At 49.9% G+C, this 228,161-nt stretch overlaps 10 protein-coding genes, 2 long non-coding RNA genes and 1 pseudogene across 16 annotated transcripts; 4 read left to right on the forward strand and 9 right to left on the reverse strand.

Annotated features, from left to right (window-relative positions):
• Positions 1-10,057: 10,057 nt before the first annotated feature.
• LOC108941707 (complement C1q-like protein 2) lies at positions 10,058-12,477 on the reverse strand (annotated as a pseudogene).
• A 1,170-nt stretch (positions 12,478-13,647) lies between these two features.
• Positions 13,648-18,934, forward strand: LOC108941570 (uncharacterized). Of its 2 annotated transcripts, none has more exons than XM_018764332.2 (2): positions 13,648-13,720; positions 15,357-18,934. In XM_018764332.2, exon 2 carries the CDS (start codon positions 15,926-15,928, stop codon positions 16,892-16,894), a length of 969 nt encoding a protein of 322 aa, XP_018619848.1. In that variant the 5' UTR covers positions 13,648-13,720; positions 15,357-15,925; the 3' UTR covers positions 16,895-18,934. The 2 variants fall into 2 exon arrangements, with proteins under 2 accessions (XP_018619848.1, XP_018619847.1); XM_018764331.2 differs by having other exon boundaries at positions 13,651-14,022.
• Positions 18,935-21,095: 2,161 nt separating this feature from the next.
• Positions 21,096-41,064, reverse strand: vat1 (vesicle amine transport 1). Its single transcript, XM_029254086.1, has 6 exons — positions 40,189-41,064; positions 34,705-34,912; positions 27,988-28,158; positions 27,120-27,209; positions 25,644-25,885; positions 21,096-23,855 (listed from the first exon to the last, which is right to left on the reverse strand). The coding sequence occupies exons 1-6, from the start codon at positions 40,648-40,650 to the stop codon at positions 23,661-23,663; spliced, it is 1,368 nt and encodes a 455-aa protein (XP_029109919.1). The 5' UTR covers positions 40,651-41,064; the 3' UTR covers positions 21,096-23,660.
• A 7,420-nt stretch (positions 41,065-48,484) lies between these two features.
• On the forward strand, positions 48,485-71,915 carry LOC108941593 (rho-related GTP-binding protein RhoN-like). The gene is made up of 5 exons (XM_029254453.1): positions 48,485-48,712; positions 49,479-49,566; positions 61,407-61,516; positions 64,861-64,995; positions 70,718-71,915. The coding sequence occupies exons 1-5, from the start codon at positions 48,611-48,613 to the stop codon at positions 70,970-70,972; spliced, it is 690 nt and encodes a 229-aa protein (XP_029110286.1). The 5' UTR covers positions 48,485-48,610; the 3' UTR covers positions 70,973-71,915.
• A 33,888-nt stretch (positions 71,916-105,803) lies between these two features.
• On the reverse strand, positions 105,804-134,458 carry mrc2 (mannose receptor, C-type 2). Its single transcript, XM_029254331.1, has 29 exons — positions 133,868-134,458; positions 124,556-124,978; positions 121,138-121,311; positions 119,921-120,085; positions 119,494-119,607; positions 119,044-119,187; positions 118,729-118,920; positions 117,897-118,051; positions 117,383-117,487; positions 115,619-115,734; positions 115,117-115,265; positions 114,783-115,000; positions 113,998-114,140; positions 113,589-113,685; positions 113,357-113,492; positions 113,210-113,236; positions 112,160-112,326; positions 111,592-111,760; positions 111,010-111,152; positions 110,801-110,915; positions 110,369-110,529; positions 110,071-110,179; positions 109,362-109,600; positions 109,078-109,243; positions 108,799-108,948; positions 108,560-108,679; positions 108,272-108,451; positions 107,838-107,861; positions 105,804-107,618 (listed from the first exon to the last, which is right to left on the reverse strand). Exons 1-29 carry the CDS (start codon positions 134,109-134,111, stop codon positions 107,398-107,400), a joined length of 4,566 nt encoding a protein of 1,521 aa, XP_029110164.1. The 5' UTR covers positions 134,112-134,458; the 3' UTR covers positions 105,804-107,397.
• A 6,782-nt stretch (positions 134,459-141,240) lies between these two features.
• Positions 141,241-155,512, reverse strand: tlk2 (tousled-like kinase 2). Of its 2 annotated transcripts, XM_018764630.2 has the most exons (22): positions 154,699-155,512; positions 153,894-153,965; positions 152,483-152,580; positions 151,134-151,205; positions 150,921-150,990; positions 150,284-150,327; positions 149,939-150,037; positions 149,564-149,656; positions 148,368-148,460; positions 147,775-147,885; positions 147,282-147,418; positions 146,839-146,991; positions 146,332-146,398; positions 146,150-146,247; positions 145,897-145,978; positions 145,566-145,657; positions 145,094-145,183; positions 144,575-144,744; positions 144,062-144,200; positions 142,912-143,023; positions 142,712-142,819; positions 141,241-142,450 (listed from the first exon to the last, which is right to left on the reverse strand). In XM_018764630.2, the coding sequence occupies exons 2-22, from the start codon at positions 153,943-153,945 to the stop codon at positions 142,277-142,279; spliced, it is 2,154 nt and encodes a 717-aa protein (XP_018620146.1). In that variant the 5' UTR covers positions 153,946-153,965; positions 154,699-155,512; the 3' UTR covers positions 141,241-142,276. The 2 variants fall into 2 exon arrangements, with proteins under 2 accessions (XP_018620146.1, XP_018620147.1); XM_018764631.2 differs by lacking the exon at positions 153,894-153,965.
• Positions 155,513-155,866: 354 nt separating this feature from the next.
• On the reverse strand, positions 155,867-161,336 carry mettl2a (methyltransferase 2A, methylcytidine). 2 transcript variants are annotated; one of them, XM_018764633.2, is made up of 9 exons: positions 161,152-161,336; positions 160,414-160,502; positions 159,223-159,479; positions 158,989-159,038; positions 158,608-158,668; positions 158,108-158,247; positions 157,024-157,130; positions 156,843-156,908; positions 155,867-156,311 (listed from the first exon to the last, which is right to left on the reverse strand). In XM_018764633.2, the coding sequence occupies exons 1-9, from the start codon at positions 161,304-161,306 to the stop codon at positions 156,127-156,129; spliced, it is 1,110 nt and encodes a 369-aa protein (XP_018620149.2). In that variant the 5' UTR covers positions 161,307-161,336; the 3' UTR covers positions 155,867-156,126. The 2 variants fall into 2 exon arrangements, with proteins under 2 accessions (XP_018620149.2, XP_029109951.1); XM_029254118.1 differs by lacking the exon at positions 156,843-156,908.
• Positions 161,337-162,299: 963 nt separating this feature from the next.
• Positions 162,300-179,857, reverse strand: itgb3a (integrin beta 3a). Of its 2 annotated transcripts, XM_018764680.2 has the most exons (16): positions 179,783-179,857; positions 179,419-179,651; positions 176,744-176,829; positions 175,927-176,128; positions 175,500-175,752; positions 174,475-174,637; positions 174,228-174,389; positions 173,900-173,995; positions 173,220-173,309; positions 172,516-172,650; positions 170,526-170,955; positions 166,622-166,844; positions 165,890-165,990; positions 165,429-165,545; positions 164,551-164,717; positions 162,300-163,996 (listed from the first exon to the last, which is right to left on the reverse strand). In XM_018764680.2, exons 2-16 carry the CDS (start codon positions 179,483-179,485, stop codon positions 163,925-163,927), a joined length of 2,364 nt encoding a protein of 787 aa, XP_018620196.2. In that variant the 5' UTR covers positions 179,486-179,651; positions 179,783-179,857; the 3' UTR covers positions 162,300-163,924. The 2 variants fall into 2 exon arrangements, with proteins under 2 accessions (XP_018620196.2, XP_018620195.2); XM_018764679.2 differs by lacking the exon at positions 179,783-179,857 and having other exon boundaries at positions 179,419-179,673.
• A 6,863-nt stretch (positions 179,858-186,720) lies between these two features.
• LOC108941714 (reprimo-like protein) lies at positions 186,721-188,106 on the forward strand. The gene has a single exon (XM_018764500.2). The coding sequence runs from the start codon at positions 187,094-187,096 to the stop codon at positions 187,409-187,411; it is 318 nt and encodes a 105-aa protein (XP_018620016.1). The 5' UTR covers positions 186,721-187,093; the 3' UTR covers positions 187,412-188,106.
• A 2,307-nt stretch (positions 188,107-190,413) lies between these two features.
• On the reverse strand, positions 190,414-193,031 carry LOC108941712 (uncharacterized). Its single transcript, XR_001966642.2, has 3 exons — positions 192,697-193,031; positions 192,313-192,430; positions 190,414-190,940 (listed from the first exon to the last, which is right to left on the reverse strand). It is a non-coding gene; the product is annotated as an uncharacterized LOC108941712 (long non-coding RNA).
• An 8,993-nt stretch (positions 193,032-202,024) lies between these two features.
• On the reverse strand, positions 202,025-203,482 carry LOC108941713 (uncharacterized). The gene is made up of 3 exons (XR_001966643.1): positions 203,324-203,482; positions 202,792-202,952; positions 202,025-202,195 (listed from the first exon to the last, which is right to left on the reverse strand). It is a non-coding gene; the product is annotated as an uncharacterized LOC108941713 (long non-coding RNA).
• A 357-nt stretch (positions 203,483-203,839) lies between these two features.
• Positions 203,840-206,240, forward strand: LOC108941595 (proline-rich protein 29-like). The gene is made up of 5 exons (XM_018764358.2): positions 203,840-204,293; positions 204,652-204,742; positions 205,355-205,470; positions 205,735-205,913; positions 206,012-206,240. The coding sequence occupies exons 1-5, from the start codon at positions 204,213-204,215 to the stop codon at positions 206,238-206,240; spliced, it is 696 nt and encodes a 231-aa protein (XP_018619874.2). The 5' UTR covers positions 203,840-204,212.
• A 10,244-nt stretch (positions 206,241-216,484) lies between these two features.
• Positions 216,485-219,473, reverse strand: LOC108941596 (melanoregulin). The gene is made up of 5 exons (XM_029254339.1): positions 219,364-219,473; positions 218,960-219,119; positions 218,338-218,428; positions 217,758-217,921; positions 216,485-217,332 (listed from the first exon to the last, which is right to left on the reverse strand). The coding sequence occupies exons 1-5, from the start codon at positions 219,471-219,473 to the stop codon at positions 217,087-217,089; spliced, it is 771 nt and encodes a 256-aa protein (XP_029110172.1). The 3' UTR covers positions 216,485-217,086.
• Positions 219,474-228,161: the final 8,688 nt, after the last annotated feature.

A 228,161-nucleotide genomic window follows, 5' to 3' on the forward strand; every position in this document is an offset into this window, starting at 1 on the left:
CGACTCAAAGTTCAGCTGTTGAAGCACAGCTTCCAAATGCAAGAAGGAACATGTGACAGAAAAGAGAGGCACTTGCTGGCAGAGTGAGTGGGGCACTCAGTGGGGCAGATGGAATAACGTACCCCGGCTCGAGGGAAGGCATATGACACGACGGGAGTGGGAAATCTGTAAGGCGATGCTCGGGCCGCTCCGACAGTCTGTCATCCCCCGTGATGAAAGAAGTGATGATGAGCAGGGCAGCTTGGCAGACACCCGCAGCGGAGGTAATGGTAGCCTACTTCTGCTGCACTACCAGGATGGGTGGCTGGAGCTATCACATGGGCAGTGCCATTAGGTGGGCTGTGATATCAGATGGGCAGAGATATCATCAGGACGCGCTCATCAAGGCTGAACCACCAGGAGGATGAAGCTATCAGCTGAGCATTGGCAGACGGGTCTTGAACAATGCCACAGGTGTAGACTGCAGCAGCCCAAGTCACCTCCTGCAAGGGTTGGCATGTTCCAAACACCGGTCCCCTGATAGAAACACAAGCAAATAGGGAGAGATCATTGTGTAGGTGTAATTTGAAATTCTGAATTTCAAATGATTATTCTTCATTAACTGAACTGTTGTAATGGCTTGTGTTAAATACGTAATTTACAATAGTTTACTGTTTTATGCAGCAAGGTATTCTCGATTCAGCATAAGTACCTTGATGCAGGGGTACAAGAGCAAGTTTGGAATTTGAACCAAGCACCTTCAGACTGCAAGGCAGGGGCCGTAAGCACTAAACTGCTGATTAATCTCACACGCACCCGAAATCACCATTTATATGTTTATACGCTGCTGCGGGAAGAGCGGATGTACCGACTGGTGCAGCGATAAGAGCGGCACGAGGAGACGCCACTGAGACGCCATCCAGGATCAGGTGGAACTCCACCTGAGTGATTAGATCTGTGCTACTGAAGCTGGCCTGCAAGGGCCACACCTTCCCTGGGATTAATCCTCCAGAGTTTTATGTCATCACTCCCTAGACGTGTGACAACCTCCCCGCACCTTGCGGCTCTCTGTGTGATTCAGCAGAGGAGGGACATGATTAAGCGAACCCTGAGAGCAAACCAAAGGTGGGGATTTTCTCACCAGGCCATTGCTGTGCCATTTCTTGCCCAGCTCAGAACCAAGGTGGCTGCTCTTTACCATGTTTATCCATCTGGGCTGGATCCCAGTTGGTAATGGCCCATGGGATGTGGGTGAGTTCCTGAGCTGGTAGTGTCAGAGGTTCTGAAATGCATGCAGCCTGCTGGAAAGCCAGCTACAGGTGTCATACATGAGGGATTGATCACAAACGCAGATTCTCTGCCCTCGCTATGCTGCCACCTCGTGGACACAAGGAACGTTACTGCAGTTTGTTCATGTGAGTGTTTTCCGGACGATTGCAGTTTCCCTCGTGTCCACAAGGCGGCGCAAATGCACGAAAACCGATGCTAAACAGGCACGTTTTCTACTGTTTTTTTTTTTCCCACAATCAATCAATCGATCAAGCAATCGATCAAAGGTTTCTTTATCAAATGCACAGCAATACAGCGTACAGCAGTGGCTGCTGGCAAGGAGATACCCTTTTCCACAAGCTCGGGGGAGAGTAAAAAGGTAACAACATTAAGATTACAAATAAGTTGAAAACATTTGCAAACTACAACACAATAGGAATTGGGTAACAGTAACTATTAAGTGAAACTATTTAATGGAAACCAGATGAGTTGTTGAATTGGATGCTGCTTGACTGTGCAGCCTGGAGGTAGAAGCCACTGTATCCTGCAGTCTGTTTGATTTTGATTTGATACATTGGTAACGTTTACCGGACGGCAGGGGAGAAAATAGCGTGTGACCAGGATGACTGGGGACTTGGGGATGGCCCTGGCCTTCTTAAGGCATTTGGCTGCCTAGATGTCCTGGGTGTTTGGAAGCTCACAGCCAGTGATGAGTTGTGCCGACTTGATCACCTCCTGCGTTCTTTACGATGCTGGGCTGAGCAACACCAGGCAGTGATTCGGCCACTCACAATGCTCTCAATTGTGCACCTGTAGAAATTAGCCTGGATATGGGATGGCACGCCAAATTTCTTCAGTCTACGAAGAAAAACAGGCGCTTCTGTGCTGTTTTCATCACTGTGTTGGTGTGGTGGGCCCAGGATAAGTCATCGGTGATGTTGACCCCCAGGTACTTAAACCTGCTGCCCTGTTGATAGGAACAGATGTGTGGTCTCCTTCCTGATGTCTCCTAAAATCCACAATCATCTTCTTGGTCTTACTGATGTTCAGAGACGGATTGTCCTGTCACCAACCTGCCAGGGCATCAACCTCTTCTGCAGTCTCATCACCATCTGTGATCAGGCCAATGACCATTGTGTCTTCTGCGAACTTGATGATAGTGTTCGAGTTATGCCTGGCGACACAGTCACGGATGAATAAGGAGTAGAGGGCTATGCACACGACCTTGTGGGGCACCAGTGTTAAGAGTCAGTGTAGAGGATGTATTGTTGCCCACTCTCACCACCTGTGGATGTCCTGTCAGGAGGTCCAGGATCCAATTGCAGAGAGAGATGTTTAGTCCCAGGTCCTGGAGCTTGATGAAAACCTTTGAGGGCACAATGGTGTTGAACGCTGAGGTGTAATCAAGAAACAACTTTCTCACATACGAACCTTTCTTATCCAGGTGTGAGAGGGCAGTGGGAGTAGCATCCTCTGTAGAGCTGTTCTGGAGACACGCAAATTGCAGTGGGTCCAGGGCGTCAGGCAGTGAAGAGGTGATGTGAGCTTTGACTAACTGCTCAAAGCACTTCATGATAACTGATGTGAGGGCCACAGGGCGGTAGTCACTCAAGCAGCTAACTCTGGGTTCATTTGGAACAGGAGTAATGGTGATGTGTTTAAAGCAGGAAGAAACTGTAGACTGGGCGAGTGAAAGGTTGGCTATGTCGGAGAAGACAGCTGGAAACTGTTCTGCACATGCCTTCAAGACGCAGCCAGGGATATTATCAGGACCCGAAGCTTTGTGTGAATCGATCTTACTAAAGACCTGTCACACATCCATCCTAGATATGAGCAGTGGGTGTTCTCCTGGAATTATTGGGATCCTCCTGGCTGGGTCTGGATTATTGGCCTCAAACCGAGCATAGAAAGTGTTGAGCTCTTCAAGAAGAGAGGCAGACTGTTGTGTGATGCAGCTGGGCTGAGCTTTGTAGTCCGTAATGGTGCGAATTCCTCTCCACACGTACTGGGTGTTGCAGCCTTGGTAATATAATTCTAGCTTAGTTCTCTGTTTATGCTTGACTACTTTGATGATTTCCTGAGGTCGTACACAAAAAAAAAAACCCATGAGTGAAAAGACAGTGCCCCCCTTTGTGTTAGTCGCGCCAGAGGTGTTCGCTCCTGTAATACTGTCCACACTGAGGGACGTCACTTTGATTGTGTGAGTAAAGCGCTCAATTCACTGTCGACAAACATTTATCCCCCTTGTGTTCCCTTATGAGACCCTTTTGGGACGGAACACTCTCTGGGTCGGGTCTCAGACAACCGTTCACACCTCCTGTGTGACCCAAAGTGAGCGTCCCTGGAGAGACGAGTGATGGACGTGTCCATGTGGCGCTCCGGTTGACAGACGGTGATCCATTGCGCTGGGGGTTGAATCCTCTGAGAGTGGACATGTAGCTTTTGAATAACATGGTTCCTGCTGGAATGTGTCAAGCATTTCTTTGGCGGGGCTGTGGGGAAGAGCATGTGCTTCTCTTTGGTGTGTTTCTGGTTTGAGTCCCGTTTGCTGAATCCCTGGCTTTCTGTTCTTTTACCAACTTAAGGATGGCCTGTTTTTGGGTGATGTACCTGCACTGTAAACTCAAGAACCTCTGTAGTATGGTGTGAAAGTGCAGAGTCCTCCGCTTGGAGGGTGGCTGGTTCAATTCCTCCTTTGGTCACCTATAGCTCCTTGTTCTTTCTACCAGTTTAAGGTTGATTTTTTTTTTTTGAGTAATGTGGCTCTTACCCTTGGGTGCGGGTACCACAGGAGGCCAAGAGCCTCTTTAATACAGCGACAAAGTGCATCTGCCTTGACTTTCAGGGTTGCTGGTTCGCTCCTTGCTTTCAGCGGCTATATGACTCAGTGCCTTTTGAGTCACTTTGCCTTTGGGCACAGGTGTAAAGTCAGAGAGGTTCGAGTTTGAGGTACCCAGTAGAGCTCTGTGCAAATGTGTGTGCGTGTTTCTTAGGTTTCTTCGAGTCAACAGTGTGCGTTCAATCTTTAGACACGTGAACCTTTCTGTTTGAAGCGTCGAGCTCAAAAGGAACAGTAGTTGCATCTGCAGTACTCAGCTCTGTCCACTGGGTGGCAGAAAGTCCCGTATGTGAAAACTCTGCTGCCAAATGAGCGCAACATGTCCTGAATGTTAATGAAAGCAAAATTACTTTTTCAGCCTCAGATTTGTCCAAAAAGCAGCATATTTATAAGTTACATTTACTTAATTTTACATTTAATTTTACACTTATGAGGACCAAATAAAGAGTGTGCTGTTTTTTTCAGCAATGTGGCCTGTACCCGTGGGTTGGGTAGGAATGCAAGTTGCAAATGTCTGTAGAACAATATCATGATGCATAAGGCTGTACTTCCAGGGTTATCGGTTCAGTTCCTACTTTCTGCAATTTAATGGTCAAGTCCTTTTTGAGGCATGGGGCTCTTGCCCTTGGGCATAGATGCAAAGCTGGAGAGAGAAGTGTCTAAGAAGCTCCGTGGAGTTTTGTGTAAGAATCCATGCCCAAGTTCCTGAGGTGGCTGGTTCGAGCCTCAGGGACACCTTTCTGTTTGAACCGTCAAGGTGAGGAGAAACAACAGAGATGTTAAAAGACATAACTCCTGGGCAGTGGTGTGGCATAACAGGTAAGGAGCTTGACTCCTAACCACAAGGTCCTTGGTTCGGTTCCCTGGGGAAGGTAAGTATGGACCGTATACCTGAGTCAGCCGCTGCCCATGGCGCCAGCGCTTCAGGATCCGTTGGTGTGAGTGATGGAGGTGTGGGGTGTTTTAGAGTGAATGTGTAAATGGAAAAAAAACTGCCCTGTTGAGGGGCCCTTTGTAATCTCTATTAGGCAAAAACTTTTATTTTTATCTTCCCCCTCCCACTACTTGTCTTATTATAGTAGGTTACTTTCTAAGTTTAGTGTATTTACACATGTTCTTTCCCAGGACCAACTTCATCTTCACATCATTGATCTTTCAGCATTTATATGTTGGTAGGGTAGATCTGTTGCACTTACCTTAAATGTACAGCTCCTTCCAGGCACAGGACTTGAACCCTGGGTCACCACCACACACGCCTGGTGTTTTAGCTCCTGCGCCACACAGCCAGGAATCACTTCTCATCTCTTTTTTTTTGCGCTTTTATTATGAAAAGCGACTTTGTTGCATGGCTGGAGAACAAAACAGGTGTTGTTTCTCATAGGAGATTTGATACCAACCTTTGCTGGCTAAAGGAGCACCACACTAACCTCTCAGCCACGCAGCCAGTGACGGTAGCTGTAGCCCTCCAAACAGCTCATGAACTTTACTTTCACAGAGGATTAAAAACATACAAGCAGTCAGAAATGAGATTTGAACCATAACATGCTTGAGCCTGGAGCAACAGTTTTTACCACTCAGCCACAGAGGCACTTGTCCTGTTGACTGTAAAAGTTCTACTCTTGTATTTGAAGAAAACATTTTCTTTCAGAAATTTTAAAGGAGCCACACACAAGACTTGAACCCCAGACAGCCCGCACATGAGAGAAATGCCTAAACCAGTGCCCCACTAGAGGAGGTGAAAGCTTTGTTCTCAGTTCATATGTATTGGAAGGGATACAGGTCTCCTTTATTTAAGCAGAGTACTTTAACCGCTGTGCCATGGGGTCAACTCTGCAAGTGCAGCTCTTTGTTAAGTAGCTGGACCATATGGTAAAGGCACTTTGTAGAACTGGGGGCATTTGAGCTCAAGGAGAAAGTGCAGGTTAAACTACTACCCTGAATACTCAACCACACACAACCATTTACTGGGTTTTTCTCACACACAGCACTAAGTACTGCTGACCTTGAACACTAAACCTTTGGTGGGAAAGGCAGGAACCTTAACCACTAGGCCACACACTTGGCCACGCCCCCTCACCTCTTTTCACCTCTCTTCAATGTTCAATAGTAGTTTTAATGAGTGCAGTGCTGGCTGTTGACTGTAACATTACCTTCCACTGTCACACTTCCATCTGCTCATGAACATCGTGAACTACAGCTACCTTATTTTACCCTGTTACTGGACTAACTAATATCTCCTAAGAATATTGTGGGAGTGACAATAATGTTGATTTTGACAAAAGTATTTCGAGTGACACATCATGAAAAATAGTATTTTCTCTCTCACTCCCTCTCTCTCCTGCCACCGTGTGGACAAAAAAGTTACTGCAGTTCCTTATTAACTTAAAAAAAAACCACACAGAACCAACTGCAGTATCACGAGTGACCAGAAGGTGGCATAAAAAACTCCGCTGCCAAACGAAGAACATTTTGTAGCGATTTCTCGGAAAGATGAACGAGTCCTGTAACTTTCTCGGTGTCAGCAGCAAAATGGGAATTTGTATGTCGATGTGTAAATGCCCCAAAGACCTCTGGGTAATTTTTTCCCATATGTTTGATAAGCTATTTTTGTTTGAATTTGATATTGACACTTGTGAACAGTTACTGGACGCTTACGAAAGGGAGGAGGATGAGGCCCAGACGATGACAGAAGAGGAAAGAAATCTCCCACGAGTCGAAAGACGGTGGCACTTCTAATGGCACAAATTCCACATTTCTGCTCCTTTTCCTATCGACGCCGTTATGTGGCAGCGGCCTTAATGTTGGTCACTTTCTTCACTATTTATATTCTTTAATATACCCTGCTTACTTGGGTGGAAAAAGTACTTTTGTGTCCGTCTTTTTGGATGCCACTCATTTTGTTTGGTTCTCCAGTATCTGTTCACCCTCTTGTGTTACACCGATTCAGTGTTACTGGAGAAACGCTTCTCTTGGCTCCAACAGCTGGTAAGTTCTGAAGATGTTTATCCGTGGTTCTTGGTACTCTGGCGGTTGAAGCACAGCTCTCGCAATAAGTTGGTGTTGGGTTCCAAAGTGTTTTCTGTCAACCACTCGGCCGAGTCTCATACGGCTGCAACAGTTTGTTTAGGGCAGGTGTGTGTCGTGAGCCGTGGTAGTGTGTTTGTTGTGTCATGGGGACAGCTGGTAGTGTAGTGATAAGAGCTGCTGCCATTGGACCTGCAGGTTGTAGTTTTTATTCCCACCTCCAGCTTTAGTACCCTTGAGCAAGGTATTTACCCTCAAGTGCTCCGGTAAAATTACTCAGCTGGGTAAATAATTGTGACCTTAACTCTGTAAGTCGCTTTGGAGAAAAGCATCAGATAAATAGATACATGTATATTGCTGGTTTAAATCCCTGTTTTTTATTATGGCTGTTGCTCTCAATTCTTAAAGTAAGGCTGGAAATAGAGAACATCAGAAAGGTCTGGGACTCTGTGGGGAAGTTCATGTACTTCCTATGTCAGGGATGGGGGTTCAAGTCCCCTGAAGGTTTTTAATCCTTTGCCGACTTCTCCACAATGTCTGTGTCCGTCGTCGAGCTGTCGTGACGTAGCAGCAATGTTTTGGCGCTTTACTTTTGGGTGGTGGTGGAGCATAAGGGCTGTGGCGTTCAACTCCTAATCAGATGGTTGCCGTTTTGGTTGCCAGGGAAGGTCGGTATGGAGCGTACGCCCGAGTCTGCCGGTGGCCGTGGTGCCGGTGCTTGAGGATCCGTTGGTGCGAGTGATGGAGCTGTGAGGATGTGACGGGACCTTTCTAGTTCTTACATTTGTCCAGTGCCTGAAAAACATACCTTTCTTTCTACTTTGCGACTCACCTTTGGACGTCTAACTCGTCCGCATCCCCGACCCGATTTGAACCCGAGCGCAGCGCCGCAGAACCGCTAACTAACCGGCGTCTCTTGTTCAGTACTTGTACGATGAAAGTTAAACTGCAGCAAAGTTGGTAAAAGCTTCTAATGACACAGGATTCAACGTGCAGCTCCTCACACAAGGAAGCCAGTCTTCTCAGCACTGGACCCCATACCCAGCTGTACATGGCTAAACTGACCTTCTCGTGTTAACAGACCACAAGCATTTCAACAAGTGTGATTTTTTTTTTTTTTTTTTTTTTCTTTCCGAGTGTTTATTTAAATATGTCCCAGATTTCACCATTGTGTCATCAGACTTTTTTTTTTTTTTGTGTGTTTTTGTTTGTTTCCATGGGATCCCAGAAGGTTAAATTGCCTTTTTGGTGGGTCTTTCATTAGAAAAAAAGCTCTGGAAGTAGGTAAGGAAACTGTTTCAGTATTTTCGTGGTACAAACCAAGTATGTTTTTGGCCACTGCGGTCCTTTAAGCTGCACACGCACCACATGCTGCACTTGATGCCCCAACAGAATAAACTCTGTGGTTTTTATGTAGTGAATCTCATGTTTGTATGTTAGATGCAACATGGATAACAAGGCTGTGGCTGTAAGCGGTGTAAAACTTACCCTGCAACTGAGGAAAACACCCCAGTGAAAAACGGACATTAATTTCTTATGCTTCTATCAGTTCCTTTAGCTGTGTGCAGTTTTCTTTATTCAAACCTTTCAGTCACAAACAATTAAATAAAACAAAGAAACTGGAATAAACTACAATCTAATCTTCATGAACAAAAGTATGAAAATTCATGCAATTATATAATCATATAATGTATATTTTTATAAAATTCCAGCAATTTCTAACATTTTGAAAAATACAATCTGCAGCATAGATTTCAGATAAGAAAAAAAAAAATCAACAATTTTTAGTTTATAATTCTTGAAGTTACTTGTTCCAGTTCTGTGAAATACAACAATTATATTTTATTTCTTGCCAGATAATAAATGCATTGACATAGTTTAAAGAAAAAGTTACATCCTAATTTGAATCTTAATTGAACAAAACTATTTCCCAATTTAACCGCCAAAGAGGAAATCTTGCAGCAATAGCTGCCAAACATAAGCAAGCTTTCCCAACAGCTGCCAAGTGTGTTGAAGGCCTGCAGTTTGTCAAGTAAAGAAATTACACTGTATTGAACAAAAAAATTATCCTGGTTAACAGTAGAATTGCTGAATATTGCTAAGTTCTAGTCACGGAGAAGATGTGGTGTTCCCGTTACCATGGAGACGGCGCACCGGGAAGGCGTAATGCAAGGTAACGGTACGACACACACCGAGAACTGGTATAAACTCGAACCTGCGATACGCTGAACCCGCGCTCTGCTGCCGAAATGATCGGAAATGACCTTTGCACCAAGGTGTCGAGGAAGCGAGTGGAAGCTGTCAAAGATCGCGGCCCCGCAAGCAACCAAAGCCTTAACTACATTTACTTCCACAGCCCCGGTCCTGAGCAGCTACCACTTTCCGTTTCGACGACGACATACAGTTACCCCCCTGCGGAGCACAGCACGCACACTTTACACGACCCCCCCCCCCCGTTGATGTATCAACATGTAAAGTGTGATTCTGTTCATGTAAAGTGTGATTGCGTTCTTCACTGACTCCGTATATTTTCGTTGTGTCTCATTCAATATAAAAGCATTTCAACGATTTTTGCAACAGTTAGGAGGAAATCGTACGGACCCTGGTATCGGCATGCACCGAGGCTGTCGCGTGGCGTTCAGAAAACTCAACAGCACATGCGGGTCTGGCACCGATCAGCAGAAAGGTTTTCGAAAGTTTGCGATACGGCTTTACAGCGTCTGCATTTCACATTTCCTCCTGGGTGCCCGAAATCATCGGCAAAACAGTGAAAGTACACACACACTTTCAGAACCGGTTGTCCCATACGGGGTCACGGAGCCTACCCGGCAACACAGGGCGTAAGGCCGGAGGGGGAGGGGACACACCCAGGACGGGACGCCAGTCCGTCGCAAGGCACCCCAAGCGGGACTCAAACCCCAGACCCACCGGAGAGCAGGACTGTGGTCCAACCCACTGCACCACCACACCCCTGTTAAAATTATATTTATTTTAACGTTATTGATACAGGTTCACAGATATTAATATAGGTTATTATATTCGTGATATAGGTTCACAAATATCAATCACCACTATATTGTAGCTAAAACAGTGAAAGTACTTAAAGGCAATTTGCATTTTCACTGAAGATGTGCATCGGTCGCCATGGAAACGTGTGCACGATAAGGGTGCCTTTAGGGCGTGATGGGGAAGAGCAGGAAGCCACTGAAGGAATTGTAGTATCCCATGTCGTCATAAACGAGGGTTCCCGCCATCAGCTGCACGTGGACGTTGTCCCCCGCTTCGAGCTGGAGGACCGCTGCACTGCTGGCGCTGTCTGTCGTCGTCTTGTCCGGATTTGTCCCACATGGAGACGCTCCTCTCGCCGTTCTTCATCAAGACCACGTTGGTGCTGGCGCCTCCACTGATGATGCTGAAAGCAGTGAAGTGGAAATAGTAGACGCCCTTCACCATGGCCATGAACACTCCTGCACACAGGGACAACATTCGGGTTTGAGGTGGGGTGGTGGGGGGGGGGGGGGGGGGGGGGGGGGGGGGGTTGCCACTGTCCTTTTATTTTTTTTAGCCTAAAACCAACTTTCCACATTGAGGATAAGGGAAGAAATGCCAATATCACATCACTTTCTCTCTTGACCTTTGTGAAATTTTAACTTTCTCCTCTTGCAGTACAGCAGTTTTACATCATACTGTACTTATACTGTTATACATCTAATTTACACGTATCACTTTATTTTTGGGATGTAATTTGAGTGTTTTTTTGTTGCTAGAATAGTCTTCCTTCTACAGGCTGCAGAACCACATATTTTCACATCTACACTGCTTCGTGCAAAGATTTTAATGATTATTTACACACACACCGTCTGAAACTGCTTATCCCAAGCGGGGGTCATGGCGAACCGGAGCCTAACCCGGCAACACAGGGCGTAAGGCTGGAGGGGAGGGGACACACCCAAGAGGGGATGCCAGTCCATCGCAAGGCGCCCCAAGCGGGACTCGAACCCCAGACCCACCGGAGAGCAGGACCCAGTCGAACCCACTGCACCACCACACCCCCCTTTAATGATTATCATTATTCTTTACACTAAATAATTAAATCATCAAGAAAGAGTTTGAACTCTCCACACACAGATGTACCCAGCAAACAATATATACATAATTTTATATATATACTGTATACATAATTTTTTTTCAAATTGTATGACCTTGAGCAAAGTAAAAAACACAGGAAAATACCTGTAGATGGGTTGTAGCTGCTTCCAAAATTGGTGAAAACGTTCTCATATTTAAGGGCAGTGTTAGTCTGGAAGGGTCCTGTGTTCCCAGAGCCGGAAACCCGTAGAGCTGCAGAAAAGGCCACCTTCGGAAAGGCTGCAACGAGAAGAATAATGACCCCTGTCAAGCCACTCGTACAAATTGCTTTGCGCAAACGGGTGCCGGACTGCGTTTCCTCGGAAATCTCCGGACTCGGCGAGGGAGCGGTACCTCGGCGTTCGTTCTCCAGCTGTTCCGCTCGCACCTTGAGCTGCTGCAGCTCCAAGAAGAGGCACTGCTGGCAGCAGCTGGATTTCTCCACCTCCGCGACGGACTCCGAGGCTTTGCCTTGCTGGCCAAACAGCAGCGCCGCACACGCAGAGAGCAGCGCCGTCGCCCAGCCTGCGCCCATCCTTGAGTCGTCCTTCGGAGACTAAACCGAACATCTCGTGATCTCCGTCACCCTTATATACGCAGCAACACAATGGACGAGCGGCGGACTGACCCGAAAACAGGAAAGCGCCGGATCCATTTGCATTGTTTGGCCCTTCGCTCGTCGGAAACGTATCCACCCTGCCTGCGTGTCTGTGAAGATAACAGGACTGCCTGGATTTAGCTGCGTCTTGCTGTGTCTCAGCTTTTTTGTTTCGAACATCAGCTCGCTTGGAAGAGCCCGCACAAAACACACTTCCGGCCACCTTCGGAAGGAATCGTGCGCTCCTCCAAAAGCGCTGCTAATGTGGGGCCTATAAAACAATTAATTTCGAAGCGAAAATGACAACATTGTAGAAAACCCAAAAAAAGTCACCAGCTTTGACCTGATCGTACGCTGCCGTCTCAGAGTATCTCGATTACTCTTGTTTAAAACATTGAAACAAATTTTAAAATGCATCTCATTAAACCTTAGCTGATGGAATTATTTAATGAGAATCAGTGTTTGTCATGTGACACAATGTGTGTGTGATGACCAATTCCACATGTCGCTTAGGAGGAAATGGTGTGAGTAGTGGAAACACACAAGTAGTGCAGGTGTAAAAATGAGCGAAGCCCAAATTGCACTGGTTACAGTCACGTCCACACCCACATCTCAAACGACAACACCTGACTCTGCTCCAGCACCAGATTAACCAGTCACCCGTTAAAAGACCCTCCTCAGCTCCCATACCTTTGCGGAATCTCGTCGGAGACAACCGCCCTTCCTTGTGACTCCTCGCCCATCTCCAGTTCTCAGTTCACGTTCTCCGGTCGTTGACCCTTCGCTTTGTTTCTCGACCACGTCCACGGATCTTCGTTTCAACTCTGATGGCAGTTCGACCGACTCTTCGCTTCATCTCCTGACATCGCCCATGGATTCCCACTCTGACCCCGATCGACCGACCCTCCGCCTGTCCTCGATATCGAGAACAACTTGCCTGATCCTCTGAATCCAGACCAACGACCCCGCGCTTGGCTCCTTCCGTCCCGTTTCATCGTGACAGTTACGCCAAGTAGGTAAGTAGAAACAGTGTAAATCAGTCATTTACTCATTGTATAGGTTTAAGATTTAACCTTTAGATTTTTCAAGTTTACTGTAATATTTTATACAAGAATGACCATCCCTGTAGGGTTCTCCTATCTTCATTGCATTCCTTATGAGAGCATAAAAAGATGATCTAATCTTTTCCTCATGGTTTCAGCGTCTTGCCGTGCGTAAAAGGAAATTTCCTGCAAGTGAACCGATTCGTTAGAAATGCCGCTTTTCTCCCACCTCTGATGTGAGCTCACACTGCAGACAACAGACCAAGCATTCAAATATTAGCACACGCAGTCATCGATCATCTCACACTTACTGACAGTACAGTAATCGCAGATGTGCGGTACGACAGTTACCATGCAGGGTGGTTGATGACTTTCGTCATCATCCTCTCTGTTGCGCACACTCACCATTACACACCTGCAACTGCTAAGACACCTTTTACAAGGACACATCATCCCTTTACAAGCCTTTTTCCTTAACTGCCGCTCCCCCTGCTGGATGTTTAAAGCACGCGGCCTGTGACCCTGGAGCGTCTACATTTTACATGTAGTTATGTTCATATTATACATATGCAGTCTATATTTTCATAGATTCATGTGTATGAATCATGTGTACAGTTGATAAAGTGAACGGGAATGAACAATGAATGACATGATTAACAAAGGGTGTTAACGTGGTGTTTCCACGCACGCGGTGTTTACCACGGTAACGACCACTACACGGTAAAAGCAGAGCGTCAGTCTCGCGCTCGCGCCCCTCACTGTTAGCGGGGAACTGATTTACCGTGGTGGTAACACTTTCACTTTCTCTTCTGCCTCGGCTGCGAAAACGCAACGAGCCAGGTTAAAACCTCACTTCGTACCGTAACATGTTCACTTCGTTGGCGCGAGACGGACCCGAAAAAGGGGACAGCGCGCGCGCGCGCACTTCCTTGGGGGTCTTTTCCATCTGGAAGCTCGTTTGTTCCGCGATGTCTGTACTGCGCCGACAAACACTGTGCGCTGCAGTGACGTCATCGCGGATCCTGTTACAAAGAGACGCAATTCGCTACATAATTACTGTAGTAATAAAGGAGGCTGTCGTCGGTCGGAGGTTCCAGGTTATCGTGAAGAAAGTGATGGAAATACCACGGTGGTACCAGGAGGTACAGTAGTAGTAATACCGTATTCCGCGCGCGAGCGGAAGGAAACTCTTTCGTTTTCCCTCCCTGTCAGCGACTGTATTCCATCAGACACACACACACACACACACACACACATTTTCAGAACCGCTTGTCCCATACGGGGTCACGGGGAACCGGAGCCTACCCGGTAACACAGGGCGTAAGGCTTCTTAGCTATTATATTATACACTGTATTTATGTGTTCACATTTTTATTCATGACGAGGATTCTGTCTGTGTTCAGGTCCGCAGTTCTGAGCGCAGAAAATCATGTAGGAAGGAAACGTTCTGGAAGGTTCGGTCTTTGTCTGGCACTCAACTGTGGCAAAATAGCGCATTGATCAGTTGTTAGTGGTCTGGATACTGCCGCAGCCACCCTGCCCTGTGCGTGTTATTTTTACTTCGTTTTACTTCACTGAAACGCTCAGGGCAGCCAGGACTCCTCTTCTCCAGCAGGTGGCAGCAGAGGGCCGGACAGGCCATCAATTGATTGATGGATCAACTCTTCAACCCTTTTCTGAGCCCCCCCACCCCCGGGGGAGGGGAGATAACCGCTGCCGCCATCACCAAGGCAACGCCTGCCTGCCGCACTTATCATTTTCAAAGAATGTGAAGGTTAGCGGGGGTAGGGGGGGGTTTTAGACAGTGACCGCACCCTACGGCCCGAGGGGGGTCAGTGAAGGAGATGGGAGTGGCCACTAGTACCGGGGGCCTAGATGAGCGAGCGCCGTCAGGCCTACTGGGCGAGCGAGTGAGTTCGTTTCCTACGATTCGTTGAGAAACTCACGAATACGCAGGAGCGATCGCTGATAAACAGGGTAACGCGCAGCACTGCAGTCACGTAACGTCAATAAATAGCAATAATAACATTTTCCCAAGACACGGCACTGGGTAGCAAACTCATATTTTCAAAAAAAAAGAAAAAAAAAGTCCCAAAAGGTTTGCAGGTTTGCGTGGTTCAGCCCGTTTGTTTAGTTGGGTACTGCAGGAAATAACGGAATGTAGGGCTGAAGATCTATTCCACAGAACATCTATAATAGTTTTATTATGCTTTTCCCAGAGCCTGACATTTTATTTTGGTAACTCGACGCACTGGCTCAGAGCGTCATCCAGTATGGAAAACACATTTTATCAGCGGATGGCAAAGAGTACAAGCTTACCGTGAGTTTGGGTAACAAAGGAATAAATGCAGATAAGGTACGGAAAACACAGTAGCATAACGAGTTACAAAGGGCTGTCAGGCTGCCACATTTTGACGATTCAACATTCCCCTTGTCTACCACCCCCCGCACTTTCTCTGCGTTCCTCTCTCTCCAGATCTGTCGGAAAACCGTGCACGATGACCGTTTGCCCTTTGGGATGGAAGTGGTGGTCGCCGTATGCCTGAAACCAAGGAGAGAAGCTCCGCGCCTTGAAAGACGACTGAGGTTCAAGCCTCGATGACACAGCTGCCCTCAGATATCCACACCACGGCAAACGCAGCACACACCCAGCAGCGGGCGTCAAATGTCCTGGAGAATCAGGAGCTCGACTCGACTCTTCATGTGTGCATTGACAGAGGGACGGAGCACGCAGAGGACGTGACCGCTCAAGGCTCTCGGGAAGACGCGGGGTCGTAGAAGGGTGTGCTGAAGGTAGGGAGAGAGCAGAGCAGGCTTGACCGAGAGAAGGAAGCCCAGCTTCACAAGGAGCAGGTGTCTAGAGAACATCTTCCTCCTTCAGGAACGGAGCCAGCCCTGGAGACACGGCAGCTCTTCTATCCAAAGCTGTTTCTCGGCAATGATCAATGAAACGTTTCCAGCGTGGGCAACGTCTTTACAGCCAAGCAGCTCCGACTGAAATTTGGTCAGGAGGAGGAGGGCGCTTCCAATTCCATAGCCTCAGAGATGGAAGATGGACAACAGAGGAGGAGGCTTCCGGTGGATGAGATGCTCGAAATGGGCATCCCTCGCAAGGCAAGGACAAGAAAGGAGGTCAAACTAGCGCCCCGTTTCAGGGAAAACAGCTTCCAGACCACTGGAGGTCATGTGCTGGAGAGCACATTTCACAACCTGGTTATATCTAAGGGCCACGTGGAAAAAGTCCCTTCCCCTAGAGCCCCGGAAGTATCTGGCAACACACAGATGGATCACGCAGGTAACGGACCATTATTAGATTGCACACAGGCTTTGGGTTCAAGCAATGGGGGTACAGGAATTGACAGATCTAGCATGAGGCAGCTCCAGGATTTAAGTTCACTCAAGAGAGGACGAGACCTGACAGCGGACCCATTGCCTCCCTCGTCCCTGCGCAATGATCCACCCCTGACTTTGAGACACAGCAACTCTTTCCCATCAACTGAAAATCCCTCTTCTGCAAAACCCCAAAGTACCATCTGCCACAAGGACCTGTTAGGAAGCAAGGACGTCCGAAATACAACCCTTCGCAAAACAGCGTCTAGGGCTCAACCCGGATTGAGAAGAGCTAGAGGCTTCTCCGCTGAGGTGAATCCCAGAGAGGACGAAGAAGAAGATGATCTGGAGACAGCAGGAAAAAGAACCAGAACCAGCATCCTGAGCAACAGTGTGGAGGTCGGGGATGTCTACACAGCAGAGGTTTTTCTACCTACAGATTTGTGGGATTGCATAAAAAGGTCCTATGGGACCGACCTGAACGAGGTAACTGCAGGTCTGAAGTTGGAGAAGAGAGAGTCAGGGACGCAAGTGTTTCTCCTGGTGCGTGGGAATAACCCAGCCCGTGTGGACACCTGGCAGCAGAAGTTGAAGATGTTGGTCAAGATGGTCACCACACACTTGCAGACGCGACCCATCGTCCATGATATCTGTGCACCACGACCAGGAAGGACGTACTTTTAAGCTGGACAACCGGAAAATCCTGTCTCAAGCAGATACAAAGCACTCGAGAGAGTTCCTCGAGGCCTGGTACTCTTGAACAAACTCAGTAAACAAGCATGTCGATCTGGACCCCATCTATGAGTCTGTATCACACAAGGACCAATGTGAACCAAAAACTAAACTGGTAGGGTTTAACCAGGTTAATAAATCAGGCTAATTAGGTTAAATCAGGCTTAGAACCAGTTACAGTTATGGTGATCAACCAACCAGAAAGTTGAATGAGATCCAATGGTCAAGGTCACCTCAGATCAGCCAATCAAATTGAAGCCAAGGAAGTTTCCAGCTTCCAGACCCAATATAAAGACTGACATTCAAAGCTGCATTCTACCCATTGAGTGCTGATGATGAAATGGTTGTAGTCTGAATGCCAAGCTTGACAAACACCTTGCAGAAAATCTCTTGACAAGAGATACTGACCAACTGTTGATCCATATCCTTATTCTACGAAGACCTGTGTTGGTGTTGGGGTCACCAAAGTGTTGTACTTTGCACCAGCAGTTTAGAAAAAAACACCAAGAAGTGTGAATGAAGGATGAGATTGTTACGAGGATGACGTTTGGAGGAGGAAAGCTCCCGAGATGGGGGCTCACGGAGCAGGTCGGCTGAAATGGCGCATCCCAGATGCAGCTGGAGGAGTTGGAACAATAAGTTGCTACCCCCAGTGCTGTCCAGTGTTCAGAAGGTAGAAGAGACCACAACCAAACACCAAGGGACTTAAAGTAACATCCCAAGAAAAGAAGCAGCCGTCGTTCGTTCCTGGACAACAAGGAGAGGGAAGATGTTCATCCAACGAGGTGTCACAGTCCAACAGGTGGAGGAATTGACGTGTGTATGTGTGTCTGGGACTAAGGAGAATTGCAGAAGCCTACAAGATGCGTTTCTCTTTATGAGATGTTTCACAACTCGCCTGCCAGAGGACTTTTGCCGAAACACAACAACTGAAAAGGTCCAAGAGATACCTTTGGATACACTGAGGAACCCTTCAGCTAATCTGGCAACACTAGGCACGTGACCCTGAAGACTTCCTTCAAGGTTTTGATGTATGGATGAGTGACCCATTGTAAGTAGTGTAAGTCACCACGGTGAATAAGGTGTGTGGGCTGTTCCCTACAAGCATAGCAGTAAAGGAAGGCCTTGTCGCCTTACGGTTACAATATAAGCGTGAGAAGGGGCCCGACTGTGGTATCATTAAGTGCTACTGTGCACTGGAACTGCTGCAGCGAGAACGTCCGGGGTATGAATGCGCTGAGCATAAATACGTGTTCATCTGTGTCAATAAAAGTACTTTATTTGCTTTCTTTGCGAGATGGAACGATACTTTTGTATCAAGTAATGGATTACACGCTCATTTTAATGCTCTACACATTCATTCATCACCCCCTTAAGTGCTATTACACTCTAAATGTCAGATATGAGGACTCTACATTTAGATTTATGGCTACGATTGACCGTTAGTTGGTAATTAAGCCGACAGAGTGCTTTCAAAGTGCTCAAAGCATCCGGTTTTTCAGCTCCTAGCTGGGTTCCGATGCCCCAAAGAGGCTTCTCTCGTCACTTTTCCCGGCAACCGCACCCAACCACAGCTTTTTCGATCCATAGGAGTCCCTGCACATGCTAGCGGGAGCTGAAGTAACATAAGGCCTTGTTCAGCGTTGCAGCCAGTAGCAGTGTAAGGGATACCGGGAAAAAGACCTGCCAGCAGCGGTTTGGGATCCGTGCCCTGAAAAGATGCGCACCAAACGGGCCTTGCAATACCGCATTTGGCCACAAGGATCACTGTGCGCCTATGAGGAGACCCAGCGAAACGTCAGATTCACGCAGCGCCTGTCCCAGCCGTCCTCCGTTACTCACGGGCAGCGATTGCAAACTTTTCGAAATGCAGGAGCAGCTGCTCAGATTCCTGCTATGTCAGCTGATTTTCCACCGAAGCCTCTTGGGACGGACGGACGTACAACCATGACGTCAAGGAATCGCGAGAGGCCTCGGATCAGATTGGCATAACCCGACTTAATCCTACTTTACCACTTATAAAAAAAAAAAAAAAAAAAAACATGTGACAGTGTCACTACTTAAGCTCTTATATGATGAAATATTACATTGTTATTCCTAATTTAAATCAGAAACTCAACCTGTCATTAAGTCTTGTTTGTAAAATGGGGGAATTTTGTTTTAAAAAAAGTTTCTACGCAGCAACTTTGGGATGGAGAGCAGATTCAGTCTTCGGTCCTTGTTTTCCAAGTGGATACAGATGTAAAGAACCCCACCCAGGGACCCCGCCGTGTGTCATTAATAAATAAACATGCTTCAGGCTCATCCTTTTTGCTATGCTCTTTATTAGTCTTGGAAAACATGTAAGGCATATGGTAACGTAACAGAGAAGCAGCACGAGTGTGAGTGCATGTTGACAGCGTGGCGAGACGTGGTCGACCCGGATTCAAGCACGGAAGCAGCACTTGTTCAAAGGGTTTAAGTACAAAGGAGGCAAAATAAAATAAAAGCCTTGAGAGACTTGGCTGGACCTTGGAGTTGAACTGAACACCTGACTCCCGCAGGAAAGCAGGAGGTGTTGGGGCCGAAATGGCCTGGAGACAATTTCTGAACTAAAAATTAAGTTGGCTAAGCAAGTTGGTGCCAGGATGGTGCTGTGGGGCGAGAAATCTCCGGAACACGGGGGTTCAGCTGCAGTGGTCCTCACCCTTAAGGTCTGGTTAAGAGCATGAATCGCAGCCACACTGATAGGAAAGTGGTTTTATTTAAATTAACACAAAAAAAGGTGATGCTCCCACGTTGTAACATTTCACTTACGCCACGTTCCACGCACAGAGTGCCAGGGTTTTCCAAGGGATGCGGGACCGATCCCAAATGGGGCTGCGACAGTACCCTGTCCGTCCAGAACGCCGTCTTCGCCATGTACCAAAACTGCGACGCACGCAAACTCAGGGTGACCTGGTGCGTCCAGCACCGCTAACTGCGGTTCAAACCTACCTGAATGGAACTAGGGAGTGGAAACTAGCAGCAAACGCTCCTCGCCTACAGGCTCTGGACCAGCGTCAGGCTTGTGAACTACTGGAATAAATCTCTACGAGCGTGTCCGGAATTACGTGTTGAAACTTTGAGATGCAACATCATCAGCTACATAAATTTTATCTATCTACATGTCTGTCTCCCGGAGACACCGCTGCGTGTCCCATTATCGTAGGGCTCGTCTATACACCGCTGTAGCCATTCACGTGAGAGCTCCGCGGCCCCGTTCGGACCTGATCTCGCGTGCGCAGGGCTGGAAAACCAATCCGGCACCAGGGGCCCTGCAGGGAAAATTGGATCGCCCGACGTACCGGGGCAGAGCCTTTTGGCCTGCGCTCAAATGCACCCCGTGCCCCTTGCTCTGCTCTGAGTTGCCAGGAAGCCATTTCAGTTCAGCAAGTGTGAGTGAGTGAGTGAGTGAGTGAGTGAGTGAGTGAGTGCGCACGCAACAGATGACTCAAAAAGACACAAAGCGCAACAACCCTCCGGTCCACATGCACACGGGTGCTTGTGCTTTGTGCTTGTGACAGTGGGACTACGAGCAGCACGCCATCGCTGGGGCACCGGAGGCTGGTGGGGGTTGGACCCTGGCGCCAGAAGCAGAGGATGGGACACGGGTGGTGTGCGTGCGGCTCCTATCCACCATACCCTACGGATGGTGACATCACACCTGGAGAAGCCATACGAACCTGCGGCACCGTTGAGGAATTAGGTCCATTAGGCTGTTAAAAAGCGAAACCACCGAGCGCATCCAAATCCAGAAGCACCAAGGCCCTCGGGGAGGGGGGCGAGCGGCGCCGGAGCAGAGATGGGTTTGCGGAGCGATGGGCGGACAGCCTGACGCTCGGCCCGACTCGGAGCGGTGGATCGTTGACATGGACTCTCCGCGGAAGAACCACAGCAAGCGCGCAGCTCCGCGTGCATCAAAACGTCGGGTGATCAACGATTTTTTTTGGGTCTGAGTAGCGGGTGGGTGTGGGCATACGAGTGTGAGTGTGAGAGTGTGTGTGTGTGTGTGTGTGTGTGTGTGTGTGTGTGTGTGTGTGTGTGTGTATCCGCTGGGACAATTTGCATGCAGTGTTCAGCCAGCAACTCAAATCCGTTGAGGAAAAACAAGAGGAAATTTGTCTTTTTGGTCTTTTTTTTTTTTTTTTTCCCTTCAATGAATGCACAGTTGTCTTTAAGGCGTAGACAAAGCAGTTTAGAATTTGGCACACTTGGTCAGAACCAAACAAACAGAAAAATCACGTTAAAGGAATGTTAAGAGGTTTCCATTAACTGCAAGCGACTTTGAACTTTAAACCCTTGCGTCACGAAACAAAAACAAAGGAAACGATATAAAAGTACAACATCCTTCACTTTAAGCATTTGTTACTCACACGGTACTCTCGACGGAACCACCACACACAGGAACACCAAGAACCAAGCGGAACGGTAACAGAACCATACGCAGCACAGTCACTCCCAAAACCAGGGTTGGAACGCGTCGGGGCTGCGCGGCGCTTGGGGTAACGCTTGCGTAAATGTGTCTCGGGGGTTGTGGATGTTTCCTACAGGGCCAAACGCGTAGGAGACGCAGCTTCCCCGCAGCGATCGAACCCGGAGCCAAAGGCCGCGAACCCGCAAAGCAATTTCCAACCCCGGAGTGTGCAATGGGATCAGCAAGCAGAGTGCAAGATATACCTAAACCAACCGTCTTGGCGCAGGCCTCAGACGTGAGCGGGGGAGGGTGGGCTGGGAGATACCAGCGTGCAGCGGGAGGGGGGTGAAAAATGGAGGGAAAGCAGTAGGGATGGGATCAAAGGAGGAGAAAAGGACATTTTATTGTTAAACATCGCCTGAGGGCTCAGACACACTAACATGCACATCAGGAGTGAGGTCAGTCATCCGAAAAACATTTTTTTTTTTTTAAATTCTTTACAAAAAACCTCAGTCTGCGCTGATCCACCAAAAAGCGGACGGGACCCACAAACGGGGGTGGACGAGAGCTTGCGGGGGGCGGGAATGGAGGGAGAGGGGGGTGCAGGACCTTGTTTTACTTTGCCCGATGGACAGCTCACCGCAGGAAATCCCGGTCACCTTGGTAAAATCTCTGTTCACCCACAACCGTCTTTTGCTCCTTTAAACGTCCTCACCTGCTTGCGATGCGACGTTAGGGTGTTTTTGTACGTTTCGAAGGTTCCGGCGACACGATAGCTCTTTGCCACGTCTCCGCCCCCTTTCGACACCGCGAATCGCCCAAGCGGAGCGAAGGTCCTTAACCGCAAGCCCACCTGCTTGATGACTGTGACGCAAGGCAGGCTTTCGAAGGGTACGTCTCCGGAGACTTTTGTCCCACGCTCCTGCGCTGGGCGGCCAAGGGTCACGAACGTGCGCTTCATTTCCTGCCTCCGACGGGTCGCCTGCCCGCGGCCGAACGGAGAGCATTTCCACCAATTCGGAACTGGTCCGCCGACAGACGGAAGGGAGGAAGCAACAAAGCGGACCTTAGCAACATGTGCCCAGCTGCCTGTTGCTATGCCGACCACCATGGAGGCAGCGAAAGGCAGGGAGATGAGGTGGTACAGAAAAGCGAACCTGGGGCTTACGTGCAGGACACGCGTCCCCGACTGCGGACAGCGGCGTCGCGGAGACCAGGGGGCAGAAAGCTGGAGCAGCGGCAATGAGACCAGATTCCAGCGTGTGCCTTAATTTGGAATGTTCTCGTTTGTTTTTAAACCTGAAATGCTCTCAATTTACGGCGCGCACCTTGGCACGCGTTTTCCTGCACCGATGTGGCACCTCCTTCCGGGACACGGAAATGCGTTTCATCGATGCCGTTTGACTTTTCGCGCGTAGCTGTACGGGACTCTAAGGGAGCACTGCGTAACAACACTGAAACTAGGAGAAAGAAACAGAATGCAACCGCGACGGTCAGTTCGACAGATTGATTTCAGGTTGCTTCTATAATCCAGCTCCGAGGGCTGGGACTCGGTAAAGTCACATCTGAGCAAAACAGCCAATCATCTGCAAGGCTGAGTCATCACCCGTTATGCTGGACGGCACGACAGATACAGGGTCCTCACTAATTTCAGGGAATGTGCGGATCAGAAGGTGGGCGGCGGCAGGTTCGGGGGCGGGGAGGGGTGGGTTTGTCCGTGAGGCTGGATCGTCCGGGGGAGGGGGAGTGAGAGAACTTGAGTGGGTGGGGAAGGAGGGAAGGGGTGTGGCAGAGTGGATTTGATAGCGGTGTAGGTCATGCAAAATGGGGTGATGGGAGGGGGTGAAGCCACCGCAGGAGTGGGAGTACGGTCGTCACGGCAACGGTCGTCCGCCCTAGCCAGGGACGCTAGCCGGAGTCCTGGGAGGTTCTCTGTTATGCGTCAGCACATGTAAGAGCAGCCTGGCCGGGAAGAGCACAGTGGTTAGTTTTTGCATCGTTACAGGTAGATATGAGAGCTCAGACGCGGCGAGCACATGGGGTGGACAGAGGAGGACCCTGAACGCCAGGGCTGGACGGCCGTTACAGCGGACGACTGGCCAGGCCAAGAGTTGGTTTGGGTGACTCAGACTGACGTAAAATTAGGCTGCATCCCACTTCCCACCCCAAAAAAAGGGAAAAAAAAAAAATAAAAATAAAAAAATAAAAATAAAAAAACCCAACAACCCCCCCCCCCCCCAGAACGGAGGCATGGACCCCTTATCTAACTCTACACCCCTGTTCTCAATTCTCCTCCTTCTTGGGCTCTTCCTTCTTCTTCTCCTCCTTCTTCTCTTCTTTTTTATCCTTCTTCTCCTCCTTCTTCTCCTCCTCCTTCTTGGGCTCCTCCTTCTTCTCCTCCTCTTTCTTGGGCTCTGGGAGGAGAATCACCTTGCCAACGTTGTTCCGCTCCTGCATCCGCCGCATGGCGTCACCCACCTACGGGGGAAGCAGGGTGCACAAGGTGAGACTCGACGCCCCCTACTGATCACCACCTCAAGTGGAGAGTGGCAAGTTCCCCAGGAGACCGACAGCCAGAAGGTGGACCCCGTTGCTCTCCGGCTCCGCACCCACCCACCCCCGTATTCATCCCTTGCTCACACCAACTCAGAAAGACCACCTAGCAACTGATGCCACGGCAACAGCGGGCCATCTCCTAGCAACTGAGTCTCTTTGAATCGGGCCCCTGACGACAGCAAGTCATGCGTGTAGGGAGAAAGCGGGAGAGGAGACGACGGCCGGCACTCTCCCGGACAACAGAGCGCGTGCCGGAGAGAAGAGCGCGGAGATGGATTGGACCTTGTACCGCAGTAGCTGGAGATGCATTAAAAATTACCCATTACAGATGGCTGTTAAAGCACAACAGGTTCTTGAGCCCATTTACAGCAATCCCAGCGGGTAACTCAGCCTGAGTAACCTGCTTACCGGAGGAATGGTGCAACGCCATTCGCTCCCGCGTTCGCTTATTGCACCACACTGAGCGCATAAATTTGTTCCCATTCATCTAACAGCAGCACTGGGGGGAGACCCTCCCTCGGAGGCTTCAGAAGCCAGTCGCAGGAGAGATTAAGGTCACGTGGCCACACCAATCAGATCTGAAGGCTGGGGTGAATAGTCTGCGTAACATGTCGAAAAAAACATGGTAAACTGATTTGGCAAGAAAACGTTCCGAACAGCACCACCGCATTTAAATATTAATGTCAAATTACATCTTTGCTACTCGACTGTAAATTAAATTTAAATGTTCATACGGAAGTTTGACTAAACATTACTAGTCAACCTATGTTTCCTGGATCTGTCGCTTTATCCCCACCCACACGTCCGGACCCTTCGCCAGACTCACGCGTGGGGGGGGGGGGGGGGGGGGGGGGGGGGGGGTGTGCTGTCACCGTGGCAACGGAAGCCAAGGGCTGTGGCTGGAGAACGAAGCGCTTTAAATTCCCATGACGCATCACAGCCCGGCTGTGCCTTCACAGTACTTTAAACAACCAGAGCTGTAGAGGGGATCCCTTTACCATAAATAATGAACGTGCTTCATCCAAACCCCATGAAATCTAGACACCGCAGATGTACAGGCTGTCCCTCCACCGCCCCCCCCGAGCCCATGCCATGTGATTTTTGTAGCTCCGTACGGCAGTAGCGACCATGAGGGCACCAGGTCAACCCCGCCTCTTACCGAGTGCGCTCTCGCACAAACTCTGTCGCGGCAGCAGAAGGCTGCGTGACTTAAAATATCCTAATCCAGTGAGTCAAGAGACAAGCACACAAGTCGAGCGCAACGTGCGAGCGCACACTACACACAGAAGTCGTGTGAGGAACCTTGGCCAAGCAGCCATCATAAGCCATAAAGAAGAGACAGAAAGACGAAGGATGAAGTATATAGAAGGATATTACTGCTGTGACCTTTACGGCGAAGCTACAATTGAGTGTGGGGAGCGATAACGTCTGGAGAACATCCATCTCGGCAGCTGAGCTGGAGACGATATGGTGCGGTGAGGGCATCCGCACCACCCACACGCTACTGGCTTTCGTCCTCCATGTGCCGGACGCGGAAGAGGCGGTGGGGCGGCTGCACCGTGACATCTCGCGTCGCTCATTTTACTCCAGCTTCATTCAGGTCTCGGCCGGTCCGCAGAAGATCGCAGCTTGAGCCCCGAGGCAGGGACCAAGAAGCACGTCATGCCCGAGTTGAGGAAGGCAGCGCGTTCCCAAGCTGGAAGCCCTCACCTGCTCGAAGTGCCAGGTCGAGTCCACGCGGGGCTTGATCTTGCCCTGGCCGTACAGCTCCAGCACCTTGTTGGCCACCTGCGCGACGAGCTCGAACTCCCCGTCCAGGTAGCCCAGGTGGAAGCCGCACACAGCCTTGTTGCTGTTCATCAGGCTCTGCACGTTCACCGAGAAGTGGTTATACCAGCTCTTGGCCACGGCAAACAGGTTCTTCTTTGGCCCAGTCAGGACGTTGGCGGCGCCTGCCGGGAAGGAAAGCGTTACCGTGCTGAAAGCCCCCCCCCCATCCCCCGTTCGCTCATTCGCAACAGGTCCGTTTGCCAGTTTTAACTGCTGCTATGCAAATAGCGGCTGGATCTCCATCGGGATCATCTTTCAACCAAGACGACGCGCCAAAGACTTCGGCCGTGTTATTCACATTTACGTGTGCCAGTAATCTTCGCAAGACACCGACTGCATAATTACCTGCATCCCTGAAAAAAGGGATGGATTTACTGCGTTTTCTGCATAAGTTGCTTATATATCTTGCAGGAGCTGAGTTTTTAACAAACTGCTTCATTCCGGCTCTGTTCACGTCCCACTGTCTATGTCCTTTACCTTTAACACAGCTTGCTCCCCCAACTCTCTTGTGCTGACCCCCCCCCCCCCCGAGCACCCCCCGTTGTGGACCCAGACAAAGACAGCTCAGAGAACGGAGCAAGCTCGAGAAGAACCCGTCCGCTACATTCAGACGCATTCCAGGTCTAGTGGGATAGAACGGCCATTGTTTGCCAAGCACATACTTCTGATAAAATGCAGGGGGGGTGGGGGGGGTGAAGCTGAGGCCGGAGAGAGGGGTGGTAAAGAGGGGGGTATTTTCGCCGAGCTGGGTGACAAGCCTATTCCTCATGCATACCGCTGCTGCCCACCACCGCACACGTGCGGATCCGAGCTTGACGCCCTTGCGATGAACCCTCCCACAGACACTAACAGGGGTCACAGGTCATCCTACCCACACATCCATACTATGGTGGGGCGCTGGGCTTTAAACCTCTTTGATCACGCCCAAGAAGAACGACTTAAGAGTCTACACTGTGACGCACTCTGCGGGAGACTGAGCAAATCGATACAGATGACTCTACAGAAGCGACTAACAATACCAAAACCACGGTCAACAGCCTTCGCTCCGTGATAACTGGTCCTTGGTTTACACTAGTACGTACGGGGTACAGAATCGAGTCTGAGCACGACAGACCACGGCCAGCCACAATCGTGCAGAACCAAAGGACTCGAGGTCCTCGTCTGCAAATAACCCTATTGTTTGATGCTTGTGAAGGAGCTGCAGTCTTTGGAGGTGATTTGAGTGTAAAAAATTAGGAAATAGTTTTATTTGTTCATTCACTGAGGCTGTGTGTGTGTGTGTGTGTGTGTGTGTGTGTGTGTGTGTGTGTGTGTGTGTTACTGGGCTGAGGCCTGGCGCAGAGTGACATCCCTCACCGTAGGTGATGAGCTTCCCCATGGGCTTCAGCAGGTTGAAGCCCTTGTTGGTGTCCGAGCCGCCCAAGGGGTCGAGGACAATGTCCAGTCCTGAGGAGATGAGAGAGAGAGAGAGAACAGCAGAGCAGTATTGAGCGGCACACACTTCGCGACACACACGTCTGTTCATCTGACTCTTCACCAAGCACTCGGAGGGGACCTGTGGAAAAGGGTGCTAAATGAAGAATTAAATAATAATAAATACGCACACATTGACTCAAACCGCTTGTCCCAAGCGAGGTCACAGCAAGCCGGAGCCTAACCCAGCAAGGCAGGGCGTAAGGCTGGACGGGGAGGGGACGCACCCAGGATGGGACACCAGTCCATCACAATGCACCCCAAGCGGGACTCGAACCCCACTCCCTCTTCATATGACACTCGGCTGTTTCGGGCACCATTCGCTGCCTGCTAGTTATTGGCAATCAGATCTCAAGGACTTTCCTCTTGATCATGGGGGGGGGGGCGGGGCGGCGACGCCTCTATCGATTCCCTCTTCTTATTATATCTATTGATCCGATGCCGCTGCACTCAGGGAGTCTTCTGATGTAGTGCGAGCGTCTGTTCCAGCAGGATGACCCCCTCCACGCGCAGTGCGAGCGCTCGTCCTTGAAGGACTCCGGGAGGTGCTTCTGAAATCAAGCCGGATTGGGAGTAAAGCTCTGCGATGGATTGGTGTACCTCACTGACTTTACCTGACTGGTGTACCCTGCCTCACGCCGTTCGCTCCTAGCACACGCTCCGGAGCGCAGCGTCCGGAAAGATCTAAAATGGCCGCCGGCGAAAGGGCCGCCGCGCCCTTGCCACCGGAGACCTGGTCCCAGACACTCACCCTTGGGGCTGATCTTGCGGATCTCCTCCACGTAGTCGCGGGTGCGGTAGTCGATGGGGTGTGTGACCCCACCCTGGCTGATGACCTCGTGCTTGCTGGCGGATGCCGTGCCGAACACGGTCACGTCCTTCACCGTCTTGCAGAGCTGGGTGGCGGCGATGCCCACACCTCCTGGAGAGCGGAAGCGAGATGGGTGGAAGTGACAAACATGGTAAATGCAGAGAAACCCAGGTACTGCAGGAACGCTGATTCTTGAAGACATGGAGTAAAAACTCATAGTGAGCAACCGAGATGCAAACGCTGCAGGACGAGATCCAAGAAGAGCCTCCAGTGAGTAAAAGGCATTCGAATGGAAAGGGAAGAACAACAAAATGACCCAAAAGGCCATCCAGAAGACCACTTCTATATCTTTTCGAACACATATCTACATTTTAAACCGTTTCCCTCCTTGTTCGATAAGGAGGAACTAGATTTTTCATGTTGTCTCAGCGCTCCTTCCCTCCACCGATCCTGACGAGGGTCAAGGCGTCCCAGCTACACCGAGACCGAACAGGCTGTAATTACTGCCAAGTATTTACTCAAAATGTGAAATCTTACCGTGTTCTGCGAGACATGACGACTCAAATAATAATGTTCTGGGAACGAGTGTCATTAATGCCAGAACTGTTCAGCCCCATTGATGAGTTTCAAAAAAATTCAAGAGAAAACACTACGATGGGTGGATATTACGGCAGAAGACTGAGGGACAGACGGGGCAGCTGTGCCAGAGAAAGCGCCGTTGTGCACCACGCTCAACTTGGACGACCTGCGGTGGTTTCTTCACGCACTCCTTCCTACATAGTGCTTAGGTTTGTTACTTGACTCATTTGGGGTGAAGCGCTCTTGCCCGAGAATACGTCAGCTGTTTTCGCGCCAAGAACTCCATAAACTGACAAGGGATTCAATTCTGCGTTTTTTTTTTTTTTTTTTTTATAAACTGCAGCGAGTGTTTAACGGCGCCCAAGAAGAATGGGTTCATGTCAAAACGCTCAGCAGTGAAAGGGGTCTCCTCAAATATCAGAAATAAGACACAGCACAAGAATTACTCAGCTGAGAACAAAACGATTTCTTGTTATGTAATCCGACGCTCTTTGTACGACGAAGGCGGGAGGCGAGCGAGGATCCTGTCTGCACACCTTCTCGTTGGATTTTTTGAAAAACGATGGTACATCAAAGCAGCAGCGAGATCAAAAACGGGAGTTTTTCGCGGGCCGAACAGCAGCGAGATGTTGTGTCCGTAGGGTCACAAAGCAAATCGGCCTCCGCGCCCTACTTGGGTCTTTCACACTCGATTCCTTAAGTACATTGGGGACCCAACGCAACGTGGCTCGATCACCGAAACGGCAGCAAAGGGGTGGACCCCACTGTATATCCTTTCCTCTTTTTCTCACCCCTTCGTGCGCCGAAAAGATTAACGTAGTGTCATTTGTGACTCACGGCATGTAATCGCCAACGGGTAAATACGATAATATACAGTCAAATATCTTCACCCCAGGATCCCGGTTATGTTCCGTCTACAGTCATTCCAGAAAACGCAGGTGAGAACGGCGCAGCGTTGGGCCTGAAAGGAAGGCCAAACTGCTGTTGCCAAAATGTGAAGAGCATGAAGGTGTTAAATGCGCAATCGATGAAATCCCACATGCACAAACAGACTCGTACAATGCAGCCGTTCACGTGCGGAGCACATCCAGTCGAGGTTCAGTGAGGACTTCGCCTCGAACACACCTGGGCAAGACTCTTTGACTTTGCTTACTGTTCATCGTTAACGCCAACGAACACGAAACGGGGGCTCTCTAAACATGACGCCCTATTGAGGGGTGATGGTAAAAGGGCCTCACGGGCAGGTAAAAACATGGGATGAAATAACTGATTGGAATCACTGAGCAATATGGCTGTGTTCACATGCTGTATGTATTCAAAAACCGCCACACACTGCTCATTGGTTTATCAGACCCATTTTTCGCCCCACTTGTGTGTGCGTGTGAGAGAGACACACACAGACAGGGTGAAGGGCTTGGGTGGGTGTGGAAACCCCTCCAGGAGGGCTTCTGGTTGGCCGGCGCTCATCTCCCATCACAAGACCCCTGGCACCCCTGCCAAGACGAGCGTCACACACTTTTACATCCAGCCTGCATCTGTTATCCAAACACACGCAGATATTCGACTCAACTCACCCATCAGCGTTCCCTGCACCCGCTCTCTCAGTCCGCTCCGTCACCACCTACATCGCACCACATCCCTCTCGCCCTCCGTCATTCGTTTAGAGGGGCTACAACGGCCCCCACCTCTCTCCTGACCCCCTCCCCCCGCACCGCCCTTGCTTTCTGGGGACTCTCCTGCGAGTTACCAGACCCGGGCAGCTAAGCGAATTCCCACCGCTAATTCCATTTGTTCCGGCAGGATTGAGCCGAGCAGCTCGCTCGTGAAAAACGAGCGGATGGAGAGTCGAGTTTTTCGACGAGGACCGGCGCGGGGCCGGCCGAACAGCGGGCCCTCTGTCTTCCAGGACGGCCATCATTTGGCAGACGAACCCTGGTAAATATTAATGGGGGGCTGCCAGAGTGGAGTGGAATGCAATCCCCCCCCCCAACTCTGAGAACTAGAGGCAATTTCCCGGGGACGCGTTGCGAGGGGTGTGAGGAGGGTTACAACGAGGATCCTCAGAACAGTTAACGTTGGGACAGTGGGCAATGGACACTGGACATTTCGGGAGGGCGCGCCGCTGTATGTTTGCACCATCCCCGCCGGACAGAGACTGGTCGGCACAGGAGCGGCGGCCGAGAAAGAGGTGCGGCGCGTCGGTGTCCAAGGTCTGGGGTGCGAGACTACGGCTGCACGAGAGCTATGAGACGACGTGCTGGGACACTACGCCAGCTCATTTTCGGCCGTCCACAAAGCCAGCTTTTGTGCGCACGCATGCGTGTGCGCGCCAACAGCATGCCAATTTACATATTTCGCTAGAGCCCATTGCTCACCGAGAACAATTATTCAAAAGCCGTATCCAAATATACCACTAAAAATATTTTATTTCTCTTTACTGATGCAGTTCTGCTTAAGGGTACAAAAGAAGGCCACAACAGTCCAGCTGCATGATGTGGTCCTTCTCGGACGGAGGCAAACCCAAATACACACAGTAGGGTAGTAGTGCACACTCATCCCTTAGAGAACCGGGTCCCAAAAAAAGAATACAACGTTTTATACAAATCTATCATCCAGTCGTCATGGAGTACAACGGCATTTTTGTGGTAAATTTACTTCCATGATGGGTATCTGACTCCATAGAACAGCACTGCCGTGTGTATCAGATCAGTCTGACCATTTTCTGACTAAATCTCGCACGTTAACTGCTACGTAACACTGGGAACAATGGCACTGGTATAAAAGCAGGATAAACAAACGTGAAAAAAAAAAAAAATTGTGGTTTTCTTGTGAAACGAAATGATCAATATTCTATCCCTCAAACCTGGAGCTCACCTGAAGGGGTGGAGGCGTGGAACAAAGTAGCACCGTTGCATGAGGGATGGGTGTATCTTATGAAAAATTTTGGTAACTTCCTTAAGTGGGTGTGGAACTCCGTTTCGAAAGCTGCGGTGCCATTTCCCGTGTGCTCTCTCTCTCTCACACACACACACACACACACACACACACACACACACACAATACCTCAGCGCTAGGCAAAAATTATCAGAATAATTGAAAATAATATGAGTGAAAGATTGTGGGTTTAAACCCAAGCAGCAAAAGTGCCCTTGCGTCTCAAAACAGGGTAAAACTGCAGGCTACTGAGGCTATACAGCGTGTGTGTGTGTGTGTGTGTGTGTGTGTGTGTGTGTGTGTGTAAGAGAGAGACTGGGCCACAGTCACTGTACAGTGTATGAGTCAGAGCAGGTACCACAAGCATCAAGTGTAAACAAGTGCCAATACACTGAAAGCGTGGCGGGGGGGGGTTGCAGACTTTACTCACAACATCGCGGGCAGGGACCTCTGCGACTTCCTGAGCAAGAGCGTTCACACGTGTTTGGGGACACACACCTGCTTCGGAGCAGCCTAAACAAGGTCACACGTGCGAAGCCAAACCCTCAACTGCTCCAAAACATGTGGCCGGCGGTATAAACGGGCAAATCACTAAGTAGCGGAACACCGCCAGCTGCGTTGGTGAAAAGTGTTGTGTAAATATTAGTGTAAATCGTGTCATTTGACCGTCGCGTGCAGCTCTCCCAGCAGCAAGACATGTCCCGCTCTCCTTCGAGACCCAGTATGTACAGAGGGTTCACGGCTGTCAGAGCGCTGCTTATTGTCCTTTATTCACTTTCTTCGTTTTATACGCTAAGCTCCTTACAGTTACCGTACTCATCTATTTACAGAGCTGGGTAATTTTTACCGGAACAGTCCAGGGTAAGTTCCTGGACTTAGGTGAGATTCAAACCCGTGTCCTTCCCCCAAAGGCGACGACTAATTACTACGCCACCTGCTGCCCCTGGAGAGTGCTGTAGGTAGATGTGGAGGGGAGAAAATGCAGAATCAGACTGAAAAAAACACTTTGTGCTCTGACGGCCGTCACTCGACGAACATGCGGTAAACAAGTAAAACGGCAGCTCCGAGGGACGCAGTCTTATTTCTGTCAACACACCCCCGACCCCGGTCGAGGGCAGCAAACAATAAAGATGGGAGTTGCCAGGCACGTGCAGTGCTTTTCTCTCTTGTTTTCCGAGGTCACCGGAGGGTGACAGGAAGTGACTGGCACACAGAGCGCCCCCGGCAGGGGGGGACCACAACTCACACCGCTTCCCCTCCGGTTCCCCTCAGAAAGGAGAGGGAGGCCCTGCGCGACCGCGGATTCCAGCGTGCCGCAACACGGAGGATGCAGATGTTCACACTTCCAGTGGGAGGCAGAGACAACATGCCTGTGTCGGGACGCACGGGGCGGGGTCCAGGTGATTAAGGGATGCGGTGAAGGTGGAGGAGGGTAGAGTTGGTGAACCTCTGAGGTTCTCCTCCACTGGGGACTGGACATCTAGCGGCCACACCTAAAGAAAGGCATTCCCTCCCCATCTGCTACTGCTCATATTCAGACAGTCGAGGGAGACGGAGAGTGTGTGTGTGTGTGTGTGTGTGTGTGTGTGTGGAGGTGGTGCTGTCCTGCCAGGCTGTCCCTTGTGACACACGCCGACAGTTCCGTGACAGCACTTGATGTATTCGCTTTCGCAGCCAGTGGGACTCATGCAGGCAGGGAGGCGCAGCCAATCAGGAAGGGCCTCACGCAGAGCCCCTCCCCCCCGCGCCAGGAATGCGTTTACAATTATTGACGGAGAAATAAAAAGGCCAAAGGGGCATTGTGGGTGATGCATCATTGATGAGGAGATTAATGCTGACAGCAGCGGAGAGCACAGGGGACTCGTTTTTACACAGCATACCATAGTAACGCGCCAATCGATAATGCGGAAAAACAACCGGCCATCAGACCAGCACACCTGGAGCACACAGTTCGATGACGGGTATTGATCCGTACCGTCCCATTTGATCCTGCAGAATGAAGTCAAATATCGGCGAGAGAGCAATTGCTCGGGCCGCTCCCTGGCCGTCTGACTCTCCTCACACACACACACACACACACACACACACACACACACACACACAGTCCAACATCAGTGAGAACTTCTCAGCCATCATCACTATCAAGAGGGAGGGTCCAAACTCGACATTCCCACGAAAGAGAACGGTAAATTTTGTGATTTGGTTCCTACGGCAAAAATGTGCTGGAGCAACTTCCTGTGCAGCACGCGTCATGTCCTCCGTTCCTGTCTGGTTCTGGGATCCAGAGCAGCGTCGTCCGCTCTGGACCGGGGTGTTCGAGAGCTCCGGAGAGATCCGAAGGTGAAGAAAGTCTCATCCTCTGCTAACAAAGTGAGGGTCGGCCCTCAGGCTGGGGACGCACGGGAAGCGGAACTGCATAACCCTCTCCGACAGCGAGGTACAACACGGCGTAGAACGGGAACGCCGCCGACGGCTGATCTGACGCAACGGAACGTGAACGCGCATCTGGTACAGAATTATTATTCTCATTTGAGAGACTATACAACAAAGACCTGACAGGGTTTGCTGCACAAGCCAGCTGCTCACAGGTATCGATTACAAAAAAGACGGACGTCGCCCCGCCGCTCCGGTACAGTGTGTGCCCTCCGCCCGAGCGCCGAAGCAAACGAACCCACAACATTGCACGTTGACAGAACGTTCCGGACTCTCCGGCCTCCAAGGACAACACTTTTCTGCTGGAATCAGTATCGTGTTGCGCGCTTTGCAATAAACGTATCAAGTGTGACGCTGACCAAAATTCTGCAGAAATAATGAAGGAAAAAAACAGAAGAGAAAGAACGTGGCAGGTGGTAAAATTACCGTATGTTACCGAACCATATGATCTTTGTGCTTGCGACAATGTGGGAGGTGTGAAGGAAGGCCATGGCCCTTCACCTGCTCTGGTGCCTTCAGCCGAGCCTCTCAGCTGTCTACACACGGACTCAGAGACCTCTGGGCCATACACACACGAACACACACTTCAGCATAGCGGAGAGCGGCACGCTGCCTGCATCTCGCCTGCATCTCTACGAGCTACCATGAAACACACAACGAAGAATGCCACCAAGTCTCCTGTACTGTAACGGAAGCCGCCACGCCCCCTACCGGCTGCCATGTGGATCAGCACGCTCTGGTTGGGCCGCAGGTTGCCAAAGTCAAACAGTATCATGTAGGCGGTGATGTAGTTGATGAGGAGGGCGGCGGCCTCCTCGAAGCTCATCCCCTCCGGCATGAGGAAGGTGTGGTCGGTCGGGACTGCCACCACCTCCTGCCACAGCCCGTTGCGGCAGATCACGAGGACCTTGTCACCAACCTGCGGAGAGGGTGAGAAAACAAGAGAAATTCTGACATCAGTTCCACGTCAACGCCATCGCCGGGCCACCGTCCCCAGTCGGTCCGTTGGGCTCCTTTTCAAGGGGGGGAATTTGCAACACGTGCCATCAGCTGTCTACGACTTCCTGTCGTACCTGGAAATGCCACCAGGAACGCTGCGACAAACAGCCGCTTTCATCCTGGGGAGAGGGGGGGGTCTAACGGTGCAGTTTCGCAACCCATTCGTTCATGCCATCTGGTACCGATGGGCGGTTTCGCAGTCCCTTCTGCGAGGTGTCCCGCGTTACAGGTACAGTTTGATCGACACCACGTCCACCATGTCCCAGCGCGACTACCGGCTTGGATGACCCTCTGAACTGCGCAATGTCCCCTCCCGCAGCAGACTTTTCCTGCCACTTCCCAGAGGAAATGCGGGAGGGAAGGGCCTGAGGGGTGTGTGTGTGTGTGTGTGTGGCGGGGGGGGGGGCTTGCTGGAAACAAGACAATGGACTGTCTTCTCTGCTGACTGCAGCAGAGGCGGCCAAATTTTCAGCGTGAATAGAAATGAAAGGGAAAAAAACACACTTTCTCTACCTGGGAAGAAAATAAACTAGAGAGCTGATCTTTAAAGGCTGGCAGTGGGGCACGGCTCACAGGCAACCCACTCCATCCATCAGCAAAACCTTTCCTACCCAGCATCTCTTGCAATGATTAATTGGAAATATGGTGGCGATCAATAGGCGCAGCTCCCCCCCATCCCCGGTCGCAGAGCGTTACTGGAAGCTGACTCACAGATCACGTTCTCCGACATCTGCAAATATTTAAGCAGGGCCGGCGTGCAGCCCGGCGAAAAAGCGACGCGGCATAGGGGTTCTGCTCGACCGCCTCGAAAGCGCGGTTCGGTCAGCCCTTCCGGACGGACGGCAAGACGCCTCCGAGGAGGACGTCCTAACGCAGACCGCGAGGCACGACGGAGCAAATGGAATCGAAGGGCCAGAGCGCTGCAACATCATTAGCGAGGCAGCGGAAGGGCGTCGAAAAACGGGGACGAGAGCCCTTCGTTCGGACAGGCGCCTTTGAAATGTTCACCATCCCCTCCAAAACAAGACCCGAACGGGACCGTTCGATGCAGCCAAATTGCACACGTGCAACACATCGAACGCTGAAATACTACAATCTGTCCAGCAGATATTGGGAAGCTTTCAAATCCAAACACCAGCACTGACTGTATTTAATATTAATAACTTGCTAATATTAAACCAATACCTAACAGCACAAGAACTATGTATCAACTGCCATTAAAAAAAAAAAAAAAGGCCGAAATAACAGGATCTCAGTTGCCCTACGGCCTTGGAAAGTAATTTGCGGGATTTAAATGCTCTTTTCTTTATCCTTATGAATCATAGCTGTGCAGCAAAGATTCTTCTTCCAAAAGAAGAATATTCTTTAATTTAACCAGCCAGAAAAGGTGTCCAGCCACAGGTGCAGGAAGTCTTACGTGCTGCTAATGGCTTGTCTCTGATGAGCAGAAAACGGTAAATCGGTGTCATTATACGGTGCCTCCCGGGTTCAGTTCCATCTAGAAGATACTGTTGCTGCACTCTTTCGTATTTATTAAAAAAAAAAAAAAAAAAAAAAAAAGTGTCAAGAAATTAGAAGAGGCCCTGAGCGGAGGACAGGGTTTTTGCTGTGCTGCGAGAGGAGCCACGCCCTTTCCTGGAAGATTCTGGGAAACGAACACCTTTGGGAACAGCGAAGACGTCAAAGCGACGCTCGTGTTCACGGCACGGGGCGGAAACGAGGGCGGCGAGTAACCGGCCCCTGCGCCACGGCTGCTGCCGAGGAAACCGACGCGAGGAGGCGGCGCATTTTAATCGGCGGAAGCACTCGAAGGGCACGCGACACCTTCGACAGGACCCCCACCGCTACAATAAACCACATTCACAGGGTTAGGGTCGCTCAACTTTTTCCAGGCAATTAAAAGAATAGAGCATTTCGGGTCAAAGGGGTCAGCATTTTACGAACGCACCTCCCTCCGCCAGTCTCGAACCTCATTTTCACCACGTCGTATTTGCAGCCGATTGGTTGCAATAGCAGAGACGTTATTGCCTCCAGCAGAATGGCGCTCAGCTCAACATTCCCAACCTCCGTTCTACTCCGCCGTTCTAGAAAAGCCCCCAACGGGATCACGAGACGCGCCGCGCCGTTATCGCTCCCGCTGTCGCCTGCCTAATCGCATGTGACGCTCTGGAGGAACGTGTTGACTCGGTGACAACAAGTGTGCATTTTTAAAAAAGATCCCCCGCACACCCGCGGGGAGCCTGAGTAATCGAACGTCTAACGGCCTGGGCGTAGGGGAAGCTTCTCGCGTGCTGCGCATTGCAATCCGCCACCAGCGTTTCCAGTGATGCCGGAGGGGCCTCGCCCACACAGCGCAGACCTGCCCACAGCCTGGTTGCAGGTGCACCCCCCCCCCCCTTTTCTCACTCACCAACTGGATGAGCTTCACTCCCACCCACCTGGTGCTAATGGAGGGCAGGGCTTGAGTGGGATGCCAACTCAGGACGAGTCTTTGCATTGTACACCGCGAGGCCCACCACCCAACACCCGGCGGATGTGTCCTTGAGCATTGTGGGTGTACACCAGCACCAATCCCCCCCGTCACCCTCGGTCAGCTTCACGTCCATTTCCACACCCGGCTGCCAACACGGACAACGCAGGCCGAGCACAAAGCGTGTTGCTCCCATCCGCACGCAGAAATGGTGTTGGAGGGGTGGGAGGAAATACCAGACTGACAATGTGGGACAGAGGTAGAAAATGGAGAACATATGGGTCGCGTCCCACCACAGCTCTTTTGCACTGAATGGGGGGGGTAGATAATGGAAAGTTTAAAAATCAAAAACTCAGATGTTGAGATAACGTCATCGTCCCAAGCAGTTCCTGAAATTCAATTTATAAAAAAGAAAGAAATAAATAAACCCCTGCCCGGATCGTGAGTTCATCTGGGGTGATGTCACGGCTGCGCTGGACTGCGGCCCACACATTTCACTTGGCATGCCACCGTCTGCTCATTCCCAGCATGCCGCTGTGAGCCGCCAAGACGCTAACCGCTAACGTTTTGATCGATCTGAAGGCAAATGGCTACCTAAGCTTTTACAGAGAAACGCGCTAGGCAGGGAGGGAGGGAGGGAGGGAGGGGCGGCTGCTGGATTTCCTCCCTGTTGTAATTACAGTTTTATGTCGGGGGGGAGGCACAGCGAAGATACCTGCTGTCAAGGCCTTCGCTGGGTGACAGGGACCAGCATCCTACCGACTGCGCTACACCCCCGAGGAGCGAGGCGCTACAACGCCATCAATCACTTTTTCTATTACGAGCCTCACAGCTTCAACCCCGTGGGACCCCCGGGCCCCAGTGGGTGCGTTCCAACTGTCCTCTTAGCCGATCGCGGAAACGAGCAAGCGCGCGCGTGTGGGTGCGTGCACGCGCAGGGCGTTGCTCCCGCTGAAGACGTTAACAAAAGGGGGGGACCATTCCCAGCCAGTCAGGTGACACTCCCCATTCCCAGTTTCTACTGCAGCTCCTCTCTGAGAAACACAGCAGCAGTTGCTGCCTCTGCGCTCGAGGACGCGCGAACCCAGCGCCCCCTCATCTCCGAGCCCAGCTGCCGCGCGAGCACGTCGACGGTGCTGTAGTCACGCCGCAGCCCGCGAGGCCTCGCCTCAACGCCGTTCGGACAACACGTCGGACGTGAGCGGACGGACGGAGTTCTTGCGCTGAAAGACAGGGGCGAGGCGGTGGGCGCACGACACAGAGCGCTTGCGGTACACCTTAGATACACTTCGTCTCACCCTGACCGAAACGGCGTCGAGCTCTGGGATGACTAACAGCAGGGGGGTCGAGCAGTTGCCAAGCGACCATGACCAGCGAGGATGACAGCCAGGGATGAGTCATCCTACAATGCTCAACCAGAAGCAGCCGTCCAGATTGCGAGCACCAAAAACTATTGTGCCGTCTGCTCAGACTATAAGCTTTATTGAACACAAATCAGCACCGCCCGCTTAAAAATAGGGAATGCGGTAAACTGCCTGAGGGCATATAGGGCCTGGCCATAATATCGGTAGAAACGCAGTAAAATGCATTTAAATAAATTTCGTGCATTTCAAAAATAATTTTGTGGATTTGAAGAGAGATGGTTTGGATGGGGGGGGGGGGGGGGTTTAATTGGGAATTCTTAAGTGTGATTCATGACACATTTACGTTTTGTCTCCGAGAGCCTCGCCCCTCCAGTACATTTTAGCGCCTGTCTGTCAGTCAGTCCTCGCTCCCTCTTTCTAGCATTTTCCGGCCACTGCGAGACACACAGCAGCTATTCAACAACTGGCACCAGCAAATAAGCACATATATGCACGTGTTTTTCGAAAATTGGATAAATAATGCCGGTTCAGCTGGAATTGCGAGGTTTACATTGAAAGCAGAGGTGCTGAAGCACACACAGCAGAAATTTTCGTGGATTGCATTAATTTTGTCTTTTCTGGGCGCGGACATGTGGACACACAGCGGTGCAAACACCCCATACACACTTTCCGGACGACAAGGTTCGCACTTATTTCGCTTTAAAAAATAAAAAAATAAAAAACCCCCACACACAAGTTGGCGCCGAAGTCGCGCGCCACCCTTACACGCCCAGCCAGCTCCTTCCAATTTGAGGCGAGTCAATTACACATGCGCAGTGCAGCGCCGCGAGACATGGGCGTGGCCCCCTGCGCTGTGCGCCGCTCTGCTCGCGCCCCGCTGAGACAATAAGACGAACACGAGCCGTATTAACAATCGATGCAGCGGAACGGGCGCCTTTCTCTCGGAAAAGGTGCGCAGGTGGTGCAGGCGCGTTATAAACGCTCGCGCTCACATGGGCAGTAGCGAGGAACTGCGACTTCTTTTGTCTCACAAGTGGAGAAAGAAACGCGGGTAGAAAGGGAAGGGCAGCTTGACAGGAGCGGACGTGGAAAGAAAAAAGGGACCGAACGTGGTCCAACAACCTCGTGTCAGGGTTTTCAACTGAAACTAAAGAGCGCCGTCAGCGTCCATGTGCAACAGAATAAAATACCACGCAAGAGAAATCTACACACACACGCGTCACGTAACAAGACGCTGCAGAAAAGGCTCCTCTGTGTCTGTCTATTTCAATATTCGTTTCTGGCTCGCTTCGCGGGGGGGCGGCGGGGGACACGCCTTTGCGCGCGCGGTGCGTTCGCTCGCTCGCTTGCGCGCGCTCTCACCTTCCTGTCGGTGACCTCCTCCCCCACGGCCTCCACCACCCCGGAGCACTCCATGCCGGGGGTGACGGGCGGCGAGGGCAGCCGGTCGTAGAGCCCCTGGCGGCCGAGCAGGTCGGCGAAGTTGAGGCCGCACGCCTTGACGCGCACGAGCACGTCCCCGGCTTTGAGCGCGGGCTTGCCCTTCTTCACCTGCAGCTTCACCTTGTCATAGCCGCCGTAGCCGGAGAGCACGAGGGCCCTGTAGGTGAACTGCACCTCCTCCTCGGAGGCGGTGGCGGCGGCGGAGGGCTTCTCGGCGCCGGTCGCCTCGGCGGCCGCCGGGGTCTCAGCCTGGGGCTCCGCCTTGGGCTCCTGCTGCTGCTGCTTGGGCTCCGCCGCCTTGGGCTCCTCGCTCGACTTGGCCTCCTGCTTCGACTGCTCCTCGGGCTTCTGCTGCTGGGGAGGTGCGTCTTCGCCGGACATGGTCGCAGGGAAGGTGGACAGCGACTCGGGTAGAGCCGATCCTGAGTCAGTGTGTGTGCGCAGTGAAGGGGCGCCGCGGCTCGGAGCCTCCGATCGCTTCCTTTCCGCCGATTCTCGAAGATCAGATCTCGCGGAGCAGCAGCAGCAGCTCGATGCGCTGAAAAGAAAGAGGAGGGCGGACTAGCAGCGCAGCATGAGGTGCGGAGACACGGCGGAGGAGGAGGGACGGGGAGGGAGAGAGAGAGAGAGAGAGAGAGAGAGAGAAGAGCTGCCTGGATGCGCTGCGGCTGCACGCAGGACGGAGAGACGAGGAGATCCGAGGTGGACAGACAAGAGACAGAAAGATGGGAGGAGGGGAGCGTCCAGGACCCGGAATGGGGAGGAACGGGGGGATGGAACAAAGGCTTTTAAAGTCGCAGGCAGCAGCTTCACCCGTGTGTGTGTGTGCGCGAGCGCGCGCGCGTCTCTCTCTCCCTCACACACACACACACACCCCCCCCCCAGTGTACTTCCACTCAGGAACCAGGAGATGCCACGAGGATCGGTGTGTGCGCCGCTCCCACCACAGCACAGGCTCTCTGCGTTCCCACCTTCGCTTCCCCGCAACAGCGCGACTTCGCCTTTAAGCCGCTGCTGTTCCCATGTTTGTACTGTAGCTTTTACTGGTCCTATCAGTCCGGTTCGGTTCGGTCCCGAGTTTATGTTGCGCTGATGATGAGCCTCATAAAGACTTAGTTCAAATCCCTGGACTGAGGCGTCGGCTGAACTGGTCTCGTGCATTCATTCATCACTTTTATGTGACGTTCCTGTCCAGAGCAACTTACAGCGTTCACTTCCTTACACTGATTTACCCATTCATACAGCTGGGGCATTTTTACTGTATCCTTTGAAGATGGGTTCCTCACTCAAGGGTACAATGAATATGAGGAAGGATTTGAACCCATCACCTTGGAGCAGCTCTTACTACTAATTATATGATCACTAGACCTGAGCTCATAGTCCAGGACTGTTAGTTTCCACTTGGTTTGTTTAATATCCCCTCCTTTAAACATTGCTTTTTAATGTTGGCCTTTTTTTTTTTATATAAATTTCCCTCACATTGTTATGTCAAGTAGTGACAGGTAGAAATAAAAAATGAAACTTGGGAAACAGGACACAAATATGGGAAATTGGATGTTATTTCCTCCTGCAGCCAATGGCTCTGGCAGCGGAACAACGGATCTGGGCGCCGCCGCACGGAGAGAAAGTGGGTCTTGAACACTGTAGAGCGCAGATAAGGGAGCGGCTCTTTCACAGCACCTTCCAGGTCAGTCAATTAACTGGAGAATAGGCGGGCAGTCGTAAATATGCAGAAAATCCTGGCACATTTCACGCAGTTTGTTCAAAGGAACATGAAGGGGGGGGAAAAAAAAAAGTAATCTGTGTTCTTCATCAGATAGGCAGGAACTTTCCACCTTGCATTCAACAATCCTTACATGTCACCTTGAACAAAAACCTCTGTACAATCATTAACAATAATCCTAACAATAGTAACTTTCCTGCTGTTAGCTTCACACACACACACACACACACACACACAGCAGCAGAGCTATTAAGACGTAGCAGTTGCTCCAGATCAAAGCTGAGGCTTGAAATTATTTCAAAGTGGTTTTGACAGATGGGGAACGAAGGCTCCTAATAAAGTGTCAACGGAACAGTTCTCGGCCCGTCGCATCATAACTGGCCACGGATGCCGGTCTCGCTGCAGAATAGTCGCAAATAAAATCGAGTAGTTTGGACACACATTGCATATCCTACATACTCTATACACTTTTTAATTCCACATGATAACATATTGAGGAGCAGGTGGCATAGCAGTCAGAGCTCTGGCCGTGCAGTCGGGGGCCTGCGTTTGAATCCCTGTTCTCACTGTAGTACCCTAGAGCATGGTACTTACCCTGAATTGATCGAGTAAAAATTTCCAAAGAGGTAAAGCATTGTAAGGAGCTTGGTAAACACACCAATCGTTGTTACTTTGGAGAAAGGGGGCAACTAAATAAATAGTAATTTTTTTTTCCCCCCAGCTTCACACACAAGGAAGGGGAGAAAGAGATAAGTGAACACCAAAAACAGGAAGTGGAACTAGAAGATAAACAGCTTTATCTCTCCCGATCCCCTCGTGTCCTGGAAATGCAACGTGGGCCTCAGTCCCAGGAGGAGGATGTCGGGGATGGGAGACGTTAAGAGGAAAAAACAGTTTACGCTGCCCATTCTGCAACAGCGCTCCAGGGCCGCGCGCACGAGTACGCCGCATTGTTTCGGCTTCCGAGCGCCGCTGTCCCAAGAGCAGGAGAGGTCATCCGAGATCGCGACCGCATGTCACCGACTTGCTCGAGGCGCTACATCCGAGGAACAGCAGCAGCACGTCTTGTCACCTTTAAATGCACTAAGGTGTTCCACCAGTAGGAGGAGAAGCAGTTATCTGTGGGAGAACTGGGGAATGACCAGGTGTGAGGTGGTGCAGGGTTTACTTAGTGTTTTTACTAACAGCACAAAACAAACATGGTAAATCATAGTGCAAGTGCTTTGAGACTCAGGCCTTACCACCACAGTGCAATAACTTCTATCCGTCCTCCAGTAGTCCATTTAAATACCACAACCGCAGCTGACCCTCGTCACTTAATCAGGTGTGGCTGGTATTCCCAGAGGCGGGCGTGGCCGTGCTCCCGCAACCCCGGACGGGGTTCCGCAAAGACTGATGGGACAGCACCGGCGTTACGGGTTTCACGAAAATGTGACCAAAGACTGCGATCCAGTCTGGATGCTGGACCTTAAACTCTGACAAGCTGAAAACAGTCTATAACTGTCACAAGTGTAAATATGGTACAGGTGGTAGCACAAGTAGTAGGGCTGCTGCGTTTGGCTGTGACGGTTACGGGTTTGAATCCCACCTCCGTGTGTATCTCTGAGCAAAGCACTTAATCGCTCCAGTAAAATCACCCACCTGTATGAAAAGCTATTAATTGGGAGAAAAGCGACAGGGCAGTGAACAAAAACACTTTTACGCAGGATGTGTAAAGCCATCGGATCATTGCGCCTTGATAAATGCTGTCCGTTCTGCCAAAAAAATCACCGTCCTATCGTTAGAGGACGAGTAAAACTGTAAGGCATTAGCAGGTATAACTGTAATTGAATATGTTCTGAGTGCCTTTACAATATCATTATATGTATCTGAGTACACCCGTTGGACATTATTTTTTTCCCATGAGGCCTTTGGTTAAGAAATTTGGTGAGGAAAGGAGATGCCATGTCTTCCCAGCTCTGCTGGGGCGAGTCCCAGAGATGCTTTACTGCCACTATTCTCTCCAGTTTGTCCCACATAGGTGCTGTCTGGGTGTCCTCGAATTTTTGACAGATATTGTACATGTAATATTGGTCTTCTTGCTGTTTGACCCCTGCTGACCTCATGTAGTGGACCAGCAGAGGTTTCACCATCCCTCAGTCTGCAGCTTAAATCACAGACTTTAACAGCGTCTCTCCGAGTGTAGCTCTACCCAGCCTAGTGCCCTGTGCCTCCCGGATAGGCTCCTGCCCCCCGTGACCCTGTGCTAGAGAAGCCATTGTTGAGGAACAAATGATGGATGGATGGATGGATGGATGGATGGATGGATGGATGAAGAGCAGGAAGGGAGAAATCGGAGCACGGCGTGGAGCTCCAGCTGGGTCACGTGTCCGAAATGTAAGTGGGCCACTGCTGCTGTAACCTTGAGCAGCCGGTGCCGCGAGTCTCCTTCAGTGCAACTGGGTTACAGAACCTGAGCGCTGGGAAAATGAATGCATTGTCACCTGGCCTGGATAAAGGCTCTTGCTGAGCCAATGAATAATTTAAAAAAGAGCCCAGAACGGCGGAGGTTCCCCCGGGGAGAGCAAATCCCGCCGCCTACAGAAATACCTCCCCGTCTCCACCTGCAAGGGAAGGGAGATCAGAGCGAGAGCAGAGACTCCCGCGAGGACACCAGAGAGACGCAGCTTGCATGCGCTCCTTGATGGACGTTTCTAGACCCGCGGCATCCAATTAGCGGCGCCGTCAAACCCTGAGCCGCCAGTTACCGAAGTCGGCGGTGTGCAGACTCGCCGGAGCCTCGCGAGCGGAGCCTCACAAGCGCAACACGATGAGTGCAGCTGAGCTCCTCCACCCCTGCGGGACTCCCGGCGCGTTCGCCTGACGGCCAGATGTGGAGTCAGACAGCTTCCAGAACAAGAGTGCCGTCATTTGTTGTCCCTTTGCTTTGCGGAGACTCGTTTCCTCCTCGTACCGTGGTCCGCTGGGCGTTTACCCCAAATGTTCTTACTCAAAATTTAGCGTGAGGTTTTTTCCCGGAGCATTTCCGAGGAGCTGGATACAAAGACAGTTGACACACAGACAGACAGATGTACGAACCCTGACCTTAATCATATGGCCAGTGTCAGAGCTCGAGTGTCCGCGTGTTTTCAACGACTTACGTGAATATTTATTCGGCTAAATCGTGCAATGACCTTTCCTCCGGTGCAGGGCTGTGGTGGCCTGCAGTCTATCCTGGAAACATAGGGCGTGAGGCCGGTGACACCCTGGATAGGAAGCCGCTGCACTGCAGGGTGTCAAGTTAGCATTAATAAGTAATATTTGCGAATGAACAGGTCTGTCTGTCTGTCCATCTGTCATTTCCCTGGTTGTCCAAGTAAACAAGGGGCTACATATGATAAGTGCACCATCTGCTGGCGAATATAACTTATTCCTTCCTTATCCGTGCGGCATTATTGTACCATATTTTTACAGCGCTCGTTCAGCCACAGATGCTTCAAAGTGCACTTAAACAACTCCGATCTTACCTTTCATCGGAAATTCGGTTACACCGATGAGTGTCACTCGGTGTCGGATGCTTTATCGTGTTTTCATGCCATGCGGGTCTGGCGTGAAGGGCTTGCTATCAGTGTGCGTACAAACTGATGCTGTCAGGGCTGATCTTCAGCCAGGAAGGACCACGCAGACACGGACAAGGTTTACTCTGGTGAACTCAAGGGCTGTGCTGTGTGCCAGCAGACCTAATAGCCAATTAAGGCAAATAGCTGGAATTCCTGTGGACAAACAACGACATGAAAATAACGGCTCAGTGTATGTGGGCCTGGCAGCTTCTGCATTCTGGGAAAGTCACATAAATTTAATATATGGTCTGCTTTTGCAAAATGAAGTGATCGTTGCAGGGCCAGCAGATTTTCAGGTTTACTTTGTTAGCGTTCGCTCTGGATGCCACGGTTCAGAGGAATGCAGGCGGCGCGTTCACTATGCGGCGTCCAGTCTGGTCTCTCTGCATCTGCTGACGCTCGGCTTGTCCCCTTTGGGATCGGACTGCGGTATTTTCCTCATTTCTGTTGTGTCCTATTAATCTCTGAATTTGCGTTACGATAAATGTAAATAAATGTGCATATAATCTCTGAATTTGTCCAAACTGCACCCTAGATATTGACACTTGGATTTGCTTGCAGTTACAACTTTCTACCAGTAGGTGGCAGAAAAGTCTCGATATGACCGAAATGTTCCGACTCACCCGACTCACCCTCGTGTTACTGTACATATATATTTACTTTTATTTATTGAATTTATTATTATTTTTCTTCCAAACGACGTACATCTCAGAGAAAGCACACAAAGAGTGCATCACATCGACAGAAGGAGATTTGGATGCAGACACGTGACTCTAGAGTACAGTCAATGTGTCACATACCAAAAAGTAAATCAGTGCACATCGCACGAGTAGCCCTATCAATGCTTTTCCATTATTAAATAAATTGTTATTAAAAATGATTAAACATAAACACTTAGACATTTAACACGCGCTTACGAGACGAGGGGATAAGTGAGTCCGAACAAGGTGAATTTTGACACCCTTCTTAAATGTAGAGCGAGATTCAGCAGTTCTGAGCGACAGGGAGAGAGAGGTCAATCCACCACATCGGAACCAGAACCAACAACATTTGTGCTTTTTATTTTGGACCTCTTGTACGTGGGACCACCAAGCTGGCAGAAGAAGTGTGTAAGCAGACAGCATGAGTGTTTTAGAAGAAAAGCTCCTGGGAGAAACACCTCTACAGTATCACTGCACCATGGTAATACCACTGCAGAGAGTAGTAACTGTGTGTACAGTAACACCTTGTCACGTACAAGGAGCAAAAAATATCCATAATACTCAGCAGAGCTACTCACAAGTACAGGGGGGTGCCTTGTTTCTCCTTTACTGAATACCATCTGCTTCCCAAGGATCATGGTAGAAATAGTATCATTATGGTAAATTAAACAATCTCTGTTTAGGAATCTACATGAACGTGTTTGTTACGTTTAACAATTTTTAACAGTTTCTCTTAAAATGTTTTCCCAATGTTACATCTCCTGAAGTTCTTACCTCATCTGTTATTTTAATTTTCTTTTAATTCTTTTGTTTTGCTGTTCCATTTACAGACATCAGTTCACCACTTTTTTTCAGGGTATTTTTGCTGGAACCCTGCAGGTTTCAATACTGCACTACTCTCTACCTTGCTGGGGGTCCAACAGCAGGGCGCAGGGTTTCACCACGTCCGCTAGGTGGCAGTATGGCCTCGCGCTCCAGAGCCAGGGGGGCCGCGGACAGCAGCGGGGAAACATAGATGATCGGTGATTCTCTGCGGAGAGACGAGAAACGACACAGACACACACACACACACACACACACACACACACACACACACACACACTCATCAGTAGGAAGTGGGAACAGTGAGACAGTGACGTTTTCACGCTCGGCCGTTAAATATCCTCAGCTCCTGTCAGCTGCAGTACTGGAGTGAAAGTTTGAGAAAGTAGTTATGAATATACTGTATACTATTTTCTATTATATATGAGCAGAACCGTTACTTTATATACTGTATTATACATGATAGATTGCACTGTGTGTGTACAGTACTTATCGGGTATAAGTTGCACCACGGTGTAAAACTTTCAATGGACTAAATAACTAAGAAAGTGTGTAAAAGAAGAGAAGTGCGGCCAGTGGGTGTTTGGAACCCGCCGTCAGTCGGTCAGTCAGTCTGTCCGTCAGTCAGTCTGTCCGTCAGTCAGTCGGTCAGTCAGTCAGTCAGTCGGTCAGTCCGTCCCTCAGTCAGTCGGTCAGTCAGTCTGTCCCTCAGTCAGTCGGTCAGTCAGTCGGTCAGTCCGTCCCTCAGTCAGTCGGTCAGTCCGTCAGTCCTTCAGTCCGTCCCTCAGTCAGTCGGTCAGTCCGTCAGTCCGTCCCTCAGTCAGTCGGTCAGTCAGTCAGTCAAGTCCGTCCTTCAGTCAGTCAGTCGGTCAGTCCCTCAGTCCGTCCCTCAGTCAGTCGGTCAGTCCCTCAGTCCGTCCCTCAGTCAGTCAGTCAGAGCAACATTCTGGGCAGCGCTGGGTGTCCGGGACGGATGGTGGGTCCCGAAACCGGAGAAAAAGACCGGGAAACAAAAGCGCACCCAGATTACTATGTAAAAGCCGGTATTCGTTAATACATAATTAATGAATAAACATACATATATTCCTTCTCCATTAATTAATAAACATACATACAGTACATATATATATTCCCAAACCGAGGGGGTGACCCGGGCTTCTCCGGCCACAGCAGGAACCTGGAGTTCGGGAGAATCAAGGGGCGTCGTTTCTTTTTTTTGGGGGGGCGGGGGGGGCGGACACAGAGCCGCATTATGCGGGGTGTCACCGTGGGAACGCGGGGCGGGGGAGGGGGAGGGGGAGGGGGTGCTCAGGGTGGGCAGCGGAGGGGTAAAACTGAGCGCGCCAGAGGGCGAGTGCGCGGGAGCGTGAGAGTGCGGGAGCGCGCCGCGACGGGCGCACGCCTTTTCCGTTTTTCCCTCTGCACGCGTGCCCGTCGGATGGTAAAAGCGGCGGACTGGGACCGGCTCGTCCACAGCGCGCGCGCACGGAGAAGCGATGGAGAGCCAGGGCAGCCGCTGCAAGATCGTGGTGGTGGGAGACACGCAGTGTGGTAAAACGGCGCTGCTGCACGTCTTCGCCAAGGACTGCTACCCCGAGGTGAGCGCGCGACGGGCGCCGCGAGACACCTCGTACCCACTTCCCGCGGCGTGACAGTGAGTTCGCGTTCGGGTTCGCGCTCGCGTGCTGCGCTGCGCATGTGGACGTGTCACACCTGCGATGTGGGCTGCAGCACCGCGCGTGGAGGAGCACGAGATCGGGCGTGACACGGGACGGACGCAGAAGCGACACCTCGCACCCGAGACAAGAACGACACATCTAACCCGAAATAATAATAATAATAATAATGAGAATAATAATAAAACAAATTATCCAGGGATGACGAGAGTGTCCCCCGCAGACACACACTGCTCGTTCTCACCTTCATCAAGAGGTGCAGGCAGCAGGTGGCGTCGTGGTTAAGGATCCGTGCCGTACTGGTAACTTCGGGGCTGCCGGTTCCAGTCTCACTCTCGGCTGCGGCTGCAATTGAATCGCGCGGCGGCGCGAGCCACTTACCCGTGTCAGTAGAGTAAAAGTGGTGAACACCGCGCGTCTCCGTGCGTTCCAGCGTGGTGGTGATGAGGATGATGATGAGGATGAGCGGTAGGCAGGCAGTCAGTCAGCGACAGTCCGACGCTCCGCTCCTTCCTCAGTTTGACGCGCCAGCAGCCGCTCAGTCACTGTGGGACATGATTTGCGTTGCACGAATGTTTCTATTCATCATGTCATTATTATTGCTGTTATTAGTATTGTTACTCCTGCGTGTGTGTGTGTGTGTGTGTGTGTTTGCGCTCAACGAGCACCAACGTGTGTTGTTTTGCAGAAGTACGTTCCCACGGTGTTCGAGAACTACACGGCGAGCTTCGAGATCGACAAGCAGAGGATCGAGCTGAACATGTGGGACACGTCAGGTGAGGAGCGCGAGCCCGAACATCTCCCCCCCCCCCATTCAGCGAGCGCGCGCGCGCCGGACGGAAAGGCCAGCGGGATGGAATTGCTTTATCGAGTTTTTTTCTTTTTCCTTTAAAAAATTCGTATTATGTCAAAGTTCCAATTAAAGAACGAACACAACACTTGACTGAAGGCACCGCGCGCTCTCTGACGTGTGTCGCTGCAGGGGGTGTGTGTTTCGTTTGCACTGTGAGGAGCAGGTTTTCATCACCCCCCCCCCCGCATGGGATTACTGTGTGTGCGTGTGTGTGTGTGTATACACATACAAAGCCAGCGCTACTGTCCTGAGGAACTAAGGAAAGGCGCTCCTGGACACAGATGCATGCTGGGAATTTCCGTGGAGCGTGGAGTCGAGGCTCCCGGGTTTTCTCGGTCGTTCAGGAGCGTCGCTCTTCTATCATCAGCAAATAGGCGGGGAGCAGTGGAAACCGGGGCCTCCTGGGTACGTCCTCCCAGTCCCGCAGAGCTGGATAAACAGGCACACCCCCCCAACCCCCCCAGCAAATGACCTCCTCTCTGCCCTTGCGCTCATTCATGGCACTTAGATGGTTCCGGACGGTACGTCAGGCGGTTCTGCCTAGTGTCAAACGCAGCGCGGTCAACAGGACTCTTCAGTGACAGCGGATGTGGACGTGGGCGTGATGTGTGACTGTTTGCTGAGAGCAGGTGGGACAGCAGGCACCTGAACCCAGGAAAGAGGAGCAGCCACCCTTGTATTATTAGTAGTTGTTATTATAATACTTGTTAAACCGATGCAGCTCTTCTAACTAGCGGGGGGTGCGGCAGGAGGGGGGGTGCGGCCTGTACCCGCTGTGTGGTGGGTCTGGGGTTCGAGTCCCGCTTGGGGTGCCCTGCGGCAGACTGGCATCCCACCCAGGGTGTGTCCGCTGCACCCTGCGTTGCCAGGTTAAGCTCCGGTTCGCCGCGACCCCACTTGGGACGAGTAGCTGTGAACGAGGTGATGCCATGCAATGCTCTTATAACTTGTTTCACATTTTACCAGACCTGCGTCCTGTAAACCTCCTTCGTAAAAAACACGGCCTCCCCTTCAGCACGACCCTCAGCTGACGTCCAGCCCACGGTCCTGCTAAATCGGGATAAGATCGTTCAGTCAGGGTGGGACTTAATGTCTCTGACAGATACCCCGCTTTGCCCTCTGTGTACCCTTCGAGAAGCAGAGAGCTGTCTGGTGGGCTGGGTGGGGTGGGCTGGTCTCCGCTTCTTTCCCACGACCGCGGTGCTGCATGGGCGGAGAGTTCCTGGAACGTCCCCGTCCCGCAGCTGGCCCGACGCACCGGGGAGACCGGCACGGGACACCGGCCGTGAGGAATGCTCGCTCCGATTCCGGAAGATTCTCCCACATCAGAGCGGGCCTGCTCTGTTTTTAGCGCGGGATTTATTGCTTTTCCAACAAGCGCCTTCTGAGACACCGCAGCGCTCCTCCACATGAAAGAATGTTCGAATTCGGATCACGTAAAATGCAGTTTTTATCCTGTGACAGCACCGCTCTCGCCCGCCGCACACGTCACGGGTGACGGGTTCCGCACCGCAGGCCGGACGAGTGGCCGGGCGCAGAAGAGCGCTCCATCGCCGCTGCACATGTATGTGGAATGTGCCGTTTTGTCCGGGGAAAAGAGTCCTCGTTCCCACGACCGCGGCGCCCCCTGTTGTCAGCGCGGCCCGCTTGCGCGACACCTCGTCTGAAGGCCTTCGCCGTTGCGTCTCATGAAAGTTGCATTGGCGCGCAGCCGTCTGAGCCGGCGAACAGATGAAATGGAACCGGCGAAGCACCCCTCGCGGAGCACTGTCTTGCGGGGGGGAGGGGTGTGGAGGATTTGGGGGCGGGGGGGCACCGCTACATGAAAGCCGCCTTTCGGCGCTCGGTCCGTCGCCGCCTCGTTCCGCCGTTCGCCTCGCCGTTCTCCTTGGAGCTCGTTGTTGATGCCCGTCATCGCACGGCTGCAAAAACACTGCGTGCTTTCGCTCGTAGTCCCGAGGCTGAAGTCAAGTGGGGGGAGGGGGTTAAAGAGAGATGAAAAGAGAAAGACAGAAAATAAAAGACAGAGAGAAAGGGGGGCGAGATACATAGAGAGCGAAGTAATCAAAGAAAGGGGGGGAAGGAAGAAAGTAAAGAAAGAAAGAAAGAAAGAAAGTAAAGAGGGAGGAGAGATTTCCAAGCCAAACTCATCCTTTGTATTAAGTTATGAAGAGCAGAAGTTGGTTTAAGCTCAAGTTGAACTTCAACTCTGCTTCCCAGCTGACATGTGGAGCGCAGTAAATGCCAGTGAACAAATACCCCTCGTTTCACTTCATGAGGTCTGGTCGAAAAGTTCTAGGAACCCAGGATGAGACCTCGTGTACCGGTCAAGTGTGTAGCCACCTGTACGGTGCTGCTCCAAAGTATGTGAATCCTATAGGGAGGGTCATTATTCTTGCACAAATTAAAATAAACTCTCAAAATCTAAATCTTATGCTTACAGAATGAATAAATGCCTGTGATTTACACGGGTTCTACTTGCCTGCTTAATGTAACCAATGCAAGTTCCTGCTTCTTCTCCCTCGTTCTTGTTTCGCTCGTGCCCTCGGTGAGCCGGAGTGCTGCTCCTGGTGGCGAAATGGAGCACGGCTTGAGCACGGTCCACCTTCTTGGTGTGGACACCGCAGTTCCGCCTCATCGACACATCTGGGATAGTTTGAGGGGGTCCGGGGGGGTGGGCGCAGGCCGTGGACCGGCGACTGCCAGCTGTGGGCGGCCCCGCATCGGAAAAGCGGAGACGCCACTTGGGTGAACTTGGCAAAACCTTGAGCGCCTGAGCGCTGTGGGCCAGGGCGGCCGCGCAGCCCCCCCCGCCCACCCCCACTCTTCCAAGTGGGCGGGGACCCTCTTGGCACCTATTTCAGGACAGGATTCAGCAGCGCCGCACGGGGCACCGGACGCACACGTCCCCCACCTCTCCACCCCAACCGCCCATTAGCAGGAGTGTGTGTTGGGGAAGAGGAGGCTGCGTGACCTCGAGGTGGGGCCCCCGTCCAGGAAGAGCGGGATGGGGGACGGCTTGAGAAAGTCCCCCGATGGTGACCAGGGGACTGTAATTACCCGGTCACCTCTCCTCCCTGACCCCCTCCGTCCCAATGGGATGCACACATGGACACGGACACACACACACACACGCACGCACGCACTCACGAAATACAGTTAAGCCGCCCCCGCCGCCCCTCCGATCTCTCTTAATGAGCATTATGTGTGGTAAGCAGTGTTTTTCCCCTCCTTATTAGCCCCCCTCCCCGAGGACAGCCTTCTGTTTAAATGTCAGCCGTTCGCTTTCGGTTCTTTCTAAATGACTCCGTAATCACTTGTCTCTTTCCTGCTTGGCTGGACCGCGCTTCGTGTCCGCCGAGTAATTCCCCGCGCAACGCACCGTGAGATGGGCTCATATATCACAGGTGGGCCGCCTAACAGGCTGCCGGCGCGCAATGAGGAGACGTAACGATCGCTCTGGTGCCGACCTCTACGCAGCGCTCAGCGCCCAGGGCCCGAGTAGGGAAGTCCCGGCAGGAGCCCCCAGCCCCGTTTGTGCGACTCGCCGATTCGTAATTAAACGAACGCCAAAAGCGAAGTCCGCCGAGGTTGGGTCAGGGCCCAGCGGCGATGCCCGCGCCGGAGGCGTGTCGCAAACCGACAGCCTGACGGACATCGGCAGCTGCGACCGAGCTCTGAGCAAATATGTCAAAAGACACATTTACTCCACCGATTAGCAATTTTAGCCATTTTTTTAGGCGGGAAAGTTAGGTTCGGATCCTTTGTTCCGGGGTACGACGGCTGAGATTTGAACCGCTCACCTTAAGGCTGCAAATGAGTGTTTTTACTATACCGTGTACAGTAAGGACACTGTGTTTACAGATCGCCTTCAGCAAACACGTTTGTTTGGACCCATTCTTCTCCACATCTCTCTCATCACTAGTTTTATCGTTTAGTATTATTTTCCTTTTATTGTTGTGTGTTTCTTTAAATGCCTTTTTATGTTACTTTCTGCAGTAAATGTAATATTTCCGTTTATCGTCGCGCCCTATATTGCCTTACTGTCTTTTTACTGGATTGTGCTGTAACAAGCTACATAAAATCAAATTATTAATATTATTATGATTATCATACCACCCACATATTGGTACGGCAAGAGGTGCGGTGCCGGCGTAGACGAATTCCATAAAGTCGGTGGGATAAAAGGAGAGAGTAGTACAAGACGACCATGTAAGGCGGTAGGGTGTGAGACACGAGCCATTAGGTGGAAGGTCGCTGAGGTCTTTTGGAAGGAGCTACGACAGGTATTGCCTCTCTGACGTGGAGTCGATTTCTCAGCAACGTGAGAACAACCGTCAATGCGAAAGGGAGGGTAAGACATGGGTTCCGCGCGACAGAACCTCAAGGACCTATTGGATGGTCCAGACCCATCCGCTCTAGGGTAAGACCATGAGCCCCTGGTAGGGAGGAGAGAGGAGGTGGCGCCGGTTTGCTGCGCAGACAGGAGCATCCACAGGTATCCCAGCAGCCTTCGGGTTCGCTGACGGCCCCAGCTGGCGTGATTTTCTTCTAATTCGGTATTTATATATGCGCTGCGGTAAAACGGAATATATGGAAGAATCTATATTAACTTTAAAAATAGTCGTGCCCTACATAAACACGCGCTCAGGGTTACCGAGCAAAGTTTTAAAGCGCGAGTTTCTGGAGAGCTTATTCGGAGCCACCGTTCCCGCGCATCACAGCGCCATCCTTTCTGGGTTATCGAAAGAGACGTGACATCCATCCAGAGCGAAACACCAAGGGGCGCCGATCCGCCTGGTTCTGTCAATCTGCCTCTCGGAGCCTGACAGTCGCAGCAAGTGCCGAGCTGCGTCTGGGCTTCGCGTGCAGGTCCCCCCCTCCCCGGGAGACTCCGGGCCCGGAACGGCTTCGGCGCCCCTTTGATGCTGCCGCCCGAGCTCTCCGGAGACGTCCCCACGGAACCATTCCGCGACTCTGCCCGCCCCGTGACCCTGCGGGGCGCTGCTCCGGGTGCAACTCTCCAGGCCCGGCCTCCTGCCGGGCTTGCGCTGTCCCCCATCATTTATTCAGGCTTTTATTTACACCGATCGGGAGTAGCTCACGCGCCGTCGGTGGTTCTGCTGGGACGCTCTCAGGCCCATTAGCGGAGATGATGATATATTAAGAAAAATCACAGACAGGAAGTGGGTGGTGAAGTCATGCGGTGACCTGCGACTGGCCCCGGTTAACTTCCTACCCCTTCAACGTCGTCCGATTCCCAGGGGTCACGCAAAAACCCAGGGCTTACGATTCCCGGGCCTCTGCTTCATTATTCACGATCCAGCACTTAACGGCGCTCCCTCGCCGAGATCCCGCCTCGCCCTCCCGCTTGTCCTCCGTCTCTTCCCCACCGGAATATCGAGAGCACGTTAACGTCCTGTAGCTGGACGCGACGCCTTGGCACCATCTCGAAAGAGCAAGACGGAGCCGTGCCTCTACCTACCAGAGTGACCTCAGGACGTTTTTGAGCCCAATAAAGGAGGAGCAGTCAGCTTCGTGGGGAAGCGAGATGTTGCTTAGTAACGCAAACGTATAGAAAGTATAGTTGTGCGAACGGGAGCCGAATGTCGATAATCCGCGCTTTGGAACGGCGGCGTTTCCACGCTGAGAAAGAGCCGCTTGCCACACTTCACACCCTTTTGTGTTGCCTCCCGCCGCGGACCCCCGTGCGGATTGGGTTAAACAGAGAGGAAGCTCTAACAAGGCATCGCCGGCACTTTCCACACATAAAGCAGCAGAAGGGATCACCGTGTGGCTCAGCTCTTTTTTTTGTTTTTCTTTTTTGAAATCCTGTGTATTTTCTTCCTGTTTGCCAAGGTGGATGTTTTGCTGAGACAGCAGCGGCACCTTTCTCAGAGGTTCGAGAGCGGGGACCCCCCCCAGGACTGGAGCCTGCAAACTCTAGGTTGCAATTCAGTGTCTTGGAGCTGAAATTCTCAGCAAAGCCTCCATGGCTTTGGGACCTGGGTGTTTGGGAATCTAAAACGTGCTTCAACATTTTTGCGTTTTGCCTCCCCGATGTCACTTTTTACACATTCGCATCAATGCAACGTGGAACAGGACCAAAAAAAAAAAAAAAAAAAGCATCCTGGTCCGTGCTCCCCCGCACCCACCCTCGCGCCCCTATTCAGGGGCTACACAAAGAAACCCTTTGCTCCTCTAAGGTTGCTACGATACTGCCACACCGACTCGAAACGCTTCGCTGCTCTTTGGGCAAATTGGAAATAAAAAAAAAGAAAAAAAAAAAAAGAAAAAAAACTGCACACACACCCATGCTCACACACAGAGAAATTCAGAGGAGCCAGAGTGTGAAGTAAAACAAAACAGAGAGACAGAAAGAGATGAATCTACGTTTGGTGAGGGAGGAAAGGGGGAAGCCGCACGCTCCTTTAATTAGGCCGTTTGTTTTCCGCCGATTCCCTGCGCCGCTCTCACCCGGCTGGGTGACGTCTCTCGTTTGTCCCCATCGGATGGAGAGCCGCCCCCCCCCCCCCTCCCGGTACCGTGCCTGTGGCAAACCCAATAAAACCCAACGGAACCGATATCCGAGCATCTCCGTTTTTCGCGGGAACATTAAAACTACACACAGAGAGAACATCTATTGTAGCCGCATGGCTCTGTCATCACGCATCTGGTTTCAATCAATGCTACAATATTCATTTATCGCTCCCCCGCGGGGGGTATGTTCTGAATTGGCTTTTAACTGCTGAAACTCTCTGCAGAACATCAACATGAATGAGACGTTTACTGCTTGCGAATACATGTCTGAAGCATCGTAAAAATCATATCCGTCGGCTAATACTAAGAAGCGTTTCCGAACAATCCGTATTAAAATAAAAAAGCGGGAGGCTCGTTCATTTGCTGTGAACTGCTTGTCCAATGTGGGGTCACGGCGGTCCAGAGCATATCCCGGCAGCACGGTGCGCGAGCCAGGTTCACCACGGGCAGGACGCCAATCCATCGCAGGGCGATCGCACACGCCGACGGGGGAGAAGAGGCAGTCTCCACACAGACCGCGTCGCACTCGAACCCATGACCACACCGACACCCGGGAGCCGTGCCGCCACGCTGCCCCCCGCACAGGAAACGTTTCACAAAAACACTCTTGTTTCTTCCCGACAGGATACGGCCGTGTCGTCCGGCGGCCGTCTCGTTCTTTATCCCCGGGTGCGGGGCGTTAGAGCTTTCTCATCGTTTCAGGAGTCTTGGCTGCATTTGCAAGCAGCACTTTGTAAAAGCAGTCTAATGGAAGGAGTGACTATCCTCTTAATTCATGTGGAAAATCACACCGCATGTCCACCCAAAAAGCCCCTGTGTCTCCATTATGGTCTCGCTGCCTTCTCAGCTGTACGTCTGCAAACCCAGCAGCCCCAGACGCAAATGTGTGTTTACAAGAAACTGCAAATGGCGCACGCCGAAATGATCAGGGAAACAAGTTGCTCGCTTTGCGCACAAGTTCTGCGCCTGGAGTGTGTTTTATTTCCTGATTATGTAACTATGCAAAAAAAAAAAAGCGTGGCTTTTAAAGGCACGGCTTCTTTGAATCGAGTAGCTGTGCTGCAAATTACACACAGCGCTGGGTAGGGAGAGAGTCAAATCTCGGATAATCGTTTTTATGTTGTTTTTTTACCGCTTTCTTCAGCGTCACGATGGTTGGAAGTCAGTTTAGAGACAGCCTAGCCAAGGCTGGAACAGCTATATAAGAAGTGCTGCTGCCCAATCCATGGGTTCTGCGAGTGCAGAAGGCAGGTCATGGGTGTTACTTTCTTGATCGAAGTTCACGCTGGGAATTGTTGGGCGATTCGTCGTGATTAAGGTGTAGTGTACGTTCGAGAGCGTCTTTACTTGGTTTTGTACGCTGCCTAAGGCACTGTAACTGAAATCAATCAAAAGCCGTTTTTTTACAGGTTTACGTGGCGCCGGTATCCAGGGCGGTCGGAAGGAAAATATACTAATTCCCGCCTGTGTGAAAAGGGAGCGGAGTTGACAAGAAGGAATGGCCAGGAAATATACTGAATTAATTCCAGAGATCTAGAACAGCAGTCTGCTGCACAGCACCGAAGGTGCCTCTGTCCTGATTCACGAATATCTCAATGGGAAGTATTGGTCGAATTCCTAGAAGGATCTTTGGGTTCGCACATCCAACCAACCCTCAGGCTTCTGCCCACATCCCCTGCAAGATGCCACAAAAGCACTTTTGAGAGGCGTCCGGCGCTGCAAAAGTCATTTTGTTTTGCGCTCTTCGGTAAATCACGGCAGCCTGGCTCGAAGGATGCGCCGTATTTCACCGGAAGCCTCCTCTCCTGGCTGCCCTGCCTGGCCCGGGCTGTCTCTGACTCGATGGGCTGCGCAGCCGCAGGCCCCCCCTTCCCGCGATCCATCTCCCCCGTTCTCTGACTGGAATTCAATTGACCTTTTGTTGTACACGGCGGCGTGCGGCACCGATCCGCGGCTGCGATGGGAGCCGCACCGGAGCAGAGCGCGCCGCTTAATTTGATCTATTCCGCTTTCATTCTTCTCCCGCCCTTGTCCTCTAACCTGCAAAGAAACAAGCTTTAAACTTTTCTTTTTAGGGGACTCTCAGGAGGGAGGCGATTGGGCGGAGGCCGTGAAGGGCGTCGTACGTTTCCGCTGACATGCCGGCTTTGTTTCGGGGCACCGGCGTCCGCTCGCCCCAGCGAGGTTTGGCTTCAAGCGCCGAGAACGTGTGGGGCTCAGCTCAGGATCGGCGACGCTCTCCGCGCTCAGCCGACGTGATCCGGCTGGTCTGCCCTCCCTCTTACTTCCGCCTGCATTTGTCATTTCATTGCGTCCGCTCCCCCGACTTCCTTTTTTGGCCGAATCCCCTCACGTCGCCGGTGCAGCATCTCGGTCTTCGAGAACGCCGCATTTCTCCGCTCTCCACCCGTGTGACCTCCGGCACCTCGGCTCACCCCACACAGTTTGTTTATTTTAAAGCTCTCGTTTCCTGCCCCGTGTCTCACCCCCACTTCTCAGTCATGCAATTTCTCTCCCTCTTTCCTGTCCTCCAGCAGCCTGGTGCCGCGCGATACATATTAAAGAGCACCTTTGGCACCCGTCGCTATCATGTGTGACCAATTAGAGACATTCTTGGGAAGAGAGGAGAATGCAGGCTTGTAGGCTGGGGGTGGGGGGTGCGGGTTCAGGCTGCTCCGGTGGTCGAAGCGGTTTGTTCAGGCTCAAAAGTGCACCGTTGCCCTCGGACGCCGATCTGCTGACCCGCTCGGAATCGGGAACCTGCCGATGGGAACGTGGGAAAGCAGCGCGGTGAACGCAGCTCTGCCTGTGGCAATCGACGCAGGGACGGATCAATGGAGCGATCGACCGGTCGACAAACGCTGATGTAGGAGACAGCGAGGCATGAGCGCGCAACGCGACCGAGGATCTGAGAGGCGACGCGCAAAGCGTCTGCATCAGTCGCTCTTCTCGGCTTGGACGGACGGGCACCACCCTGGACGGACCACTAGAACCACAGCCAGAGACTTGTTTTACCGCTTCCGCTGGAGCGTATGAAACGCAAAGAGGCCGAAAGATACGTCAGCTCTTCACCTGGCGGAGGGCCGCACACAAGCTGCCTCTCCGATAACGTGCTCGTCCTTCACCAACTGTATCACCAGCCGTAACACGGGCTTCTGTCGTTACTCCAACGGGTTCCCTACGGCAGGCTGCTGAGCGGTGCTCTTCGGGAGCACTTTCTCGACACCTGAGATGGAGATCTCAGTCCCGGCTTCTCAAGGATTTTCTTCCAGCGTGCACTCGTTCCCTTCTGAAGCGCCATGGGAACGCGAGTAGACCTTTAAACATCAGATAGCACGGTCTGCTTTTTCCGGTCCATGGAATCCTCCCCCAGGCCAAGCCGGGCGGAACCGCAGCTGCTCCAGAGCCCGGCTCTGCAAATAAAAGGCTCTCCCACCAGCCAGGACTGATGGATCTCAACCCACTTTTTTTTTTTTTCCCCCCAACAACCCTTAATGGAAGTGGTTCAGGAAGGATCAGACCATGGGCGTGCCCACCGTGAGCGAACCATCACCCCTCTGCTTTTAACAAGCTCTGATTTAGGTCAAAAATAAAAGAGCCAGAAGGACTTGTTTATGGTGGAGTTATTGCGCACTTGGCTGCTGTGGGGGACAGGAGTGTCCCATCCCCGTTTCCTGCCCGATGCACAACTTTGAGAGGAGGAATCCCAGAGCAGCGCAGGGAGGAGGACACCTGACCTTTTTTCCGGCGCTCGCCATCGTTTCCGTCACAAACTCGGTCCCCGATTCACGAGCACCCGTTTGCATTTCTCGTTTGCCGTGCGTGTGTGTCTGTCGGAGAGCTCACATCAACGGGATCCCAGTTTCACAGTCCAGTTTTGGAGCAGCTCCAAAGGGCACCCGGTGATCCCAGCAGTCCAAGGAACACGGCATATTCAACACAGCAACGCAATGACCTACCCTTCACTCCTCTGTCTAAACAGCCTCAAATAAAAACAAAAACAATGAACTGCGGCATATTAAATTGTGCAGTAAGGAAAACAAAGAGTCGCAGACATAAAGGCGAGGCGCCTGCTCTCTTTCTGCAAATGTGACGCTCCCCATTTCTGGAAATTTCCCTCCATTCCCAACAGAGACGATGCCATCTTTTCCCTGCCCCCGGAAACGGCTCCTTGTACTCAAAGGACCCGGGTTTGAACCCTCACTCCTGCTCCAGTACCCTCGATCGTGGTACTTCGCCTTAAATAATACAGTAAAAATTACCCGGCTGTGTAAATGGGTAAATCGTTGCGAAGCAGCTTAGAGAACAAACGCCATGGCGCAAGTCGCTTCGGAGAAACATGCTGGACAATATGAATACGAATAATGATTAAATAGCACTGCACACGTTCTCCTTTCTGCACCCGTCATTCACATTTGTGTGGTTATCGTGCAATTTTGCTCTCCTAGCCTCACATTCGTGCTCTGCACTCCTTCCCGCGTCAGAGTCGGGGCTGTTTCCGAGCTTAAATCAGGCCCCGCCATAAGGTGTCCAAACGGGAATTGGGAACTGAATTGCATTAGCAATATTATTAATGGGGGCTGCATAAAATTTTAAAGTGAATTTTATTAATGCTAATTTAATTCAAAAGTTAGTGTCATTTGATGTGTCATATATTATAGATACACGCAGCGGATGAATTATGTAAAGCGACACGTAGAGGAACAAAACTATATATGCTAATGGGTGAACAAATAGAAAGTTTCACTGCCTGTTGGATGTAGGCGAGCAGTGGAGAAATTAATTTTGTATTTCTGAGCTCCGGTTTGGCCTCAGGTCACTCCGTTTTGTGCGCTGACTGAACTGAATAGATTTGAGGAAGGAGGAGGGCTGGGAGAGAAGGCAGCACCGCCTCTGGACGTGGTCAGTGGCACAGCCGAGCTTCCGGAACAGTCCGTGGATGTGCCCCCCCCATCGGCCCCGATCCCTTCGGCTTGCGACCGGGTCGAGGAAACCGCAAAGTCGCGTCTCGCGCTTTGAAACGTGCCGGAGTTACAAAAACAAGGCGTGGCAAAGGTGGCCAGGGGCTACTGCTGCTCTACCTTTGAGTGACTGATGCAATCTGTATTCTGGCAGTGTAAACAGGGTAAAAGCAGGTGAACGTGCTAAGCTGCGCTGGATGCGTCTGCGCTAGGGACGCTCGTGAACCTCAGCTGACGCAGGCCCCTCTCTGTCCGTTCGCAGGTTCCTCGTACTACGACAACGTGCGGCCGCTGGCCTACCCCGACTCGGACGCCGTCCTCATCTGCTTCGACATCAGCCGCCCGGAGACGCTGGACAGTGTGCTCAAGAAGGTCAGCACTTCCTGCTGTGCCCCCCGCAGAGCGCCCACACACACACACTCACACACACACCCAAAGGGGATGGCGGATCTGACGAACAGCGTCCCGTGCGCAGAAAGCAAAGCTCTCGACAATGAGAACAAGTAGCTCCAGGGACGCTTGACCTCTGACCTTCGTGGGGCGCGAGGCGCCAGGGAAGCACGACAGCCACTCAAGGCGGCGGTGGCAGTGGGGGGGGGGGGCCATGCACCGTTGGCTGCAGCAGATTAGCCCCTGTGCTTGAGTTAAACAGAATACGTGGGAGGGGAGGACCTGCGACCAGCACCGCGTTGTCCTGCCGACCCCCTGCCGGGTCCCTCCGAGTCCCCCGACCCCATTTGACATGATTACGCTGGAGACGGCGAGGTCTTCGGATGCGTGCAGAACGGCGCTTGGCTGGTTTTTTTTCCAGACAGAGATAATGTGGACACACTGAACAGGCAGGTGTGTGTGTGTGTGTGTGTGTGTGTGTAAACCAGAGCTTTTCGACGCGGTCCTGCCCTGCTACAGCAGCGAAGGACATTACCTCCTTTATCAAACCTCACTTCATTTGCAGACTTAACTGCGCCTTGTGTTCTGGAGCTCCTAGAGGACCCCAAAGGACAGCAGCCGGACCACGGCTCACCAGCCCCCCGGTCCTTGACGTCACGTGTGGGGTTTTTCCATTCCGGGTTTCGGTCACGTCGGTCGTTCTGCAAACGGTAGGAACGGCGTGGGAATCCTGCGGCGATCGGGCCTCGGTCCGTTTCGCGTGGGACGCCGCGCTCCTTTCGTGGCAGGCGGCGAGATCTAAGCGGAGCGCCCGCGTCACCGCTCGCCCTTTCCTCGGTGGCGTCCTGTACCGCGGTTTGGGAAGCGCGTACGCGCTCCTCCGCGGGGACCCTTCGGACCCCCGCGCCTGCACCGCCGTGCGGGTTCCCAGCGGCCCGCATCTTGAAGCCATGTGTCGCTCCCTTTGAAGCGGGTGTGGGGGGCGGCGGCTCGAGCTCCTCGCCGCGGGTCCCATGACGTGTTTCGCGGTCGCGGCCCTGGGATCCGCACACCTCCCACCCGTACCGTCGGCCCTTCTGTCACTCACCAGCCCTCCTTCGTGGCTCCCGGCAACAGCGAGAGAAAACAAATATCCTTTATGCCCCCGGACAAAAGCCTTTTTCGTCACACTCCTTGGGGGGGAACGGGGCATTGACCTCTGACCCCAGAACCTCGCTCAGTAATCGCTTGTCAGCTCAAAAGGCAAAAATCCACAGCTGGGCCACCGGCTCACCAAATTGGGCTCTCGACCCCACAACCCACCCTGTCAAGCAGGTCACCACCTAGCAGAGGGCCTGACAAGCGGGACGGGCGACGAAGGGCAAATTCCACAAGGGAACGGCCAATTACCCAGCAGCCACTGCCGTCTGGAAGGCAGGAATTCTAAGAGTGAGACTTTTTTAAATTTTTTTTTTTTAATCAACCGTGGCTTTGAACCATAATCTTTCAAATCTGTACTTTGCAATATTAATTATTGCTATTGTGTGCAGAAGGGAGCGCTCGCTCGTTCCTTTCGGCTCAGCCGCGCGTAAGGCCTCGCGTCCCTCGCCGAACGGCATAACACTGCCACACCGTGCAGATAGCCCTTCGCAGAGATGCGCCATCATCTATCATCATCATCATCTTCATCATCATCCCAACAATAATAATAATATCGTCCCTGCTATCAGCTCACATATGGCTGGCAGATGCTTTCAGTCAAAGTGAATTAATCTGCTTACAGTTTTCCCTTTCCTTACAGCAGGAGGCTTTACTGAAACAGGTTAATTATCCCTCTCAAAGGTACAACGGAAGCCCCCCTCCAGAGACTGGGACCGATAACCTTCTGCACTAACAACTAACTGCCTTGAGGTTCCGCATCATTTCCAAAAGCGAAAATTCCTAGTTGCTGATGTTTGCCGGCTGGACCCCTTCTTGTACAAGGAGAAATGGATGAATTTAAAATAATAGCTCAGTGGGGGGGGAGGGATATGCAGCAGGAAATGACATAATTGCCGCGGTCCCCCGCGTTACCTGAGCGGGTGCGGCTGGAGGACACGCTGCGATGACTGACAGCGCGCACCGAGGGAGGGTTTGGAGTCTCACGCTGGCAGCCCAGCATGTCGTGGCCATTTCACGGGTGCGGCGTGACTTTTCTAGAAACGGTGACTTCGGGGGGGGGGTGGAAAAGAGGAGCACGGCAGGGCTACGGCAAGCCGGCTGCGGACAAATTAGCGCGCTGCTGTCGCTGAGGTGCGTCTCCAGCTCGGACCCCTAAAGGGCCACCGGTGGACCGCCGATGGGCCGCCATCCGGTCCAGATGGCTGAGCTCCGGCGCGGAGCTGAAGAACCTCAAACCGGTTATGTTACGGTCCTAACGAGACGGGGGCTAATCTCGTCTGGGGAGGGGCCATCTGGCTGTCAAGAGCTCTTTAAATTGGCGCTCTTACGAATGCGACGACGAGCGATTATTTCAAATAAGCCTGTCGCCCAACTCGAGGATGTAATTACGGGTTCGGATGAGAGGAGAAACAAAACGGCAGCAGAGCTCGCCGTGACTGGCAGCAACCGGCCCCCGGTCTCCGGCACGCTCGACGAGAGGTCAGCGGCCAGAGACGGCGCGCTCCATCGCAAGGAACACACAGATTCGTTGTTTTTTTCTTTTTTTTAAATCAAACATTTTTCATGGATTACTTCAAAACTCTGCAGCTGAAATTTCACCCGAAGGAGAGGTCACGTTATAATGTCATGGCTGATTTATACTCCCTTTTAAAATGCTATAAATGAGTTACGATTAAGCATTTCAAACATTTTGGAGTCAGTTCTGAACTACAGTGCGTGATCTAGTGCGTATAACTCTGCGCTGCGTAAGAGTACATATTTATACCTGCTTTTCGAAGGGCGCGACTCATGACTGAGCATACAGTATATTGTGTCTGTGTGGCACAGTTTTGTCGATGGCATTTCCAGACTTACATTACCAGTTGCCATGGAAACGCCATATAAACACATACACGGCGCTCCTTCCCACTTGGTGCTGTATGCGCCGCACTTCATCATTCACTGCGATCACAAGATAAGTTCCTTCTACATAATGATACGGGGACCTGGCAACAATACCCTGGTAAAAACGTCCTTCTTTGGCGTAACGAAGTGGCGCTTTGAACTAGAGGCGAGAACGGCCGAAACTTTGTTCACGGACCTTGGCGAGGTCCTCTTCCCGTCAAGGCCACGTGAGCGTGCGGGTTTGGTTGCTGAAGGCGCGGACTCACCCGCCTCCTCCCGCACCCCCCGCTGTGCTCCCGCAGTGGCAGGGAGAGACCCAGGAGTTCTGTCCCAACGCCAAGGTGGTCCTGGTGGGCTGCAAGCTGGACATGCGGACGGACGTGAACACGCTGAGGGAGCTGTCCAAGCAGAGGCTCATTCCCGTTACCCATGAGCAGGTAAGGAGGAGCAGGAGGAGGAGGTGGAACCGGCAGTTCATCGTTTCATTACCCGGACGCTTCGCTGGGAGCGGGACGCTCGTGCCTCTCCGCTCTTGGGCTGTGGGTTCGAATCCCATTCAGCCTGTGTGGAGTTTGCCTCTTCTCCCCGTTTGCTCTGGTTTCCTTCAGCTGCTCTGGTTTCCTCCCACACTCCAAAGACACGTGTTTCAGTTGACCCGACGGCTCTAAATTGCCGTGAGAGCGTGCGCGTGACTGCCCTGTGATGGACTGGCATGGACTGCACGCTCCCTCACGCCCTGCGTTTCCAGGATAGGCTCCGGACCACCGTGACCCTACATCGGACAAGTGGTTACCGACAACGGATGGACACTTTACACTTTAGGTACCCTGCTGAAGAGTACTTAGGGCTTCGCTACGCTACGCTCTACTCCTCCAACTGGAGCTGCTGCCCACAGGGGACAGGAGAGGGAGACACCATGAATTATGACAATAAAAACAGACACGTGCAGCAATAACATTTTTCTTCCTTTCCTTATTCCTTTCTTACTCCTTACTTCACATTATGCTCCTCAGATGATGCCGAGCTTCGCCGGCTCCAGAGCCGTTGGGCACGCCTCGCCGACCGAGCACCGCCGCTTGCCGGCGCTGTAGCGAGAACGAAAGTCCTCTTTATGTGTCTCGCTCCGTTACGTTATCGACTACGTCTCCTGGAATTTATTTCACCTTCTGTTTCGGCTGTCATTTAATCGCGCGTCTCTCTCCTTACCCGTTCCCCGTCGTGCCCGAAAGGAGCGGCAGCAGGGCGGTTGAAGCACGCTGCGGCAACATAGTTTTCGCTCCCTGGCAGTTGGCGGCATCCCGGAGAGAGCTGTCGCATTGCAATCCAAAGGCCCGGGTTCGAATCCCCAGCTGCAGGAGCCTTGATCGAGGTTCTCGCCCTAAATAGATGCAATAAAAATCATGCAGATGTACAAAAGGGTTAAATAATTGTAAATGTCTCAGTCAGCTTGGAGGAAAGTATTAAATAATGGTTAGTAATAATAATGATAATAAGAATAATACCTTTGCTGCCACGTGTTACAGTGACGCCAAAGTGCTCCAGCTGCCCGGGTCTTTTACGGAAGGCCGCGCGCACGTGGCACTTGACCCGACCGCACCGCGGTAAACGCCCAGCGCCGTTCGCGTGATCCGCTGTCACCTTGATGCACGAACACCGCGGAAGCCTTGTCGAGCCGTGCCAGCGTCGTGGAAAGGGGTGATGGCGGGGGGGGGGATTGCTGTGCGGCTGTCAGGGAATTGAAACAATGGGGATTTATTTCTGAATCGGAAGGAGAGTTTATTCAGACACATCCTTTCACTTATCGGGATTTGGGGATTTTGAAAAGCGGCACGACAGCCGAAAACGGACCGCGACGCGAGGGGCCCCTCTTTATCGTTTCCTGCCACTTCCCTAAGCTTCGGCGACGACGGCAGCCCTCTAAATCTCCAAATTTTAATCAGCTTTTTTTTTTTTTTCTCACCAACGCGCTCGTATCGCATCCTGTTCAACAGCGATTTGACCACAAAGTCAGGCAGATTTTTTTTTTTTTTTTTTTTTAGCCTTCGCATAAAATCCGTGAAAAAACAAAGACCCTTTGGCAGTACGGTCGGAAAACAAATGGCTTTTGCTGGGGAGAGAGAGGAGAAAAATAGCAGAAAGTGATTCGAGTAAATTTGACGGAACAAAACAGCTTAAAAACTGAAGAAGGTGGGAAATTGCAGACCCCCCCCAAACCCCCCGGTACCGCTGCACCTGCCCTCCTATTGGACGTATCGACGGCCGAAGGGACCGCGTCCGTTCATCCCGAAACGGAGGTCGCCCACCTCCATCACGGCCTTCTCTACGATGGCAGGAGCCCCCAGAATTCGGGCGTCAACACGGTTACGGGCGAAACGTGGAAGTCGACAGCGTCCCTTTCAAGCCCCCTTGGGCCCCCGCTCAGTCAGGCACCCCCAGCCGTGCAAATAAGTGCACGGACCTAATAACGGTAAAGGTACGCGACGGGACGCGACCCTCCGCTTCGGATCCAACGCGCTCCCCTTAACGTGACGCGTCCCGCGGCGTTTCAACAGCAGCCGCGCGTTTACTCAAGGGGCCCGGCGCGCCGAGTGACCCTGCCCTCGGCGTGGGCGGCAAATTACGATTTTCTCGCGGTTTCTTTTTCCCCCTTTCGATTCTTATGAAAAGAAAAACCTTTTCGTTAGCCTGTGTGTGGGTGGAGCGTCTCGCGCAGGCGATTGCCGTCACGGGTGTCCTCCGTACCGGACCGCGGCATCGTCGGATGTGCGCGTGAGGCGGAGCGTTGGCAGCTGAACTCGAAGCAATTTCCCAGACTCGCTGTCCAAGTGGCTGCGGTGAGTCAGAGCCCTGATGGGGCCGTATCGATTAATGTTTCTCGAGGACTCCTCCTCGCGCTCTGCTGCTCGCTCCGTCTCCGAGGAGGCGGCGTCGGCGACGGAGACTGATGACGGTCCCCAAACGTCCCTCCCAAGGACACTTCTTGGGTGGCACTTTGGCGAGTCGTATAATTTAAATAGCAGGTTTAGGCTCGGCGATCACATATTTTCATCGTTATTATGTCTTAAATTAATTTATTAATTAATGTAATTAGAGGGCGTTCGCTCTAGAGAAGCTGCCATGTACCATAGTACTTTTTCCGCATTGTGCTGCTTTCCCAAGCTGTAAACTCTTCTTTTTTAACCTTGCTTTTTGAAGCCGAGTACAGTAAGGACCCAGTTATTCCTGCTCCAGCTGAAGCTCTAACCTCTAGGTTGTGGGTTTGAATACCAGGAGGGGCCCTGCTGCAGTGCCGTTGACCTGGTGCGCTTATACTAGGTTGAATTACCGCAGTAAAAAAAAAAAAAATGTACAAAAGGGCCAAACTGCATTAAATAAATGAGTCAGCTAAGCAACATAATAATTATAGGAGCAAAAATTAATAATTCAGTCTCAGCTGTTTGGCCTACTTTGAGCAGCATCTTCCTTTTCTCCACCTGAACGAACGTCATTTCATTAATACTTTGTTTCCACCGTGAAATTTCTCTGCTAATTATCCTTTTGAGCACAGCTCAGGCCCGTGCTGCTGCCGTTGGAGCGTTTCGCTGCACTCGGGAAGCGCTCCGAGCGCGTGGGAGATCCTCGGCGGCCCTCTTATTACCCAGAAAAAGGGCCGATTCTACCGTTCCGAAAGCGCCGTGCCCACCGTGTCCTCGAGGCTCATTCCGGAGCCTTGATTGTTGGCTCTGGTGATTCTGCGAATGGCGCGGTGAGCTCGTTTTTCGAAGCCGTCTCGTGTTGCGTAGGATCCTCATTAAACCGGTATCGCATGCGTGCGGTTATGGAGTGCCGAGCGGCACCAGTTTGGAATCCGAAGGGCGTCGGGTTTATGTGCCGAGCGGCTCGCGGCGGGTCGCCGTCGACTCTCGATGCTCGGGACTCGAGGCTCGGACGCTCTCCCGCTCTCCTCCATTCCACCACGGAGCCCGAAGGAACCCCGTTGAGCTCGTGGCCACAGTTGTTGCGTTTCGGAGGGTTTTTTGGTGCGAGGTTGGGCCGGTTTGAGCCTAACCCTGCAACTCAGGACGTAAGGTTGGGGAAGGAGGAGACACACCCAGGACGGGATGCCAGTCCGTCGCAAGGCACCCCAAGCGGGACTCGAACCCCAGACCCACCGGAGAGCAGGACCCGGTCCAACCCACTGCACCCCCCCTCATCTGCAATCATGATTACAAAAAAAATATTGTTCACATGTAAAAAGTTATTAAATCAGTGTAGATACTTTCTGACGTCCCCGAGTTTGTGTGCGCATGTATGTATATAATATATATGCATGAGCCATTTTATGTCACTTAACTCATTTTACCTGAAGGTCTGAGAATGATTTGTCAGTATTTTGTATTTCATTACATTTACCAGACACTTTTCTCCAAAGCGACTTCCAATGAACTCTATGCAGTGTTACCAGTCCGCACACCTTATTCACCACGGTGACTTAGACTGCTAGATACACTACGTCACTCATCCACACATCAGTGGAACACACTTTCTCTCTCACTCACACACTATGGGGCAACCTGAACAGCATCTCTTTGGACTGTGGGAGGAAACCAGAGCACTCAGAGGAAACCCACACCGACGTGGGGAGAACATGCAAACTCCACACAGGCTGAGCGGGGATCGAACCCATGTCCTCTCATACCACCCAGGCGCTGAGAGACGACAGCGCTACTCGCTGTGGCACCGTGCCGCCCAAACGGTGGCACAAGGTTACAGTAGGTGAACCCTCCTCATGACTGCTATACGACGGCAGGAGGTTAACACCGAAACCGTAGTCGAGGTGTGGCGCGCCTCCTCTCTACCGCCCCATGTCTGCGGGATGAGGACATGCAATGACGAGCGCAGAGGCTCAAGAAAACACAGCGGTTCACTGCACCACAACAGAGGATGGTGGGATGTGAAATGGCAGCATAATCACTGCTAGAGAGAGAGCACTGGACTCACACACACACAAAATCTCTTTTTTGAAATCCTCCTGAAAAATTAACCTCTTACGAGGCTTCATGTGCTGTTCTCCGCGCGCCTTCCGGACCATTGGTATTCTGTTTGAGGCCCGTCTCTCGAAAGCCTCTCTCTTTGGCATTATTAAATTGTCAACTCACAATTACCGCACCCGATCGAACTGGCAGCCCGGCGCACACACTCATTAAGAAAGGTCATCGCAGAAGCGCCGTTGTCATATTTGATCAGCGGCGCACGGGTCACGCCGTAATTCCTCGACTTGCTCCTGCCAAAGGTGTCGCCGATCCCACTTGTTTGGGTTTGCGGCCTGATGCCGTCAGAGGAGTCCATTGCGTGGTGCAAGGAGCCGAGCGGTCCGCCCGGTTACCATGTTTTCCTCTCCTCGCTTTCCCGCGTCCCTGCAGCGTTACTATCGCTACATTGGTGCTTAGCAACATTTGCTTTGACACATATCCCTCAGGCCAACGCTCTTCTCCAAAGCCGCTTCTTTCCATTTCTAATGAGCCGTTTGGCTCCGTCCGAGGCAGCTTACCATGTTCGATATTGTATACTACGGTAAAGGCCTTGCAATCATGTACTCAATTACACATCAATACAGTGTAATACACGCACACTGATATACCAAGGGCAATCAGCAGTGCAGTTGTCATCAATGAACAACTATAGGAGGGTAGCCCATTGCAGGACAGCCTCCGTCTCTCTCACACACACCTTAAAGGACGATACCCGGAGACGAGGAGCTCCTGTTCGAGTCGTCCGCGGGCACGGGGATTAGCGACGATCGCTTGGGGAACGTGCGGCGCAACGAAAATGACGGCGTAGGGCGTTTGCGCACAGGCTCATTTCGAGCTCCTGAGCAGATGCCGTGATCCTGGGTGGGTTTATTTATTTACGCCGTAATTGGAATTTTATTAAAATTTCATCAATTGTTACACAACGTCACACAGGAACTTGAGAGGCCACGGTTATTTTTAACTAATTTGGCCTAGCTGACGTGTCGCGCTGCGCTTTGCTTTATTTCGGCCGGGCGTTTGCGGGAGGAGCCCCTCGGAGGATCCGCCGGGCGGTTCGCCGCCCATCGAGCCGCTCGGCTTTCGGAAGCGACCGCAAAGGTGCGCGGGTCTCGCTCCCGTCGCTAACGCTCGCTCTCGCCCGTCCCAGGGCAGCGCGCTGGCCCGCCAGATGGGGGCGGCGGCCTACGCCGAGTGCACGTCCAAGGTGTCGGAGAACAGCGTGCGGGACGTCTTCCACATCACCACGCTGGCGTCCGTCGGCCGCGTAAACAGGCCCCAGCTGACCCGCAGCAACTCGCGCCAGGGCCTCAAACGGGCCTCGCAGCTGCCGGGCCGGACGGGCCACATGGACGCCACCCCCGCCATGAGGAAGGACCGCGCCAAGAGCTGCCTGCTCATGTAGAGCGCCCCCTGCTGGCCGGACAACTCAAACACATGTACATAAAACGGGAATGAGAGATGAACTCTATTTATTGTTGCGTTTTTGTTTATTCATTTTGTTATTGTCATTCTTGTGCTGCTGAGGAAGGTGCTAAAGGTACAAGCTGTCAGATGCTTCTGGATTTCGTTCTCAATGTCTTTTTTTCCTTGTTGTTTCTGTTTACATTTCATTGGGAGGGGAAGACCCAACATTTTTTGAAGGCAAGAGTCTTGGAGGACACGGGCCAATAGGACAAGGTGTCCTTCCGTGCTTTTTTTCTTTTTTTTTTTTGAACGGTGACATTACGATCGTGATTTTTTTTTTCCCCTCTCCTCCGGGTGCGCTCGACGGCTGGCGTCGGGTGAGGACGGCGAGACGACGAGCATTCGGCCCATTGTGGGGAAACAACTAATGTTGTATAATACAATGAGTTGTGTTTTTTGGGAGGAACTGTTCCTCTGGACTGGAACTTGTGGACAACAGCAGCCTGTCGCATCATTTCCTTTGCCAAGATAATATCGCTCTGGGTCATTGGGGGGAAAAACTAAATATATAAGTAGAGGCAAAATGCACAACATGTATTATAATTCATGAAGAAACGACAAAGAAAGATCTAAAAACATTCAATGGTAATTACTTTTATGATATATAAGGACATAATTGAATACTGAACCCAGTGGGACGTAATCGGTCCATTTCCTGCTGATCCTCTAAACCACAAGTGCTTTCAAGCTCTTCACCTTGCATCACTTTTGTCCTAATCCAGCAGTATTTTTGTCAGTTCACATTAAAACTTGAGTAGCTGCACTCTTTCTTTGGTGCCATTATAAATATCTTATTTTGAGACAAATATTTTGATGACAAGAAGAGAGGGCTGATTTGCAGTATTTCCACTGTATTCGTGTGATGCAGAAATAAAGTCTTTCCCCGCTACAGGGAAGTTCGTTTAATGTTCGTTTGTTTTTTCCTGTGCTCTTCGCAGCAAACTTTTCTTTCCTAGGAGGGCTGTTGAATCCCGGTTCGAGGTTAGGGTGCCGCGTGTCTCAAGGCCAGCAGCCTGCAGATTTATACTTCACCAGTCTGTTGCAGGGGATCCCAAGTAGGGCTCGAACCCCAGACCCACCACGCAGCGGGCACCGCCGCCATCAGCCTGCAGATGCCCGATGGACCTTTATGAGGTGCCAGCATTAACGCTCCAGCTGCCGAAGCTGAAAGGGTGTATCGTACAACTTGCGCCCCAACCTCAGTCCCGCGGTAACCTGCGCTGTGTCGCTTTCGCCTTTCCGATATCGGTTGGCCGAAGACCAACTGGATGCGATCAACCAATCTCACCACAAAGGGTGTGCTGTCAGTGGCCAAAAAAGCACTCAAAAGATAAATGCAGCTTCGCGAAAAGAAACGAGCGAGGCAGCGATAGCGTGATGGCGACCGCCAGCCGAGGCCTCGACCTCGTTGACCTCGGCAGTTGCCACGGTATTGTCGGTAGAACAGAGTTCCACGGGAACGTGCTCGAACGTGTCTCGGTATTCCTTTAATGCTCGCTGACTTTAAGCCACTTTAACTCGGCAGATTGGTCCCTCGTGCTCCATCAGCGGAGACGAGGAAAGCATTGCCATGGTAACCGTCGACTCTGACGCCATCGCCTTCTGGAGAACGCAAGACGAACGCCAAAGTTTTGCAAGGACTCGTATTTTTTGCAGCAGTGACCCCCCCCCCACCCCCCACCGATGCTTGTGTTGCGCTCAGCCAACCCCAAAGGGAGAGCTGTCATCACCGACACGTAGCATTAAGGTCTCCGCCGGCCACGGCACCGAGGTGGCAACTTGCCACCTCGTTGAGGATTGTCAGTCCCGGTTGGCGCACAAGTGTGAGCGAGAACTTCAGTCGACAGCGCCAAGTTCAGCTTGTAGACGCGGCCTCAGATAACCTTGACACGGGGAAGGTGACAGAGCTGGAAAGAGGGCTTTCGACTAGCAATTCTGAATGTCTTTATGAATCACAGGTGTTTATCATATCAAAAGCTGGGTGGATACATACCAGTGGCACCCATCCGTTTAAAAAAAAAAAAAGGGGGGGGGGGGGGGCAGGGGTGCGGCTAATCATGTCTTTCTGGAAGTAAAAGGGAAGAATACATCCCGTCTAGCCCCATCACCTGTTATTTCCCACGCTCACCACGAACACATCCAAATGCAATAGAGGAAGAAAGGAAAGTGAAAGACAAAGGATCCGGTGCCCACGGTGTGACGGGAGACACGCTTTAGACGGGCTTGAGCTCCCTCTGATCCAGAATGCCGGACCACAGCTTGCGTTTGCCCTTACCAAAGCGTTTCCACATATCTCCCCTCCTGGTCTCTCTCCACTTCCTGAAGCTGCCTGTATCTTGTTCAACACTCTTGCTCTTGGTCGCAGCCTACAAGACCATCAGTGGATCAGCTACCCGACACGTACAGGACCTGACCTGACCCATCCCTACATCATCGCAAGAGCGACACCTCAGACTGCTTGGCGGTCTCATGTATAGGAGGTCTAAATTCAGAAGTGTGTATGTTCTCAGTATTGGCTGCAACGTGCTGAAATGGGCTCCCTCACCTCCTCAGAACTGCTGAAACCCTTTCGGCGTTCAAGAAGGGTCTCGGAGCCCACCTCTTCCGAACCCACTTCTCTCCTGATCTCCGAACCGCTCTGTAAGCTACTCATGTAATGTACACCGGTGAAAACAGGGCTTGTGGATAATCTGGCCAGCAATGACTTGTCTGCATCGAAAAGTACCTGAGATGCGGTTGTTTATTCTGCGTTGAAAGTAGCTTCGGAAAAAAACGCCTGCTAATTGAATAAATTTAGACGTAAATGGAAAGGTGCTGCTGGTTATTACCATTTATTGTCGTTTCGTCCGTTTCGTGATGCTTTCAGTCCAAAAAACCTCACAGTTTGAAGCACTCTAACACTGGGGATGTCGCCTGAGCAATTCTGGAGGAGCGCGTTGCTGAATGAAGGGTTACCATCCTGCAACTTGAGCAGTCAGCCTTCAGGTTACAAATCCACGTCCTTAATCTCTCCACCCACTGCTAGCGCCCTGCTGGTTTCCTGCGATTGCTGTGAAATCCCGAGGTCTTGGCAGCAGCCAGCCGAGGTGTGGGTCTTAGCGCGGGGAGAGCACGGTGGCCCTCAGGTTGCAGGTAATGGCCCGTGTCAAAGCACCCCCGGCTGGTCGCGTGGGGCTCTCTCTCCCGCTGCGGGTGCAGATGGGGTTGGCTCTGGAGTCTTCAATTGAAGGGCTGACTCATCAGAGCAGGAGTGATTCATGAATACATCCTGCACCGTGTCAAGGTTAATGGCGGTCGTTGACGGGGATAAGTGCATTTCATCGTGGCTTCTACAACCTTCTAGGGCACCGTCTCTGTCAGACGCTTAAGCCTGTTTACGGCAGAGCTGTGTCGCCGCTCAAACTGTTTAGCAGACACTTTTTAAACGAAGCAGACCTCAACTAGACTTCCGATGGTACTTTAATCCTTGAACTCGGAGCAAGAAGACAAATGAGCTGCAATGAAAATGTCCAGAGGCACTATGCCGGGGGGTTCGACTGATCAACACAGCTAGCCACCCATCGGTCCCAACCAGCTACAGTTTCACCATTCGTCTCGATGAAACCACAGCCCCGTCACGGACCAAAAAGAAAAAAAAAACAGAAAAGGACACCGTTACAAGTCAGCAGAGGTCAAAGACGTCCAAAACAGGTCAAAGAAGGCCAGAACAAGCCACTGCAAGCCAACACAAGTGAAAGAAGGCCAACAGAAACCCTCACAGGCCAACGAAAGCCAAGGAAGGTCAACACAAGCCAATGTGCACAATTCAAGCGAGTAAGGGTCATCCCAGGTTAATGTAGGGTATCGCACGCTCTTCTATAGCTCATCATCAATTATTCCGGGCGGCTGCACTGCGATGTTAGAAAATGCTTTGAAACACATGTTCCATCTTCTAAATGGAACCAAGAGTTCAGGAGGACACACGTCGTCATGGTTTCTGGGATTTAATGAAATTAAACAGACCCCCAAACTCAAATTCCATCCTAGTCTAGTCTTCCGGTGTAAACAACTCCGCTGGAATTCGAGTAATCCTCACTCGCAGTCAAGCCGTACGAACCGTGAACCGTACGAGAGTCACGTCTCAGCAACAGCGCGGCAATATTTGTCACGGTTCAAGTTCTCACTTATTTACGTAACATTTGTCGAGAACTACGGGGAGCTCGGAGTCTATTTTCGCAATTTTTCTTCCTTAAGGGGAGCGTGGCCCGTGGGAAATACGAATTCAAGATACCGAGGCTACGGCACATCAGCGGCACATCGTGATCGCTGCGAGGGTTACGAGCGCACGGAGCGTGCCGAGGCTCGCGACGATGTCGGAGGCAGGAGGTTCAAACGATTACTCCGATTGTTGGGGCGGGGGGCTGAGCGGTAGCTAGTCGGAGCGACGCAGTCAACAAGTTGAGCGCAAGCTAGTATCTGACGTGAAGCACGCGGGTTTTTTTGGCGCGCTTCGTTGGATCCGGATCGAGCGATCCGCTGCAACAAGACGACGACATGAAAGCCTCGCCGGGAAGCAGCCTTTGCAGCTGCGCATGGCTGGATGAAGAATCGACGGCATGAAAAGACAACGTCTCCCAAGTTGTAAGAATTATATTCGTCGGAAGAGAGACGCTGACCTTTGATTTTGCTTATCATCTCGTTGCATCACCCCGCTCCGAGCCGGTGTAATGATCTCATCCTGCGTACGCACCGTGAAGGAACAAGTATGAGTCGAGAGAGCGACTTCACTAAATATGGAGTCGCTTTCTTCCTCTCGCAAAGACATCAAGGTGCGGTACATACAGCGCCGGTCACACGTGAGAGTCCACTTGCTGGAAAGTTGTTCCTTGAAGGGGAAATCGAATTAGAAGTCTGAGCAGGAAGAGCCGTAGCGTCTTCCCAGGTCTTCGACGGCAACCTCCGGAGCTACAGGACACTCGCTGTCTCTGCTTTCGCTCCTCGGCTCGGTTCGTCCCATACGGCCGTTGCCCAGGTTGCCTGAGCGTCCCCAGACTTTAACCTGGTGCTCTAACCATCCGCGATCAATACGAGAGAGGAGTAAAGAGGACCGGGGTAAGGCAGGAAAAGGAGGTATTTGTGTCTCAGAGGATAAACCCCTGAGGCCAGAAGTTCCAAGATGAGCCACGTTCGTCTGATGCGAACAGCGAAGCCTCGCTGACAAACTTAATCAGGCCTCCGGTGACAAAGGGCTAGAGGGTGGCTCTCTGCGCAGACAGCCTCGAGTCGTGACACAGGTGGGATGTAATGAGAAGCTCCAGCTATCTATAGACTGTTTGGTGGGAGCACAAACGCGCACAAACCCAGACCCACACACTCAGACGTCACAAGAGGACGACTTTTAATGCTCCTCTAAACCTGGCTGCTCTCGCGAAGCCTCTCCCGGAGACGCAGTCGCGGATCAAGTCGGACACCAACTTGAGATGCCGGGCTCTGACATTATCAGAAGTTGGCGTAAGATACGACGTGATCCCTGGGCCGGTTCAATAAATAACGCAGAGGGAAAGGCGATCAATCCTTGGCTGGAGAATTGCTCGCTCTAAGCGAATCCTCGCCGAAGCAGCACCAGCGCTGGCAGCATGTGCGCGAGCATCTGGCTTTGTTTTCCGTCAGATGTGCGTGGAACAATTACGAGGAGCGCAGATGAACGACTCGGTCCCGTACGTCGTCGCCCAAGTCGCAGCGGCATCTGTCTGGCGCTCGCGTTTTGAGAGCCGATCGGGATGTGCCTCGCCGGCGTCGCGTGGCGGTACGGGTGTCGGACGCCGACTCGGTCACGGGTCACGCTCCCGTAACGGCATTCGGGGGATGAGACCGGACTGGACCGGGCTGCGGAAGCGTGTGCACGTCAGTAATCTCGCTCGAAGGGAGGGACTCGAAACCGCTCCCGGCCGGTGAGCTTGGGGTCCAGCGCTTGATGCTCTGCCAAGTCAGCGTATGAGGGACACATTAGGGTCATCTGAACATTTCTCAGGGGGGTGGCAAGGGGTTTGGCCGGGTCCCGCTCTCTGGCTGATCTGGGGTTCGAGTCCCGCTTGGGGTGCCCTGCGACGGACCCGTCCCGTCCTGGGTGTGTCCCCTCCCCCTCCGGCCCTGCGCCCCGTGTTGCCGGGTTAGGCTCCGGCCCCCCACGACACTGTTCTGGACAAGTGATTTCTCCTTATTACGCCAACAGTCCAAGGCTGCTGTGAACCCCCCAGGGAGCAAAAAAGTCAGTGAACCCCGCCGGCTCTGAGCAGCGGTCACCCAACATCGCTTTCGGACACGACCGTTACGCATGTGGCCACCACACCGCCCAGCACCACCGGCAACTTCCCCGACTTACTGTGAACCAGCCTCACGCCTCCCCCCTCCCCGCTTCCCCATTTCTCCATCCCAACCTGCAGTATTTATTGGCCCTATTTTTCCGCTTGTGTCAGCATGGTTTTACCTCGACTCCCATCTTACAGAGCGCTGCCCGGTAATAGAGCGCGTAATTATGTCTCTGTGTAAGAGGGCCCTTTGTTTTGACATCATTTCCAGCCAGATTTCCAGATCCCTGCCAAGAAACGAGCCCAGCGTAATATCCCGCAGCCCAGGTCGACGAGTATTCAATTAAATTATGGATCGTGATCTGTGAGCAATTTGGACAGGGGGATAACGAACGAATCTACACGTGCTGCTCTTTATCAAGGGGCTGCTGACAACCGAATGCGTGACGAGAGGTTTGTCCTGTTCATACATTAACCAAGCAGAGCTAAGCGGCGCCGACGCATCAGCTGTCACACAGTCCCTCGTTCCCCGCCCTCTCCTCTCGAATGAGAGCATCAAAAGGGCACTTCGTTCTTTCGCCTTTTCGCACGGCCGTCACTCCGGCCCGTCGCCGGCGGGGCCCGCCTCTCAAAGCTTAAGGACGAGCGCAGCCGATCCCCGGCGACGCCGTGAGATGGGATGGTGCCGAAGGTGCTCGGCCGCTGCGCGGCTGCCCCCGGGATGGCCCGCGAGACTCTCCCGTGACGTCGCGATGACTCAGAGTGGACTCGGCGACCAAAGGCTTCAGAGGCGAAGGTAGACGTTCCTTCGGATTACGGGACAAATCACGGGTGCGTTGGACGGCAGCGCCTTTGCCTCTGTACCGCACCCGAGCACCGTAAAAACACGAGCCTGGCACCAGTCACCGCCGTGTCTCTGCCGCGGGATCAACATGCTTCCCCAGCGACTCAGCAGGGGGTGCCGCCGTTAAGGAACTAGGCTTGTGACGAGGAAGCGGGTGGCTCAGCGCTCCAGCTTTGGCCTGGAGAAAAAAGTGAAAGACCGTACCTGAATTCGGAGCCGCTCTCCGAGTCGTGTAAAACGTGTAATTGCTGTAAGCTGCTTCGGATGAATCGCAATCTAGTCGAGTCCCACGCTCCGCTAAGCAGCGAAATCATGATCATCATTATTGCGCAACCCTAAGATAACACCATTACTGCGATGACCCACAAGGAGAGAAGGCAACGCGTTCTTGCAAGTCAACAACAACAACAGTAATGATGCACATCACAAAGCAGAGCTGCGGGAAAGAGAGAGACGGAACGCTTGGAACGGTTCGGGAGGTACCGGAATAAAGGTCTTACCCTGCATGCACCGCGCTCATCGGCGGGCCTGACGTCACTGTAGCCAGCGAACGCCTGTCACAGAATGTCAATGAGCTGCTTTGTACGCCAGTCAGTAGAGACACACTGTCACGTCTCTGTAGCTCTTTACAAAAGCTCTGGGGGAGAGAGAGAAAAAAAAAAAAAAAAAATCCCAGGATGCAAATCTGTTGTTTGGCTTGGCCCGAAATCACAGAGAGGCGCGTTTGGACGAGAGCTCGGATCACAGATCGCACATCCCGTCACTACAGCCGCGCGCATATCTGAGGATAAGTGTGGCAGGACAAAAGGAAAACAGAGAGACCCCCCCCCACCAGCACGGCACTCGGGGACACGCCACCAAGCCCTCCGTAGCTGCGGCGACAGGTCCGAGAGCTCGGTCTGAGCAGGCGGCGCCGTGAAAATGTCGCTTCTTCCCATCCCCCAAACCTCACGCTCCTTTCGGCACGCAGAGCGTTACGTGTCTCTTCATCGCTCACCGAGGCGCATCGCCGTTGCACCTCAAGACGATGCCCTTTGTGTGAAGCTCTGCGGACCCCGCCCACCCACGAGGCCGTCAGTCAGGTGCAAACGGCACATTATTCCCACTTGGTTCCCGGAGAGGAAGCGACGAACCAAAAAAACGGCACGAAAGCTGAACCCCCTCTTAGTCTCGTAGGGGAGGATGATGGGAAGGTGCGTGTGACGTCGAGCCGCCCCTGCAGTTACAGGCAGAGAGGAGTGATCGAGAGTCGCGTGGTCAGCACTGTTATACGTGACACCGGGCAGCAGGTGGCGCGGCGGTTAAGGGCATTCGCTTGCTTTGGGTTAGAGTTGGGTGCACACTGTGGCACATAACGACATTGTTGCGCTGTGACACAAATTCACAAATGCAAGTTTGTGATACAAATGTATATTTATTCATTTATCTGACACTTTTCTCCAAAGTAACTTACAGTGTTGCTCTACCTACAATTATTCACTCATTTATACAGCTGGGTCATTTTACTGGGGCAGCTTAGGGTAAGTACCTTGCTCAAGGGTACTACAGCCGGAGATGAGATTCGAACCTGCGACCTTTGGGAACATCAACGATACTCCTGCACCGGACAGAAGCAGCTGTGACCTCTGCTCAGGCTCCCCTGGCTCTGGGTTTTGGGTCTCCATGAATAAGAGGACTAAATTTTTTATGTGACAGTATAAACTAAGAGAGAGAAGAAAAAAGGAACAGCAAGAAACGTGTGTGTTCCTTCTCCCCAGGCCTTCGCAAATTGACTCATTAACTGGCAGGGCCTCGTGTGATATATACATATGGTTGTGTATGTGCGTGTGAGTGCATATGTTTCCTTTGATGCTGGCCAAATTAGCCTGAATACGACGTGCTGTGTGCGTGCATGAGTGCGAGAGCGAGAAAGTGTGTGTGTGTGTGTGTGTGTTGGCGCGCTCTCGGTAAGAAAGTGGAGCGGAGGCATCGCTCGCTTTGCAGCCTCATTAATGAGCCCAGAAGCGGAGCAGACGGTTGCCGGACACAGACGCCGCCGCCGCCGCTTCTGACCCGCTGCACAAACACATCCGCGCGGCTCTTTAAATAGACAGGCAGCCGCTGTCCTCGGACATGACGCAACGGCGCGGGGCTCCGCCGGGCGGCCCTGTGTGCGAACGACACCCCATCCACGGCACCTCTCCTCGACCGCGGTCACTTCGACCCATCAGCCATCCTCCGGCTTAACACGTGAAGGGATGGAGAAACGAGAGGAACAAATGGGGAGGACGGCGGACATGGAAGGGGGGGGTAATGGATGCAACAGGAGCGAATGTGAAAAATAGGCAGTGACAGGAATGCGGCGAGAGAGGAACCAGTCCGAGATGATCAGAGATGAACGAGAGCGGCCGAAAGGAGGCCGAGTGCAGCTGCGGAGCCTGGCCTTGGGGCTGGTAGCAAGAGGGGGGGGGGGGGTGCGCTGAGCGCACCAAGCAGTAATTACCCGTTCGCTCGCCCGCGGCCCGGGGATCCGACTCGGCGTACCGCGGGCAGCCGCCACTGGGTCGATGAGCATTCGCCGGGGTCCGCACGCAGCGCGCTCTCGCCAAGCGCGCCGCGGGCCACGCTAACGCCTCGACTGCAAATGCGGCCCCCGCCAACAGGGGGCGACGCTCATCCGCCGGCGGCTTTTCGCGAGAAGCGGGCATCGCTGGCGAAACCCACGGCCTTGAATCCGGCATCAATACGCACCGGTGCACATGCCAGTCGTTGAGCGCCACGGGCGACGCAAAGGTCGCTCACCCTCGCATTCATCATCGTTGTTGCGCGGCTGTGCAGCCAAACTTTCAGTCCTTTCATCCAGCTGAATATTTCATTCACATTAAGCACGCTGCCCCGGGCTACTAGAGAGAGGCCCCTTGTGGGACTTAAACCAGCAGCCCTCCGGTTACACGCCACAGTCCGTGGGCAGCGCGTCACTGCACAGCAGCGCCACACAGCTGCCCTTTCGGGCATCGGGCCCGATGCGTTTCCCCACGTGAACCCGAGCGCAAATCTGGCCCAAGGAGCGATGGAGAGCAGCAATGGGGTCCCATGCAGAGCGAGACATGCATTTTTAATCCACCTCCCTCCTCCCCCCGGATTCCCGGCTCCATCAAACTGCACAACCTGTCTGAGAATTAAAGCTATGAAATATGCATCGGCCATTTATTCAACGTGTGAAATTAAAGAAGAGTCGAATGTGCCGCCCGGGACCGAAGTGCTTTCCCTGTCCTTTTTCTCCTTGAGGAATTAAAGCGCCGAGACGCGCTCTCGGAGACGGCGGAGCACCACTCCCACATTGCCATGGAAATGGGCCCCGGAGTCGGAACGTGCGCGTAATCGAGAGATAAACCGGCTACATCTTCATTTGTGGGAATTGATGTTGTCACTCATGCTAACAGAGGAGGTTCAACTGGAACCCGACAGAGATGAATAGGGAGACGAACGCAGGCGAAGGGGAAATGGGAGGACAGATGAAAGGTTATATCACGAGCTGATGGACCGGGTGGGAAGAGGGTAGAAAGGAAGGGTAATTAGACAAAGCGAAAAGAGATGGGGAAGGACGGGGAGTGGGGTTGAGTGGGGTGGGGGTGGGTACGGCCCATTAACGATCATTAGCCACTCAATAACCGCTCGTCACGCCACTCGGCTGCGATTTCTGCTTATCCCCGTTCTGCCGAGGACAAGCGATTTGGAGAAACCTGAACAACCTCAGGGGAGAAGCGGAGGGGAAGAGAGGGAGTAGGGCGTCGGGCGGCCGACTGCATCCCGACACCATAAACGAAGCGTCAAGCCGTTATTCGCAAAGGAAAGTCGGCTGCGCTGTCCTCCTCCAGGTGTCCCTGCTACTGCTGCGCTCCTCCACCTCTGTCCGCTTGGTGGTCCCGCGCACGAGGGGTCCAAACTCAAAAGCACGCAGGTTTTCGGCTCTGGCTCCGACGTGGTGGAATGACCTCCCTCCCTCGTCACTCAGAACTGCTGAATCTCTCTCAGCGTTCAAGAAGGGTCTCGAAGCTCGCCTCTTTCGGACGCCCTTCTTCCCTGATCTCCTAAGTGCTCGATTAATCCGTTTAATAACGGAAAATCCCATTTCCAGTGACATGTAACGTACACCGGTTTATGCGATGCGACTCAGAGCGAACTCTGGAATCGCGCGTCTGCATCCGAACCTCTCCTCCCGTTGACCTAACGCGCTTTTCGCACCGTCGCTTTGCGGAAAAGCGTCTGCTGCAGTAACGAATCCATGTATTGTCCCCGATGTCAGAGTATTCAGCTACCAAAGTAATTTGCTGTAAAAACACTGTGGGATCCAGGATGTGTGGCTGTACGAGTCTTCGGTGAACCTGGGCAACGCGGAAACTCATTCCCGACCCGCCAAGGTTACAGGACGTGCCATAAAGAAGAGAGAGATCCAGGAGCGCAAAGAGCCAACGGTCCCTCCGCGTCGCTGCCATCGACCGCTGGCTGCTCAACGGGCCGCCCTCGGACATCCTTATCGGAGTCCGACAGCCGTCTCGGAGCAGGGCGGGCCGAGCGCGGCCGGGGACCGCGGGGTCTGGCCCAGCTGCGTGCTTCACGGTCCAGAACGCTGCAGCTCCGAGCTTCAGGCTTTTTTCCTCCCCCACCGTTCACACACGGTCAACTCTTTTTCGTTCGCGATTCTTTATGGTCCTCAGACTCTCGTCGCCCGGTCTCACTTTCTCACAGGTGCCCTTTAACTCCCGGAAGCAGGGGGTCAGAGGTGAAAAGGAGCGCTTTGCCACGGGCACGGCACGGGTCGGCGACTTCCAGCACGCACCGGCACGAGGACGTGGTTCGAGGTCGCCGCGGACAGCAAAGAAAAGGGGTGTGGGACCCGGGACGGAGGTGCGGGGTCAGAGGTCGCTCGGCGGCGGCCGGCCAGTTTTCGCCACGCTCCTGGGTCCGGGACCCCGCCGACCGCAGGGGATCATCGCCGTGGCGAAAGACGCTCCGAGCGATTCGCGGCGTTCCGCGAAGTCACGCAGCGCAAAGACCGAGTTTAATTAAAACCTTGTTTATGTCATTTGCGTACAAGATTCCACATCAGTTTTCACCCCCATAAAAGAAAATCAATTAAACTGCAGAGTGCAAATACCGCATTTTAAATCGAGTCCTTCGCATTCCGCCAACAGTCGACTTCATTACTTCTCAAAAACAAACAAAAGAACACATACAGATATGAAGCCAAGTGTGATATTAACAATGTTAATTTCCCACAGGGGCCCATTTTCCATAGCAAGTTCTTTTTCCCCCCTTTTTTTAATAAACAATATTCGTGTCGATTATCAATAGGGGATTCTAGGATGGGTCGTTCTGTATTTGCGAGATTGTTTTCTGCTTACGCAAGTCCCGAAGCGCTGAGATCAGCGCTGGAGTTGTTGGCAAGAGCAATTCTCGGGAGGCCCCGGTGTCCGTGTTCCGGGACGAAACGTTCACGAAACGATCAAGAGCTTCGCGGCTCCAAGTGAGGAGTGACCGATATGCAAATGAAGAGGACACCAGCCATCCTGGGGGAGACGGGAGGTCACGCGGCGGGGTATCCTGGGTAGCCGGGAGTTCGGAGGCGACCGTCACTGATGTCATCAAGCGTTGCTCAGAGTAGCAAACGGCTTTGCGGATCGCGCCGCGATGCATCGTGGGGCCGCCCGTCCTTCCGAGGGCGCCCTCCGTTAGCACCGCATCCCTCCGCTCATTCGGGAAGGGATGGGCGAGGTTGTCGTCGCCGCCACAATTTTGCGAGGACGATAAATGAATTCTTTCTCAGCTGGACCTGCTTGGCCGAGAGAAAAAACACACACTTTGCATGAGCGGTGAGCCGGCGGGGGGTGCGAGGACAAGAGGACGCTGGGAAACATTAAGGCGCGAGTGTGTCTGAGCCTCTTCTGGACTCACCTGGTGTCAGGAAGCGAGACGTGAAAGCCAGCATTCCGGGTGCACATTAGTGGGCAGTGGGTAATATATAACAAAGGCTGTGGGTTCAAGTCCCAGGAAGTTAGTACCCCGAGGCTATGCGCTCAGTGTGATCAGCTCCAGGGAAACATCCAGCTGAATAAACAAGTAAAAACTGCAAGTCGGGGCGACTGAAAGCATGAGCTAAGCAAAAAAAGACACACTGCAGACCCAACAATGACTAGAGCTGCAAATAAAATAGCTGGGCCCTTGTTGCTGAAGCAGAGACACGTTCGCGTCGCAAACGACGCTACACGGAGCGTGCAGCTGCAATTAAGATTCCCACTTCCGCCAGCTACGGCTATCTGGTATTCGCTGGAATAAACAAATTAAATTTCCTCATGAATGCTCAGACGCATTAGTGTCGTGCCGCGAACGAAGCGCTGCGCTTATTGCCGCCGTCGCGGGACTTTCTGGAAGGATGCTTTGCGGCCTCCGGCGACAGGCCGCTCCCGTCCGCACGTGCCGGTCCGCTTCGCCGGCGCCACAAGCCGCTCCGTTGCAACACACACGAACGTGCCAGCTCGTGAGCAGCGGCCCGGAGAGAGGGAACGGGGTGGGGTTGGGTTGGGTTGGAGCGCCTCCCAAACAAAAGCCAAATTAGTGAAGCGTGGGAGACGACGCAAAAGCGATGACAGTCACCCGCTGTCTGCCTTTCATTTGCGGACAAGACGGGTAATTTAAAAGGAGCCGACACACTTGCGGGTCCTCGAGACACACGGCCGCACGTCCTGCACTCGCAGTGTTCACCAGCGCTCAGAGCGGCTCCCGATTTCTCAGCGGCTCCGGCACTCATCACGCCGCCGTCTCTCGGTCAACAGCTCAATATTTATGACAACTCTTCAAAGCGCCCCAGCTATTCATGACCGACCAAGGAATTGGGGGGGGGAATAAAATTTAAAAAAAAAAAAAAAAAAAACTAATTTGAGAAATTTTACCTTCTACCTGCTGGGCTAAAAATAAATGTAAAAAGAAATAAACGTTGTTTAGACGTGTTTCTCGTCTCCACGTCCCCGTCTCCTCAGAGATAAATCCAAAGATGCGGGCGAAATAAGTGGACAAGCGCCCAGACCGGGAGTCGCTACAGATAGCGGAGTGGCACAGGGATAATTCAGCGCTGTCAGCTCATTCAATTCCCCTTTCCATCAAGAGAATGACGCACGGACGCACGCACACACGCACACACACACACACACACACACACACACACACACACTGTACTACTCTTTGCAGGCAGGAAACAACAGGATGTGTGTAAGGAAATGTGATCTGTCACAGGTACATTGAGAGAATAAATGCCTCTATGTGTGTGTGGGGGCACACGCTTGAGAGAGAAGGAGAGATTTGAGTTAGTCACACAGCTGATGCACCTGCCGTCGAGGGCGGAGAGCAGCTGAAGTAAGACGTGATGTGGGTGAAACCGTGTTCTTCATCGATCTCGCCGCGCGCACATCCTCATCTCGCAATAAGCTCACTTGCATCCCCAGAAACCCGGCAACCAGAACCAATTTTGACTGAAGGTCCAACGGAACTCAATAACTCCATTTCTTCTCAACTAATCCTTTGTCTCTTTGGAACAAAGGTACCTCGCTGAGCATTTTCCTCAAATAATAAGTTCTCGCTGCGAGTCACTCAGAAGAAAGAGCAGATCGTACCTCACGTACCACAGCTGTACAGCAGCATACAGCGACAGTCAACGAGATGGGCAGAGAGTCACGCGGCAAGCCCTATAAGAACACAAAGCAAGTAATAGCTTCAAATGCTTTCCGAGGTGCATTTGCATGTATTTAGTTAGCTAACACTTTCCTCCAAAGTCACTTGCAGTGTTTGGTTTGTTTACAGTTTGCAAAATTCTGTGTACACCACTGTACTTATTTATACAGCTGGGTAATTTTTGCTGAAACAGCTCAGAGTAAATATGGCAAGAGTTGGGAGGTGAGCCGGAGTTTTGACTGCAGGGCGTCAGCTCTAACCACTATGCTACACAAATACCCATAATGCACCTAAGCGCGATATGTAAATGCAACCTCCGTGCAGCTCAACTGATAGGTTCATTTCAGTGCTTCCTGCCACAACGTGGCCAATAGTAACTGAGAGGTCCGATTCCATCAGTCACTCTCAACAGCGCCGGGACACAAGTTCTATTCATAGCGCCTGGCAAAAAAATCTGCGCTCACTCCCTCCAGAACCCATCTCTCCATCAAATTTATGAAGAGTTTTAAGGCCCCTGAACCTTGTCTGGCTGTGCTCAAAAATTTCACATGAAGTAAACCATGAAATAGGGAACATGTAAACACTAGTGGGCTGCAAATCGGGAAATGCTCTCCAATTGACGCATCCGTCCTAACATGGTGGTTGTGCTTTTAAGGGCCCCATTTAAATTCTGCTCAGCGGAGACACCAAACGGCCAGCAAACTCGCCCTCTGTGTGAAATTCAAATCAGGGCGGCAGCTGGGAAAGCGTGGCGGGCCTGGAGCGGCCGGGCAGCTGCATCCGACCGATCTCCGGCTCATATGGCGTGAGGGCAGGTGCTCCCCGACGGCCTCCCTGGCCCAGTGCCGTGGCAGCACGTCGGGTCACTCGTGGCCAAATAACGGACCAATAAGAAACCCCGGTCAGCAGCGACCGCCCCGCAGGTGAGCAGCATGTACGCAGCTCCGTGATCCTGTGCGGTTTTGTTCTATTCACACACTTATTTATGACATTACCCCACTTAAAATTGCTCATACATAGACGCTCACATCGGGTATTTGGCTCAAGGGTGTAACGGTAGGACCCACTCCTGGGTGGCCATTTTCAGCTCGGACACACTGTTTTCTGCAGGGTTCTCTGCAGTCTGCTTCTGGAGCTCGATGCAGTCGTGACCGCCGATGTCCTCCATAAGAGGCCCGGCAAACCAGAAAGTCCACAGGCTACGTCAGACTTCTTGTACTACAGCTGTAATCTTTTGAAAAAATTAAATAAAATGAATATATGGAAAAGCTTAAGGGGTTTGATGGAGTCATTTGTAATCCTGCAGCCACAGAGGATCGTGACGAAGCCCGAACTCAAGTGAGAGCACAATCTGAACAATCTGCACCCAGAGGCAGCCGCGGAAATGATTACGGCCCGAGGAGACGGAGGACGAGCGGCGTCTCCTAAGAGATGCGCTTATCTCTCCTTCCAACACCTGAAAATTCCTTGACTTTAAAAGAAGCCTAAAACGTTGCTGCAGTTCTCTTGAGCGGCGGAGAGTAGACGCCGCTGCAGAAAGCTGCCGTGATCCTGGGCGTCTCGAAGCTGACGCCTTGTAACGCTCCTGTAACGCGCCGTCTCTCTCCAGCGATGACGATCCGACCTGGGTAATCAATGTAATCAATCACCGCGGGACACAGTCCCCTTTCCCCGGGCAGGGTACACGTAGAGCAAGTACAGCTCAGACCAACTGATCTCAAGTCCCGACAGAGGGGCTGGGTGCCAAAGCTCTTAAATTTGTCTCCGTCTCGACTGCTGCCCTGACCTGAAAAGGTACAGCGACGCCAACTTGCAATTAGCGGCCGATGCGGCCCGTGGCTCTTTTTCACCCGTTGAGGACGACATAAAAGTACTCTCGCAAAGGGTGGGGATCTTACAAGCTTCATGGCTTCGTCCAACAGCGGTAGTGCGAGAGTTCAACCTCGGATTAATGCTCCGGAGGGTAAATCGGCACACTCGGATCCCGAGAACTTTCCGGATGGCCGCGCGGCGTCGCCTCTCTCCTCTGTCGAGATCACGGCCCGCCCCGAGCGGGCGGGGAGCAGCGGCGAACGACGACGCTTGTGTTTATTTTCCCGGGTCGAAAATGGAACCGTAAAGCGTTGAACGGTAGAAACGATTTGCTTCGCTTTGATCTGGAATATAAAAAGATAATTAGAATATGTGTAGGGTTAGAGGCCTCGGCCGTTGACTCATTGCAGCGCCTCGCACTCTGGTGGCATATTAAAAAGGATTAATTAGGAGTCTCATTATCTAGCTAATGGCACATTAGGGCAGCAGCCATTTGATTTGAAGAAACTGTCAACACACCCCGTGCCCCACTCGCAGCCACCGCACGCGTACTAAGTCTTCGCAAAAATAGTCCAAAACATGGCATGGAGATGGGGGTTGGGGGGGTGGAGAGGCAAAAAGCTCAGAGCAGCTGTAATAACATTGTCAGGACAAGATGGGAAACGATTGCGCCGGTAACACGGACACGTTGAAGCCGGGAGGAGGAAGGGTTTCCCGGCAGCTCCGACTGGATACACAGATTTCTAAATGATATGATATGACAAAGGCAACATGGCGACTCCCTCGAACCCGTCCTTAGGAGCATACACGTGGATTTTCTCGATGTCGGTGTAGCTGGAGAGGACGAAGGCTTCGTGTCTCTCGTCGCTTCTGCGTCCCTGACGCTTATACCGAGCTGCAATACGTTCACAGCTGCAGAAATTAAACGTTATTCCCCTTATTACCCTCATTAAAAGAATTATATGGTTGCGCACCCAGTAATAAAGTGTGCAAACGTGAAAAACGCTGCAGGTTCAATCTCAGGAGAACCTGGGACGAACGGTTATAAAATGATCCAGTCTAAATGGGGGCGAGCGACGGCTGTGGGCTCTACTTCCACGGGCACATTTTTACAACGTATCCGTAACACACTCAATTATTCATAAGTGTCTTTACAGTGTCTGCAAGTAAAGTGCTTGATGTTCAGTTCAGGCGACGGCAGTATAGCGCCCTTCCCTGCAGGATGCCCCACAATGCACAATAAAGGAGGCGAGACGTGCGGCGGTGGCATCGGTAATGACAACAGTTACAAACAGATTAACATTTTTTAAATTTAATTTAAAAAAAAGGTGTGGGAAGAAGCTGCAAAGCAAGTGAGGGAAAGAAACCACTAAGGCTGGGGCAGGAGATAAAGACCTCTGGGTGTCCAGGACCAGGACCAGGTAGGTGCCCCCTGACCACCCACAGGCACGTGAAAAATGAGGCAAACAGTTTTTCGATCTTTCAGGTAGTCGCCCACCACGATAGTGGACGAGATATAAAAATATATTAATGTAGGACAACTCGTATGAGTAATAAGAGACACGGAGCTAATTAACTTATGGGATAAATGTTCCGCATTACCGCAGTCAGTGGGAGGCAGGCTGTGGGAGGCAAACGATAACTGCTGTGTGTATAATTCAGGAGCTATAATGGACCTATAGCGCCCATTAAACGGGAACAAACGTTTCTTTTGCCTTCCCTTGAACATTAAAAGATAATTAGGATATATATTTGGGAAATTAGCCGTACTGGACAAAGATGCGTTTCACGCCGAGGATGCTGTCAGCGCATTGCACGGTATCAGTAAAAATGAGAATTGTCTCGTTACCGTTTCGGGCGTAAAATCCAACGCATCGACCCCCTCCCCCCCTCCCGCAAAGGGTACAAAAATGATACATAAGATGGAGAAACGAGTAAAACGACTGAAGTACTATCTTGAAGTGAGCTAAGCCAGGTCTGCTGGTTCAGACTGGTGCTGGTCCACGTCTAGATCTGGCATCGCAAAAATTTGGTCCGATTAATCTAACAACATTGTGACATTAATTCGAAAGCCGCTTAATTACACAATAAATCTATATCAGTGTGCCCTCCTGGCAGCGAAACCCCTTGGCAGTGACGGAAATAACTTGAGAGCATTGCGCTCTTGCCTCTCCGGCCCAAGGGGAACGCAATTGCCGTCGAACCTGTGATTATTTGGCCGAGGTAACGAAAACCCCCCCCCCAGAACCAAAGATCGTTGTACTTCCAGACCTGTTAGGACATGGGATGCTTTCACCATGGTTTCTGCTTACGGGAGCGGAATAATGTTCTTTCTCGTTGCAGAAACACTCACATGTGATAGGGCTAACAATCTACCTCTGTCTGTGTGTGTGCGCATCTCTTACCATGGACTAGGACTACATAGAGAACATATGTGCACATACATACTGGACTGGGGTAATTAAAATGCATCCATGGATACATTATCAATAACTGTTCCTGATGGTCTGGAGCACATCCTTAAAACACTGGTCATGAGGCAGGAACATCTCGGATGGGATGGTAATCCAAGAGGCAGATAGACAGGATACTTTATTGATACCCCAGGGCAAATTAAGTAGGGTCTTAGGTGTCAGGCTGCAGAGATTTGCTAAAATCATTTTTTGTCCCCCCACAAGATCCCCGCCTTCCCGCATTGCCGCCTTACAAGCTCGTGGCCGCTCGAGCCTGAAAGAGTGTGCGTTGTCCTCATCGTGCATTAATTTCCCCTTAATCCAGGTGGTGCCACAGTGCGTAATGAGGTTAGCCCAGGAAATCCCCCCCCGGGGAGGCCGGAGCTCCTGGCAGAGTAACAATCACGGCCTCAGACACACAGAGCGTCTGCACCAGCACACACGCAACACACACATCGCCCTGCATTGTGAGGACTGCTCTGTTTCGCTCAGCCCTGTTTTTTCCTGCCCTGAGGGTCTCATTATAACCCAACTCGGGCTGCGGCGTTTCCACATCCCGCGTGTGGTCCGAGCGCAGGACATGCATTTTCATGAGAATGGCATCGTACCGTTGAGGTGTTTGTAGGGCATGTTTACCGTGTGTGTGCGCGCGCAACCGCCCATGCCGAGGTATGCAGACCCAAGGTCATTCGCTGTTCATTCAGCATTCACCTGATGCTTTCATACGGTTTTCGTACGGTTCGATATTTCATCATAGCCATTCAGAAGATCTGCCATTTGTTCAAGGGCACCTCCTAGGAATGGAACCTGAAACCTTCTGGTTACAAGGCCCTGTCCTCAACAGCTTTAGCGTCTGCTGCCTTTTGTTAGCCCAGTTTAAATGACGCTGAGAGAGCGTAAAAACAGCAGGGCTTCAGTATGTGCGCGAGATGAGCAGTTCCCGAAAATGAGCGACGAAAAATCAGCGATGCACGGACTCCTCTTTCACAGGAGATGTGAAAAATTCTGGACTAGGCTGTACCCCACATTTTCCAGTTCCACACATTTGTCTGCAAGCTTTAAATTTCCTGCCTGTCTAATAGCAGAGGTTCTGATGTGGGGCCAAGTGGCACTGCGCTTCTTGTTTCCCAGCATGCCCCTTGGCACCCGACCGCTCCCGGCGGCCCTGCTGGCGGAGCAGCTGTCCTCACCCGACCCTCGCAGTGGCGGCTCCAGCAATGTCGCGGTCTGTCCACCAGACACCCCTTGTAAATGTTTTCCACTCCCATACGAGTACAAGGGCTTCACCAGACACATCCTCCGAAGGCCCCTGTCCAAGGGGTGATACCAACAGGAAGGACTTCCTGTCTCGCCATTATTGCGACGAATTCCTTCCTTCATCGATGCGTTAAATCCATAGCGACTTTCCATTTTTCACCCATTTTTACAGCTGGGGATTTTTGTTTGGGCGTCAAGTTGAGCACCTTGCTCAAGGGAACCACTGCAAGTCAGCCAAACCGACGTGTAGTTTCAGCTGTTTAAGCAACGGGATCTTTTACCGGAGTAATTGAGGTTAAGGGTTCGGCTCAAGGCGCTACTGCGGCAGGGTGGCGCAGTGGGTTGAGCCGGGTCCTGCTCTCTGGTGGGTCTGGGGTTCGAATCCTGCTTGGGGTGTCTTGCGGCAGACTGGCGGCCCGTCCCGGGCGTGCCCCGTCCAGCCTGGCGCCCTGTGTTGCGGTTTCAGCCAATCCGCGTGTGTGTGCGCTACTGCAGGGTCCTTAGCAGCCTTCAGGTTGAGGGTCTGTGCCCTTAGCCACTGCTGCCCTGTGGGGTTCGCTGACTGTGTGGGGAGGTGTCAAAGGTCTGCTTTCGTGGCCAGGACCAACACACACACTCGCACATTCCCTCAGCTAGCTCCCCCATCCAACCTTCAATAATTGAGTGGAGAACTAGCTCTTAGCATTCATCTGCCCAACTTCAGACTACACCTCTAACATAACCGTGTGTTGTGGGTGGGGGGGGACAAGAAGCCCCACTGGGTTTTTCTGGGGGAGTCTTTCCTGCCAGGTCGAACGCAGGAAACGGCAGGAGGTGCGTGAGGGCAGGGAAACGGCGAGTTCTGTCCGACATCTCCAACGCTCGTGAAGCTGCAGCTGCTATTCACACCCAGGACGCGAGCGGAGCCGGGTGGACTGAAGGTCACATCCAAGGACCATCGTACCTCGCTGCAGGGTGCGAGTTTCCCATTTCCATGAAGTCTGTCTGGCCTGGAGCCTCATTCCCACAGACCCAAACCCTGATACACAATTAAGGTGGATTAACCTTCAGTCTATTAGATAAGGGGGAGGGGGAAAAAAAAAAAATCAATGTGTTCTGTGATTTTTTTTCTCGTTGCTCATCCAGCTAACCCGGCAAAACAATTTGTACCTCCTCTCATTACATAATGGAAGTATTGATCCCAATTGCTACCAAAATGTCAGCGCTAGAGTGAGCGGGACCTCCATTAAAAGCGGCCTTGCCGCAGGACAGATCCTCTTCCTTCGCAGGTCTACTCTGTCACTTGAAGTGTGTAAAATTAATGAATTTTTTAATCATTTCATTTTCGCTCCCTTCTAAATACCAAGAATTTGCCATTCGTTAGCTAAGTTGGCTAAATTCGATCAATGGCGCCAGCTAAACTTGCATTGGCCAAGTGTTACTTCTGCAGGGTCCATGGTGTCTGGGGGCATGGAAGTCATGCGAGGAAAATCAGCAACATCTACAGAAGCCAAGTGGACCTCTGACAGCGGCCTCCCGTGTGGACGCCAGGCACCAGGAGACCAGGACATCCTTAGCGTCAAGCTTAGCTGCTGAGCAGCGTCTCAGCGCTCGTCCTTACGGGGACACGTGGTTCCGTGTACTTCTGCTTCGCTTCAACCGCAGTGTTTATGAGCCCGTTCAAGTCTGAAATTAAAGCAATAAGTCACGGCCGTGAGCGGGAGATGCAGCGAGTCGCTATATGGAAACGTGGAAGCCGCGCGGCATGCGCTTTCCCTGCGCTGCTAACACGGGTGTTTGCTGACAAAACCCAGCCGTCGCACGAAGTGCAGGTTGAAGCCCACAGGGGCTCAGGCAGCCAACACCTGCAATATTTTGCAGCAGGTTACGCGAAAGCCTAACGTCTCGGTCCGGGAAAGGAGCGAGAACGCTTCCCTCGTCCAGCGCCGAGCGCGTGCATTTCAACTCGTGCCGGAGAATATGCTCGCTTTCACCGATTTCTCACACCGGGGAAGAGCAACCTTGCAGGAATGACAAATTCATAGCAGGGGACTGATTTGTGTATCGAGGCATTAATGGACTCTTCGCCACACATGGTCGGTCCTTCTAAATGGGCTTTTGAGAGCTTCAAAAAACAACACTCCTCCTGGTTAAAGGCATTTAACCTGCAGTGGCTTCTTGAAACTCAATGGGGTGAAGTGCTTCATGGTGTCCAGATAAATCAGGAGGGCAACTGAAGGTGACGCAGCGGCCCAGAATGTAGGGCTGGTGCCTCACAGCTCCTGGTGTGTGGGCTTTGCATTGGTTTCCGCCCACAGTCCAAAGGGCGTGTTTCAGGTGAACCATTGACCTTAAATTGCCATTAGGATGTTTCACAGTGCTCCGTTGCGTGAACGGCCAGGCGCTTGTAAGCAGCTCAGTGTAAGGTATTCAGCATGGTAAAGGCATTGGCTAAACACAAATAAACACCACCACCAACAAGCAAAGACGTTCCAGAGACCTCGCAGAGCCACGATGCTTAAGAAAGCATGTGCTTTAACATCATGATCGGTCAAACCCCAAACACCTTCCTCCTGGGTCCACCTAGGACCCTGCGGAACCGGCCGCTGGACCGTAGAGTCATGGCCGGTGCCACGCGTCACAGCGGAGGCACACGGGAAAAGCGCAAGACTGCTTTCGATACGTTCCCTCCGGATCTTCGGCAAGAATCACACTGCCGTAAGAACTTGATGCGGAGGGCGTCGAAAAGCCTCAATGCACACAGAACATATAGGTTTCATTTTCTGGGGCTCTGCATCAGGATGACAAGTAAATTGCGATCTGGAATGTGATGTGTGGTTCTGACTCCGTGAGCCCAGCGGAGTTCTGAAACTCGCTCAGTATTTACCTGCACAGGAAATTAGATCTGAAACGGAGCCATAACCCAACTGAATCTAATTTCTTTTCAAGTGGGAGTATGAATAACAACGGTGCAACCTGAATTGGCCAGAATTTCACCATGAAATCGGACGGAGATTTTTGCTGTCGAGCCTCGCTGCCTCCCAGTGCTTCTTGGGAGCAGGAATCCTCAACAAAGGCGATGGAGCGGAGGTTACGAGACAGACAGTATGGATAACTGATGGGCCTATCATGACTTTGTTGCTTAGCCAGTGATTTCATGTGAAGCTACAAACCGTTTCACTGATTTGTACTGTAAAACAAGCCCAACAAGGTGAGGTTCAGGCACCTTGCTTCGACCTGCAGCCCGGAGCTGGTTCACGGTTTGTGTCACCAACACAATCATACAAGTCAAAGTGTTGGTTTAATGACATTGTCAAACTCCTCAGATTACCTGATGTACAAAATCATCAAGTCACCACAACATAAATGTAAGTTCTATTAAAAAAAAAATAGAGTAACAAACATTAGCAGAGATAGTAAAATCACTTCAGAAACACTTAGCTCTGATTTAATTTTAATTCTGAAATGTTTTGCAGTTTTTTTTCTAAAATACAGCTGTGCCCAATGTTGATTGATTCAGATTGCCCAAACTGCAGTGATTTATACAAGTTGTACTGTAAATGGGAAAAAATCAATTTCTGGCTGTCGACAAGACAAATAACTTGAACAGAATTCAAATGAGGAAGGAATAGATTTCCTCCCCATCAAAATGCTAGTATGAGACAAGAAATCCATATTTTTTCCCCACCAAAAGCATATTTTTAGGCAGTTTCACCTGCTCATGGAAGGCGAGTTTATCACCCAAAGAAGGCAAAACGGAGCTAGCTTCACGAGATTATCAATTACCACCCGACCAATCGAAATGAGCGTTCACACATCCTGTCCAATCAAAATGATCTACACCTCCTGACCTGAGAGAGAGAGAGAGCGCGCATTCATTTCTTCCCCAACCTATCAGAATGAGGATCCACACAAAGGGCCAATCAGAACATGTACCCAACAGCCTGCCCAATCAGAAAGAGCATCCACGACTCCTGACCAATCAGAACAAGTATCCATACCACATGTTCCATCACAAAGCTCATTCACAACATGTGATCAATGGAGCCTTTTCAACCTGGAGATGCCTGTCCAGTATGTTAGCAGTTCCAACTCCTCTATGAAAAATCTGTTCAAGTGTGACTTCGAGTGTCTCACTCGTCACGTCTTCAGTCCTCGTCTTTTGTCAAGCCTGGAGGCCGTCGCTCCCCGCCGGGCCGCGGACTCCGAGAGGAACTCATTACAGGAGAGGATTAGATCCGTCGAGTGGAGAAAAGGGCTGCTGGGTAACCCGAGCGCCCTCAACGCCCCGCCCGCCCTCCTCAAGGAGCAGATTAACGGCCGACGCGGCTCGGAAACGCCAGAGCGGCTGATGGATATTAAAACAAAGATTTAACAGGAGAATGAACTGAATTCCAACTTCACTAACTGCAAAAAAACATCCCTGGCAGCATAAAAGTAATAGAGTAAAAACAGAGTAAAAAGAGTCCCCAGGAGTTGCTGCAGACGAACGCGTCGGGAGCTCTCTATCGGCGACCGTCCAATTGGAGAGTTGCCGATTTCCTCTGACAGGACGGGGAACCAAGGGCGGGACAACGTTTCACACGCACCCTCTCACCTGCAGTGTCGCTCATTTATTTACCCACAATTCCATTTCATTCGCAGGACTTGCTGAAAAAACACCCATGTACACAGCAGGGTAATTTACTCTGTCAATTCAGGGTAAGTGTTTGGCTCAAGGGCACTGCAGCAGGATGTGGGATTCAAGCCCATGTCTTAAAAATACACTGTGGAGAGCAACCATGGTTTGCCGCATCTTTTGTGCCCCTGCTCCTCTCACACACACAGGATTAATCTGAAGGACATCAGAAACTGTGGAAACAGGCCGATGACGGTGATGAGACAGCAGGTCCCGAACGACCACGCTCCTGCGGATTGTCCGACCCTCCCTCCCACACACACACAGGTCCAGTTAGTCCCGAGTAGTGTGGAGCGAAACAAAACTCCAAGTGCTCCTTGACGGTAAGGATGAGATGTCTCCATCTGCTGGCCGACGGATCGGAGAGCATCTTCTCGGAGAGCCCAGATGAGCAGCGGAGGTCGTTTAAAGGTTATTTAACGTTATATCGCACAAATAAACGGCCGCGTTAAACACGTGGGATGAAACTGCGCACCGAACACATTCTCGCCGTCTGCGGGGATCCCTGCGGTTCCTTACGCTCCCCGCTCTAATGCTCGCGGGGCGCTATACACATACACACACCTGAGGTCCCAGTCTCAGCCACACCTCACTGGCTGTCAGAACTGCGAGCCCAGAGGCATGTAATTTTGCACACTCCAGATTTAACAGCTAAATAGACACACACACACACACACACACACACTTTAAAATATTTGTGCATTTGAAATAACACCCTCCGTGGAAGATTTACTTGATCAAACAGGCTGGGTTCTGGGAGACATTTGCCTTCAGCAATAATACACTCCCCTGCCGTTGCCCTGGATACCATTTTTAAAAGATGAAAGTGGTCAAAAGACAGACTGTGTATTAATGTGCGGCTCCGTTCGGCTCGGGCTCCTCGTGCCTGAACTGACTATCCCCTCGTGTGCCTGTTTTTCCAGCAGGACCTTCAGCAACCACAGGTGTGTGTGCGTGTGGGGCGGGGGGTACATTTCACACACGTTGGCAAGCTTTCTGATTCCATGCTGACACACACCTCGCTGCCCGCACACAACCGGTCAGGCGAGGGAGTCAAACAAACACACACGCACACACGCACACGCGCACACACACGACCTGGGAAATCTGAGCCTTAGAGTCACTGGTCGAGCCCAGGTCATGAAAGACGATTCGAACGGGAGCGTAGAGAAAAGGTCCGACGGGAGGCGCGAACTCAAAGGCCTCCGTCACCGGTTATTTTAGAAATTTTTTTTTTTTAATGGTACCAGGCTCACGACCAGCATGGGACCCCTATCGGTTCATCGCTCCAAAAAGACATTTTTATAAACAATAAGGTGAAGAGAGTCCAAGTGCAGATGTTCCCACAAGGTTGCGGTGCCCCAGAGCGGTACACCTCATTTTAAAACCTTTCCCGGAAATGACAGATTCGGCGCTTTTACCTTAACCGGAGCGGACTGAAAAGACAAAGTTATTTCTCACGAGACGCGCCGTGTCGTGGCTCGGGTTCGGAACCGGGACAGACGTCTCGCTCCTCCGGCGGCTCGTGTCGATTCGAACTTCCGTCAAACGCCGGCCGCCCGCCGCAGCTCCGGCTCATATTCCAGCGATGTGATAAAATCGTCACTCTAATGCACTCTAACACGTTAGACACTCGCACCGCTTTCAGTCGAAGGAGGATGACTGCGTACTGTGTATGGGGGGGAACTTCCGTTGTACCTTTTAACCGGGCAGCCAAAACCAGCTGGCTACGAAAAGAAGCCGAACGCATTTAAAAAGGAGAAACTGTCAGGCCTCTAAGGGTCTTTGACGTTAAAACCACACCCTGCCGTTAAGAGAACCGCCAGTCGTCGTGGGTTCGAGGCTCTGCTTCGACAGCATCGCCGCCAACAGCTGGCTGGTGGAACGAGACCAGGAGTCCGTCGCGTTTCAGGACCCCTCCCCGCCTACTCCCTGACCCCGCCGTCACACCCTTCGTGAAAGGCCAGCGCTGTCTTCGTGACTCGGAGTGTGCGAGATTGCACATTCCCAGCATGCATTTCAGCGTCACGGAGGCGGCCGCCGCTCTTTGTCAGAGCAGAAGTGAGGGCTAAGCGTTTCTCACGACACGCCTGGCTTTTCTGCTGATGAGCCCCTTTTAAAGCTCGCTTGCTTTCATTGCCTGTTAAATACTCGAGATGTTTGCTGCATGATTTATGAAGTGGGACTGAGAACGGGACGTTTGTGCGGCTCCGAAACAAACCCGGAGCACCGGGAAACGGCGCGGTGCAGCCGACCCGGTCAGCTCCGGGACGATCGATACTGGTCGACGCGAAGGCGCTTTCCTCCAAGGCCGAGTTACGATTTCCGTCAGAGCGAATTGGTGTTCGGCTGAAAAAGTTAGCGAGGGAATACCTGAACGGTCCGTAGGGGGCGCTGTCGCTGAAGCCCCGAGTTCAAAAACAGCCCGCTGTTCCCCTCACTCAGCAGGCACACCGAACTGACCAACCCCGTGCCAATTTCAGTCCCTCGACTCAGGTGGACCACGTAGGGATTCTGGAATTTTCCATGACTATTAACTTATTTGACCTCCTAGTGTCGTCGGGGCTGCGAAAGCCTGATAAACTCGCCGCTGGTTATTCGCTGTCCTGATACGTGCTTTTCCACTGATCCGTCCTGCCATTATTAACAGCACTTATTAATCAGGCCGGGCCAGCGGGTGGCGTAGCGGTTACAGCCTGTCCCCTTTGGACACAGAGGTTGACAGTTTGAATCCCACCTCCTGCTCTAGTATCCTTGAGCAAGGTATTTACCCGAAATTGCTCCAGTAAAGATCACCCAGCTGTATAAATGGATAAATCACTGTAATATGCTTTGGAGAAAAGCATCAGTCAAATGATGAAATCTAACCGCGGTGGACGTTTCATCTTTCCAGAGTCATGAACTGAGACGCAATGCATTGTGGGAACGGTGTACCCACACTCTCAGCTGCGTTCTCACACAACGTGGGCTCCCTTGCACACCAATGTGTTTGCGACTCATACTGAATGAATAACAAAGTACAAGCCAACTATTATTTTTAAAAATCAGTTTACATATAAATTTAATTCTGTAACACCTTGATAAAATGAGTCACAACTTTTCCCTTATGATATCAGGCATTATTTGGTGCGAGTTCAGCATGAACTTCGGATGGGCTCGGAATTAACTGAAGAAGTCATTTCTTCATCGGCTTCTGCTACATTCGCTCCATTTCCAGGATAGAATTCGGATCAGTTAAGGGGGATAAGGGTACCTCTATGTATCTAAGCCCGGCGCAAATTTGTGCTGCCAGGGTGTGTTCTCATCGGTGTGCCGCCCCCTCCTCCCACGGGGTTTAAATAAATAAATAAATAAATAAATAACTAACAGTACAGGGATATTCAATTAGAGGCGGCTCAGAGCGACCCATTAAAACCACCGCAGCGAAATGAGCGAGAACCACATCCCATTTGCTTTCATGTACTCACCTGCAGGCCCTCCTCACACCATCCGAAGGGACGCAACACCACTAACACCATATGCAGGGTTCGTCTCCGGTCGTGCGGCACGCCTGGCGACGGAGCGCGTCCGCCCGGCGCCGCTAAAGCCGAAGGCCACGTTCTTCCCCGATGCGGTTTTGTCCTCCATCTGGAGATTTCGTCCCAGAAGCTCGGGGTTCCAGAGCTCTCTTTTCTCCTCGTTAATTAATCAGAGAGACGCACGTGCCGGATGCGCGCGGCATCTTCGCCGCTCGCTTTTTCCACTCCGCCGGCTGTTGCAGCGCCGAGCCGTTTGCACCATCTGCCTCGTGGCTTATGTACATGTTGAGATCAGTTGCAAACGAAGAGGGGCCACGAAGATCCCCACGCTCATACGTGGATGGGGGCCAAACGTTTGCACGGGGATCCATGGGAGGTGGGGTTTGCAGATGGGCAACACAACAACGTAATGGCAGCTTCTAACTTGGAAAATGACTTTATTAAGCCTACAAATGTTGAGCATAAAACTGAAACACACTGTAGACCGACTCACTAAACGAATAACTATAACATGACAAAAACCAACTCCACCAGGAGGCCCCGGACCGGCCCTGGACCACTCTTCCCATACCTCCTCTATCGACTTCTGCCAGCTGCCCTCATTTACCCCTGGAGGTGTAATCAGGGTAACAAGATTCCAGCCAGGATCCATTACCTGATCCACTGGTATGTGTTGGGCTGGTAAATGAGTTGCCACGGCAACAAGTAGTTGATGAACCGGTGCCCTGCGAGATGAGTCCACCTCCAGTCAGCTCACAATGCTGCGTGTAACTCATATATGTTCTGTTGGGTTGTGTGTTTGTACAGTTGGACCCGTGAGGAGTGTCTCTTATGAAAGGCATTCCTTTCATTCCCGTTTGGGGCACATCAAATACGGAGCCGCAGGTGTCTAACAATTGTCCGATTCTGCCTTCCTGCCGTAATACCCCTGACCAGGGTACTTACCCTGGGTTAATGCAGTAAAACTATCCGGCTGTGTACATGGAGAAATGGTCGAAAGTAGTTCAGTTTCAAGCTGCAAGTCACACTGGAGAAAAGCGTCAGACACCTGAAGAGGTCATGAAAATATTTTCCGCTAAATTATGTGTCTGCATTTCTCAGTTTAGAAAAACAATGGGGTCTTGTCCCCTTTACCAGTGTTCACACTGGATTACACTAGTAAAATATCAAACTGCAGAAATGGATGGCAGCGTAAGGTGGTTGAGTAAAAGTGCAGTGCCGATATGAAGTGGCACATTAATGTGTGGTAACACATTGCATTCATTAATTTACAGTAACCTCCCTCTAAAGCCGTTTACAACGATTTACCCGTCTACTGTGACTCCCGTGTCATCGGTGCAGCTAACGTGCCGGGTTTTTGATTTCCCGCGGCGCGACTGGTTGGGCCACCGCGGCGTCGACGCACCCTTGGGCAGATATCAGAGCCTCTGCGAGTGTCATCTTCTGCTGTCTGCCTCTGTCCACAGGTGTACCTATCAAAAACGTGGTAACCCAGCTGTTGGTCATCCAGACACCAGGAAGTGTGCAGAGGAAGCCCTAGGGAGCTCAGTGGTGAAGGTGTTGTGGGAAATTTCAGTGCACAGCCAGACCTGGGACAACTGGTACCGCAGTGGTTTGAGCTGCTTCTTTTGGATCTAACGGTCGCAGGTTCGATCGCCACCTCCAGCTGTAGGACCCTTGAGCAAGGTACTTACCCTAAAAATTGCTCCAGTAAAAATTACCCAGCTGTATAAATGGGTGAATAATTGTAACCTCAACCTTGTAAGTCGCTTTGGAGAAAAGCATCAGCTAAGTGAATAAATTTAAACCTAACTGCTCAGCCAACACTCTGCACTCATGGTTTGCGATCTCAGCCACCTGCTATAATACCCAGAATCCTGTGTGGCCGAGAAGTTGCTTACAGCAAAATTGCTGCCGTGTTCAAGGTGCTGAACTACAGGCCTGTTTGTTCTCTAATTCCACCGATGAGTGTCAACATGATGATGATGATGATGATGGCCCAACAATCTGTTGGATTTACAGCACCAGATCTTGATCGCTGTGATAAGCATCGGAAAGGGAAAACAGCATGTTTAAATGTACCTAAAAATAATGATGGCCCCCACCCACCCACCCCTAACCTTATCTCTCCTTCCACTCCCCCTTAAAGATCAGCTACCCGCAATCCCATTTGCCAGTTGCTAGGGAACAGAGTCCTGTTCTATAAGTCTGCGTTTACGCCATCTCCACTGATGTGGCACTTATGTAGAGGCAGCTTGAGGAAATGAATTCATCAAAACAAGCAATTAAGGACGGCGGAGTCTGTAATCCGGTGCCCGTGGTTCAGAGAGACTTGGGAACGGAACCCTGGTTTTCTTCAGAAAGTTTCAAGCCGCCGCTCGGCTGCCCTCTTCCCAAGGCTGCGAGCGAGAGGGACGCGGACGGACCTCGCTGCTGGGTGCTCTAAAAATAAACTGCACGCAAAATCTTCGGCACGTGTTCGAATGACACCTCCGGTGTTGGAGGAGACAGGGAGAATACATAATAAATACATACATAAAGAAAGAAGGAAATAAACAGTGTGCAGGAGAAGGAAATGGCCACCAGGTGTCACTCACCTGTCCCACCTGTGACCTCGTGGGGTGTGACACGGGCCTTCCGCACCACCCAGGCTCTACACCACATTACAGCAATAAGGTGACGATAATACTCATAATGAAAGAGTGGGGAAGCCGAATGCCGAACCTGTGCGAGAGACGGGGTCAGGTTTGGTTGCCAAGGTTACGGCTGACTGGCATCCTGCACGACGCACAGCCACGGACAGAAGATGAGATTTGTGCTTTAATTAACAGGGGAGTGGATATGAATGACAACAGGTTGGGAGAAAAGCGCACGCCGTCTGACCCGGGGTGGCCGTCCCTTTCACCCATCTGAAACGCTGAACAAAGGGTTCACGACCCATCCGTCCTCGAGCAGCTTTTCGTGGACACGGGATTAAACCAAATTAATTCTTCAGGTGTCAGAATGGAGAAACAGCCCGAGGTCTCGCTAATGTGACCCCCACCGCAGTACAGATTCCAACACAAGTGTCGGTGTCGTGTTTAACACGTGGCCTTTGTGACCCCGCGGTCATCAGTTTAAATCCCAGAAGCTGCCCTGCTGTAGCCTCGTTGAGCTGCGCGCTTAACCACATGTATAATTCCGCCGATTTGGACAGAAAATCCCATTTTAAATAAAAAATAATGTGAAAACAAATTTAATAAAGGTTGTTCTCGATTTACGACAGGGTTCCGTTCCAATAACCTTACGGTAAGTCTTCATCCTAAATCAAAAATCCCCTTATATTAGATCATCTAAACCATAAGGATATATAAAGAAATAACATATGAACGCTGCGCTGTATGATAAGGCTTCGTTGGGTTTTTTCACTAATTTCACACATTATTCATGTTAAAATAATACTAATATAGAACAATATTCACATACAGTACAGTATCATTTTTTATGCCGCACCATTATTTGCGCTTCATTTCCGAATATATGGTCTTTCCAGTTTTCTTTTCTGCATGACCAGAAAACACTTTTTCCCATTCACTCGCCTTTCTAAATAAAAAGCAACCTGAAGGGAATCGAGAAAAGCTTCACGAACAAAGTGCAGTGCATCCTAAACCGAGGACCACCTGTGACCCCTGGCTGCAGGGCATCTGGCAGAGTTTAGTCCCACCACTAGGGGGTGCTGTGTGTCAGAGCAATTCTGCTCTATTCGTCGCTGTATTTTCTTTCTGCTGCTTCGCATACAAACTTGAACAAAGGTGTCCTTCACCTGATTATTTGCTGCTTAAATAATCCCAAGTAACTAACTTAACTGGTTTCACAGTAGAATCCAGCTGTCCAGACAATGTCTTTTTACCAAATGATCAACGGGGAATCAGCAAGGCTGCTTCTGATTGGCCTGCATGGTTCTGATTTGCATCGAAGTCTTTTCTCATTGGCTGTTGTGACACCCACTGCTCGGGGAAGGAGATTTCTAACAGAGGCTCACTGTCGGTCGGGCCTGTGACTTACCCAAAATTCTTTTGAGAATACACCCATTTGCATGGCGGAAAGCATCTCTTGGCACAAGATGTCTTTTTTTGTTCCATTTAATTGATCCATCATTAATAGGCACTTGTCCAGTGCAGGGTCACGGAGGTCTGGAGACTATCCCACAAGAACTGGAAATGAGGCAGGGTACACCCTGGACAGGACGCCCGTCAATCACAGAGCAATCACCCGCACTTACACACACACCGGGCAATTTACAGTCGCCACTGAACCTGAAGCATGAATTTTTGGATTGTGGGAGGAAACCAGAGCCCCTGGCGTAAACCAATTCCAAGTTCCACAGACCGATCCGGATTCAAACTCAGCCCCTCACCTCAGTCCGAGAGTGCGGAGTCACCGATGCAAACTGCTGCACCCCAAAGTGCTGTTACAACTAGAGGCAACCGCATCTCTTTAAAAGTATACTATTCTTCCGTTCCATTCTATTCTTTCGTGAAATCAAGTCCTCCTGCCTCCGTTCACTGGGGCTTTATGGAAAGATCCACATCTTGTCCCTGGGGCCCACATTAGGACTTTATTCCTTCATAGCCATAAATAACACACATTTGTCAATTACAATATGCATTCAGTAGCGAATCTGTCCTCTTTTCCAGCCTCCCACTGGAGAAGAAAACGGGGTGTTAAACGTCGTCTTAGGTGGCTTCCAGCTCTTGGTCAGAGCTGCTGCTGCTCCACGTTGTTGCTCTTGGCGGCGTGCGGGAGAGCGAGGCTGCAGCCACTCAAATCTCCTCCTTCAAAACACTACCGCCTGGTATGTGGAACCATGATTTACCATGTTTTTTTCTCGGGTCTGCTTGCGTTCAGCCACCAGGTGGCGCCCCGTCGGTCGCAAAATGCCACAGCACAGGTTTGACGAGTGACCTGTGACCTTTCCCACGAGGCCTCTTGCTTTTCGCCATCCTGCGCCACATAAGAGTTGGTGGAAGAGAACTCGCCATCCAATCTCGATCACAGCGCAGGAGATTGACAGCGGCGCCGCGATCCGCTGGAGGTGGAAAACCGGGCAAGAAACAAACGCCGGGGGGGTGGAGGGAAGATGAACGGCGCAACGGCGGGGAATCATTTCCCTGGCTGTAATGAAAAGCCTTTTTGGAAAGATGCTGAGGAGCACATTTTCAAGCGAGAGGCCTCCTCTGTCTTGCTGCCAGTGCCAGGCCCTGGGGATGAGGCAGAGAGCGCCATCTAGAGGACAGCATGTGCCAGCGCCACCGCAAACTAAACTGACGCTTAGCTGAAACTTCTTCAGCAAAGAGACAGATAATAAGATACAATTATTATTATGTCCAAAGCACTTTAGTTCTAACAGATACGCTTCCTTCAGTGATACAGTTCTATATATCAGCGAGGGATCAATCTATGGTAGCAGGACAACAGAGCAAGCGACAGCTGGAGCAAACCTCACAAAGCTTCGCAAGTACAGCACGCTTTCCCGTCTTTTCTAGGCTGTTCTGCCGGAAGGAGATGAGGTCTAGAGCTGGACTAAACCTCACTTAGTGGAAAATCCTGAATGGAGGACTAAGCGCGGAGCCCCCCAGGCCTTTCAGCAGCGCCCAAACTTGTTCAGATTATATTTTGCAGCTTCCCAGTGCTCTGATGCTTGTAAACTTCAATTAAACGTCTGGGGGGCGTATTTCGGGGGAGAAGTCCATTCATTTTAAGTAGCAATTTCTGACTTTGAGGTGGTGCAGGGGGGAGGACAGCACCGGTGGTCAATGTCCGGAGCACAACTGTGACCGGTCATCTTCACAAGTGGCAGCTCTCACCACGCCGCCACCTTGTGGCCAAAGGGAGAATGACAGTTACACACATGTGATACTTGGACACAATAAAATGGGTAGAATGAGGTCATCTTGCCTGCAGAGACACTTTAAACACTTGACAGTTCATCAGTTGGACGGGAGCGGCTTGTGAGGCCAAAGGTGTTTTCTCTGCTCTCCAACAGTGCATGACCGTTACACACACACACACACACACACACACACACACACACACACACACACACACACACACACTCTAAAGGCAATTTAGTGCCAGCAGTCCAGCTGAAACGCTGCTCATGACACCTCCAGTGTAGAGTGTAGCTCTCATTGCCGTACACTATATGAGCAGGAGACTTACAAATACCACTGTATTGTACCGTTTTTATAAAGCCAACATATATTTTTATTAATTTCATATACAAAAAAATTCAGACAAACTTACAGGTGCATATCTGAAATGGACTTCACAGGGATTTACATGTGATGGCCCCTCCCACCCATCAGGCAGCTCCCGTCCTCTGCCTGCGAGAGGCGCTCCATTGAGAGCAGCCACCGCACCGGAGGAGCGACGGTGTACACACACATACAGACACACACACGTACGTTCTCTTATTACTTATCACCACTTCCTCCTTTATTTTCACGTTCCAGTTCTTTCCATCCTCTCCTCTCCCCCCCTCACTCTCTTCTCCGTCAAGCGATCACCTCCTGATGTCCCGCATCCCTCTGACTTGGAGTGACTGCACCACGCACGCACACGTCTCAGAAACACAGTACCAGCTCCACTCCGTGGGACCACCGCTCAGCCCCGAAACGAGGGCTGCAAGACAGGAAGACATTAAAAATCATAAAAAGATGAGGAACACAGCCGTTTATCGGTCCTGACACTTCCACAGATGCCCGTTCGCTGTAGTAGCTGGACCCCTAGTGGTCCAGAACAGTGACCACAGCGAGAGAGAAGGTATCCTTTGGACTGACGTCTTTGGCCCATCGATCTGAACTCGGTCCACAACTGTTTGAGGGCATCAGCAACCAGTAAGGCTGAGATCTATCCATACGAGGAATGACAGCAATGCCTTTGGGGCGCGGGGGTGTGGGGTGGGTCATCACAAGGTTTTCACCGATTTCAAGAAGCGCATCAGACTGGCATTAAGAAGAGAGGCTGGTTTCACAAGACCAGGCACTGGGAGAGAAATGTTACACATCGTGAGGAACGCAGAGACGTGAACCGTTGGACCGTGTCTGTCCTACAGCCATCTTGTGCAAGAGGAGGAATGTGGCGAGCTTGAGACGTGAGAAAAGACGCATCTCGGGTGTCTCTGCTGCCTTCCGGCGCTGGACACTTTCTCAACACGCGACACAGGAAAGTGCTCAGTGCGTCTCGGCGGAAAGCTTTGGTCTGTTGGGGGGGGGTCGATCAGCAGGGTGTTCACGCCTTACAGATTCTCCGGAGCCGGAGAACGTGTTGGATACGTGTCGCCCGTTAGCCCGCAGGTGCCACCGAGCCACCAAGACCGTGAGTTCACACCTGACGTGAGGAGTAAAACACAATACCATCAACGTCCTAAGAAATAACACTGGAAGTTTTTTCTTTTTTTTTCTCTCTTTTTTTTTTTTTTTTTTTTTTAAAAACCTATGTACTCAAATGGAGTTGGAAAGAACAAGAAGAAAAAGTGTTTGGAGAAGAACCCATTTGTGCAGTGTTTTGGGAGACAGCTGTTGGTCGCTATGGAAACTTCTAGAAAAGGAATGTCTCAAGAGGGCTGTCTGATTGTTCTGCTCCGGATGGGCTTGCTGGAGAGGGCTCTAGACTGCTCAGGGACGTGGGGGCATCTACACGTGACTGGGGTCCGCCATGCTCAGCACAGCCCTGCGACGACTCCAAAGTTTGCAAAACAACTAATGAAAACGTCCAAAATCGGCAAAGTCCGTCCGTCTGTCTGTCTGTCCGTCCGTCCATCTGTGCAGCGTTTCTGCACTCCCCGCCGCTACTCAGGCTGCTCGTTCAGCTCCATGTCGGACACCAGGATGTTCTTCTCGGCCTGCTCCGAGGGACTGGCGCTGGTGCGGCTGTATCGCGCCCCCTCGTAGGAGCCTCGTGAGGCGCCCGCCCGCCGCCGGTACACGTAGATTATGCCCACAGTGAGCAGGACGAGCACCAGTGCCGTCACCAGGACGAGCACCAGCGTGGGGAGGTGGTCCGATTCCGCTGCTCCGACACGAGACCAAAGAAAGTTTAAAAAAAAAAAAGGTGTCAGAGAAAGAAAAAGATGGGATAGCAGGGGGCGAGAGAGAGCGAGAGAGAATCGTGAATTCAGAGCAACTGCAGTCGTTCTCCATCGTCATAATCATCGCTGTCTCCTTGAAGCCCATGTCAAGTTCTCCTTCTCCAGTCAAAACCAAAGAGAAAAGTAAGAGCAGTACTTACACACAAGAGGTGATGTTTCAGCACCTGGAGAAGTACAACAGATAAAGCGTGAGAAAATCTCCGTTCCATATTGGACACGAAATTCATTTACTGAAGCTGTAACAAAACGTTATTACCCCCATATTTCACTGTGCTCACATACCTCTCTTCTCTCAGAACTTCCTTTTACTTATACCCCTTTAGCTGATGCTTTCATGCAAAGCTACTTAAAATTAATTACCCATTTATACAGCAGGGTAATTTTTACTGGAGCAATTCAGAGTAAGTACCTTGCTCAAGGGTACTACAGCAGGAGGTGGCATTTAAACCCGGGTATCTGTTCTTAGCTCAGCAGGGAGATCGCTCTCAGCCGGTCTGTAACTTGAGGCACCCATTCAGGGCTCTCCCAAGCAATGTGATGACATTTCTTCCTGTCTTAGCGAACGGGCACTCACCCCGGGGCCGCTTGCAGATGATGCCATGGGTGCGGTTCCGGCACGAGCCCGGCTTCCACAGCCCCGTGTTGCTCTGGATCCAGAAGCACGACTTGGCTGACAACATGCTCAGATTGGCGTCCCGCCCCTCCCAGTTGCTGTACTCTATTTCTGCGTTGTCTGGCCATGTGAGGCTGCCCCCTGCAGGCCACAATGAAAGGGGCCAAAGGCAGACTGAGCACTCGTAGCGGGGAGGCGCTACAGGAACCATCCTTCCACTTAGCCAGCGCTCCCGTTGGAGCCGCTTACCCTTGGGGTTGACGGACATGCCGAGCCATGCTCCGTGCGCCTGCTCCTGGTACGCCTGAATGTGCTCCCACACGAAGCCGTTCTCCGTCTCGTCCAGGATGGAGAGCAGCTGGGCGCCAGCTGCGAGGGAACAGGGCAAGAAGGTGGACCCAATTGGGGGCCATCAGCAGCGAACATGTAGAAATGTAGCTGAGGGACCAAGGGGGTGCGAGTGGGGGACGGCCCACTGCTGCGCTCACCGCTTTTGCAGGAGTCCTGCGCCTCCTGGTGGAATTTGAGCTGCTCCAGGTTGAAGGAGTAACAGTTGTTGCGGAAGGGGACCCAGCCCCAGTTGCCCACCGCCTGAGGACACTTGCCGGGAAAGCTCCACTGATGTTCGCGAGACGTCCCTGCAGGAAGAAGCAACCGTGTGAGACGCTCGGACACACACACACACACACACACACACACACACACACACACACACACACACACACACACACACGCTCCACCGGGGAAGGAGAGGTGAATACGGTTACCTGCGTTCAGCTGGCAGATGGCCGAGTCCACCTTTGCGTCACACGAGGCCACGGCCCACTGGCCGGGGATGGTCATGTGACCACATCCCACTAAGCTGTTAGGCACCCCATCCCTCCAGTCGCTGAAGTTGATGGGATCTTCGCCCAGCCAGGTGAAGCTCCGCCCCTGAACAATCAACAGTTAAGATGATAAGTTTCAGTCTGCAGTTCGCTCCATCAAGAACCTACTGATTTTGCAGGGACAGACAGCAGTAAGAGCCCCCCTCCCGCTCCCCCTTCCTCACCCCACTGCTGTAGAGTCCGATCCAGGCGGGGCCGCGCAGGGCGCTCAGCACCAGGGTGAGGTAGGCTGCCTGGTAGGGGTCCTGCACGGTGGCCAGGGTAGCGCCAACCGAGTCGCACACGTGCAGCGCCCCCGTCCAGTCCAGGCGTTTGTTTAGCACACGGTACGAAACCCCGGCAAACTGCAGCGGTCCCAACAGGGAGGGGGGAAGGGTGTCGGGCCCCGCAGGCACCGCAGGGTCTGGGGTCAACGCAGCGATACGCACACATTAGTGGGGTACACATTTCATACCACAGTAATGCTGACATTACTAGTACTGGCTGCTAACTATAGTAACAACAGACCTGCACGGTGGTAAAGTACAGCTCGCACTGGAACATTTACCACTATTCTTTCCACGTTTGCCACTGAGCAAACACTTGTGTCGACAGTTCTACCTTCTCATATAGTTTTTTTATTGGAGCAACTTCATACTAGATTCTTACTTTAAGTACAAGGACTTAAACTGGCAACCTTCACTTCAGAAGCCTGTGTCCTTAACCAGCTTGTTAACTGTGACACCATGACAATGGTGCATGAACTTTCAGATGCTAATGTCTTCCTTCATGTCTCACAGCAGGTCCCAGGGCTAAAGATCTGCCTCCTTTGTAGTGTGCGTGTGTGTGTGCGTGTGCGTGGGATGGATCTCTGTCACTTCCCCCACCCCACACCTTTCTGCTTCTGGCAGACAAACCCATGCTTCTCCGTCTCACACACGCGTGATGCCCACATGCCCGTGTTCTTCTCTGGGTTGCCGTGAAGCATCACCACGCAGTTCACCTGGCGGGGTGGGATGGGGGAGGGGGGGGCAGCGACATTGTCTTTACTGGATGGAGTCACCTTCCTCTTTGAGACACCCGACTGGACAACACTAACGCTGGACGAATGATTCGGTGCTGATATGTCCCCATCAGTGTCCTACAGAGCAAAGAGACGATGCACAAAGACATTGTGCGGAAGCACTCGTACCCGGGCCTTGGTGGGCAGGTCTCTGTGCGCCAGCGGCTCTCCAGGAGCCCAGTTGGTGTAGCTGAGGGGTGTGCGGTCCTGCCACTGGAAGCGGACGTCTGAGTCCGACAGCCCGATCCAGAGGTTAAAACTGATGTTGGGCAGCAGAGTAGTGAGGAAGGCTGTGGAGGAGAAGGGGGGGAGTCTATTACATCTCATGTCCCTGAGGTCACACGCACATGCACGCACAAGCACGTTTGCAGAGATATGGAGATAAAGAGGAAAGACCGTCTTCCAGGACCTAACATCCCCTATTAAAAGCAAGTGTCAAAATGTGTTTTGCGAAGCTTCTGAGATCTTGACGCAGAGTCTCTCTCCTTACTGCTGATGTGACCTGTGCTTCCATGAGCTTTGTGTGTGTGTACATAAAAGGGAGAAGGTATGCTCTGCCACCTTGCTCCAGGTGTCTCGACACCACCGCCAGCTCGGCACCGTTGGACTCGCACTGTGCCTTGGCTCCGGACCACGTGACCCTCTTGGACTCCTGGTGTCCAAACACCTTGAAACACTGTGGACGGGAAGGGAAGTGTGCTGAGTGCGTCAAGGCCGCAGCAGCGCCGCCTCCAACGACATCCTCACCCTCAGCTCACTCAGACTCGCACCTTGCTGAGGAAGGGAGCCCAGTCATCGGGACAGCCGCCATTCTTGCTAGGAGGAGCCGGGGTAAGAGGGAGGGTGCCCGTCACATTAACCCTCTTGCAGATGTACGGCAGGTCTGTGAAGCACTTCTGGTCGCCCCATTCGTCTGCGTGGGACACCAGAAACCTTAACAATGCTCTGCTGTCCTTAACTTCCAAAACTGATTTTGCATATTTACAGTTATCTGACGTTTTTCGCCAAAGAGACTTACAGTGTTAAGCTACTTACAATGATTTACATACCTGTTTATACAGCATGGTAACTTTACTGGAGCAATTTAAGTACCTAGCTCAAGGGTACTACAGCTGGTGGTGGAATCGAACTTGCGACCATTGGGTCCAAAGGCAACAGCTCTAATCACTGGGCTCCCAGCTGTCCCCATATGTACGTATTTCACACGTCACAGTTTGAGCAACAACCAAAGAAATTAACCACTAAAAAATGTGACTCACCACTAGTTACTAATCCCTACCCTCACGTACCCACCCTCGTACGCCCTTTCTACATGCTGCCCCTCCCTCCCCCCCCCCACCCTCGTAGGGTACCTCTGCTGGACGTCACATAGACACACTTGCGGTCCCGGCTGACGGGCCGAGGCCTCCCGGGGGCCCAGGAAACGTAGTTGAGCACGGAGTGGTCCGACCAGCGGAAGCGCCCATCGTTCTCATAGGTGTGCAGCCCCACCCACCAGTGCTGGCCCTCGCCCTTGGACATCTGCAGGGATTCAGAGCGGAAAAGCCATTATGCGCAGCAACACCGAGAGAAGCGGCGAAGAAAGCCGAGGTTTCCATTCGAATCAAAGGCACTTTCAAGGTGTCCTTCACACTATTCGAGTGACACAGCCACCAGGTCAGAAGGCCCGTCTCAGAGGACTCGCCCTTCTTTGTATTCATGTGAGAAGCACATAAATGTGCTGGAGGGCAAAGCACTGGGCTGCGGGTGCGAGTCGCAGTCAATGCCGCGGACCTGTGGCTGCAGCAATTGAGCTGCACCAAACGAAGAGTCAGCTGCAGTCGCAGCTCCGATCTGCTGCAACAGTTTCATTCACGTTCAAAGCGCGGTCAACCCTCCTGGCATGGGGTCCCCCGAGCTGAGGGGCCAACGAGGTCTCACCTTGCGGAGGGTTTGCGTAAGGAAGCTCTGCTCCTCGGGAGAGTGAATGGAGGCGAGGGAGGAATCGAACCAGGAGCAGATCCGCTGAGCCTGGTCCCAAGTGGAGCGGTGGTCATAGAACTTGTACTCGGCTTCTTGGAAGGGAACCCATTCCTTGAAAGAGGTCTCTGCGGACAGACGTGCGGGAAATATGCAAAGGCTCAGCACAGACACATATTCGGATAATATTTGTAACATTTCTCCGGTTTATTTTTTGTTGCAGGGGGGCGCGGTGGGGCAACGGGTTTGGCCGGGTCCTGCTACGTGGTGGGTCTGTGGTTCGAGTCCCGCTTGGGATGCCTTGTGACGAACTGGCGTGCCGTCCTAGGTGCATCCCCTCCCCCTCCAGCCTTACACCCTGTGTTGCCGGGTTAGGTTCCGGCTCGCACCAACCCGCTTGGGACAAGTGGTTTTCAGACAGTTTGTGTGTGTGTGTGTGTGTGTGTGTGTGTGTGTCTATTTTCATTGTACTATTTCCCCACTTTTCATTCAATTTTATTACTTTTTGATTTACAAGAGTGATGCAACCTGCTTTTACACGACTGGCCGAGAGGTCTCAGTAAAACGTACACAAAGAGTATAGGAATGTGGGACCAGCTTAATTTAACTCACTTTCCCAGTGTTTACAGCTGGTGTCTGGTGTTTGCTAGTGCGGAACGCTGCACATGTTTATGGGACGGGTCACAACACATTGCACTGAATAGGAGGAGTGTGTTGAAACAACACATTTCACTTCTGTCACTAATTAGTTTTATTATTTATATCGATAATATGTGATAAAACCACCAAAAGAAAATGTACAACGTCCTTTTGTTTATTAAGGTGATATCCAATATCTTTAAAGAAGATAACGTCAGTGAATCAAGGGACCTCTATATTATTAAGCTTTCATTCACTGTAGCCTAGTAGTAAAAGTGAATCTGGATTTATGAGCAAATTGTGATGAGAAGAGATTTCCTGTCATATCGTAAAACGCCGGCGTACATGAAAGACGATGATGATCAGACTCACCCTCTTCTGGTTCCTTCACAACTGTTCCTGAGAATGCAAGCAGATAAATTACAAATCAATCCATAGGTTACACAGCAAACCTCATCCTAAGAAACATATTACGACCTCTGTTACTGCAGTAATGCCCGGGTTAGGGTGGTGCTTTACCTTTCGGGACCTTACAGATCCAGTCCAGTTGCGACTCGCACTGCATGGCCAGCCACTGCATGGTCCCCAGGTCAGCCACTGCACACTGCCGGTCATTGTAGTCGTAGTAGTCGCGCCCAAAGTTGTGGTACGAGTACTGGGAGAGAGGAGGGTGTGGTGGGAAAGGTCAAGAGGGGGATGCCACCAGGTTACACCACCAGTACTTTGGTTCTCAGCCAATTCTGTGCCTCACCCCCAACCCATCGCTCCATTTCCAGCTGCCCTTGTCCACGGGGTTCCTGCGGTTCAGTCCGATCCAGAACCAGTGCTGCTCATGGTCCTCCGACTCCCTGCAGCACATGCAACATTAAAAAAGTTTAGTTTAAAAAAAAAAATGCTGAATTTAACCACGTTACTCTCAACGTATTTATTGCCTTCGTCTACAACTGCACCCAACCTCAATGCTGAATATTTTCATTGGGCAATTCAGATCTGAGGGGTTCAGGTGTACAACTGCAGGGAACTGGAAATGGAAACATACACTACGTACTTTGCACTCGTGGCAGAGGGTTGCAGAGGGGCAGTGTGCACCCACACCGAGCATCAGCCCTGGAAAGGCATGGCGAGTGATGCTGTGCGGCAAGAGTGACGCCGACACTCACCCGAAGGCCTCGTGCAGCACCTGCGAGACGAACTGCTCCTCGTCGAAGCTGCCGATGCTGAGCAGGTGGGCGCCGTACTTCCTGCAGAAGAGGTGAGCCTGCACCCAGCTGAGCTTCTGCTCCAGCTGAGAGAAGTGGAACACCTGGAGAGGGAACAGGAAGAGACACACCACCGTTCACAGGGGGCATTCATCACAGGGAAGGGCCTTGAGGGCATCAGTTTATAAAACTTTTCCTTGCTTTACAGTGTTAATTTCTTGAAAATCAGAGTTACTCAAAGTCTCATTGCAGTGAGGTTAAGGTACCATTATTTCTGTCTGGATGAAATAACATCAACTAAACTTAAATTGTTTTTTTTTTTTTTCCTGCACGACAATGATAACTCCAATGTACTTTATAGCATTTGTCGTAAAATTATTGAATTCTATCACATTATCCAAATGATTAAAGCTGGTAGCATGAATTGTGTTGGAAAGTGAAGAATTTAACCTTTGGACTCTGACTCAAAACACAAGAGAAGTGCTTTATTTATAACAGTGCTTCTGAATTAATTTTTATAAAAGCTGTTCATCCAATTTAACTGAGTTACTATTTACGTTTGTACATGAGTCACTATGAACAAGTTTGTACGCTGCATTTATAAAAGTCTGCACTGGATCTGCGCTTTCGGCTATGCCTTGGGTTTACCACAATCGGAGGTGTGAGGGCTTGAGACTGTCACTGTCACAGGAAATAGGAATCAGAGTTATAATAGTTGTTTGGGAATAGAGAGGAACCACATTTACCTTGTAGCAGTGGCGCAAGGTGCTGCTGCTCTTCCATCCCTGGGGACAGGCACCTGTAAGGCTGGGTGTCGGCACTGGAGCTGGGGGCTCCGGGCTCAGAGACGTGTCCAGGCTCAGGCGGCACATGTACTTTGCTCTCACGGAGCCGCAGTCCTTCACCTCCCACAGCCCGGTCGAGTAGCCGGTCGCTAGGGCGACACATCCGCCCTTACTGAAGCCTGGGTGAAAGAGGTAGACGCACTCTATTGAGGACTGCTGCGTATTCCCTCCTACGTGAGTATGGCTGGAAGAGAATGAGTGATGCTGCGGAAGAGGTGGTAAAAGCCTCGCCTACCCGGCTGGTCCCTATTCCAATTGGTGTAGGTGACCTCATCCCCACTGAGCCACCGGAAAGTGCCTGTGCTGTTCTGGTCCTGCAGTGCGGTCCAGAAGTAGTCTTTGGTGCGGCCAAACATCAGGCTGTTGACGAAGGCCTGCTCAAATCTGGGGTGAACACAGCATGTCAAAAGAGGTCATAAGACCTTGGACAAGTCCAGTCATCTCAGGCAAGTCTGGATATTCACATCCAAAGCAAAAGGGACAAAACACAGGGACTGTGATTTCACTAAAGAGTGAGACATGACAATGTATATTGCAGAAATGACAGAATGGAGAAACACTAAGTAGCAATATTCTCTTGAAAATGTACACTGTGGAAAGACATTAAATCAACAAGTGTAGTCTTAACAGGAGTCAAGCAGGGCTGCACAACTGTAATCATGTGTGGATATGTCCACGCCGTGCGGTTGTGAAGGTATGGGGTTGTGTTTTCTTTGTTTGGGACTTTGCGGTTGGACCTGTTGGTGATGGTGACCAGCGTAGCCTCCCTGCCAGAGCAAGCTTTCCGGGCCTCCTCATACGTCACCGACTCCTCACCCACCCAGTAGCAGGAAGGGCTGTGCCACCTCCAGCCCTAGATCGGAGAGGGGAGATGCACAGAAACGAGATCAGAAACCTGTCCAAGGAAGGGAAGGATGTGGCTACAGAAGCGCAGCGGTGAACCCGTACGGCATCGCCTCGAAATGCCGTGCGCCAAACATATTAAACACGGCAGGTTTCAACACAACAAGCAACTAGCAGGCAAAAGGCTGACATCGGCAAGAACGCCACCAGCGCAAAGAAACCCAAGGACCTCTGTGCGTGTGTGGGTAAACACCGGATTCAGTCCAGCTTTGAGCTTCACGACAAGTGTCTTTGGCTCGGGGGGGGGATTTTAAGTTGTTCCAGCTGTGGCAACTCTGGAAATAATCAAAAAGACAACGTAAGGCCTCGACCCGAGTCCTTTCACCAGTCTGAAAGTCACTCCAAAAGTTCATGAGCAGAAAGGAGCATGGAAACAAGGGACTTGTGACCAAAAGGAAAATTGCTGGTCTGAGAAGGCAGATCCTGCCTGTGGTACCTGCGCTTGGAACGTGAACCAAAAGTGCTTTCGCAAAAGGAGTCAGCCGCCTGAATGACAGAGAAACGTTACACTGCATAATGTGTTCCGCACAGAACCGGGGGCAAGATGTGTGCTGGCTAGACAGATCAACCGGTTAGGGTTGTTCACTTTCAGCTTCAAGGTTTTGGGTTTGAATCCCATTCCTGCTACAATAACCTTGAGCAAGGATGGTGCAGTAAAAATTAAGCTGCTATGCAAATTGGTAAAAATTACTGTAAAAAGCTTAGTACACAAAGATAACACAGTCTTCTGAGCTAAATCAATAAATATACCGTAAATGAGAGCAATAATGACAAAATAATTCCCGTAATCAACATGAAATTGCTGTGTACTTCCACAGTCCGGTGAGGAGGTCAGACACAGAGCAGGCACACAGGGAGAGGGCCGGTGGAGGGACACGTACAGCTGGGGGACCCCGACTGTCACTTCGTATCAGAGACGCCTCAGTTCCATTTTGGGGAGATGAAAGGGAGGATGAGAAGTAGTGGCACCGACAGGTACTGAGACCGCGCAGAGACGATGGAATTGGCGAGATCAAAGCGGAGACGCCGCTGGGGGGGGCAGACTGCATCCCCAGATGTGCTCAGGGTGGCATTGGGCTGTGTCCGTGTGTGTGTGCGCGCATGCATATGTGCGTGCCTGTGGGGGAGAGCTGGCTAACCTCCCTGGCCATGATGGGAGTGATTCATACACCAGGAGGGAAAGGGGTGTGTTGGGGGGGGGATGGTGCTGTCATATTATTTACGAGACGCAGATGGCGAGCCAGCGCTGACTGTACACAGCTGGAGCGAAAGGAGCGTGACGCAGCAAGAACTCTGAATGGAGCCTTTGTGTGGGTGGAGAGACGGAGACAGACAGAGATGGAGGGAGAGGTGAACTTCTTAGCTGCAACACATATTTCCCTACATTTATAAATAATGACCCTGAATTCGAGGATCTCATAGACAGCGACTAGCAGTACAGCATATACATACACACAGGAAGACGCTCATTTTCCCCACGAGGGCGTACGCAAAACACTAAGGCATACAGAAAAGCTCTCTGACACAGAGCCCCAGACACCCATGCTGAGGAGTGTGTGCGGAGGGGAGGCCCAAGGTCCAACGGAAGGAGCACCTACCACTTTGCAGCCGTGGTCCTGTTTGTGTCCCTCGGTCCTCTGCGCTTGTTTCTTACAGATGGACGGCAGGGAGATGTTACAGGGGCTGTCATTCCAGCGGCCCTCCTGTTCGCGTGCACGCACGCACACACACGTACACACAAACAAAGGAAAAGGAAAAACTGCTGAGTAATCAAAGTCACAATGATGCCGGCAAGAAACTCAGGAATGTTCATCTGTATGATTTTTTTTCCCTTTAACAAGAATCACCTAAACTGCAAAAAAAAGGGAAAAAATATTGTTGACCCCAAGACCGTGAAAACTACTCAACTCGACATTTCTAGTTCAGCATTTGGGATTCAGTAGAATGTTTTTGCTGAGAAAAGGCTAAGTGACAGAAGTGCTAAGAAGTAAAAGTTTCTGATATGAACTTCATTACACAGTTCAAAAGTGGAACTGCTGCCAACATCTGCAGCTCATTACTACTGAGCTCTTATAGTGTGGACGGGGGATGGGGGCAGCAGAGGGCGCTCACCGGCCCCCACATGGTAACGCAGTCCTCTTGCATGTTGCGAAAGTTGTTGGGCTCAAAGGGGTGCCAGTAGGTGAAGATGACGGGCGTGCGATCTGACCACTCGAAGTTCATCTGCATCTTGGTGTCGTGCAGCCCAATCCACAGCTCATCCACACCTGAGAGGGGAGACGCAGACGTGATGCAGGACCCACAGCTTCTGCATCTGGGTTGCTTCCCAGACTTACTAAAGGAGATCAGATCAGCAGACGAAGCACAGGGACTCGGCAGTTCAGCAGACCATCGACAGAGCTGAACGTGGTAAAGACACCAAGCTGGGTGTGGGCCAGTGGAAGGTATCACATTTAAGTCCCAGTCACAGATCACATTCACCGATGCCCCCGAAGTTGCCTTGCGGTTTTCCTAAAGGGGACAGATCTTTATGACGGTTTAGGCAGACAATACACACAGGACTTAATTTTATGTCATTCATTTGACCTTGAAAGTCTCCCCTCTGGCCTGTAGCTCCCATGACACTTCAGTGAAGGCCAGCTGCTCTCAGTTTGTGAACTCACACTATCCTTAACCAACTGGACTGAGAGAGGAAGGATAGGGTGGAGGAGGAGGGAGGGAGGGAGGGAGGGAGGGAGAAGGAGAGAGACTTCCTCCTCCTGGCTTCTCCTCTTGCTGAAGTTCTACTCTTACATCATTTAGCTAGTCCTTCTTATAGGGCCAGTCCCTAATATATGCTCTGGATTTACTGGTCTTAATGTCAGCTATCCCGCCTGTTGAGACCGGTCCACTGCCAACAAGTTCCATCATGTCAATGCACGAGACCCCCCCCAACCCTCCTCACTTTTCTTCAGGTTGCGGATGATGAACTCCAATTCCGACAAAGTATGGATGCTGACCAAGTTGGCCTCCATCTTCTGGCAGGTCTTCTGTGCGTCCTCCCAGGTCTGCTTTTCAGCCGTGAGCCTGTAGCAGCCCGCCTGGAAGGGCTGCCAGCCCACGTCGCACTCCTGTCGCTCCTCGTCCATCCATGAGTCTGCCGGTGGGGAGGGGGAAACAACGAGGGATGTCAACACACACCTGCCTCTACAGTCCTGTGCACCACGACGAGAATTTTTGTGAAAGTTTAAAAGTGGAACAGCCCCCTGTGGAAACTGACCAGTGGTGAAAGGCTCCAGAGTGGCGTTGGGTTTCTTCTTGCAGATATAAGGCAGGGCCACGGAGCAGTCGCGGTTCTGCCAGCGGCCCAGCGTCTCGGTCCGGATCACTGCGCAGTTCTCCTCCTCGGCGTGGTTGGGCTGCTCTGCGGTCAGGAGGATTCGGGTCACAGAAAGAGTTCACACTTCAGCATCTTATCTTACTTTGTATCGTCTCCTTCATTTACATTTATTGATTTAACCGACATCTTTCTCCAAAGAGACTTATTATGTACAGCTGCTTACAGTGATTTACTCAGGGCAATTTTTTATGGAGCTATTTTAGGTACTGCAGCCGGAGGTGGGGCTTGAACCTGGGACCTCGAAGTGCAAGGCAGCACTACGCCACCTATGCTACATGCTGCCCTTCACATAGTAAAATCTGACTGGCCACTGGGGGGGGTATCTGTTACCAGGCTCCCAGTTGAGGTACTTGAGAGGCGAAGAATCTGCCCACTGCCAGCCACCATTGATGTCCAGGTCATTGAGTCCAATCCACAAGGAGGCACTATAGCCTGTCAGCAAGCCTGCAGACAGAGACCCATCATTTTGGACAAGCAATAAAAATCAGGAAAAATACAGCAAAGAGCGAATCCTCCAGCTACGAACATTGATGGGCACATTACAATTTGAATTAACAACGCTAATCACTTCTAATTTGTGCTGCATGCAAATTATTTCTTGTAATCTTAGTCCATCTTGTGCCAGATGTTTGCTCTAATGTGTGAGGATTTCAAAAAGGATGCAACCTTAAAAACGGAGGAACGATGGAGAGATCTGAGGGTCTTCGGCAGTAAAACGTTCAGCGGGTGTGCGAGCCGTCCCACGCTAAGCCCTCACCGTTGATGTAAGTCTGCTCGTGCACCTCTGTGATGCTGAGCAGGTCGGATGCCTGTTGTCGGCAGCTGGCCCGGGCCTCGTTCCAGGACAGGGTCGACTGAAAGTTGAACTGGTAGCAGCTGTCCGTCACCGGGTCGATATCCCAGAAAGTCTCACAGTTGTTACCTGTACGGGATGTTGAGAGAGACAAAGACACAGGAAAAAGAGGGGCGAATAGCTGCATAACTAAAAATTTCAACAGCCAGGTTCAGCCCTTCCTAAATTACTACACTGAGCTCCTTGACTTTAGAATTTATTATAACACACGACATTAGGATTTTGCAGCTGTATCACTGCATTTTTTGGAAATATATAGAAGGTATTTCAGTGGCACAGCTAAGAAAAAGCACCACAGTACAAATATTAACTACTGTAGAACGTCAATCACCCAAACTAATTGGGACTAAGGCTGGTTCGGTTAACCAAACAGTTCGAATCATCAGACATACATGAGAATACCCGGTTTATGCTAAATGAAACGTAATTAAGCATACAATTAAATTCTTCTATGTAAGATTATTACTGTTGTATTTTGAAATATGAAGTATTGTAACAAAAATAACTGGTAACAGCTAATTGTTTTACATGGTTTAAAATATAAATCATTTCTGTTTACATCAAAAAAAGCGTTAACAAACAGAAGTAACTGCACACGCATAAGAGTACAGTACTGTAATTTTTTTTTTTTGGGGGGGGGGGAGCGTTTGAGGGGATACGGTGGCGCAGCGGGCTTGGCCGGGTCCTGCGGTGGGTCTGGGGTTCGAGTCCGGCTTGGGGTGCCTTGTGACGGACTGGCGCCCCATCCAGGGTGCGTGCCCTCTCCCTCCAGCCTTACGCCCTGTGTTGCCGGGTTATGCTCCAGCTCCCCGCGACCCCACACGGGATCAACAGCGTCAGACGATGTGTGGGGGGCGGTTTGGAAAACTGACGTTCAGATAATCGTTGTACTGTGTTTTTGTTCACTTTAAACTGGACTAGGTCAGGACAATGAAATGAGAAGTACGGAAAAAAAACAGTCATCCAGTAACATGTTAGAATAATGGCATCGAGTGACAATTTAAAATAATTTTTACAGCACATTTCGCAACACAATTTTATGGCATTTAAAACCTGCACGTGTCCTGTCCTCTCAATGGCACTACCGCGGGGCACCACGAGGGGCAGCACTAGTTACTCACTCTTGATAGGACAGAAGCCCCAGCGCTCGTCCTTGCTGTAGTCGTATGTGGTGGCGCACCAGAGGTGGCCATCCTCGCGTCCAATGTTGGTGCAGCTGTGGAACCACTGGCCATCGTACAGGAAGGGCAGGTAGCAGGGACGCCCGTGAGAGTTACCTTGGATGGTGTAGATTTCTGGGGCAAGGTGCGAGGATGGATGGAGTTGTTAGTCCCAAAGCATCCCTGGAGTAGTGTGCAGTGCTGAATGACTGGTTAGTGATCAAGGCCTGATAAACATCCTATTCGCTTTTAATTAAACAACAGCTTTCAAGTTCACATTCAATTCAAGCATTTACTCAGTCCTTCACCTCACTGCTCTTGGCGGTCCCAGTCACATGAGGTCCAACATCAAAGCTCCACATTTTTGGTCCCAGTTTTGCCCCATTGTGGTGGAATAACCTTCCGCTGTCCCTCAACACTGCTGAATCCCTTCCAGCCTTGAGCAAGGGTCTCAAAAATGCATCTCTTTTGGAGCTGCACCCCTCCTTATCGCTTAACCGCTCCATAAATTTTAATGACATCCGCCACAATCATCATCATATTTCCTTATCCTCCTAGTCCTGTAATGTGTGGCTGGCGAAACTAACTCGACGTGCTTTGAGAATCGCGTGTCACCCGCTGTGAAATGCACTTCTGTTTACCCTGAGTTGTATGTTGCCTTGGAGAAAAAGGTCGCCTAAATGAATGAGTGTAAATGCACTGAATATGCAACGATTCCCTGTGCATATACGATCGATAATAACCACATTAGGAGCGCATCGCGTCCAAATTTGCATGTGGAATATTTCTGCTTCATCGCCCACCCAGCATTTTTTCTCGACATTACAGATGCATAAACCCTCAATAACCAGGGTTTCTGAATTTACTGGTTCTTTTTAATCAGTGCTTTGGTTGTTCCTCGCAGTTCATTAGGCGGTCCACAGGCAGTTTTACACAATTTCTCATTTTGATCGATATCTCAGAGGACAAAAAGGAGGGGAAGGAAAAAAAGTACAACTCGACGAACTGCAATTTATGCAGGCTTCATTACAGTTTAACTGGGCCTCAGCATGATGGGTAAGTGCTACGATGCAGCGCAAAGCACGAGAGTTATTCCATCCAGCGTGGGATTGTTTCTCAGGCTCTAGTATAGTCCAAAAATCGCCCGAGATTAATGCACCGTGTGCCACATTAAACTGCTCGATGTGATGCTGAAAAACAGTTAGACTGCTTACTTTTCATACAGAGGCTACCAATTAAATTACTTCAACTAAGAGACGACTTTCTGTCGATAACAACAGTGAAGTCTGGGCCACTGAGACGTGCGATTTAAAAATCATACACAAATAACAACAGAGTTTAGTGAATTAGCAGTAACTCATATGGAATTACAGAGGAGGGCTTTAAACAAAAAGGTTAAGTGCTGCTGGCAGAGCCTGTCAGTTTATCCCTTTGCATGCCAACTGATCCTTAAGACGCTAATGCCGAAGAACACGAAGCTGCTGGCAGACTATCAAACGCTCACTTTTCTGGCATGCCAGCGTTTGATGCCAATAAGTCCGCCATTCGTTTGAAAGCCGAGCGAACGGCTGCCTATAAATAGCGCTCGGGGGTCTGAGCGCCGGCTTCCGTACGGAACAGGGAGCCGTCGTCCCGACCTTGTGGCCCAAACTCATAACATTTTATAAATGTACCCAAGAACTTGTTCTCGACTTTTATGAACTACTGCAGTAACTACCTTCGTGTACGTTTTCCACACTGCACGCGTGGTTATCTGTTCCCCATATGGAAAAAGCATGCGCAAATAAGGTATAACATATTTAGAAAAGCTCAAAAACACAAAGTGTAGGCAAAAGAAAAACTGAAAACGTAACAAAAACAGCAGCAGCCTCATTTTCCCCTCATATTGCAGCCGATAAAATACGTTTTTTTTTTTTCTGAACCGCTTGTCCCAGACGGGGTCGCGGGGAACCGGAGCCTACCCGGCAACACAGGGCGTAAGAAAATACGTATATATTTCTGTTTAATAAATACAACTACAGAAACCACTGTTTTCTGACCAACGCTTTCTAAAACAGTTCCGGTAACTTCACGTTCGAATCGCACCATAAGAAACCCGAACGAGGATCTTTTACGTGGCCACAAGTACGATTACGTCTGTTACAATGAATTGCGAATAAGGAATGTTCTGCAACCATTAAGCGTTCCGGGCGCTAATTTCACTTTCTTCCCTTTTCCACTTACATGACTAATCCCTACGAGACGCTGCATCAACACTCCCTCATTTAAAGCAGCCGCTCTATTAAAAAGGTCAAGAATAAGCTTGTTAGACAGGAGTTGGAAATAAACCAAAAAAAAAAAAAAAAACATAGGAATCAAGGGATCAAGGCAAAACTAAAAAAGAGGACTTAATGAAGAGGAAGAGCATAGTGTAGGGACTCATGATGAGGGGAGTGGCCTATATGTCAAGGAGGAGGGTACAGATTTTGAGGGGGTGTGGTCTAGATAATAAGAGGAGGGGCCTAATTACAGAGGAGTGGTATAAATAAAGAAGGAGAAATGCGGAGGTGGAACTACCCAGATAAGAAAAGGAGAAGGCCCTAATGGGAGTAAAGCACATAATAAGAAGGGGATTAATGATGAGGGTCTAGACGGGGAGAAGACGAGCACAAAAGGGCACAGACTGCTGATAAGGAGGAGGAGACTTGGAAGGGATAGGAAAGGACTAATGAAGAAAACAGCACTCAGAACCGTGCTGTGCTGGGCGGATCGGCAGGAGCGCTGGAAACGCACGGATGATGTAATCGTGACCCAGAACATCACACACCGCTCCTTGTGAGTTAAGTCATGGAAAATAGGGCAGAGGATTTAACAAAAAAGAAAGAGCGCTAGAGAGAGGTGTCATGCACCAGATCCGAGGCGTATTCTCCCCACCGGGGCCGTGGCGGGCTGCTGATTCACGCCCGTGGCATCGCTCTGCGTGACAGTTTAGACCTGGGACCCAAGGCTGCTGCGGGGTGTGAGGAGTCTGGAAGGCAAAGGATGTCTCTTCCTTAGCTGGGGAGACGCACCCGGCCGCTCGCCGTTTCACCGCAGACCCTGCCGACGTCTTAATTTGGCTTTTATCGTCAGACCGAACGCACCCGATGACAACCGTGGTAGCAGGCGGGTCTAAACACACAAACATTTGTTTGTTTCGAAAACACCAGGGTTTCCCTGGCCGCTCCGCTGGCAGGCGTCCGATCCAGATGCCACGTGGACGAAACAGGGCATGCATGTACAAGTGCGGAGCCGTCTGTACCCTCAGAGGCCCCAACATCGCTGTAAATGTAAAATACGTGCTGGTCCTGCAAACAATTACAACACAGGATTGTAAATTCAGCATGGGCGGAAACCTTACCGCGGTACGTCTTGGCGCACAGGTCCTGCTCGCTGCCATAGAGCCTCCAGCGGTGACCCTCTGCAGGCTCGCGGGCGGCAGCGGAGGCAGCCACCTGGGTGCTGTTGGCAAGGGCCGGAGGTGAAGGCAGGTGCTTGTTGAGGCTCTCCAGCACCAGCTTGCAGTGCCAGGACCAGCGGACACGGGGCGGCTCGCGGTCGCACACGTACGCGCCCAGCGTGGCCTCGGCACCATCGCCGGTGCCTCCTGCCACCCCCAGGCACACGGAGGCGCCCAGATTGTAGAGGCGCCCGCGCGAAACCCACTTCCACTGCTGGGCCTGATCCGCACAGGCGGCCGTCACCTGCAGCACGGAGCCCCGCACCCCCAGGCAGCCCTTGGCGCCCTCGTGGAAGAACGCAAACGTGTCCGAGTCCACGGGCTCTGCGGAGACACGGGAGGGGAGAGACTCGTCGGTTGGAAGAAGAGATCCGATAGAGCGCAGCCAGACATGACGCTACGCAGATTAAGAACAACAAAACAGCTGCGAAAATAAAAATACCTTCAACATTTTGCCTGCACGTTCATTCCTAAAACATGCGATACTTGTTTCAAGTTCCTTAGGACACGACAATTTTATTTTAAACATATTACAGCTAGAAGTCTGTTCACTTTAAAGCCAAAGTTATTACTTATAAGCGCCGTTCTTTGGTGTAAATCACAGACCCTTTTTTCGAAGGCGCTTTACCAGGTCACACACTGCACGTGCCGCTCTAAACCCCGAGTGCCTGCAGAGTTCCCGGAATACGCGCTGCAAAAAATTCTGTGGTCGGGGTTCGAGGGGGAGACGGAGCGGCAGTGCGAAGAGGGGCGGACTTCCACGCAGTCTCCTTGCATTCAAACCTGTCCGGAATTACAGCAACACTGGATATTTTTGAATGCGGGAAAAAAAATTAATAAATTTAAAAAAAAATATATGCTCAGTAAACACGTCTCTCTCCGGAAACAGAAAAAGGAGACCTTCTAAATAAAAACAGACAGACAAATACTGAGACACACGGCAGGTTCTATCAGGGGAGATGAGGCATGCGGATGGGAGAGGAGAGTAGCTTTATGGAATGAAGTGCAACACACAAAACTGTCTCTCCACAGCGATAAAATGTAATAACGCTGCATAAATGTGGAGCACGTATTAAATACTACGAGTGAACACTACTCAAGGTGTACTCATACTGCGTATGCAGGAAGGCCGGACTGTTGTCGACATACAGTAACCCCACGCTACGAGCCCGGAGATCTGGCCTGGCCTCCCGCCACAATGACAGGAATGCTGGGAGTCAAACCCAACACCCTTCCGAAAAACCAGTGCGGTTTTCTCCTTTTCCAGGTCCGCCATGCCTCTCCCCTTCTCCGCGACGTGGGGTTACAGACGGGGGGAGCGCGCGCGTCGGAGGCAGCAAGAGACAAAGAAAAGAGCGAGAAATGTGTGTAACGCCAAATTCCGTCTCTAAGAATTTACACATTTTGTCCATAACTTCTCTCCTATGTTGTTCATAAGCGGCTGATAATTAGATGTGACAGCAGACCTGCGGCAGAGAACGACGGTAATGAGGGTTTCGTTTGAAGGGAGCAGAGACGAGATGAAGAGAGCTTGTGCACTATATAAAGACAGAGAGGGGGAGAGGTGTTGCTAAAAAAAAAATCCAACGATGACAAACAAACAGAAGTGTCTGTCATGGAAGCCCGGTCCGGAAAAAGAACCGGGAATAAAGAGCCCTCGGCATTCCTTCTGTTCGGGCCTCTTGGAGGAGGCAGGAAGTGGAAAGGTGGGGGATTACGGGGGACTTTGGCAGCAGGCAGCTTCTTGAAGGTGGGGGACCTTAAAGGAAAAAAATAAGTGGGGGTGGGAGGGGGATGCTGCTGTGCTCAAATCCTTCGTCGTGGCATCCCTTCCCTGTGCAACTCGGCGGCGTCGCTAAAGCCTTTAAGCTGCATTAAACCGAGAAAGGAACTAAACATATTCAGAACAGAGCGGCGAAGGGGAGGCAGACATTAGAAAAAGAAACGAGTAAACGAATGAATGAATGAATGAATGAATGAATGGATGGAAAAAAAAAAAAAAAAAATCAGCGTGCTCCTGTCCAGGAAAACAGTAATCCATCTGCCCCTCCTCCTGTGGAGCTCCAGACAATCCATTCGCCCCCCTCGCTCTCTCCCCATCTCCTCCCTCTCCCTCTCCCCCTCTCTCTCTCTCCCCGATTTAAACGCTATTGTTTGCGTGTTACATCAGCCGAGCTGCCGACACATTTACATAAAGTTTCGGCTAAGCAAACCGAGTGAGGTCAGGCCGCCGAGCCAGGCCAAGATTCCAGCAGCACAATGAGATATAATCACCACCTCCATCTGCGCTCGTCTCAGCGTTGGACCCGCTCTTCACGCCAGAAGCCCGTATTTCACACGGGAAGCCCAGGCTCAAAAGACTGGTTTACCGTCTTTTAATTGCGATGCACTAAAGCAACTATGTAAAGGCTTCCTTGAATTGGATCCCACTCGCCTCTGGGCCGTCTCTGGCCGACAAAGGGAGACAGACGACTCCGGGACACGCGTTAACGAACGGCTACTGTCCTCACGTGACATTCCCTTGAGTCCGCCTTATTCGGAACTGGAGCAACAGGTCATGCAGTGTGACCTGCAGGTCACCAGGTCACGTGCTCAGCTCCCGCGAGCTGTGCAGGGCATCGAGCGGTAACGGATCTGAAAAGTCCGGCTGTAGAAACGGTACAAAACCAAAAATCCCTTTGGATAAGCGTGTCATGTCAGCGAAGCAGCGTGTTAATAAAAACAACAACAACAACAACAACAACAACATTGTTACATTGTCCCATCCAGGGTGTAGCCCCACAGGCCTTACAGCAAGTAATCTGGGATAGGCTCCAGATCCCCGCGACCCTCACCAGGACAAGCGGTTAATGACAACTGCATAATCCATCATTCCACCCAGCTGCCATCAATAAGAGGTTATCATTGGCTGTCGTAACAGTCCAGCGTCTATGCTGAAAGCGTAAGGCATGAGGCAGGCGGACACGCGCGCACACACGCACACTTGCGCACACCCGAAGCACGTCTTTCAACCGTGGGAGGAAACCAGAGCACACAGGGGATCCACATGAACACGCGACAACATTCAAACTCCTCACAGACAGAAGCAGATTGAAACCCATACTCGAACCCATGTCCAACCGCTAAGACACACACCTGATTAGGCAGCAAATCTGAACCCAGTGTATTGTATAAATATGAATAAGGTGTTTTCTCCCTTTTAAGATGACAAATTGCAGCACGACACAATCGGAACAACTGCATTTGCATTTAAATTGCAAAAGTATCAGGTCCTTACCTTGAAAGGCGGGGGGGGGGCCTAATTTTTCATTTGTTATCCATCACAGCGAAAAGAAAGGTTAAAGTTTCCTCATTAGAGATTGACGAAAAAGTCCGGAGCGACGAGAAGCATTTCGCGCGGCCCTTTTTTTCCCCCCCGACACTCATCCCGGTGACACATCCTGTGTCCGGCAAAATTGGCACAGCGTTTAACGGAGAATTCAACACGTGGGAGGACACTAATTGTGAAATCTCTTTGGCCAACTTCCAGTAACAATGGAATTTTTTAAACATGTGAAATTCCATTTTTCCCCACAGTTTCGGGGATCTTTTAACTTGTTTTGGACACGGTTCGCCCCAAACCGCTCCGCTACACTGAGCGTATAAATCTTTCAGCGCGTGATGCGCAAACTGCAAATCCCACAGGTGACTCCCCACAAATTCAGGAAAAAACTAGGCTTGGGGTGATTTTTATTTTTCACAAATAAATGAGCGATCACACTGCGCCGACTTCACACGTGCAGCGCAAATGCAAAGCTGCAGCTGAGGGCCATCTACCGGGATGCATCCTCAACGGAAGATCTGGTGCGCTTGTTTACTTAGCAGACACTTTTCTCCCAAGCAACTTCCAACAATTCATCAATTCACCACACACGAGGGTAAGTACCTCGCTCTGGCTTACTACAGCAGCAGGCGAGACTCGAACCCACAATCTTTGGGTCCAAAGGCACCGTGCATCAACGGTCACGATCCAGGCACCACCGATCCCCCTCTTACGCAACCGGCCGTCCGACCCCATTCTCTCCAGGGCATCGGTACGGAATTTGCGCTCGCGTTGAAGGAAGCCAGTCGGTCGCGTCAATTCCGGAACCATCCGCAAAACACATCTTCCTTTCCGTGACACAGGAGACTGGAATGTGATCGGGTTTGACAATCGGAGAGCTGTTTGTCATCTACGACTGCGCATAACCCTCAGAGTCGGATGGCGGAAGGCCGTTTAAAGGAAACCTGCGCCATCAATATTAATCCATCGACGGCAGCAGCCGCAGGGCATGGAAGGTCTTCATATCCCACCGACACAATACAAACGGCAACCGTTCTTTTTCCTCTCGGCGAAGCCATGATGGATTGATTTAAACTCGCTCCCTTAGCCTTTAATCCTGAACAATTGTGCCGCATGTGCTGCCAATACCTGCCGTCCGCTACACTCCTCTTCTTTATTGCTACTCGTCCGTCTCTGAAACGTTACGCGGTCAGGTCAGCTACGTCGCTACTGGGGAACACGTTCGTCATGTTTCAGCAAGACCTTCCAGTCCTTCTAAACCTTTTCCAGCACTTTACTGGTTATTCAGTTATAACCACATAAAGTCAGGGTCGTGTAGCCATGCGCAGATTTCTCAGAATTGCAAGGAAACTATGAGAGGGACCTTGGTAGCTGGTGATCTGGATGATATTTACATCTATTCATATAGCTGACGTTTTTTCTCCAAAGCAACTTACAATGTTAATCTACCAGCAATTACATACTCATTTATATAGTTGGGTGATTTTTAGCGGAGCAATATAGGGTACATGCCTCGCTCAACGGTAATACAGCCAGAGTTGAGGTTCGAACCTGCGATCTTTGGGTCCCAGGGTGGCAGCTCGATTTTTGTCCATTATTCGGCTGCTGAGAATCTCTCCGCACTTAAGGACGCCGCCACCTCCCGTCAGCTCCATGAACTCAGTCAAACAATGGTAGGCCGTCGCAATGGTGCGTGATCCACACATCTCCTGTCATAAACACTTCTGACCCTTCTGAACCCTCCAGATGTGCTGCTTTTAAACTGCGAGATCAAACACGCCAAGTTTTGTTTAGTCAGACATTTGGAGAGAAACGCGACGTACTAATTTAGTTCAGCTCCAGCACAGTGTTTTCCCAGCAGAAACTCTAAATTGCCTGTGCTGAATATGGCCACTGAATGGGCGTGCCAGCCGATTATAAAAATCTAGCGATGGGTCGAAAGGAGCTCACCGTCAAGGCATCATTTTAAATGTCAGACTGGGTTCTCGCGATTTCCAAACATCATTTCTTGTTAAGTACCTTTAGCGCAAAAGAAAGCACGTCCCCACAATAGAAAGAAAGAAGAAGAAAAAAAAAAGAGGACACACATACGTCACACGGATTTTTTATTTTTTTTTTAAAATAATAATAAACAAGGACCACGCGGGAAAATCCTACTCTTAGAAAATGACAACAGGCCCTCACGAATATGAGACACGGCCGTCCAGCTTTCACCCCATCGTTCTATGCCGTCTTTTTGCAGAAAAATTGAAGTCACTTGCTGATGTGTTTCAGACAAAAATTTAACGTTGATAACGTTTGATGAACTACAGAGTACCGTTCAAAACTTCAACAAACCCAACATCCCCACAGTGTATCTCACCGGTATTAAAATGTTGGCATTTGTTTCCTGCACTGTCATCACAAGCAGCAAAGAAAAGCTAGAGCGGCGGCGGCAGCAGCGCGGCATCTGAGACCATTCTGGGAAGCGGAGTACATTCCCAAGCCGCTAACATAGAATTATACACCAGGCAACTTTAGACTATGTTGTTGTTTCAACCCCAAACTGAACTCGCACGATTTTAAAAAAAAAAAAAAAAAAAAAAAAAAAAAAAAAAATTTAGTGCTTGCGTCCAAATATACATTTAATCGGACACTGGGAGTTCTCAATGAAAGGCCAAGGCCCATCATGCTCTGGGCAAGAACTGACCGCCCGCCCCCCTACCCTGCAGCTCCGAGTCGGTTTCCTGCCGAAGAGTAAGGCTTAAACCTGGAGCCAACAATGTGTGGGGAGAGCCAAGAAGGACCCGAGCTGCCTGACCCCGCCCCCTCGGCCCTGTGATTGGCTACATGCAGCAAAGCACCGCCCACGTCAAAGAGAGAGACTGGTGAAGGCTGGGTGGGCGGGGCAGACGTGCCACGTGGGATAGCGGATTCACGGATCCCAGGCACAGCCCGGGGGGCTGTTTTCACAGATGTTTAGAAACGGGGTTCGCTGGCTAGGTTTAATAGAATATCCCCTTGTGCCGTAAAAAGACAAAAAAAAAAAAAAAAACAACAACCAACAAACACACAGGAAATTCCAATCCGTTGTGTTTGTTTCTCTACGGCCAGCGATGGACATCGAGTTCACCTTCGGGGAATGAGAGGGGGTGTTGCGGGTGAGATTTGTAGAAACGTCCTTTTCCGCAACGCGGACTCTTCGCTTGAGGCCCCGGGGTTCTTTGTGACCCGAAGGGAACTGTGGCAAAATGAATGGGCCGAGAGCGAACAGCAGGTAGACACACGGGATCTAGAAATGTTGGGTCACGGGGAAAAAGTAGGGATGTGATCTGCGGCCTTTTGCCCAATGGCAGCTTTCTGCTGGCAATCACTGCAAAGTCCCCATTGTCGCCATCGTGCCAACATCCGTATTACACGGACGTGCGGGCAATCATTGGATCGATACGCAGAAGCGACACTAACGGCAAAAGCACGAACAACACATCGGCTCGCTTCTCGAGCCACAATGTGATTCACAGATTCCAGTTTGTTTTTCCTATCAAGTGCGGTGCCTGTTTGTTCGTTCTCCCTTACTCTGCTCTCCTACCCCCCGAAGCTTAACCCAGGATACAGCGCATACCCTTCCTCTCCTTATGAAGAGCCTTTAAGTCCCTATGAAATGTGACATCTGAACACAGTTGAAACCATGGCATGCCTGTAACACGATGCAACGCTTGTCAAAAAAAATTAATATATATAACATCGCTTGAACGTCTGTTCCCCCACCCGAATCCAAAGGTTTGCCCTTCATCTGCTGCTCTTTCAGTGAGCAGGAAGCTCTGCCAGGTGTCTAACGGAGTTTCCACATCGTCGGCTCCTGTGGATATATACACAGTGCAGAGCTCTCTTCCGAGGGTCTGATCCAAAACCCAGCATCTATCTACATCTGGGGAAAGACCACCCGACCTGGCGGGTAACACCACCGCCGTACATCACTGGTGCAAGTCACACAACTAACTCACAGCACAAGTCTGGAAACCTCTAAGCAGGAGTGCAAACTCAGAGCATGATGACAGAGGGAGCCGCGTTACATTTACTGCTGTTACAGGGTGGCACAGCGGGTAGCACTGATGCCTCACAGCTCCTGGGCTCTGGGTTTGGATGTGGGGGTGGAACCCACCTCAGTCTGTGAGAACTTTATACGCTCCGTGTTTCTGTAAGTTTCCTCCGAGTGCTCTGGTTTCCTCCCACAATCCAAAGGCATGAGTTTCTGGTGACTCTAAATGGTTCTTTGTGCGTGTGTTTGTGTGTGTGTTGCTGCCCTGTGATGGACTGCTGTCCCATCCAGGGTGTACACTGGTTATCCTTCTGGGATAGACCACGGCGACCCGGACACGCAGTTATTGATTATGAACGGATGGACGGCAACTGCTGTTGCACCCGATCCGAACGCGTTCAGGAAATATCTTTTTAAAGACATTGGGAGAAATCTTTCAACTGTGCCATTTACAATGTATCTCTAGAATTCCAGGTAGTAATAAACCAATCAATTTGAAGATATCGGCAACGACGACAATAACGTGGGAAGTTATAACTGCTACCGTTATCCTTGGCGATATAATATTTGGCAGCACCACATATTTCGGCTCAGCTCTCAAAACAATCATAAAAAGCCGCACACGGTTTTATCCTCAACATCTTTTAAAGATCTTGTACAGTTGAGCTTTTTTCTACAGCGGACAGGATGTCAGTGGTCGGTCAACCTGAATATGACCTCGCTGCCCCCTCCGGGTCACGAGTTTCCACACGCGAGCCCGTGTCCTCACACTGCTCCACTGAGCAGAAACGGACAGGACCGTGAAACGCATCCAGGGTGCAAAAGGGATCTCGCGCACACATACACTCCAGAACGGTTCACCTCAAGGGAACCTTCGCCGCGCTCCCTCCTCGCACGGCGTCCTGCTGCGGGTCGGCGCTCGCGCACCTCCAAACATCAGGGGAAGTCGGCCGCGGTCACCTTTCCAGATCCCTGCGCAACTACAATCTGGCATCATTACAGGGACATTCCGGAACGGCCAAGAGCACAAGGTTTAGAGGAGTCGCCTTGGAATCGTGAAGTTGTGGGTTCGAATCCCCCCGCCGCCCGAAGACACCAGTCCTGAATGGGTACTTCAAGTTACCCAGCTGAGTAAAAGGGTAAATAATTCCACGTATGTTACTGTACAGCGCTGACAGTTTGAATCCCTTGCTGCATCAGCTACGTGAATAAGTAATTGTGCAGCAGCAGAAATTTGCATTTCTTTCCGAATGATGGGATACAACTGAACCTCTGGCTTTAAAAGCAAGAGAAGATCATTTGTCTCAGAAATGCTTGAGCCCAAAGTGAAAAAAAGCGCACGAACCCATGGTGGGGGGAAGGGGGGCAAAGTGAGCCGGACACGGTGGCTGGAGCCTCCCCGCAGCAACACACACACACACACACTTCATTACGTAAGGCTGCCTGCATGCGCGCGTCAGTCTCCGGCGGGCGCCCAGTGCGACGTGTCAGCAAAGGTGCTTTTCAAAGGTGAAAAAGATGACAAAGAAAGTTATGATATGAGGCGCACGCGGGCAGCTCCGGCTGCGCTCTGGGCTGGAAAAGCAGCACCTACATGAAAGGGTTCGAGTCCCCTCCCCCAAACCGTTCCAAAAGAAAAAGAAAAAAAAAAAAAAAAGCCTAAGCCGCCACCCCCCTTCCCCCCTTCCCTCTCTCTGTCTGTCTGTCTCCACATCTGGTTTCGCTCAGGATTTGGACTTTCGTGGCATTCCACCTCCTCCGCGCGCTCCGTGTGCCCGAGCGCGCGCGCCCGAAACACTCGACAAGTTTCGCGAACAGAGTTGGCGGCAGCCGGCGCCGCGCGGAGGGCCGTTACTCGCGCCCAACTCCTTACCTGGGAGCGCGCTCTCCAGCTGCAAGCTAAAGATGAAGAAGAGGCACAAGGTGCGCGCGCAGGAGCGCGTCCATGTCTTCGTGCGGGGCTTGCGACGGTCCGCGCGCTGCATGCCCGCCACCGGTGGTGCGAGGTTCGAGTCTGAGTGAGAGGGAGAAGAGGAGACAGAGAGGCGCTTCTCCGACTGCCTGGATGGACGAAGAGTTGCGGAGAGAGACGAGCGCGAGGCAAAGAGAGCGCGCATGAAAAAGAGAGGGAAAGAGAGAGAGAGAGAGAGCGAGCGAGCGTCGCGCGCACACCGCCTCCTCCTCACACGCCTCTAATGAGCGCTCAGTGGACGAGGAAAGCAGACGCTGCGTCACATCGGTCGCGAGCGCAGAGGCGCGCGGTTCGAACGCCTGCGGTGTTGCCGTTACAGGTCGCGCGACAGTGGCGATGTAAATGGCGCTCGCGCACAGCTGGGCCCCTCTTCACATATTTTTTCTTTTCATACGAGTTGTGAATTACACAAAACTCATGCAGAACGTGTCGAGTATAAAAAAAGCACACGAAGCCCAGAATATGCTAATTTTCTTGTTAATTCCGTCACTGACGTTTGATACAGTTCTATCGTCACCGTTTTGAAGGGAATGCTTTTTTTTGGGAACCGCGGGATTTTGTTTTCAAAGATTAAAAACCGCTAAATATAAATACGTGTGACAGAGTTGACGAGTATATTGTTAATGTTATAGTATGTACAAGCCTGTCCTCAAAGAAAAATCTCGAAGAGGAGGGAGAAGAGGCAGGGAGGCTGTGGTAAAATCCAGATTTTTTTTTTTCCCCCCCTCAAACCAAAATGACAGACATACTGAGCTGCGAAGTACAGTGACACAGCAGCCTGGAGGCGAAGTGACACCGAGTTTTAAAAGTGGGAAAAGGGTGGGGAAAAAAAAGCAGCGAAGCGGGAGAGGAAGAGGAAGAGGACACGAACCACCCATGCTAGTCGTGGCTCTCCGTGCCATTTTATCTTTTAGGCCTAACTTACCTGAATGCTGCACATCTCAAAAAAAATCAAACTTCACATTCGATTTTTCTCACACTAAATCCACCAAAATATTCATTTGTATGCACAACTTTTACCTCGTTGAGTCTAACGGGCTAATCTTTGAACAGAAGAATAGTTTGACCCGGACTTTTAGCAAAGCACGGGGTTGTCAACCTGTTCTCAGTTCCTTTGTCCAAAATATCAGATTCAAATACGGCTCTAATGAGGCAAACAAACAGTTTTTTTGTTTAAACGTCACTTTTGTAATAGATGCCACCGTAACATGTTTTAACAGATGCAAATACTGCATGGGGAAACGGTTATTGCGAACCGCTGGGTAGCATCACCACATCTATTCCAAGATTTATGATGCTTCACTTCACAGTTAACAGTTTAGTTCACACTCCTTTTCAGTCCGTCTGTATAGTTTACATTTCGTGCCATTTCAGGAAACCCGGCTTTTTCAAAACCACTAATTCATATCCAATGCATAAACAAGCAGGGGGGATGATGAGTGATCCATGGTTTGAGCTCAATTGCTTCAATCTCATCATTGCTTTTAGGCCACAGTTGTGAAAGCGATAAATCCATTAGTATAGACTTATCTTCAATGTGTAGTATGTTTACTGGTATCAGTTATGTCTTGTTTTGACTTTGATGATTAAAATACACATTTGACAACTTACCGATTCAAGGGACCTCATACAGGAGCAACTGCACTGTGGCAAATAATCGCTTGAGATGTACAATGGGAAAGCAGTTCATCTAGCATCCGAAAAAATATCCATATCTCCGCTCAGGGAAGCTGTGACCAAAACACTTTTTAATGTCAAATGTATTTATAATTTCTGTGGAAGCACCTAAAATGAGGGAAGAGTTAACCAGCTAGTTATATTACACTTATCCATCTGCTCTTTTGTACAAGGAAAACTGTTTTTGTGGAAACGTTTGCATTATAGCGTTCTGAATTGCACTTCTATTCTAATTTCAAAAATGTAACTCAAACCCTTCTTCTACCACAGATTTCACACCCGTGTGATGACTTCATTGCTCTAACGATGCTGGTAGCATAGCGGTTAATGACCTGAACTTGTAACCCGAAGACTGCAAGGTCCTGGTGATACTTCAGTTATTATTTGTAGCATGTGCTTTTTAAAATAGAAACCAGATGATCTAAAATTGCAGCATAAATCAGTGTAAATAAGGACAGGGATTATGAACAAAAATAAGAATACTGGAAAAAACTGAGCTAAGATTCCCCAGTACGGTTTAAAATCTGCACTCGGCATTTGTATGCATGCTTACCGAGTTAATATCATTGCATTTGTTCTCCGTCATCAGTTTTAATACTAAGAGGACTGGTTTACTTCACACTCTCTTCTCACCACGAAGCTTTCCTCTGGTTGTGGAATGCTGGAGCTGACAGGTCGAGTTCTCACACTGACATTGCTGTTGCATCAGCCCTGAACATGTGTCCAAACCCCATCCCCAGCATGGCTCAGGGACAAATAGGGGTCGATGCACACCAGCGAGATCTCACTGTGCGCTGTGCCTGTGTGTGGCAGAGCACAAATAATGTTTGCACATGCATGTGTGCGCGTGTGTGTGTGTTCGCATGCAATTATTCAAGGCTAAAGAGGCCATGTGATTCATCAGCATCAATGCAGGATGTCAGCATACCCCCCTGACTTCCCCCACTCATAACCCCCCAGTCCTGATGTGCACTGAGGTATATCGGTAGGGCCACTCTGATACCAACCCCCAGCCCCCATCCATCAGTCATGCCAATCCACTGTCCTCATACTGCCAGAGTACACCTCCCTCCCCCTGCCCCCTAGGGGCTTTCTGCCAGCACCATGGAAAGTTATTGATCACCACATCTCTCAGAACTCACATCACTCCTCTCTGCAAACATCCCGCCTGACGGAAACCAGGCCTACCCACCATGAAGCAGCGGGCTTCTCCATACAGCGGCAGAGCTGCCAAACAGCCGAGCCTGTACCGTCATCTGTGGTGTTTCGCATTGATCCATCTGGAGTTAGAGCTTCTGGACCTGCAGCGATTTCACTGATTTGCTGCACCATTCCTGTGAATCCGATAATTGTGAGACAAGTGTGAACAAACAAAAGTTTGAGGAATTCAACCAGTTCTGTGGGAACTCTCAGCGGTCAAGCGAAACCTTTTCGCGCCTAAACCCATCAGCTTCATATATCCTAGAGACTCAGCAAAATAAAAGCATTAGGGAATATTTCTAGGATTTGCAGGAAGTTGTCCAAGCCCAACCCCCAAACACGTGGTATCACTTAAAAAAAAAAAAAAAAACATACACTGCCCTCTATAATGTGCAACAGCACTGAAGCATGCAGAATTTGGGAGATACACATATGAACACATGTCTTCTAGAGTGGACAAAACTGAACGGCTGGATCTCAGGAGCATATCGAAGAGATGGTGGAACGGGGGATGCCGGAGAGGATCTCAGCAAAATTAAGCAGAAGACATGATGGTACAGTAAAACTACTTTTTCTATCTGTGATGTGCTTTAGGTTTTTAAAAACTGCACCCACACACACACACACACACACACACACACACAAAGATGTGCAATTACATTGTTCAGACTGAGACAGCTGGTTCCCCCCCAGCTTCACTATGGAGACGCAGAGCAGAACACAACTGTGACTGACCTTGTCGACGTGTGCTACAGATGCCAAGACCAACCGTAGCCTTCCCGCAATGCCCCTGGAAAGGGAACTGTGCTTTTTGAGGCAGAGCGGCGTTTTCAGCCACACTGATCAAAGTTTGCTAGACTAACAGCTATCTGGCTTTTTTTCCATCTGGCTTCCATGACCTTTGAATCGGACCAGTGAAACGATAAATGTGGGAGAGGATCCTTTGGAATGAACGAATATCTGCGTACGTTAAATAACTATGAAACCTCTGCAGTGGCTGTAGATTTAAGATGAGCAAACTTTGATGTGAAATACTAACGTTGCACAGCTTTCGCCTTTCTCTCCTCCAAAGGCTGAGAAACATACCGTTTATCCATGCTTTCTCTGAATCTTATGGCGGAAAAAATGAAACTTAAAAAAGCTATGGAGAGGCAAAGCGATGTCTATATTAGAGTCATAACCATGGCTCTTCGAGGCACTGGGTGGCAAAGGTGAGCTTGGATCGTACAGTAAGTTTGCGGTTTGACTCATTTATACTGGTGGTCACGTTCTGAGTCGCGGTCCTTGGTGCAGCCCTGTGGTTCGTGCCACTTGTCTCAACCTCTACTCTAATCTTTCTTTCTCCAACTATTTTGTCTGAGGGAAAGGATTGGCGGTGGACACCAAGAATTCTTCATCTTAACCAATGGAAACAGTGGGCTGCTGGGAAAAGTGTCACTTTTTATCCAGCGAGTTATTAGACAAATTGGGCCACAGGGGATTGTCTGAATATAACGTCTCCCCCCCCGCCCGAATTCTGAGCCCGAGCTTTAGGTCCACAGTCTGAACCCCGCACTCCAATGCAATCCAGATGTCTTCCTGGAAAAGACAGGAGCCTCAGATAAAAACTACAGAACCCAGCGATCCCACATGCGCCTACCTTGACAAAGACACTTATTTGTAATGTCAAACCAAAGGCAGCCGGGTTGGGGCCACGTTTCCTCCTAGTCCGACTCCATGCGTGCGAGTCCTGCGAGCTTTTGTGAAATACAAGAGGCACCGTTACCACACCAGCATCTCTGTCCAGACTGGATAAAGTTTTTTCTCGTTGTTGTTATTGCTTTCAGTCTTAAATTAAACACAAGGCTTGAAATCCCTGGCAGGAGGTACCCAAACAGCAAGTGACTAGTGCTTTAGGTTCAGAAGATCTACTCTTTGCAGTTAGATACCCTGCTGTCAAAGTAGGCTTTCTGAAAAGGCATGGGATACAAAGATAAACAGCGATGGACTCGATACCTTTGTCCTTCCTTCAGACAGCTCTCTTCCCCACCATTTGGGCCTTTCATTTCTAAAGCAAAATAAGCAAACGGATTAATAAAAATAGCCAGTTGCATACATGGGTCAAGTACTACAAACCTTTTGGATAAAACTGTCAAAGAAATAAGCAACATTTTGTTTAAACTGGCAATAATTCAGTGCACAGTAGGGTGATTCAGACTAACGTCTTTCAAGTTCCTGTTTCAATTCCTTCTCCCACACCCTTGATCGAGGCCCTTATGCTCAATTAACATTTATTTATTTCTCCAAAGCAACTTACAGCAATTTACCCATTTATACATCTGGGTAATTTTACTGGAGCAATTTAGGGTAAGTATCTTTCTCAAGTGGGATTTGAACCTGCAACCTTTGGATTTAAAGACAGCAGCTCTAAGCACTACGCGGCCAGCTGACGTTCCTATAGCCCCTATACTGTAAGAATGGGTAAAAACCACAGTAAAGTTGATGAGCAGGATAAAGGGGTCCAATGAATAACAATATATCAGGTTAATAATATAGGGTTAAATGTTCAAGACATACATCAACTAGTGCAGAGCTATCTGAGGGACCCAAGAGCTCCATATCTCGTGTTATATATGGATTAAGTAACACAGTTCAGCACCTGAAGGGCACATGATCAAATACCCGTGGGTGCAGCAATTATGTGCCTTTGAAATGTCATTCACCCGGATTTCGCCAATGAACGTTCTGGCAGGAGGAGTACGTTTGGGAGAACACGGGACTCCGTTAAAAACGTACCATCTGACTTGCACCCACTTGGTGAAACAAATCTGTACCGTGAAACCAGCAGAACGCCTGGTTAGTGCTGTGGTTTGCACGACTGTAATAGCAGATGGCTACCCCCTCAGCCCTGCAAACCCCCCCCCTTTTCCGCTGGATACTTCCTTCATTGGTCATATGTTTACTTCTTGTAGAGGTTCTTTTGCATTTCGAAATAGTTTGGGAGGTGGGGGATTAACAGAACCAGCAACAGTCGTTAGAAGTCACTTTTGCATCATATTACTGATGTTCTGGAAGGGAAGCCACACTCAAACATTTTAAAGACATAATTACCACTTCCCGGACACAACCCTTAGCTCTCTAGTGCTCCCTGGTGGATAAAAGTTGCCAAAACCCAGGGACAATTTGCTGCCTCTGATGATTTTCAGGGTAAACATCACTGTGGTAAAGCGTGCACTTTCCAAACACCACTTAGTTGCACATAAACATCTACATGTGCTGTAAATCAGTTTCAATGTTTTTACATGTCAGGGTGAAAAAAGGGGAAAAAAATAGGGTTACTGAGAGAAATTCTTCAAACAACCCCAGATTAGCAATATACTTCCTTCCATATCCTTTGACTGGGAGAAATTGTTAGATATTTGTAAATATTGCTAATAAGCAGAGTATTCTACTTCAAATAGTATAATGGGCATATATCACACTGTAAAACAAAAGTCAGACTGCATAAACTTTTACTCACCCACAATTATTTTGTTTATCCTCCTGAGTGGGTGCACAAGAGAACGATTTGTTAATCATTTCGTGCTGCTTCTTTTTGACATACTGCACATCTGATGTGTGTAAACAGGCACTAGGAAATACCATGAGGCTAAGAAAGGCGTGAGAACTTGGCAGGACTACTCTAAATGCAACATGGTACAAAGTCACCAGTGTGACTGGCGTACAACTGTCAGAGACTGGACGTGAGAGCAAGAAGAACTGCGGGACACTGAAGCTGTGATGCACAGCTGGGGTCTGCGTTTCAGACTTAACTGAGGAACGAATAAATTACGTAAGAGCTGTCTGTGATCAAGAACAGTTAAAAAAATAAATAAATACATACTTTTTTTTTTTTTAAAATTAAGACTTCAGAAATACCTTGTGGGTCCAGTCCTGAGTTTAGAGTGGCTGCAACAGCAAGTACAGAAGTGATGTAGTTATATATGGACCTAAAAAGCAGAAGAAATTGCTGTTATAAAAGATCAACCAGAAACATGGCATGATTTTTCCACAATACACCCAAAATTCTTACCTGCCCAACCCAGGCCATGTGAATAATGCTGTAGGACCAGTTCTGCTTTATACACATCACAGTTACCAATTTGCAAAGGCATGAACATTTAAACCTTAACTAACCCATTTCCTAAAAAGAGCAAATACAATCTGGATTTACACACCCTTCAGAGATGTCACCTTAAATCAACTCATGCTTTACATGGTGTTCGAAGTGTCGGAGATCAGTAACATTGCACAGGTATTTTTATTAGCTTTATCTGGGGTTCTTAAAGAAGCAAACTGAGGGACATCCGCATTGAGTTTTTATTGTGATGAACAAACCGACTTGCGAACATGTCCCTATTGCGTTTGTCTGGTACGTATGCAGTGCCTGTATTCTCGATGTGTCGCCATGTCCTTGTAGACACTTGAGAAAAACGCTGCAACAATTCCCCATTCCTGATGTCCACTGTCATGTTCAAAACAGCACCCAAAACCCAGACCACAAAGTATTAGCAACAGTATTTTAATGCAAGTCATTGCAAAGGCCCAATCTCCCCCCTCACAGTACACATTGATATTCCAAATCCATACATTCTCCAAAAAAAAAAAAAAAAAAAAAAAAAATTGCATAACTAAATAAATACTTGTGGGGAGGGGGAAACAAGACTGGCCTATCAAAGAAAGTAGAATTTTCCAGTTTGACGTCAGTTAAAAGAATTTTTTTAAAAAAAAAAAAAAAAAAAAAAAAAAAAAAAAAAGGTACAAAGATAACCTAGCAACAGGTGACACTTCAACTTCTCCCTCATGTCACGTCATTGCTAGCTCAGAACTAAGCAAAACGGCGCAGCCAACAGGTAGTCTTCAACTTTGGTCAACTGAGAGAGGGCAAAGAGAGCACTGCCCCCTGTATGTGAGGCTGGAAAGGCAGGCCCGCCACAAAGAGCCCGTGGGAGGGGAGCAGAACCGTAACCCAGACAAGTCCAACACCGGGCTTTGACGGCGCGGGAGGGGGGGACCGTGGCTATGAAACAAGTATTCGTCTGTCAGCGTGCCTAACCAGCAATGACTTCCGCCTCATTTCTTTCTCATTTAGGCATTTAAAAATAAAAACCAACAAGATACAATAAAACATGTCTTCGAGTTGCACGCCATCCGCTTCTGTGCTGAAGCAACCTGGGCTTTAAACCCACAAGAAGGGAGAAGGCGGGGCAAGAAATGGTGGAGGGGAAGGCTTGGAGAGGCACAGTCATCTTGTGTCCTTACTTCCCGTGCTAAAAATCCTTCCCCCCCGCCCCCCTCCCCAATGCTAAACCTCCACAATGGGTGTGTCGCTGGGAGGGGGCTGGCAGGCAGAGGAGCAGCCACTGCAGCAGCTTCCCCCTCGCCCCACAATATAGCGTCAGGGCGCCAGGTGACTCAGTTTGAGGCGCTGCTGTTGGAGGAGCTCGAGGTGGAGGGCACAGCTGTCCCAGATGCTCCAGTGCTGCCCACCGACTTGCGGATGTGGGGCATCAGGTAGGGGTCACTGGCTAACTGGTGCACATCGATGCGGTCTTCCTTACGGTAAGCCAAGCAGCGTCGGATGAAGGCCTGGGGTGGCGCACACACACACACACACACACACAAAGGAAAAAGGCAATGTCACATATGCTGGATGCAATGATATAACTGGCAGGACGAATTCTCTCACAGAACAGTGAGCGATATCCCTCAGGAAAGACTTGTCCCCAAGGATGACCCCAAATGTATAATGCCTTATAGAAGATTACTCAGTGGCAGGGGGAAACGGAGGGCGAAGAGCAGGGTAATCTAAGCTAGGAGAGGATAGGGCACAACCCACAGCCAGCCTACCTTTGCTTCAGGTGAGACGACGGGTTTGGGAGGGAACTGCACTTCTGTGGCCTTCAGGATGGTGTTCTCCTGCAGGATGTCCTGCTGTGACTGGTTGTGCCCAAACGGCTGAGCGGAGCAAGAGAAAGGGGCACTTCTAAGGTCCAACTCCTTCACACACTGGAGGTGACGGCGACATACGCATCCTCCTCCCAGCTTACCTTGCGGCCATACAGACATTGGTAGAAGATGACCCCCACTGACCACACGTCCACCTTGTTGGAGATCTTGGGTGGCTCCTTCCCCACCACAAAGCACTCTGGGGGAAGGTACCTGCGACACAAACGATCACTGTTCTTCACACTGAACATACACACTAGGGAAACTGCTAACTGGGTTGAAGGAAGTTAATTATTTAAAGTTATCACATTCTCCCCAGGGTATATTTACTACTGGTCAAGAAGTAATGTTTACAGCATTCGGTGAAAATGTATACACGTATGTGTACCGCAAAGTGAATAATGACAAAATAATCATGTGAGAGAAGGAAAAAGCATTGTATGACTACTGTAGTTTTCACTTTTCATCACGAACTGCATAATTGGTTTATTTCCATTTAAAAGAGCAGTACAGTTAAAAATATCTTTCCAATTTCCATTTTAATTGGGCTGCTGATAACATGAACATTATGCCAAGTTGTCTTTTGCAGAAGTGTGTAAAAATGCCTTGAATCAGAGCTGTAGATTAGATGCGTAAAGATCAAAGAGGGAGAGCCAGGATTTACTCGTACAAATTACCCTGTCAGGAAATATTTACCTCGGTATAACTGTTACTATTTATACCTCCAAGTAACTTAAACTTCAGCCTGTCCCTTGTGGAGTGACAGGTGTGTCCTGATAAAAACCTGTCCATCAAATTTAACCTAATGATCACATTCCGATCCAAAATATTGCAAAGTCGAAAATGATAGGGCTCAAATTGTCATGTCTTTCATCACAATGCTGGAATATTAAATACTAATGAACAGCAATGACAAAGTAAAAGCACAGATAAGCAGGCAACCCAAGACATCGCAGACAAACCAAAAGGCACTTGTTCCAAATCACTCTCATTCAGCTTGTGGACTGTCAATGTGACGGGAAACTGATGTGAAGTTCTAAGGTTTCATCAGATGGTGGAACAGGAGCTCTGGTTTTCAAAGCAGTATGAACTTTACACATTAGCCAATGAGCATCACTGCTGGACCTGCATTCAGTGTTATCAGCCCTTTCTGGGATCGACCCAAGTCCCGCCTGAGCTATTAACCTGAGGAGATTCCAGATCAGTCGATTTCCTTGGACTAGCCAGCTCATGTGGTTCTCCTGCCCTTACCAATAGGTCCCTGCTCCTTGAGACGTCAGCTCCATCCCATCCACCGAGTTGTAACTGTCGTCATCCATAATCTTGGACAGGCCGAAGTCTGTGATCTTAATTTCGCCGCAGGCTGTGCCGTTCACCAGCAAGATGTTGCCTAGCAAAGAGATCATGCCTGTGAGACATTGCCTACTTCGTCAAACATCAAAATAACAATGTCATTCTGATGGGCTCAATGTTATTTTAATGAGATAAGTGTTTAAAGAGCTATGGATGTTATCAGGAAGGACCTTGTTCTTGCGGCCTTTAGAAAGGCAGCTGAATTGTTTCGGTAAATATGTTTAAATCAAGCTGCTCAGGTTGATCTGAACATGAGCCTCCGCTGGGTAAATTAAACAAATGAAACACAACTCAGCCAGACACTTCCCATAGAGTGGAGATAGTGGATGATTTTAAAACAGGACAGTGAAGAGGATTGTGAGAAGCAGCAGTGCTTCAGTCGGTCAGTGTAACCTGAGGGCAGAGACTCACCGGGCTTCAGGTCGTAGTGGATGATGGGTGGCCGAATGTCGTTGAGGTACTTGAGCGCGCTGACAATCTGCATGATGATGGAGCGACCCTCCTTCTCCGACATCAGCTTGTGCTGCTTCAGGTAGAAGTCCAGGTCGTTCCCCTCACAGTACTCCAGCACCGTGCAGAACCTGGTCCATGAAAACGGAAGGATACCGTTAATCATCACCAGCCACTCTCAAGTAAACAAGCATCTGTGAGTGGGCAAAGGACAGCAGTACACATGGACATTTGCAAAGGTTGTTGTAAATAGCAATTCTTGGTTCTCAAGACTGTGCTCTTGCATGCCTTAGGGTCACTGTCTTTCGCCTGAAGAATCAGGTGAGGCAGCTTCACGTCCAAATGACGACTTCATTTGTATCACTTAAACTGGAGCTTGTATGAAACCCAGCGCAGCCTGTGGCCTTGAAGGACCGAAGCTCTCCACTTTGGAGCTTTCGAAGAGTTTAATAGGTTCCGACGAATTGTGGGGAAACTTACGAGTCTGTGTCAAGTGAGAAGTAGTCGTACAGCTTCACTATCCGAGGATGGTCGAGCTCCTTGTGGATCCTGTACTCCCTGCAGGCATGTCTGCAAAAACACAGAGCAGTCATGTTGAACACACATCACTTTTTCATAGAGCTGGACATTTACCAGGAAAAATCTGAGCTCAAATCACTTCAAGGTTGACTCTCACCCAAACTGCTTTTGATATCAAATCCAAATTTCGCAATACTGTTTTGAAGGCCTTAAGTTTATTAATCAAGTAAACTTACTAGAAAAGTTTAAACTTCAGTTCAAACTTACTAGACACCAACACAAAATCTTCGCATGACAGTCTGGTACTTCGAACATTACAATCAGACCTCATTGTTGAGCGCATGAGCTCTCTGCCTGGAACACAAAGCTACCTCCAAAGAAGTGCGTCAAAAAATGAGCAGCAGACAAGAGCGTAGATGACAAATCCACCCACTTGTGGTAGTTCTCCTTCTTCTCATCCCGCCAGTTCTTGTTCAGCTGGTGGATCTTCACCGCCACATATCTCTGCTCCGTCAAGTCAAAGGCCTGGGAGGCATTCATTTCAAAATGTTGCATCATGCACTGATCTGGTGCGTCTGTTCTGCGGTTATCATTTTAGCATGATCTTAGTAGTTCAGGTTACTGGATGGTGTGCTTGGGACCACTGACATGTCCTTATACCCTAAAGTCAGGTGCTACTCTTCCCATTCAACAAATGATTCATAGAAAACTTTGGTAAGCAGCTGTATAGGACCTGGTTTCACGGTCCAGTCAGCAGGGCTCACCTTGTACACCTCACTGAAGCCCCCTCGGCCCAACAGGTGTAAGAGCAGGTACCGGTCATTCAGCGTAGGATGGTCTTTAAACCTGGAGGAGCGGCAAGCCATTAGCCCAAATGCTACTCAAACCTTCAACAGGGTGATTTGTTAAACATCAGCTTAATCAGAGTGGTGTATGCTTTATGGTGAATTCTAACAATGGGAATAAACGTTGTCGACCGAATTCCCCTCAATGGGACATCATTGCGGATATCCGTACTGGGAGTTGTCCTCATTGTGTATCCTCTTCAGCTCCCGGATGTGCAGGTTCCGCACCCGCTCCAGCCTCTCCAGCTCTGCCTGGATCTCTGCCTCCTCCTGCAGGAGGAAAAGTCCAAATGTCAGTCTCCTCTATGGGTGAAGCTGTACGCACAGAAACATTATAAAGGGTGGCGGACATACCTTCTTAAGGTGGCCAAGCCGCAGTTTGAAGATCTCCTCCTGCTCATGATACTCTGCAAGTGTCAGTCTGTTGGGACAGGAGTCAAGCTGACTGCTCAGAAAAGCACTTCCAATTATACGTACAATTGTCAGATTTAAAAAAAAAAACTGCTAATTGCCAAGTGGTTTCTGCAATGATTAAGAGCTTAGCTGAACTAGATTTGAAGAAATCGAGTCCAGAGACCCATTCGATAATTGAAACTATTCATTTGAACTAGGAAAAAAAAAAAAAGCTGAGAATCAAGTATGTGAGTCGCTGAGTCACAGAGTCACCAAACCTCAAACTGCACTGAAGGGCACAGGAGCAGAAAAAAAATAAATGTGAAAAATAAAGTAAAAGGGAAGAAGCTGAAGACTCTGCCTCTGTTCTTTTCGGCACAGACAGGTCACCATGACACTGATGGTAGCGTTAAGTGTAATGTTGCCAGGAAAAGGGTGCCACTGGAAGGAGAAAGGATGGGCTCCTACGCTTCGCTCTCGGCGCCGTTTGTCTTGCTCTTGCGCTTGTTCTGCTCCAGACTGGGGGGTGGAGTTTGGCCCATGGCAGGCGGCTTCCGCTTGCCCAGTAGCTTCCGCTGCCTTTCGATGTCCTCCCGTTGGGAGTTGATCCTTTCCTGCTGCCTGTTCAAGCAGGAGTGTGGCAGAATCAGCTAGAATATCGGCACTCATCACGACCTCCTATACACAGGAGATGTGCCGAGTCTGCAGTTTCAATAAACAAGGGGAGTGTTATTCAACTGGTTACCTTTTAAATAAACCATTGATGGTCATAAGCAATGGAGGAGTTGGGGGCGGGACTGACAATGACTAGTTTAATATTGCAGCGGAAATGTCAGCTCCTAGCAAGACAATTTGATTAAGGGGACAAACAGATTACGGGACAATTCAGAGTGATGCCATTGAACACTCACTTGATCAGGTTCTGGAAGGCATAGCCATCGGTCCACTGTTCGGTAAAGGAGGCTCCGTGCCTCACGGTAGTGAAATGGCCCAGCCGCAGTCGGTCCTGCATGCTCTTGTCCCGGCATGCCATCTTCTCCTGTTTCGACTGCAGTGAAAGACATGCAGAGCAACACGACTCTCACTACAGATCAGCACAACGAAGTGATGCGTGTCTGAATGTACTACAATATACACTGAGTTACGAATCTTTGGGCAACTGCTGCTTGGCTTCCCTCCTGCTTTTATCCAAGTAATATAGCAATTTTATGTTTTCCAGCAGCATTTTCATTGGAGCAGACCTTATAAAACCTGGTACTACTGGAGTACACAACACCCGCTGTGCTCTATTAGTGAGATTCTTAACCCTGCCGGTTTCACTTTGCAGAGAACACCAATACACATCAGCTGTGTGAACGCAGGTGTTGTCCTGTGCCCTTTTGGCAGGGCGCTGCAGGTACTCGCCTTCTCAATGAGGAGCTTCTTACTCATGGTCACGCACTTGTTTAACCGTTCTTTGTAGCGCTCCAGCATGCGCTGCTGTTCATCAAGTTGCCGCCGCAGGTCACAGTTTGCCTAGAACACAACAGCACAGCATAAAGAAGCACTCGCAGACACACCAACTATGTTCTAGAATAATCCAGGCTCAACTGATGTGACAGAAGGTAATCTAGCGAGGACCTCTATCCCTCTATCTCAAGTATGCTTTCCTAGTGCACTGAACATGGGATTAGACTCACGGAGTAGCCACACATTTATGGAAAATTGAAATGACAATTTTTATTTACATTCAGATTTGTTCCTTTTGTCCAATTCAACTTGTAATGTCAATTTTGTACATTAGGCTACATATTATTTACCCATTTTTACAGAGATGGGTAATTTTTATTGTTTTAATTCTGGACTACCTCCCTCAAGGGTACTGCAACAAGAGCAGGGATTCAAACCTTTGATTGCAAAGGCTATGCTGCCTGCTTTTATAATGTTATGATACTCCAGACTGACACCTAGTTAGTAAATAGGGGTCAAAACAAATGGACACAAATCATGAGCTTTACCCGGAGTAAGTCATCAATGCGCCCCTCTTTCTTCTCCAGGTCAGAGCTCTTGTTATTCTCCAGGGCAGTGAGCTTCTCTATCGTGAGGTCAGACTGCAAGGTGAAAAAGGGAGTTGAGGGTCATGAAACACATCACACACAGCTGACCAGCACACACTGCTGACATTTTCCGGGCTTCCAGAGAGGAATGCAAGAACATAAGACAGTCTGTTAAAAAAGAAGCAGTGCTACCACAGCATAAATCACTACACAGCTTGTGAGAATTATACTACGTCATATCCAACACAAGATACTTTTATCAGTAATAGGAATTTTGTCCTATCATAATTTGATCCGCAATGCCTCAGCCCCCATGCGGCCCAGACCAGAAGGAGAATAAAACACTCTGCATTGCAGGTGTGTCTTCTTGATTCCGGTTCTGTTTCATTCACTGACAGGCGATGAAAAAGCACAGCGAGCTGACTGAGCAAAACATGCAGCAACACACCCTGAACCGAAATACATGCAGACCATCGTACAGATTCCTCGTAAAGGGATCGTGCTGATAAAGTAGCCACAGGCTGTACCATTTGGCATGAAAACGAAGAATAACATACGGCATGGGGATTTAGAAGATTCACTGATGTATAAATGAGTGACCCACTAAGTAGTGTATCTAGCAGTGTAAGTCACCACGGTAAATGAGGTGTATGGGCTGACAACACTACACAGAGTTCATTGGAAGTCGCTTTAGAGAAAAGTGTCTAAATAAATAAATGTAAATGTATTGACGTGGCTCCTGGGTGGGGGTTCTTTTATAGCAGCTCACTCTGGACCATTTTTGCAGATCAGCCTTAGAGATCCTTCCTGTTCGTAGCCTTGTTAGTGTTTTACAAAGGCTTAAGAAACTCAAATTTAGCACAGATATCACATGTACACTGCCACTAGCTTGAGGGACACACAAGAAAATGGTTTTTTTTTTTAAAAAAAAAAAAAAAAAAACCCTCTTCTACGTATCAGCCAATCTGAAGGAGGACATTCATTCCCACTCAGCGACTGCCTGATGTTCAAATTCCGGTATCTCCTCTCTGCGGTAGTGTGGGCTCTTAAGGAACGCAGTATAAAAGCGAGTGAAGGATTGAAGCCTGGAGAAACAGTGTTTGTGAGCACAAAGACCATGTGACCACAGCTCAACAACATGTCTTTGGGGGTTATACCTGTATGGCTCTGTGGACTGTGAGGGGCTTCAGGGAGCTAGAAGAGTGGTCTGTGTTGGCAGAGCCCGTCGAGGAAGGGCTTTCCTGTTGCACCTGAGCATGAACACAAGGCGACAAATGCTCAGGTAAAAACACAGCAACTGGGCCAAGCTGCTATTTATCCCATTTACGAGCTAATTTAGGTCCGTTCAGCTTCTCTGGCGCACCATGTTGTTTCATTTTCCGCCCAGGACACAGAACTGGCAACTCCAGTAGCCCTGCCCTTCATCAATAACTCCAACTAGTTTTCGGAAAGTCAAAGCTCCATCCGCATATCTACACGTTATGCGCCACGTCTCCAGCCCAGGGAAGAGTGAAGATGCAGCGCGTGCTCACCGAGGCTGGAGGTGTGGAGAGGGAATGTTGAGGCGAGGAGCGCACCACTGGTGGGATACTGCGACCGGGACTCGTACCAGGGCCACTCCCACCTGCAAACTGATAGACAGACAGAAATGTGGGGGGATACATATAGAGTGAATATTAAAAAAACAGAAGGTTACAATGATGTGGGCTGTAGTCAAAGTGGAATTACACCCCCCCATAGTAAAGCGGACATGTGCAGGGGACCTCCGTGCTGAGGAGCGCCATTTACATCAACCAACTTGTCCACAGCTCAATACACACTCCGCACGTCTCTTACAACAATCCACTGTGACTCAGTGAGCCAAGCTGCGCACTCACCTCAAAGTAATCGCTAATTTTATGTCCCCTTGTCCCCCCTTTTCCTGAAAAGAAAAGCACACAAAATGGCTGATCAGGAACTGAGTCATTCTTAACTGAAAGTGCTCACAATCTTCTAGTGTCACTGACTTCTAAGAAACAAGTGTAAAGAAATGAAGTCCCTGATGTGCACTTCCTATGCTGATATTTTTAAATCACTAATCAGCTTACTGTATTTAGGGGAGAAAGATTACGTCGTTTTCTCTTTTTTTTTTTTTTTAAATACAGCCTACAGCACGCTATGCAGCTCTGCAGACTCAGTCCTTCAGGACATACAGAAGTACTAATAAAAGCACAGCACCAGTCAAAAGTAGGAGTCCACTTGCTGAAAACTTGCCCCCTCCAATAAGGCATTTAGTTAAGTCGGAATTGAGCCAACATCTCTTCCGAAGAAATGTCCGGAGATGGACGCTTGAGGGTTGCTTCGCTTTCTTCTGTCCAGCTTCTCCAACATAAGTATTGCCCCGGTTGTCTAGGTGGACTCAGATTTTTGACTGACACTGTACATGACATTCGTGTTACATCTCCTTGTAGGCAAAAACATTTAGGACAGTAACATGCATTTGGCTTTTTCCAAAAACAGACACAGAGCTCTCACCCTGGTTATTGTCAAAAGGGTCTACTTTCCGCTTCCTCACTCTCTGGTCACTGGACTTCTTCTCAGGAGTCTGTGAAGGAATGAACTCCATAATCATTAAACTGCAAGGCGAGGTAATGTAAATCCATGCAATTAGCTGATTCACAAGGGTCACAAAGGGAGGTCAAAGTGCAAAGATGAGCGATAAATGACCACTTCTGTGGGCATACCGACCTCCAGCTCCTTGTCACTGAGGGATCCTGCACTACACAGACTCTGGTTGGATGAATCATTATGTCCTGAGCTCTGTGCCAAAGAGGAAAAAACAGAAAACATGATGAAAGCAGCCAGTTTCTTTTTTTAAACATATCTGACAGGGTTTTAACTTGATGCCTGCCATGTCACCTTAACACAACTTGCAGCCCTCATCAGCAGCAAAAATAGCTTATTCAGAACAATCTGTTTCAAGGACTCTTTTGAAGTTCAGGAATCTAGTGATCGATTAAAGCGGCACAACATTAAATCCCTCATTTTACCCCAAAGCAACAGGCTAAGACTCAACTGCGGCTAAAACCAGTACCTTAACAAAACACACCAGTGCAAAGGGTAAACACACTAATGAAATGAGAACAAGGAATCTCACGTTGAAAAGAATCATGACCGACCTGGCCCACGATCAGATGAAAGAAAGACCGCGGGTTAAGGTGTAACTAAAATCGACTCGTCACGTTTTAATTAATAACAAACACAGGGTTGGCACAGTAGGAAGTACTGGTGCCTCACACTCCTGGGCTGTAGGTTCAGAGGTGGATTTGAATCCAGCTCAGCCTGTGTGGAGTTTGCATGTTCTCCCTGTGTTTACAAGGGTTTCCTCCCACCACAGCCTAAAGAACTGTATTTCAGGCGAAACAGGGACTTGAAATTGCCCATAATATGTGTATGTGTGAGTGAATGAGTGCGGATGAGACTGCGCTACTGCGCTGTGGTCTCACCCAAAGTGTACCCTGTCTCGCAATGCATAAAATGAATGCAGGGACAAGCCCAGCGTGCAGAGTCTATTTGGAAAATGTGGCTTTTAGAAACAACCGATACAAAGAGCCACTGGCATCTTGTGCTGACGACAGCGCACTACACTCACTTCCCATTCCTACCTCACACTGGTGCAACTGTGGCTGAGGCACCGCTCATTAAAACTGGCTAAGGCTACTGCAGATAGCGAGAGCGCACACTCAGAGCCAGGATCCTGCATCCAGAAGCTTGGGCGGAGAAAACACGCGAAAAAAAAAAACCAAGAAGGAACTGGTTTTCGTAGCGGGAAAGACTACTTGAGTTAAGTAGGAAGGAAGGGGTTGCTGCTTGGTGATGGTGCGTACTGCTGTCGACTCGTCTCTTTTTAGTGTCCTCCTGTAGTGGAAATGTAGATTCATCTATTCTTGCAATAGCGCCACCCCCAACCTGGCACAAGGCCACCATGCCAGCAGAGCAAGAGGGTGGGTGGGAGGGAGTCACCGACTGAGCTCTGGGCTTGTTGTGTCTGTGCTGTGTCATTTTGCTTGGCCTATGCGGCCAGCGCACGCACACACCTTGGCCACCCCGACCCCCGTGAAGCGAGCCTCGAGAAGCTCCTGACGCCGCGGATCCAAGCTGTGCAGTTCCTCCATCATGTCTGCGCAGCGCAAGCCTGAAGGGAAAAAAATGGGGTCGGAAAACGGCAGCTGAAGCATTGACTGTCCCCTGTAGCAAATTATGTTTTTGCATTAGCATCAACAACAGAAATGAATAATAGAAAAATGCTGGATGATCCATCAGAGGGAGTTGGACGTGCCGGGGTGGTTAGTGCCTTTCAGGCGATCATGTATGTTTCAAGCTTGCAAGTTCCCCCGCCGTTTGCTCGGCTGGTCTGCGTTCCCCGAGTCTATGATAGGTGCTGCAATTTCCTCTAATATTTCAAAGACAAGTTAGCTATGTTTATTCCAGGCTTCCAAGCCCCCTCCCCCTGCTGACCAGGGATTTCTTCTAGAAAGAGGGAGTATGAACAACTTTGTTCCTGTCTATACAGGAACATAGGCTGGAGCCAGCTGTGAGAAAGTACACTCATTCACAAACCCAGGATTCACCTGGTTATAATTTCTCCAAAAGCAGACAGAGAGCTCAGTAAGCAAAGCACAATACACTCCCCCAAACATCCTTGCCCTAAAAACAACATTAAGTGCTGTCAATACGAACAGGAACATGGGCTGTCCCGCTGAACATTAACAGTTAACGCACCACTCCTGTCGCACAGCCAGACCTGAAATATCCATCATGGCGATTACGAAATTTTCCTGCCAGGAAGACTGTACCGTCACATGACTTTTGGAAACACGTCCGCTGAAACAACAAGCTTTCACATCCTATCCAGAAAAGGATCACGAATTCAGAGGAAAAACGCTGCGCTCCGTCACAAAAGGTGGCGCAGAGACGTTGCTCCTCGGAGCGACACTCACACCGCTGAGGGATCTGTGCCCTTTTAAATGCAAATGTAGGGGCTCCGGTGGATTTGGAAACGGCATCCAAAGATGACTGGTTCAATACCATGCGGGAGGTGGGCATCTGATCGCCAACGCACATGTCACACCGCAACACACCCCTGTGTCTTAGTGTCTCTTAAAGAAACACACAGGTAAAAATGTGTGTAAACTGGGGCCCAAGTCAAGTCATCCATCCATCCATCCATCCCTTCATCCATCCATCCTCCCACCCCAGGTCTCATTACAATAGACGTAGACAGTGGACCGTATACATTTAATCATTTTGGATACGTAATCATAGCTTGTTTCAGTTTTAATATACATACGTACTGATATGCACCATCGATGCATTGACTGAAATATTCGTATCGATCCTCAAACCCAATCCTGTGTGTTACTTATAACATTTTTTTAATGCCACTATCTTATAAATCAAGTTAATCGATATTGAATCATCCGTTAGATTGACCCCAAATATACTTACCACTGTTACATAGGAAAATATTAAGTTTTACATCCATCTTCTTGTCCATCATCCATACAGCCAGTAGATTTCCTATCAAGTTAACATTTAGTTAACATTCAAGTTCATTTGTACTCCACTAATGAGAGAAATTAAGTGAGATTTAACCTGGCTTATTAACCTGTGTCCCCTCTTGCCAAGCTCAAAAGCACACTGACTGCTTGGCTTCTGAAGTGGAAGCTAAAATACGAAGTAACGACACATGCAGGGAGCTCATAGATCTTGTGACACACAAAAACAAGATTATAAATTAACAAAGTTTAAAAAATTGCCAATTTTATTTGTAACCTGGCTCTGCCCATGCATGCTGCAACAACAAGAAGACATACTTTCTAAGTCTGAGGCAAAATAACTGCGCAAAATAAAATTCGTCTTTTTAAAGCACTGGGTTCAGTACTACACAGGCACCATTCCCGAGATTTAATATGCACTGACTAGAAAACTAAGTATAATTTATATTAAACATTAAAAGCAACCAAGACATGGAAGCGCTGCTATTGTGCTGCGGCGAAGCCAGTCAATGACAGTTAGTTAGCCGCCAAGCTAACCTTTACCTATTCGCTGCTTTAGCGAGCGAAACTGGAAATTCTTCGCAGAATATTCAGTTTACACGATTTTCCTTTTCGAATATTCTGTAGCACAAATAACCAAAAAAAAAGACAAGACACTTGCGCTCCCTTCCCCGTTAAGATGAGCTGCTAGCTAACAGGCCAGATAGCTCGCATGCTAACGTGCTAACAAGCTAATCCCCTGCCCTGCTGTTTACCTGCTGTGGCGGCGGCAGCGTCGTTCAGGGGCCCGGGGTGTCGGTCTCCTCGACAATCCGCCCTAAGTGGTCCTATACGGCTGATATTATTTCGCCCTCTGTGCCACTCCAAAGCTCGGTGACCAACGGGCCGATAGTGAAAGGCTGCGGCCCCCGGGAATCTTTGACGCTCCGAGGGATTTGGCAACGAGGCCCGTGGATCCCCGGTGTTTCCTACGACCGCACGCGGCCCTCGCACTCCCTGCAGGCAGCCAACGCACCCTCCTCCGTCGCGGGCCTCGGCTCTACAGCGCCCAGCTGCGATAACGAAGTCTCGCGGTCCTGCGAAGGGAAGCGTCGCCTGTCACCTGTCCACTTTCATCTGGGAATGGCGGCTCACGAAACGGACAACTTTGACAAATGTGCCGCTCTTTCTTCACCCATCGAGCGAGTCCCGGGCGCTCTCGCTCAGGCCGAGGGCAGAGATGAGCGGAGCCCGCTTGCAAACCTCTCCTCCCGGCGGCGCTCGCGTCCGACTCAACGCTCCCCGAGGAGACGAACCAGCAGCGGTCGACTCAGTTCAATCCGGATCGATTCGGTTCGGTTCTGCTTGTATTTTTCCCCAATGTAAACAATAATGGGCAAATCTCATTCTTTCTCGTGAGATCTCGATGTTTCCTCCACCCGCGCGCCAGCGAGTCTCTCACGCGCACCGATGCAACTGGGCGCAGACTGGGACCGCGGGGGGTCCGTCCGTGGCTCCTGGGGGCACCGTGACCCGGCATCGTCATCTTTGTCTCGTCATCATCATCATCATCATTACCACCACCACCACCACCACAGCATCATGATCTTCATCATTATCATCCCAAGCACCAGAAATGATCCAAATCACACCATCAAGAAACTGCTTCTTATTACCCTGCAAGTCTAAGCCATTGTTATGACATAAAAGATTAATAAAAACATTTGCAATAAATACAATGCAAAAGTTCACGACATTTGAAAAAATTTCACAGTGTGGAACATCAACCCAAAAATGCACAACAGCAACAGCAATGTTTCAGTTCTACATTTGCCCACAGTCCAGTTGTAACCGTTTAACAATTCTTTGTAAGGCTGTAAAAATGCACATAAAAGAAGAGCTCAGGGAAATGTATCGATCACGCGTCTAACAATCGATTGAAGGTTTTTGTTTCGTTTCTTTATTCGTACAGTATAAAGTGGTTGCTTTAAAATAGCGCGTCGCAGCCACCGCTGACCTTAGCGGCAGCACAGATGGCCAACGGGTCCAGTCATGTAAAAGAAGACAAATACGCAAGAACACGTGAAGCTAAAAGGAAATCCTGCGCCACGCGGGTCATCACCGACAAGTCCCCTGTACACCCCTGCACATCATCTTCCGCGCCGACGCTGTCCGCACGGCTCTTTCCACTGTAACCAGGGGGGTTACGATCCGCTTCTGGCCTCACCCGCAGATCTTCCTCCATCGGCTCCAGAGGCCTTGCGGTACTTGCACTGGATCCAGACGCGATGCATAGTCAGCTGTTTTCCCCGGTTAACCTGCAGCCGCCGGTCGACCAGGTTCTGCACCTTCTCCAGCCCGGCGCGCGTGAACAATTCGTGCAGCTCATCTGGAAGGAATACGGCGAGCTTTGGCATACATTTACACGTAATGGTTCCATAAAGAGAAATATTCTGAATATTTGCGATAAGAGAAATACAATAAGCCACAATTTTCCAATGCATCATTGCTGTTTCACAAAAACAGTAGAGTAAAAAAATAACTGCATATATGACTCCACGTTTTCTACATCTATGGACGGCGGGTAGCATAGTAGTTAAAACCATTGCCTTCCATAAAAATAATAATAATCATCCCTCTATTCTCGTAAATGACCGTGAAATGCAATTAACGGTCTGTTACGCGGATATTTTGTAACGACGGCGGAAATATTTTGTCTGTTGCAGAAACGATGCATAACACGTCATGCATTGTAGTGTTTTCTTAGTTCTACACACACTGACTGGATGCACTTACAAAAAATAATGCTATACATTAAAAATCCATAACCTAGACTGACTTCCAGAGCGTCGCCTCGGACCGATCGAGGGAGACGATTCGTGGTTTGGGGTTTTTCTCTGTATCTATGGGGTCGCTTTACCCTGAGTGAAGAAGTAGACACGTGTCCCATCTCCTCGGACGTAGAAGTTCTCTGACAAACATCTTCCTGGGGAAAGGAACGCGTCACACTCGGTGAACCTTTCACGCCCGCAGAACAGAGTAAAACATCTCACGGGAGCAGAGCAGGCCTTGCGGCCACCGGAGATGCTGCGCTCGCCTACCTTTCTTGAAACGGAGCTGCGCCATGTCGTAGCGTCCGTAGTCCCTCAGCAGCAACATCCCCCCCGGCTTCAGCAGGCGAGCCAGTCTGCTGATGGACACGTACATTCTGGGAAAGGAAACTTAGATGAACGATTCAGCCCGTAAATGCGCAACAGCCTTCATCGCGGTTCTTATCACCATCCTCATGAAGATCACGCATGAGCGGTCACGGACAGTGGAAGCGCACTGAACTAAGGGGGCCCCGCACCCCTGTCCTGTCTCACTGTGCTTTACTGCCACCTATCAGCCGGACACGTAAATACAGGCGGCGTTCGCTTCGCAACAAAAGGGTTTTTTCGGAAAATGCCACTAAAAATAAATCAGCTGGAAAATGTTTGTGTCTTTGATACTTTCTAAGTCGAACGTTTGTAACAGGAGGAGCCCGTGGACAAGCGGTCCCCAAGGTACGGCACGTGCAACTTACGACAGCCCGGACTTGTGACGGCCGACCCATCGACCTTGCTGTATTTTTTCTTTGAGTCCTCAGGTTTATCGTAACATTTAAAGACAACAACCTCCATCTGTTGCACGATAACATCGACCGGCCGCGCTACCGCAAGGCACCATATATCGTTTCTTTTTGGGTCTCGGTCAGTGTTTGGGTGTCTAGCGTCAACTGCATTGTTCACGGAACTTTTCATTCGGGCTTCCCTTTATGATACTCGTTATCTAAAATGACTAGCGAACAAAAAAAGTGACCGTTCTGGTGGTGCTAAAAACAAAAAGCAGAAGACAACAGAGTTGGAAGTTACAGTAAAAATCCATGCAGCATGAACATAATATGAATAGAGTATAGTATTATATTATTACTCAACGTACGTTAGTATTTCTTTAACATGAATAATGTGTGGGATTAGGGGAAAGAAAAAAAAGGGACCGAAGCTCTATTATAGAATGAAGGATTCACGGTAGGTGTTTGGAATGGAACCCCTGAGTAAGTCCATCGGGAAGAACTCATGGTCTTGAACGCGGCGAGGAACAGGGAACATTGGAAAGCAGACGCAAAGCTGCGAAGAGCATAAGGCAGCTCTGCGTGACACCGACCTGTCGGGGTGGAGGGCCGAGAGAACAAAGATGAGCACGATGACGTCGAGGCTGCCGTTCGGCACAGGAAACTCAGCCTCTGGGTCGCTGAGGTCGTGAACGAAGGCAAAGCAGCGCTGAGGATCGAAGTCCTCGTTGGTCTAGCAAAAAGAGGAAAAAGATTCGACTCTCTGACTTCCCACTGCATTTATAATTTATCCCCCATGACACAAAAATAATTACATCTGGACTCGACCAGCTGAAAGTAAGCGCAAAGCAACATAAAAGTATCATAATGCAATTATACTGCTGTATTTTCTCTCATTTTTTGAATACAGCTGCTGATTTACATGTCTTTTATTGCTCAATGCCAGAAGGAAAAGAAACATGTCTCAGCACAAGAACGTCACTCCAGTGGTGCCGTTGTCCGTCTCCGGTAGGGGCGGCTGCTCGAGCCCCAGTGATGATTCAGTAACGAGTTCGAACAGGAGCTGTGTAGCGGAATGTGCCGGTCTCCTCACCTCGACGAGCTCTACAGCCGTGCTGGAGAAATCGCAGCAGTACACAAAAAGTCCCGGATCGCTGCCAAACAGAGGGAACGCGGAAAAAAACGAGACAGAGTGTGAAAGACATGAAGGAAAAGTAAATCCGACAGACCGAACAGACCTAAACTCATTCATTCACTATCTGCCCAATGCAGGGTCACAGTGGTCCAGAGCCCATCCTGGAAGTACAGGGTGTGAGGCAGGGTACACTCAGACACACTAGGCGGGATTTCAAATCATCAGTTCACCTGAAACACACATGTCTTTGGAGTGTGGGAGGAAACCAGAGCACCTGGAGGAACTGTACAGACCTAAATTACACAGTGTAATTGTAATAAGTGCTGTAATAACACTTACTTGTTTGTCTTCAGGATGGGAAACACTGTATTCCCCACACCACAGCCGACCTTTAGAGACACACACACACACACAAGTTAATTCTTCTTATACAGACATATTATTCACAAGACACAGCTAAACTCTCTCATAATACATAAAAAAAAATTAAAGCATCTTCTGAGGTCAGTTGTGAAATTTCCGGTGAACGAGAACTCTTTTTTCCGAGGCGTGTCGATGAAGGCGGTCTCTTGCCTCCATGACGCGGTACGTTGACTCCGAGCCAGGAAAGTCGCAGCCGTTGAGGGACGAGACATCGGTGTGACTTGAGGCAGGACCTTCCCCGTCCCGACCCGCACCTCCCTCCAGGGTATCGCCCCCAGCCTTGGTCCTGCAGTTCAGCGCGAGCTCTGGGAACTCGGTGAAGAGCCAGTGACGATCTTTGAAGAAGCGGTTCTTGTGAATCTTGTAGAAGTCGTTCCAGTACTCGTTGGCCCGCACTTCGTAATCCTCTGCTCGAGAGGGAAAGACACTCTAATAACACGACAGAATAAAGACACCCATCGGTTTCACTGATTCTATTAGTCTTGTCTGCCAAATTATCGCAGTGATTTGACAACAATGTTGGTGTGGGCAAATTTTAACGCTCTATTTACCAGACTCCTTGTCCAAGGTAGCGAGATGTACCTATTTATACAGCTGTGTAATGTTACTGTATCAGTCAGGAAAGTACCTTGATCAAGTGAGGATCAAACCCAGGGCCTTAGGAATGAAGTGGAACAGCTCTAACCCTAACCCCACCTGCTGCCCCCAAATATTTTTTCAGGTTCAGGCTGAACGGTGGCACAGCGAGTAGCACTGCTCTCTCAAAGCGCCTGGTGGTGCGAGAGAACGTGGGTTCGATCCCAACTCAGTCTGTGTGGAGTTTGCATGTTCTCCCTGTGTCTGTGTGGGTTTCTGCTGGCTGCTCTGGTTTCCTCCCACTGTCCAAAGACATGCTGTTCAGTTTCCTCCATAGTGTGTGAGTGACAGAGAGAGAGAGTATGTGTGTTCCACTGATGTATGGATGAGTGACCCAGTGTAAGTAGTGTATCTAGCAGTGTAAGTCACCGCGGTGAATAAGGTGTGTGGGCTCAGCACTACATAGAGCTCAGTGGAAGTTGCTTTGGAGAAAAGTGTCTGCTTTAAAAAAAAAAAAGAAACGTAGATGTAAAAATGTACTTGCTGGAAAGGAGGAGGGAGCAACTGTGTGAAAGAAAGAAATAATAATTTCTCTGAATGCAGGGCAGTGGGGGTGTGGAATAACTGTGCTGGCAGTTTAGTTAGGGTACATGGTGTCTGAGTGATCCAGATGTGCAGTACAGTAAATTGTGGTAGTTACTGCACTGCGCGGAAGGAGCTCCTGCTTGTGTTCGATATCCATAAACCGATAGTGGCGACGAGAACCTTGCTTCTCCGCAGGGAGGGGCTCACTGTTCTCCTGGACCTTCCGCCTGGCGGCCGCTTCCCGCTCCTCCGTCCACTCCACATTGTCCCTGGAGGGACGGCGGGCGAGAGGTTTGACGTGAGGGAAGCAGACAGGGGGAAAAAAAAAAAAAAAAGCAAAGGACAAACATTGAGAACAAAAGTTAAAAGTGAGTTAAATGAAGAACTCGCGTTGCAGGACAATCTTATTAAATTTCATCTACAGCCAAACATGGATGGAACCGCTGACACTGACTGAGCGCTGAAGGCCGTCAGTGTCTGTTCAGTCTTAAACTCCCACAAGATACATCGGACTGATCAGAAGAGCCCTTATAATTTCAGTCATCACAACGTTCATCGACAGCCACAGCAGCATCCAGCATCAGCAGTGCCACAGCACGTCTCAGTGACACTCAGCACCACAGGCAAGCGAGGCTCAACACATGATACTACTCCTCTTCTTGTCACTCATCACAAGACACAACACTCAAGAAGCATCCCAGCATCACTCAGCTTCACACTCATCATCAGCACGCATAACTAACTCCCATCAGCACTCGGAAACTCATCGCCAGGTGCCATGGCAGATCCCTCTCTCTCCACCACAACCACCATCGCAGCACTCACTCATATCTCTCTCTCTCTCTCTCTCTTGCTCTCTCGCTCTCGCTCTCTGCCGCAGCGACGAGCTCCCCAGCCGTTTTCTGCTGTTCAACTCACCAAGCGTTGTGCTGGAACACCTGGCTCGGGTCCGTCAGGAAGCGGTTTCCGAACTGCTGCCTCCTACTGACCCCGGCGGGCGCTTCTACCGGGCTCTGTGCTGTTTCAGAACCGGCTCCGTGCTCGGCCACGGCGACAGCGCCGGGCGCCGCCATGTTGGATTGTCACGCCGGAAGCGACTTCCGTAAACGTCATCGGCCACCGTGTAGCGTCGCGGCGGCGGCGTCACGTGACGAGGGAAGGAGTCCTGCGACACGTGACGCGGACGGCGCTCCATCTACATGTCTAGGCGGACTGCTGTTTCTGGGGTTTGCAGTTACATAATAATAATAATAATAATAATAATAATAATAACAATAATAATAATAATGTACATTTTAAAAATGAGTAAATAATACTCATTTTAATAATAATACGTACAATAAATAATGTACATTTATTACCGGGTAGGCTCCGGTTCCCCGTGACCCCGTATGGGACAAGCGGTTCTGAAAATATATATATATATATATATATATATATATATATATATATATATATATATATATATATATATATATATGTGTGTGTGTGTGTGTGTGTGTGTGTGTGTGTGTGTGTGTGTGCGTGCGCGCGCGCGGTGGGTTGGCCCGGGTCCTGCTCTCCGGTGGGTCTGGGGTTCGAGTCCCGCTTGGGGTGCCTTGTGACGGACTGGCGTCCTGTCCCGGGTGCGTCCCCTCCCCCTCCAGCCCTACACCCTGAGCTACTGGGTTAGGCTCCGGTTCCCCGTGACCCCATGGGGCAAGCGGTTCAGAAAGTGTGTGTGTGTGTGTATGTGTATGTATACATATGCAGAATAAGTGAAAAGTGGAATTTTGCATCTAAATCACGAAAGGATACTCAGATATGTTGTATATACAGCTCTAAAATATGTATGTGGTTGAATATATAATACTTAAGCAAATATTGGCATTGACATGAGATGCAGGATTTCTGATTTGTGACAAGGGCAGAAATTAGCTGTTTTTGTTCTAGACGTTCCATTTCATCACAGCACTGTGCTCCTACACAGCCTATGTGTCATCAGACATCCAGTGATATATTATACAGCACTGAAGCAGTCATTTACAGTGGGGCATTTCAGAATGAACACTCGCAGACAGTCCCACATAAAAGCATTTTTATTTTGAACTTCTTTTGTAGTGCAAATGCCAAAATTAAACACTAGAAAGATAAAAAGGAATTATGTAAAACACTAGTAAAATGACACCATGCGCTCTACATGGAACAGCTCAGTCTGGTGTAACAATATAGATGGGAGAAAAAAAAAACAATGTTATTCAATGCTGCTGTTTGTATATTTTCTCCATGTCTTCCTCACTGCCCTGCAGGCCTTTTTGGCCAAATCATTTTAAGTTCAAAACAAAGACAAAAAAGAAATGAAGCCAGTGCGAGAGGTCTCACTATGAATGAGCCCAGTGCTATGGAGTATGACTGGTGTGCTCCTGCATACATCTCGTCCCTTTTCAAGCAAGCGGGTTCACTCCAGACTTACCCCAGTCGCAGTAAAAAAGGTTAAAGGACCTGGACCTGATTTATAGAGCCCACAACCGAACACGAACGCAGAAATGATCTAAAAAGTGTGCATCTGTGACATCTGCAGACACACAAACTCCTAATAAGCATTGTTTTCTTTTTTTTGAGAGAAAGATGGTGCATAGAGAATTTCACAGTGAAATCTGCCAACTTAAAATATGAACCCCCACCACTGTAACACGTGTCACTCGTACCATAAACGCAGCTGAAAACACCGCTTTAGAATGTGCTCACTTTAAAAAATGTCTGCAGAGCCACTCTAAGGAAGCCATGCAAAGCTAACAGAAGGAGCTACACGTATAAACTCCTGCCAACCGCTTGTCTGAGGTTAACACCATGTGGAGAAACTTTTCCGAAGCACAGTCATGAAACGAACCCGGACGCTATAAGTCACATAAAGGCTTTTGAAGTCACTGTTTTAAAAGTAACCAAGTAGAGAGGTAAGAAGGAAAGGCTATGCTATTTGAGCTCAGATAAATAGATACAGCAACCCAGGTAAGAGAAGCAAAGACAACCTAGTATGGTTTATACAGGTGGATCACTGAACACACTAAAATTCTTGTGCAAACACTCAGCTGCTTTCACACCAGCTGTTTTCTGTTGATATTAAAGGTCTTGCTGACAAAGCCAAGCAACAGTTTCTTGAGAAACAGGGATAACTACGTGACTCGGGTTTTAAAGCGATCACGTTCCATATGAAGGAGATCTTCACCTTATCAGGATAAACTGTGTTCAGTTCATTTGGATTGTTTTTTTTTTTATTTTTTTACGTACAGCAATATTTTTGTATGCTATTTTATATATTACCATTATTACATTCCTTTGCTGATACTTTTGTATTGACTTCACTTGAACATTTTATCCATTTACAGAGCTGAGTGTTTAATAATTCAGGTGAAGTGCCTTTCACAAGGGTATAATGGTAGGGGATATTTCAGAACTTGAACCAGATACATAAAATAACCTCTAGTATACAGTATATGCTCTCAGTAAACTGTTTCTCCTTGGCATTGCAGTGACCCACTTATGTTCTGTTCATTAAAAAATATTTCCAGTGAAAGTACAGACAGTATAGTAAAAAAAAAATTCCCAGGTAACACAGAAATGGAGCTATCACTCCCCTTCCTCCAGCCAGCCACCAGCTACACATTCACAGCTATCTTGAGTATCATTGCTCTCAACTGATCCTGGGTACGAGTCATTGCGCACTGCCGCCGTATGTCACGTTGGTGAAGGTGGAAGTGGCTCCTTTGTACAGTGGATTGTTACCCTGTAGAAATATAATATAATATAATAAATATGCATGATACACAGATCTGGACAGTGCACAATGTACGTAGTGTTATTTTTTAAAAGTTGTAGTTATTGTACTGAACACCAGGGGGAAGCGTTCGTCAAATTCAGAAATTATTAGTGTAGCTGCCCGTTATAACCTGTTTATTATATCCTGACTATGACATGAGGGAATTTTTACATAAGCAGGCCAAGAAGCAAAAGTGAAACAAAATATTTACAGTTAACACTCAGTGATTCCATTCAGTTCAATTCACAGAGTGCTCTTGGCAGACACTGACACAGAGAGCTAGAAATTAAGAAATTATTTTATGGTCCTGGAGACCCAGGGTTCGGAAAACACAGTAAAGTGTGTACTCTATTACATTATTGGAGGTGGATTTCCATGTGTAAGATGGTTAACAAGGAAAGAGGGTTAACACAGTGTGAGTGACATCTGTTTTAGGACCACAGTGATCAAAGACCAAGACATGAAACATTTAAATGATTATTTTACTCTTTAGGGAGGGCGTTTGACACGAATGGGCTCACCGTGTCCCACTTGGCGCGAGCCCGCTCCTCCTCAAACTTGGTGAATTCACGGCGGTCATGGATGGTGACCAGCAGCTTCCACAGGAACAGTGCTCCTAGGCCCAGGAGCAGGATGGCCCCCGTGACAGATGACAGCACGACCAGGACGTCGGGCCCTTTTGGACATTCTGGAGGGAACAGAACGCTCCTGAGGACAGAGTTCACAGTCCCCAAATGAAGCACGTAGCTAAAGCAACACTTACATTGAGGCAGCATGTTACCGGATGTTACGTTACTGACACGTGGGCCTGCATCTTCAAAATGTGATCTTTGGTTTGGTCTTCCAGAAAGAGAGCCAAGCTTCCAGAACCTGGTCCGACTGAAGGGACCTCTGGGTGCGTTTTGTTTGTATTCCCCAGTTTATGTTTGACATGCTTTTCAGAATCGGATCTCCTCTCCTCCTAACACTCCTTGACTGTCAAAAGCTGCGCCGCCGAAGTTGGACCCCGGTGTACTAAGTGTGGAGGCATTTTCCTTAAGAGTCTCGCAAAACATGCTCCTCATTAGCAATAAAATGTTTTCCATGCAAAAAATGATGCTTAACGAAAAAAAAAACCCAAAAAGTTTTGGGGGGGAAATTGTACACATAGAGTCAACTAGTTATATGACAGTGCTGAGTATTTTGAAAATCTGTTAATTATCATCACATCAATTGGTGCCAAAATGACACATTGTTACAGCGTCTCACCCATTTATGCAGCTTTTTTTTCTTTTCGGAGTAAATCAGAGTAAGTATTATTTTTCACAAGGGCTAATGCAGCCGCAGTGGGAAGAGGGGCTGTAACCAGCAACCTTCAGGTGACCAAGTCCCATACCCATGAGCCTGTGCCGCAGCTCACCTGGCTCTTTGATTATGGAGAGGATGGACCTGCTGCTGCTGTCTTCGTAGTACTGGAAGTACATGATGCAGTCGTTCTCGTCCTTGTAGGTGCAGTTCACCCCGTTCTTGTGAAATGCTGGCGGGCGTCCGGAGGAGAGAGAGAGAAATGGAGACGGTGAGAGAAAAAACTCAGCGGAAGGAGGAAGGTAAAGTATCACGTCAGTGTACTGATTGAGCCCACAGAGATCTCGTTGATACTACTTTCTCAGAAATTACACCCAGGATCGGCAGCTGAAGCTCTAGTCTCTAATGTTCAAGCAACCACAACCTCCTCCACTGGCATTCTGTTCTCAAACGGTGAATTTCTACTAGTACAATCGCATGTTCGCGACTGTGATCCAGCAGCGTTCCGGTGTTGGAGGGCGGAGGAGCCAAACACACGCAGGTCTGGGGTCACTGTGATGACTTGCGCCTCCTCACCCAGCATCTCCACCACTTCCGTCTCATCCTTGCAGATTCTGGTGCAGCTGCTGTCATCGTAGAGCCGTCCTCGCTTGAAGTGCTTGCACTCGACACAATCCCTGGAACAGCACACATCAGCCTTTGTCATCGCTGGAGCCGCGTTTTCATCTTCATCGTCACCATCACTATCGTGTCACAGTAACACAGCTCGTAAGAGTGACCAAAAATACACTGACAATGTTTTCCTGGAATCGTATCATAACAAGTCATCATCATTGTCACCATCATCATCATCGTTTTCATTTTCCTCCAATTTCTCAGTGCCCTCTGGAGAACATTCTCTGAAGATGATCAACCATCCATTCATCCGCCCACCTGTCCATCCTTTCAATGAAGGAACAGCAAGGCCTTCCACAGCACACACAGGACAGCAAAGATTGATGGGGTTTAAAATTCTTCATTTGCAATGGACAGGTGGGCCGCCCAAAAATTCTTTCCAGAAGGTCAGGTAGCATTTTTACTGCACCTATTCATTTAGCCGACACCTTCTTCGAAAGCATTTGATTGCAGCAGCGACAAATAAACACAAACAGTGCGAAAAAGATACTATGGAATAAATAAGTAACCAAGAGACACACACACACACACACACACACATAACTGTTGCAACAGCTGCATCTCCCTGGTACCGCGAGACCTATAATCCCACGATACCGAGCAGTACAGAATTTTTCGGGTCAGGAGACTCACTTCTTGAGGGTGCAGGCATCGGGGCAGGTGGGGCACCTCTCGCATGTGTTGCCATAGGCCCCCGGCTGGGTGCAGTCGCAGGTTCCGCACACACACTGGCCACGCCCACTGCAGAGCAGACCCAGGCTTGACATGCAGCTCTCCGCGAGGGTCGAGCAGTTGCAGTTGTCACCCGTCCAGCCAGGTTTGCAGCTGCAGCGCCCGCAGTCACACACCCCGTTTCCTGAATGCAGTTTAATGGTTGGGAAGAAATTACACTGTTCCTTCTTTGCTTGAGAGCTTCCTCTGTGAAAAACACCATGCGGTGTAACCAGGGTTTACCACACAATTAGTCCACCAGTGCCCTGTAAGCGCTGAAAATGAGAGCGACTGTTGGAGAATGCCAATTGCTCGGAAAGAAATGGACCGAGCAGTCAAGTTTAAATCTGACTTCTGAGAGTGTGAGGGAGTACGTGCAGGTGTGTGTGTGTGTTCCTCTGTGATGTCACAAGAATGTAGAGGTGCAACAGTGGCAAAGTTGTCTCCATTGTTCCAGCCACAGTGTAACCAAAATTACTGGTAAATATTATACCAGTAACTATATTCCATTTATGTGTCCAGCAGTCACTTTTCTCCAAAGCGAGGTACAACTAAGAGTAAACAGAAGTGCATCCTGCAGCAGACAGAGGACTTAGGTACAAACATGATCATCAAAGCACTACTTATTTATTCCATAACACCTTTCCCCTAGCCCACATGCTCAAGTAACTACCTATAACGTAATATACTGTACAAATGCAAAAATACGTTTACAGAAGTAGCAGGTGGTGAAGGACAAAACTACAAAGGAGCCCTGGAGGGAAGTGGGTTCAAAAGAGGTGAGTTTCGAGACCCTTCTTTAAAGTTGGGAGGGATTCAGTAGTTCTGAGGGACAGAGGGTGTTTGCTCCGACACATCAGTGCCAATGCAGAGAACCAGAGGGCTTTCAGCTTTGGACCTCTTTAGAATGGCAGGACTGCTCAGGTTTAGTAAACTCCCTGACAGAATCCTTCCAAGTGGACCACTAATCCCACCGCACTGCAATGAGACCCCATTACAAAACAATAAGCACTGTGATATCATCAGCGTGTGAGAAAAAAGCACCTGTCTAATTTTCTAGCATGATGGAAAGAACGTAAGGCTATGAGAGCAAAAAAGCAGAAGAAGTGCGCACCATGTTCTGGACGTCACATTTCAGCGCTCTCACAGGTTACTGGAGGTCATGTTTAGCCCCATAATCTGAGCTCCATTGTTTCCACAGCTCTGATGACCCAGTAAAGGGCAGAACCTCTGGTGGATCTTGCAGATCTCACGTTAACTGGGACACAGCAAACAGACCAAGATTCCCAGGACCTTGAGTAACAAGCCACTGTTGGTTAATGTTCACCAGCCTAATAAAATGGTACGGTCCAATCCCTCTGTAAATGCTGCTCGGTGTGTCCATTTGGGCAATGTTCATAAAACAGTGATGCATGGTGTAACTGTTGGAAAGATCCTTCCAGAAGAATTCAGCTGTTGAACTCACCGAAATAAAAATGCAGGATAAAAAAATTAAAAGGAAGCTCAACAAGCAGCAGAAATACACAGTGCCAGTCAAAAGTTTGAGCACACCTGCTGGAAACTAGTTCTTTCCATATGTGATAATGCATTAAACTATCACCCAGGTCATGGTTTTGAGTTGTTCAGATAGTTATTGCATAACTTCAAGGTCTGTTTTGGATTGCTGTAAAACTTAGGAATGAAAAATGGCCTAACTGGCCATAATCCTGACACTCAACTATGTCACTTGAGATCACCATGGACTTCATAAAGATCACCAACTCTTTGACCAGTAAAGCCGCCCTGCACCATGACACTGTCTCTGCCATACTGGAAAGCGGAAGCCACACAGGTCCCTCAAATGCACTCCCCTCTTGCTCTCTGCATCTTACAAACGCTCTATGGTTGGACCTATACACAGTATTACACATTTTGACCCATTGCTCTAAGCAGTTGGGTCTGGTTTCAAGCCAACTTTTGACTGGTTATGTACTATACTTCTGTTCGGCATATATTTGCGTACATTTCGGAAGGAAAAAAAGTATATTTAGATGTACACATACACACACACACATTTTCAGAACCGCTTGTCCCATACGGGGTCACGGGGAACCGGAGCCAACCCGGTAACACAGGGCGTAAGGCCGGAGGGGGAGGGGACACACCCAGGACGGGACGCCAGTCCGTCGCAAGGCACCCCAAGCGGGACTCGAACCCCAGACCCACTGAAGAGCAGGACTGTGGTCCAACCCACTGCGCCACTGCGCCACCGCACCCCCTCCTCTATTTAGATGTATTGTGATACAAACACAATATGTTTGGTATGGTCGTTTATGGTTGTTTATTCTCTATTTGTACAATATGTGATGTAAACATAAGATAGAAAGATGTGAAGGAGTGGCAGAGAAGGTTTTCACAGAGGAATGCAAACTCTCCAGTTCCTGCTCCGTTTTCTGTACCCAGAAGCTATGAACTCCGAGTCGAGCTGTTACACTGTGAGCGTGTCACAACACATGGTAAGGGGGCCTCAGTCTCAGCCTTGTTGCATCCTGTGATAACACACTTCACTTGGATCTTCCTGAAAATAGATTCCTACACACCTGAGAACTGCGTGAACTCGAGATCAACCACTTCAAGCTGTCCCTCAAGGACACTGGTGTCGAAAGTTTTGGAAAAGGCATTACTGGTCATACTAGGATTTACTTACTTATGCTATTTCCTCCTGTACTCATCCTAGGTAGGTCATCAGCTAACAGTAATTAAACACAATCAGGTCTCACATTGATCACCTCTGTCATACCATCCATCTCCTGCACTACTTCCAGGGTGCCTTCAGCACACCGAGGACCGCCGGACGCCCCCAAGTTCTGTGACTCCAGAGAAAAGCCCTTTCGGCTGAATCAGCCACCTGAAGGAGGTCTGGGGAATGATGTTTTTTGCCCATTTCTCCTACATGAATCTGGGTGGGTCCCAGCTCGTCCCATAAAAGCTACGAGAGCCATTTTTTAAGATGCATGCTGCTTGAACTGTTCTGCAGTCCTGGTGTGCTGTCTGTTTTCAGTGCACATATTTGTCTCCTCACTCCCACAGACCGTGTACTTTAGCAGAGGCCCTCTCATTCAACTCTGTGATCTCAATTACACGCTGCACTGAGCAGAAACAATAGAAAAAAAATGGACACTGGGCACTATCTTTAGCATTTTTTTGCTGGTATAAATCTATCCCTATAACTGACCTTGAACAGAGGGGTTGGCTTTGTAATAATAATACATTACATAGACATTCACATACCAGGTGGTCTATAACACCGGTACAACAGAGGATCGCCTGTCGTGTTGAAACTTCTCTCAAAAAACAAACTGTTGAGCAACAACTCACATGTTATTGCAGGCTTGCCCACAGTTGCAATAAAACTTGAAACATCCGGCTGCAGTGCTCACAGTAGTCTGTGCACCACCAAGAGAAATTAATTCTTCAGTCTCATTACTCGGTAATAAAATCAAACTCATTTGAAAGCTGTAACGTCTTTTCATCAAACAACTAAAAGATCTAAAATGAACAGGGGCACTTTATTTCTGTTCAGTTTTGAAATCAGAAAGTGGTTTAAAAACTTGGGAAGGCAAAAAAGGGGATCCCGTTTTCATTTAGTCTAGGAAATATACTGTAGCTTGTCTCTCAGACGGACAATGACATCAAAGCACATCACTGCCATAAATATTTAAAGTATTAGAAAAAAGACCTGAATTTGTGTGTGTGTGCTGGAACCAAGAGATGAGCAAATGTGAGAACATCCGTGTCTTGCTCCCGCTCGCACTGGCGGGCGGCACCCCACTCACCACAGACTTACCTGCACACAGTCTCCCTTGGTACAGCGGACAGCTGACGTCGTCGCACTGGCAGTACTTGCCATAGATTTTGCCGTAGTCGCGGCTGTGGCACGAACACTGCCCGCAGACACATTCGCCCCTGCCGCTGCAGATGGGTGCGCCCGGCTCGGGGCTGCAGTTGTCCTGCTCAGAGGCGAGGTAGTTATTTTCGGAGCACTCGCAGCGCGTTCCCAGCCGCCCTGGGTAGCACTGGCAGGTGCCGCACACATAGGTGCCATTGCCCTGGCTGCAGATGGGGCTGCTGGGCTCGGCCTGTGCCTCGCAGCCGCACTCGCACTGGAAGTCCACTGTGATCTGCAGTGCATTCTTGAAACCCACCGGCTTCAGCATGAAGGTGTGGCGCTTCTCCTTGGGACAGCCACGCGCCAGCACCTCCACACTGAATGACACCTGTGGGCGAGAGGGCGAACGACTGGGGTCAAAGGGTTGGGTCATGAGTTCATGAGGCTGGGGTCATCTTAGTGGACAGCTCTGCTCTGTCCAGCCAAGCCAACCTGAGAAGGTGAAGACCAGCTGCTCATTGTTGAATAACAACTGGTTCAGTCTCATGAGACAGTGACAGAAAAATACAGTTTTTATATTGTAATCCTTCAAATTTTCAGAGATAAAAATAATTTAAATGTATATATTATCATATATTTTATTAAAAATCGCATTACTGTCTGGATTTAAAATGTCTATAATCAAATGCAATCAGTATATTAATGACTGTTTTTTACAGCAACCCAAGTTAAACATTGGAAATACACACACACACACACACATTTTCAGAACCGCTTGTCCCTTACGGGGTCACGGGGAACCGGAGCCTACCCGGCAACACAGGGCGTAAGGCCGGAGGGGGAAGGGGACGCACCCAGGACGGGACGCCAGTCCGTCACAAGGCACCCCAAGCGGGACTCGAACCCCAGACCCACTGGAGAGTAGGACTGCGGTCCAACCCACTGCGCCACCGCACCCCACACATTGGAAATAATGGATAAATATTGGTAAAAATGTCAATCCACTATAAACATTAAATACACACACACACACACACACACACACACACACACACACATTTTCAGAACCGCTTGTCCCATACGGGGTCATGGGGAACCGGAGCCTACCCGGTAACACAGGGCGTAAGGCCGGAGGGGGAGGGGCACACCCAGGACAGGACGCCAGTCCGTCGCAAGGCACCCCAAGCGGGACTCGAAACCCAGACCCACCGGAGAGCAGGACTGTGGTTCAATCCACTGCGCCACCGCACCCCCTCTAAACATTAAATATTTTAAGCAAAAGTATGGTGTGTGGACACATTTCTCATTACCGTTACACTTGTTCAAGTGCCTGTCATAGGTACAGATCAATTTAAAAACATAAATGACACCTCATCGAGAAGTTAAGATTAAAGATGAAGACAAGATGAGTCGATCTTTTGTTTTTCACAGCGTAAAAATGTCATGGTTTCTGATCTCGCTACTGTAAGAAGCTCTTGTTAAAGATCTTATAGAGGTTAAAAGGAAGTGATTTTGAAATCATTTTGAAAGTGATTCTCACCTGCTTTGGTTTCAAGAAACTGAAACTGACCCAACTGAGAGTGGCACTAAAGGGACTTGGTCTGAAGACACGGAAGTCTTGAGAAGACAGAAGAAAGCCTAAGGGCTTCCTGTATCTGAGCTGATCTCTTGGTTTTAGGGTGGCTGCTTGGTGTTGCTGAGAGTTATGAACTTCCACTGATGTGAAATGGTATACAGAAGGCTCAAACCCTACGGATTGTCAAAGTACTCTTAGGTCCAGGGCAAGACCAGGACGGAGATTACGATGTTTTGCGTGGTGATATGGGATCCATCCTGGTCAGGGTCTTTATTGCCTTGTCACCACCCTTCTCCCAGGTAGTCCCTTCAACGAGCCCGCTGTGAAGTTCTCACAAGTTGGATCTACGGGCGAAGCTAGCAAGGTACTCACAGTGTCCCCAACAGTGAGGCCAGAGCAGGACCTGACCCCACGTATGAACTCGTTGTTCATGCAGGTGGCATTGAAGGACAACGACAGGTACTCCGGTACTCCGATGAGCTCCAGCTCCACCTTGGAGCGAATTTTCTGCCCCGAAAAAAGATAGCCAAAACACACACCAACAGAAATGAAGATCTTCATTATCACTGTGTGTCATTGTGATGGGTCATACTCAACTGGTATGTTTGCTGCAAGTACTCAAAGGAATAGGAAACATTTGCAGTGTAAGCATAATTCGTTATTGCAATTATGATTTATTCATTTAGGCAACAGCTCTAACCACTACTCTACCTGCTGCTTATAGAACAGTCAAGAACGACAGGTCTACACACACAATTACATATCAAAAGAACACCTCTGTTGATGTCTCACTAATTATAGACATTTGTCATGCATGACAAAATAACTAAAATGCAAAATATCATGAAAATTCCATTCTGTCTGTTTTTTTTTCCATCCATACATCTCCTGCAGAGATGCAACCATCATTTTTGTGGACAGTTCCATAGATATCACAGAAATACACCCAAAAGCATTTTTGTTGCTGGCTCACAAGAGGACATAATGATAATGGCTACTTTCACCATTCACCTTCACACAGAGACCCTGTACGTTTTGCTGGGTCATGGGACAATTTAAGAATAACCTGTGATCACCTTGTAGGCCTCCTGGATGAGCTCAATCACATTGCCCGAGTCATCAGCCAGCATCCCCACCACGGTCCCAGGAATGAGCTCACTGTAGTTCTGTGAGATCGAAGAGCACAGCCATAGAGTGAACGTGAGTTTTGTGATGTCACCTGAGCATATGAGCGCCTCTCGTCTTTGGCATGTTCAGCAGGTATGACCAAGTCCTCCTTCAGTCAGTTATTTGTCAGTTACGGTACAGTTACATGCATACATACATCGTCCGAAACCGCTTGTCCCATACGGGGTCACGGGGAGCCAGAGCCTAACCCGGCAACACAGCACGTAAGGCTTGAGGGGGAGGGGACACACCCAGGACGGGACGCCAGTCCATTGCAAGACACCCCAAGCAGGACTCGAACCCCGGACCCACTAGAGAGCAGGACCCGGTCCAACCCACTGTGCCACCACACCCCCTTCAGTACAGCTACATTTACATGTATTCATTTAGCAGACGCGACATACATCTCATAGAAAATACAATGTGTGCATTACATTAGTAGAAAGAGACACTTAGATGCCAACGCGTGATTCTTAAGTACAGTTAGTTTGTTAAGTAGAGTTACATGATTCTTAAGCACAGGTATCATTTCTCAGAAACCTCTTGCTGGAATACATTAGACTGAGAGAAAGGAGGAGGTCATACCCACCCGATAAAGTGGCACAACTCCTTTGGTCACAGCAAAGATGAGGTTGATGTTGCTTTCTGACAGCTTCTCTGTTAGACGGGCCAAGGATGGGTAATCCTACACAACATGTTCCAAAGCATGATCTTTCACTTAAACCTCTTCACAAGTATCCAACTCAGGTCTTAATTACTTAAAAAGTATTTACGTAGCTAAGGCATAAATTTACAAAGCTTTTATCGCAACGACAAACTGCACGATGTACAACTGCACAACTCTCTAAAACCCGTAGGATGCTATAAACCATAGTCATGTGTTCACAAACAAAGACCAAGCAGTAAGGGCTCCTCACCATCGTGGTGGACTTCTCATACATATTTTCGTTGTTCAAGTAGCATTGCCCGTCGCTTGGCAGGACTATGCCTGCCAGGCGTCCGTCCAGTGCCGTGTGTGTCGTCGCATCCGTGGTGAACACCAGCAGGTGGGATGCTTCCTGTCTCCAGCCAATCTTCTCCTTCAAGAGTGAAATGAAGGCATTAAGACATTGCAGATTTTATGAGACAAAACACAGGTGGCTTCGTGCTAGAAAGGAGAATCACCTTGCAGGCAGCGACCTGGATGATGGCATCAAAGCCCCCTTCCGGGGAGTCCCTGTTCCGGGAAACCTGCTGCTTCTTCACCTCTTCAGTGAAGCGACTCAACTGATCTGTGAGGGTGAGCACGTGTTTGAACCCAAACTGGGGCCAACAGGTGTTCTGGATGCTATAGTTTCAAAAAAAGAAAGGGGCTATAGCTGGTATATTAGACAATAAAAGGTGAGGCCTACCATTTCTGAGGGCAATCAGAATCAGAATCAGAACGAGCTTTATTGCCAGGTATGTTCACACATACAAGGAATTTGTCTTGGTGACAGAAGCTTCCACAGCACAGACAGAATGACAGTGACAAGACAGGTGAGAAGATAGAGTATGTGAATGAGGGATAAAAAGTATATAAAAATATAAAGTACCCAATATACAAAAATAGTCACTAGAGATTGTATGTATGTACAGGTATGTTCTATACAATGCAAGGGAGTGTGAGTAAGAGATGTGATGTGATAAATAGTTATACATATAAATATAAATAGCGTTGTGTATTGCACTGGTTTACTCTCTAGGGGGGATTTAGCTGTTCATGAGGTAGGTGGACTGAGGAAAGAAACTTTTCTTGCGCCTGGCTGTCCTGGTGCTCAGTGCTCTGTAGTACCGGCCAGATGGCAAAGGTTTGAAGAGGAAGTGGCCTGGATGTGAGGGGTCTAGAATGATTTTGCTAGCCCTTTTACTGACTCTGGACGAGTGTAATTCTTGGAGAGCTGGGGAGGGGGGGGTGTGCCGATGATTCTTCCAGCAGTCCGAACTATCTGCTGTAGTCGCAAGTAGTAGCAAAAAATGTGTCTTGTTCTCTAAATGTTGATTTCTCGTAAAATCAGTGGTAATCTGGTAATCGATATCTGCCCATGGACCACTCAAAGGTAGGTGATGCCAAGGTGACAATTTAGTCAAAAGCAATGAATAATTTTTCTCATTTACGGTGATGGGTAATTCAACAGGACCAATTCAAGCCAAGTGCTCAAGTCGCTCACCTATAGCAGGGGTTTTTCAGGGCCTCCATAGGTGTCATGTACATGTAGGGTGAGAGCGTCTTGTCCACAAAGGCACCAAAGCCCATGCGCAGGTTACTGGTGATGAGACTCATGTTGCCAGCTAGGTCATTGCCAAGGGTGCGCAAACGGTTCAGGTCATCCTTCATGGAGTTGGACAGGTCCATAAGGTAGTACAGGTCAACAGGGTAATCCTCTACCTGTCGCACCTGTACTATGAACTTCTTGGGGTCATCTGAGGGTAATCAACCAAGTTTTGCCATCACTGATAAGGTTGAAAGTTTGAAGTAAACACAAATAATTTTAAACAGACTTTAACCACAGCAGCATAGTGTGAAGCACAGTTACTCCCTGTGTGCTGTCTAAAGTAGATTTGTTGAGATTAATACAATGCAGGTGTTTCAATCACCTGGTCTGAGCTTGAGATGGAGCTGTTGCGGCTGCATCTGGATGACATCTTTGCCTGAACTGGCCTTAGAGCTGAGGGGCCGGTCCTCCACCACCTCCAGGCTGCTCACAGGGAACTCCAGCTCCTGTAAGGCACATCCAGCTGCCAGAAGGTTCGCCTTCAAGTCGCAGCGGGAGGTGCTGGCCTCTTTTGGACCAAAATCCTGCCAAATCATGCATGAGCAACAAAGGATAGGAGTATAAAAAGCACAAACTCAACAGAGTGATCAGTGACAGTCTGTCCAATCTATCAGTCCATAATTCCACTTCCCATCAGTCTATCACTTGTAAATCCCTCTCTAATTAAGTTCCCTGTAATCTGGAACCAATCACAGGATTCGCAGGACACGTGCCTGGAGTACGCTCTGAATGAAGCAAGTCTCATGCATATGCTGTCATCATAAAGTTACAAACGCACAGCTGCTGCCTGCCGAGACAACAGCCATGTCTGTCACAAAATGTAGGCACGACAAGAGAAAATGTCAATTTTCCTGAGACAGAACACTGAGTCCAATTGCAGTGCATCATTCCTTACAAAATTGCAGAATTTCACTTTGTTTTGGCCCATATACTAATGTTTGAAACATACCAATGAGCTAGACCAGTAATAGAGTACTGCCCTTACGGTGATTTTATTCTCAATTACAATCAATCAGCTTCACTGGATTTGGATGTAAAAATTGTACTCTACATAGGTCAAACAAGATGGAGGACAGAGCTTGTAAGCAGTGCTGACCAAGGATGTGGTGGGTGCAAATGGGGAAGAGGCTGAGTTATACCTGCTGGGAGCACCACGCACAGCTGGGGTGCACGGCCAGGCACTGCTTGCAATTGTTGGCACCCCGGGAAGTGCACATGTTGGAACCTGGAGACAGGGAGGATGGACATTCAACCAGCAGATAGAATGGAGGGAAAGGACATGGATTTGTGTTCTGAAGGTTGCTTGTTCCCACAGACCCTGCTGTGTTCCCACTGGAAGCAGTACTTGAACTCATATTCTTCCAGTAAGTGGTGGGGGGGTCCAAAGAGCAGTATCCTCCTCCACCTCTGACCACTTGATGGTTTCAGTCATGAAAGGTCCAAAATGGAAAGCCCATACAATCGTGATTTTGGCTCTGATGTGGAGAATGTCCTTCTTCTCTCCCTTAGAACACATGAATCCCTTTCAATATTGAAGAAGGCTCTCAAAAATGCATCACTTTTGGACCAACTCCTCTCTTGAACGTCTAACATCTACATAGATGACCAAGTTGTACAAATAGGTAAATAACTGCAAGTTACTTTGGAGAAAAGCATCAGCTAAATGAATGAATATAACTGCATGTCAGTATTTGAAGCTCTTTGCTGTGAGACGAGCTTTTGTTTACTCAAAACTTTGTACAGAATTTCTAAGACTGAAACTTCCTCACTAATCACTTGGACTTGACTTAAGCCCAAGTGATCTGAATTCAGATTGCTACGCTGAGGAGTTTTTGGTCTCCCCAGTGTTGAATAACAAGATAAAGTTGGAATCATTGGAAGAAGAGGTCCACAAAACTGACAAGCAAAAGCGAGAGGACATGCTTGGACCTGCTGCACAAGCAGAAAAAACTTGAGAAGAGCCTGTCTTGAGTGTGCCTCAGTTATATCCTGTTCCAGCCAGCACTGACAAGCAAACACACCGCACCGTCCCCTCGACTCCCACTCAACGCCACTTCCTGGACACGTAAGTTACTATGAGTAGGGCCAGCCGCAGTCCCGGCACACACTCGGGGTACCACCGCTCAACCACAGCTCAGCCTCACGAGATCTGATGTTTCATGGGATGTCTCTGCTGCTCCTCACTCCGAACCTATGCCCTGCTGAGATTTCCCACATCAGTACTATGCCCCCGTGTAACGCAGACATGCCAGGTCACATGCTTATTATATCTTCCACATGACACAAAAACTTTGCACAAAGAAAAATGAGGGCTGGCGAAGCTAGTAGCTCCTTTAGTGTGTATTCATTTCACAGACACCGGCCTCATCCAGCGTTGGATATTCTGTACCGAAGTCACTTACGTTTACACAGCCGGTCAGTTCTTACCGCCTCAGTAGGCCCACAGGGTAATTACCTTCATGAAGAGTGACACAGAAGCAGTGACTACAAAAGCTATATACAGTGTAGGGGTTCGAAGCACCACAGCACCTGTCGCTCCTTCACTAGGAGCAGTTGAGGGCTCATTAAAGCTCTACTTTGGAGGTACTTCTCAGCAGAGTCGCCGTGTACCCATAGATGATATACAGTGGTTAGAGCTACTGCCTTTGGACGCAAAGGTTGCGGGTTTGAGCTTCATCATCTCTGGCTGTGGTACCTTGAGCAAGGTACTTGCCTTAAAATTGTTCTAGTAAAATTACCCGGCTGTATAAATGGGTGAATAGTTGTAACCTCAACACTGTAAGTCGATTTGGAAAAGCGTCAGCTAAATGAGTAAATCAGTCATGTACAGTAGGACACAGCTGGAGCCTCCAGTCGCGCGCAACTTGCAAGAGCAGCCTGCGTTCATAAAGTGTGCGACGCATAACACTTCTTCTAGAACTGCCCTTGACCGAGACAGCGAAATACAACATTTTCTGCATTTTCTGGCAGGTGCAACAAAAGGCAGGGGGTGGAAAGTGGAGTCTATGGTACTATGGTACTCGGTTGTGCGCAGCGATCCTGATGCTTAGTCATTAGATTAGTACAGCTGAGCTGCTAGCGAAGGTGGCAGGATCGAATCTCAGCTCTGGCTGTGTAGTACCCTGAGCGAGGTACTTACCATAAAATTGCTCTAGTGAAAAAAATAAGAAAATAAACGAACTGTGTAATTGTTATTGTAGGTAGAATAACGGACTGTAAGTCACTGGAACAGTGAGCTCAGCTAAAAGAATAAAATGTAAGCGCACGAGACTGTGTTAAGCCTAGTCTAACAGCAGACTTTAAATTAACGCGCTTTAAACATGCTAAGTAATATATTTTAAAAAGTAGCCGAATTTGGAGGAGGCAACTGGTACATATTATCTGTTTAGTTTCAGCGCCAGACAAGTTGAGGCGATTCATTCCGCGCGCGGGCACTGGCACGCGCCGCTCCAGCTCGCGGGGCGCGGATGGGCGCGCGACAACAATCCCTACTGTGTCAGTTACGTGCGAACCCGCGAGACGATGCCACTCGACTCGTCCTCTCGTCAGCAATCGCCTTGAGGCAAACATACTCTAAGTTTTCCCCGCATACTTCATTTTTTACCTTTGCGTGGCAAACTGCCCGACGACGGGAAAATTCTCTATTCTGCGCGCCCAAGTGTCATTATTTCTTGTCTAAACGGTGGGTCAACAATAAATATCACCGAAAGTTCAGTACTTAAGGGAGCCTCCTCCTCAGGAGGTTCCTGTGTGGAAAAGCGATGTTTTGTATGAAAACACACATAGTCGGACAGAGCCAAGAAATGCGACTTACCGAAAACCTCAGAAACAGGCAGTAGAAGTAGAGAGTACAGGAAAATGTGGCGCAGTGAAGCGGCCATGGCATGTCCAGAAAGGTCGAGAAATGTCCCAGATGAAGAAGGACAGCAGAGGAACAACCGCGTGTCCTGAAGACTCAGACTGTGCTGGGGATCCCGGATGTGCTGCCAATCCAGGTGTCTCCTGAGGAACCGTGCAGGTAAGGAAGCTCACCTTCTGAAGACAAGGCTAGTGTGTGTGTGTGTGTGTAAGAGAGCGAGAGAGTGCGTGTAAGTGTGTGTTTTGGTTCCCTGGTGACCCAGCACCCACACAGCACTGGGACATGTCACAGCCCGCTTCGCACCCTCATTCCACAGCACCTTCTCGCCCTGATGCTTTACCCTGGTACACCACAAAAGGACCGTTGAGAGAACTTAGAGAGACCTTGGGGTTAGTTGCTGCAAGAAAGCCACAGACCCACAGTAAGCAACACAGACACACTCAATAAACTCTCAGTAGCCAACAACCTTCACCTTATACAGGCATGGGTGGTACGGTGGTGCTGCTGTCTCACAGCGCCTGGGGGGGTGTGAGGACATAGGTTCGAGCACCACTCAGTCTGTGTGGAGTTTGCATGCTCTGGTTTCTTCCCACAGTCCAAAGACATGCTGTTGCGGTTCCCCCATAGTGTGTGAGTGACCGAGAGAGTGTGTTCCACTGACGTATGGGTGCGTGACCCAGTGTAAGTAGTGTGTCTAGCAGTGTAAGTCACCGCGGTGAATAAGGTGTGTGAGCTGATAACACTACATGGAGTTCATTAGAAGTTTCTATGGAGAAAAGTGTCTGCTAAATAAAATGTAATGTACACACCTTTTATTAAATTGCAGGTTAAGGAAGGAACACATGAATCTGACTTGAGTTAATTAAATGCTGTAGTTGAGTAGCACTTGAGCAAATCAATAGTGTTCAAAGTTCGAACAGGCCCAAGATGTCCTTTCAGAACCTGGCTTTAGGAACTGGTGTACAATTAATGACTAAAAGCCTGCTGAAACATCTTTAATCCAAAAATCAGCATCTGGCCAGCAGCCTGGCCATCTTCATCCCAGGTTAATTTATAACCCATCTTAGCATAGGTTGTCTCGTACTGGTCACTGCAGGAATTTTTACCAGGTTGTAACACACACACATACACAGTCTGAAGCCACTTGTCCCAAGCGGGGTTGCGGCAAACCGGAGCCTAACCCGGCAACACAGGGCGCAAGGCTGGAGGGGAGGGGACACACCCAGGACACCAGTCCATTGCAAGGCACCCCAAGCAGGACTCGAAGCCAGGACCTACCAGAAAGCAGGTTGCAGCCAAGCCTGCTACGCCACCGTGCCCCCTCCAGGTTACAACATTTTTTGTTTAATTTATTAATTTCTCTGTTGTTTTTCTTCAGAGCACCTTCTAGCGACCTACCCATTTGTGCAACAGGGTAATTTGTACTGGAACAATTTAAGATGAGTGCTCTCCTGAAAGGTATTGCAGCTGCAAGTGGGATTCAGACCTGGGTCCTTGGAGTTCAAATGTAGCAACTCTAACTACTACGCCACCTGCTGCCTGAGCACAAATGTTCTCTACAGAGCCAACAATGTACGGTATGTATCTTTCATTTTGTTGCTGTATGGATTACTAACACACCAGGAAACATATGGCCTTTCGAGTGGTTAGGCATGAAGTGGCATCCAGTAGAATTATGAGGTTTATATTTGCAAAAATGAAAAAAAAACTGAGCAACACCACAGAATTTACAAAAAGGCCCATCAGACCAATCAATAACCAAAAGGAAGTGAAAATAGAAAAAAAAAACTGTTGAGGGAAAAGAAGACTACCTGCTGAGAATTTCAGAGCTTGCAGACAACCTTAAGTAGTAAAGATTCAACTGAACCTTGTTCCCCTCTGCCTTGAACTCTATGTATACAGTGCTCCATCAGGTGTGTGTATCCTAGACCCAACTAAAATCTCCTTAGTGATTCTATGGCGCCATCAGGTGGTGACACCAAACACATGTAAGATCCAAAAAATATGGGAACAATTCGCAGTACTGAAAACACATCTAGTTTCTGAACATCATACCAAGCTGTCCACTACAATCCCAGGTATTGCAGTGTTCTGTAGGCTTAGTTTGTAGTTTGTCTGAATTTCCTCTCTTATTTCACGTTTCATTTTGGCCGTGAATTTTAGTAAGTGAAAGGGTTGTGCCAAAAATTCTCAGGAAGACTGTGCTCAGTCCTTAACGCTGTTTGCTGACCACAGAGTTTGTATGTACGTCTGTGCCCACAATCTCACTCACTTTAAATCTACCTTATTAATCTTTGTCCACTTCATTAATTGTCTTCAGTTTAGCTTTCATTGTGTACTTGACCCACGTACAGTGCGGTTTTCATTCTGCAAAAACAGATTACTCAGTGAATGATAGAGAGCGGAAGGAGAGAAAGGGTGAGATTAGATCAATGTCAATTTCCTCTGGCGCTGACACCCTCTAGAAATTGACCAGGAGGCCGAAGTCGAGGCAACAATGCCCCTCTCTTATCCGTCTGCTTATTTTTTCTCTTATTGAATCCTGGCCCCTATGCCCACCTCGATTTTCTGTCTCTGCCAGTTGCTAGGTTACCACCAGCAATGTTCTGGAACGGCAGTGGTGAGAAACGGGAAAATAAACAGATAAGCTATAATACCCCAGTCGAGTCTTCTGGCATTTCGTCCTGATTGCTCCTGGGGTGTTAAAGCACTTTTGATGCTTCTGTATTGGGGGTTTTTATCTGATTGGTTTTATTGGCCCTTGCTGGCCCTACTGGTTTGCCCCCCTGCTTTGTCAAACAAATAAACTTAGAGCAGAGGCAGGCTCACATTGTTCTTGGGGGGAGCGATAGATTACCAGCTATTAGGACGATAGGAATGGCACTGACCTGGGGCTGCTTCTAAGTCTAGACTACAGCTGGAGATGAGACGACGTCTACACAGTGTACACAGTCTGCACAGAAGCTGAACGAAAGCCTCTTTTCTCTTGAACACTTTAAAAGTGACTAAAAAAGAAAGGGATTCTTACTTGAATTTATTATTATTATTATTCTTATTGTTGCTGTTTACATTTACATTTATTTATTTAGCGGATGCTGTTTTCCAAAGCGACTTCCAATACACTCTATGTAGTGTTATCAGATCACACACTTTATTTGCCAAGGTGAATTACACTGCTAGAAACATAACTTACAATGGGTCACTCATCCAAACATTAGTGGAACACACTACCTCTCTCACTTACACACTATGGGGAACCTGAACAGCATGTCTTTGGACTGTGGCCTATGGGAGGAGGACTGTTATTTTGTTGCTAACTCGTTAAGATTAAGTTTCTCTAAGAATTAGTTACCCCTTTACGCAACTGTGTAATTTCCACTGGTGCAGTTCAGAGTATCTGTTGCCTCTGTTCCCTGATGATGGTGGGTGTCACTGTGGCTCTCAGTCAGATTCGGTTCACTGGAAGATTTTCCATAGGAAACTTCTTTCCCTCTTTGATCCCAGCTGTCCAGCTATCTGTTCTGTTCTTACCTTTGAGACAAGTCCATGACCAGGCGGTTCCAACACAGCACACCTCAGAAACTCAAGTCATAGAGTCTGTAAAAACCCATGAAGAGTTTCTCATGATGTGAGAAAGAGATGGAAAGCTAAGTCTGTCTCTCCACATGACTGGCCCATGGAGAAGCGTGATACTAGCTTTTCAGAGGGAGACAGAAGCAGCATCAATAACTCGGAACGCTTTGCACGTTAAACACAGTGAGCTTGAAAGGATTACACTTTGAAATGTAAATGGAAACAGCAATACACTTTTAACTCTCATAACTGCCTCCACTTTTAAAGCAACTTAATGAGAAATCTACTTCCTTCTGTGCATATTAGCACAAAATATATAGATTTGTTTAATTTGAATGATTGACAGCATATATAAATCCTTACACGATCAATACACTACACGTAATCCTGGAAGGAGAAAGATTTTTAAAACTGCACATATTTATTCCTGGATATATTCTTTTTATCGTACAAAAAGAATTTCACAGTTCTATTACGTCGGAAACACTTACGTAAAATACTTGGAGGTTTTACAAAAGCAAACTGAATGTAAATTCACTCCATTTTTTTTTTCCAGACAGAAAATCCCAGACATTAATTAAAATAACACTTTTACAGTATCTTTTAGTACAGGCAGAATATAGTGCTTCACAGTTTCCATTGTTTTTCTTCAGCAAAACATATATTTACTGATGAGTTACAGTAGTAAATTTTCCACCTGTTAAGAAGGTGTATTTCTCTGCAATAATCCACAGTTAACAAGCAATCCCCCATACATCTTAAACAAAACTCTTGTACAGCACTATGCAATAACGTCAGCATAGAAATAACCTGCATTGCCATATCACAGCAGTATTTGATATTCATATAGAGTGTATTTGCTTAGTCCAGATTGAGTATCTGTCTCTTGATTTGTTAGTTTTCTCATGTTCTTTCTAAAGTGATCAATAATTTCTGTTGAGTTTCATTTTTAATGAGTCCCTGGCAGGACCTGCAGCACCTCAACCCCACAGGGCAGGTATTCCACAAGAGATCGATATTTGTAGGAACCTGTAACAGAGAGCAAACCGAAACAAATGGATTGTACTGTGGGTTTCTCAGACCCTTGGGCTTTGGAGGCCACTGCTGCTATCAGAGTCTAATTACTGGCGGTTCATGGATTTCACGATTCACTGTTCTAGAGGCGTAACACTGAGGTAATCCTGGTTCATCTTTCTCAAATGACATTAGCTGAACCAGCAAACAGATCATACTCAGACAAAACCCCAAATGAACACAGCAACCCCCCAAACACTCACATACAGACACACACACACACACACACACACACACATACACACGCACAATTTCATATTTATTGGATATAAATTATGGAAGATAGAACGGGATATTGCGAATTGGTCCAGAAACTGCTGGTTCAGATGTGAGGAGAAGTAAACCAATCTTTGAAAATGATGTTCAAACTGAATTTCTTTAATAAGTGCTCAGCTCTGTAGATGGGTAACATGTCTAGAGTTTACGCTGTTTCAGAGTGCACATACTACTAATGTAATGAACCGGGAGTTAAATTCTAACTTATGGCTCCTAAATCTCCCGGTTGCTAAGGGTTATTTTCCCATTAGCTGGAGTTGCTAGGCTGCTGATTTCATCCTGTTAAGCAGTAATGCTCTCATGACTTCTTCATCCTCGATCCTCATACCCCCCACCCATTCTTTAACCAAAATAACTTTCTCCACCGTCTGTTGCTATTCAGGCTGGTTCATTGTTGCTAAGCAACAAATCAGAATCATCACAAATTAAACATCTATGTACTGTATGTATATATAGATCTATATTTATTTACAAAACAGAAGAACAGAAATGTAAAGTGTCCTACTGCAATGGGTGTGTGAAGGTATGAAAAACAACTGGACATCACTGAAGAAGTTTTCATTTCATGACATTTACATGATTTTCTCATTCAGAAAAGCAAGACTCTAAAGTCGGTTTCAATTATACCGGTCTGGGTTTTTAATATCTCTGTGCCTTTGTAACAACTCATTAACATGTCACCTGCTGCATGGTACACATGCCAAGTTAGCAGTACGCATTCAATTACAATGTTCTGATTTACCAATTAATAGCTGTCTGGAACTAAAATAAAAATGAAATCTTCTTGCTGAAAAAAAAATGATTAGACCATGACAGTCTGCAATACCGTGAAGATTGTTCCTGATACCGCTGCGATTACATTTGAACTTAATTTATATATTACAATAGATTTTAACTGTAGTAAAGTTTGTTAGGGTTACACTGTTGACAGTGACATTTTGGGGCCCAAGGATTCATTAAAGGTAATATCATAGTGGCTAATAATAGTTTGCAACTCTGTTGTTATTTAAAGCCATTTATCCACAACTGCAGAATTATTACAGTTAATGCACAAAAATATGTGTAATAAATGGGCCCTTTAATCTTCAAAATTAGACTCAGGCATCATGTAATCAAACTACCAATTCAGGGAACCCATCTGATTTCCAACATTTCATGACTTTCAGAAATGTACTTGGCCATGAAAGGGTTTGGAAAGATGAGCACAAATGGAACCTCTCAGTGACAAATAATAAAATAACGAAATATACAGAAGGCGTTATGCAACATCAATGGCATATTGGCTTTATGTGGTAGAAGGTAAATGTACAAAGTGTAGAGATGTGTATCTGTACAGCATGTGTTCATCATTTTTGTGCTATACGCTTTGTAGTGTCAAAGGTTGCAATAGGAGGGCCCCTCACACAATGGCATCAACAAGGCCTTGCACTGAGCCTCTAGAACTAGAGAAGCATTTTCAGCAATGCTGCCAGGAGAGCTCCAGGGAAGGCTTACTTTACATTTAACCTGATATTTACATTGTGAACTTCCAGAAAGTCTTCTTTTTACTTCACATGGATTAATCTCGACAGAAATAGCACCAGGGAGCAGCGGTAAACATGGTTTCTAATAGTGTATTGCATAGATTTACAGGTTCAATTCCTTAACATTTGTTCCTCACAATACACATATATTGTATTACATATTTCTGTCCTGTGGACTCTGTGTCGGTTTCCCCCTTTCCCTCTCTTAAATGAATGAATGAATGAATGAATGAATGAATGAACATCATTTGGCCACAGAAAGGCAAAAAAGTTCCATCCATATTACAACTGTACCGCGTGCCCTGAGCTGTGAATGGGAAAGGAAAGCAATGTAGAGCTGAGCATCTTAGACACAAGAATGTTAAATTCCTGCGTTTCCCAGTGGAATAGGCCTGTAGCTCTTGTTGAATTATTTATGTAATGTTTGGTGGTCTCTTTAAAAAACGAATAATCGAGCTTTTATGTGCAACCTCTTAAACGAAAGCACTTGGACTGTGTGGGATCCACGTGTAAAAGTTTATTTTAAAAGTCCAACATTTGAGACATAACACTCATTAATCACACCCACAGTTAAAAAGACTGTAGGCGTACAAAACGGACCCAAGGTCCCGAAGTGAAATCAAACTGTCTAAATAAAATCCCTGCCGCTCCGCCGATGCGGACAGTGCGCGCAGTCAGTGCAGTTCTTTTTTGGACTTGCGCCGCACGCTCTCGAGGCTTCCGATCTTCGCCTCCCCTCCCCACTCCCTCCCCTCTCCCTCCTCTCTCCTCCCCACGTCGGTGGTCCGCGCTCGCACCCTTTCTATGAGAGAAGTGGCGAGCGCAGGTGCGCGGGAGGGAGAGGGAGAAGGAGAAGGAGAAGGAGAAGAAGGAAGTTAACGCGACATGACCGGGCGAGCGGACTCTTTCAAGACTGCGCTGCACAGCTGTCGCTCGCTCGTGAAATACGCTCAGTCGCGAGCCGGATCCCAGTGAGAGGAGGCGCCAAGTCAAGTGAGATACTTTGTTCGAAGTTCCCAGTACGGTTCAGCGCTACAAGTGAAGTGGCTCAGTTTCGCTCGCTGTGCGCGTGCAGCTCTTCCTCCGCTTTTATTTTCTCCTTCTCTTCTGATCTCGCCTCGTCCTTCGGGAGTTTTGCGCCTGTGTGGAGTCGCCGCGTTTAGCTGTGCGACCCGCGCTGGAAGATGAACGGCACCGTGTTCAACCACACTGTCCTCACACACGACATGCTCTTCAACAGGAGCCTGGTGGACTGCTGCAGCGGCGGCTCCATGTCCACGAGCGACGGGGCGTCGCTCGCTCTCCCGGCAGACGAGCGCAAACTCTTCGTGACGCGCGTGGTGCAAATCGCCGTGCTCTGCGTGCTCTCCCTCACCGTCATATTCGGCATCTTCTTCCTGGGCTGCAACCTCATGATCAAGTCGGAGAGCATGATCAACTTTTTGGTGAAGGAGCGCCGGCCGTCCAGGGACGTGGAGGCTGTCATCATCGGACTGAACTAGCGTAGTCCGCGCGGCTCTTCAGGGGATATGCTGCCGCCGCCGCCGGAACTTGGCCTCCGGGGTGCCGCTAAATATGCAAACGATATTTCATGTGCCAGTAGCGATTGTCGAAGGGGGGGGGGGGGGTCGTCTTCTCCTGCTGCCGCCGAGGAGGCTTCGTCAAACTAAAGTCATTTCTCGAGTGAAAGAAGTTTGTTTGCAATGAAACATGAATGTATCGCAGTTTTACGTGTCTGGGCGCGCGGGGGTTCAGGTCTAGTCTTGTTTGTATCCTTGGAAGAAAAAAACGAATGTCAATAGTACTAGTTAGAACAAAATATACTTTAATTATTTTAATACCTTCAGCTTACTATATGTATATTATGGGGGTAATGTATCGGTATCGATGTTCGTTGTTCAAACGCAAAGTTTATAGATGTCGAAAGTTAACGCATGCATATTTTTGTGCATGACACTAAACACTCGTGTAAGTACTGTACCAATGATGTGGATATATTTTGGAAACGGCCTTTTTGCAGACTCCACTTTAAAACGCACGCTCGGAGAAGGCTGCTCTTTGGTGGTCGACATGCGCATGTTCACTTTATTACTGCACTTGAACTTGGTTTTCCTCCAAAAAGCGTTATTTGGTGCTTGGTTGTTTACAGTGAACTTGAATACAACGTTTTTGCACTTTTTACAGATGCTATATGTTTTGTACGGATGAAACGACATGCATGACGCATTAAAAATAAAGAGTCTTTATCTCTGGATCCTAAGTCTTTACTCGTGGCCATGGGCCACGTACCGCTCTTGACCAAAGTACAACGTTTCACACACGTTTCTTTGCCCCATCACGACACGTCCCGCTCAGACAAAACTGTTAGGGACGAAGCGCAGTTCAGTTCAGCGACAGTAACTGTTTCTTTGAACAAATTGTATTTCTACGAGATGCACGTCGATTTGGAGAAAAGCGCCTGATAAATGAATACATGGACATGTAAATGTAACAGGTTTTTTACTGTTAAGACGACAGCTGTCCAGAAAAAGTTGCGTCACTGGTGCGCAGTAAAAACGCATACATCTAAAAGTGTTACTCATTTTACTCAGCTGTTACTACGTTCTTAAGAAGTGGACACCGTATCGGAGCAAATAGCTATAATATCAACAAAAAGCAGTAAAATATTTTTTTCAAATAACTGCAGAAATATTGCTTGGAAACATGCAAGTAATCTGTTTATAAGTTACATTAATTGCAAAGAACCAAAACTCTTCGTAGCTAAGTAAACTAAACGTGATTTTTTTAGATTGTTCTAAAAATAGGGAAATATCCCACAAGCCAAATGAAAAACTAAGATTTAAAATAAGATTTTTATAATACAAGGCTTATTTTGGCAATGGCCATGGAGCCTCAGCACATTTAATTAAAAAAAAATGGAGGAATGTGTGAGCGAAAGCAAATTGCCAGCTGCATAACAACATGAAAACTATCAATGGGGGGGCTCTCGGCTATTGAGGGCTCAACGCTACATGTCATCAGGGAAGGGAAGGCGTGACTCTCCACGGCACACGCATCACAGCACATTCTTTTTTAATGAACCTGGCTCTATTACGCCCCAAATAACGCGCTCATTGGTTTCAGAAGTAAAGTGACTGAACAGAGTCCACAGTGAACGCATTCGCTCTACTGCTCCGCACCTGCCAGACTGAACATCTCGTTTAAAAGATCATAGCCAGTCACATGGTCATTAAGGACAAAGACTTGTGAACTTCAGATTGTCAGTTTAGGTGACAAGAGTGACCCAGCATTTATCTGGCCAAAGTACTTACCTCAGATTACTCCAGGAATCCATCCCGCTGCATCAGTGGCTAAAACTGTAAGTTACTTTGGACGGAAATAAGTAATACTTATGTGTGACTAAAGTGATTCACTTTGGAATTTACATTAAGTACTTCGGAAGATACACATTCACACAAGTGTCTACAAGCCTGATGTCTGCCCATCTGTGTAAGGCCGTACCCTGTGGGTACATCGAATGGTGCAGACTACTACATTACCGGTTGCTATGGTTGCCATCGGTGGGTAAAAAGGAGCACTGTTTTACAGCTTACGCGGTACAGTGGGTATCTGAGTCCAAAAAAGTGCACATAACCTGCTTTTTAGTCTTTCTGGTAAAACAAATGGAAAGAATTCCCTCAAATGTTTGTTTTTGTAAGTATTCTTGCGCTATGGATATCTATAGATTTTTTACACAAGTTTGATCTTAACAGCAATAATAAAATCTTCAGTTTGAAGAACACATATAATTTGCACCTAATGGGAGACCTGTCGAGGGCAAGAACACCGGCAGCGCAGTAATTACTGTCTCATCTGCATTCAGAGTGTAGACAGCTCTTGCCTATCTTTCCCAGCCTGTTACCACACCTGCAGAACAAGCTTCATAAAGTTGTTCATTTATCTACCTGTCTATCACTGAGTTCACATATTTAGGTTCAAATAAAACTTTATTCAACCCAAATGAAGAGCTAAAATGCCAAAGGCTGGCAAATGGAACATACGGAAGAGCGAGTCAGACAGAAAATGAAGTAATTATACAGGTACTGTGTAGTTAAGTATCAGACTGCAAAATTATAGCATGAAGATACATGAGCCTATTCACTTTAAGAAGCGTTCAGTGTGTTCTTGCATATAGAGTTGCATGCTGTGGAAGTTTCTGTCACCAAGACAAATTCCTTGTTTGTGTGAACATACTTGGGAATAAAGCTCATTCTGATTCTGATTCTGATGTCACTTTGGAGACAGGCATCTGATAAATGAACAAGCGCGTAACACTAGAAGAGAATGAGATCTGCAGCAAAGTTATTTTGGACCTTTTTCTAATAAGGGTTAATTGTTATTCTCTCAGTTAAAGTCATTTCTACAATTTTCTGTGAAGAAAAAGAAGTAGGCTATAAAATGTATGAAGAATGCCAAGAAAATAAACAACAGAACTTTTAATTTTCTTAATTTCCTTACCTGCAGTTTTTGTACAGCAATAATGTACAATACAACTCCAAAAATACTATAACCCTAAACCAGATCTTCACCAAACTCACTAAGGCGTACACCACATATACGTACAGTATGTATGGAAGTAGAACAGTACTTCAGTTACCATGTTCATAGTGTAATAAGTCACTTCATGGTGTTTGAGCAGACCATCACAAGCTGCAGAGCCACAGGAAACATCAGTATTGGAGAGAGGAACTCCTATATTTCCACAATGTGGATGGACAAGGAGCAAAGTGGGGCAGACAGGAAGTAACACTGTGACGAGGACATGTAGGAAAGCTCAGAACTGAATATGGAGAAATTGTCAGGTAGGGCCGCGGATATTTGCAAGCAGGCTCAGTCCACATGTCTGACGTCCATACTGCAGATCTCTCCTCCTGTCTCTACTTCTGTCCTTGAGTGAGAGATTAGGGACATCTCAGGACTCACCCCTAGGTTTTCCGGGTGAAGGAAGTGAACCAGTAAGGAGTGTTACAGCAGTCTGGGGTCTGGAACAGTCTGGAACATCAGAAAGAGACTGAGACAGACATTCTAAACCTCGGCTCATACAGGACTCAGTAACAGTCGGTCTGGAACCTTGCTGCCTCTTGCTCTCCATTTCGCTCTTTCTCCTTTCCGGTGCCTTCCGCCAACGCCTCCTTGTCAGCCACTGGCCTTTTTCTGTCCGCCTTCGGATGGAAATTAATCAGCCATTTCATCTCCCTCCACTCCCACCCCACCCTCTCCAGCCCTTTTCTTCATCAATATGCCCATTTGAGAGTTTGCCTGCTTTACACTCTAAAATAGCTTCCTTCACAAGTCTATCTGCCAGCATCTCTCGTTATCATTGCAGCCTCTATCAGGAGCCCCCCACCCTGTTCGTTGTTCTTCACCTGCGAAGAGAGCCTTCTTCATTCAGCGGGTCAGTACGACCCAGGAGATCTGCCCTTTGTGGGAGATCGCCCCCCCCCCCCCCCACATCCCACCCAGTCACCTCCCATCCCTCTAACAATCTATAGATGTTATCAGAAAAACCACAGCAGAAAGATTCCCACCTCCCACGGGTCTGCGACATCACAGCCGTATCACAGGGACCCCTAGAGCACATTTGGAACTACTGAGTTGTTTCCATTTATCTCATGAATCGTTTGTTTTACATAATGCATTTCACGCCTTACAACTACACTTATTTACAGCAAGTTGAAAATGTCTCATAAAAAGTATTATTGTAACTACATACACACACCCACTCCTCACATAACAGCATTAATTTGTTCTGTGAAATCATCCTGGTAGGCATTCTGACCCATTGTGAGGGGTCAGATTACCATTATTTATTCTGGGAAAAAAATTGATTGAATATATCTCACTCAGAATTAAAACGCCAGGAATAAAAGGTGTATTTCTGCAGGACCATGATTACAAAAAGCTATTTTCTTTAAAGTTATATTTTTTGTTCACTCATTTGTTATCAACAACAATACAGGGTCATGGAGGACCACAGTCTATCCAGCAAACATAGGGTGTGAGAGAAAGTACACCATGGACAGAGACATTTTAATAATTTGGCCGACAGATGTTTATGCTATAAAAAGACAAAGTTTACAAGATGACTGCCTAACCCTGTGATGCATTGGCATCCTGTTCAGGGACATCTCTGCTTAGCCGTGTGCCCTGGGTTTCCAGTACGGATTCCTAACACAGTGACCCTGACTTGGACAAGTGGTTAAGGGCAGTGAGTAAAGAGCACTGCCTGTGTCTTTCACTCTGCGAAACACATGGACTCTGTGCAGTTAGAGGTGCTCTGCAGCATTACTAACAAATGAATGACGCTGAAGAACCTTCTGCTTTGGCGACAGCCAGGTTCAAATCCCAAATCCTGCTGCAATACCTTTGAGCAAAGTTTGAGTGGAATTGCCAGCCAGTTGAAGCCAACCCTTGGCAATGATTCACGTGATTTTGCAGGCAAGGGTGGAACAGAAGCGGCTTTCAAAAGTCTTTTTTCATGCCTATCCGAAGGGCACAAAAACAGAGGGAGAAAGGTACAGCTGTCACACAAACATCTACATACATCACATTCACTTAGCTGATATGTTTCTCCAAAGCAACTTATATTTATTTACCCATTTACATAGTTGGGTAATTTTTATGGAACATTTTGAGAATAAATACCTTAACTGAATCTACTACAGGTAGAAGTCAGATTTGAACCGACAACTTTTGCATTCAAAGGCAGCACCTGCACCCAACAGACCACTGGTTGTCCTATACTCACGCCCACCAAGCAGCTCAAGAACTCTGAGGCATCAGCTGTACCCACTGGGTCCTCTTGACCAAGCTACTTACTCTGAATTGATACAGTAAAAATTATCCTGCAGTATAAATAGGAAAACAATTGTAAGTAGCTTAATATTGCCACTTCGATGAAAGTGTCATCTAAACAAACTAATAATAGCATCTCAATTATAATTTCTATTTAACTTGATGGCTGTGATTGAGATTGTCAGTGTGATGCAGAGGAGGTAGGAAGTATATAAAGTAGATGGTTTTGTTTTGGAAAAATTGTGACTGTGTTAATAGAGTGCTATAATAGATATCAGATACAATAGATATATTGTGTGTATTTATATATATATATATAGACAGACACACACGTTTACTGAAGCTGCTTGTCCCAAGCAGAGGGTCACAGCGAGCCAGAGCCTAACCTGGCAACACAGGGCGTAAGGCTGGAAGAGAAGAGGACACACCCAGGACAGGACACCAGTCCGTCACAAGGCACCCCCAAGCAGGACTCGAACCCCAGACCCACCAGAGAGCAGGACCTGGCCGAGCCCGCTGCCCCCCCGTGCTCCAAGTGAAGCCATGCTTTTGTACTAGCAGTTATTGTCTTCGGGGTTAAGGAGAGGTTAATGCTACATTTATCCAGAAACAGTTGATTTAGCCAGTAAATATGCAGAATGATACTACTGAGGAACAAAAATCTAATGGATTTGAGACATCAAGTGAGTGTCCAAAATGTCTGATAAAAGTCACTGTACAGAACAATACTCGCTGTGGAAGTAAAATGATTGCATAATGGGCAAAAACACCACTGTACTGAATAATAAGCGAACAAATCATAATAATGAATGGTATTTAACTTCATAAGCTGCTGTTAACCATTTTTTTTTTAACAAGATCCTGTTATCTGATTCCTGAGGGATATATTTGGAGAAGATGCCTTTTCCAGACTTGACATCCTACATTATTATTTAATATGATGCAGTAAAAATGGGAAACAAAAAGCAACCACCTCAGCATGCAGGTCACATGATCTCATTAAGCCGTTTCCATGGCATCGGTGGTATGGATTACGGAGTTGACCTTTTATGTTACCTTGTTCTATTAAGTCTGAAACTGTTGGAAAACCCTGCTTTGTGTTCTTAATTGGCTTATTGGCTAGTGAGAATCAATTAATAGAGATCAAGCCTACAGGCTATTTACTTTGAATTATACTACCTGTTTGAACTAAATTACATGAACTGCTGTATGGCAATACCTACTTTAGCAAAATATATAACTTCAGAGAAACCTTTGACATGATTTTGTGATCTGATCCAACCATTCAGTGGACACCCTCAGGACCAAATACAGCCTCTTGAGTATGATCATGACACCATTCAGTAATCCCACAGTGCTACCTTAGAATGGCGGATATGACAAGTTATCCAACCCAACTGGAGCACGCAGGATATTTAGAACTGTGAGGTTTTGAAGCACTTCACAAACACCATCTCATTGTTATGCCAGCAAAGGCACGTGAACAGGGAGATGATATTTCCATATTACGTATGTAGGCGTGCAAGGCGACGCTACACAACCTCACCATTCTGTCCTCTGCTAATTAAGGGAACGCATTTCCAAGCAGAGAGGAAGGATTTCTTTGCCTGCTGTAAATATATTAATAGCATCGTGGGAGAGCAAAGTCGAGAATGTTGCTATGGGTTTCTACGGGTGTGTATGGGCTCCTTGCGGGTGGGCCTGTCTTCTGCCAGCTCCTCCCCTGCTTCCATGCCCCATCTCTCTTTGGCACTTCCCTGTTGGTGAATGCTAAGAGGCATACACTGGATCATAGCACACTGTGAAAAAGAAGAAAACAGAAGACTCTGGAACAAAGTCAAAGGTGAACAAGCCATCAGACAAAAAAATCATTATGCTAAGGTACTTTGAGGTCAGTGTCACTGAAGACCGAATGTACTGAAGAAGTATGCTTACAGAAAGTGGGGGGGTTGCAGTGGCACAGTGGGTTTGGCTGGGTTCTACTCTCTGGTGGGTCTGGGGTTCAAGTCCCGGTTGGGGTGCCTTGTGACGGACTGGCGACCTATCCTGGGTTTGTCTCCTCCCCCTCCAGTCTTACGCCCTGTGTTGCCGGGTTAGGCTCCGGTTTGCCGCAACCCCTCTTGGGACAAGCGGTTTCAGCCTCTGTGTGTATGTGTTTATAGAAAACTGGATAATAACCAGGTACACTCCACTGAGAATGGACCCATACTAATACATATGCAGTATATAATTATATTGACATTAATGAACATCTTCATCCTTGATGTACTGCCTACATGAGGGCAGGTGGAGGGGCTAATGCATTGCAGCTTTTTGGTATGCGTGTGTTACATTTCTTACACAATATGTGTCGTCATTCTGTTCACGGGTGTAGACATACTCCAGGAGTAGGAGGACTCTCTCAGGAGTCAATCCGCATGTCAATACATGATGGACATGATGGAGCAGAAAACTGGCATCTAACACACAAGAGAGAGTGTTTGTTACAGGCCGGTACCAGAATGTTCTAAAAATACGCTGTGGGATTCAATCACTCGCATGAAGTGTGGGGAACTGCAGCCCCTGCAGTATAATTGCCTATATTGACTTCTGCAGAACATGGGTTAGATAACCACACTCCTTGACAAACCTGTACAAGCTGTGAGGGTTAAGGAGATCATCTCAGGTCAGGTCACTTGATGCACTGGTACCGTGACCCAGACTGGACTTCACAACATTTTCAGTGTGAATCCTACAAGACAGTATTGAGGAAATTTGTTGTCTCCTAAACCATGACACTGCGCTTAAGTGAGCATCATCACAAAATTAAATAAACATTCATCCTATTCTTACCTTGATTCTCACTTTAGAATTACAACTCCTCATTGATGTCCAGTTCCAGTCCTGCCCGAAGGATCAGGATCGAAGGATGGAAGGATCAGTACACAGCACTAAAAGACCACTGACTGATGCCTCAGTGCTTTAGTACATTCCTCTACAGCATTTTAAATTGCCTTCATTCATACTGACAGGATGAAGTGGTGGTTTCCAGAAAAAAAGTTTAAGAAAACCTCCCCATGCTTCAGATGAGTGGCCACATTTAGAAAAATGAGGATGGCCCAAGAGATGTGTAAATGTGATAGCAGAAGACGGGGGTACAGCAGAAAGCACCAAGTGCCATTACCTATAATTTTCCATATGAAAAAAATACAGTGGCAAACCGAGAAGAGTCTTCCCATTAGAAATGCAGATAGCGAAGCTAGACATCCTGGCTATATCTCCTGCTACCGAACCTGATTTGTTCATCCTGCCTCCCAGCTATAAGGCAAGAATGCCAGAATGAAGTAACAGCACTGATTTGGAGGGTGATAGTGGTAGTGACAATGGAGGTTAGTGCTAAGGGGCTTAGGAGGGGTGAAGAGAAAAAACAAAACAGAAGTAGAGAGAGGAGAGATGGCTCATTGGGGCATGACTAATTTTTGCAGAATGAAAAGAGAAATGCATGAGCGAAGAAATTATACATAATTACATCACCTCAGAAAAGCGCAGCTCAGGCTGCTCCCTTGCCACGGCCCAGCAGTATTCAAAGAACACCCAACGGGGAACATTTTCTACTGCGGCGATGATGAGACCTCCACAGGCAGGAGCCAGGGGGACAGAGTGGGGTAGGTGCATTACCACAACTCACATTTCAGGAGTCTGGGACACACACAAAGACACACACTGTTGTACAATACTCAACTCACAGATGAAACAAGCTCCTAACCTTTGTGCTAGGTTCACTCTGCTGTTAAGGATGTCTGGAAGGTTTGGGCTTCAGGGACCATCTTAAGCACTCCTCGTATGCTGAAGCCAGGACACGTCTCTCGATCATCGAACCTAGCAGAGTAAAAAAAACATTTGTCAACATCATTTCCCTTGCAGTGCTTTGAGAGCGCCAGTGCCCAGCGACAAAGTGCGTGTCCTGGTCATCAGCGTATGTGATAATTCTCCCTGCCTGAGGCACACAAACACTGAGAAAACTGAGTCTCTTAATGGACCCTGGGGTGGCTTACAGCTGCCTGTGGATTCCAGGGACAGAAAGTTTTTATTAGGGAACAGAAGCTTCCCAAGTGGCACAGTAGATGTGGGGAAAAAAATTCTGGGTTTTGTAAATACCCATCACACAGCAGTTCAAAAGACAATGGTTTTAGAATTGATGTCTGAGGCAGTAAAGCATCGGGGGAATATTCACCTGTAACAATGTGCTCGTTTCCTGTGGGAAGCTGTAATTTATTCAGCCATCTATTGGGCAATATTTTTTCAATGGAGGCTATTTAAATGCAGACTCAGGCAACCTATCACTGAAAAACTTATTTTCCTCTCAGCATAATGCAGTTCATTTGGACTGAGAGGAATAGAGAGGATTTACTGACAACAAACCTGAGAGAGAGCTGGTAGAGGCCTTTCAAAAACCCAGCTACATGCAAAGAGAAAGCAGTCTTCCTTTTCCATTCTCAGAATATACGTGTACTCTGCAGTACTGAAGGCAGGTTCTGCAGTAGTTAAGAAAGTGTTAAGAAAAAGAAATGAATCTATGCCAGCATGTGAAGCAACTCTCAGAAAATTAAACCAATTAGTCTAAGGAAATGCCTTTCTCTGACCCTATCCGTGTGGATGGTAAATATCGGCCATCCATCATGATTCCCAAGACAAAGACTTGCCTGTTAAAATAACACAGTGGAACTGGGTGTGCTCCGACATGGTTTCAGTGATGGGTTTTCGAGGTTTTTTCAGCAGCAGAAAGGAGAAAATAAAATTGTAGGATGCTGAGCATCTTCACAGCGGACAGCTGGCTCGTTTTACTGCAGCCGCAAACTACATGTGTTGCCAGCCTCAGGCCTTCTGAAATTTCTCTCCTCTCATTTTTCCTTCCCCCTCCTTTGTTCCTGTGGGTTTCCTATGGTATAGCTTTTCCCTTCATTCATTTTCAGTTCCCCCATTACAACAGTAATGGATGTTATTTGACAGATGTAATTCACTGGCTTCATATGATAGTGGAATGAAGCAGATATACCGAAAGACATACGAGGCTTGCGGCTCAGCAAAAACAAGTAGAATGTATTACACTGGAATTACTTTACTCATAAGAATGTCCAAGGTAGAAATAAAAACTAGACAGAAATGCATAAGATATGACTCAGGAAGAACACAGATTTTCCATATTTTCAATTTGTTTGAAATATGCTGTGCTTATGGTCTACACATTTACATTCACATTTACATGCATTCATTTAGCAGATGCTTTTCTCCAAAGTGACGTACATCTCATAGAAAATTATAATATATGATTTGGTTTTAAAATTATATCATATAGTTGTAAATTATATTACATTTTATAGTTATAAACACCATATAAGATGCAGAGGAATTCCAAGGGTACTTATTACAATTAAATTTGTTGGCACATTGCCCCGGTTGCAGTTTACATTAAACATACTTTGATCGTCTAATTCCTTAACTGTAGCACAAAAGCTATGTCACCATCAACTAAAGACACAAATACACACACACACACACACACACACACACACACACACACACACACACACATTTTCAGAACCGCTTGTCCCGTACAGGGTCGCGGGAAACCGGAGCCTACCCGGTAACACAGGGCGTAAGGCCGGAGAGGGAGGGGACACACCCAGGACGGGACGCCAGTCCGTCACAAGGCACCCCAAGCGGGACTTGAACCCCAGACCCACCAGAAAGCAGGACAGTGGTCCAACCCACTGCACCACTGCGCCCCCCAGTGACACAAATACTTTCACTAATATTATATCTACTACTACTACTACTACTAATAATAATAATAATAACAATAATATCTTACATTTCTGCTGTTGCCTGATGTCAGCAATTTCATTATAATAGCCTAATCTCTTTAAACACATAGAGGAATGCCAGAGGTGTTATATTCAGTCTGTGTGTTGTGTGTCAGATTTTGTTACATGCGTGGATTTGTGGCAACAACCCTTTTCTTCACGAACCCCTCTTTCTCTGTCACTTTCTCTGTCCTTTTGGAACTGACATCTTAAATAACCAGCATTGAGCTTGAAATGCGCTTATTACGGATGTCACATCTATCCCCTTATACACATGTTCACACAAACAAGCACACATGCAGTCTTGTTTCAGTGGGATATATCCAAACAAATCCATTACATAACTCAAAAGCTGAACCTGCATGTGGAACAAAGTTAAAACCTGGAGTACAGAATCTGCAACTCTGACAGTGACCAACCATTCAAGTGCAGTCAAAAAAAATTTACAGGCTGTGAAGCTCTTCTCAGCTCATGACTTTAGCACTTTAATTTCCCCTACAGGTGATGGCAGGTGGAGTCCCAGAAGGATACCTCAGTGATGACCGCCATGGCAACAGTGGGCTGGTAAAACCTGTGAGCAAAGAACAAGTAGCTATTGACCCGCCCTCTTTGTCCCCCTGGCTAATGAGCCCCACTAGGGAGGGAGTGAGTGTTAACTGGTACAGTGCAGCTGGCAGCACCACGTGGTTTTTACGTCAATCATCGGGACTCCACCGAGATAAACAGAAACTGAAATTCATGTCTTCAACTGTTCCTGTTGTTCGATCACCCTTTAGATTAGACATGTCAAAATGAATCCATGTCTCTCCCTTTCTCATCTGTCAGAATTTAAACTGGAAAGGGTTTGAACAAAAATGGACGATTCAAGCTGACAAAGACCTTTTTTTCATTCAATTGCTGAGCCAGAGCCAGTGTAGTACCAACCTTGCTCAGGGGTACTGTTGACAGGGCTTTCCTTTGCAACGCTCAGGTTGCAAGTCTGTCCTTAACTGCCATGGTGCCCAGTATGCTGGTTCACTTTTTGGATGCTTCACATCTTTGTGTCCAGTGCCTATCTGCTCCGCATGTCACCCTGAATTAAGGTCTCCACTGAAAACAAAAAAAATGGTGATAACCCACTGCCCCTCTTTTTGGCTCAAAACAACATGGAGTGACAAACCATTAATGACCTTGGTTAAGATCCATCCCATGGTTGTCCACACATGTTCATCTTTAATGGAAAAAATATCTGAAAGCATTGACCTCCTTAGCTACCCAGCTTCAACAGTGCTTCTGTTTAGCCTTGAATAATAAAATGCATATTAGTTTAAGAAGAGGATGCAAAAACTACTGAACATATAAATTCCTGGGATTCCTATAGTGATTCAGACTTAGATTTAACACGTAACTGAGCCTTAGTCTCAAAACTACATGAAAGGGTAATATGGTGATTATAGGCTTGCATTCTTATAGCTGGCTGAAGGCACAGAATAATAATAGAGAATATAAAACAAGCCTTGGCTTTCTTTACATGTATCTGCAGACACAAGCAGTATGATGGAAAGTGCATGATAATTTCACCAAGTCCGTGTGCTTCACGCAATCCTCCTCCTTAAAACCGGAGGGCACTGAACCTCTGTCACCTTTCGTGCCGCAGGCTGCCAACAGTGGAAGGTCTCACCAGAGCTCATTAAATACTGACTTTCAGCCCACGGTGTCCCTCAGTAGAGGCACTGATGGGGTCTAAACAGCTCTGTCAGCAGAGAGAGAGGGGTCATTCGTCCAAGGATGTCTCATCACCATGTCAGAGCGTGGGCCCTGAGTGACATAGGAAGGAGCACGGGTTGAAAAGCACGGTCGTGCACCGTTTCCTGCCTTGCCCAATAACAGATTGCAGTGTAAGGATAGTGCCAGATTACCAGCTGATGCCATCCACCTCACCCCAAACCCTCACATCACTCTGCCTGTGCAGTGACAGGTTAGGGTTGCCATAGGAACTGAGCAAGCTGATGACCGCTGTCGCCAGGCAGCAGAGGGTGGGGATGGGAGGGGGTTCAGTTATTGAAACCATGCAGTGACAAAAAATGGTATGACAAGAATTAGACCAATCTACAGCAGCATGAAGCCAAGCTTTTCACTATCATAAAAATGTATTATGTTAAATAACATGCTTATGAGGCAACTTACTTGCTCTAGACTTGATGTTAATGTGTCATTAATTATAAAATAAACTTTGATGCAATCTGATCGCTTGGGTCCGTGTTAATTTCAAAGGAGTAAAATTATGATAACAGAAAATGCCCATTATTAATGATTTCTAGGAGAGTGTTGGTTTAGTCATGTTAACATTCACAAGCAAACAAATTGAGAGAGAGAAATGCAGTTTTGCATGGACAATGTTAGGTCGTAATGTCAGTATCAAAGTGGCAGTTTGGACTGGCGTAAATAAAAAGAAGCAACCCAAGAAGACTGTACTGTGCTCATATACAGTGACACACATACATTAAAAACAAAACAGTTGTAGCTCAATTTTTGATCTATCAATGAACATACTTTTTGTTTTTCTGAATACACCTTCATCAAGTCTTATGAAAATATTTGACTGTCAGCATTGGTCAAAACATTTTTTTCAAGTGGCCCCAGGAAAAGAAAGCCTTTTAATCAAAGGTGCTATTTGTCATAACCCATAGATCATATTCTATTACTGACCACCCGTATCATCCTTATTATCAACATCAAAGAAAGACATGGCAAACCAAAATAATGCATAATAATTCTAGAATGAATGCAGCTTCCACAATCAAAGGCAGCTGAATATCTAGATAATGAACTAAATCAAAGAGCAGCTTTGATATACACTACTAGCACTGATATAATAACTAAATTCTCAAAAAAATCTGTAAAGCATAAATTAATTATTCTGGGATATTCCTTGCCTGGGTGAAGATGTAAACATTTAATTTTTCAGACTTAATATTATTATAAACTAACTTTGCAGAAATTTTCTAGAAAATTTATGAACCACATTCTGGGGTGATGGGTAGCATTGTTGATAAACCTGCTGCCTTCCGACCCGGGTTCGAATCACAGCTCCCAAGGTAATACCCTTCAGCAAAGTTGTTACCCTGATTTGCTTCAATGGAGCTAACCCAGCTGTATAAATGGGGAAATCATTTTAAGTATCTCAGTATACAAACCTCACAGTATAAATCATTTTGGACAAAGGCATCAGCTGAATAATTTTTAACAGTACTAAGTCAACTGCAACCACCTTCACTGTCATAACTAAAAGACTCATTAAAGAAACTAGACACTTTTCTCAAAGGTATAGCAGCAGTTTTACTTTCACAACTTCCGAACAAGTTTGGCTCTTTCATATCTTAAGCTTACGGTACAATCCGCAGACATTGGTCTGATTTTTCCCGCCCCTTTTTAGATGTGCTCACCGGCGGCCTGCGGCTGCTGTTTTTAGTCCACTCACTTTCTCGAGCTCTTCTGTTTCCGGTTTGCATGCGTGGCAATGAAGCCCGTTGAAAACCAAAGTCTTCCCACGTGTCCCCTGCCTCATGTTGATTAATTACAGAGTTTTAAATGTGTCTTTGCGTGGTCAGGACAGGGAGGAGGGAAGTGCTGAGAGAGATGGAGAAAGGGAGAGGGAGAAAGAAGACGACAGCTGTAAGCACACAAAGACACCTCAGCAGGGGTATACTGTAATTACTCGCACTCCATGCACTGAAAATAAAGTCCCAATTGTGTATAACTTTCAATCTGCTTTGAGAGAAAATAATATTTTGAACAAGGAAAGAGAACATGGCGATTTTAATTTTTCCTCTCACTGTCCTTGATAAATCAACACAAATAGTGCCCATTAAGCAAAATCCCACTACAGCTGCAAACGAAAACATTACAAATATTTCATTATTCCATTAAACAAATATTCAATTCAATGTTCAATTCACTTGATTAATAACCACTGTGATTTCCATGGGATTAACAGAAACAGTTCACAAAAAGTGTACACAGTATAATAATAAAAATAATATCAAAGCAGCCTCAGGAGCATCAGCAAGGATCTTAATATTCCGTTGGAAGTTTCTTCTTAAAAAGGTATAAAGCTGTTTATTTTAAAGTGATCTGCATTATAGACCTTAAAAAGAGGGATGCCAACTAGAATTTAATGCTTTATATTTTACAAATATTATCCATCTCTACTGGTGGTAACTCACTCTTCCTCCCAGGTGTGATGACTAATCTCCATCGTTCTCCTCCTCCTCCTCTCTGACACCACCATGATCCCCTGTCTGGCTTGTCCACGTTGCCCTTCCTCTCTTTTCACCTCCCCTCCATCCTCATCCTCTCATTGCAGTATTTTGTCTCCATCTATGATCTAAAAAATACCACTACAGTACTGTGACATCATTGCTAGTAATCATGGCAGAAAAAACTGGCAACAGCTATGTGAGCTACTCAAACTCACACCTAAATTAAATCAATTAAAATCATTTTTATGCACAAAAATTTCGCGTGACAGACCTGTCTGTTAATCTCCAGTTTTTACCCAGTTCTTTGTGAAAGAAGTAAATTACCTGGACACTTGACTTCGAAACAAACATAACATATCATATACAGCATATGACATTCCCAAGACAAGTACTTTCTATAATCGACAAGATATTAACTGCTAGGTTATTAAACATGAGCACGGGGTGAATTAAGTTTAAAAAGAAAAAATAGCGAAGAAAAACTTTAAAAGCACACCTGAGGTAAAACAGACCTTAGAGTCTGAGAGAACGAGATGGCGCATTGATACCAAAGCGCTGCGATCGCTGTCACAGTGTGTGTGACACACGGAAAAAATTAGGGCGCCGAAGCAGGGCGTTCTTCGGCTCAGAAAGACGGAGAACTTAGCGGGGTCTGAATGTGTGCATTATTTTGCGAATATGTCACACATGCTTATTCATGTGTATTAATGTGAAAGCGATGCGTACCGTATCTTTTCTTTTACTGTTTTCAACCTTTTTTCATAATTTAAATGTATATTTCTTCATTTTGGAGACGCTTTTCTCCAAGATGAGTGACATACAAAGAAAGAGTGCATTACAACGACATTTGGATGCACACACTGGTGACACATTTCACTCGTCAGCTACGTTTACCTGAACTCACCACGTTTTCTACTGACGTGAACGTTTTTAATCCGCCCAGTTTTAAAACTCTGTGGAGTCATAAAAAGATAGTTATTTAAATAGTGTATGAATTTATTTAAACGGCCAAGTCTATCGATGTTTCTGTGACAGGCTACAAGTCGACCACCCCACCCAAACCTTAAAGTTTGAGGTTATTTGGAGTTTTTTGTGACGAATATGACAGCCATAAGTGGAAATGCATCATTTCTCGGTTTTAATGTTCTTTCCACCGGCGGCGCGAACATGAAAAAAAAATGATGTCCGGCGATGCGCGCGCGGCCGTTCCCGCCGCTTTCTCCACGTCCTGGAAGCGCGCGCCTCAACGGCTCGCGACCTGCCCGCGCCCGCTCTCGGCCTCCATGGCAACGGCGCCGACGCACACCTGCCTGGCGCTCCGAGTCGGTCCCGCGCCGCCGAGCGAAGCTGCTGCGATCTGCTACCGTTTGTCCGCCCTGTGAGTAATGGCGTGGACGGGAGATAATTGCGCGCGAGCGCAGCCGTGGAGCCCGCGCGATCAAAGCGTGCAGATCATTCAGCAACCAGTAAGTGGACGTTTCTCGGGCTCGAGGGCGGCCCAGGCAACCGGAGCTCAGCGAAGCGCATAGCTGGGGGTAAATAGGGTAACTAATTGTCTGTCGCAGAGACTAATGAAGGAAAACAAATCGCAGTGAAAAAGGTTCATTTTCCACACCAAAGTTCACTGCAAAACGGCGTGAAGAAAAGCAGAAAAAAAACACCTGTTGCATCATGTTATGATGATCACCCCTGTCACAGTTACCTGAAACCAGGCTTTGCAAAAACTGTTTATCAGACGCAGGATTGAGAAACGAATTTTGAAAGCAGGAGGTGGAGGTGAGCAGACCGGCTCTCCGCTCATCAGTGATCGGCATGTCTTCCCAGGTCCCACAGCAACCCACGACTGTCTTCCAGCACATTCCGTCAGCCATGACATGTCCATCCCCACCCTTTTGTCCAGGACGTGTCAAGGAAGGTATGGGAGTGTGTGTGTGTGCTAAAGGTGTACTTCTCTAAAGTATATGTCGTGTGTGTGTGAGAGAGAGTGGTACAGCAAGCCAGCGTTAACAGGTACTGGCGTTACGTCAACTACCCTGTGAATTTCCCTTTTATCTATTTGCCTTCTCGATATTGTCCTTAAATCAATCCCTGCCCTCAAACATGCTGTGTCAGGACTTGCCCAACCCCCCTCCCCCGTTGTATCCTCGAGGAGAGCTCTGAATCCGTCTCGTGCCGGAGGAAGCAGCTGCCAAGAAACCAGTTACGACCACAGTAGAACGGCCTGGCTTAATACGGAGGAGAAGACACCGCGGTCCTCGCGAAACTTTGTTCCTTTAAATCGTGTTCTTATAAAGGTGACTCGGCTGTCATGACAGCCAGTGAAAGTTAGTCATCAAGTGCATTTTAACCATGCAGCAAAGTGCCAGAGTTGAGGTTGAGGAAGCGGAAGAAAGAGGCGTGATCGCGAATATGGAACGGATTAGATTCCGGGTAGAACTCGGGCGCAAGAGGATGAAAGGTCACGCTGACCGTGACGTTATTTTACGTGTGCCTCATGACCGCTGATGGGCCTTTGTAATGCGGGCAGATCTGGTGGAGCTCATGATGATCCAGAACACCCAGATGCACCAGGTGATCATGAACAACATGACCATGTGGGTGCTCGGGTCCTTCGGCTACTCCCAAGCTCCTCCGGCTGCGGAGGTAAGCCCCGTCTGCTCGCTGACCCCGTTGCCGGCGCTCCCGTCGCCGACCACTTCAGCCTTATCCTTCTCTATGAGAATTCATTTCTCAAGGCTTTATAAATATTCCGAGGAGAGCTTCTCGCTGGAGAGCACCGCATATAACAGAGCATCTTGAAGACTACATAGCTCCTTTGTTCTGATTACCTGAGGTGCTCTTGCGGACAGACCACAGGAGACCCTGGGACCATAAATGCCTGGCCATGTATTTTCTCCACGTGCTCAGACTATTAGATACCCGGTGCTTGTGGAGAACGAGCCCCCGGAAGTCTTTCACCATTACTACGAGCCTGCCCCTTTCCCCGCCTACGTTGCCTGGATGCCGCCACCTCAGCCTCAGCCTGCTGTAGTCTACCAGAACGGTGCAGACCTTCAGGACCCGGTACCCGCAGCCCTCCAAGACAGGTATGGACGCCCACGCGTTGAGGGCCATGCGAATGTCCTCCAGCCACGGCTGTAGCAGCGTCAGCAAAGGGAGGTGACGGTCATATGATGTGTTACAGGAGTGCCGTCCCTGCGCTGCCCCCCTCCCGGTGCCACTGGGATAGTGGGGGCAAACACCCCCCCAGCAACAGGTATCCATCACATGATCCATCTGCATGCATATTTATGAGTATAACACTCGCTCCTACAAAGAAGCCCAATCGATCACACGCATCGATCCATCCCAATAGCCCAGTACCTACCGGAGCAGAAAGCAGCGCATTGGGGAGCCCCGTGGTTACAGCATGAGCGTTACTTCGGGGATGTGAACTTTAACCTTCCGCTGCTCTTTGAGAAGGTCCGCGGGTCAACCGGGACGCTTGCCGGAGAGCGGTCCACCGGGTCGCCATTTCCTCCGGGAAGACAAACGGGGGGCTTTGACAGTGAAATGAAAAACGCAAACCTTCTCATTAGGGGCCCGTCGCGTTTCGCCGGCGTGAACGAAAGTGTCACTCATTACCTCGATCAACGATCGTAAAGATGCAATTATAACGTTCATCCCCACCTGCTCTTCCGCTGTATAATGAGGAGTGTGCCGGTCCGTGAGGGATTTGGCGCTCTGGAGCGCAGGGTCACTGCCTGATTTAAATCAGCGCACAGGAGAAGTGACATTTTCACAGAGTAAGGTCTTGCTTAAACCCTGAGCCGGCGGCAGGCTCTTCATCACATCTCTTTGTGTCTCTCTCCGCACGGAGTGTCGTGATGTGTGCCGTCGTGAAGGAAGCCGTGAGAGAGAACGACACGAGCTGGACGGTCGGTCCCGAAGAACTAAGCCTTCCCAGTGTGTCACGACTGCTGTCCTCCCGGTGCCCTGCGGTCAGAACACGATCCCCTCCGGAGACCCGGTAATAAAGGGGTTTTTGGAAACTGGATTTCTTGGAATTTGTTGTCCAAGCCGCACCCTCACCCATGCAGCGTCCGTTCAAAACGACGGAATCTCCCTGCAGGGTGCAACGGAGCTCACCATCGCAGCATGTATAGATCGGAAAACACGCTTGACGTCATGTCCTGTACGGCGGACAGACGCGAACAGCTGGCTGCAAAGCGGACACGTCTGGCTCGGTATTTCTGTCGCGATCGGGCTCGCGTGATTGTGTTGATCTCTGCATTATTGATTCGCGCGCGTTAAAGCAAATCAAAAGTGTGCTGCGAAGTAAGGCTGAATTCCGAGCGCATTAAAAATGCATGTCTCTGTCACTCGTGCTGCCCGTTTCGCTGCCAGACAGCAGTCGGTGAGCAGTGGCAGTCGGTGCGAATCCACTTCGCTGGAGGCTCTGCCCAGGGACACGGCTGTCAGGGACGCGCAATTAGGACGGGGACGGAAGGCGCTTCTCGACTTCGCTGCGTCCGTACGGGCGCTCGGCAGAATCGCTGCAGCGGAGGCCTTGGAGACGCATGCAAATGCGTACCTGTCTTTGAGCGCGAGCTTTGTCGCCTGCCACCTGCCGGGGAGCGTAATTCCTAAGCGGCATCGCCGTGACGCCGGGCCGAGGGCGGCGGCAGGCCGGGAACGACGGTGCGGCGATTCGGAAGCAATTCGGAGGCGAACGCACTGCGTTCGCGCAACTCGTCGGCAGCGCTGCTACAAGTTATTTCAAGAAATTGAATTTTTCACGTCTGATGATGGAGAGCGATCGAAACGGGGAGGTCGCTCGCTCCGTTTTGTCGCATTTATTAATTGCAACAGAAGGAATGGTGAGGAAGCGGTGCTGCGACGAAACACAGACGGTCGTACCCGACTGGTGGGCCCACATCGGCGGGCAGAACAAACAAGTCAGAGAAAACCGGGGTCCCCCCACCACCACCCTCCTCCTACAGCTACAGCTGGTTTGACTGCACTTGACCCCTATCATCCTTCACTTACGTGAAGTTTTTCTCCAAGGTAACTTACAATGCTAGGTAATCCAGCTTTACACTGATTTACCTCTTTATACAGCAGGGCATTCTCACAGGATCAGTTCAGGATGAGCACCTTGACCAAGGGTACCACAGCAGGAGGTGGGAGTCAAAGCAGCACCCTTCAGCTTGCAAGGGAACAGCCCACAGTCCTGCTAAATACTACCCCACACACACACAGACACACACTTTAAATAATGATAAAAGTGCAGAAGTGCAATACCTCTGCTTCAAGTGGTCCAGGGGAACTGACCCTGACCGACCGCGCAGCGCTTTTGCGCTGCTCTGTTTATCCAGAAGGGGTCAGCAACACATGTTTTATGGGTCACCACTGGATGGGATCGAAACCCGGGTGCGAGGCTCGAAACAGAAAGCAGGGAGAGAAACGAGTGGCGCCCGCTCCGCTGCCGCTCTCCCTCGGTTTATCACCTCTCTCCTCCCGTTTCTGAAAAACATGTAATTTTTCCTTCCATACCCTCACGTTTCCTGTCTCCCGGCTCCCTCATTACCTTCAGCTCATCTCTTGCTTACATATAATTACTCGCATCTTCTCCTCAAGTCTCTCTTTCCTACTTACAGGACATGGCTGCCCACATGATTCGACTATTAATAGTCTCTTTGGGGGAATGATTGTACCATATTCTCACCGCACGTTTACTTGAGGGCGGCACGGCAGCTTCGGGTCGTGGGTTTAAGTGCGATCGCGTTTCCACGCGTTGGCGATCCGAACACGTGATGGGGTCGGGGGGTGACGTAGAGACTCCGAAGTGTCCACGCTTTGGCTAACTCCATGTGTGTTTGCCCTGGGATGGGCTGTCGGAGCGCTCTGCTTCGGCACATACCTTCATTTACTGTGATCCTCACCTCACCGACCACTAGGGGGGCAGGCGTGCAATAACCGGAGAATCCGGCTGGCGCTATTTTCCGCTTGTGGCAGTCTTTTTTGATTGGCCCTTCTATCTCCAAGTGATACCAGCACCACTCTGCTATCACAAAGAGCCCAGAGAGAGAGAGCACCTCCTCCTCGGCCTGCTGGAAACAAAAGGTTGCGCAATACTTGATTCGCTCTGCAGCGTGTCAAGAAAGATCAACTTGGTCGGTAGTATGTGGCGGGGGGAGGTGTACGCTTTCCATACAAGATACCAAGTGCAATTGCCTTGCAGAGCACTTTTACTGTGTTTTACATTTATTCATTTACCTCCTCCTTTCCTCCAAAGCAACAGAGTGTTAAGGTAATTATAATGATTTACTGATATATACAGTTGGGTTTCTTTTTTTTACTGGACCAATTCAGGTTAGTATCTCAAACAAGGACATTAAAGCTAGAGGTGGAATTCAAACCTGCAACATCAGAGTCCAAAGACAGCAGCTCTGACCACTATGCTACCCGCTGGCCAGCACATCCAACTGGGGATGGATGGATGGATGGAGTACGAGCCCAAACAGCTCCTTTGCCCCACCGGTAGCTGTACCCGCACACCCGTGGATGAGCATGACACCTGCGACATGTCGGTACGAGGATGGAGAGGCGGGCGGCAGTTGCAATTTCCACGTCTCGCACGAAAGAGAGCCCCACTCATTTGATGTGCGCCGCGGCCTGCCGTCGGCGCCGGTCACGAAGGCGAGAAGCTGAAAGGATGACGGCGCAACAGAGACGTTATCTTCCCCAAAGATTTCACAGGCGGTAAATCGATAGGGAGCACAAACGGATCAAACGATATAAATAGTTCCGAAAGCTGTGGAAAATGCGGCGCGTGGAAGCGGCAGCTGTGTCAACATCGCCCTCAGCGCCGGGCCCAACGAAAGCACGCTCACCTGGTTCCCAGTGGATTAGTCGCAGCGGAGACTAACGGGTGGGCTTTACAAAGAGCTTACGGCACAGGAGGGATGGGAGCAGCGCGTCTCCCCAAATATTTGAGAAGGCTCCTCACTAAAACTTACTGATCGCTCCCACTATCCAGCCTCTCTCTTTGGAGGAAAGCTGTAGCCTGTGGTAAACCCACCCGTGTCCAAGGTAACATGGTTCAGCTGCAGCAGGAGCATTCATTTCTTGGCCGCAGCCAAGAGGTCAGCACCCTAGGGACACTAACTTGGCCAGACTAGTGGTCTGGCGGCTGAGGGGAGTGGTGTGTGTGTTTGTGTGTGTGTGCGTGCAGGGGGGGGGGAGGTGGAGGGTGTCCCTATCCCTATCACAAGCGTAAGGGTCAAAGTGGCCGGTACAGTCGCAGAGCCAGGACCAGGACAGGGCCAGGAGCAGATGAGGCTGTCGCTACGGCGATGGCAATGTTTACCCCAGTGTTCGTGCCAAGAGTGGCTGGCGGCACTCTAAACCGAAGCAGAGGGGGAGGGAAAGACGTTCTAAGAGGGATAAGCGGGACGGGACGGCGTGTTCTGGGCAGCAAGCCGATGGACAACGCACAGGGAGGGGATGAAGACACTAAGTAGGTACCATTTACTGTGCGCTCCGGGCGGAGCGGTCACGGATTCGCCTCATTCAGCCTGAAGCTGTCGTTGCCATGACAACAGTCAATCAAACCATTTTACCAAGTAAACACAGTATTTCCTCTTGCATGTTGCAGGTGAGTGCAGGGTGTGTGGTGGTGCAATGGGTTGGACCAGGTCCTGCTCTCCAGTGGGTCTGGGGTTCGAATCCTGCTTGGGGTGCCTTGCGATGGACTGGTGTCCCGTCCTGGGTGCGTCCCCTCCCCCTCCGGCCTTACGCCCTGTGTTGCCGGGTAGGCTCCGGTTCCCTGCGACCCCGTATGGGACGAGCGGTTCAGAAAGGTGTGTGTGTGTGTGTGTTTCACGGGGTTGGAGAAGCTGTGCTGATTTACACCTCTTTGAGAACAGGTAACCTGTTGCGAGCAGCACAGATGGCCATGCGGGCACTTCTAACTGTACACGGGGCCTCAGTGAACCTGTGTCCAGATAATCTGTACAAGAACTTCTGACCACATCTTTGCGCCCCATACATTTTCAATACTCTGAACATCACTTGAACCTTCCAGGCTGTTCCAGTTTCCGCTCATCCGTTCATTATGGACGTTATTTCTTAGAGTTCTCACTGCTATTCGTCGTCACCCTAGAACCTGGACGCTGATGAGACACCCAGAGTTTCAGCTGAACTTCTCTTTCCTTGTTCCTAAGAGGCAGATTTGCCGACACCGCCAGAAAGAAGCACCTGAAGATGAATTGATGCGATAGTGACGAGCAGCGCGTGACAGGCAACGTGTCCCGACATGCACGGGGAAGGAAGACGAAACGGAGTCAGATGCGTGTGAGCACAAGATTTATTGTAGAAAAATAAACACATCTATTTAAGTGCACTGTATTAAGAGCTATAAAAAGATACAAGAGTAAAGCTCGTGATGCTTTCACTAAGTCGGAAGATTCACACCGTGCGTTGGCGAAAGTCCGCAGTAAGAGTCTTGTCCAAGGAAACTAAACTAAAGTGAAGCGCGGGTGAGTCGCGCAGCGCAAAGACACAGTTCATCAGCTCCCCGGTCCTCGGTTCAGACCCACCGACTAGTATTACCCTGGTAAATGACAGCATGAGGGTAAGAAGCTAAAGAAGACTGTCTCGTCTCTTTCGGACCCCCACCTTCCCAACCTCCACCCGCCAGCCACCTTTCCAGTGACCTCCTCCTCCTCCCAGCTTTCTGTCCATCTTTGGATGCTGCCGAACCGTCGGCCTTCATCCAAAAGCGTTACGCACGCTTCGTCCGGAATCTCACAGTCGCCTCTTCGCCGCGCACAACATCTAAGAAGCCGCGTTCGGCCCTTTCGGCCGAAGCCGGGACTTAAGCCGCAAAACCCGCTGGATTCTGAAGGCGGACCTAAGTAACGCGCAACGTGGGGCTCCAGTCGCTCATCCTGCCCAGTTCAGCAACTACGCACCGCGCGCCGATCCCGGCGCGACATCCGCCGAGCTCCATCTGCGGCTCTCGGACCGCCTACCTTCCTCTTCACCGCTGCGGTATCCGGGCAGCTCTGCGATCGCCTACTGCGACTCGCTGCTACCGTGCCAGGGCCGGATGGGGCGAGCTACTTTTGGGACGTCGACACGAGGCGCTCGGATCCGCTTTCCGAAGGCCGAGCAACAGCTACGGAGCTCACACAACGGCCTGACGTATTTCGCTGCGCTAGACACCCTATGCTGACCATCATCGCTCCCTTACTTGCCTTTTCCCGCAAACCACCAGATCCACCACGTCTCCGAATTCCTTCCCCCAACCCTTTTCTCCACCCCCCCCCCACCCGTTTCCTTCTGCCTTTCCGTCACCCTCTCCTTCAGCCCCTCTGGGCTTCCTGCGACATGGAGCGGCCCAGCGACCTGGGCGCTTTGGCGAAGTCCATCCTCATCGGCTGGACCGGCGGCAGGCCCTTGGTGATGTCGGACACGTCCCTCTTGGAAGGGCAGGCTCCGTCGGGGACGGGGAAGGCGCGCGGGTCCTCCGGGTCATGGGCGGCGCCGCGCCCCATCCGGACACCCAGCTCAGAGGGGGCGAACAGGGGCAGGGGCAGCGTGTTCCTGCAGGGCAGCTGCCGGTGCTCCTGGACGCCCTGCTCCAAGGTGCCCAGGCGTACGACCCCCGAGGGGCAGGCCTGCACGAGTCGCCGGGCCTCCCACTGGCGGGAGAAAGACTCGCGGCGGCGCTCGTCGACCTCGCGCACGGTCTGCCTGCAGGGGGCGGCACAGGGAATTAGAGCGTCACATCCAGAGCACCCGCGACAGCGACGAGGGCGGCGAGCGAACAGGCGAGCGGCGGGCGTGAACGCGCCCCGAAATCACGAGCGCAGCCGACGACAGCTCATCTCACCCTTCCTCGGGACGGGTGCGCAGGTTGACGCTGTCCCAGTCGGCGCTGTAGCTCTCCCGCCGCGCCCCGTTCTCCTCCCGCAGGCCGCAGGCCAGTTTGGCTCCCGCCACGCTGCCCTGGCGCTTCAGCAGCACGGTGCGGCCCAGCATCGCTCTCTCTCTGGCTCGGCGAGTCCAAGTCGATCTCCCGGATCGCTCGCGTCAAGTCTGCCACTTCCCCTCGAGGTCCCTTTCGGCGCCCTCCCTGTGCCCGGAAGCAGGCTGTGCTCCGCAGCGGTGCCTCCGTGGCTTTTATAGGGTCCGCGGCTGCTATTTCCAAGCGATGGCCTCACTCGCCGTCCGCAGCGCCGCGTCACCTGACACCGGCCGTGCAGCTGGCACCGGAGCACGGCGGATTGTGGCGAGGGGGTGGGTGGCGCAGGGTTACGGCCAAGTGTGCCGATAGCCCGACGCCGCACCACCCCGCACCCCATAATCCTTTCAGGACGAAATGGAAAGTATTCCACCGGGGGCACGTACAAACACAGCATGGTGCCTACGAACCGCGGTAAAAAAGCAGTAGAGAACGGTATGTGGGGAGGACATAGCTAAATGTAAATGAAGTGCATATGGACACACACACACACACACACACACACACACACAGAGCTTACCAGGAGCTGGCTCTGAGCAACGGTTTTAATAACAGCAGGGCTGTGCTGACAGCAGTGGGCTTGTGTGGTACCAAAGGGCGTTGGAGGACATCGCCGGACAGGCTGTTGTTGATCGTCGCTTCAGCATTGCTGAGAGTCATATTTCGTCCCCCCAACGCTCGGGACGAGCACAGCTCATACACCCAGCCACCGATTACCTGCTACAATGGATCTAATTTCATTCCAGCAGGCTATTCCACATACATCAACACGTATTCGATATTACAGTCATTTTTCCGCTCCACTTAACTGGATTCCGTCTCCCTCGATTCGTTCGTTGGCAGTTGTGAAATGTTTATTTTGCACGTGGTTGTAACCCCACATCATACTGTAGACCTCAGCTGTCAGAAAACATTATTATATGAGCAAATGGTAATGGATTAACTACCGGTTAAAGCGAGAACTAGTGTTAACCGAAAGCCAGCTGACAGCATAGCGGGTAGAGCTGCTGGTTCGAATCCCGCCTCCAGCTAGGTTGTCGAGGTTTCGTTTGCTGCTTGTCCGCTGCAGAGCCGATCCTGGAAGGGTTGCCAGCCCCATCACGGGGCAATCACACATTTTAAGGGCGATATACAGTCACGGGGCCTCCTGAAGCGCATATCTTTGGGGTGTGGGAGGAAACCAGAGCAGCTGAAGGAAATACACAAACGAAACACGGGCAAGACATCCAGCTGACCCCACGCCCAAAACCACGGCGCGGCACCCGAGCTTCAGGGCGAAGGGTGTTGCCTGTGCCGGTGATATGCGGGTGCGGCTCTCTACCCCGCCTCCCATCACTCCCCCGGAGACTCGAAGTCTGCTTTCAACGGCCGATGTCGCATCACCCCCGCTTGCTGCTCCTTCTCTGACACACCACGCACACGCGCAGGTTTCACACTGGCCCGCGCCTGTGGGTGGTGGCTGTGCCGCCGAAGGAAGCACCGAACGGAAAATCGCAGCGATCCCTCCGAAGAACCAAAAACAAGGTATAGGTATCGAGAAGGAGACCATCGGATGAAAGAAAGGTGTTAAAACAAGTAAAGGGCTTTAGTTTGTCACAACCCCCGAGGCCGACGGCTCGGCGCAGCTCCGTTTCCGCACGACGTCTCGTGCGTCTCCAGAGGACGGGGGACTGAGCTGTAACGGGCAGAACGGGGCGCGAGGATTATGTACGACTTCCTCTTGGGAAACGGCGTCATTCGAACTTCTGCCTTCTCCACGCAGTCGGCGTCACGCGGTCGCCGCCTCGCGTTACTCGCGACACGCCTGCGGGGAAAACGCCCAGGGACCCATCGGAGTTCGAGCGACGCGGTCGGCCGGCAGGACCCCGCGCGTTTACATCGGCCTCAAATAAACGTGCCGTATTAAGATCGGGGTGTCGCTCGGGGCCCCTCGATGAGATTTCGTTTCAGGCCCCCCAAGAGCACATGCGGATGTGTGCGCTGTGTTTCCCCTTGAAATGTAGGGATATGTTGGAAAACGGAACAAAATAAGGCAAAGGCTGCGGAGCTCTTCCGGGGGGGCTCCGAGGTTCAGCAGGTTCCACCGGGGTCTACGTGATGGAGATGATGGCGCGGCGGGCGACGGCCAAGGATGCGGCGATGAGGTAATTTGGTCTCGTCCCCCCGCGCGCCGCCGGGTGCTGGTGTTGCGTAACAGCAGCTGCGGGGTGATGAGACTTTAAAGAGCTGACGGGGAGGAGGGAGCCGGGGGGGGCTTCGGTGGCCCGTCCGCCAACTCTTTGATCCAAACGACACGAGAGTCAAGAGAGAAGCTGCGTGGGAGACGGGCTGGGGGTGAGAAGGGGGGGGGGGGTGTGGGAGGAAATGAGGAGCGCGGCGGGGAAAAACAGGCGAGCGATACGGAGAGGACAGGAGGGGAAGGAGGAGAGACGGACGGGGATGGAATAGCTGACTTGGCAGCTCATTAGAAACCCCACACTCGCCGTGTTCCCCGTGTAATACGACTCGGTGCGTGACGGAGTTCGCTTATCCTTGGCGCGCGCGCGCACACATCCTGAATGAGATCAGCAGACAGAAACGAAGAGGAATGACAGGAAAGCGGAGGGGAAGGGAGAAAACGAGGAAGGGAGAGTGAAATTCGGGGAGTTCGGATAAAAACGATCAAGCGTCTCGATGGAAATTGTGAGAGATGAAAAATGCTGGCGGGGCCTCGGCAGACGACCGGAAGGGTCGTTATATCGTACCCTGGAGAAGGAGCCTCTTAAAAAGCCTGACTGAGTAAAAAACTGAGCCGCTCTGAATAAAAGCACGAGTTAAAGGGTATTAATGCTTAAAATCAGCATATGAGGAAGGCCGGTGCCTCGTGGCTCCTGAGCTGCGGGTTCGGGCGCGGATTCGAATGCGGTCAGCCTGCGTGGGGTTCGCACGTTCCTCCAGGCGCCCTGGTTTTCTCACGCGGTCCAAGGACGTGTTTGGGATGAACTCGTGACTCCAAATCGCCACTAGTTTGTGTGTGTGTGTGTGTGTGTGTGTGTGTGTGAGAGAGATCTCCATTTGACAGACTTGGACAAAGTACCCTGCCTCACGCCCTATACCCCCGGGATAGACTCTGGATCGCCACGACCCTGCCCTGGACAAGCGGTTACTGATGATGGATGGATCGACGAGAACACGGTAATAAAACACACATGAGGTTTGCGCTCGATCACAGAAAGATGTAGAAAAAAAGAGGACAAGGCGGCAACGACGACGACGTTCTGGTCTTCTGACAGGGAGGTGAAGAAGCTGACGGACAAAACCCGGCGTACTGAAAGAAGCCGAATGCAATCCAAGGCATGATGGGAAATATCTGCCGGGGGGCGCGCCCGTGTGCGCGTTTGCGTCCGTGCCGACCGTTGAGAGACGTACCCTTTCCAAGTGGCCAGTGTCACAAGGCAGAGACGGCGGGGCGCCGCAACATCGGGCGTCGTCCCTGGAGCCGTGTGCGAGGTGGCGGGGCGGGGGTCCGGGGGGGGCGCCTCCACCCTGCGTAAGGTTACCGGCCACACCGCCCCCTGCCGGCACGTGACCGGGGTTTGGGAATTCTCCCGTGACACCAGCACCACACGTGCATTTAAAAATAGAGCAAAACGAAGACACAAGAAGTTCAGCGACTGACCTTTGCTTTGCTCATCGGCTCTTTAATATACATTTCAATGACCTTCGCACATCGCAGAGCGGAGCGGCGCAGAGCGGCGCACGGCCCCTCGCACCAAAAGCTGAAAGTGGCACCGAACCCACTCGACGCAGCGGCGAAACGCAACCTACCGCAGGCCTGTCGCACGTACCTAAACCGCTGCTCCGACACGCAGCTGACGCAAACGGCACGCGGCGCTCCTCTACTCGTCAAGTCCGCTCGGCGCGCTTGGGTTCGAGCGTCGACGGAAAGGACGACGAGCACCTCGTAGCGGTCTGCCGGGGAGGGGACGTCGTGCGAGACGTCTCGAGAGCGGCTCGTCTTTCCAGGGACACGCAAGGTAAACTAGGTGAGGGTCGCAATGAGGATGCACTAAGTGAGCCTTGTATAAAAAAAAAAAAACATTATATTTTTAGGGATTATTTGCCACCCGCGGGTCGACCCGACTCTCAAACTACCGTTTCTTCGCTCTTGGGTTCCGGCTGAGGACAAGGTAACACGTCCACACGGGTATTACTTTACTCCACCGCCTCCTGCCGCCGTCGCGGACTACCCGCTACCGCCGGCTCGATCACTCGACAAAGGGCTCGACGTACAAGGCGCCGTCGTCGCTGTCGTCGGCCTCCTTTCCGCTCTGCTCCTCGTCGCCGAGCCGCTCTTCCTCCTCGCCTGCAGAGAGATCCCGGACGACCCGGGAGAAAAGGAGCGGCAGGGTAGCGCTGGGCTCCTCCTCCTCCACACCCTCCTCGCCTTTGGGGTAGAAGCGGCGCGCCTTCTTCACGAAGTCTTCCGCCACGTCCAGGTAGATCAGGCGGTCCTGAGGCGGGGGAGAAAGAGCGCAGACGGTTGACGTTCGTCATCCTTTCTTAATCAACACTGCTGCTTCATTGCACGGTCCAGGTGGTCCAGAGTCTACGAAGGTACAGGGTGGGAGACGGGGTACACCCTAGATAACAGACACACACGCACACACACACACACACACCAGGCAATTTAGAATCACCGATCCACCTGAAACACATCTTTAGACTGTGGGAGGAAACCAGAGCACCCAGTGGGAGGAAACAACACGGGGAAAGCATGCATACTCCATCCACACTGAGCCTGATTCAAACAAACCCCGAAACCAAGAGCCCAAAGGCTGCGAGGCTCCGGTGCTACCCGCTGTGCCACAGCTCAGCCCCGACACACTGCCAATAACAGGAAATTCAGGAAAGGAACCCCTCCCCCCACCACACTCACCAGGATGAAAAGGTATCGCTCAGGCGGCGGCCCTTTGCTGTTGAAGATGGAGGTTTCCGAGTGCAGGGCGTGCAGCAGGGTGCGGGCGGCGGGCGCGTTGCGCATGCGGTCGTAGGACGCGCTGGCCGACACCGTCAGCAGGGACTCCGCCTCCGCCATGAACCCTGTGCCAGAGGAGCCGCACACGTTACCCGTCACACTCCCGAAGCGGCGCGTTTCGCAGCGGTCGCTTCGCGGATCCGCCGTCCCTCCCTCACAAGTGTACCGACACGGCATATCGGTCAAAAGTACGAGTCCGCCTGGACAACGTCGCCTCTCTGGGACAAAGTGGACAAAAGGGGGAAAGCGGCGGCTCACGAGGCGCCTCCTTTCCAGATCGGACTTGGAGAACGAAACCCGGCTTCCGGCAAACGGACTCTGGACGCTTGACCGCTATTCAACGTCCACGAGCGACCTCGCTCGTACCCTTTATACTCGGACAACGTGCAGGATTAGAGCTCACTGTGCATTGGCTACCAACAGCTCGGTGCCGCGAACGCAGCGTTCGGTGTCCGGCATGCTCTCCGGCTCATTCCCTCACCCAGGTTCTCCAGAATGAGCTTCCACTTCTCCTTGACGCCGCGGCGCACCTGCCGCATGGCCTGGATGTCCACGCTGAGGCGCCGGTACTCCTGTGTCCCGGGGAAAGATGGAAAACCCTTGTTTTAGGCAATCAAAAGTTCACGCAAACTCAAGACGGGACGACGAAGGAAGCCCCGAAAGTCCGTCTGTCCGTCGACCCATCTGTGCCTCCGTGATCGGTAACCGTCCAGCGCAGGGTCGTGGTAGTCGGGAGCCTATCCTGGAAGCATATGATATGAGGCGGGGTACATGCTGCACAGAAGGTCCGGTTATCAGGGCCAGTCTCACACACACATGCTGTGGGCCATTCAGAGTTGCCAGTTCACCTGGAACACAAGTTTTTGGAGGAAACTCTGCCTTTATATTATGGAGCAAAAGTGCGAATTGGACCTTAAGGTGGAAACGAGCCGAATCGCGGCCGTCGACGTGCCGCTGGTCCACAGCGCCATCGTGTGGCCGTTGCCGACAACTTTTTGCATTTTCCCCACTGCGTATCCACCTATGCCCCCTCCGTGTGTGTGCGCGTGCGTGAGAGAGTGTCTTTTTCCAGAAAATTCCGCCCTGGCCCCGGCGCCCCTGACCTGCGATCCCCTGCGCGCCCTGGAGCGGGACTGCAGCAGGTTGTAGAGGGCGCGGTCGTCGTCTCTCTCCGAGTGACTGGGGTCCCCTGGCTCGCTCCACAGGTTCGTCTCCTGGTCGCGGCGCCTCTTGGCCTCGCGGTCAAAGTACTGCAGGGTCTCGCTGCACAAAACCGCCCAAACACACGGCAACCGTGACAGGGGGTCAACGGTAATTGCGCGTAGGAGTCGCATCGCCCGCGAGGACCGTGTTGGGGGCTCGGCGGTGTCGGCGCGAACCGCTGCGTGACCGCGCGCCGAGGCGTCGGCGAACGCTCGACTTGCCCCTTGGGCTCCCGCCATGCGTCGGTGCACTTGTGGGAGAGCGTGGCGCGGCGCGGCGCGCGAGGGCTCTGCGGAGCCCGTACCTCAGTAACGGCGTCTTCTCCTCCTCCCGGTCGACGGCATCGTCGTCGTCGTCGGCGCAGCAGCAGCAGCAGCAGAAGCGAGCGCAGAATCTTCGGAAGGACGCCCCCATCACGAGCGCGGGGGTGTCATCGGACGACGCGGGGAGAGGAGGGAGCCGAAGAGCGCCGCGAATGGGCGGAAAGGGAGCAGCCTTCTCTCGCTTCTCTCACGCAGCCGGCAGCGAGAAGCCGCTCAGCTTACCGGGGGCAGCGGGGTGGAGGGGCTGAGGGGCTGAGGCCGCTAAAGAGGCTTGTCCCGATTCCTTCAAGGTCACAGAGCGCAAAGTTCAGCCCGGCGGCTCCGTGCCCAGACCAAACACACACACGCGCACGCGCTAGCAGCGGTGCGCCAACCTTGGCGAGGGTTGACGCATCCAGGGAAGGGTCACGGGTTAAAGGGGTCAAAACAGGACTGACCTGCTCCGGCTCGTCGCAGGCTGTCCGTCGACGGAGGGCGTGCAACACGCTCCTCGGCTTCTTCCGCAGCCCGGCTTTCCCGGGGAGTAAACGCGAGCTCCTCTTCGGGGGCCCGACACCATCGAGCCCGTCGCAGCTGGTTTCGCGAGGACGGAGGAGATGCGACTCGAGCTGCTCGCCGGAATGAGGCGGCGCACGGATGCGAACGCCCTCGCGGCGAAGCGACCTCCGAGCCCTCGCGACATACCGCAGCGCGTCATGTGAACGGCGCCCGGCCTCCGACGTCTCGCAAGCGCTCGCCGCAGGCGGCGGCTAAGGACACGCAGTTTCGGGGAGACGCCCGGGAACAAACATCTCCGAGGGCAGGTCGCTCTTGCGAGTCGTACGAAAGTTATCTGAGACGTCTTCTGTGGCTCCGTGTAATTCGTTCCCCGCAACAGACGATATCTGTTCAAAAGGCCCTCGGGTCAACGCGCAACTGGGTAACTGGAGTTTATTTATAAAATGAAATACACAGATTTATGGGAATGTTTGCTTGCACAATGTGAGCTGCGTCAAAACACTGAGATAAGATGCGGTCAGACAGACTTCTCACTAGTAGAGTAACATGAGGTAATATCAAGGTATCTGGGTCTTCCTGCGGGACAGCTACGGTTCGACCGGCGGTGCAGCCGCTAACGGTCTTGCCCCGGACCTCGCGGGATGCGGTTCGGATGCGGGTTTGAACCTGGTGTAGCCCGTGTGCCGTTTGCATGCTCTTCCCCCGTTCGTGCGGGTTTCCTCCCGGTGCTCTGGTTTCCTCCCACAGGCCGAAGACGTGTTTCGGGGGGGCCGACAGCTCGAAATTTCCTTTAGCGTGTATTCGTGCGCGTGAAAGACAGAGAAAGATGGAGAGTGAGAAAGAGACGGTCCTGTGATGGACTGGCAGCCCGCCCAGGGCGTACCTGACCTCATCACGCCTTTTGCTTCCAGATTAGGTTCCGGACCACAGGGACCCAGCCACGGACCAGCGGTTATTGCTAACGAATGCATGGATGGACGGTTCACTTGACTTACGGAGAGGTGGCAAAACGTGGGTTACAGAGAAAGTGAAGTAATGTGAAGTGGAACTGGGTTCGAGACCTCTTTGAAGGAAGCAAAGGGAAGCAGCCCTTCCGCAAAAACGGATCTCCGAACCACACGGGCTCACCGTGGGGAACATCATGGGATGTCACCTTTTCGTGCCGAGCTCACCCCTTAATAGCCGTTGCACCCTCACCCATTCCCGCAGCGAATGCCTTCATTACTTGATGATGTCGATGGTAAAGAAGCAGGTCCGGCCAACAGTTCACGGTACGAGCTACTGAAGCAACTACCTGGCAGCTACACGACCGAAGTCCAACCGCACTCCTCATCTGGGCAAATCAAAAGTATAACGGTGCAACCAAAAAAAAAAAAGTTTCAAATGGAAAAATATTTTCAGTTTCTAAGCATACGAATACCAGTGACTCATTTTACTGCTGCTTGGCCTGTGAAACAAGGCCGGTATTGAAGGTCCGTTCCACTGCGGTCCAGGAGTCACAAGAGCCCGTGTGTGTGTGCGTGCGTGAGTGATCCGGAACATGCCGGAGAGCTTTTCTCACTCTGCTGGTGGTTGGGCAGCGATGGGGGATGGGGAGCGCGGCTCGGGAGGCTGCGCCGGGCCGCTCCGAGAGCCGGAGCCGGACGCGACGCGGCGAGACCCGAGCGCCCGCTTTCTGCTCGGAGGCGGCACCCGGTGTTCGTGGGGGACGCACGACGTCCAAGTGACAAGTCACATGGCGTTAGCATGACCATCACGAGCACCGAAATTCACCGACTTCTGTTACGAACCTGTCGACTCTCATTCTTCGTCTCGGCATCAGAAACAGCAAAAACAAAGAGCAAGTGAAAAATAAAAAGAAATACCAGGACGCACAGAAATATAAATAAGAAAACAAAAAATGTGAATAAATGAAATAGACACACGCACGAGGAGATGCACACCAGACATCCTGAGACGTGACGCAACGGACCCCTGATCTTGGAAATAAATGCCATACGAATCTGTGCAGCACAGTTTTCGATGCTCGGTATTGACATGTGTATTTATTCAACAACACCTAATTACAAACTTTTTAAAAGTTGTTTTTTTTTTTTTTTTTTTTTTTTTTTAGTTTAATAACACAGATGTGGACGGTGGATCCAGCCAGTGGCTCATGACACAAACACACAAACACACAGACACACAAACTGGCCACCCAGCCTCGTCTTCAGCACTTTCTGTTGCTCCATGTTCATGTTTGACAAACATTTACATAAAACCCATACATTCATGTTACCTTTGTGGGAAAAATTATTATTATTATTATGTTTTGGAAGAACAATAATTATATGACTCAGGCAAAGGGAATTGTTACATTGTCTGTCTGATTCAAGAATCCAACTGAGCGCAGATTTCTGTCCTGTTTTCCCGATATTCTGCATCCGTCCGGTCCGAAGGGACGAAACTAGAAGGAAAAACACAACAATGTCTATAAGCGCGACCGGAAACATACTGGCCATTTACCACAAATGTCAAAATAGTAAAAAAATGTGGCAAATTAAAAAAAAAAAAACCGAATAACATTTTTCTTTAAAAGGCTACGCTGCTACTCAACGATTTCACGCAAGTTCGCCGTGTTCAATGTGGTAAAACCGTAATGCAGCAAAAAGAAAACGACAAAATTGCGAAGAGCAAAAAAACCACTGGAAAGAAAACTGGCATTTGCCGCCTGTCCTGAGAACTCGGGAGGACACATGCGCTCTCACATGACTGGACGGAGCGCCGCAAAGGGGTCCTTTTCCCATCGTGTGTGCTTCCGCAAATCAGTGCCGCCCGCGGTAATTGCGAGTTTCAACACACACACACACACACACACACACCTTTAATCTCGGACATGAACTCAGGTGCTGCTGACATGCACTCCGCAATTCGGACAGGAGGTTTCGTTCTGATTTTTTTCCCCGATTTGTTTGGACACGAGAGGCGTTACAGCGAATGTCGTCTTTTTCCCCCCTTAACCAAATATTTGCCCCAAAAACAGGGCGAGTCCTCAAGGTTCCCCAACTTCCAGGAAAAGCATCTTTGCGCAGGTTGCAGGTTTCGAGCCCCCTGGGGTTCGAGCGCTTCGCCCCCTAGTGGTGAGCCGTGAGAACAGCAGCACGGCTGGAGTAAGGGCACCGAGAGGAGCGCCGGCGAAGCGCCACCGTACGTCGCAAGCGGACGACGACGCTCCCGGCGCGGAGACCGGTGCGAACGTCCGTCTCCGAGAGCGATCGACGGCGCTCGAAAGCCATTCTCTCCGAGCTCCTCTCCACGGGACCGGCGGACACGCGACCCCTTAACCTGCGCTCAGCTTCAGCCGGCCTTCCTGCACGCCGGAGGGGTGGCGAGGCGCCGACGGCCGGAACGCCGCCTCCCGAGCAGCAGTGGAGCGACGTCCCTCTCGGCGGGCCGACCGCAGCTCGCCGACGCGCTGCCGCAAGCGGCCCACGAACTCGAACGCGGTGGCAGCCGTTCTCCGGTCGATGAGGTAGCGGGGCAGTCGGCCCTGGATGGAGCGCGGAGGGTCAGGGATCCTCGTTCGAGAGGAAACGACACACGCCCACATGCGCGGAGGGAGGGAGCTCACCTTAAGGTCTGTGTTGAGAACCCAAATGAAGGTGCACACGGACAGGTTGCTGCTGGATTTGAGCACCACGAACCCCCCTGGACCGTTCTCGCCCCTGAAGATATCGGAGGGGGTTAGAAAAGAATCACCGGATGCGTTGATGTTTTTGCTCACTTTTGACGAGTAGGTGAGAAGCCGAGCTACTCCGAAGCGAGGACGGAAGGAGCTCGCCTGATATAGCGGCCGTGGGGGCGTCTCGCCTCGTGGACGGCGGCCATCCCCGCCGACAGGTAGCGGTCGCGCCGGCGCTCCACCCGCCGCGCGTTCACAAAGTCCCTGCGATACGGTGGGACGAGGGTTGCTTTTGCTCAGCCCTGGCTGAAGCGAACGCCTGTCTCGCGCCCTCACGCACGCAGAGGGGCGGCCAGGATCGTGTGCCGCAGGCTATTCCGAGACTTGTCCCGGCACACGTGCAGAGTAAAACCGGGGTACGCGCACACTGTACATTCGGCACAATGTAGCGGTGTCACCTGGGGGAGACGACGCCCCCTGCTGCCCCTGCAGAGACGTCGTACGAGACGAGAGCGCTGTCGTCCACACGCTGCAGGATCTAGGATGGACACGCACACAGAGCTGAATGGCACGCAGTGATGATGTTGACAGGACTCTTAGCATCAGGACTTTTTCCTAACTGTCACACTTGTACTTAGGTTTCCTAAGGACGTATTTCTGCTCCAGCGCTGTTTTCGCTGCTTGTTACGTTCATTTACTCATCTGACACCCCTTACACTGGTAACCTGCTTACAGCAATTTCCTCGCTTTAACAGCGGGGCGACGGTTAGCGGGGCAATTGAGGGAAGCGCCTTGATCAAGGGTACTACTGCAGGAGATGGGATTCGAACCCGTGAGCACCAAATGAGCCCAGAGGTGGAAACCCTGACCCCACGTGTTGTCGGAACGTCCGAAGACCGCCAGCTTTGGTTTTCCGTTCCCGACATCCCCCAGCGCGCTGCCAAAAAGCGTCAGGACGACGACGGAGGGGAAGATCACCTCGCAGGCGGAGACGGTTTTGTTCCACTGCGCCATCTTCTCCGGCTGCAGGATGATCTCCCGGTACAAAAGCTCGGCGGGACGCCGCACTAAGGCCTGGCAACAGACGGCGACGTCAGCGGACCGATCCCTTGCGCGCGAGGCCGAGGCCCGCGGAAGAGGATGGAGCGACGCACCTTGAGGATGAAGGTCTTGCCAAAAAACGGGATGCGCAGCGTGCACACGGCATCACCTCGATCCTACGAACAGCGGCAAAGACAACGGCGCTGATCTCGCGCACAGGTGAGCTGACAAACTGCTCTAAAGGAGTCACCACGCTTGACGGGAGACCTTGGAACAGCGTCCGTCCTCGTGGGGTCATATCCTTCGAAAGTATCCACTCGAGTTCAGCGAAACGCGACCTCACACGCACACACGAGCGGTACACTCGCCCTCCTCCTGTGCCAGGATGTACTCCAGCGGCACCACGGCCTCCCGGCCCTGGCGCACGTCCCTGTCCCCGGAGATCGCCCGTCCTTCGCGGAACGTGCTTTATTACGGAGGAAAAGGCAAAAAAGCACCGTGGACTGACAGCAGAGCGTGAACCAACTCCTTGTTTGTTAACCGAGGGCCTCACCTGCTCCGTATTCGCCCCGCGTCCAAGTCCCTCTTCGTCCGGCTCCTCCTCAGACCCCGCCATCGACACCGGCGTAAGAAATCGGGCGTTACCGAAAGCAGCATCTGCAGGCGGTCTCGTCCAAGAGCCGTCTTGGTTCCCGCAGCAAAGGTGGAGGAGGGGGGAGGGGGGTTCGCGCCGTACCTGCCAGGGACTCGGGCGGAGAGTAAAACGGGACCGAGGATGCGGCACGGGGCCGGGATCGCGCGATGCGCTCGGTACTCGCAGGTACGCTGAAGGGCACGAGGCGCCGGGCTACCACACTTGTTGGAAGAGGCGAATGCAGATGTAGGTCCCATCTGCCCGTTACCTTCAAGATGTCCTCCGTCCAGCATCGTTTCATCAAAAACTTGTAGCTACTTAGCAAAGCGATCAGAGCCGCTGCCTCTGGCAAAGCATGAAGGTCTGAATCCCACCTCCTGCTCTAGTTCCTTTGAGCAAGGTTCTTACAAGCGGGTAAATAACTGTAAGCCGATGCAGAGAAGAGTGTCACCTATGGGAGGACATGAACCGATGGAAGTTTCACACCTCTCTCGAGGGTCCAACAGCAGCGACCCCCTGAGCCACGGATTCCTCGCTCACCCCGCTCTTCCTCGGCCTCCCGGGAAAAGACCTCGAAGTCCAGGAACCTCGTCTCCAGCCAGGACACGATGAAGGAGGAAATGGGCGAGACGAAGCCAACGGCATTCCGGAACAGGAGCTGCGTGCAGACACGGAGTTGGCGTCCCAGCCGCACGGACAAACGCTCGTGACGCAACTCGGATGTCGCGGATCCCTCCGGAAACTCACTTTGGCGCAGGTGACTTTGCCAATGAGGAAGGAGGTCGTCACAAGAGAGGTGATCCGGGAACAAGGTGGAGGCAGGAAGGCGCTGGGTTTATGATGCAATCAACAGAAAGGTCAAAAGCTTTCTGTCAATGGACAAAGCCCCCCCCCCACCCCCCCGACAGCCACCCCCAGTCTCCATAAATCAAACCGACTTTCCAGGCCGTTGCCATGAGCTCCTTGTCCTGATGCCCAGTCTATCCCAGAAGCAAAGGACATGAGTCAAGGCACGCCGTGGACGGGACGCCAATCCATTGCACAGCAATCACGCACACGCGCACGCCAAGAGAAATTTCGAGTCACCGGAGCACGTGGAGGAAACCCGCGGAAGCACGAGAAGAACGTGCAAACTATGTCAAATCTCAGGTGGATTTGGAGGTGTGTCCGAGCCCAGGGCGCAGGAGCCGCGCGTTCCTGAGTTCGGCCCCCCGAGCCCAGACGCTGCCGGCGGATCCGGCCTCTGCGGCGCAACCCGCCGCGACTCATCGATCGGCAATCGGCGGACAAAGACCGCGCCCCGGAAACTACCGTCGGCCGTGGTCGTACCGCTACGGCCCACCGGTGCCTCAGACGCACGGCGGCGTAGCACAGCTGCAGGAGGACGAATCTGAACACGGCCAGGACCCGAGAGAGCGAGAGAGAGAGAACAGGCTCAGCTACAACCCCAAGAGCAAACTTCCTGCCTTCGATCAAAAAAGGTGAAGACACGCACAAGAAAGTCAAAAACGGCGCACGACGACAACGCGAGCGCCGAACCAGCCGCATGAGCCGCGTCACCTTCTCGCTACCTTCTGCGGGAGCGGAAGCGAGGCTTTCGGTCCTACTTCTCCTTTCCCTGCAAAATTTGCGTGCGCGTGCAGCCCGCAGAACAACACGGAGAGCGCGAAATTGGGCCGCGGCCCGAATTCTGCAGGCGCGGACTCCCTCGGAAGTGGCGCGCCACGTCTTTCGCTCATCGGCACTCGGTCGTCACCACGTTGTCCAGTTATCGTTGATGCGTTCGGTTTCGGCATTTATTACTGACGGTAATCAAAGTAACAGCATTCATGTATCATTACTGATGCATTAATATTATTATTGACGTTTTCACTGTTATCGTAGCTGTTCTTGTATTCATACGTAATAGACACACACACACTGTCTGAACCCCTTGTCCCATTCAGGGTCACGGGGAGCCGGAGCCTAACCCGACAACGCTGGGCGTAAGACCGGAGGGGGAGGGGACACACCCGGGACGGGACGCCAGTCCGCCGCAAGGCACCCCAAGCGGGACTCGAACCCCAGACCCACCGGAGAGCAGGACCCGGGCCGACCCACTGCGCCACCGCATCCCCTGTGTCATAGGAAATATCTCTTACCAATATAAGTTCATCTGTCACTTTATCTGTAATGTGTAAAAGCAATCTGTGCTCTGCACAAATAAACTGTCTCGTAATGAGCAGCATGTGACTTTTTATTCTCCTCTACTCAAACCCCCCTGGGCTCATAATATTTTATTAACCGACACATTGGGAAACGTAACCCAAAGGCACGCGGACAGGTGTCTTTCACTACCGCTCCTCGATACAGCGACCGAACCCATGACTGCAGTTCAACGAAGAGCATTAAATTAGAAAATTAATTTTATAAGGGCTGTACTGTGGGTTTCCACACTGAGCCAACGGGGTCTCCGCAGGCACTTACTAAAGTACAGTTGACCCTTGAACGACACGGGGGTTAGGGGCCCCGCCCCCCGACGCAGTCCAAAATCCACGCATGACTTCTGACTCCCCAAAAACTTAACTACTAATAGCCTACTGTCAGTCAATGATAAAACAGACTAGTATCTCCATATATTTAATGGACTCATGACGAACCCAACTTTTTCTTAAGTTTTTCGATATTTCTAGGCCGCGCGGTTCGTCTGCGAGATTTTTTTCAGATTGTCGCAAACCTCCAGAAAATTGTCCAATATTTTTATTGAAAAAAAATGCGCGTATAAGGGGACCCGCGCAGTTCAAACCCATGTTGTTCGAGGCTCGGCTGTATATGACATAAAACAGCGCTGACATATTCTCTGGTAAATGCTATAAATGGAGCACATGCGCAAAAAAAAAAAAAAAAAAAAATCAAACTCTTCTTTTTCTAAGACGCGACACAAGTTTGCACTCACAAAGACATCG

This window comes from Scleropages formosus, chromosome 8, assembly GCF_900964775.1.
Source record: "Scleropages formosus chromosome 8, fSclFor1.1, whole genome shotgun sequence".
Taxonomy (NCBI): Eukaryota; Metazoa; Chordata; class Actinopteri; order Osteoglossiformes; family Osteoglossidae; genus Scleropages; species Scleropages formosus.

Bases quoted from the DNA above. Each gene is read 5' to 3' on its own strand.
- LOC108941596 (XM_029254339.1), bottom strand. From the start codon at position 219,473: ATGGGGGCGTCCTTCCGAAGATTCTGCGCTCGCTTCTGCTGCTGCTGC. The intron at 217,922-218,337 runs GTGAGGGAATGA...CCTCTGGCACAG, and splicing joins GCTCATTCTGGAGAACCTGG to GGTTCATGGCGGAGGCGGAG. The intron at 217,333-217,757 runs GTGAGTGTGGTG...CCCCCGCCTCAG, and splicing joins AGCGATACCTTTTCATCCTG to GACCGCCTGATCTACCTGGA.
- mrc2 (XM_029254331.1), bottom strand. From the start codon at position 134,111: ATGCGCGCTCTCTTTGCCTCGCGCTCGTCTCTCTCCGCAACTCTTCGT. The intron at 118,921-119,043 runs GTCAGTTTCCAC...CCCCACCGGCAG, and splicing joins TCTGGAGCCTTTCACCACTG to ACTCATGGATGGACGAGGAG. The intron at 108,680-108,798 runs GTGAGCGCAGCA...GTTCCCTCGCAG, and splicing joins GCAGGACTCCTGCAAAAGCG to CTGGCGCCCAGCTGCTCTCC.
- vat1 (XM_029254086.1), bottom strand. From the start codon at position 40,650: ATGTCCGGCGAAGACGCACCTCCCCAGCAGCAGAAGCCCGAGGAGCAG. The intron at 28,159-34,704 runs GTAGGGGGCGTG...TCCGCTCTCCAG, and splicing joins GCTGATCCACATGGCAGCCG to GAGGTGTGGGCATCGCCGCC. The intron at 23,856-25,643 runs GTGAGGGCTTCC...CTTCCCCCGTAG, and splicing joins CGACCTGGCACTTCGAGCAG to GTGGGTGACGCCATGCGGCG.
- LOC108941593 (XM_029254453.1), top strand. From the start codon at position 48,611: ATGGAGAGCCAGGGCAGCCGCTGCAAGATCGTGGTGGTGGGAGACACG. The intron at 48,713-49,478 runs GTGAGCGCGCGA...GTTGTTTTGCAG, and splicing joins CCAAGGACTGCTACCCCGAG to AAGTACGTTCCCACGGTGTT. The intron at 49,567-61,406 runs GTGAGGAGCGCG...GTCCGTTCGCAG, and splicing joins GAACATGTGGGACACGTCAG to GTTCCTCGTACTACGACAAC.
- LOC108941714 (XM_018764500.2), top strand. From the start codon at position 187,094: ATGAACGGCACCGTGTTCAACCACACTGTCCTCACACACGACATGCTC.
- mettl2a (XM_018764633.2), bottom strand. From the start codon at position 161,306: ATGGCGGCGCCCGGCGCTGTCGCCGTGGCCGAGCACGGAGCCGGTTCT. The intron at 160,503-161,151 runs GTGAGTTGAACA...CCGTCCCTCCAG, and splicing joins GTGTTCCAGCACAACGCTTG to GGACAATGTGGAGTGGACGG. The intron at 157,131-158,107 runs GTCGGTGTCACG...TTCCTTTCCCAG, and splicing joins TCGGCCCTCCACCCCGACAG to AATGTACGTGTCCATCAGCA.
- LOC108941595 (XM_018764358.2), top strand. From the start codon at position 204,213: ATGGCGTGGACGGGAGATAATTGCGCGCGAGCGCAGCCGTGGAGCCCG. The intron at 204,294-204,651 runs GTAAGTGGACGT...ATGTCTTCCCAG, and splicing joins TGCAGATCATTCAGCAACCA to GTCCCACAGCAACCCACGAC. The intron at 205,471-205,734 runs GTAAGCCCCGTC...CCACGTGCTCAG, and splicing joins AAGCTCCTCCGGCTGCGGAG to ACTATTAGATACCCGGTGCT.
- itgb3a (XM_018764680.2), bottom strand. From the start codon at position 179,485: ATGGCCGCTTCACTGCGCCACATTTTCCTGTACTCTCTACTTCTACTG. The intron at 176,129-176,743 runs GTATAACTCAGC...ATGATTTGGCAG, and splicing joins GTGCGTGGTGCTCCCAGCAG to GATTTTGGTCCAAAAGAGGC. The intron at 163,997-164,550 runs GTGAGCCCATTC...ATATTTCTACAG, and splicing joins CTCGCGCCAAGTGGGACACG to GGTAACAATCCACTGTACAA.
- LOC108941570 (XM_018764332.2), top strand. From the start codon at position 15,926: ATGGAAGATGGACAACAGAGGAGGAGGCTTCCGGTGGATGAGATGCTC.
- tlk2 (XM_018764630.2), bottom strand. From the start codon at position 153,945: ATGATGGACAAGAAGATGGATGTAAAACTTAATATTTTCCTATGTAAC. The intron at 150,328-150,920 runs GTGAGAGCTCTG...TTTTCTTTTCAG, and splicing joins CCCTTTTGACAATAACCAGG to GAAAAGGGGGGACAAGGGGA. The intron at 142,820-142,911 runs GTAAGCTGGGAG...TGCTCCGCTCAG, and splicing joins AATGTCTGTATGGCCGCAAG to CCGTTTGGGCACAACCAGTC.